Source organism: Ambystoma mexicanum, chromosome 5p (assembly GCF_040938575.1).
Source record: "Ambystoma mexicanum isolate Mex_15411 chromosome 5p, UKY_AmexF1_1, whole genome shotgun sequence".
Lineage (NCBI taxonomy): Eukaryota > Metazoa > Chordata > Amphibia > Caudata > Ambystomatidae > Ambystoma > Ambystoma mexicanum.
In genome coordinates, this window is record NC_090930.1 from 847082510 (window position 1) to 847370867 (window position 288358).

A 288358-nucleotide genomic window follows, 5' to 3' on the forward strand; every position below is an offset into this window, starting at 1 on the left:
CACGGAGGCAGCTAGCGGAAGCAGCCACAGACAGGGAAGATAAGCTGTTGGACACTTTAAGACGATGACCCCACGGCAGAATCCGCCGAAAAGCCAAAATGCCAGCTGAATGTTCGTATGTTTGTATGTTGTATGTATTTATGTTGTTAATTGGAAAATAAAAGAAATTAAATAAAAAAAAAAAGTATGTCATGTTTGTCAAATTTAAACTCCCATGGAGCATTTGAGACTATGCGGAGCTCGCTGGGACACTGATCTCGTACAATTTTCTAAAATGATCCTCCCACCTCAAAGCTGAGATTGGGTTTACAATTCTAGAATCCTCAGGGGTGTTTAGATAGTTCATCAATTTCCACACTCCAGCGGTGTTCTTCTTAGATACTAGATGCAGCATTCTTCCACTGTCGTGTTGGTAAACTAGGTAGTGGCTATTTACATTCACGGATCCTTACAGTATAAACTACAGAAGCAGGTCTCAGATGAGGAGGGTCAGTACATCATAATGGCAGGGGAAATACACTGTACAAAATTTCTACTCATAAACATCTACGCACCCAACCTGGACTCTCCAGGGTTTTTCCATCAATGCGCTAAACACATTCACAGATTCCCCGGGTATGAAATTGTATGGGTGGGCGATTTCAACATGACCCTCACATTGGAAATGGAAACCCTAGACTCCCTTGAACTGCGCCGGGTTCTGAAGGCTCATAGAGAAGAACTTACCCAGCTGGCAACAAGGGAAGAGAAGTACCTGGGTGACCCCATAGTGGCTGCAAGATACGGGGAGAGGGACCGCCCCAACAGAACACTAGTTTGGCCCATTAAGCAGGAAAACCAAATCACGCCCATTGTGGAGGTCGAAGATAGGAATGGGACTCTCATTAAAGAACTTGAGGGGATTAATAACACATTCTGAGAATGTCATGCTGAGTTGTACACCTTGCGGCCCAGTGTGGGACACAATGCACTAATGACATATCTGGATGAGATCGCCCTGGGATGGTTAGACCAGGAACAAGATGGAGCCCTGAATGCCCCGATATCTGAGGAGATCCAAAAGGCAATATTGTCCCTCCCCAATGGTAAAGCTCCTGGGCTGGACGGTATAACAGCAGAGTTTTACAAAACTTACCTAGACCTACTAATCTCCAATCTCCTTTGTATGCATGAAAATGCACTATCGGGAGGCACCCTGTGGGAATCCACCAGATCGGCACTAGTAACAGTGCTCCTAAAACACGACAAGAAGCCCCGACAAATGGCGTTGTACAGACCGTTGTCCTTAATAAATACTGACAACAAAATACTCTCCAAGATATTGGCAGACCGTATAATTCCACATATGCCTGCATTAGTCCAACGACCAAGCAGCTTTCATTCCAGTCCGATCAACCAAGCACAACCTGAGACACCCGTTTACCCTGACACATAATGTGAGCCCCGAGATACCGATGGCGGTTGCGGCCCTCGACGCAGAGAAGACCTTCGACTCCGTCGAGTGGCCCTTCCTATTTGAGGTCCTTTGGCGTTCTGGATTCGGCCTCACATATACCCGATGGGTCAAACTGCTGTATATGGCCCCCCCGAGCTGTGATGTGCACTTATGGGGTCGTCTTTGAATATATTTACCCTTCCCGGGGCACGCACCAAGGTTGCCCCTTTTCACCAATATTATTTGCCCTCGCAACGGAGCCTCTGGCCTACCACATTCGGGAATGGCATGCACACTGTGGGATCAGTATACATTCACACCTATCCATCGTCTCATTATATGCAGATGTCATTCTGCTGTATGTTAAATACCCTAAACAGAACCTCCCCCCATAACCCAAGAGATCATCAGATTTAGTGAACTCTAGGGCTTATGAATCAACTGGACCAAACCCGAGGTTCTTCCCCCCGACACCCGGGGTACAGCAGGACAATGTGGGGGATGAATTCCGCTGGTGCCCCCAAGGGATACTCTACCTAGGCATTATGGTCTCTACAAAGGTCAGCAATCTTTATAAGGACAACTACGTGAAAGTGCTTGAGATACTAGAACACAAAGTGGAAGCGTGGATCCTATTACCCATCTCTCAGGCTGCTCATATTGCCCTAGCCAACTCTCCCCAAGCTCTTATACATTTTCAATAACGTGCCAAGATGGCCCCCCTGTACTTCTGGACCAGGGTTAAAAGCATGATGACCCGGCTAGTATGGGCTGGTAGACAGGCCAGGATAGCGTACGACACACTCACAAGACCAACTGATCAGGGTGGCCTGGAGTATCCAGACATGCACCTAGATTATCTGGCGGCACAGCTCCAATTCATAGCAGAGTGGAGATCTCCCACTACCGACACCCCACACTCCCACATGGCCCAGGCGCTTGCTAGCCCAAATGATTTGAGGGGACACACCTGGGGAAACAGGGGGGCAAAGCCCCGAAAACGAGATTCAACCCATAGCATTGACATGCAAGGCCTAGGAACGAATGGGTCGTCTCCTGGGAACAGAATCCTGCTATCTCCCGGACCTCCCAGTCTACAGCATTGTTGGAATCCCTCTCACACATGAAAGATCCTTTCGAACACATTTCCAGTCTCTGGGGGTCCAGACCTCAGGGGTCTTTGTACTAGAAGGACACCACCAAATGGGACGAATTGCGAACAAGGTGGGGGGCATAATGCTGTGGCTTTGCTTCTGTACTACAGACTCATGACCTAATTTTCCACAAGCTCCTAAACCACACCCAGCACAAAACTATGTGGTTAACCCACTGTCCTTCAGGAAACTAGTCTCGCCAATCTACAAGTTGATTAGAGGAGGAAAGGTGGTAAGGGACCGACCCTGCAGAAAGATCTAGGAGGATTGTCTGGGTACATCACTACGTGAGGAACAAGGGAAGACTGTCTGCTTACAGACCCGCACACTGTCCATGAATCACCGGTTTAGGTTGAACCATTACAAATTTCTACACCAAGTATACTACTCCCCCTTCAAACTGAGCTGGTTTTTCCCAGAAAGGCCAACCTCAGGTAAAAGAAAAGTGTCTCAGAACCATCTGACTTTTATCACACTGCTGGGTCGTGACCTTCTGGGAAGAGATTGAGAGGGCAATATCCGAAATGTTGTCTACAATGTAAACCTACTCACTGGAACTATGGCTCCTAGCACTAATTAACGGTGGCTCGTGCACCGAAAAGAGGCTACTGGGAATGGCGACGGCCACAGCCACAGCTGGATATCTGATAGCTCGGTCTTGGGGGAAAAATACTGCTCCCACATTCACCAGGTGGCTCGATACCATGATCACATTTGAGCAAAAGGAAACTAGGTATGCATCAATGCTCCCAGTCAGCAGCCGCCCATGCGACTACTGGCCACCATTTCGCCAATACTATGCAGATGTGCAACAGAGGGTACAAACTCCCGACATAATTACTTAAATAGCAATGATACTTAAGGACAGTGGTAGCCCCCGGCAATCCCAGTCTGGGGAAGTGCAGGAGGGTCACGAGTCATGGTCCATGAATGGTACCCCCATAAGGGGAGCGTTAACCTAAGAAAAGATATGAGCTGAACTGCCCTGGAAGTCCCCAATGGTGCCAATCATCGCCATGGGGAAAAGCTGGATGTGTACTTGCTGTAGCCTTGTGATGAGGTAGACTAGGAAACAAAGCTGACAAATGTAACGCCATGTGTGGAATTCTTGTGAGCCCGGGTGGGAGGAGGGGAGGAGCGGGACAATGGGGTAATTGAGTTCAGGTATTGATATGTTTGAGTTGGTTGAAAATCAATAATGAAAGTTTTAAAAAAATGAAGACGATCTTTGGGCCTGTGCATGTACTGAGGAACCCAAATCCATCTGGTTAAGGATTGTCCTTTAGCAATTGATGCCGGCAGGGAAATGCCCTCTCCCGTTCTTAAGTGGGACATGTGAGAAACCTGAGGGTATTCTTCCTAGCCAGCCTGGATAATCCCTTATTCAGGTGGCCTGGGAAGGGCCGATGCTCTCAGACCTCAACCCCAGGGGCAGAGGGAAGAGAGAGGATCACCTGGAAGGGGGAATTTGAGGTTGTGCTCGGAGAAAGACCCCAGGGAAGATACAGCATTACACTGATGGAGAGGAAGCAAGACATCTGAAGCTTTTGTAGGCTATACAACATCTACCTCCCTTCCTCCCAGTGAATCTCTCGGGAACCAGATCCAACAAACCCTCTGTATATGGATCACAAACCTTCTTAACCTCAAACACCCCAACTCAGAGAATCCTCCTTTTTCTGTTGTCCACTAATCTCACCCTTCTCATTTTATCAACGCCCCTAGGGCGAAGAGTCTAATTTTCCATGACAACCTGCCTCCTTCCGACGCAAACACTTTTGCATACCACGAATAACGATGGACTACCACCCAAGCCATTTATCTCACATGTCCCAATTCCAGGGTCAGGGTAAGTCAGGCAATTGACCAGAACCGCACACACCCGACGGCCCCTTCCCTTCCCCACAGTGATAAAAGGTGGAGCACAAAAGCGCAAGACGAGCAAAGCAGACTGCACGACGACAGAGCTAACTCAGCACAGCAGTTCAAGAGGAGGAGAAAGACAGCGCATACCGAGAGTGTGACAAGGAGAGAAGCAACCTTGCCCTTTCCAACCAAGGCCCGTGAAACCTCTGCAGAAGGAATCGTAAGAGCAAACAATAGCCAGTGTGTGTTGCAGCAGATGTGAACGGTACACAAGACCCTCGTCAGCTGATAACCAAGCCGGGGGGAGACGCTTGTCTCTGTGGTACCAACCCTGACTCCAAAGAGAAAGAAAGCCTAGCTGTTCATCACAGCCAGTGAGTCGAGGGGAGAGTCGATAAGAAACTGAACCGTGTTGAATGAAAAGTAGCAGACGGCTAATTGAATTGTGAAAGGTTAAAATAACTATTGCTGATAAGAGGGGGAAAACCAGCAATAGAGGAGTCCGGCACCATGTGGGTTCTCACTCAGGACACTCTGGACAATTACCTGATTGTTGAAACTACCATAACCAGAAGGCCTTCGGAAAGGCAAAAAGGGGGTCAAAGTGGTCATACAGTGGTCTTGCAAAATCCTCTGTACAGTCGAAAGTCTTTGACCGACAGATGATTGTGAAGCTAAGGGAAATGAATCCTGCATCGTAAAAGTTGAATAGAAAAGGCGCGATTGAGAAGATTGGCAAGGGTGAACCCGAACAAGGGATGCTGATGAAGAAGGGGCAAAGCCTAAAGTCCCGAAATACAGTGTGTTGACAAGAGTGAACCCGGCCGAGGGATGCCAACAGTGAACTATACAAAAAGTAATTAAGATTTGTGAATGTCACAAAGAAGATTGTGTTGAAAGCTATAGTGAATAGGGCTGAGGGAGGCGCTAACAATTGAGAAGGGTCCGAGCCCAGAAGAGGGTGACTCAGGGGTGGAAAAGGCATTACCCAATGTATATGTGAAAAGGAACATTTTGTTTATTATTTGAATACATCAGGCCCACGGCAACAAGAGACTCTTTGCAGGAAAGAGACTTAACCACCGAAGGCCCCGATTATTGAAAGCGGAACTGTTAGTTTGTGCTGGGAAAGCTTGAGCGTGTGCTGTGCCCCAAAGTCCTACCTTGTCCCGTGCTGAAAACGTGGGGAAGGGAGACCTCAAGTACTGCATCCCGATTTATTATTTGTGAACACTTGCTTCATTCTTAAGAACATTATCCCACACTTCTTTTTGTTTTTAGCGTAAGGATTGGCAATAGGTTTTTTAGTATAGGCCCTTTTATTTGACTACGACACCACTAGCACTGCCTTCTCATTGTTTGATGGTCGAAGCTTGCTCCCATTTTAGATTTAAGGATTAGATTAGGCATTTTCCAACCTACTTATACAGTTCACTAAACACCATTCAACTGTGATCACTTATGTCTGTCTTTACTGTTGCCACCATGAGTTCCTTACAGACGTTAGTGCGGGAGAGCGAGAATAATCCTACCCTCCAAACAGTGGAGAACAAGAAAGAGTCCACATTCTTGATATTACCAGTGTTGCTGTCAATACCTACAGGAGATGTCTATAAAATACCTACATTGGTGGACTGTGGTGCTGCAGGTCTATTTATGGATAAAAGGTGGGCCATTCAACAACAAGTACCTATAATAGCCAAAGAAACCTTTCAGTCAGTTGAAGAATTTGACGGTCAACCCCTGAGATCTGGTATAGTGAAAGAGCAAACCTTTATGACTACCATGCAAATAGGCCGATATGAAGAAACCTTATGTTTTGACCTTAAAAAAATAGTGCATGAACCTTGGTTAAAAAGGCATAACCCTTATATCAATTGGTGAACCGGTACTGAGATCAGAATCTACATTGCAGACTGCATAAAAGACAGGAAGACGGCTAGTGCTAAACGTTTTGATTCTGAAGACACTAACAGTTGCTGAGGTGAATAACATTCCCCTGGAATATTCAGACTTTTTGGATATCTTTACAGAAACTCCTGAGCCCGAATTACCATAGGGACAAGGATTGTGTCATTGAAGGTGTTCCTGGGTCCACTTTGCCTTATGGATGTATGTACGTCCACTCTGAGTATGAAAAGAAAACACTAAAAGCATACCTTAATAAACATCTTACAAATGGCCTCATAGTGCCTTCAGAGGCCCCTGGAACAGCACCATTGTTGTTTGAGCCCAAAAGGACAGCTGAGAGCGACGATCATGACTGGATTACAAAGGGCTGAATAAGAAAACCACCAGAGATAAATACCTCCTGCTCTTGATTTCTGCCATACTTGAAGCAGTTCATGGAGCCACCATCTTTTTCAAGTTAGATGTGTGTGGCGCCTATCACTTAATCATAATCAGGACAGGGGACGAATTGAAGACTGCTGTGAGAGACTCATGGTATCAAAAGTATGACAGATACAAGGGCTGTAAGTGTTCAAAACCTTTATTGAAAATGTTGGGGGTGGAGAAACTCCTACTTTGCTCTATATCTAAGATGGGATTAATCCTGGCCATCAAATCAAAGAAAACACAGTCCTAGTCAGTGTTTAGTCAAAAGAAGTGGCCTATACTAAGAAAAACCTAATGCCTGCCCTTACTTTAAGATAATAAATGTGAAGAGGGAAATGTAAATGCAAATAAAGAAAAATAAGTGTTCAAATTATATCTCATTGTGGCTGAGCAAAGTCTCTTCCCAACGTTAAACCTCACGGGGTAAGGTGGCCCACTTAGGCTGCGTGACACACTCTGGCTCGAGACACTGAAGATGCAATTCAGATTGTAGATCAGGGCCGACTTAGCCTTCCACAAAAAAGTCACTTGGTTTAAGTTCAATTCACCGTTCAAAACAGGTCTCCTTTGGCAGGGCTCAGACCTTTCAATTACAATGCCAGGGGGGAGCTCCCTTCCCCAAGATGTATTCAGATTCCAGGTCTCCCTCAGTTGGGCTCAGACCTTTCCTTAAAATCAAAGACTTTCGATTATGTCAGGATTTTTCACAGACCTCTCCAGGACCACTTCGACTTTCGACTTCCTTACACTTGGCTCTTGTACCATAATGACTCTTGGGTCTCGTAGTTTCATACACAAAAGTTCAACGATATCCTTTTTCATCTAGGTTTCTCTCTGCCGGGCTCAAATCTAGTAATCAAACATATTTCAAAACGAAAGTTTTCAATTTCAGCATTACTTTGCTTTCTTAGCTGATTTCTCGCACTGCAAGTCCCAAAATGCTGTTCCTCTTGGGCACTTCTCTTTTCTGGATTTTTAAATCTTGCTGTTTTCCCAAACTACAAGTCCCAGAATGCAGTTCCTCTTCATTAAATGTATGCCTCCTTCTCCCGTTCCAGCCACACACACGCTTACCATGTTCCTCTCTTCCTCTGTTCATGAGACTCACCAAAATAGCGCAGTGCTGGTGGGCAACTCCCTCCGATTTCTAGGTTGAGTTCAGGGTCTCACCACCTGACCCTCAAAGACCTGGTCTTCGCTTCACATGCCCAGCGGAAACAAGTATTGCAGTGGACACAGCCAGCAGGCTGCAGTCCGCCTTCTTTGGCCTTTGAGAGACAGGGTTTCCTAGCTGTGCTATAGCCTCACACAGGCACTGGGTCAGCGTCTCGCCCTTTCGTTCTCCTCTAGACACCATCCACAGATTCCTCTGCTCTTTCTAGTTTCTGGGCTCTCCAGGTCCTCTCTGCAGTTCCAGCTCGCTCTGAATGCTATTTCTAATGGCTGCCTTTATACTGACACCCAGAGTTAAGTGAAGTCATGTGTATCTGGTTGTGCTTGATTGCCTGGCCCTGCCTGACTATTGGGACAAAATGGGGACTGCCCATAGGAACTCATGGTACATTGGTTCCTATGGTTAATCTTTCCTCCTCTATGTTGTTTCTTCCATGTCTCAGTACTTAGACAAGCAAGTGAGAAATAGGGATTGTGGGAGCTGTAGTGTCTTATAGGGATAATTGGTAAGTCTGGTATATTACTATCAAGAAATGAAGGATACTGTTCTGCAAAGGCTGAGGGAGAGCAGGATGATGGATATCGGAAAAGAGGAAGAGAATACTGCGTCTCACCCTTGGGCATCCTCTTTCTAATCCCCAAGGATCCCCTTCTCAGGTGATCCTCCTGCACTTGTCCACCCCCAGGGTCTGGATCCAAAGGCGATGGCCGTGCCTTGGCTACCTGGGCCGAGGATCCAAGGGAAGAAAATGTGAGGATGTCCTCAGGTTTCTCACACTGCCTTCAGGACACCATTGGGGCACTATGAATATAGAGGGATGCCCTTTGGCTTGGCAAATGCCCCAGCCAACTTTCAAAGATTTGGAGACACTTTGTTGTCTGACCTGCTGTTTGTTTCCGTTATCGTCTATTTAGACGATATTCTCATTTTTTCCAGTACTCTTGATGACCATGTAAGGATTGCTATTTTTTTTCATGCCAGGGAGTCACTGACCAAGTTCTTTACAAAAAAAAAAAAATTGTCAGTGCGCTCCACAGGCAGCTCTTTATATAGAATACACTGACGCTAAGTCAGTGGAACCTATGTAAATGGAACGTTCTGACCTAAGGGAATGTTCCCAATCATTCTTCTCCCGGCGGCTCTGCACTCCAGGGGCCTACAATAAAGCTTAATCTAAAAGCTAATATTGGTACGCCTATTCATTACAAATGGCAACGAGGAGTACCTAAAAGGCCCCCGGAGCTTGTCCGACTGCGCTGCCGGTGAGCACTGCGCCCTGTTGGGTGGAGACTGGGAGAGTGAGGGAGCGAGCGAAGACGAGCAACTAAATGCGCCTTTCAACTGCCTACCGCAGCCTTGCCTGACCACAACAGAGCTGTTTGTGGGTGGTACAGGTACGAAGGAATTACCAGGTCTGCCGGAGTGTTGATTGTGAAGGCCTTTGTGAACACTTATCGGTACGTGTGGAGGCAGTTAAAAGCATCTTACGAATCGCTAGCGTCTGCCGTTGGCTAGCGATTCAAGGAAAGGACCTTAGGGCATCACTTTGCGTGTGGCCATTTTCCATGTATCTACTCGCATTGCCATGACAACGATATTACGGAGGGAGAGTGGAGCACATTACGAGTGCCGTCTCTAGGGAAATACTCCAATCAGACTGCAAAGAGGTGAATGTGCAGCCTGCAGGCCAGCAAAAGTCGTAGCAGGACTGTCAAAACACACATGTGAACTGGGAGAGGTCCCCTGATACACGATAGTCGGAGCTTCTCTGTTTTGTTCAAACAATAAAGCAATTTGATTGGTTAATATTACCATACTATTGCCATGAACAAGCCGTTTACAGAACTAATTGTTCTAGCAAGGCATCTTCAAGCACTGCGGGTGCACAACACTTTTAGGCAAGTCACCAAGCCTGATCACAAACCACATACAGCCATGCAAAACGTCCCGCCTCCAATGAAATTTCTTCCATGTCCTGGGAACCCTACGTGCCCGTGGGAGTAATGGATTGATGGTTTCCAAGTATATCTCAGGGCTATTGGTGTCAATAAATTCAACGATGACCTCAAGGAAGCTACCCTGTTGAACAGTGCTGGAGCAGAGGCCCTAAGGATATTCAGGGCGCTTCCTGAATCCGACGATGCAGGAGGGGATGGCAACTGCAAATTTGAGGCTACACTAGCCAAACTTACCAAACACTTTGGCAATAAGACCAATGTTGTACTGGAAAGGTACAGGTTTTTCTCCAGAAAACAATTGAAACGCGAGTCCATCGACACCTACATGGTGTCCCTCAGGACACTCATGTCAACCTGCAGTTTCACTGGCGTCGGAGACGAATACCTAAGGGACCAACTTGTATTAAATGGAGCCGATCCACATATACAACAAAAGCTATGGCAGACAAAAAACACATCATTAGACCAGGCCACTGAAATAGCGAGAAGCGTGGAGCTGGGGGATCGCTGCATGAAGGGGGTCTACAATAAAGCTTAATCTAAAAGCTAATATTGGTACACCTATACATTATAGCAGAGCAGTCTTGTTGTTTCTTTTACGTAGCCCATTTGGCATCTCTTTATTGCAGGCTGCCGTAGACACCTGTGAAACGAGAAAATGGCCCACTTGTATGTGAAGTCACAACTCACTGAGGTGGGTCCATGATCATTTAATGGTATACGGCTTAGCTGCCAAGAAAACTTGTTCACCTTTTTTGTAGATTTGTACATGTTATTTATATCCTTCATAACAAGATGCATGCCAATATGAAACATTAACTAAATGACATCTGTGGTTGTCTCATGTGAGGCATGAAATAATTATTCAGTCCTGGCTTTCAGGCTCGCATCATATTGCCTTCTGCTACTTATAGGGCGAATTGTATTATGTGGAAAACTAAAATATACAGGAATGCAAAATGCCATGCACTAAAGAAAGTGGGATTTACAGTACAGAAATGAAGAGCTCTATGTATCCTTATTTTAGAGAACTAAAGGTGTGATAGGACCCACGTTGCTCATTTTCCCCCCCTATTGTAGCTTGTGCCCAAATCTCCCTCTACTGGGACATGCGAGAGCAGGCCAGTAAGGCCCAGCACAAAGGTTATTTTCCAATTAAATGAATCACAGAAAGGACACATGTATGCCTTTTCCTAAAAAACAAACTGTTTATAAGAAAGAAAAAAATAATCTTGGACACTAAGTGGTGGCATTAAGTGTAAAGGTGGTGTAATGGACATCACAACTCAATGGTTTTAGATGGGGGTAAAATGACTTTCATAAACAAGGAAAGGAGGTGATTTCAAAGAATGAGCATGATGATAGGTACTACTATGGACAGAGTGCCAGCCACCGCAGGCTTGATGCTGTAGTGGGAAGCACTCCTCGAGCAGAGTCTTTCTTACCTGTTCCAGACGTAAACCCCCACATACCCAGGCCGAAAACACCAACTTCTCAATACATAGATGTCTGGCCATCCCGTTGCCTTTTCATTTACTGATAGAGCAACAAAAGCTAAAATCATACTGCTTTTGCTCAAAATGTTTCTATAATGATATTTAGTGTCAGGTTGGTTAGTTTTGTGAAATCTCTACTTTTTCAATTAATCTCTAAAAAACAGAAGCTATTTTAGCCCTATGAAGTGAAAAATGAACACTTATCAGCACAAACTTGCATGGTACGGGGTTGTGGACTTAGAGATAAAACCCAAAAATGAGGCAGTGGCCAGAAGCTTCAAACATGAGATTGCATCTGTGAGTAAAGTCTGTGTTCATACAATGTTGATTTGCTGGAGAAGATTCCCTGGCAGCTCATAACACATAGATTCTCCCGGCACTCTTTTTCAGTGATTTCATGTCATTTCCTGAGCCCCACCAATACATTTGTGAAGTTGACATCCATGAACTCTGGTGTCTGTCCACGCACGTGCGTTTAGTGCATAAATAAATATTGCTCGGCTGTTCTCATAGCAGTGGACAACTAGTATAGTGCCTTACGGCTCTGTGAGATCCTTATCTGTGCAAGTTTAGTCTGGTTATTACTTCGACTTTTCATCAATCTGCATAACCCAAATTTTAAGCGGTTGCTAGGTCCAGACCAGAGCCTTTGTCGAGCCCACAGGCCTCTGCAGTTCCCAGTTGGTTGTGCTTCTTGCTAGCGCCTTATACTGAGAGTGTACCGTGAAATATCCTTAATACATATTAAATATTTGCCAGAGTGCTCCGAGGCCACTCATTTGGTAATATGATATCTCGCGATCGGCCCGAGGATTTAGGTTAGACCGTGCCAGACATCCTTTTCCTGTGATCTGTTCATGGCCATGTCAGGGGATATCATTTCATGTGATGAGATTAAGTCAAAGGCAGTGGCAGCCCGCCACTATGGGGTATTGAATGCAGGCCAGTCTATCCACGTAATAACATGTATCTTTGTTTTACCCAGCAAGGGTAAAGTAAACATGATGTGGCTAGACTTCATTCAATGTAGGCCTGTCTATCCATGTAATAACACTTGTCTTTGCTTTATACTTGATGCACAGACAGTTAGCAAGTGGTATTACCTGGCTAGACTATCTTACATTCAATGTAGGCCAGTCTAACCACATAGTAACACTTGTCTTTGCTTTGCCATTGAGGCACAGTGTCTCAAGGGTAAAGACAACATGTTAAGTGTTATTACTTGGTACACTGTCCTATCTTGGTATAGCCAGTCTGTAAATACTTTGTTTTTTTTCTGGCTGGGAGTCCGTTTATGGTAATACTGGCAGATATTGATGCAGCATCCATGGGCAGGATGGGCACATCCAGCATGCTAAATGTTGTATATGCTAGCATATGTTGTGGGCAAAGGCATAATGAAATTGCATTGGAACAACGTCCTTTGCACTGTTTGTAACTTGCCTCTACAGATTTTTTATGCTCTATCATACAAAATTGATTGCAAACTGTTTTTATAAAAACTGGGTTTTTATCCCATTTCTCGAAACAAATACTGTAAAATGCACCATTTTAACAAATTATTTTAAAAATGTTCATGGGGAGAACCACCCCTTCCCCCGAACCCTTCTTATTTGGTACGGGCTCCCTCACTGTGCTTGGTCACTCTTCTTGCATATTAGGCACATAACATTTAGGCCCTTCCAGTTACAAAATTCCCCAGCCGCCACCGAGTACAGCATGGCACATTAAGCTGTGTGGTTTGCAGTATCTTAAAAAGTCTTTGAAACAAAGTGTACAGGGGAATATATTTCTGAGCTACTTAACGTTAACCTAGACACGCCACATGCAGCATGGTTGGCCACAGGGGCGCTGGCGCTGCATTCCAGATCAGGCGTTTAAGCTTCCAGCATCTTCTCTCATTCCCTGACAAGTATCGAGCGCGTCACTCGCTGTTGGGTGTAGCACACAGAAGGCCCGCCTCCCCAACAGAGCAAAATCTCGAGCACAAGCTTGGTGCTGCCAAGATAAGCACCCAACTCAGCAGCGAGTGACAGCGCTGACCCACTATCTCAACTGCATTTTTGTTTACCTGCTCACCATGAAAAGCGGGCGTACACAACGCTTCTTCCTGGCCCGGGTGGGCGTCCTTCGCATGCCAACTGTTTTGTTCCTGTACTATTGGCTATATGCTGCGGGGGTTCTGTCCGTCAGCCCCACCCCAGCCCTCGCGCCCCAGCCCTGTCTCGCGCCGCTGCAATGGGAGGGCAGGACAGTGCAATATGATCACACTTCGGGCCGAAACGTAAGAGCGGCAGTGACTTACGACGCGACCAACCGCCGCATTCGGGTCCTGGAAGAGAAGAAGGGGCTGGTGCCTTGCAAAAAGTAGGTGGCGCTACAACGCTGATGTGTCACTGCGGGGTCTGGGTCAGGGATTTAATAACGGATATCTGTGCTGTGACCAAATCGCTATCCAGTCGATGTAATTCCCTCAACGTATAACATCATGTGTGATCACATATCGATATGACGTCACGTGCATACACTTTGGAAATACACGAAGAGTTGTTTTAGGCTATGTTCATGGAACCCTTCACATAACCTCTCAGTGAACACAGCAAACAGCAATTTCATTTAACATATCGTTTAAGATGGCCAAGTTTCATATGATAGGTTCGCCTAGATACATAAAGCAATCCGTGATTGTGATCACCGTTTTCTCCAAAGTTCAGGTAAGACCACATTTTCCCCTAGCTTTGGAGAATCACATTATTTTAGTTTTATTCTTGTTTATTATAAGATCATTTTCATTAGCGTACCCACTCTACGCCATTAACATCCTCTGAAGGCCGATGTGTGTGTGTAATAAATTAGAAGAATATCATTGGCATAGACTAGTCACTTAAGCTTAGCTACTCCTAAACGATGATACCCCAAGGAATGTGCTGCAATGGCTTTGTCCACATCCAAAAAGTAGATACATAGCTCCCAACCTTTTTTGGCTCCCAACCTTTTTTGTCTCCAAGGTGGGTGAAAACACCCGATTTTCTTTTTGGTGGGTGAGAGGCCCATAGAAGTGAATGGGCGCCTGAGGGACTTGGCGGATGATTCATCTGCTTTCAAGGCGGGTGACACCCGCCAAAAGCGGGTGAGTTGAGAGCTATGGTAGATATTAAACAGACTGGCCCAAAATGCACTCCTGTCCGAGACCTCTAGTCGTGGAAATGTTATTGGTTAGGTTTCCTTCTAGGTTTAGTTGTACACAAGTGTATGTGTCGTATGCGCCAAACCAGAATACTGAGCAATCCCTGGGAAGTCCCCAGTTGGAGAATTTACACCACAATTTACCACAGTTTATCAAATCAAAGGCATTGAAGAATTCAGTGATAACAAGGAAAAGGTTTGGTGAATTGGGTCTAGTACACATAGCCTGTAATATGTTCACGATTGTTATTTTCAAAGTGGTGCCAACCTGTCTCTGAAAGCCATATTGATATATGGTTAGACTGCCTGACTGACTGGGCCAAATTTCTAGTTCTTTTAGAGTCAATGCCAATAATATCTTACTCTCAACATCTAACAAGAAGATCGGCCGATAGTTCATGGAATCTAGCCGGTTCCCCTTTTTATAGATGGGAACTATATACTGCAGGGTTTTCCTCAAACGAATATTGGAGAATTCATGAATTAATTTTATATCACACGCTAAATCCCGGAGACCAGTCTTTAAGCCACAGAACCAGAATTTGAACCCCTGTTTCTCTGTATTGTCTTGCTTCCAAGACAAATGTGTGCCCCTGAGCTACCTCCCGTCCCGAACAAATAATATTGCAGAATAGTATGAACAGGATCAAGGTCTATAAGAACGGGTCCCCCTTCATGGTTCCATTGAATAATCCATTAGGGCTCATAGCCCGTGAGTTTCTGGCATTCTTAATTAGAAACAAGATATTTTCAAATCACATTTTAAGGTCCAGTTACCCACCAAGGCAGGGGACATAAGACTGAAAGAAGTAATACCTCCTGAATAAAGGTTTTTAAAATGCTTATGCCATAACTCCTGTGAAACACGATTTATTTGCCTTTCTATCTGGCTCTGCTCCATGTTAATGATCAGTACCCAGAAACTCCTCTAATTGTGTGCCCTGATCACTGATAGCGTTAGCTCTACATCCTGGTGTTGCATTACTGTTTGTGCCGGATGATCAAATTCTTATATTTCTGTCTGCAGCATTTCGACAATTTATGGTTTTCCAATTCATTAGTCGCACTCAACTTAATTAGCCTAATTCTTTCCTATGCTCTCATTTCCTACTTAAATCAAAGGTATGAGGGTGAGTAACGCTTCCGCGCTTAGTTTTCCCTTGAATACCCGCAAATGTATTTTAAAAAAATACATTAATAATTGATGGTGAACAAATCTGAGTTTTCTCAACCTCATCAGGCGTCAGGAAATCGTCCCCTAGTACACTTTTGAACTTACAGACATTATTCGTTGACCATGAAATACGATTTCCAGCAGAATTGACAATTGAATTATATGCTTTCATCTGGTGCCTCTCTCATGTGTCAAACATAAACTCTGCCGTAAGCATAGCATATTATGAACACTTAATTCAGACTGGTGAACTATAAAATAATGACACCTGTGGAATAAATTGGCACTGGTGCACATTATGCAATACAGGAGGAGAAGGTTCCTTGGTGCCAAGTTGCCACCCCTTCTGTATCCCCATCAACATTACTATTAAACCACAGTAGGTCCCATTTCCTCAGGAGAACTGACCACTCCATACCACAATGTCTACCCTTCACCATATTTTCCACATTTACACATCCCTTATCAAGGTAAATTTTTCGCAAGACTGAGTTAAAATCCCCGGCCTATAGAGCATTGCCCAACTTGGTCTTTAGGGACCAATCTTCCAGAATGTTCAACAATTCCATCAAGAAGACCCTAATGTTGTGTTTACTGGGGTTCCAGTAGACAAACACTTAAATCACTGGGAAATTACAATCAACCCCTGAGCTATATTCTATTCCCAGTAGATCTTGAAAGGAGTTCGATATTCTGCCCATGCTGAGGCCCAAAGAATGATTAGTTGCAATTAGGAGACCACCAGATGGCCTGTCCAAGATTCCCTGTATAGCAGGTTGGGAGAAGACATGGACACCGTCCAAATGAATGCTGTGCAGGAGCCTTGTGATATTCTCTGTGTACCACAAAGACTTTCATTTCATTGGTACAGATGTGCCTGTGGTCCCTCGTGTTCCACAAAACAATGTTAATACTCTGTCAAGGTAAAAGGCTGCTCCTATTGATCCACAGTTATTTCTTGCAAGTCATCAAGGCAGCAGGGAGCCAAGACCATTTGCAACATTTCTCTAGGCCGTCATTATGGAGCGTAATTGATCTACCAACATGTCCATACAAGTGATAGTAAGTTCCACCCCACCATATGAAACCATGGTTTCTTTTTTCGTATTTATAGGAGAGAAGGACTGGCACCGCTCTTGCTCCAGAAAGGGTGCAATGTTGTATCCCATTTGCCTGAAACATTCCGTTTCGGAGATTAACATCTCCATTATAACCCTTGACAATATTTCTAGGGAAGCCAGGTACACATACCTCTTGCAGAAACTCTACCAAATCCATGTCTTGTGAAGTAATGATCCTTAGTCTGGGGATGTCCTAGAATAGGATGAAGCTATTTGATCAATTGAGCAATGGCTTATTATGATCTGGTAAAATATATCCAACCGTCAGTCCTATTTACAGAGTACTGTTTTTGTTTAACCCATTTGTCTCGGCTTCTAGCCTGGATGGTTGAGTTCTCTGGGAAACACGTTTGAACCTTATTAAAAGAAACTACTCCCTCTAATTAAATCTTCCAGGATCAGAATCTTCACTAACCTAGACAATGAGACTAAGCCGCTTGTTTGCTCAAGCACATCAAGGGGAGAGTCATTGTTTACTTTTGGTGGATTTGAGGTCACAGACTTCTCATTGGAACTAAAGTTCCTTTCTTCCAAAATAACCGTTTTCTTCTCTATTCAGAGGCTTCAGCTCGACTGATAAATTGGCCATAGAATCAAGACCATTAAATAATTCATTCTTGTCCCTTATGGTGGCTATATTATCCACCAGCTCCTGGACTTTTTGTTTTTCTCTTTCCTATTTGGCTTTATTGGTTTAGTCTGCATTTGCATGGAACTTATGTTTGGACTGCCCCAGGCTTCATGTAGTGTAAGGGTTCTCAAGAACCTCCTTGGAGAATTTCGTTAGGATTCACTTTTTGTCTTTTTTGTATTTTTAGGCCTAGGGCTGGATTGGATTTTGTTAGCGACCGGGGGAGGAACCGATAATTTGTCAATGCGATCACTTATGTCCTCCGCTATTTCATCACATTGTTGTTCTTCTACCTCTTCAATGCCAATACTTGTTTTATCTGTGCTATGTTCACTTTCCACAATGTTCTGTCTAGTAGAGAGAATTCCTATGATGATTTCATTAACCGTTGCTGCTCACAAACCGTTTGCTGGTTAGTTGAGGACCACAGATCCTTTCCACAAAGAAGCAGGTCTAAGTTGCTCTGTATGGCTGCTCTTTATGCTAATGAGACTCTTAGAATGTTGTTTCACCCTAATTCAGATGTTATTATACAGATTTACAAATTAGGTTAGGACTAGGTTAAGGGCAAAGATGGATGCCGAACCTAGATTCATGATATCACCGGATGCCCTTACCCCCGTAGAGCTTTCCTTGAGGATGTTGTAAAGGGAGTAATGTATTTGTCCAACACCAAGTCACCCAAACCTTCTTTCAAGATGGCAGCTGTGTTTGAAGGTGAGAACTTAGCTATTGATTGCTCTGAGGTCACCCTCCAATGAACCTCTGGATTGTGGACCTGTATTATGCAGATTCAGCTTGAAAACTGGCTCACTCTTATCAGTACTGGATTCTGCTGTATTGCACAGAATTTCCGTTAATCCTTCAGTGCCCTTTTGAAGCAAGGTTTTTGATTTGATTTATTTATAAACGTGCACAAGGACGAACTGAATCGAGGCGCAGATGGTATTAAGAGATGAGCACAAGATACATACAGAGCTGGAAAAAAGAGAACATCTGGAAGGAGGGACAAAACCAAAAATTGGACATCTAGAGGTCACATTATTCTTGAAAGGAAGGTATTCGAAGCGCTACGAAACTTACAGACCGATTCCAAGGACTTGATTTCTCTGGGGATGCTATTCTAAAGCCGAGGGCCATAGACAGCAAATCTCCTGTCGCCCCTCTTCACACATCGAGAGCAGGGAATATTCAACAATTGAGCCCCTGAACGCAGAGGCTTGGACGGTTGATGTCGACTATAAGCCCTTTAAGGCTCTTATGTATGAGGCAGGCGATCTTAAAGTTTTTCCACTGCCAACCAGTGAAGAGAGTGGCATGCACCAGCGATTTGATCATATTTTTGTCAGGCCACATGTTAATCTAACTGCTGCATTCTGAGCACTTTGCAATCTCTGGATTTGTTTGGCAGGAATTCCAGCAAGAAGACTATTAGAATAGCCCTGATGTGAGTTTACAAGTGACCCCACCACCATGGCATGGTCACTGCTAGGAACATATGGCAAGATTTGGCATAGCATACGCAAGGAGTAGAAGACTGCCTGAACCTTGGCACTAACCTGGCTTTCCCTTCCAAAGTTATATTACCAATTACAACTAAGATGTTTTATCTTGGGGGACAAATTTAAGATCAGCCCCCACAGTGGAAATCCTGGGGTCAATTTCCTGCCCTGTGAAGGTGCTGTGGTCCAAACCTCAGTCTTGGCTGGATTTAATTGCAGCTGGTTTGCAGACTCCATTGGCTAACCTCCTGTAAACAGTGATTGATGAAGACCTGGGTATCATCGACGTATGAATGAAAATTGATCCGATGCCTCCTCAGAATATTCATCAACGGCCGCAAATAGAGATTAAAAAGTAAAGGCGAAAGGGAGGAGCCTCGAGGTACCCTACAGCCAGTGCAGGTGGGGTCTGAAAGAAAGTCCCCCATTTCCACCTGCTGATATCAATCAGACAGGAAAGAGGCAAGCCATTTCAAGGCATGATTGGAAACGTTGCCAGTTTCCTTCAAGTGGCTGAGCAGTATAGAATGGTTGACAGTGTTGAAAGCCGCAGAGAGATTCAAAATTACAAGTAGTGAAAGATCTCCATTATCTGTGGCCTCCAACAAGTCATCCTACACTGCCAGGAGTGCTGTCTCGGTCTTAAATCTAGGTCTAAAGCCCGACTGCAAAGGGTCCAGCAAAAACCACTTTTCCACGAAGGTCAGCAGTTGGTTAGCAACAACCTTCTCCAAGGTGCATAAGTATGGTGAGTCTTCAATTAAGATATTTTTATCGAAGAAATCTGAGATGGTTTTTCAGCAGCGACTGACCATTTTGGCCGAGGCAGAAATGTAATTGAGAGGTAGACCAAACATGTCTTCAGGCATACTCTGGGGAGGGGAGGGTGATGTATTTGTGCATGCCCGAGGACAGTGTGTATATCTTTTGCAACCCAATTGATACATTAGGTCCTTTACAGCAGGGCAAGAAAAGAATAGCTCTTCACCTCTCACTCACAGTGTTGCTTCACCGCTTCCCCTCCCCCCAAACCTTCAGCTGCCATTAACTGCAGTCACCTCTCTGGCTCTCTGCGCCTGGGCTGCAGTTATAATACTTGGTGGTACTCCTCCAAAAGTGACAAACACAAGTCCACATCAGCCTGACATTCACTGCACTCGTCTCTTGGGCGCTCCCCTCAGGGTGCTCTGCGCCTGTGTTGCAGTCATAATCCAGCAACAAACACAAGTCCACAGTGCTGTTCACGGCACTTGCCTCTCGGGCGATTCTCTCACTTTGTGTTTGGTAGAGTTCACCTCCTTCTTTCACCTGCTGCCCCCTCTCCAACTCTCCTCTGAAAAAGTCTCAGCAGCACCTCCTCATTTCCTGCAGCCGCAGCTTTCTCCAGACAGGAGTCGTCTTCTCCTGTCATTTCGCATTTCTTAACTAGCACTGTTTTCATTCTGAAAACTGCAGATGCCTTACTCCTTGTATGCTGGTATCAGCTATTTTAGCTCTAATACTGCCCGCTTGCCTTTTCTTGCTTGTCTGTGCACACTTCTCCATCACCAGAGCAGAGCTTTATCTTCTCCCCATTGCACTTCTGGAATGCCCCACTTACCCTGTCCCTCTTACCTGTACCTGACAGTCTCCAGAAGATGTCTAATGCCCATTCACATCAAAGCCATATGGACCACTGACAAGTGCATCTTGTTGGGTGGGAAGTATCCAGGGGTCCTTAGTGTAATTACAAATGTTTGAAGAATCCATACCCCGCCCCTCTCCGAAATGTAGCCATGCCTGCATTCAGCTGCCTCGAGATTCTTCCACAAGTCTGTGTGATATTGCACCCGTTCAACTCTAGCTTGGTGTTAATTGGAACTAACTGTGCCTCTCATGGTTCTACTTAAGTTAATTAGTGTGCCTTACATATGCTGCAGCCTGAGGCCTTTACCATTTGATGTAAGACCATAACCCCTTAGTTGAATTAAAACATGGGGCCTGGTGCATTTTGAAGCTTGCACCATTACCAACTCATGTAGCTCATTCCGCCTCAGACCACCTCTTCCCATCCACTCTACCCTTGTTTCCTTGAGCCATCACCCTGCTTCACTTATCCTTCAGTATGCCCTTTTCTGCTCCGCTGAACCACAAGTGTGCTCCCACCCATGGTTCTCTCTATTCTGAGAATGCTATTTTTTTTTTTTTTTTTTTGATGCTGCAGTTTATTTGAAAACTTTTTCATCATTTACTTGATTTAGAATCGGTTTTTAACTTTTGTTTGTTTAGTTCGAGTATAGAAGATAGGAAGAGAGCAATTGTGTAGGTGTACTTGTTGTTGTGGCCGCTTAGGAGAGCGGTCCATCTTTCTTGCGTACACATTTGTGTCGATGAGAGTTGAAAGAATGCACCGAATTCTTTGCGTTGTGTGGCGAGTTCGTTGCATTCCATTACGAGGTGAAAAATGGTTTCCTCGATTTTTTGGTCTTTACAGAACCTGCAGTAGTTGTCTTCGGGCTTGATCTGTCTTTTTGTGTATAGGTATGCTTTTGTAGGAAGAATGTTTAGGCGAATTTTTAGGAATGTTGCTCGAATGGTTTGGTCTGGGAAGGTTTGCAGGTACGCCGGTGGTTCGTGGATTCTCCTATTATCTTTTGTGCATTGTAGGTTCTGTTTGTAGGTATTTTTTTGTTGGATGGTCTTTATCCAGTCGTTGTGCAGCAGTTTTGTTTTTGCGTGTTGTGGACGAAGTGTGAGCAGTTCTTCTGTGATATTTTCACTATCCATTTCTTTTCTCATTGTATCTTTCCATTTTTCCAATATTGTCGTGTTGAAGGTGTTTTCTTTGTGTCGAAGTATTTGAATTGCTGGAGTTTTCCCATCTGTCAATATTTTCCGAAAAATGTCTAGTCTTTTCCATTGTACGACTGATTCGATTGATTGAGTTGCCAGTTCGTAGCGTATTCTTGGCATTGGAAATGTTTGCGGGAGTCGAAGGACTTTGCGCCAGAAAGTCGCTTCATATTTTGTCCAGTTGACTCTCTGAGCGTTCAACATTGCTTCGGTACCGTAGGTGAGAATCGGAATATACTTGTGTCTGTAGTAGGAGATAATTGGCTTAAAGGAGAACTTGCCGTATTTTCTGTGAAGGAGGCAGCCTTGTCTTGATAGAGTTTGAGATGTTTGTTCGATTTTGTCTATCCACTGGTCTTCTGATTTTGACTGGTTTATTGTGATCCCTAGGTATTTGAACGATGTAACATTTTCTATTTCTGAGTTGTCGATCGTGAAGATATATTGGTTTGTTCTTTTTTTTGATGGTTTGGTGAGGGTCATTGTCTTTGTTTTTTCCGTATTGATCGTTAGTTCGTTTTTTTTCATGTAATGGCTTAGATCTGCTAGTGTCGTTTGTAGCCCAGTCGGTGTTTTGTCTAGTAGCACAATGTCATCAGCGTATGCCATGATTGGGACTGGGATCGAGTTGATTTTGGGGGGATTGGTTTTATGTGATTTTAGATGTTCTTCGATATCGGCAGTGAACAAGTTGTAGAGTGTCGCTGCAAGAGGACAGCCTTGTTTAAGTCCGTTTTCTGTTGGTATGGCAGATGTTGTAGCTCCTTGTCTCGATAGTCTGACTTTTATCGTGGTTTTTGAATACAGCAGGATAATTGGTTCTAGGATATCAGATGGACAGTTCCATGTTCTAAGTTTCGACCATAGTTTTTCGCGTGAGATTGCGTCAAAAGCCATTTTTAGGTCAATAAATGCTGCGTAGATTGTCGAGTTGGAGTTGATGGCTTCATGTTTGATTGCTTGTAGTAATATCAGGTTGAGGTTTGTTCCAACATTGGCCGTGAATCCTGTTTGTCTGGTCGAGAATTTATTGTTTTTTATGGCCCACGCGGTGAGTTGGTTTAGAAGTACTGCTGCAAATAATTTTCCTAGCGGATCGAGCAAGGCGATCGGTCGGAAGTTTTGGGGGTCTTCTCTAGGGCCTTGTTTGTGGATTGGTACGATTACTGCTGTTCTCCAGGAGTTTGGTATTCTGTGCAGTTTATTGATCAGTTTTGTGATGTGACACAGGAGGGTTGCCCAAGCGTTAGGATCTTCTTTGATTATGGCATTGGATAGTCCGTCAGGGCCTGGGGCTCTGGAAGTGTTGAGTTTGTTGATCAGGAGGATGTAATCTTCAAATTCTGCGTGTACTTTCCATGTTGGGTCTGTTATGGGTTGTGTGTTCTGTTGAACCGTTTCTCGTGATGCATAGATGGTAGTGAAGTGCGTTATCCATTTTTCTTGGGTTACGTTAGCTGTAAGCTTCTGCTGTTTTTGTTGATTGTCATTGAGTAAGTTCCAGAGTTCTTTTGTATTGTGGGATTTGTGGATTTTCAATATGTTCTCTGCATCTGCCTGCTGAATGAGGCTTTTTTGTGATTTAGTCCAGTTTCGATGGTTGTTTTTCAGAGTTTTGATCTGGTTTGGGATATCGAGAGCTGGGGTTTTCTTTATCTGTCTTATTGTCCGATTTAAGGCTTTTTTCCTTTCGGCAATTTCTTGGTTGTAGAAATGTCGATGGTCTTTCTGCGGGCGATTTTTACTGGTTTGTCGGAACGGAATTAGGATCCATTCGTAGTCAATTTTTAGAGCATTTGTCAGACTTGTCTGTAGGAATTTTTCCGGTAATGAGGCTAAGGATGCTTGTGGGATTCTCAGTCTTGTTGTTGTTCCGTTTAGTTCTAATAGAGGAGATGGTAGCCCCGTCTCTATTTTTTCCAGTGCCGCTTCAGAGTGGGCGGTAAGTTGATTATGGTCGCTCCTATCTGTTAGTATCGTCTGCACGTTTGTGACTGATCGGTGAAGTTTTTCAGATAGGAATATATAATCGATGATCGCATGGGATGAACCTCTGCTCCATGTTGGTGTATAGGGTTTCGAAGTGTTCCCTTGACTCAGAAGGAGTAGGTTGCGTATCGTGGTTTCTTTCATCCATCTCTTTGCGTTTGCCGATAGGTCTGAGTGCTTTAAGAGGCCACCGTTCTTATCGTATAGTTTGATGTTCAGATCGCCACATATTATTACTTCCGATGACGGATGTTTAGTTGTGGCCTCATCGACTGAGATGAAAACTCCATCTAGGAACATATCTGTTGATATTGCTAATGGGTTCCAATAGAGATTTAGGATTAGGATTAGGATTGTTGAGTTGTCTTTCTCTTCTCGTTTTTGCTGGTTTTTTGTATATATTATTGTGGTCAGTTGAATCCAGGGGTTTATGTTTTCGGAGAGTATTACTGTGCTGTGAGGGTTTATCTTGATTAGGGTGAGTAAGCCTGAAGCGGGTCTTCCTTGTTTTTGTACGATAGCTGGGTTTAGGAGCGTGATAAAACCATCACATGCTGGTGGGTCGCTGAGCCAGGTTTCTTGGAGGCATATGAATTGGTATTGCTCTAGCTCAGCAGCTGAGTCCGTAAATAGATGGAGATTTCCTCTGGTGTTCCATGAGCACAGTGACCACGTAAATCCATTGTTCGTTAATTGTTATGAGTTAAGAGTTCATTGAGTATTCTGTAGATTCTGTTTCTGAGAAGGTGGTTTCGAAGTCATAGATTCTTCTAATTGCATGGGCATCTTTGTCTGGTTGTTGGCTTCTTATTGAGTCTTCTATAGATTCAATGTCTGATGAAGGAGTTTCAAAGCTTGTTCTGTTAGATTTGTTATTTCTGTTTAGGTATGCTTCTTCTGAGGCACGATTTGAGTTTCTGTCGTCAGTTGCCTGTTTTTGTTTCCTTTGGTCGTTGTTTTTTCTTTCGTATCTTGCTGTTGTTTTATATTTTGGTTTGCTTGGCATTCTTGTGGATGTTGAGGCCCAGCATGAGAAGCCCAAATTGTGCAATTGTCTTCGTGTTGATATGATGAGTTCTTGGTTATTGGGGTCCGAAAGCTCTATGACGATTTTATCCAAGTTTCGATCGTCTTTAAAGGTTATCAGATCAAGGTCTTTTGTTGTGAGTTTTTTCAAGCAAGGTATTACGCCAAAAAGGCGTAGTAGATTTGTTCTATTTAGGATTACCGGTTCCAGGTTTTTATTTGCATTTTCAATGTGGATTTCATATATTTCATTTTGTCGTAGTGGATTAACAAATGTTGGTCGCATCTGGGTTTGTTGACTGGAGTCTTGTGGTGTTGTTGTTATCGAGATCGACGAGATGGGGTCGTAAGCTTCGTCTCTGGTTGTGGATATTGAGATGTTTTCCATTGATAGCATCGAAATTTCTTCTAGGGAGAGTTCAGTAGAATTGTCTTGATTTTGTTTCGCATGTTGATCAAGGATTGTGGTATATTCATCGATTATTATGTAACTCGTCTGGATTATTGATTGCGAAGCCTGTTGATTGTTTTCTGATGGTTGTTCTTCGTGGGTGGTCATGTTGAGCAGTTCCTCATTGATCGGCGAGTGTGGCAGGATAGGTCCCGCTAATTTGGGTTTGGTCTGGGCTAGATGAACTTGAATGCTTTGTGTGTTGGCAGCTGATATTTTCTTCTTTGGTTGTTGAACAGTTTGGGCGTTCTGGTTTATATTTCGTAGAAATGCTCGAGAGCCCGTTTGTCGTTTTTTGTTATTTTTCTGTTGGGTGGGTTTTGTTTCATTTGTTATTTTTTCTTTTTCAAAAATCTGAAAGTTTTCATTTGGGTTCTTTGTTATGTTACTTGGGGTGATGGTTTTTGTTTTTTTGTTAATAATATTTTGACTCGGTTCTTTTGGTACTTGTTGGGCGAGGTCCGAGGTGGTTTCAGATAGTTGTTGTGTCTGAATTGGACATTGTGACGCTTTTAGAGACGGCGGGGTTTGTAGTCGTTGATCGTTTGGTCTGGTTGCTTGCTGGTGATGGTGTTCTTTGAGCATCTGTACTAGTTCTCCTGTAAGTTTTGTTTTCTCTTGTCGGTCTCCTCTCGCAATCTCGGCTAGTCTTTGTTGCCACCGGTGTGTCTCCTCTGCTTCTATTGTGAGTCTTGATTCCACTGTCGAGACAAAGTGTTCGATGTGTATCTGTTTTGAGTGAATTAGCGCTAGAAGGGTCGCCTGATCTTTTATTGCATCTTTCATATCTTCATGTAATTTCAAGAAGGGGATCATCGACTGGGGAAAGTGTTGCGATGAGCATGTTTTGCAAATCTAGCATTGTTGTTGGGATTCTTGGGTGTGGGTCTTCTTCGGCTTGTTCGTGGTTGTCGTTTTTCTGTTGGGGGTCTTTTGATTTTTGATTCTTGATTACTGGATCTGGAGTATAGTAAGATTCATCTGTGTCATAGTTGAATCGGGATGGGGCAGTTTTACGTTCATCCAATTCTGGTTGACGTTCTTTTTTCATCAGCTTGTTTTGGTTGCCCTGGGGGATACATGGTGTTGATGTTAGTTGCATTGGGTTTGCTTCCGTTAAGTCTCCAAATACTTCTTTTCCTTTTTCTGCAGTAGTCATGATTGACTCAATTTCGGTGATGTCCAGTGATAATTTTTCCAGTCTGTTTCTTGTTTTTGATGTTGTTGGTTCCACTGGGCTGGTGGATTTGACGGAGTTGTGGGTTTTAAGCCACGCAAGTCGTGCTAATCTTGCTTTTTCTTTTTGCTTCTGTTGTTCTGGTGTTGGGACTGCTGGTTTTGTAATTTGGTCTTGTGTTCGTTCAATTTGTTGGCAGTTTGAGGTAGGCTTGAAGCCGATATGTTGAGCTGTGCGTTTTGGTTCTTGGTTGTTAGCAATTTCCTGAGGATTGCTGACTATTTCGTGCGGTTTCTTCAGTTCCATGGATTGTTGATTTCGGATTTGTTTGTCCGATGTTAGATCCTGTTTTGTCGGTGTCTGCAACTGTTTGTTTGTAAGGTCCATGGGTTCTTTATTGCTGATTATAAGATTTGTCAGGGTGTCTTGTGTCCTGTTGTTTGGAGGGTCTTGTTTTGTGGACTGGTGGGTTGTGTTCAGAGCAATTGGAGGATCGATCAGTTGCTGTTCAGGTTCGAGTTGAAGAGCCGGTGATGATGATACGGACATGGTGGTTTGTCCAGTTGTTGTGATTGGATTCTGAGCTTGAGTTTTAATGTCCGGACTCTTCATCTCGGTTGAGGTAAGTTGCTGATTTTCAACTGTGCTGTGTGATTCCGCTAATAGTCGAGGGGATATCACAATGGGATTAGCAGATTCAAGGTTTCTTTCTTTGAAGTCTTCTGAGTTCTGTTTAGAGTTTGAATTCTGTGTCAGGGACTTTGGAATTTCTTTATACAATGTCACTTTCTTGAAGGATTGCTCCAGTGTTAGCTGCAGTAAATTTTCGTCCGTTGTGTTAGCGCTCACGGTCTTGGCTGTTTGTCTTGTTTTTGGACGTTGAGTTGGGTGTTGTTTGTTGGTGCGAATTATTGTCATTGTTTCCAGTTTGTAGATTGCAAAGTTTAGGTTTTGGGGGGTTCCTATTTGGTTTCTTAGAATACTGGCCCCCTGGTTGCGGCTTGCTACTGTTGTCTATTTGATGAGGTCAGGATCCAAGGGTCGAACCCTTTCGGTCTCCTGATCAGCGGGGCTGCGCAGGTTTGTCTTCGTTCTGCTTTTCTGTGGAGGGTCAAGTTGCGCTTTCAGGATCCAAGGGTCGAACCCTTTCGGTCTCCTGATCAGTGAGGCTGCGCAGGTTTATCTTCGTTCCACTTTTCTGTAGAGGATCAAGTTGCGCTTTCAGGATCCAATGGGGGGACCCTTTCGGTTTCCTGATCGGTCAATGGTACGGGGTTGTGCGATCGTTTTGTTCCTGTGGGGCGGTTAGAGCTAAGTTTTCGGGATCCAAGGGACGAACCCTTTCGGTCTCCTGATCAGCGAAGATAAGCAGATGTTGGAGTCGGAGTCCTGACAGGTCTGGTATAGGGCGTTGAGGGGGCTGCTGTACAGCTGCGGGTGTCGGGAGTCAGCGCGTTGAGTGGCCGAGGCGGGGCTGCGAAGGCACACGCGGCAGAGGACCCTGTTCGGTGTTAGGTGGATGGAGCACGAGTATGCCAGGCACAGGCAGGCTCCGGTGTCAGAGGATAGTCAGAGGGGAATCGTTCAGAGGGGTCGTTCAGCTCCGGGCCAGCCGATACGGACACACGAGGGGACAGCGCAGCTGTCAGCGGCGAGAGGCAGGTCACTTGCAAGGTTTTGAATGTCTTCGAGTGACTCGGTGGGCGGATTTTTCTGGGGGGGCGCCGCGGAGCCTGCAGAGCCTAAAGACCAAAAGACTCTGCAGCAGACTCCGCGGCCGCTCCGCGGTCTTCTGGGTATTTTAAAGGCACCAGGTGAAAGCAGGTGAAACAAAAAAAGGACAAGAAGCAGGTCCTCACAGGGTTCAGGAGCAAAAGCTGTAGAGTCCTCTCGCAACCGCAACCAAAAGACTCTGCAGCAGACTCCGCGGCCGCTCCGCGGTCTTCTGGGTATTTTAAAGGCACCAGGTGAAAGCAGGTGAAACAAACAAAGGACAAGAAGCAGGTCCTCACAGGGTTCAGGAGCAAAAGCTGTAGAGTCCTCTCGCAACCGCAACCAAAAGACTCTGCAGCAGACTCCGCGGCCGCTCCGCGGTCTTCTGGGTATTTTAAAGGCACCAGGTGAAAGCAGGTGAAACAAAAAAAGGACAAGAAGCAGGTCCTCACAGGGTTCAGGAGCAAAAGCTGTAGAGTCCTCTCGCAACCGCAACCAAAAGACTCTGCAGCAGACTCCGATAGAATGCTATCAATATATGTTTTGAAGCATTTTTATTCACACAATTGTATTAGTCACAATTCACATTCTTACTCTTTTACACTCACGTGAGCTGTTGTTGCCATCTCTACCCTGAAAGTGTGCTGCATGTATTCTCCTGCTCTAAACTAGCTTAGGGGAGGAAAGACAGCTCAGAGGAAACACGTTTATCTTTGAAGCAAGACAACGCAGCGCAACAAAGGTTTGAATCCCGATCCCACGCTTAGAAATCACTTGCTGGTATTAAGCACATTATAAAAGAACAATTATAATAATAAAAATAGCTAGGACATTGCCAGCTATCCTACCAAACTGGAACTTCCTCAATGGGCATCATCTCGCAATGTAAGAATAGGGTCCCTGTAACAATTGTCTAACCAGCATGTATGTCTGTAACATGTGGTCTTGGCAATATGCTTCTCCGAAAAAAATACCCAAAAAACCACCTTCCTTTTCCCTTCCATGTCTACATTTGATAATCTGATGCGGAAACAGACATGATTGTTGTACATAGTTAGATATATCCTTGCAAACGCTGTGTCGCTGGTACCTTTCCTGGATCTTGCAATGAATTCACTAATCCTAAATGCCCTGAAATATGGTATGGGGTAATCTGTCTTCAATAACCTCCACTAGAACAGGGGATTGCAAAGCTCTCCTGAATGTTCCATCACCTGTCTTAATATCTGGAGAGTCTCTGTCCTAAGCTGGCTGGCCTACCCTCGTTCCAGCCAAGCAACGCAATCCTTACTATGAAGCTCTTAGTTGGGTCAACCCGTCCCTCGAAAACTGCTATGGCCGCCAGATGTCCTGCAAGCCATGTCTTAGATTTCTGAGTGTCCTTTTCATGAAGGACCAAACTCTTGATCCTAGTCTCTAAACTCTCCCCTAAATTCAGGTATATTACCCGGAACAGCCTGTCTGAATCTCTCGGGCTTTGAATGAGAAGGTGTGTCAGCGGACGTATTTTTGTTTCCCTGGCACGTTTTGTAGGATATTTGAATTGGACGACCTTTAATTCAGGGGAACTTTCCACCCACCCCATACCAGGCTTATGTAATTTTCCTTTATTTAATCAAGTTCTTTTTATGAATCTGGAACCCCCATTTAACAGCAATTGATTTCTTGTAGACTCCTTCCTCTTTCGGGGCAAGAAATACACAGGGTTGCATAGAACGTCTGTTTATTAACAAATGGGAATAATCAAGTCAATTTAAAGATAAATAAGTTATACTTCCATGAAATTCCAATGATGAATTAGAATCAACACATTATTCACCCCAGTGTTCAATGCTGCAGTTATAGAGATGGAAACATCTATAACACACACATAACCACTTACATGTTTTGTTTACGCCAGGCTCGCCTGCACATTGATTAAAAAAGCACAAGGATCCAACATAAGGCTTTCATTTGCTTAAAAAAGAATTAATTCAAAACATCCTTGCCTATCCAATTACTTCCTCTTTATTGCAAATAGATACCTCCCCCTTTCTGAAAAGACGTGTCAGAATTTCAACAGTATTCTAAAAAATCAATTCCAACAAACTACTGGACCTTCCTCTGTGTAAATGGCTTGTAGAAAAGAAAATGCATGTCCAACGTGTATGTAGGCTAGATTCCCTTCAGTGATGTTTCTATTTAATTACAGTCTAAAAGTTTACCTTTCTCACTTTCAATGGGCAACTTAAAAACGTGAAAATGGGTAGCGATGAATCACACTTTCCCTTTTGTCTGTAACAATTTAGCATTAACAAGAATATTCTGCTTTATGGTATACCCAGGAATTACTTCACTTATATTCTTTTTCTAAGTATGCACACAGTGAGATGCCCATTTAACGCCCCAATAATTATTCTGTGCTAGACGTCATTACACTGAGAAAGAGTCAGCGGATCTCACTGTATACACACCATTGGACCTAGTCTACTAAATATATATTTTTCCAGAAGCACATACACTTCTGAAATGTTTTCTATCAATGTATATATTCTCACCTTTAGGTACTGACAAATAACAGGGACCTGTAATCTAATTCCCTTTATAGTATCTCTCCCCTGAGGATTATTTCCCCTTTATATTACACTGACATATAAATTTCATTTAGCTGTCTCACAGACAGGCGGGCGCCATCTTATGGAATGGTTCAATTCTCCCCCTCTTGGAATAGGTTGTTATCAGTCAGCAATACGGGATCAGCTTTCCTCCACAGCCTGGCTGCTGCCTCATCCACTGAAGAAGGGCTGGGACTTTAACTCCTACTAGGCCTCACTTACAGAGCTTGGGTAATAAGCCAACATGGGTCCAAAGGGTGAGCAATCTATTCAATCTCCTTCCTGTTGTTATCAATTCTCCTTCGTCTTCTCCATCAGTCAGTGATTGAGCAACTGTATCTGTCCCATAGTGAGTGTGTATTGAACCTTTTATAAACCAAAAACCTCACCTTGGACAGTGTTCCAAAAGTGACATCACAGTAGACATATCCCTCCGTGGTCATTGGGCATATTAATGGGCATGCTGCACTGGTAACTCTGCAGCATCCATGACCCCCAATGCAGGCTTGGAGCTGGAGGTCCCTGCAAAGATGGCCGCAGGCATGCAAATGAGAATCGAGTGCCCCCTTCCTGCAGAGAGCATCACTGACGATGCTCTGACCACCAACAACACCTCTAGGGCCATGCAATACCATTGGACAGCGCCGGCAGCCTCATATCCAGTGCTGGAGGCAAGTTGGCTGGCCGAGCCGGCTCACCAGCAAGGATCACGCCAAGGATCGATCCTGTCTGGGCCTATCTGCGCTGCAAATCTATGCCCGACATCTGCACTACGTGCTATGCTGAGCCCTCCCTCTTTCTCCAGCACCAAAGCTAATCTCCAGTAAGCCTTTGTGCCAAGCTACAGTTGTAACACTCTAGCCCCTGCCCCCTCCAATCTACTTCCTCCCCTCACTCCTTGTGAGCCAAGATCATCGCTCGAAAGGTACCTCCCCTGCCTGATCCCGCAATGCCCTTAGCAAAACCACACAACTCTTCCTGAACCTCCCACCCTCCACCACACAGTCTGTCGCGCCCCAAAGACCAAGCCATCACCACACTCCACAAAACGACAATTCCAATTAACAATAACTTGTATGCCCCTGCATGAATATAATACCACATCTCACATTAACCCCCTCAACAATCGCATACAAATACATTACAGTCTACAGCCTGCCTGCCACTATTGAGTTGTTTGTTTATTGATTTGTAATGCGCGCAGAACCCTAGGATATCTGGGCACAGATTTCGCAAGAGAACAATTATACGTTCGGCTTATGTTACAGACAACAATAAAGGTGACAAGTTACAACACATGACAACAAGTGCATATATGCAGATCATAGTACATTACAATAAGTAGTGAGAGATAGAGCAGCACAGTATGTACATAGTGATATAAGGCTGTGATAAGGTAAGTATAGAGGCAGGGGGCAGATGCCCGGTAGGGACGAGAGTTTGTGCAACTCTGGTGGGTGCTGTGTCAGTCGTGGATAGGGGAGGGGGTCGTGGGAATGGGAAAGGTCAGGAGTCTTTGGAAACAAGCCAGGTAATAGTGTTACGCCTGAAGTGTAGGAATGGTTGATCCTCTCTAAGTGACAGGGGGAGGTTGCTCCAAAGTTGTGTCGCCAGGACAGGGAAACTACTCCCTCCTGCCTTTTTTTATTTGAATCTTGGCACAATCAGTTTGGAGGAGTTAGCTGTTCTGGACGGTCGAGTGGGAACTTTCTTGATAGTTTTTTCAAATAGGTAGCAGTGGGCAGCACCGTTCAGGCATTTGTGGGTAAGGGAGAGCGTCTTTAGGGTAATTTTATCATTGGTAGAGAAACACCTGTACTGTCTTCTTACATGTGAGATATGCTCTCTCTGAGGGATCCCACAGGCTGATCTCAGCATGTTGTTTTGTAGAATCTGGATTTTCTTGATGATGCCCTTGTTGGCTCCTAAATAGAGTGCATTACAGTAATACAGCTTCGACACAACGAGGGCTGTTGCCAGGATCAAGCAACTTTCTTTAGAAAGAACGGGTTTACATGCTCTAATCAGCTTACAGGAGGATGACATGGCACTTACATGTTTGTTTAGGGTGAATGTGGAGTCCAGGTGAAAACCTAGTGTCTTAACCTCCCTTGCCACTTTTATCATATTTCCATCAATATTGAATGAGGAATAGTTGGGATTGTGTTTGCTCAGGGTGGCTGCCGACCCCAGTACAAAGAGTTCTCTTTTATCATCATTCAGGCATAGGCCGTAGGAGGCCATCCAGGCCTGAATAATTAGATACATTTTGTTCACTACAGCCACGTCCACACTGTAATCGCCCGTGAGTGGAATAATGATCTGGGTGTTATCTGCATAGTAAGTGTAGGTGACACCGAGATGGTCCAGCTTGTCGAACAGTGGCTTTGTGAAGACGTTGTACAGCCTTGTGGCACACCACAGGTAATAGGAATGGGGTTAGCAGAGTCAGTAGTAGAGAAGACTCTCATAGCCCTATTATGCAGGAAGGATGTAATCCATGTGATATCATCCTGAGAGAAGTGGGCTGCGCTGGCCAGGTGTTGACACAATACTTTGTGGTCGACCAGGTCGAAGGCGGCCGAGAGGTCGAGGAGAAGTAAAAGGGCTGTTTTACTGGTGTCTTTGAGTGTGTCGTCTTAGGTCTTAAGCTCTAATAGAGCTGTTTCCGTACCATTTAGTCGCCTGAAACCTAATTGGCGGATCAGTAAGCTTAAGGTACTTCTGAATCTGGATGTATGCCACTTTATCCAGTATTTTGAGGAGAAACGGTACAGTAGTGATTGGGTGGTAATTGGTAGAGCTGTTGGGGTCCAAGCCAAGGATTGCTTTTTTAGCAAGGTAAGTAGCCATGATTCTTTTAAATTACTGGGGACAGTCCCCGAAGACAAAGAGGCATTGATTAGTTTAGCTATGAAGGGGATAGGTCTCTGGTGGCATCTTTGATAAGTTGGGCAGGGCAACTATCTCCCTGGCAATTGAAGCTATGGGCAGATTCATTAGCGTGATCTGAAGGGGCAGCATTGTTGTCTGTGGTAGGTAAGGTTGATTTTTTTTTTTTTGTTCTCAATTTCTTTTCTGTAAAAGGGATATTTTTGTTAGAGAGGGCATTTTGGATGTTGGTAGACAAACGTTTTGTCTTTTATGCAGTCATCTGATTGGGGAGAGGGTGCTTAGGACCACAAAGAGTTCCTTGGAACTAGAGCTGGCCTTCTGAATTTGGTTGTTATAAATTTATTGTTTGGATAGTAGGATTTCTTTTTTATAGCGTGCAATACAGTTGACCAGGTTTGTTTTATTATCTGCTATCGGGAGGAGTCTCCAGGTGGATTCTAACTTCCCTTTTTCAGTTCTTAGTGATTTAAGGTGCAGTGTGAACCAAGAGTTCAGGCGTGCTCTTGGTTTACTTTTGCGCAGTTTGAGGGTTCTACTGTGTCCAGTGCGTTTATCATGGCAGAGTTGTATGCGTTGACCAAGATATCGGGGTCAGAGGATTCTGGCAGTGCATTAAGGATAGGGATGATAACCGGTAGGATCCTGTCAGCTGTGATATTCTTTTTGTTGCGGGTGGGGGTGGGCGGGACCATTGTGTTGAGTTTGGGACAGAATATATTACTTGAGAGGGAGAATCTCAGGATGAACTGGTCAGTCCAAGTTTGAGGGTTGATGGATAAGATGGATGCATCACAATTTAGATCTGCTACCCAGTCGAGGGTTCTGCCTTTGTCATAGGTGGCCTGTGTCACTCTTTGGGTGAAGCCAAACTCAAGGAGTATGTTGCCAATTGATAGGGCCTGTACGTTGTTAGGGTCATTAAACCCAAGATTGACGTCCCCTAGTAGAATTATGTAGGATAAGACTTTAGTGTTCTCTGATAGGATAGTGGCAATGTCTTCTTCAAAGGATCCAATTCATCCTCGGGGGCTATAAATTAGGTGTATAGTTAGAGTACTAGTCTTGGACGTAGTTAGTTTGATCGTGAGGAGTTCACATGATCTAAGGTCTGGGGACAGAATTATTCTCATGTCTATGTTGGCTTTAGCGATAATAGCAATACCTCTGCCTCTGGCTTCCTTTCTATCTGCTCTTAGTATGTTGTAATTATGTGGTACGGCAATAGAGATGGAGGGACCTGCAGCTGGGTGCAGCCATGATTCCGTTATGGCTAAAAAGTCAAGGTTATTTGCCAATATCTGGTCAGAAATCTCAGAAGCATGTGCTACAAGTGATCTAGCATTGACTAGCACAGCTTTAAGATTGGGGATGTTGCTATGTGTCATGCAGGCAGAGGGAGAGTCATGAGATATTTTCAGGCTTGGAGGAGGAGTGCATACTAGTGGGGCAGTATTTCTTATTAGTCCCTGCTGTGTTCATCATGATATTAGTGGGGTACTATGACCCAGTAACATCCATGTGCCTGTCACCTTGCATTTGCCTAAACCCTCAAAGCCGAAGCCATCCATCTCCGCACCCATGACCAGGTTCACCAGTCTCTAACCTACTCCCCTTATACCCAAACTATCGCCCTCCACTGGGTCTCTCGGACTCCAACACCTACGAACCTGCATCTCCCCATACCCACCCACAAGGCCTCCCGCAGCTCATTCTACTCCTGCCCCTACCATAACCCTATACCCAAAAGAGAACCATTATTAACACATCTACCATCCCCAACACCTTATTGAGCACCTAATTCACACGCCACTCACACCAAGTGCAACAATTGCAACAAACAACCTCTGATACGCAGCAATCCATTCTTGTCTGCCCCTTTTATACCCCCAAATTTACCACCTCCTCACTCTCACCGGAGCATCCGACCAAAAACTGCTGGCCAAGCACCGATCCCACCCATACTCCCTTGAACGGGTCCATCACTGCTATTCCTAATCGCGATAGAACACCCTACCTAGCCCCCAATCAGAGACATCTAATCGCACAAATCAACTTTAGCAACCCCTCCCAAGGCAAACCTCGCTCCCACAAGCCGCAGCCTAAAGAAACACTCACCTAGGGGGCCAGATAGCAGGTGCCACTAGACCAAGAACCATTTCCATAGCAACCTGCAGCACCCACAAGCCGATATAACATATAACCCATCAGAAGGTTACCACTAAAACCCCTTCTCGCCAACAGACTGGACCTATTCCCTCCCTACCACTAAAATGCGCACTAATCAGCACAAGTTTCACCCCTGCACACGCTCTCGATATCAATGACCTTATCACTATCCACAACTTTGACATTCTAGCAACCACTGGATCCCTCTCTGACTCAAATTCTAACACACTGCACAACATATACCGCCCCCCCTGGTCCAACTATCTCCTTTGAAGAAAACCTACTACACTTTCTTGGGTACACACATCAAACCCTCATCCAAATCTACCCTTCTGAGAGACCTCAACCTAGGTTAAAATGACCCTGATTACCCAGAAGCTGCATCACTCTCAAACTCATTAAGCGTCCTTGGCTTCCAAAAACGCATCAACACCCCCACACACAACCAAGGTTGTATCCTAAACTGGATCGCAGACCTCAGCTGTCAGGTGACCATCCTCTCTTAACAGCCCCTGCCCATGTTCTAACCACAACATAGTGCAATTCTCCATCTCACCAACCAGAAACGCTTCGACCACCGCTAGCCCGCTTCCACCCACCCTTGCCCATAGTTTGAAAAACCTCACTAAGGAATGTCTTGCTCCCCTGCTCAGCTCACTCATATCTGAACCACCCTTTGACAATGACCCTAACTCACTCGCAGACCTATACACCAGAATCCTTACTGTCGCCGTAGACACCATTGCCCCTCTCAACCTCACAAGGCCAAACCATCAGCACATAGAAACGCCTGGTTCACCCCAGACCTTTAAATGCTCCGATGCCTCAAACGGCTAGCCGAAGCTAACAGTAAGAAAAGCAGCTCTGAAGTCACAAAGCTACAGTACACAGCTGCTGCCAAACTCTAAAGAAAAGGCCATTCTTGCTGCCAAATCCACCACATACAATGCCTGCATTGCTGATGCCAAATCCAACACCGGCGAGCAATGTTCCCTCTAATTATTTTTCTCTGTGTGCAGTACTGGTTTGCTGTTGTGCGCACATTATTTTCCATGTGCGCAACTGACTGAGGTATACCACTTTCTAAGCATGCGTATTTAGTGAACTACCGTCGCAGAAGAGAGTTTGGAAAGGAATTTCCTCTTCCCAGTCACTGCAACACTTTTTTACAAACACATAGGCTAAAATAGAATATGGCATATGTGATTAAATAGAAAATGCATCAACCAGTCCAAGACTTCAACATCTGCAACAGTACCTTGCTAACGTTTTATGCCACTGGAACATCACTCATGCGTAATACAAAACACAAATATCTCTCGTCATAAACTGATGTGGCTGTCAAGAAATTCAGACAGGATACATTTGCTCTGCATTCATACCAGTTTCGGGCAGGGCTGTCTCAGTCATTGTGTTAAACACCAGATACTAGACATCCACAACACAGAATGTGTATTGGTCACACACTCCATTCACCCAGGTCCCACCCACAGGCGTACCCACAACATATGTTTGTTGGGAAAGGCACCAGCCAGTCTGGCACTTCCCGCCTACACTACCATATATGGAACTTCCACCCAACAGCCAGTCAGGGGGAAGGGACAGAGTCAGGGCTTCCCGGGACTTCGGGAAGATCAAGGTAACAGGCGATGGAAGGCGAGAGGCCACGGGGGCCATCTTGTCTCCATCACGAATCTACTGATTCCAATGACAGGGCCTGGGCATCCCAAAATGGAGGACGCTGTCATGATCACGGGCAGGACTCTAGGGGTTAATTCCCATAAGAAGGTGTTGAAAGGTTGGTCATTGGCATGGCATGGTTGGTTAACTGCTTCAGACAAAGTATAGGCTTATGTGTAAATTAACTCTGCCTTCTTCTCATGGCCGCCTGCATTGGGCCCTTGTAAACTAGCATTGCCAGTATAGACTTCAGACTACGTTCTCCTTTTAAGCCCCACCCCCCTGAAGGTCTGCGCTTTGCGTCGTTACTGCCTCAGCAGAGCAACGACTACCGCGTTTTCCGAGTTTCCTCAGAAGTTCCATAGAATATCCAAAGTTCGCTATTCCAATATTTTTGGTCACAGTTTGCAGTCCCTACTCCTGTCCGTTTATTTATGTCAGGTCCTAGTTGTTATCTTCCGTTATTTCCTTCCTCAAGATTCCTGTCACTTGCAGCTGATAACTCCTGTCAGTCGCGGCTGTAAATTCCTGTCAGCCGCAGCTGTCTCCACCGAAGTGTTTCTTCTTAAGGGAACAAAGTTCTGATTCTTGTGTCACAAGTAATTTTTTTCTTTATTGAAGGTCGATACGTGCGCAACATTCATAGTTATTGTCCTGAGTGTTCCAAGTGCTAATAAACGCGAACATTAGGGAGTTGGCGTCTTAAGTGAAGTTATTTGTTGAAGTGAGTTGAGCGCATTTTTTCATTAGCGTTTTTACCTTGGTCATTGCTAAGCTTCCTACACTGTTAACCTTGGTTAGGTTAGGTTTTGACTATTGTGGACTTTTAGTTAATTTTCTCTTCCTTATTGTTGCCCACAGTTGGTGCGCACTGTAAGCATCCGTTGCCACATTTAGCGCTAACCTAGTCTTGCTTAGATAGGAGGCCCATTCACTGGTTGTAACGCTTCCATCCTTACATCTTTCATTTTCCCTATTTTCCCAGTCATCATTAATCCGTCCCGAAGCCTTCTCCCAGAATTGATTTGCATTACTTCAGGACTAGCGCCCCTGCTTGAGTTCACGATGGATAGCTCCACAAACTAAAAGTTAAGGTGAGCCCGGGAGTCCTATGGTCTAGGGATTGTGCTGAGTTTAAAAAGTTAGCTAGATAGCTAAGCCTTCCATGTTTCCTTACAGAATGAACCTGAAGGGCTATGAAAGAAAATACCACCTCAGGCTTCCAGGGCGCTCCCACAGAGTTATTTCAGGTAAGCGTTACAGATGCTCAGGGCACTAGTCAGTTCAGCACGGAGCTGCCACCAGCCCGTACCCTGCTCTGTGGGCCACACACCGGTGCCCAAAAACATACACTAGGGGCAGAGGGTTGTACCCCCACCCATGTGTGCCATAAGGGTGTCCCATGGGTCTGTTCACCAAAACCAAAAGAGAGCTGCACCGCCAGGAGTCCCACATGAACTGCTGCGCTGAAAACTCAACAGAACACACGATAAAAGCAGTAAAGGACAAGGATACGGAGGCCCTGTCCCTTTGATGCATTTCCAGTATCACAGTGATGAAGTCCCTTGTAGTTTATGTTTCTGGGGGGTGTATCACTCTAATTCTTGCCCTCTTGGAACAGTCCCTGTGTCTGTCAGATTTTTCTTTTTTCAACATGTCTTTATTGAGCATTTTTAAGGCAAACCAGGTGAGTGCACATACACACATCTCTTTAAACAACCCTTGTCCCCCTTCATGTATATAAACTTGGATACTTGTCCACAATTGTCACTGGGTTCTGGCTGGTTCGATCCCACCAATTTACCTCTTTACCCCTCTTCCCTCCCCCCACATCCCAGGGACTAGATGGGTGTAGTCTATAGTCAGTGATAACGGGGAGGCGCTGTGTTAGCGTGTGTGATGTTAGCGCACCTCAGAACTGGGCTCTTTCTATAGATTGAGGAAGGGAAGCCATTCCATTTCTCTCGTCGGAGTCAGGTCGTGGAGCATCCCTGTAATGTTCTCCAATTCGTAGATCTCTGGTTTTCTGAGACCAACCATGAGTCGACCCCTTCCATGCTTTTGATCCACCCCAGAACTTCCTTCAAATATGCCTTCACCTTTGGGCATGCCCACCACATGTGCCAGAAGTCTGCTTGCTCTCCGCATCCTCTTCAACATAGTGGACTTGCCATTTTGAATATCTTAGAGACGTGCTTGGGGTCGTATCGCCATCTATAGAGCAGTTTCAGTCCGTGTAACTTATATTGGCATGAGATGGCGGTCTTGTGGGCATTTTTGCAGAGCCTTGTCCAGAAGTATTTATGGATTGGGCCCCCTGTGTCCTTTTCCCATCTTTTTCTGATTGGCTCATTAGCCTCGGTTGTCTTGCTTAAGAGGGCTTGGTATAGGTCTTGAGATGAAGCCTCTAGCTGAGGTGGTCTGACTTAGTATTTTTTCCAATGGCAGTAGGCCTCTCTGCAGCTTGTCTTTCGAATCATGTGACATCAAGACCCCCTTTAGCTCAAGAAATGACAAGGCCTGGATGGGTTTGAGATTTAGAGCTTCTTCAAGCTGTTGCAGGGAGAGGCATGGTTTCCCTTTCAAGACTTGACACACTCTTTCTAGACCTGTCTCATACCAGGTTTGGAAGGGTTGAGGCTCGGGTATTATAGTTCTGATTGGAGAGGCCCAGATGTGGCTCAATGGGGATGGCCACGTTGTGTGTCCCTTCATCTCGCATTTATTCCACCACAGTTTCCGAAGAGACCCTAGTATTTTATGGTTTATCGCTTTGCTTGGGAATTATGATTTTGGTGCCCAGAGCCATTCTCCCAGTGTTACCGGTCTCAGTATGAAGTTCTCCAGATCCTCCCACTGCTTATGTTTATCTCCCCTAAGATGTGGGATCAGAGCTCTAAGTTACGCAGCACGGTAGTAGGTGCAACAATCTAGAAGCCCGACTCCCCCTTCCTCCTTGCTTTGGGTGAGCGTACTGCAGGAGATCCTCTGTCTTTTCCCTTGACATAAGAACTTAAGGTTGGCTTTCAGTTCGATGAAGTGGGCTTTCAGGATTTCTGTTTGGAGCATTTGATAGTAGTAGAGAATCCTGGGAAGGATCGAAATTTTAATAGCGTTAAGGCGTCCCATCCAAGAAATCCTCAATTTCTCCCAACTGTTCAGTGCCGTGTTTAATTGCAATATGAGCGGGGGCTGGTTAGCCTTGTTGAGGTCTTTTCTGCTTCTTTTGTTATGTTGATTCTTAGGTATTACAGTGATTTGGGGGCGATTGGGATTCCCAGGTTTGCCGGAACCCATTCAGCTGAGTCTTTGGGGCTGCTAAATGGGATTATGATGGATTTTTCAATATTAATCTTCAATTCCGCCCAATGCCCATATTCGCTTATCATTTGGAGGGCTTTAGGTATGGAGGACATCGGGTTGGAGATGTAAAGGAGCATGTCATCCACCAACATTCCTAGTTTGTATTCTTGGTGCCCAATCTTTATTCCCTCTATACCTGGTTCTTTTCCACAGAGGTTCTAGTATGACAGATTTTAGATAAACACTTTGTTTTTCCAGGAATCTTTTCCCCGTCCCTCAGGCAGAGCCTGGGAGATTGAAATAGCAGATTGGACAAAACAGATCCATGCCATCCATGCCATAAAGATGCCCCTTTAGAATGAATTGCTAATTCGGCCACCCTGTGACCTAGTCCTAGAGACAGACATCTTTATTGCTGAGTTTCAAACTAAATCAAAACTCCTCGATAGTGCAAGGATTATCATTTCTGCTATATTACTGGGGGTTAGTGGATTGAACAGAATACCAGATTTCAGAATGAAGGCCTGGTTTCATTAAATTTTGTCCCATTCACAATTGCATCTTTTAAATATACATTTATATACATTTTCCTGTTCCCCTTGATTTTACATTTTAGCTGAACATGTCAGTTTATCCATTCTATTGGCTTGTAAAATTCCTATCAAAGGTCTACATTTTTCAGAATCAGTATGTTTCCTAATCCTAACTCTTCATTTCTGTAAAGGAAAATAGAACCAACAACAGCAGAAAATGCAAATTCGTTTTTCTCTGTCACTTTACAATGCAATTTCACCTCTACATTTTAATAAAAGTTTCAGAGTGCTTTCTTTGTTCTTGGAAATGTTATCTTGGGCCTAGTCACTATGTGTTGATTGTTTGGGGGCTTAAACATATTGCACATGTTGCTTGCACTTGTGTGTTTCCAAATGTTGTGTGCAGACCACAGTTTATATGTTTGTTTTTAACAATGCACCTTGCTCTGCATCCTTTATTTGACTTTGATTTCCCTTGAAATCCCCCCAGCCACAGGCTCTTGCCCCTTGCAGCAGCAAAAGGGGGAGAACGAGGGAGTTGATCCAACTTTTTCTTAATCCAGCTTAATCTTGAATAAATCTTTTTCTGCACCGTCAGTTTCCATTCAGGGAACAACAGAGATCTTTTTCAGCTGGATCTTCTTATTGCTCTGTTTTTTTTGTCCTTATTGGGATCCCCTTCCCTGTCCACAGGTTCTGGAAAGAATCTGTCAATTAACTACAGAGAAGAGTAGAAAGTCTGGTTTAGTAACACATGGAGACACATATGTTTACGAAAACAGTGCCTCCTATCATGGAATTTGTGCATTACTTCATATTACTATTCACATCCAGTCTTTCTCTTGCACTCTAATTTGATGCCTTACCTGTTATTTGTTCTTGTTCTGTTCTTCCCATTTAATTCTTCATCCTTTTCTTCTGGCCTAACTTCGGATAGCTCCTCAATCATTCTCAAAGCTGGTCAAGGGTGACAACTTTTCAATTGATTGATGTGGACCCATTTGTCCTCAGCCAGACCTTCTTTCGGTATTCAGAACTTGTAGGTGACAGGAGAAATGTTATTGATAACCACAAAATCTCCTTGCCAGGAAGGTCAAAACAGCTTTTCTTTGGCTTGGTTTTTCTGAAATGCATATAGATAAACTCTGTCACTTACCTCGTACTCCCTTTTTGTTCTTTTGAGGTTGCGATATGTTTTCATCCCTTCAGCGGATTTCTGCAGATTGTATTGGGCATATGCAAAAGCATGCCATAGATGCTTCCTCAAATTCTCAGTGCATTCGTGAGCAGTTGAGGCATTTATCAATGCCTTCTCTTGAGCTCAGTAAAGCAGATGCTAAGGTAAGACTATTTTTCATCCAGTCATTAATTCAAATGGGGACATCTTGGTGGCAGGAGAAGGGGTAGATCGAATGGCCAGAATCAACCACAAACTTCTTCAAGGTACTTGCAATTGTATTGTTGTATTTCCAACATCTTTGTCATCACCTCACTGGTAAAACGACTACCTCAATTGTACTCAATCCTTTGTGGAAGGCCACATTGAGAAAATATGTGGTTGATCATCAAAGTAGCTGCCTCTGCCTTACAATTAGGGGCAGGAAGCCACTTGGTTCACTTTGTGAAGAAGCATGTCACTGTCAACATGTATTTGTTTCTTCTGGGAGAACGGGTTACTGGTCCAATGAAGTCTACTTGCAAATCAGACCATGGTAACGTCATTCCTTTTTTCTGTAAGGGAACTTTGTGTGGGGGAGAACTCGGTCTGGAATTGGGCACACACGAGACATCCCTCGAGTATGTGTTGAGCTCCTGGCCCAGGTATGGCCAGTGAGGGACTTCACGCAGTATCTGAAGAGACTTTTGAAATCCCCTATGACCGGCAGTGGCCATATTGTGGGCATAGTTCAACATCAAACTACGGAATGAGGTAGGTACCACCCACTGGTCAGACCCAGATTGTCGTTTCCTCACCAACAATGTATTGAATCTTGAAAATATTCTGAAATTTCATCGCAATACAAAGGCTTTCCTTTCCTGATTCTGCCAGAGGTTATCTGACATCTTCTAAATATTTATAGAATTTCCCAATAATGGTATGCTCTTTTTTGAGCAGTGACCAAGTCTGCCCCAGGAACATCTCTACTCTACTGAGCAGCTGTAAATTCGTTGTCCGTGCAAGTTTGTGATCTGGTCACTGCTGTGACCTGGATTTATGTCAGGATGTGCTCCATAGCTATGAATTCCCTGAGTAGTGCTCCTGTTTTGGCCAACTGATCAGGCAAGTCATTTCCAGTTTTATCAGGATCCTCTGTGGAATGATCTTTTCCCAGTAGGTGGTCATTTCTTTAAATGTTACCAGATCATCAATAGTCTGTATCAATGAATCACGTTTTAACAGTTTATTATTTGCACAAAGCATGCCTCTGTTTTCCAAGTACATCAGAGGGGTTGGGAAGATCATGTACAAAAGCCATTGTGATGCTGGAAATGCATTGGAGGGACAGGGCCTCCCTGTCCTTGTCCTGTACTCCCTTATCATGTGTGTTCTGTGTTATTTTCTACACAGGAGTCCAGTTGAGACCCCTGGCACTGTAGCTCTTCCTCCTTTTGCCTGTGGTGAACAGAGACCTTTGGGATACCCTTTTGGCACCCATGGGTGGAGGGTACAACTCTCTACCACTAGTGTATGTTTCTTGCCACCTGTGTGTTGCCACAGAGCAGGGTATGGGCTGATGGCAGCTTCATGCTGATATGGCAGGAGCTCTGAGTATCCTCCGTTTTATGATACCCAGGTCCTGCCATTGGAATCAGTGGATTCCTGATAGAAGGCAAGATGGCCACTGGGGCCTCTTGGTTTCTAATGCCTGTTTTCTTGTTTTCCGAAAGTTCCGGGAAGCCCTGACTCTGTCCCTTCCCTTGACTGGCTGTTGGGTGGTAGAACCATATATGGTATTGTGGGGAAGACTAGACCAGACTGGCTGGTGCCTTCCCAGTGACTGTATGTTGTGCGTACACCCTTGCCATGGGACCTGTGTGATTAGATTGTGTGACCAATATGCATTCTATGTTATGGGTGTCTCGCTTCTCAATGAATGAGACAGCCCTCCCTGAAACTCACATGAATGCATTGTCATGTGTTGAAAGGCTGGGTGCTTGCCCCGATCCACATTCCTTGTTATGGGTGTCTGGGTGGAAGTGAATTGCCTGAATGCCTGCGAGCCTGATTGGCTGCCTGCCTGCATGAATGCCCTTCTGTGTGATTGGCTGACTGCCAGATTGAATGAGGGACAGATGTGCATATCTGGGGACCTCTCACTCACCAATTTGTTCAGAAGCTGAAGTCGAAACTTGAAGTTGAACCTTGGAGCCCAGCTGGAGGAGAAGATTGCTGTTGCATTCCCTTCGATGCAATCCAAGAGCTGTCGAGTCTGACGACTGATCCAAAAGAGGGCCTGGCTAGGAGACCTCTCCCCAAGCTACACGGGACCATCATGCAAAAATTGCTGTTCTTCAGTAAGGCACCCCGGAAGCCAGTTCTGTGAGTCTGACGTCCGGAGAAGGGGTCCATCAAGAATCCCGAAGAGAGCGCCTGGACATCGAAGTCCATTGACATCGACCGGGGTACAGAAGATTTTGGTGACTGCTGGAAGCCAGTCGAAACATGTTGCCCAGAAACGGGGACACCTGGACGCCTAAGAACATTTGAACGAGGGCTCTCTTGTCATCACTGTCGACCACTTTGTCCCGCCGGAGAAAGTCGAGGTCGCTGGCTACCGGGAAAAGACCACTGGTGGGTTTTGCACCACCAGATGCCAACAAAGACATCCTAGGACACTGACGGAGGGAAGATCCGAGGTCCAGCTCGTGGTCGAGTCTCGATCGCCATAGCTATCCTGAGGTACGTGCTGCAGTTGCATCACCGACAGGCCAGATGACCGCTAAAGCAACTCCCGACGCCCGCTGCTGGTCCTGCATCCTTCACCGCCAAAGGTCTTTCAAGTCCACAGGATCTTACTTGCAGCACTAAACACTTTGTATATCGAGGTCTACTGCACGCCTCACCTTCCCAGGATTTCCACAATCGAGGCAACGATCGCCGAAGAGCACCGCGAAGGTTGAAGCTGCTGTATCGGCACCATTGTTCACCTTTTCCTTGAGGTTCTCAATGCCCAGGGGCTCCTGCTTGAAAGGGAGTACCCCCCTCCAAGGATCCCGTCGACGAACCGTCGAAGAAACTCTTCCACTTCAGGTACATTGGGGTGGTTGAACTTTTTAACGAAGAAGCAAGGCTTATTGAGCATCATGGACTGGGCTTGTTACTTTTCTTATTACAGGTTTCCCAGGTGGAGGCGATCCTCATTCAGAATAGTTCATCTATATACAAACAAAGCATTCTGCCATTGCTTAACCTTAACCTGCCTGCTTTCCTTCCTTATTATCTATGCTGATACACCTTACTGAATGATTTGTATGCTCTAATATAAGTGCCAGCAGTTGATGCATTTTAAAGGAATCTAAAGTCTAAGTGTGGTACGACATAGAATTGTATAGATTTGTCATTGTAGAATTACCAGAGTACAAAGTGTGTTATTGAATTGTGTATACATCTCTAACCTTCATTTTACATATAGGACTGTGTTAGCACATAACATAGTGTGTGGATATTCCTTTCTGGGGGCTTGGGTACTCACTATACTTAAGAACCAGCCTGCATCACCTCCTGAGAGTTTTATGCCTTGGTTGCTTGTCCAAAGCTACCACATAGAGAACCTTGGTTGGGGTGCTCTGTGCCTCTACTCTGCCATATAGAGGGAAGAAGTACAGATACCCCCCTCCAGTCTTTACAGCAGCAACCAATTCTTTCACCCCGTCTTTCGTAATATGGTAGGAATACCCATCTACATAAACTGTGGGTATCCCCTGATAAGGGTTTTCTTCATATACCTTGTGCAGGGACGCCAAGCATGCCTCCATAATATTGTTGGTGATTCGACTTTGTACTCGAGGCAATGTTAATGTTCTTCAGAACAATCATGTAAGTGTTCCAACCCTTGAGCTTGAGGGTGCTTCTTATTTTGTCCTTACCTGACCTCCACAGGAAAGCTCTGCATTGCAGAATCCAAGAAGTGATTCTTGAATTAGAAACGTTCCCAGCCCATATTATATCACTTTGTAGATTTTTTAACGGTTGGTGGAAATTTCTCCACTATGATGTACTCCCCCTGGCTCAAATGCATCAGTTTTTTTCACATTGTGCATCCGCTGTAAACTAGGATAAGAGAACCATTCTTACGTGTCTACGTTTTGAATATATTTTGGACATACTCTTTAGGCCAAATGACTTAAGATTTTGTCATCATTGAGTTGAGAGGATAGCTCAGGTCTGATGTCAAGATACCTAATCTTAATGGTAAAGACACTAATCTCCAGGAGGATAGTTCTGCAGACAATTTGGACATAAAGATTTGCATATGCAATGGTGCTACCACATGCTAGAAAGTTACACTGTCAAAAGGTACTGCAGCGCCTCCATCAACTGGTCCTGGTTACCTAATGTTGTTCATGTGCTGTCGGGGTCCTCACCCTAGCATGATTAATTGTCAGAGTGTAGTTCGGCTACATCAATCTAACCACCTTGGAATTCCAGTGTTTTAACAGTTTTGTACAAAATTCGAAATTGATTAACTGTTATAGAGATTTCGACTTTATCTGTATTCAAGAGGTCTGTTATGTGGTGAACATAGTGTTGATGGTTTTGTGTTTTTCAGCTCTAGCATGCAAGGGTCCTAGAGGTTGACCGACAGGCAGATTAACCATTATGATAACTCTTTAAATTGGAGTACGCAGATGCTGCCTTTGAAAATGAAAGAGATTCTTGGTGTTGCAGTCATGGGTAATTTCACATCATCAAAATTTATAACCCTTCCAAAGGGGCTATGGCTCTTAGAATAAGACGGAACCTCAATAATTACCTTGAAGAGTTTGAATGTGGTGGTAATATTTTGAATGTGATTATTGTTGGTGATCGTAACGCCCGTGGCCCTGATCTCTACAGCACCAAGAAAAAATACTGGGACAGTCATGGTCTCATTACAGTGACTAAATGATCTCTTTTCATTCAATCAGGTGACTTTAAGCATAAGATCTGGGCAGAATATGTTCAGTCTTGGGGCTTGTTGAATGGACGCACAAAGGGGGGCATACCTGGTACTTGGACTTGGTGCAATGGTAACACTAAGCGTATGTTGGACTATATTTTTGTCTCCACCTGTATGTGGAAAAAAACAGACCCCAGATTCTTTTCTCAGTTAATGGCGAGTGAGCTGAGCACAAGTAAACGTCCTCAAAAAAGAGTAAGTTGCTCCCATAGCTAAGGAAGGAAGGAAGCAGGGACTTTGATAAGCTGATTTTGGAAAGGAAAACGAGCATGAGGAGAATTAAGGCACCTCGGGTTAAAGGAGTATCCGTGCCATAGAATACAGCACACAGAACAAAAACGTTGCATCCTTCAAGCCTATAACAACTGGCTGATTGCTCAGAAGAAACCTAACTTTCCACTTAACAGAAGGGAGATACTAAGGATATTGTTCATTAAGGATAATAAATAATTCTGGAAATCTATCACGGATAACCTCGGTGGGGGTTAAAGATTCCCTTATACAATATTATAAGGGGAAATTTGGTATTGTCAATGCTAAGGAGGGTGCCATTGATACTGTGAGTCTGTCTTTTTTGGAGGACATGTTTTCACATGAAGAAGTTAGCTACACAATAGAGCTTATTAACAACTGATGGTCTGCTACCATGGATGATACAAGTTAATTGGGTATCCTAGACTACCCTTTGGCAGACCTGTTTGCAAACTGTATTATTAAAGTGTTTCTGATGCTTGTTAATCTGCTTAGAATCACATGCTGTGCATATAGTCCGACATCCAGTGGTCACCGCAGACTCGCAGAGTATTGAGTCTCGTCTTTCGAGAATCGATAGGGGACGTCGAAATGGGCATGCCTGTAACAATATCTTTACGTGACGTGTAGTGTACCCAAAATCCCTCGCACGTCCGGTCCCTGCAGATTGTTCCCTGGGTCTCTTCGTCACTTTTTATTTCCTCAGCTATGGAGAGGACTCCATTTAGGTTTTGTCCTGGTTATAAGGCCAAATTCCCTTGGAAGGATAAACACCGTTAATGTAATCCGTGTTTGCCCCTTAATCACGACGAGACGGTTTGTGCGGCTTGCAAGCTCCTGCGCCCAAAAAATCTGAAGGAGCGCTGTGTTAAGCGGTGGGCGGCCTACGGATTGTCGCAGGCCGAGTCTAGCTCTCCCGCTGCCACAACCGCTGGTTGTGCCGAGGGGCTGAGTGACGAACAAGCCTCCGATTCAGAGGCGATTGACGTTTCGGCAGAGCATTCTCGCTCTGCGTCATCTGTCCTTAGCCCCACTAGGCAAGACTCAGGTCCTGCTATGGGGAATGTACACCCCAGCGACAAAGACGCACATGTTTTACACACTAAGAACACAACCCCAGGGTCGTCTTCGACGAAACAGTTGAAGCGATCCATAGCGCCAACAGGCACACCGATAACTTCGGGCCTACCAGCCGACCGTTAGGATCGGCAGCCCTCCCCGCAACCGCAGAAGCGTCTTGCGCTTGGGCCCTCTAAATCGAAGGGCGCTGCCCCCAATATTCAGGATGCATCGAAAGAAAGCGTCCACATGCGAAAAGGCACCGGTTCCGCCGAAAGTAGTTGCGCAACCAGAGGCCCGGACTTCAGAACTTCCCGATTCTGAAGTGATAACCAAAAGCATGGCCAGGATCATTTCGGCGAATTCTCAGAAACAACGGTCCAAGGATTCATCGAAACCCAAGGACAAACACAGGGATTCGTCGAAATCCAAAGATATGCCAAAGAATTTACCAGAACCTACGGAAAGACCCACAGACAAAAAGAAGGACACGCGTCAACCGTCAGAACCCCAAAAAGACTTTTTGGACGGCACTTGAGGGATTTCTTCGGCATTAAAGGAGAAATCTCGACGTTTGGAGACAGAAGATCCACTACTAGAGCCCTTTCCACCCCTGCACTGCTCTGGTTCTGTTTGGACCAGAGAAACATTTGAAGGATGCATGTACAGGCTAGAGAGGTTTGTATAACTCTCTGAGAAGTCCACACCCAAGAGATCTAGAGAGGGCAATCCTCCTCTCCATGTAGCTAAGCTTCAGAGGGTCTTTGACCCTACTCACGATGAGGAAGAAGAGGAATAAATGTATGACCTCACTGAGGAGGAGGCTCAAGATGAAGATCCCTTTGCTAACTCTGAGGAGGTTCATATGGACCCCACTGAGGGTTGGGGAGTAGATCCAGACCCTGTTGATCCTCGCCCTTGGCAGTCACCTACTCCAACACCGGAACCTGACGCCTTATGCTTGGACTCCCTTCCAAACACCTCCACTCGACAGGCCTCCCCGGTTGACGATCAAATGGCTTTCAACGCCATATTGAAGAAAGCAGCAAAACATTTCCATATTGCTACCCAGGAAGCCGTTCCAGAAGCTGATTTTGTGGAGGACATTTTAAAAGAAAAATCACCTGCCAGCCAAGCTATTCCTCTATTAAATTCAATCAAGAAGCGATTGGCCCCTTCTTTATTAACACCATCCCTTACTAGAGCAGTGTAGGTCCTAGGGTAGAAAAACTTTTTGTACCCTCCCCCTCGGAACCCCTCTACATCAGAGGTCATTCTACTCCAGATTCACTGGTAGTGACAACTACCAGGAAAAGAGCAGAGGTTCCCCGATCTACTAGGGGTGTAAGAGACTATATGCTCTGGGGAAGAGAATCACTGCGGCTGCGGCTTATGCCACCTGTATCGCAAATAATACAACCTTTTTAGCCAGCTATGCTGATACGCAATGGGCCAAGCTAGAGGAGGGCCTTCAAGAAGTCCCTGAAACGCTGCGGGCCCGTCTGCTCTCAACAGTGGCAAAGGGCAGGCAAGTTAACCAGAGTATGCTAAAAAATACTTTTGATGCAGCAGAGACAGCTGGAAGGTCCTTGGCTCAGGGTACCCTTCTGAAGAGGCATGCATGGCTAAGGAACTCTCATTTCAAACCAGAGACCCAAGCTTCTCTTATAAATAAACCAGTGGAGGAAGCTAATTTATTCAGAAAAGAAGTGGATGAAGCGCTCGAAACTGCAAAGAAGGAGCATGACCCCCTTAAGACTCTGGATCAAATCACCCAGAGATCTTCACAAAGAAGGGGGAGCGGGAATAGTCGTTCCTTTCGTGGCCAACGTTTCCCTCAAAATCAATACGGCTCGGGAAATAACTGGTCCTCTCCCAGGGAACCAGCAGCTAAACCACCCCATATCCCACAAGGGGGCAACGACCTGGTAAAGGAAGGTGTTGGAATTCTACCCCTCAAGGCTCCCCGGCCTCAGGCCAGAAATGACCTGCAGTTCCGGTTCCCCTCCCATGTATCCCCAGTCAGGCTCCGGCTAACATCATTTCTTCAAGCATGGGAAGGAATAACTACAGACCAGTGGGTGCTGAAGACCGTTGCCCATGGGTACTGTACATTTCAGACTGCCACTAACAAGACACCTGACACCAGAACATCTGTGCATCCTGCTACAAGAAGTCGAGGCCCTGCAGTAAAAGGGCTCAATAGAGGTTGTACCTCTTCTACAGGTAAACAAGGATATTTAATCGGTGTACTTCCTTGTACCCAAAAAAGGATCTCACCATGCGCCTTGTACTAGATTTGCACCCAGCGAACAAATTTGTGAAGCCCCAAAAGTTTTGAATGGTCACTCTGCAAGAGATAATTCCCCTGCTCACACAGGGGGATTTCATTGCAACATTGGACATGAAAGATGCATACTTTCATATTTCAATGTTGCCGGCGCACAGAAAATTCCTCAGATTCATGATACAAGGCAAGCACTATCAGTTCCAAGTACTATGCTTCGGCATAGCCTCTGCACCAAGGGTATTTACAAAGGTACTGGCAATGGCAGCAGCACACCTGCGCAGGCAATCCATCCCAGTTTATCCTTACCTTGACGACTGGCTCATAACAAGGGACTCCTATGAAACATGTCTGTCAAATACCCAAAGAACAATAGATCTTTTATTCAGCCTGGCATTCTCCATCAACGAGAAGAAATGCAGCCTAGACCCCAGTCAAGTCAAGCAGTTCCTGGGGGCTCTAATTCGGTCAAAGGACGGCCTTGTCTTCCCCTCCAACGAGTGGGTCCAAAACATGCTGTTTCAAATCCCTCAATATGTAGCCAGTCGAGAGGTGACGGGACGCAAAGCTATGCGACTGTTGGGAATGATGGCGTCATGCATTTATTTGGATCCTCACGCACGCTTGCGCATGCGTCCAATGCAGGAGTGGCTCAACAGCCAGTGGTGTCAGGCTAGCCGACAATGGAACGACCTACTGGTTGTCTCACCAGCCCTCATTTTCTTGCTACGGTGGTGGTTGAGGGAGAACCTCTTGAAGGGGAAATCCTTCAGCACCCTCGCATTGGAGGCCACTCTAACTACAGACGCATCTCTCACAGGATGGGGAGCTCACCTGCTTCAACAGACAGCGCACAGAGCTTGGTCGTCAGACATAGCATCCAAACCACATAAACCTGCTGGAACTGGTGGCAGTATTCAAAGCACTGAAGGCTTTCAGACACAACTGCAGGGAAAGATGGTCCTGATCCACACAGACAGCACCACGCCATGTACTATCTAAACAAGCAAGGCAGCACTCACTCTCCAGGGCTGTCCAAATTGTCCCAGAATATTTGGAAGTGGGCTCTCAAACACAGCATGTTCCTGCTCTCACAACATGTTCCATGGGAACTCCATCTTCTGGCAGACATACTCAGCAGGGATTTCCCACTACCCTTGGAGTACGAATGGCGATTACACGTAGACATCGTCTCCAACGTTTTTGCAGAATAGGGCTTCCCAGAAATCGACAACCTATTTGCAAATCTGGAGAACGCCCAATGCCAAGATTACACCTCCAGGTACCCCCAGAACCGTTGCAAGGGAAACGGACTCTGGATAACAAGATAGTGCACAAGATGCACCAGGAACCAGTCACAACGATATTGGTGGCCCCCTTGTGGACACGCCAACCCTGTTTCACTCATATGATGGAAATATCCCTATCTCCTCCAATGAAACTGCCTTGCCCGTACAACATGTTGTAACAAGACAAAGGGCAGACACTTCACCCATGCCCGCAAACATTGAACTTAGCGTCCTGGCTCCTGAGGTCATAGAGTTCGGGCACCTGCAACTCCCTCAGAGATGAATGGACATACTCAGAAAGGAAAGGAAACCTAACACACGATATTGCTATTCCAGTAAATGGAAGCGTTTTGTTATCTGGTGCAATTCTAAGAGCATCAACCCCATTAGCTGCTCTCCTACCCATATCGTTTTGTACCTGACTCATTTACTTGACTCAGGCCTGGTTTTTAGCTCTCTAAAAGTTCACTTAGCTGCTCTTTCAGCCTACACTACATCGCAACAAAGTATGTTGTGGTGGAAGATACCACTTATTAAGGCTTTCATGGAGGGAGTAAAAAGAATTCACCCTTCCGTTTCTAACCCAGCTCCCGGGTGGGACCTAAATGTGGTGTTGTATTATGGGGTCTCCCTTCGAGCCCATGCATAAAGCAAGTCTTAAATATCTCACCTACAAAACTGCCTTTTTAAATAGCCGTTACTTCCATTAGAAGAGTCGGTGAACTACAAGCGCTCTCAGTTCTGGACCCCTTTATAACAGTTCACAGAGATAAGGTGGTTCTGCGCACTCGCTCTAGGTTTGCACCTAAATTCATTTCAAAGTTCCATGTGAACCAATCCATAGAACTACCAACATTCTTTCAGAACCCCTCAAACATGGGAGAAAGAAACCTGCACACGGGATGTACGCAGAGCAGTTTTGTTTTGGTCAAGTTCTTTCCATGTGAAACATATCAGTTTTTCATTTCAGTGGCAGCAGGTACAGAAGGAGAGCCTGTCTCCAAATCTACTATTTCTAGGTGGATTGTCAAATGCATCACACTCTTGCTAAGAGAGAACTGCCCTTCAAGCCTAGAGCGCATTCTACTCGAGGCACTGGGGCTTCCATAGTATTCATTGCAAATGTTCCCCTAGAGTCCATTTGCAAAGTGGCAACCTGGAGTTCTGTACACACCTTTACAAAACACTATTGCCTGGACACTTATTCTAGGTCTGATTGTACAGTACTAAGACCTCTTTTCACTACTGTTCCTTCTCACAACCCATCTCCAAGTCCGGGTAATGCACTCTAGTCTATGCACAGCATGTGATTCTAAGCAGATTAACAAGCATCAGAAGACATGCATTACTTACAATAAAAGCATTTCTGATGATTGTATCTGCTTAGATTCACATGCGCCCACCTTTCCTCCCCACTCGGATGGAAGAAACATAGACATCTTACTACTTTCTCTCTGTTCTGTACTCACGTTAGTCATGGGCTCCCTCATGGCAGACAAAATACAATCGGAGGGACCTGGACGTGTGAGGGATTTTGGGTACACTACATGCTACATAGGGATAGTTTTACAGGCACCCCCATGTTGACGTCCCCTTTTGATTCTCGAAAGACGAGACTCAATACTCTGCGGTGACCACTGGATGTCGGACTATATGCACAGCATGTGAATCTAAGCAGATACAATCATCAGAAATGCTTTTACGGTAAGTAATGCATGTCTTAGCCCAGAGTCCTGGCAGAAGAGCATAATTGTTCCAATATGTAAAAAGATCTACAGATGAAATAAACGATTATAGACCAATATCATGACTTGACACTATAGGGAAAATATTTGTTTCCTTTACGTTACAAAGATTAAAACTGTTGTCTATGCAGAATAATACTTTGAGGATTTTTCAAATGGGGTTGGGAACGCCGTTGTCCCCAGTTCCTTGGCTTTATTTTCAATAGCCTGATTGAAGAGCGCTGCCATCTAAACAAGATGCCTCTGTATATTGCCTTTTTAGATTTCAAATCGGCATTCAACACTTTGGACAGAGAGAGACTATGGAACAAATTGATTGCCCTAAATGTGCCCAAAAGGCTTTTGAAATGTGTAATCGTGCTAGATGAAAAGAAATGTGTGAGGATCTGTTTAAATGATAAAGCTCTCTATCTGAAGGTATTCCCACGGGCAGAGGGGTTAAATATGGGTGCATTTTTGGCGCCATTTTTGTTTCATGATTACCTCACCGATTCTTCAGTGATTATCTTCTATGCATTTCCCCCTACACTAGCCTTGAAAATTCTGTGGTTGGCTTATTCCGATGACTTGATTCTGATAGATAAACAGCTTTTAGCCTACATCAGTCTAGCAGCCACCAGGATTATGCACAGGAGAATTTATTGATTTTGAATTTGGAGAAAAATCATGGCCGTGCACAACAGACCAAAACCCTACAAATGGGAGCTACAGGACAAAGCAGTGGAAGTGGTAGAATCGTTTTAGTTATTAGATAGATATTTAGGCTTCGATATAGGTCAGACTTTAGGTACTATGAATCTGCAGAAAAGCAAAAGCCTAAAAAAATACCTTTCCTTTTAATCTCTAAAGTCAGACATTTCGAGCGATTTGTATGGTCTTTAGTCATGGCTTCCTCCCTTAAAACTATATCAGATGAAAATTATTCCTGTTCTAATTTATGGTTTAGAAACCACAATCAGGAGGGACTGGAATGTACTGTTCAGAGAGGAAGGTTTTGTATTAAGATTTTTTTGGGGGCTGTCCTAGGGCATGCCTGTTCAAGCCATCAGACTCGGACAAGCATTAAACTCATTATGAACACATTTTTTGAAGCAGAGATTCATGGTTTTTGGAAAGATTTTTGTTATGATGGTCGGGACCCTCCGTCTTTCCTGTTTGCAACTCTGAAGAGTATTAACAGCCAGTGTTCTTGTGTAGCACTCAATATTTTTTTGTTATCGTTTCATTATGTTTTTAACACTGTACATGGTGTCTCATAGTAAGAGCTAGGGCCACATTCCTTAATTTCAACAATGCAATATTAAGCAGCATCTCGTATATACATTTATCATGCAATTGTTATTCATCCCCATGACGCTTTTCAGATATTCAGCGGGACAAATTCCATAATCATGTGCTACATCAATCCTCCCTCGTCTTAGTTTTTCTACATGATTCACATAGGTAGTCCCTACTCTTCCTCGTCCAAGTACTTGTTAAGGAGGTGTCTACCGTACACATACAGGGCTATTGGATCCTCTATGGAGTAAGAGGGTGAGGGAGGTTGTAAAGGCATGGGTAAATGCCACATTCTCCCTAGTGTGTCGTCCCTCGTCCCACAGGGAGCTTTCCTCCCCATGTGATCCTCCCACAGTGCACCACCCCCAGGGGGATTATTGGATTGTGCTGCACCACGCTAGCTCCATGAGAAGGTCCTCCCCCCTATGGGAGAAGGGGCGATATCCAATGAGTCTTCACAATACGCTATGTCAGCAATGTGAGGAAACGCCTTTTTGAATTTGTCAAGGCTGTAGGAGGCCTTGTTATTCAGAAGATCATGAACAGCGCAACACACCACAAAATCCAAGAGAGGGAATATTTATTAATCACCCATGCGTTTCACGCTCAAGGTGCTGTATGGAGGTAATCCCTGCATTCGGTAAGTGCAATACTTATATAGACTCAGCAAATCCCATGATGCATTGCGAAAGTAAAGTAATGCAATGTAAGTGGTTTTGTAAAGTGCCATTCTGCCACTGTATGTGGTCTTGCTGTGCTTGGCTCTGTAAGAAAAGAAAGGTGGGTGGGGTTCATTAGTGGGACAGTGAGAAAGGCAGATGAGAAACCTGACGTGTTGATGGGTGTAGGTTGGAAGTACAAGGCTCGTGAGTGCCAATCTGCTTTTAAATGTTTTGGAGAGAAACTTGGGAGTACGTTATCCCAACATCTGATAAACTACACTACTTTGGGTCTGGTTAGCCTCTGATGTGGGAGAGTGCAGCAGGGCTAAAGAGGAGAGCTTATTTGTGGCTTGGTTAATGTTTATGTACTAATGTGTAGTGCAGCGGCTATCTGTGGGAGGTTTGCGTGTGTAGTGTAAGGTAGTAGAGGGGAGTAGATTAGTCATAGGAAGGCGTGTGAAGCGCTACAAGTCAAATCAACCAGTAACTGTGTATTCCTGGCCATTTGGAGACCGGTCCCCTTCCTCTAGCTCCCAATGCCGCCTCTCTCTATCTGCTTCTCTCTCTCTCTCTCTCTGTCTGTCTGTCTCTCTCTCTCTCACAAATGGATAGATTGTACCCCAACAACAAAACGAGCATCTGCAAGTTGACTAATGAGGGTAAGGAGTGGTGTGGAAACTCATACGTTATCATAAGGTGCTAGAGCTTCTGTGAGGCAAGGTACTGTGGAAGGGCAGCTTGAAATTTGAGGACTGGAGTCACCTATTTCACCTTCCCTAGTTTGTTGGTTAGCAGGCTAAGAGATGCCTCAACCCTCACTCTACCATGCTCAGGTGCCACACTCGGTGACCCTGCTGGGAATTTGGCCCATTGAGGGCAAGGCATTTGTCAGGCATTGGTTGGGGCAGGGGCCAGAACCGCTGCTCATTTTGCCCAGGGGTCTACCCTGATATCTCCTACAAGCTCCAAACTCTTCGAACACGGTCCAAAATAATTCCCCCGCAACTAACAGATGCAACACACCATGTTTTGACACGGCACAAGGCCTTCGGTATTTGATGCAAGCCTGTAAGGGATCCTTCACAATGAACGGGGAGTAGAAAAGATGGAAGGTGGACTGTGTATTTTACATGAAATGTGCAGAATCTTCGCCTAAAAAAGGGGACAGGGAAGTAGGATGACTTTAGGGTGGTGAAAAGCAGTGTGTTGCCAGTGACAGGGGTTTTGGGGCTGTGGTATAGTATAGTCTTTCCAATAAGACTGCAATCTCGACTTTGCAGTCTCTCTGGCCCCTTGCTAGCTAAAGGACTTGGGGGTATTACATTACTTGTGCCACAGCCAAATGATTGGACCAGGCAAAATACAGCCATGCTTTATTCATTCAGATTTTAAGGGCTGTCCTTCCAAGGGTAGGGAGGGGCTGTCCGGTATTCGCATATGCACAGAGGAGCAAGCTGTTCACCCCCAGGGGGGTCTCCTGGTGCTATAGAAGGTACCGCCTCACCAATGAACAGCTATTTACACTACAGAACAGAGGAAGGGCGAAACAGGCTGTTGGGCTGTGTCTCTAAAGTACATGGGGTGTTGACTGTACTACATTTACAACCTTGAGAAAAGTGGGTAAGATGTCTGAGGAAAATTTCAAGAGAAGGCAACAGAAGTACCCCACACACACTCCTAAACTGGGCAGATACTGTCTATGCCCTTTGTGACCATAACATCAATGGTACAGTGTCCTCACCTGGGTCTCCTGCTAAACCAGCAGAGTCATTTAAACAGGGCTTGTGTAACACAAAGAAGAAGCTTGTAGGTCCCTGCCATCCTCCAAGGCAAGTAACGACTGGAACACCAAAGTAATCCATAAAGGAGCATACACCAAGCAGGAAGTAACACAATTTATTTAGGCCCAGAACGCAGCTGGGAAAGCGCGGTTCAAACAGTCCTTTTCTAATTAGTTACTGCCATCCTGGTGCCCATTGACATCGCAAACCTTCCCACACCAACCCACAATTATGTCTCAACGCATTACTGACTGAGCTGACCACTGGAACTTTATTCATCTGCCATTGGTCAGCCTCCATCGAACACACAAGCTTGACAAAGGGGAGAAAAGCACACGGCATCTGAACAATGAGATGCCCTGCAGACATCAGCAAGGACACAAAACATTGTTTCAGCCTAGGGACACCGTAACCTCTCCTGGTGATTGGTTCCCCATTGCTGGTCGCCCCACAGCTCTTTTCCCATGACATCTACCAAGGGTTGATTTGAAACCGCTAACCCCACTGTGGTTGGATTTTATTTGACTGTATTTAATTCCAATTTCCTGTCTGTTCCCAGCGAGCACCCAGGTGCCTAGCTCGCCGGCCTCAAAAGTATCTACTGGTCCCCTTCCCCTGGCCATGTACTCCTGGGAACTGCCAACTTGTAACATTTCTCCTGCACACTGCTGTAGCTGCGCTCTCGAGAAATGCATAGTTACCCGGGACATGGGCCTGTGGCTGCGAAAAGACAAATGTTTTACTTACATGAGGTCTATACTCCAAAATGGCTGTTGTGGTGTTCACACTGTGCTACTCTACCTTTTTATGCCTGCTACCCCTGCTCCTTATCCCTATCACCTGCGTGCCCCTCTCTCCCATGCGCCACTCTGTACCTCCAATCCCACTTGTGCCCACTGACTTCTCCCGCTGCACCTGCGCATAAATTACACCATGCAGCGGTCAATGATGTCCTCATCACAGCAGTGCCTCCTCTTGCACTACATCCCCCTATCAGTTACATAATTAATAGTTGTGCATCCACCCCCCCCTTGGCAGCGCTGCATTTGAACTTTTATTTCATTTGCCACTTCCATCGATCAACACCTTCTTGCTTGTCAAGTTTTTACTTAACCGCCATGGGGATCCACAGTCACTTTGAAAATGTTCGCCAACCATGTCGGGTCCAAGCCAAAAGAGAGTCAAACCAGCAGTCTGACGATAGTGCATTTGTTTCCTTTGGCAAAGTCTCATGGAGTGTACAAATTTCCACTATGGCCTCTGTCAAAGTTCCGTTAGCCACGTCATGGGCTGGTGTTATTTTGCAGCAGCTGCTCCCTATTTTGTGGCACACGCCCCCCTCAATTGCGGTAAGCATATCCAACACATGTCCGTTCTGAAGTGCCACCAGTCTGACTGTCCGAACCTCTTCCCTTACCGCATTTAGTCCTTTCTCGGTCGAGTTTGCCAGTTGTAACAGCTCATAAGGTGACACTTTCAGCCATTTGGCGTTAGCTGCTGCTTGGACCCCTGGAAGTTGAAGAGATGCAAAAACGTGCATGCCTTCGAAAACAAGCAAGAATGTGGGATTGCAGCCCACATTTGCTGGACCAATAGTTGCTGCTATGCCTGTCTTTTTTCAGTGTTTGTTCTCGGGCCCCTGCCATTTTCCTCTTGAGCACCGCAGGATGGTCACTGAAGGGCATCAATTCCAATCAAGGCACTACCAGGGCAGGGCTGTGCAGTGTGACGAGGGAGCATAGCACCCCCAGTCGGGATGGAGTTGGGCATACACCTGGGTCCCACACGCCCACCAGTGCTCCATAACTGCTGCTGTCCCACTCTGCAGTGCTGGAATGCTCATCACCTTGATGCAACCCACATTGAACCCCAGATGTGTTGACCCCGTAGATCTGAAACATAAGGAAAAGTGTGTATGAGGCTTTATGTATACTGGTTGGGGTGTCTCATCTATCCATGTTTAAGCATGCACATATTTATTCCACATTGCCTTACAGCTGTCATTCATTTTTGCTATTACATCCTCTTCAAACACTTCTGCTCGACACTGTACCATTCCCCCTCCCATTGCTCAGCATGAAAGATAGATCCCTCAAATCTCATAAATGACTGTGTGCGGCACCATGGAATATCATGCCCTGTTGCATTTTGGCAGTGCACTCTGCTGTGCGTTGTGAACTGATCTCCCCTTCTTACCCCCTATATAACATAGTTCAATATGCTGTGTTTGGTTGCTTCATTTTTTGCCATTCTCCCCAGATGCGTTTAATTGTCGGTGTACACCATTTCTCCCTTATCAACCCAATGAATGGACACACTGAATTGCCCCTGAAAAAAGCTGCTAGTTTTGCAAACTACAGGTGCAATAGGCATCCCTCTTTCTCTATCGCAACCTCTTGGGAAGGAACAGCTTTGCTGCCCCTGTGACATATGCGATGGCAGAGCACACATAACAAGTGGCATGTGCCTTCTCCTGTCCCACATTCCTCATATCATTGTACCACACATTACCTGATGCCCTGTCCTGCCTTCCCCAATGCCATTGTGAAACAATGCCATTGTGAAACATCTGCATTTAATAAGCTTATATTATTTCTAATCTGATCATTGTTACTTGTAACCATGTTCCCTGACAAAAATGGGACATAGAGCATCACACAAAAATGCCATGCTATACCATAAGACAGTGCATTTCTGTGTTCTACAATTACTAATGTTACTGCAAGGCATATTGTCCAATCCTCCACAGGCCTCCTATATACTCCTATTTAAACCTAATAGCAGAGAAAAAAGTCAATAACAACTGAGCAATACTGCCCATCAAGTGGTTCTGCTCTCCGCTCCTTTGTGGGAGTCGGCGATGTCTCTGCGGACATTGGAAATGATGGATCCATGCTCGGCGATCAGCTACCTTGATCATGGTTGGTGTGGAGTAGACCACTGTGTGTGGACCTGTGGAGCGAGGCTCTTTCCATGATCTTGTGAAGTTGCGGACAAAAATTCTGTCGCCAGGATAGAGGGGACAGGCTGCAGGTGTAAAAGTATCTTCTGCGGTGTCTGTTGGTTAGGTCTTGTTGGCTGGCCAGCTTGAGCATGAGTGCACATGACAAGATATGTATTTGGGAGCCTTTGTGAATTCCTTAAGTATGCAGTGAATTCACCACCGAGTATCTGAGCAGAGCTGTTGGCATCACAAATTGTACATGCAGGGGTGAGAGGCGCATGCATTCTCCTTCTAGTTACAATTTTGTGCAGAGTCAAATGATGATCCGTGCCAGGTGAATTGCGTAGGGTAAATAAAGCGATAGGCAAGCAGTACAGCCAATTTTTGCCATATGTCACTAACAGCTTGGCCAAGCACTCTTTAAGCAAGCTGTTTAAGTGTTGACTTGAGGGTGGTACACTGAGCACAGTCAGTGTGTTATCCCCAGGAGGGCTGTAACCTCCTTAAACATGTAATTGGCAAACTGTTGCCCATTGTCGGACCTTTATTCATCACAAATGCCTGACCTTGGGAATACCTCTTGAAATAGAAATGTTGCAGCTGATTTTGCATCATTATGGGCAGAGGGTCCCGCCCCAAGCCAACGTGAAAAGGGGCATGCCACCACTACCATGTACCTATAAGAGGCACAACAATCTTGCATGCCTTAACATTTTTTATGGTGAGCTGATGGTTGCAAGAGGTAGTTTTAATATTACCAAGAATTGGAAATGTTAAAATTAATTGGTTAGCAAATGCTGATGAAGTTGTGGTACTAGATCACACTCAAGTTGGGCTGTAACGTTTATTGTCAGCATTGGAGGAATATGTTCAAAATAATAATTTAATAATCAACCCAAAATGTCCAAGGTATTGATCTTCAAATATCCTAAGAAGGTAACCAAATCTTATACCTGGGAATTGGACAAACGCCCTATTGAAATAGTAACTGAAGTCACTTATTTGAGCACAACAATTAAACCCTTCCCGACTAAAAAACACTTTCTACCAGCCATTGACCTGAAAGCCATACATTTGGGGTCCCAAATGAAAAGGATCAAATCAAGATTTTGCTCATTTTCTAAGTACTATATTGGAAGGATGGTGCCAACTATCCTATTTGGTCTGGACTCCAACCCATTGTCTATGGATATAGACTGGGGCAAAATTGAGTCCAAGCTTTGGAAGAGAACTCTGAATATGCCGAATTGTGTGTCTATAGCCTGCCTCAGATATTAATTGGGTTTGACCTCGTTAAGGTCATGGATGGAGTGGAAGTGGATGACTATGCTTGTGCTAATCCTAGATCCACCAAAAATTCATCCATTCATACTAACCTATAGGGATTTACAAACTGCCATTGAATGTATGGAACCAATATACAACAAAGGAGACAAATTGTTGTATGAAATTGAATGTATGGAATTAATACACAACAAAGGACTCTATCACTAAAAAATCTAAGCACAACTGCAATTACACCTCCTGAAGAACCGCTGACAACATAAAGCGGGGAAACACGTGTTGAGGTAAAAAGTACTAATTGAGGTTAAAAGTATCAATCATTGACAACCAGTGAATTCTAACTGTACTCGAAGAGGTTATATGTAATAACCATTGAAAATCAGTGCATTTCAAATGAATTTTGATCATTTTCTTATTTTCTTTTGGATATGATACAAACCTATGAGTTCCTTCATTTCAATAAATAATTTGATTGTGCATATATGAAAAGTTCATTGTATTTTTCAAGAAAAGCGCAAACTAGGACTACTTTCCTATTTCTAAGATTGAAGTGATTTGTTCATGATGTGTGCAGGCTAAATTCTGATGCGTTCTGGGACAGATTAGCATCAGGACATGACTTCTTTTAACTGCCGAAGTTGTGTCACTTCTGAAGGAATTGAATTTGGGAGGAGGGAGAGAAAATGATTTCAGTAAGAACTATAGCTAAATGGATGAGACTCTCCTGGAACAAGGACTATGTCCTCCCAATAAAGGAGAGGGTTATATTCAAAGCGCTGACCCTTACCCATAAATGCATCAACCTCTATGCACCGGCTTACCTATCACAAAGAATTCACCTGCCGCATCTACAAGGCCAACCAGAACACCCTACGTAAACATGCTCACTGTGCCCAGGGTAAAAGGAGCTAGAGCAGGAGGCGCTAGCTTCCCCTACCTTGCCTCCCTACATTGGAATGCCCTTCCTGCGACTCTCTGTGCCGAACCTTCACTCAGTGCCTTCTGCAAAGCCATAAAAACCATCCTGATCAACACCACAGTCTCCATGGGACCACTCACCACACCTTCTGACAACCTGCATCTAGCTGACTGTATTATTGTGTTATCAATGCAAAATATGTAAAATGTACCTCCCTGGAAAATGTTCCTTCCTGTAACTAAGCTCCCTGCAAGTAACAGCGCCACGATGCCCATGGGCTGTTTTGCCCTATACACATGTAATAAATAAAGAAATAAATATGTTGAACTGATGATTATTCTGGTGTAAGGTATTGAAATGTTTTTTTTTATTTCAGACTAGTATGTTCCATTTTCATTAAGATAAGAATGCTCTCTTTTGAAGTGTATATGTTTAATTTATGTAAAGTTATTTTGTTTGAATGAAAAGAAAGTTTCTTATTTTTGATTTATGAGATTTTACTATTTTTATAAATGTCTCAAAAGTCAAAGTTTTGGCTACAACACAATAAATAAAAAAAAAAGATGAGTTTATGGCCCTTGAAACGTGCATTTGTTGTTGGATGGGATTACACCAGACTAATTCCAAGTCCAAATAACCGGACAAACTGAAGAAGATGGTAAGTTACTGTTTTAGCAACAATTATCTAAAACAGGGAGATTACAACGAACATCAACGGAAGTACGCTCAGTCGCTCAGTGATCTCCACAAAAAATACACTTCATATACTTCATTATGCGTCAGAGTGACGTCATACTACATGGCAATAGTGAAACACCTATCAAACGTTGGGATTGTTTAAGGGAAACATCTAGATATGAAATCATATAGGAGCTAGGATTGTTATTGGCTGTCATTTATCAGGTGGACAATTTATGCCTACCTCTTAAAACATGTAATTTACGAAAAAATATTTACACCTTGTTTCATTGGTCTTCTAAGCTATAAGGTCCTTTGTTTTACGGATGACTACAATTGTTTGGCATGCTTGTGCCATGTTTGGAAAATTCGGTTCGTTTAGCAGCACATAAGCCAAGACCCAGGTGCAGGGAGATAGGACATGATGCTTCCTCACCACCCAATGACCCCAGCATCTCTCATCACCCATGACTTCTGCCTTGAAATTGTCTTTGTACTTGGCCTTGCAGAGTAATCTTGTCCTGGGAATGCACAGGAGTGAGGGCACTCACTATCGTGTATGGAACTCCAGTTCGAACTCTGATTTCCATACTTGGCTCACATGACAAGAGACACCGATTTGGTCCATTCTGCAGCTTTTTAATGCTTTGAATGAATAAAAACTTGGCATCCTTTATGTTCTTTCTTGCACCTTAACATGAGAGGATTCATCCTCGGACACACTCCTTCTTCAGAGTAGATAGCTGACCTCGATTTCTAAGATCTTGACTTCAGGCCAGACAGCCTGCCACGCAACCCCACTAGCTTGCTATTCTGCTGCAACACAGCTTTTCGTTCCCCCTTCATGGTGTCTGGCTTATTTATTTCATCATACCAATGTCCAGAGTCTGTACAATGGCGGCTTCGCCTGCATTCTATTCAATACTCATAGCTAGCCTATACAATGACTTGATCTACCTTGCATTTCAGCATCTTTACATTCTTTGAACTTCTGTTTTCTGCAGCACTTTAACATGTAATCTTCCTTTCCACTTTGACAGTTCACTAGAATCTTTACTTCGTCATTTGTCCTCTAAGATCCATACATTGTCTTCATTCAGTATCTTGGGACGTCGTGCACAGTTTCTTATGTCATCCATTCATTTTCTTAGCTCTTTCTCATATTCCTTCAAGGAGTTCCTCCTGTAGGTTGTCATCAACTCGAGGGTACATTCGATAGGGTTGTCTCATTGGATATCTTCTTCCAAATACTCGCTGCAGTATTGGCACTCTAGGTGGTGTCAGGCAAGGCACGGTCTCATGTCTCCAATACAAAGGAGGTAGGGGGCGGAATCTCTTTCGGATGTATGCCTCTGCTCCTCTACTTTCCCCCTACTGGTCGAATCCTAGACAACCTCCTCAAGTTTTCCTTCGCTTTGTATTTTCTCTTGAAGAATTTTAATGTGTTCATCCACTCTCCAGGTCATGTAATTGCATTCTCCTTTTGGGGGTACAGAAGACCCAATGTCCCACATAATTCTTATGATCCTTTGTATACCTGAAATTTGTTCCTTCAGGTGCCACAATACTTGCTTTTATGTAATCTCTGATGGCACTATCAGTCAGCACGTTATCTTCTGGTTTATCCTTTTTCTGGCATTGTCCAATTACTATCCTTATCATAAAGAAACCAAGTATTATTATCACCAATATCGCTCCAAGGAACTTGAATAAGTTTGCCATCCAATAAGGAATCTGTTAAAACTGGAGCGAGAACCAACTGTCATCTTCAATGGCCTCTGTCTCATCCACTATTTTTACGTGTGGAACTGTCAACATCGATATGACATGCATCAAAGTCCCATTCTCACCGTCATGAGATGGTATGGATGTACAACATGATGACCCAATTTTGGCGCAAAGACCTTGTTCCATTGCTGTAATCATGTCGAGGACATATCGATTCTGGAGGGCCATCAACCTTATGGCCCTCATTTCTTCGTTTATGGTGTTAAATCCTTTTATAGTGGCATTGATTGTTTGAAGCTGCTCCCACCTGGTGATCTGTAGCCATTTGGCATTCACTGCATTTTGAATTCCAGGCATGAACATATATGTCAACATCACTACAGTCCTGCTGAACAGTTTTTGCTCGTCGGGAATGTCTTCATAAGCCGTTAGTGATTTTTGTGAGAAATAATTCCCTCTCTTTATCCGCTGGAGTTTCAGTGACCTTCTTTTTCTCATATGCTTGTCCACTTTTGGAAATCCTTCAATATTCTATTCACTCTGTGTAATCACTAATGCTGGAACATGGATATGTACCAAGGAACACACTCCACCTCAATTCCTGGGCAGTTTCAAATATGCTCTAGATCTGCAGGCCCAATATCGATCCATTAAGACAGCTGTGCCTCTCCCCATTCCTAGAACGTCAATTATGTCCTTGCACCCTTCATTATGTCCAACTCAGAAAGAACAGTGTCGCATTAACCAATGGGACTACAGCTACTGGGCCTGCTTCATCTTCCACCCATGTCAGCAGTTAGGAATACTTGGCCCATAACTTTAGACACTCATCATTCACCTTCTGTACCTCTTTCACTGCATCCTTCCGCAGCAGATGAGCTGCACAGGAGATGATTCCATCTTCCCATCCTTTGGTCATACTCGCTCTTCCATAGATTAGCAGCTGCGAACGTTCCCAGCATCCAGTCTTTGCCATCATGTCAGAGCAGTTCATCCTCTCCATTCTCCAACATTCACCTTGTCTTTTCTTGCGGCAGGATACACAAGTATCGTGTCTGTTCAACCAGACTCCTTTTCCTTTTGTGTCGTCTTGATATAATCATCCTGGTATGGAAATGACTATCTTGATCTCCATCGCAAGGTTTCCCGGTTCCCTTGAAACTGTCCTCTAGTAGTACATGCTGCTAGATGACTGAGGCACTTCGCATCTTGCGCCAACATACCTTTTGAAATGAAGGTTCTTGCTGTATTCATGGCATAGGGGATGAGAGAGTAGGCGGAGCAATTCCCATCAGATGCTCTCTCCCCCACCTTTCTCATGTGTTGGTACCACATGTTATTCCCCAGGTGAGCTGAATTATCAAGATAGGTGTTTATCCCCTGGTTATCATTTTCTGCATCCCTCTTTTGTTACCTGACATGCCCAAAGAGGTCAAAGAAATTATCATCATGTGTACTCCTACTAGGAAAAATCACAGGTGTTGTGTTTTCAATTGGACCATTAGGATAATAAAAACTTTGAAATGTAAGATACAGAAAGAAAAAGAAAATACACATGCATATGTATATTAGGCATAACAGTCTAGAGAAACATTTAGTATGCCATAGAAATACTCGTTGAACTCGTTCTTTATCTATACCCACATTATCCGCTTCACTAATCATTTTAATACAGGTGTTCAATTTACATTCGTAGTTGCACAATCTGATCAGTTATCGCAATCAGGAGTCTTCTTATAACAGGACAATTTTTTGGGTCATGAAGAAAGGTGTGAATATTAACGTCTCTTCTAAAAAGAGCAGGGTATGACTGAAGTACAAACACAAAAATAGCAACTACAAGCCGATGTGTGTCACTGTTGACGGGTATCATATATTATCCTTGATACAGATATGTTCCTTAAACTAATCTGGGTATTGATCTCTCTTCCAATTTCTAATCCGAAACTGACATTTAGGCAAAGTACTGATGCAGTTTTATTTTTTCAAAGCATTTCTAGAAAGTACGTTTTAGCCTCTGGCATTCTCCGCAAGTCCATGCACTTACGAGTGTCCACAGAATTCCAGCTCAAAAGAAATATGTGCTAACCACACACTGTTTTATCGTCCTTCTTGGCCATCGATCGAGTCTGCACACACAGAAATTCTACTTCTTTTCTTGGTTGTTGGGGGCGGGGATCTCGCCTTTGTAGATTTTTACACCTCCTAAATGTAACCAAGCTCTTCTTCCAAATACCCTTACTGCAGTAGGGGAACCCTCTTCTACACAGAAAGGACCATTAAATGTTGGTTAGTGCCATTGTCATAAGTATTCAATCTCTAACATACAACTTTGGTAGTGGCACTAATTCACTCGGGTTGCTTACTTGGCCATCCTCTTCTGTGTTCCTTGACCCCTCCCTCCGATGCTTGACTTGATCTGTAATGAAAGAATCACTGGTAGTCATACATGTCAAATAATCATGCATTTCATCACATAGAGTCTGCGCAACACTCTAGGCATCACTCCTGACTCTAGATGGCGGTGTAAGAGGTGTCCTCATGCGATGCCCTGTCAACTCGTGGGGTGTAAGATGATGGTCTGAGCCTGGTGGATTTTGAAGGGCATATAAGGCTAGGGATTGGCAGTGTAGCCATCCCTATTTCAGAGTCAATCTGATCTTGGCTATCCTCTCCTTTAGGAGGCCATTGAGTCTCTCACATACTCCATTTGCTTGTGGATGATAAGCAGAAGAAAACATATGTTTTATACTCAATAGAGGTCCTACTTGTTCAAATAACTCATTGACAAAATGTGGCCCATTATCGGAACTCAGTACTTCGCACACACCCCATCTTGGAAATACTTCACGGACTAGAAACTTTGCTCCGCACGTGCCATCAGGGTGTGTAAAGGACCGGCTTCGATCCAACTAGAGGAAGGATACACCACCACTAATAGATACCTGTATCCATTACATGTCTGCAGCATATCAACATAATCGATATGCAAATGTTTAAACGGACCATTTGATCGAGGTATTACTCCTCTAATTGTTCTCAGTGTATGCCCTTCTGTGAACCTCTGACACACAATGCAATTCACAATGAACTGTCCAATGTATTACAATAGCTTGGGAACAAACCAGTTTTCTGCAGTGGTGGCAGCAAGACTTTCCTTTGTTATATCCGCTGGGTAATGCAACTGCTCGAGTGCGATTCTCAACAATGCCGCTGGCATCACTGGCTTTCCAGTGTTGTCCTGTCTCTATAATGCTTCCGTGGGGGATAAAGAACACCCCCTATGTTTCCATAGCTCCTGTTCTTCTTGTGGGGCTCTAGCATGAATCTCTATTAGTTAAGTAATTGACAGCATTGTAAACTCTTCTGGTACTAGCATGTTTCTATTAAATATTTCCTTGACATTCTCAGTATCAGAAGAATATGCAACCCTTTTGGCTTCCAAATCTGCGGCTTTGTTTCCGCGAGAGATTAAGGGCCTGATTCACAGAGCATTTTTCAATGGGATTGCATCATTATAAAAGGCGTCTGTGAATCAGGCCCATAGTCTGTTTGTTTAGTATGCACTGCGCATTTTACAACCACTATGGCTACTGGGAGTTGTAGTGCCTTAATAAGCCTGTCCAATAAAGAAGCATGTTGCACTTGAGTGCCATCTGCGCAAAGATAACCTCTCCTTTTCCAGCGTGACAGCCCTGCGTGTACGATTGACTTCACATAGGCGGAGTCACTGTACACCGTTACTTTCTGACCTTTTGTGTTTTTCGAGTGCAATAATAAGCACTAACAATTCTGCTGCCTGTGCTGAAAAATGGGATGGTAGTCTCGCCACTACAAATACAGAGTTGAATGCCTCTCCCCACTAGTGTGGTCAATTTTCAAAGAACCATCCACAAAGAGAATTTCCCCTCCCGCTAGAGCATTTTCTTTCACATGGAGTATATCATCATAAAATTCAACATAATTTGAGCAATCGTGCACATGATCATCTTCTTCTACAGGTTCAGCTACAAACATGGCTGTGTTCACTATTTTACACCTCACTACCTTAATTGCTGGATTAGAGATTGGCTGAAGCTCTTTTCGATGTCAATGTAAGTTTGGGTTTCTCTAAAATGGCAAATAAGGCATGCTCTATGTAGAGCATCATGGAACAGCCCATGATAATACTTGTGCACTTCTCAATTGCAAATGCGGCAGCAGCCAAAGATTCTTTGCATTGGAAAATGTCCTCTCATAACTGGGTGTAAAAGCCCACTGTAATACGCTAAAGGTTTATACCCTAATGTTCTTTGTGTGAGTCCTGCTGTCATTACTGATCAATTGGTGTGTGAAAACAAATAAAATTCCTCGCTATAGCTGGGAATCCCTAAAACTGAAGCTATACAAATTGCCCTTTTTAATCCTTCAAATCCTTCCTTCATTTGTTCAGTCCACTCTATCATTTCTTTACCAACTTGTGCTTTCTTAAGCGCTTGCAAAAGCAGTTTTGTGTATGTATGTACTATATTCGAACATGCAGGCCCTGCAATAATTGCATAATCCCAGAAACCGCTGCATTTGCCTTACTGTATTTGGCTTTGGTGTCTTCATGATAGCCTCAGCTCTTTTCAGGGGTCACCTTCTTTCTTTCATGTGAAATTAATTGGCCTATGTACAACACCTCTTTCTGGCAATACTGTAATTTCTCCTGGTTTACCTTGTATCCCTTGTCTACCAATATAGTCATTAACTGGACAGAGGGCCTCATTTCGAGCATGGTGGTAAACCTGCCGGTGATACCGGTGGCTTGCTGCCAGACTCAATAAAAATTACTGGCGCCCGATTTCCCAGTAACACCGGGATATTAAAGCCCTGGTGGCCGGGAAGTCAGGGGCCAGTAATTTTGTAAATCCCCATTCCCATGGAGTACAAGAGGACTCCATGGGAATGGGGACCATGGAAGCACCAGCACCGTGTGCACCGGCGCCAGTGCTTCCGTGAAAGTCTGCGGGCGGGTGCCGTTCCGCATGCCACGTCTGAACCTGGCGAGAAGGACAGCACCTGCCTGCAGACTCGTAATGTGCTGGTCCGGTAACAACAGTGCCGGTCGGCTTACCGGCATCGTTGTTACTGAACCGGCACACTTGTAATGAGGCCGAGAGTCTTGTCTACATTCATCCTCTGTTTCATTGCAGATTAATATGTCATCTACATACTCATCACCATGAATACTTAGCTTCAACTGGGATGCTACACAATATTGTTGCAGGATTTGGAATTAATGGAAACTCAGCTTCTACAATCTGATTAGGACAGCGCAAGTCCTGGATAAATCTCCAGTATCCCCCTTTAGATTTTTTTATCGGATACACCCGAGTATTGCACAGGGATTCCGATGGACCTAGGATTCCCTGATTTATCAATGCTGAAATCGTATTAAATATGTCTTCATCAGCTTCTCGAGACATGGGGTACTTTTTGCTCAGGGTAAAATTGCTCCTGGCTTGAGCTTAATTTTAACCTCTCCTATTCCCTTCGATAGGCCTACATCATATGGGCCCGTAGTGCAAAGGACACCTGGCACATTTTCTAGGTCTTCCTGAAAGAACACTGGTCACTGCCGCATTAGTGCCATTCGCTGCGAGACTTCCCTTTTCTCAATTCTTATCCAATATGTAATGCTTATTTTAAAATAACGACTTAATCATCTATATGTTCATATCTGAACATATCTTCATATGTTATGTCAGTCAATCTGTATCCCTCTTCAAGAGCTATCACTGTCCTCCATGCTCTGCCTTCGTCATTTACTCCTTCAAGCATTGCTATTTCTCCTCATAATAAAGCTGCTTCCATTTCTATAGGGATAGTCTGCCCTTCTTCCTCATCCATAGGTACTTGTGGTCTGAATAAGAACGCATCAGGTATATTCACAATCTTCCCTACTAATCCAGGTAGCAAAGTTAATAAAGTGCTTGCCCCTTTACATGAAGACTTCCGGATCTACCAGGACTTCTGGTAGAGCCACTTGCCCTGTAAATGCCAGTATAAACTCTCCTACGTTTAAATCGTGTATTACTGGAATGGAGCACACTATTCCTTGATCAGTGAATGAAATCTTCATGTTAAGTTTCCTCATTAAATTTCTGCCAAAAATGTTACCTGCTGTTTGTCACGAATATAGCAAAGGGACAGACATGTCACATTCCCCTATAGAGACAGGTAATTTATCAGTAAAAGGAACTAAATACGTAGCTCCAGAGAACTCTGGAGCATTAATGGCAATACCTGACATTGGATATTTTCCCTCCCTTATACAAGAGCAAATCGCCCCAGTGTCTACAAGAAAAGAAATCGATTTGCCTCCTATCATCACATCGACCCTTGGTAGTACTGAACACATCAAGTCGCCATGTGAGCTGTCCTATTGAGGGTACTGTGAGAAACCTGAGGGGTTCTCCCTGCAAGACCTGGAAAGTTCCTTATTCAGGTGGCCAGGGAAGGGCTGGCGCTCCAGACCTCAACCCTGGGGGTGGATGAACCAGAGAGGATGCCCTAGGTGAGACGTGGTATGTTAACAGAGAAGAAGAAGAGAGGGCGAGATCCCTGAGACCTTTATAGGTGCTGTACCACATCTGCCCCCCTTCTTACAATTGAATCTTTCTTACCCAAATCCACCGACCCCTCTTTATATAACCAATCACCTAGGATCCTAAACCCTGTCACATTCAGAAACCATCTTTCTCAAAATCCCTTCTTTCCTGTTCCCTATCCGAATACTCCCCATCATTCTTATCCATATCCCTCTGGTTATTCTGTCCCGAACAACCACTTAACTCGGACTAAACACTACTGTTCCCACAATCCCCCCTGTTCCTTTCACATTAACAATCCCGTTCATTCCTATCAATCTCCCCCTTCTAAGGTTATCAACCCTCCTGATTTGAGGGTTGTAATTCCCTATAACACCTCTTCCCCATCCTACCCTGTACTATACGCTGACACTCCAACCCCTCTCCCCCCGTTTTCCGTACCAAACACTTTCTCCCAACACGAAAGACAACAGACTAATGTGAAATATGTTAACCTGACATGTCCTGAAGCAAGGGTCAGGCAGAGTCAGGCAATTGACCTAAATCACACACACCTGACGGCCCTTTCTTTTCTCCACAGGGATAAAAGGTGGAGCAAGAGAGCACAGTACGAGCAAGACAGGCCGCACAGCGAAACAGCTATCCAAACCCGGCAGTTCAAAAGGGGGAGAAATGCGGCAAACCTAGAGAGGCTGACAAGTGGCAAGACCTTGCCGTTTTCGGCAAACCCAGCAAAACCTCCTCAGTAGGAATTGGAAGACCTAGGACAATAGCCCAAGTGTGTTGCAGCAGATGTCAACTGTACACGTCGCGTATCGTCGCTGATAAACCGGAGCAAGGGAGATTCCTGCTACCTGGTACCGGCCTTGACTCCAGCTACAAGAAAAGCCAAGCTGTTAATCATAGCCAGTGAGTTGAAGGGAGAACCAATAAGAACCAGGCTGTAGTGAACGAATGTCGCAAAGTGAGAGAAGTTCAGAGAACTGTAAAATTGTAAAGGGGAGGCCAGCTGCAGAAGGGGACCGGCACCATGTGGGTGCTGCTCCGAGATACTCTGGTCGATCCCCATCTAAGTAAAACTAAAGATACCTGAAGGCCATGGGAGAGCCACCAAGATAGGTCAAAGTGGTCATAGAGGAGGTCAAGCAAAATCCCTGTTCAGTCGAAAGCCTTTGACCTAAGAACTATAAAGAAAGCAAGGGAAGTGAATCCCGTAAACATTGAAAGTAAATATGAATGTGAAGTTGGCAAGAGTGAACCCAGAAGAGAGATGCTGAAGAGAAGGCAGCAAAGTCTAAAGTCCTAAAACTGTGTTGACAAAGGTGAACCCGGCCGAGGGATGTCCACTGGAACTGTTTGAAAAGACAATGAGAAGTAAAGGGAAATGAATCTCACTAAAGTGAAGGAAAAGCCATAGTGAACCCGGTGGAGGGAGGTTGAGAATCAAGAAGGGTTTGTGCCCAGAAGAGGGGGGACCAGGGGTGGAGAACTAACACCCAACAAGAAGAAGAACCTTTTGATTGAACTTTTGTTTGATACTTTGGAACCTGATAGGCCTCGAAAGTGTGAGAACATAGCTATCCAAGGTCCTGATATCCATAAAGAATGTTCCATGGATTTGCGCCCAGAAGAGCGGGATCCCGGGGTGAAAGTTATCACCCAAAACCCACTGAAAAGGGGACTGTTTATTTGATCTGTGGAATACGATTGGCGAAGGGTCAGTGCCCGGAAGAGTGGGACCTGGGGATGAACCTATCACCCAAAGAATAGCTGAAAAGGAACTTATTATTTTACTGACCCTCGAAGGCAAGAGACTTTTTTCGGAAATCAGACCTCGCCGTCGAGGCTCTTGAGACGCTGCAAACGGGACTGTCGTCTCGTGCTGGGAAAGCTCGAGTGTGTGCTGCTCCAAGATCCCATCCTAACCCGTGCTGAAAACATGGGGAAGGGAGATCCAAGCTACTGCATCCTGACATATTATTTTAGAACACTGCTTTCTTTTCTTGAAAACCATCCCACATGCTTTTTTGTATTAGTTTTAAGGTTTGGCAATAGGTTTCCTAGTATAGGCACTTTTTATTTAACACAGCGCCACTAGGACTGCCTTATTTTCATTTGATTGTCGACTATTTTAGATTTCGGTTTAGATTAGGCGTTTTTCCAACCTGCATGCAGTTTAATAAGCACCCTTAAACTGTGATCACTCGTGTCTGTCTTAACTGTTGCCACCATGAGTTCCTTACAGTAAAAATTCACCCCTGTCCCTGTCTCCTCCTACCACATTGACACCCCCCTATACTAGGTGTTAATATTTGCCCTATGTTCGTATTCCGTTGTGTTTGCATAGGTGCTTGTTGCCATTGCCCTTGGGGTGGGTGCATTTGCACCAACACCTGCTGTTGCATCTGCTGTGCTTGCGGCGCCTGTGTCTGATAAGAAGGGTGATCCTGGCCAAAGCCCTCTTGTGTTTATGTACTGTATGGCGGTGGATAAGCTGTCCCCCCTCTTAAAGGTTGTCTGTTTTGTTGCACAATTCCTCGTCTTCTACACACGCAATATGCCCTGTCATCCCACAATTATATCCTCCCTGAGTATTCTGACTTCGACTAAGGGTATTTTGAAATCCACCTTGGGTGTTCTGAAATTCACCTCGTTCTCTAAATCCTCTGGAACTCCTTCCTCACGGTCAAAACCCATACCCACCTTGGTCTACTGGGCATTTATTATTCACCTGTGACACACGCATTATTTCTTGCGTCCCTACTCCTCCGCTTGTCAACTGCCCCTTCGAGGGGATTGGGGGGATTGGGTCCTCCGACGTCTTCCATATCTATGACAGTAATCACCACAGCTGTGCTGCTACGAAGAATCTTTTAACGTCTGCGTCCTGCGGCGATGACATCGATACGCCGCCCTCGAGGACCTTCTCCGATGTCACTGGATGTTATAAATAGGACGCACAACGCCCGTAGCGTCAGTTCTGTTTTTTCCGCGAACGTGTTCGCTTCGGAGATCTCGGTGAGCCTCGACTCTTTGAAATTTCTGTTCTTTCGGTTCTTCGAACCTGTTCGGTTGTAAGAAGTTTTCGAGATGTCTTCCTCTTCTTCCACGCCGCGTCCGGGCTTCAAGAAATGCGGGGACTGCGGGTCCAAGATGTTGGTGACAGACTCGCACGACGCCTGCCTCTGGTGCCTCGGGGAGGCCCACGACACGGATGATTGTGTCGACTGCCAGTCGCTTACGTCCAAAGCCTTGCGGGAGCGCAAGAAGAAACTGTCGGTCGGTAAGGTGTCCAAGCCCCGGGAGTTGAGGTCCACTGGGCTTTTGACGGACAATTCGAGGGGCGACTCTCTGCATCGTCATCATAAGTCTAGGGGGGTCTCGGTCCCGGAGTGGGTCCCGCCACTCCTCTGCCTCTTTGAGGCACTCCAGGAAGCGCCGCCATGGGTCGCCTTCCCCGTTTTCGTCCGAGGACTCCACCCGTCGGCGGATGGTTTATCTCACCAAGCATGCGACTCCGGAGGAATGGGCTTCCTTCGGTAAGAAAATGCTGGCGATTCTTGAATCGCAGGGCACCGGTCCGTCCGCGCCTCCGAGTGGGGTCGGGCATGACGGTACTAGAGACACTGCTCGTACGCCTTCGGGCTCGGGTGGTCGGCACGATTCGCAGGAAAGATCCCGCTCGGACAAGGGGAATCGTTCTAGTCATGCCCGTTCCAGGTCCCGGTCCTCGAAGCGCTCGAGACCGTGTGCACCTGTGATGTCTTCGAAGAAGATATCGAAGCCTGTGGTGCCGAGGTCGTCGAAGGACTCTCTCGAGGCTCTGCCTCCGAGGAAGTCGTCGACACCATTGGCCGCCAGGCTGTCGAAGGACACGCTCGGGGCTCCGTCCTCGAGGCCTGTGTCGACGCCATCCATGCGGTCGGCGCCGCGTTCGGCGTTGACGCCGATTGACTCGATGCCTTTCGAGGCTCTTTCGACAGGGGTACCCCGGGGTACGGTGGAACCCCCTAGAAAGGCTCTGGCCAAGGCCAAGCATGGCTTTGTTCGCCATTCTGTGCCCACTTTCCACCATCTTGATTACATTTCGGAGGTGGATGAGGGCTCTGATGATGGCATGGTTCCTGATACGGTGCCAGATGACATTCTCTCGGGACATAGTCAGATTGAGGACCTGCGTCAGTCACTGCACGACGCCAGTGGTCTGGACACCTCTCCGGAGGTGGAGTTTTGCAGGCCCGAGCCTGGCACCCATGCCGTCTCCTCGTACCGGCGTCTTATGTCAAGGGTCACCGAGTGCTTGGGGTGGTCTGCTCCCCCAGGGGATTTTCTTCAGGATGACCTCATGGATATTCTCGACCAAGGTCCACCAACTGACCCGGTACTGCCGTTCCATATGGCTCTACAGAGGAGGGTGGCGGCAGCTTGGACTGCTCCAGAGAGTCTCCCGGCAGTGGGCAAGTCTTTGCAGCGAAAATACCGCCCAGCCAGTAGCGACCCCTGCTACTTGACCAAGCACCCCACTCCGGAGAGTTACGGCCCCAGCAAATTAGGTGTCGTATCCTACCATCCCTCCTGATAGGGATGACAAGCCTTTTGATGGTTGGGAGAAGAAAGTGTTTTCTTCAGGGGGTATGGCTCTTCAGGCGTCCAACTCCGTATGTGCCTTGTCACGTTTCACACACACTCTGTGGAACTGTGTTTCATTAGCGGCTGAACATATTCCCGAAGGGGACGAACGGGATGGTTTTCTTGCTATGGTCCAGGTTGGCAAGGATGCCATGTGTGAGGCTGTTCAGTCGGGTTTGGACATGGCAGATTGCGTCAGCCGGTCCATGGCGGCGAGCACCGTAATACGCAGGTTTGCGTGGTTGCGGAAGTCGGGTTTGCTCCTGATGTGCAAGCCCGGCTCCTCAACATGCCCTTTGATGGTGTCCATCTTTTTGGCAGCAAGGATGACGAGAGCCTTGAGAGATTGCAGACCTCAAAAGCTGCAGCGAAGTCGTTGGGCGCTGCAGTTCGCCAACCTCTGCCTTTTCGTCCTAGGGGACAACCATGGAGGGGGAGGTTCCTTTCGTTATTACTCATCCTTTGGTAAAGCGAAAGGAGCTGCTAGTCAAAGGGGCCACCGTAGGAGTGCCAGAGGTTGAAAACAAGGTACTCGAGGTGCCAAGGCCGCTCGGGCTGTTGCCTCTTTGCCCTCAGGCAACGCCGCAGCCGCTTCAGCTCAGTCATGAGGCCATGTCCCATGGTTCGCCGGTTGGGGGAAGGCTGGCGCAGCATCTTGTCGAATGGCGTACCATTACTTCAGATGTGTGGGTTCTGGAGATCATAGCCAAAGGCTACTGTCTTCCTTTCCGGCAGAGGCCTCACGACAATCCACCAGGGAGCCTCTCTTTGAAGAGCCTGGATCCGCTCCCTGCGCAGGAAATTTGCTCCCTGCTGGAGAAAGGCGCCATAGAACTGGTGCCTGTAGCGGAGAGGAACAAGGGATGGTATTCCCCTTATTTTTTTATTTCAAAGAAAGACGGGGGATTGAGACCCATCATAGACTTGCGCGGTTTGAACAAGCTCCTCAGGAAGGACAAGTTCAAGATGGTTACTCTTTCTCAAGTCCTCCAGGCCCTTCAACTTCAGGACTGGTTGGTGTCTCTCGACCTCAAGGACGCTTATTTTCATGTGCCGATCCATCCAAAGCACAAGAAGTACCTGAGGTTCGCGGTTGGCGACTCGCACTCTCAGTTTCGGGTTCTGCCGTTAGGATTGACCTCCGCCCGAGGGTCTTCACCAAGCTCATGGTAGTGGTGGCAGCGCATCTCAGGAAAGGGGGGATTCACGTCTACGCCTACCTGGACGATTGGTTGATCAGGGCGCATTCTCCCGAGCAAGTCCTGGATCATCTGTCCGTCACCTGCCACTCCCTCCACAAGCTGGGCTTCTCCCTCAACTTAAAGAAGTCCCACTTGACGCCAACTCAGAGGCTCCAGTACATCGAGCAGTGCTCGACACGTCCCTGGGGCAGTGTTTTCCTCCCCAGGTGAGGGCTCATCACATTCAGCAGATGGTGCAAAAGTTCCAACATGCACAGAGTCTCCCTGCGTTCGAGTTCTTGAGATTGCTCGGCCTCATGGTATCCTGCATCCTTCTGGTGCCAGAGGCCAGGTTGCGGATGAGATCTTTGCAATGGGCACTCGAGCTCCAGTGGTCTCAGTCCTCCGGCAGGATGTCGGACCCCGTTCAGGTGCCGCCCTAGGTCACCCAAAACCTTCTGTGGTGGGGCGTCAAATGCAATCAGAAGAAGGGGGCTCCATTTTGGCTACCCTGGCCAGAGGTGACGATCGTGACGGACGCATCCCAAAGAGTTGACAGTCAGCAGTCGTTTGTCTCCGTCGGAGTCCAGACTCCATATCAATCTGTTGGAGCTGAAGGCTTTTCTGCCGACTGTGCGAGGAAAGAATGTCCTGATTCTGACGGACAACACAGTGGCCATGCACTACCTCAACAAAAAGGGGGGGCAGGGTCACTTCCTCTGTGCAGGGAGGCGATGCAGCTCTGGTTCTGGGCAATCCAGCAGGAAATTTCGGTCTCGGCAGTTCATCTGGCCGGCGAAGAAAACAAGACGGCGGACGCTCTGAGCAGGCAGAGCGGGATCTCTCACGAGTAGGAGTTGGCTCAGGAGATTCTCCTGTAGATCTTCGCCCTTTGTGGGGACCCCTCAAGTGGATCTCTTCGCCTCCAGTGTCAACCGGAAGTGCGAAAGGTTCTGCTCGCGTGAATTTCCTCCAAGAGTGGTGGAGTGGTCATTCCCACTGCTCTACGCGTTTCCTTCAGTCCCCGTCATCCCGCAAGTGCTGCAGAGGTTACAGAGGTTCGGTTCCCGGATGACAGGCACTTTCAGTTAAGCCACCCTTCACTGTGTTTCACAAGGACAGGGTTGTCCTTAGAGTTCGTCCTTCCTTTCTTCCAAAGGTGGTGTTGGAATTTAATTTAAGCCAGAAGGTTATTCTTCCGGCATTTTTGTTACGCTCACTTTATTCCCACTGGGCGTCAATCTGGATTGGCCCGCTGTTGCTTCCACCAGAGTAACACGTAGAGCCGAGATGACCGACTGGACAGACCCACTTAGCTCGTTTGTTGGACTCGTACGAATATCTTTCTGCAATGGAGAAAGGGAATTAACCTCCCGTAATCTGAGCGTTAACCCACCTTCCCACTCCCCTTGTCTGCCCACAGAACACTCCTGAAGTTCCCTCTTAATCTCACCTGAAGATTTGGAAAGATGAGCTCTCCATCCTGCGTCGAGCGCAGGGGCGCGTAGACGACCAGTTACTAGACGACCAGTTACTTCACTGGCATGGAGGAATTGGTGAGTTCCAGTATTGACTCTAAGTCCAATTGTTCGTAAGAGTTCAAAAGTCTGATCTTCACTCTGCCAGATTCCTTGCAGGTTGCGGATTTAAACCACCAGAAGAGTTCCAAGTGGCAATTGGTAAGATCCTGGTAAGTCTATTGTGATTCTACCCTTTGGGGCCGGGGTACAGCGATGATGCAGAATTAACTGCGCCGACCCGAAATGAGGTGAGTACCGCCCTGTGGTAATCAGGTAAGTCTTTGGGGGTGATTTGTATTCTCCTTGTTTTTTCCCCTTAGGGGCCGGGGTGCGGCAGTGATGCAGAATTGACTACGCCGACCCGAGATGAGGTGAGTACCCCCCTATGGTAAATCAGGTAAGTCTTTGGGGGTGGTTTGTATTGCCCTTGCTCACCTATCTGTTCTTGTCTCCCCCAGGTGTTGAAGAATGGCCTGGAGATGCTGGATTCGCGATGGAGTAAAGGAATGCAGCCTCGGTTGGTGAGTTCAGCGCGGCTCTGCGAGGTGCGTGGCAATGCACCTGAGAAGGCCTCTCTCTTCCAGATCGAGGATGTGCTGGATCAAGGATTCAGGTAAGGGTTTTGTTCTGACCTCTTCTCCTTCTCCTTTTCTTGTTTCAGGTGTTCCAGGGCTGAAGCGGGCGTGGCTGAAGACTGGAGCTGCTGAAGACACGGTGAGCAATACGCTGCAGCAAGCAGAATAACGCGAAGCACGTGTGGCTTTCCGGGTGTGGCTTAAATAGCCTTGGAGGAAGTCCCAGGTAAGTATTCTTCCACAGCCCCACCCGAGAGGAAAGGAGTCCCTGAGGTAAAGTAGTCCATTTAAGCCTCATTTGGCTTGTGGCTTCGTGCAGCATGGTCTGCATCAGGTAGGTATGCAGCATGGTCTGCAACAGGTAAGATTTCTGTAATGAGCCTGGCTTTATTCTTATGAGCCTGGCGCCATAGGACTGTAGCCAAAGAGCCCCTAACCGGGGTTTTTGGGCATGCTTCAAGTGGCATGATGCCTGCTTCCGGGGTTGCTGGGCCTGGTCTGGCTTTCCGGTGGCAGGCATCGTGACAATTTTATCCTCCTCCGCATCCTGCTAAGGAAGAGGAGAGGCTCCATAGGCTGGATCCTAGGAGAGCTTTAAGCTTTTATATTTCACGCATGTCCCGGTCAGAGTGGAAGATCAACTCTTTATTGGTTACGCTGGAAGGCGTTTTGGACAAGCTGTTACTAAGCAGAGTTTGTCTCAATGGATTATCCTGGCAATTTCTGAATGTTACCGCTTGGCGGGTAAGGACCCTCCGATAGGCTTGCGGGCCCATTCTACCAGGGGTATGGCTGCCTCTACTGTCCTGCAGAGGGTTGTTCCTATTCGTAACATCTGTGATGCAGCCACCTGGGCTTCGGTCCGTACTTTTGGACATCACTACTCCCTCGATTGTATCCGTGGGCAGGATCTGGCCTTTGGCAAGGCGGTTCTTTACTCTGCAATTTGATTGGTCATTCTAAATTTCTATCTTCTAAATTCTTTTTCCCACCTCCTTACGTTGGTACTGCTTTGGGAGTCTGTCATAGATATGGAATACGTCAGAGGACCCAATCCCCTCGAAGAACAAATTACTCTTACCTGGTAACGTTCTTTCGATAGGATGGTCCGACGACGTATTCCATATCGCTCCCTCCTTGCCTTCACCACTACAGAATTTCTTATGCGATTGCAGCTTACGTTTCCGCAAGGCTTTGTGTGGTCAGACTGGCAGAAGACTGGTGCCACACGTTCTGGGAAAAAACTACAACTGAGGCTACGGGTGTCGTGCGTCCTACTTATAACATCCAGTGACGTCGGCCATCGGAGGAGGTCCTTGAGGGCGATCGTATCATTGACGCAGGACGCAGACGGCGAAAGATTTTCCAAAGCAGCACAGCTGTGGTGATTACTGTCATGAATATGGAATATATCGTCGGACCATCCCATCGAAAGAACGTTACCAGGTAAGAGAGTAACTTGTTCTTCTATAGCAAACTTTGACAATTTCTTCTGAACTAACGTGGCTTCCTCAATCTTTCTGTTCTCATCTTTCTTTTTGTACTTCTCTTGTAGTAATCTGCAATGATGCACAATAGTTGTATTTCTTCAGCCCACGGCTTCGCTTCAATCCCTGTACTTGTTCTGGCACTGTCTCTTACCATGGATCACGGGTTTTAAGCTGCCATCTCTCTTGAATATCCTGAATATAAACAATAGGGTCCTCATCTTCTTTCATTTTACATGTCATAATTGCACAAATATCTGATGCATTGGGATACTGTACCCTGAGAGCCTTGCACCCTTCTCTGATGTATCAGGATACTGTACCCTGATAGCCTTCCAAACATCTTCCCTGCAATTATTAAATGGCATGCCATCATGTGCTGTATTTTTTGCTATTACACTTGCATATCCCGCTCGTCTCCAAATGTCGCCAGCTCTCTCCAAGAATAGCTGTCAGTAGAACTTATATGTCTCTTATGGCCAATGTGTTTCCCCCTGTCATTTTTTCTAATTCGTATATCTGTTTCCCAGCCCCCAAAGTCAAACTGGGGAGCTTGCATTTTAAGTTATCCTTATCTATCTGGGCCATGGAATATATTGTGTTCTTGCTCCTCCCTTCCCTAGCAAGGGGAATTGGGAGAACCCCATCCCATAGTCGGACCCTATTATTTGTTTACCTAATGCAGGGGTAATCGTTCCTATTCGTCTTCGTACTGGTAATGACCTCAACCTAATCACATAAGGTGGAGATTCTCCTCTCTCACTACACAATTGTCTTTGGGGAAATTCGGGATACGGTATAGGGTCTGGTGTCCTTTCCTAGGATGTTCCATACCCGCCATCTTACCTCTTTATCCATCTATTTACTTCCCAGGGATACGCATGTACCCTCCCCTTCTATCTCACGACCTGACTATATTTCCTCATCTGACATTGCTGACTCCAAGTAGTGTGACTATCATCCTCCTCTTCTCTATCTTAATTTAATCTATACAAAGACAATGCTGTGCATTCATCGCTAAACATGTTTTCCTCCTCATTGCGTGGTTTAGGTATCAAGGATCGGTTGCCGCTCCCTTGAGTCCCATACTCGCTGTCCTGCCTTATTTTCTAATATATCTTGTCAATCCTTTCTCCAATACTTTCTGCATCATATCTTCCTCTGCTACTTTCGGTATTTCTTGACTCTTTCTCATCGGGAGAACTTCACTTATTGTGTCCCATTGCCGCTGTAATTCATCGCTTGGTCTTTAAGAATGAGACTGGCATCAAGACCTTGCTGCCTTCTATTCTGTTTTATCTCTTCATCTGCTTCCCTTCGCCTTCCCTCATCCCTTCTTGCCTTTGTTTTTCCCTTCTCACTTCATGTCTTCTCTCTTCTTCTCTGTAATATTTTCCCCTTCACTTTTTGTGCTTTTTCTTCCTCTTTTTTTCTCTCCTATCCCTTTCTTCTATCTTTATTTCTAGTATCATACTTCCTTTGTTCCTGTCTGTTTTTTGACTTTTTCTCGTTCTTATCTATATCTCTGTTCCCGTCGTTCTGTGCTTTTACTTCCTTGCTCATCTTCCCTCAACCTCTTTTCTGGTTCCCTATCCTTCTTTTCTTGCACGTCCTTGTCTTCCTTTTGCCTAACTTCCTTGATGCTCTTATCTTCTAACTTAAGTAATATATGTCCTCCCATCCATTTGTTCTGCACAAGCATTAACTCATCAGCCCTATCCTTTTCTCCTTTCAATCTTTTAATTTCACTGTCTATATCTGTTGATATATTCAATCTCTCAACTCTTTCTTCATCTTCCTTCCTATTGCTCTCTTCTGGACTGTCATCACTACTGTAAGCGGGGGAGGGTTTCATACATTGGGTTACTATACCCCGCTGCTGCTTTTAATTCCTTTAAAGGGTAAACTGCTATCTCCTCTATGTCTACACTCTTAATCTCGGATGAAGTAAGAGGAGCTGAAGGTTCAATGCCCTCCCCTTTATGCTGATTAAGCATCCACTCCTCCTGTACTGGATCTTCTTTCTCCTCTTGGTACATTTTCCAAAGTTCTAAAACTGCCAGTCTTTTCTCTAATTTCTTTCCTCTATACGCAGTGTGCACATATGTGGGCATGTGTTGTGACAATGATCCCCCTTTTGGCCATGGCATGAACATTGTATCAGCTGTGCTCTTTACCCATTTTGCACTGTACTGTTTTAGCTTGGGCGCATGTCTTGGTAATGTTTTACAAAGGTGCATGAGAGGAGTGTCCTCCATAATGACAAGTTGCAATTGACTGTTGATTCTTACCAGATAGTGAAAAAATCCCCACCTATCTCAAAGTTTATTGCTCAACCCTTTTAATCTCATAACAACAAATATGAGCAAGCACCATCAATCGCCGCTCAATCCTCTTTTGCTTTAACAACCAAGCTGTCTTTTGATTGGCACCGATTGTTTACTACACTTTAACTCAAAATAATGTTGCCTCCAACCTTCACAGCTTAGTACCTCTCGAGACTTCATACATTAATAATACTTACAATAATAACACCATACACATTCATAATTTTTGTGATCACCTTCCCTTTTCCCTAGTCATTTATAGCAAGAGGTATTCTCTCCTCGCCTCCAATTATATTACCCTGTCCGGGGTTTAAGACGTCACCTTACACAGTCCTGACTGCATTTTCTCTCTCTTAATATTCCAACCGGAATTTGATATGTCTTCTATCTCACTTGAAATAGGATTACTTAGGCGTTCCTTTATCTGCACAAACTTTCCTGTTACCAAAAATATCACAATCCCGTCCCTTTATATTGCCATTTCCCTTATGTCAATTTACATTCGTTAATCAACTCAAAGCCTTCGGTATTGACTCCTGCTCCAATCTGACCACTTCGCCTTCTGTCCGTGGAGCGCCTGTGGAAACCGTGCAGGGATTTCTTCAAAGAGGGACCTTCCCACGTCTCGATTCTTCTTGCAGGTTTCTTTCGGCCTCTCTGCACAGGAAACTGCATGATCTTCCAGCTGATGGCGGAGGATGCCCGATCGTACAAATGTTTAGAGTTAAACTAGTTTACATCTGAAACCATCTGAACCACGTGAGTTTATGGCATTTATTGTTCGATGGGATTACACCAGAATAATCCTGAGTCCAAATAACCGGACAAACTCAAGAAGATGGCAAGTTACTGTTTTATTAACAATTATCGAAAAACAAGGAGGTTATCGACGGATGTACGCTCAGTCTCTCAGTGATCTCCACAAAAAATACACTTGTTTATGTATCAGAGTGACGTCCCACTATGTGGCAATAGTGAAAACACTTGGGATTGGTTAAGGGAAACAACTAGATATACAATCATATAGGAGCTAGGATTTGTTATTGGCTGCCCTTTATCAGATGGACAATTTATGCCTACCTCTTCAAACGTAATTTATGAATGAATAGTTACACTGTGTTTCATTGGTCTTCTAAGCTATAAGGTCCTTGGTTATATGTACCAATGCAATTGGTTGGCACACTTGTGCCATGTCTGGAACATTCAGTTCATTTAGCAGCACGTAAACCAAGACCCAGGTGCAGAGAGATAGGACATGATGCTACCTCACCACCCAATTAGCCCAACATCTCATCACCCATGCCTTCTGCCATGAAATTGTCTTTGTAGTAGGCCTTGCAGAGTATTCTTGTCCTGGGATAGCTCCGGAGTGAAGGCACTCGCTATCGTGTCTGGAACTCCAGTTCGAACTCTATTTCCATACTTGGCTCACGTGACAAGAGACCACGATTTGGTCCATTCTGCAACTTTTTAATGCCTTAAATGAATTACAACTTGGCATCCTTTGTGTACTTTCTTGCACACTCGTTCTTCTTCAGAGTAGATAGCTGGCCTCGATTTCTAAGATCTTGACTTCGGGCCAGACAGCCTAGACGCGCAGCTCCACTAGTTTGCTATTCTGCTGCAACATAGCTTTTCATTCCCACTTTACGGTTTCTGGCTTATTTATTTCATGATACCAATGTCCAGTTTCTGTACAATGGCGGTAATGCCTGCATTCTATTCACTACTCATAGCTAGCCTATACAATGACTTGATCTACCTTGCGTTTCAGTGTCTGTACATTCTTTTAACTTCTGTTTTCTGCAGCACTTTGTTAACTTGTAATCTTCTTTTCCAGTTTGACAGTTAACTCTATTCTTTACTTCGTTATTTGTCCTCTAGGATCTATACATTGGGACTCATCACGAGTTTGGCTGTAACCCTTAAATTCGGCGGTAGTGCTGTTACCGCCGGATTTAAGGGTCCGCCAAATCAGGGCTTTGGCGGATTTCAAATCCGCTGAAAAATCGCACTCATACCGCCGGCGTGAAATCCGCCGGTGGTATGAGCGCGAAATTTCCCCACTGAGCCATATGGGGAATGGGGCATTCCCGAATGGGCTCAATGGGGAATTCCAAATCCGCCAAACCCGTGATCCGGCGCTAATAGTGCCGGTGGGTTTGGCGGTAGGGGAGATAGCGCCAGCGCTATTAGTGCCGGCGCTGCTGCCCAACTCGTGATGAGGCCCATTGTCTTCATTCAGTATCTTGGGATGTCGTGCACACTTTCTTACGGCGTCATCAGTTTATTTTCTTAGCTCTTTCTCATATTCCTTCAGTGAGTTCCTCCTGTAGGTTGTCATCAACTCGAGGGTACATTCAATAGGGTTGTCTCAATTCATATCTTCTTCCAAAAACTCGCTGCGGTATTGGGACGATAGCTGGTGTCAGAGAAGGCATGGTCTCATGCCTCCAATACAAAGGAGGTAGGGGGCGGGATGTATACATCTGCTCCTCTACAATGGTATGTCCTGACAAGAAGAACTTTTGGCAGGTCAAACAGTTACTCGTGAATTCAGCAACTAACTCGTAGAGGCTGGGAACAAGCCAATTCTCATTAATGCCTGCGGCCACACATTCTTTCGACACGTGGGCCCGATAATAGAGCTGCTCCAATGCTACATTAAGTAATTATTTGGGCATTACAGACTTGCCTGTGCTGTTCTGCCTCGACTCTAAGTCTATGGGGGAGAGGGAGCACCCTCTCTTGATCCATAGCTCTTTTTCCTCTTGGGGCACTTCACCTTGTAAATCTGTTATCTGAACAAGGGGCAGTGCGTTAAAGGACTTAGTAGTATTAGTGCTCTTGTGTCTCTTTAATCCAAGGGCCATCATGGGTACCTTTTTTTTTTTTACTTGGGAGCAGTTTGGCCATATCCTTGCCCTGTGAAATAAAATCCAGGCCGCCTGTGTGGGCGGCGCATTTTATTATGGCCACCTCCACTGGGAGGGGCAAAACCTCAATTAGTCATGCCAATAATTGTGCATGCTGAACAGGAGGCCCATCACTCCTTTTAAAACACCTCATTTCCCAGCGAGCCAACCCTGAGTGCACCGTGGAGATGATGCATGCGTGATCTGAGAAAATGTTGACCATGTGCCCTTCTAAGATGCTTAATGCTGTTATTAAAGCCACCAGTTCCACCGCCTGTGTCGAATAATGAGCTGACAGCCGGCTTTGAGACAACATTTGAAATTCTCCCTCATGATGGTACACCACTGCAGCACCAGTGTTCCGGTACCCCATGCCCGAATCTATCATCAAAGACCCGTCCACAAAGAGCATGTCCCCCCATCCCCTCTATGGGTTCCTCCTGCATCTGGGGGTTCCCTTCCATCCTTTCCCTGTAAGATGCGCAATCATGAGCATAGTCTCCTGGCACAGCTATGAATGTTGCTGGGTTCACTACGCAGCATCTAACAACCCCCTCAATCTGCCTAATTCCTTGCATCCCCCTTATCCAGAATAGGACTTCGCGACTTGTCCTTGCACTCAAGCCCAGGGACGACATCTCTCCAGCCCTAAATTTCTCAATTGGCTCCCCGTTGCTGCAAGAATCAAGTTCAAGACCCTCTGCATCACCCACAAGGCTTTCTGGGGCCTAGGACCCAGCTACATCCAGCTCTCTTTCCCTTAATAGCTCCTTGCTAAAGCCCATCGGTCTTCTATTTCCAACTCTCGGCAGATCAGACACTTTTCCAAGCGTAAAGTGGGGGGTAGATCTCTCTCCTCCGCAGGTATCTCACTCTAGAAAGAACTCCCTATCCCTCTCAGACTTGAGCCAGATCTCCTTAAGTTCCAGAAGCTTCTCAATACCCTGTTTTTTTCCTCCTTCCCTCTCCCCTGCTAATGCCCCCTTATGCTTCTTGACTGGCTGCCTGGTTCCATCATATTCTTACAGGGCACCAGGCCCTCCTCGACCAGTCTACCCCTGCACTGGGTCTCCCCTGACCCCCCCCAACCTGCACTTGCCCCCCCTATACTAGCCTGGCTGGGCCTGCACCCTTGAGCCCTTCCAGCCCCGCTCCTCGCACTTAGCTCATAGACCTCCTTTCCCATGCACCCTCTGCATTCCCCTGGCTCTGGCCTCTCCTTGCACTCCTTTTTTTTTTTTTAAACTTTTATTTTTATTCAGCTTGGTAGAACAGATACAGGTGAGCAATAAGAGCATGTAGAATCAGACAACTTAATACAATACAGTCTCATAAAACAGTTCAAGGGGCTCGACTCGCCAACAACGGGGAATAGGAGGACAGTAACAGATCCGGCAAGGGGCCATTCAGGGGAGGGCCGGGGATCAACAAGAGGAGGGCGCGGGGGATGTGGGACCTGAGTCAGTGTCGGGAGGGGACATAAATAATCGGAACTTCAACCAGATGTCTCTGGGCCTAGAACAGGTGGGCTGTTGTACCGCCCAAGATTCTTCCGTATCGGAAGCCCAAGTGACCGCTCTAAGCCAATTTGCATGTGTCGGAGTGGTAGGTCGAAGCCAACTGAGTAGTATCGCCCGAACAGCCAGAAGCATACAGAGGCCAGCTAGTCTCCTCGAATCCTGGTGGAGCTCGGGAAAGTCATGAAACAGGCAATTCAATGGGCTGGGGGGGATTGGGTGTTCGAGCACCGACGAGACAGTGGAGCAAACAGTGTCCCAAAATTGGGTGAGGCGGGGGCACGACCATAACATGTGAAAGTAGCCAGCTCCATCAAAGCCACATCTAGGACATCTAGGGGAAGAGCTATTCGAAATACGGTGTAGTCTGGCTGGGGTATAATGGTACCTGTGGAGTAACTTAAATTGAATTAGTTTAAATCGGGAGTTGAAGGAGACCCTCTGGATACGTGAGCACATATGGGACCAACGGTCTTCGGTAACTTCCACCCCGAGGTCAGACTCCCAAGCTAGCTTTAGTTTAGAGAAAGAAGGGGGGGATCTGGATTGTAGTAAGGTGTATAGTCTGGAAGTTTTTCCCCTCATTGGGCAGGGAGAGGTCAATTCAGTGATCGCCAGCTCATCAGGCGGCAGTGATGGGAAGCACGGGTACTTATGTTTGAGGACTCTACGGAGGGATGAGTATTGAAGCCATACCGAAGGGCGCTGTCTGAGGGGTAGAGGGAGGTCAGGCCATTCTATGAAATTGCCATCTACAAATATGTCTCGGAGCAATTCAAATCCAGCCTCAGCCCATGTGCGAACTACCGAGGGGGGAACCCGTGGGATTCCAGGGAGAAAGTTCCAGATCGGGAAGTTACCATGAAAGGGATGGGCGGTGCCCAATAATTGCCAAGTTTTGGATAAAGCTAGTGATGTGCACCTCACCGGGTCTAATGAGCCTGATTCTATTGGGATAGGTGCGATCACCAGGGACCTAATATCACGGTCACCAACCGACAAACCCTCTAGCCTGACATGGGGAGGGGGGTCGGACACGTTGAACCAATGTGCAATGTGTTGAAGCTGGGCTGCTAGCCAGTACCCAAGAAAGTCAGGTGCACCAAAGCCACCGGACTCCATAGGAAGGGCCAGCATCTTGTACTTAAGGCGGACCGCCCCGGAGTGCCAGAGGAAGGTGTTGAGGGTTCGTGTTAATGACTGAAAGAACTCAACTCCCGGCCATTGTGGGATATTGGCGAATCTGTACAATAGTTGAGGGAGTACCACCATCTTCAGTATTCCAATCCTCCCAGCCAATGAAATAGGAAGATTGTTCCAGCCCTGAATTCTTTGCGTGAGATCTGAGAGGTATACTAGGTAGTTCCTCTCGAAAACCCGATCAAAGTGTCGCGACACCACCACACCCAAGTATGTAATCTCAGATTGGGCCCACGTGAATCCGAGAGCGTCGGGAGGGGGGAGTGTGCCGGGGGTGAGTGGGAAAAGAGTTGATTTGGCGCAGTTGACCGTCAGGCCTGACATATTACCGAAGAGGACAACATCCTCCACAATTGGGGCAAGGTTGGCCTCAGGGGAGCGAATAAAGAGTAAAGCGTCGTCAGCATATAAGGAAACTATATCCGAGACCCCGGCGGTACGTAGACCTCTATGGGAATGGAAATGGCGGAGCATATCCGCGAACGGTTCCATCGCCACAGCGAAAATTAATGGAGAAAAAGGGCAGCCCTGTCCAGTACCCCTAGCTATCTGGAAAAGAGAGGAGCAGCGGCCCTCGGTGCGGACTCGGCCACTGGATTTGAATATAGAAGCTTGACCCAGGACAGAAACGTGGAACCGAATTTGCATTTATCAAGTACTCGCCAGAGATAACTCCATGAAACGGAATCAAAGGCCTTTTGCATGTCGAGGGTGGCGGCCACGGCATGGACGTCCGGGCTCACCCTACTTATAACATTAAAAAGGCGCCTCAGATTTAGGGCGGTAGAGCGTCCCGGAATAAACCCCGCCTGGTCAGGATGAATGATATATGGCATGAAGTGGGCCAGGCGTAAAGCCAGTAATTTAGCATAAATCTTGACATCGCAATTGATTAATGATAGTGGACGGTAAGAGCCGCATTGAGTGGGGGGTTTGCCCGGTTTTAACAGGACGGTGATAGTGGCTTCGCGGAGCGTGGGTGGGAGCTGACCCGCCAACAACGACTCCTCCCAAAGCGTGACCAGTTGAGGGAGTAGTAAGGACTTAAACCGTTTATAGAACTCGATCGGTATTCCATCAGATCCCGGGGATTTGCCTGATGAAAGGGAATCTATGGCCTCCGAGAGATCCGAGGGAGTAAATGGGCTCTCAAGGGCCTCGATAGTATCGGGGGAAAGAACCGAGAGGGGGAGCCTGTCCAGATAGGCATCAATTTCAGCTATGGTGGCTTTATCTGAGTTAGCATACAGGGATTGATAAAAGGAGAGGAATTCGGAATTAACATCGCCGGGGGAAGTGGCTAGGGATCCATCAGGTCTCTCAATGCCAGGAATGGGTGGGGAACCGAACTCACGGCGGAGAAGCCTAGCCAGGAGACGAGACGGACGTTCCCCCTCACCGTATCTCCTTGCCAACCCAGGGTTATCAAGAAATCTCTGCTCGCGATCCGCAAGAGCCCGGAAGGTGTCTAGCTCCGTGCCGATCAGGGCAAGGGTCTCAGGGGCATGTTTTAATGAATATTGGGCCTCCAGCTCGGACAGTGTGGCTTCGCTCTCGGCGATCTCCCTACGGATGGTTTTAAGGATGCCATTTTCTTTAGAGAGGGCGATGCCCCTGACGTAGGCCTTAAAAGCCTCCCAGAGGGTAGCTTGTGATGAGACGGACCCGGAGTTGATCTCAAAGAACTCCTCAATTGCCGACTCCAATTCCGAACTGAAGACCGGATCGAGGAGGGAGAGTGGCTTCATCCTCCAGTGTCCAGTACGGTCGTGATCGACACCCCAGGATAGGGTAATAGTTATTGGTGAGTGGTCGGAAAGAGTCCTGGGGAGAATCGACATGTTTGAGATGCTTCCTATGAACACATCAGAGACTAGCCATCTGTCAATGCGGGAAAAGGAATCGTGCACCGAGGAATAGAAGGAGAAGGTGCGAGAATCGGGGTAAAGAAGCCTCCATGCATCATACAGGGCCAGGCGGGGAAGTGAAGAAAGTGTAGCATACGCGGCCTTGGTGAGGTGACGAGGTCGAGAACCTGATCTATCGAGATCCACATCAAATATTGTGTTGAAATCGCCCCCCCAGAGAATGGGCACCAACGGGAATCCATCCAGAAGGGACGCGAGATGAGTGAAAAATTCGGGATCATCGACATTGGGGCCGTAGATATTTAGCAGGATCACTTCCCTATCCCGCAATATGCCATGCAGCAGAACGAATCGGCCCAGGGGGTCTATTGTCGTGGTTATAGGGTTATATCTGATACTCTTATGAATTAGGGTCATAACTCCCCGGCTTTGTGTGGAATAGGATGTATAGTACCTCTGTGGTCCCCATACCTTGGCGAACTTCTCACAGTGCTCAGTTACCGCATGTGTCTCCTGAAGAAACAGGATCTTAGTACCATGTCGTTCAGCCTGAAGCTGTAGTAGCCTCATTTTCTTGAAGTTCCCCAGCCCCCGCACGTTCCAGCTCAGGAATGTAATGGTTTCCTCACCCGACACCCTCGAAGTAGCCATGGAGAAACACAGGTGGATGGAACAGTGCCCCCCATAAATGGGCCTCATTGTTGCCAGGGCCGCAGTGACATAGATCACCTGGTGCTCTGAACTCTACCTTCTCCGCAATTACCAAGCCTTTTTTAACATTAACTCCCCTACCACCCACCCCCTCCCACATCCCTCCCCCAATCGGAGAGATGAAAACCCCATAGGTGACAAACCAAATACAAAACAATGGCATCAACGCCTGGGGGGCCTGTGAGTCGGCCTGACGGCGGAGCTCCGCACCTTGAGGCAATTTGAGGATAAACATAATGCCTGGGAGTAAAGGAAGGAGACATGTGGGAATGTCTCCGCGGGGGAGGGGAGGCAGGCATGACCAACAATAATGAACCAATTTAACGAGATTGTATGTGGGGGTCAACCGAACAGCTTGTATGGGATGGTATGTGTATTTAGACCCGATATTGGAAACAAGGGGTTACTATGGAGATTCGCGACCCACACCAACAGTTGCATTACATAGAGAAAAACATAACCAAGCATATTTTCAGACACAGTGTCCACAGGACGAGGTAGGTGGTATCTCCACGGCCCAGGGGTTCCTATAGTAATGCATCCAGGATTGACGGCACGTTGTGGGACCAACCGAGTCCTGGGTTAGGGCTATGTGGTGCCAGTTCCAAGATAAGAGCATGACGCGCCTGACCAAGAGTGCAGTGTGTGGGCCAACGAACCAAAACCCAAGCAAGGGGAGGGATTAATGCAAGTATGGTTTAGCCGGGAAAATGTTCATCCATAAACTTAGAGGCTTCCTCTGGTAGCGTGAAAAAATAAACTCGGTTCGCATGTTCAATCCGGAGTTTGGCAGGGTATAACATAGCATATTTGACCTGGAGGTCGCGCAATCGTCTCTTCACCGACATGAAGGATTTGCGCTCGCGCTGGACCGCCATCGAGAAGTCCGGGTATAAGTGGATCCTGGCCGCCCCCAACAAGAGGTCTCCCTTGATTCTCGCCGCCCTGAGAAGGGCATCCCGGTCACGAAAATTTAAGACCCTGGCTATTATCGGGCGAGGTGGAGCACCCGGCCTGGGCTTCGCCGCAAGTGTACGGTGGGCTCTCTCGATTGCAAATTGTGAGGAGAGTTTTGGGGAATCGAGGAGTCGGAGGAGCATGCTCTCCACATAGTCTTCCATGGGTTCTTGTATGCCATCCTCCGGAACCCCGATTATACGGAGGTTGTTGCGCCTCGAGCGAGACTCAAGGTCCTCGTTCTTCTTCTCTACCTCTTTCAAGCGTGTAGATAACGTGGAGACCTCCGCCCGGAGCGAGCCCAGACCATCTTCAGCGGTACTCATACGTGACTCGATCTCAGTCACGCGACCATCCGTCCTCTCCATGTGTGCCTTGATGGAGGATATCGTGCCATTCATGTCGTCTAGTTTACTATGTATTGTGGTGAACCCTTCACGAATGAACTCCATCATTTTCTGAGATTCGGAAGGTTCCGGTTCATGTGCAGTTGATGGTTCCTGTGATAGCGTTTCCGCACCAGTTCTTCCCGAAGGCTTAGCAAACATATTGATAGAAGATTGCTTCTTTCCAGTCCTCGTTGACATGATGTCGGCAAGTATTGAAATCAGGTCCGCAGGTGAAGGGGAGGGTGCAGGACACCAGGAAAGGGCACCAGAGATGTGTGAGGTCGTGGCCGGCTGGCGGCAGGAGAAGCAGTGTTGCCGGGTCAAGGACAGGAGTGCCGTCCAGGCTGACCGTCGTATGTGGTGGCCCGTGATCCACGAGTGTGTCTCCGGGAACCTGAGGAGGCAGGGGCCAGGGGGACCAGCAGGAAAACCAGGAGTAGCCTCTGGTAACCGTCGGGTCGCGGCAAGACCGCCAGGCCGGCAGCCCCCTGGTCGACCAGATGCAAGGTGGGTCAGTAGAGGAGATTCAGGGGTCGGGGTGCCCCTCGGCACCGTGAAGTCGCCAGCAGTAGGTAGGAGCGGGCACCTCCCGCCGCCCTCCGGCCCGACTTATGGTGCGGGTTAATGGGCCCGGGGTACGGGGCAGCCGGGAAGGGCAACAGGCTGCGGCCGGAATGTGGTGTCTGCCCCAGGCTGGGCCAGGCGCTGCGCATGTGAGGGAGTCCAGCGGGAGCAACGCGTACCTCAGGGGGAGTCCCCTCCGATGGAGGCCGCCCGCCCGTATGATGAAGTCCAGATCAGGGAACCAACCCGCCGCTCGAGGCCGGTCTGAGTCAGCACGCCTCCCAGGACGGGGCGGCGGAGCGAACGCTCTCGGCTCCGATGAAGGTCCAGCACCCGTCGGTCGCTCCCCCGAAGGCCGTAGTGGGCAGGAGCGCTAGGCGGGAAGAACGCCCCTCCCCCCACGGGAGGCCACAAGCCGCGGGACTCGGCCGCGATTCCCTGGAGCCCCGCGGGGGATCAGAGGAAGCACCCGCTCCCGCCCAACTCGCCGGGGCCAAGAGCTCAGAGGCTAAGGAAATCCAGAGGACCGGATGAGAACAGGAGGGTCCCCGACACACCAGCCTTCCCCTCCGTGGCTTAGGTGGTGAAACGCCAAGGCAAACTGGATGATTTCAGCAAAAAGGAGTGCCTCGCGGAACGGAGCTGATCAGAAGGCGGCCATCTTCATCGAGCGCAACAGCGCCCCCCCTCCTTGCACTCCTTTAACCCTCATGCCCTTCCGCCCTGACAAGGACTTAGCCCTTTCCCTCTCCCCCGCACTTCTTGTTACTGTACTTGCACAATCCGAATGTCACACTGCCTCGTAGGACTGTTTTTGTCTTGTCATTCCTGTTCCCCCTGCCCCTTTTACCTTCTTATGCCTTGAAACCCATTGCGTATAGGTGCATTATAAATACCCAATAAATAAAACCTTAATTGCTGGGTTAGTCCATATGATATGATATGATATGATATGGCATTTGTAACGTGCCTATACCAAGTGTTTCAAGGCGCGACGAGGCAAGGAAGGGGGAACAGAGGGAGGACAGAGGCAACAATCTTACTAGGCCAGGTGATATTGAGATTGCGCAAGTGCAGCGGAGGGGCAAGGGGAAAAGTGCCAGGGCAAAGGGGAGGAGGCAGTGCTGTGCATGGGATCAGAACAATAACAAGAAGTGCTACCAGCAGGTGGCAGGTGCAAGGGTAAGTGCAGACAGCAGGTGTCCAAAAGTGCAGGTAGGGGGACTGTAGGGTTACAGATGCAGACCCAAGTGCAAGGTTTGCCGGGAGGCATTGCGGGTGTGCAACTGGGTGGGCAGGAACCTGGGCCGAAATCAGAGGGTAGCCAGGTGACCAGTGTAGTATCAGACAGGAAATCAGCAAGGGAGAGGAAGAGAGAAGACAGAAGCAAAGAGGAAGGTCTTGAGGTGCTTCCGGAGCCGGAGATGGTTCTCCTCAAGTTTCAAAAAGGTAGGGAGGCTGTTCCAGATGGAGGCCCCATCCGAAGAAAGAGATCTACCACCAACTCGTTGCTTCGCGAAGCGACTGACCCTGAGGGAGTTGGAGGTGGACGAGCGAAGAGCTCGAGTAGGAAGGATTTACGAAGTGAGAGTTGAAGGTATTGAGGAGCCAGGCCACAGAAGGCCTTGTGGATAATGCAGAGGATTTTTAACTTAATCCTTGCAGCCACTAGGAGCCAATGCAGAGATTTTAGTGCTGGAGAGATACGATCCCTGGGCTTGAGGCCCTGGATGAGTTGCAGGGGGCGGAGAGTAGAAGCAGGCAGATTTAGAAAGAGACTGTTGCAGCAGTCCAGCTTAGAGAGAATCAGAGCTCTAGAGACAGTAAGCATCTGGGGGAAGGAGAGGAAAGGTAGAATACCTGTGAGGAGGTGCAGTTGGTAGTTTGACTTCTTAGAGCCGTCAGAGATGTGAGGAGAAAAGGAGAGTGTGGAGTCGAAGATGACCCTGAGGTTCTTAGCCTCACAGGTGGGAGTAGGAGGCGTATCCCAAGGCCCTTTGAGTCATTAACATGGACTTTGATTATTCCAGTATCACAAAAAACGAGTGCTCCAAATACAAAATCACTCGGCACCGTGTCATTTTGGTGGCTGTCTTTTCTATGGCAAAGGCTGCAGCCGCATATGCTTGTTCGCACAGTAAATGTCCTTGCATTACGCAGTACAGCAAACCGCTGGAATATGTCAAGGGCTTGTACCCTTGTGGCTTTTTATGAGTGAGGACAACCATCATCACTGTGCCATCAGAATGTGGAAACAAGTAGAACTTCTCTTTATAGTTCGGGGTTGCAACAATGGGGCATGTGCCAGTGCCTCTTTGAGTTCAGCAACATTTTCATTAATCTCTGAGGTCCATTTAATGGGGCTCTTTGCCTTTTGTGCTTCCTTGAGTGCCTGGAGGAGAGGGCTTGTGAATGTTTACGAACACTCAAGCCCTACATTAATTTCACAATCTCAGAAATTGCTTCTCTATTACCGCGCAGGGCGGGGACGTCCTGTGTATGGCCTCCACTCTCTCTGGTATTATCTTTTGCCCCTCTGATGATATAAATTGCCCCAGGTAAACCACATCTGTCTGACAATACTGCAGCTTCTCTTTGTCTACTTTATACCCTTTTTCTGCTAGCATGGTCAAAAGAATTATTGAATCTTTCCTGCATTGCTCCTCCATCACACTACACACTAGAAGGTTTTCTACGTACTGTATCACTGTGCTGGGTATTTGCAAATTGCTCAAATCCATCTGGATCACTCTCTTGAACATACTAGGGGACTCACAGTACCCCTGTGGTAATCTTGTGTGTTCAAATCAGACACTGCTATACGTAAACGCGGTGGGATATCGGGAGTCAAGATGCAATGGTATGGAGAAGGCATTTTTCAAATCAATCACTGTGAAATATTTTGAATTTGCCTGGATATTACATAATATTGTAGCCAGTTTCGGCACGAGTGGGACCTCAGCCTCTACCACATTGGTCAGGGGGCAGAGATCCTGTATAAATCTCCAGGCCCCTCTTTTTGCGTTTTTGTTGGTTGCATGGGGATGTTGAGGTCTGTATTATGCCCTACTGCCATAATGCTGGAAGCGTGTCAGAGATGCGGGAAAGTGGGTATTGTTTCACCCGGGGCAGCAACACCCCTTTTAATTGGATGCGGACCAGCCCATCTCCTTTGAGTACTCCTACACCATGGGGCCCTTTAAACCATGCATTTTCTGGGACCGCCTTCAAGTCTTCCCGATTGTAGGCGGCCTGCTTCTTCAGCACCTTTGTCATTTGCGGCACTAGCCTTTCTACCACTGGTATTGGGCATGGAATGCGTAGTTGGAACACCATCTCTGCTAATAGCCGATTATCAGTCACATCAGTCGGTGTCACTGTACGATCAATACAGAGAATTGTATGCCCTCAATTTCGTCCTCATCTGTCCCACATAATATCACCATGCCCCATCTAACTGCAACAATATCTGCATGCCTGGGGCAACTTCCTTGTGCACCAAGGGCCTGAACAGAAATTATGTGGCCAATCGGAATGTTTTTCCTTTCATCCCAGGCACCCAACCCAATAGTATGTGAACACTGTACAAGAACACCTCGGGGGTGTAGGTTGTCCTCGCAAGGTACTACGTGCACAATAGGCCTGTATGATGGCTGCCACCCTTTCTGGGTACATGCCAGGTCTGGAACACACATATATTTTTATGAGAATCAAATCATATGTTCAATTTACTTACCAAGTCCCTTCCCAGTATGTTTATGGGAGTATCTTTTGAATACAGTAGGAACGCCACAAGGTGCTGTGTGCCTATGGTTAATGGTAAATCCTGAGTTTCTGGACAAAATCCCCATAAAAGTTGTGTATGTCAATAAGTTTGTGGACAGTGGGAACCCGCCCTCCCTTATACAAGACTTGGTGGACCACATATCTTTCAAAAAGGAGAAATCTTTCTGTCCTATCTTCACTGCTACCTCAGGGTCTTCTTCAGGGTCTTCAGTTACTGCACGGACTGGAAACACGCATGCACACTTTCTGTGGCCATTCCTATTGGGGTGTTGAGCCCTGTGGAAACGGGAAGGGGTTCCTTCCCAGAACTGTTACTCCGGTGTAGTGGGGTAATATGTTCTGTTCAGCAATGTACTGTCCCCCCTGTGGGTGTGTCTGTGTAGATGTTTGTTATACACTCACTGGTGGCCCTGGCACCCCTACGGGTCCTGCTTGGGTGGGCCTCTGTAGTTGCTGCAGCTGAGGGTTGCTGGGGCGGCATGTGTGTGTGGGCTGCAACTGATGCTGTGTCGGCTGGTCCCCTGCTTGTGGTCGACCCTGGATTGTTGTAGTAGAGCTGTTGTCCATAGGGGCATATTCGTGCAAAATTACCCCATTACGCACACACAGAACATGTCCCTGAAAACCTGGGTCCTGTTCCTCCATACTCAAATCCCCTGCCCCTCTGTGAGTATTGTGATGAATCCTGCAGAGTCCTCCCAACACAAATACCCAACCTAATTCTCCTCCCAGGTGGCCAGGGAAAGGCCTGATCCTGACCCTGCAGATGGTATCACCTGGTAGGAGAAATGCCCCAGGTCAACAGGAGGACTCGGTTGGGCGAGACGGGCTATTTGTCTTCCTCTAGGGAAGAAATACTAGTGAGTCAGAAATATGTAATGGCTTGCCGTCAGAGAGCTTTTAACTTCCCAAATTGACTATCTTACTGTGGGTGAAAACATTCATAATCGCCTATGCATTGGAAGAAATGAAACACCTTTTAAAACCACGGACATTCATAAAGTTCAAAGCTCCCATGACTCCCAGAGGAATAGGAAAGATGAGTTTTTTAATATTACCAATTTTGACTCTAAAGATTTTCATTCCTCTGTAAAGCCAAATCTTTCATTACATCTTTATGATATTCCTTTGGGGAATATAATTAAGGAAAGAAATTAATGTGGTATCAATATTCCCACTTCAAATGCTGAATTTTGCATTGTGGACTCCCAAGTCCCACAATCCCCAAAGTACTGGGATGAAGAAGATGGCTGCAGAGGTATGAAACCGCAAAATTCAGCTTATTAGTGGTAATGACCCACACCTGAGGGAGACTGGGAGGCATATAAGGCACCCTCAGGTGCAGGCCATCAGGAGGAAGAAGAAGAAAAGTAGCAGTAGGAGGTGGAGTGGTTGTCAACTAATCACTTTGTAGCAGAAGCAGAATCTGGAGGAGAACGGCGACGCCAGGACCACTGTCGTCTGGCAAGAATTTGCCGGTCCTGAGACGGTCTCTGCCTCTGGAACTTTAATTGCAGAGGTCGCTCAGCGGGAAGCAGGATAAGCTTTCCCCCTGGAGACCGAAATTGCGGAGGTTGCGCAGCGGGAGTGTAAACTTTAAAAGCTTTCCCCGATTTGATGCTGACTCCGGTGGCAGGCAAGCACCGAAGAGCCTCTGGAGCAAAGGAAGCTACTTTTTCGAGTTTCGTGGGTCGCATAAGACTGAAAGAAGCAGATTGCCGGACCGCGAGAAGCAGCAGAAGCAGAGGACCTGGAGAGAGCAAGGTGAACAGATGCGCATACCATACCCAGTGAGTTCAATAAAAAATTGTGACAGCAGAGCACTCCGTAACCGCTCGCTAGCCAAGTCTAAGTGCCTTAACCTTAGAAACAATACAAGCAGAGTGAAATTCAAAAGGAAACGTGCTTTTGAATATTGAACTGACATGCAACAGACACACCATTGTTTTGTAAACCAAGTTGACTTAAGAAGCAAGTGAAATAAAAAGAACTTAATCACTAGACCAAAAGGGTGTGGTTGTATGTAGGGCAGCAACAAGAGGGGGCAATACGTTGAGAAACCAATACAAACAACTATTGCCAAAGTCAAAAGAGAACAATAACAAGGCAAGTTAAAAAGAACAAACGGTATATATATATATATATATATATATATATATATATATATATATATATATATATATATATATATATATATAAGCTCATTAGAGGAACTGGCTTAAACCCACATTGCCAAAGAAGTATCAGAATGAGACAGAAAGATTGGCAGCATTTGGTTGGTGTGGAAAAATGTGTGGCAGAAGGTATTCAGAAGGAGTGGAGCATAACATGCATTGTGTTTGGCAATCAAGTGTGTAACAAACAGCACCAAGTGGTTCTTGTTTTCCCCGAAGAAAGTCTTAAACTTGATGTTGCTAAACTTGATGTTGTGAAGCAAGAGTTGTTATTGCTAATTTGTTGGAAGCTAACCTTTGCCACAGAAGTACTTGTAGTTAGTAGTTTAATCTGGCCTGGCAGGAGAGAACACCAGAGCAGAGGACTTCGTAGTAGTAGGCCTGGCAGGTGAGTCGACCTGGTGGAAGTTGATGAAGGACTGTCGTGTGGGGTGAAAAGTCGTGAAGAAGAAATGGTAGAACCAGTAAGATTTCTGGGTAAACTTTTACAGAATCATCCTGACAAAACTACATGGCTGAAGCAAGTGTTGTGTGAACTGCTGCAGGATTACCTAACATTGTCAAAGCAAGTTTTTTGTGAACCGCTGCAGAATAATCCTGCCAAAGACAATTTCTGTTGATCCTAATTAACTAAGGAAGTGTTCTTGATTTATGAGAAGAAGTTTTTTGAGCTCTTTGTATCACAAGTAGAAAGAAGTAAAACCTTGTTGAACAATTCCGAAGTATTGGAACTTCTGTTGTCAAGTTAGAATCAAAAGAACTGCATTGGAACTGTGTTACAAGACAAGATTTCCTTACTCTTTTGGAACTGTTGAACAGAACCCTGCTTGAATCTGAGGAAGGGGAATTCTCCCAGATTATAAGGAGAGACCGTTATCATGATGCAAACTTAAATGTTATAGTTGTTGGTTTGGATCTGTCATATATTACCTTATTGAGTTGTATGCACAAGTGTGAGGGACAGAAACTTTTTGTTAGTGTTTCCTTTACTTTGTTTTAGGCAGGGGAATCCTCTTCAGGGTAGGGGCAGTGAGGGGTTTATCCAAGCGTTTGAGTTAATAAAATGGCATCTTTTGAAAAATCTTCCCAAAGTTGTCTGCCTCACATTTCTGACCCCTCACAGTACCCTCTGCCCTGCTGGTAGTCTCCCATTGATGTTTTATTCCCCTGTTTAGGATAGACGCCGGGCTGTTGGACCCCTGCACTGCTGTGCGTATGTGGCTTAGGGTATTCCCTTGCTGTGGCCCTCCCCCACTGGGAACCATCCCTTTTTGGACAGGAGCCTCCTCAGTCAGCAGGGCCCATGAGCACCACCCCTTCCATTTAGAGCTTCGCTAGCTTCTTCTGCACCAACTTTGTTTCTGCCTTTGCAGTATTGTCTGCCACATCTTTCTCCCTTTCTTGCTTTCATTTACAAAAGTACACAATAGTCGATTGTATCTCTGGCCATCCCTTTGTTTCTATTCCTGCTATTTTATCTAGGGAGATCTGCACATCCGGGGGGAGCCCTTGGACCATTGTTGGGTCTCTAGCATCCACATCTCCTGTATTTGTTAATGTATTCTGCAGGGTCCTCGTCTGGTTTCATTTTATGGGCCAATATGGCCCCCATGTCCGAAGAATCAGGGTACATACTTCTTAGTACTTTCACACGTTGGCACAACTGTTTTTAAAGAGCGCCCCATCATATATATTGCTACTCAGTTTTACCCTGTTGTATGCAGCTTGTTCCCATATTTTGTCTCCTCGCTCCCCCAATATTACTGCAACCAAGCTTTTCATATCGCCAATCGTTAGGGAGACCCATGAAGGCTCTTTCACGAGGGCCTATATCCACTTGCTTGGTCCTGCTATAATGGAGGACAAACTGTACGATAAGTTGTCTTTGTCTATCATCTGCCATGGTACGTAGCATGCATCTCTCCTCCCCTTCTGCAACAGGGGCATTTCGGTCTGAGATTTGGGGCCCGCCATGCACTGTGAGGCCTTCCCCACCGCCATCTTTGTTTTTTCACTTCAGAGGGTCCTGGACCAGTCCCTGCTCTTTCCACCTATATCCCCCTTCTTTTGTTTCCACCTCTTCTACTCCCGATCTGCATCCCAGCACTTGTCATCCCCTCGTTCCCCGGTACTCATGCCTGCCCCCTAGTATGCGTCTGATGAAAAATGGAGTCCGCTTCAGAAGAGTCCTGCTCTTCTTCCCCCTTGTCGGAATCTTCGCTGTCCAGTTTAAACATTATCTTTCCCGACGTCCACCCGTCTCTACCCCCTCCTGCCCCCAGCTCCTTCTCCTCTCTCTGCACCTCGTTCTCTATCACCCTCTTTGCCTCCTTGAACATTGTGCCAACTGTTGCTGTGCCAACTGTTGCTGCATGCTCTCTTCTATATCCGCCAAGTACTTCCTGCTACTCTTCTGCTTTGATTCCCTAGTGCCCCCCTTCTCGGGCTTCTCTTTCCCAATCCTTGTCCCCCCACCCCTGCTCTGGGACACACGATGTGGGTTGGTATACACTGTGGCAGGTTTCAGCATCGGATAGCATCCGTCGGAACGGGGCAGTGCATTAGGTGGCACCGCCGTGTCACTGTTGGGCCTGCCTTCTTCTCAGGATCCCCCTTTTGCGCTTCATGGAGCTTCCAGAGCCCTAGGATATTCTGCCTCTTCTTTAGTTTGGCTCCTTTATAGGTTGCCAGTAAATACGAAAGCGTGCTTTCTATTTTTAAACTATCGAACATTCCCTCTCCTGGCCATTCATGGAAACATTGTCCTGCAGTGTCCTGTACCTACTGAAAGTTGTACTTAAGTATTTTCTCACGATATTGGGGCAACTTATTACATACATGATCCAGGGGCGTGTCCATCTAAAAGGCCATCCCACCCACGTCTGTGCTCAGACTGTACTTTCGTCTGGAACTCCCTCCCTTTTGCCACTTTGAATCCCACAATATCCTAATGACCCTCATTTCCTTCGCACCTCCCTCCAATCCCCTCCTCTCAGTCTCACATTTTACGCACTCCCACCTTCTCATGTATCTGCACTTGCCCTTCCTCCTGCTCACACCCTACCCACATTCACTGACCTCCACAGGCCCGCCCACATATACCAATGATGCTCATCGGCCTTCCCCACAGGCCCACCAACTCACTCAATATTAGTACAGCTATGACCTTCTCCTCAGGCCCACCTGTTCCCTAACATACTCTGTTAGTAGGCAAATGCCTAGCCACACCCTCCTCCGACCTTGCACTCGCCCCTACAGTGCCAAGCGCAAGTATTTACACACTACCTCTGGTATCGACCCTTCCACCTCGGCTGACCCCACTTAAAACAATGAATACTACAACCAATACATGACAGAGCACCAAAAATAAAAACAACAGACGTACCCAACACCTACTATCCAGCAGTGCTCTGTTCTTAAACAAATCAACAATTCATCAACACCTGTTCCCCAAAAATGACGCCATTATACATTTGATACAATTGTAAATTGGAATGGGTTATTTATTACGCGCTTAATACCCAGGGGTTTCTAAGCGCGGACCCGGGGGATCAACCTGTGTTGGCCAGCGTCGTCTTGCTTCCAAGGCGATCACGTTGCCCCTGAGCTATCCTCCCTCTACAATCATCTGCACTACGCACAACTTCCATATACACTGTCTACGCACCCTTCTGCTCTAACGCAGATATGCCTGCCACACACCCACTCCTTATCGGAGGGCTGGAACTAACATCTATGTCTGATCATCCTCCCCCATGTAGGATGCGTCCTAAACACCATAAAGTAATCCCTCCCCCCTCCATGGGCATGCAACCACGGTATCACTCATTCATGTGTGGGTACACTTGAGTGTCCTAGAGATCCTCGAGTCCTCCCGGCGCCAAGCTTTCCCTACAGCCCTCACCTCCAACTGAGCAAAGGCGGCACTCGGGACCAGGCAGACCTTCATGAACTTGGCTTCTGCAGGGGCTCCTCGGTTGTGCACTTCGGACTGGTATGCGCTTGCCTGTCCCACGCAGTCAGAATACCCTCGGCTTGATGAGGGAACTGAGGGTCTCCTTGGGGCCTCCAAATGTATCGGGGGTCCTCCAAGGCAAGTAACAACTGGAACTCCAAAGTAATTCAGGCAGGAAGTAATGCAACTTATTTGGGCCCAGAACCCAGATGTGAAAGTACGGTTCAAACAGCCCTGTGCAACGGAACTGAGAGAAGTGAGCTGTCCACGCCGCCCACTGTGGGTTGTATACACTAACAGCATAATTTGCATACACACGTTTGAACATATTTTTGCACCATATTACAAAAGCTGATTGAGACTACGTCAGTCCCCTACATCCAGGCATACATTGAATGATTGTAATTCATTCTTTCCATCCTGACCCCCCATTGTCCAACACCACCCATTGTGACATCACAAACCTTCCCACACCACCCCACAATTGTGTCTCAAAGCATTATGTGTTTGTGCTGACCACTGGAATTTTATTCATCTGCAATTGGTCAGCCCTCATCGGACACACAAGACAACCTGAGCTTGACAAAGGGGAGACATTCACACGGCATCCGACCAATGAGGTGCCCTGCGGACATCAGCAAGGACACAAAACACTGTTGCACCCTAGGGACACTGAAACCTGTCCTGGTGATTAGTTTCCTGTCGCTCGTCCCCTCGCCCCACAGCCCTCTTCCCATGACTATCTGCCAAGGGGATATTTGAAACCGCTTACCCCACCATCGTTGGATTTTATTTGACTTCCTTTCATTCTAATTTCCGACCCGTTCCCAGCGAGAACCCAGTTTCCTAGCTCGCCGGCCTCGAAAGTATCTACTGGTCCCCTTCCCCTAGCTACGTTCTCCTGGGAACTGTCAACTTACAACATTTCTCCAGCACGCTGCTGTAGCTGAGCTCTCGAGAAATGCATAGTTGCTCAGGACATTGGGCATGTGGCTGCGAATAAACCTTTTTCTACACACTACCCCTGCCTATTATCTCTGTCCTCTGCGTGCCCATCGCTCCCATGTCCCACTCTGTACCCCCAATCCCACTTGTCGACACAGACTTCTCCCACTGCACCTGCGCATAAATTACTCTGTGCAGTGGTCAATGATGTCCTCACGCCCAGTAGAGCACCCTCCCCTTTTCCACTGCATAGCCCCATGAGTGATAGGTGTGTCACCCCTTGGCAGCCCTGAATTTGCACCTTTACTGCAACGGCATCCCTGGGGATAGGATCAGCCATTTTGTAAATTCCTGGGTTACTCTCTAAATTGGGTCTGCGGTTATGGAATGTTGCCTGTAAGAGCTCCCCTAGTGTACACTGCCTAATTTACAGACCTATAAACACATACATATGCAAGTGTGCAACGAAAATAAAAAAACGGACTCCTAGTAGCATAGCAAGGCTGTGAATCATGAAACAAGGTGAATAAATGCCCAAAGGGGAAACTGTAGTTAATGAAGTTGTCAGGTCAGAAGAAGCACAGGATTGGGACGGAATAATGGTCGAAATCCTAAGTTCTTGTGAAAAGGAAGCTAGAAACTCAGTCTGGTCTGGGTCGGAGTAGGTACCAGAGAAGGTCCCTTTGACATGTGTCCCCATAATTGGAATAAATATGTGGATAGGAGAGGAAGGAATTTTAAACTGATATCTCAGTCATAGTTGGTGGATTGGGTGTCCAATAGCTAGAAGGGGTGTAGGGAAATATCCATAGTCGCATCGGGATGAAAAGACCTATTTAAAACATGAGTTTGTCTAATGCCCCTTGGATGGGGGTTAGGCCAGGCAGGACAATGGGTCCAGAGAGGAATGGCTGGTCAGCAGAGGAAAACACAAGTAGGAAAGAAGAGAAGGATGAAGACCAAATCACCGAAGTCCCAGAACAGATAGTTGGAATGTTCAGCAAAGCCATTTAGTACAAAAGATATTTCACCACCAGGAGGTGCCGGACGTTATCGTTGCGGCCCTGACCTCACTGCACCATGCAACGCCGGCCGTAATCGAGGCGACCCAGACCTCACATATTATTCAAACACAAACCTTCACCCTGGCTCTCTCGAGCACCCCTAGCTTGACACATGCCATCATCTCGTTCTCACACCTTGAAAGGTCAAAAGGTTGGTTAGAGACTGCACCTGTCATGTACAAGGTTAACAAGCAAATCGCATTAAAAGTAGTTGAGACAGATCAACAGCACTGCTGCACTCGGATAGATTGTGATGTCTGCCAAGACATGGTCCTGGGAGGAATTGCGTGTCATGGCCATGTCTCGTACCACAAGGGCAGGTGGGGACTTCTCATGTATTGCTCCAGAACGCAATCAGGAACTTGCCCTGTGACAAAATTGCCTATGGGTAGGCCTGACCCTGTGCCCCTAATCTCCACCTCGTGGGAGTCTGTGAACATGGACATGTGGCCACTAGTCTTTTCATGCCAATATTTACCCCAAGCATCTGTCTTTAGCGCTACAGGACAGGTTAGCCTAGGTTTGTGCTTCAACAGACAAGATTAACTACATACAGCCAGGAAATTGTGAAGTTCTTTAGACTCGAAGAGATACCGTTTTGACGCATTACTCTGAATTACACACTTGACACGGGGCATCAGGTTAATGTATTTAATATTACATCCTACCTCCTTATTCACCAGTAACACAGTGATTCACCATGGACCAGTAACCCAGTGCACAGCCAGGGTAACCTTGCTGTGTCAGGATGGACATTGGGAGTCTATTCCATTCAATGTTATCAAGGCACCTCAGTTCAGGCTAATACTAGGGATGCCATGGTTGGTTGCTCACAACCCTTTGATAGACTGGCGGGCACGAAAATTAACCTTCCCGGGTGACTGCTCCCCTGCCTGCTATTACCAAGAGGAGAAACCCAACGTTTGTATCCCCATGACTCCCGGAGCAACAGTATCAACCCTGGGAGCAACTAATACCTTGCCAAGTGAATACCATGATTTCCAGGATGTTTTCCGAAAGGACCAAGCCAATACATTGCCGCCGCACAGGCCCTATGACATTCAGATCGACCTTGTTCCTGGCGCACAAATCCCTTGTGGCAGGATCTACGCTCTCACAGAACCAGAAAACCTTCATTTGAAATCCTATTTAGACCAGTACCTTGCAAACCGATTTATCCGTCCTTCGAAGTCCCCCGCAGCCAGTCCTTTGTTCTTCATACCGAAAAAGGAAGGAGACTTGAGAACCTGTATCGACTACCGTGCATTGAACCGGATCACCGTGAAGACCAAGTTAAAGATGCACAGATTTATACCAAATTGGACCTTTGAGGAGCGTACCACCTGGTCCGAGTCAGAAAAGGAGATGAATGGAAAACCGCCTTCCGTACTAAGTACGGCTTGTTTGAATATCAAGTCATGCCCTTCGGGTTATGCAACGCTCCTGCGGCATTCCAATATTTCATGAATGATGTCTTAAGGGAGTTAATTGATGTGTGCGCCTTAGTGTACATAAACGACATCTTAGTATACTCAGCCTCGGAACAAGATCCTGTCAGGCACGTTCGTTCAGTCCTCACCAAGCTCCATCAAGATTGCTTGTTTGCAAAGCTTGAAAAATGCTTTTTTCACGTCACCGAAGTTGAATTTCTTGGTTTTATCCTTACTCCAGGAGGCATCAGAATGGACGTGCACAAGGTAGATGCCATTCTGAAATGGCCTTCACCGACATCTCTGAAAGGGGTACAAAGCATGCTGGGCTTTGCGAACTTCTACCGCCGGTTCATCCCAGACTTCTCTCAGGTTGTGCACCCAATCACAGTACTATTATGAAAAAACAATAAAAAGTTTGCTTGGACCGAAGAAGCAGAAGAAGCCTTTCAGGAACTTAAACGAAGGTTTACCTCCGCTCCAATCCTGCGACATCCTCGTCCAGACCTCCCTTATGTCGTTGAAACTGATGCGTCCAGTCTCGCAATGGGGGCTGTCCTTTCACAGAGAGACCCGGAAACCGGCCAGCTACATCCTGTGGCCTTCTGGTCGAAAAAGTTCTCACCTCCAAAGATTAATTATGCCATCATGGACAAGGAACTTCTGGCTATCAAATCTGCCTTTAAAGCCTAGAGGCACTACCTTCTGGGGGCCAGACACACCATTACAGTCATCACAGAACACCGAAACCTGCAAAATCTCAAAACAGCCAAGGCTCAGTCCTCGGGCCAATTACGGTGGGCCCTTTTCTTCGCCGAATATGATTATGTAATCACATTTCGACCAGGAGTCAGAAACGGAAAGGCGGATGCCTTATCTCGCATGGGCATAGATGAAATAGTATATACACCAGACCCAGTACCTATTATACCTGAAGACAATCTCTTGGGTATCACGACAGCCTTAACACAAGCAGAACTACGAAAAGAAATCCAACGGACAATGAATCCTGATGCCTACCTCGCATTGCAAACTCAAGGAGAACAATATACCATCAAGGACCACCTACCCTTTTTTAGGGATCGCCTATATGTACCCAAGAAGGAATTGCAACAGCAAATTATTTCAAAGTATCACGATTCACTGATCCAAGGGCATCCTGGGATCACCAAAACCCTAGCGAAAGTGAAAGAGAACTTTTGGTGGCCTACCTGGCGTACGGACATCATTCAGTATATTCAGTCCTGCGGTGTCTGCGCACAAAATAAATCACAGAAACAAAAACCATCTGGTCTCCTACAACCATTGGACATTCCTCCAGTTCCATGGCACACTCTTTCCCTTGACTTCATCACTGATCTACCTCCAAGCCAAGGGTTCAACACCTTTCTTGCAGTTGTGGACTTATTCTTGAAGATGGCCCATTTTATTCCTCTCAAGGGCCTCCCAGACGCAGCCACTTTAGCAAAAGTGTTCCTGGAGGGCGTGGTTAAGCTACATGGCTTCCCTTCGGTTCTGGTCTCTGATCGAGGCAGCCAGTTTGTTTTAAACTTCTGGAAAAAATGCTGTGCAATGGCGCTGATTGACGTTCGGCTATCTACCAGTCACCATCTCCAAATGGATGGCCAAACCGAGAGAACCAATCAGACACTCAAGCAATATTTACGGTGCATGCTGCATCACGAGCAAAGGAATTGGAAAGACCTACTATGGATAGCCGAATATGCATATAACAATTCTTTGCATTCAAGCACGGGACAAACGCCCTTCTATACCCTTCATGGCAGACATCCACGTACCTCTGAACTAGACCTTCCAGCCAGCTTGGAAATGCCAGCGGTAAAGACTCTACACACAACCATTACTCAGGCTTTCAAAAGGGCAAAGGAACACCTTATTCATGCCAAAGAAAAACCAAAGAGATTTGCCGACCAACACCAGAAAAAGGCCCCTGATTATCAAGTAGGAGACAAAGTTTGGTTAGCCGCTAAATTTGTACCCATCAAGTAAACCTGGACCTTTCATCCCAGATTCTTAGGACCCTATACCATTAAGGCAATTATCAACCCAGCAGCCGTGAAACTGGATTTACCACCTAATCTACACATCCACCCGGTATTCCATGTGTCCCTCCTGAAACCAATGCAACCCGGCACACGGATTGGGACACCACCTAAACCCATACTTGTTGACGGAGAACCAGAATTCGAAGTCGGAGATATCTTGGACTCTAAATACTCTAGGACCAAGCTATATTATCTCGTCGATTGGAAAGGATTTGGACCACAAGATAGATCCTGGAGCCCAGTGAGAATATCCACGCACCACGTCTAATCAGGAAATTCCATTGGAGCTTTCCAACCAAACCTGGGCCAGACAGAAGAAACACCATGGGAGAGGCCTTAGGGGGGGAGTGCTGTCACGTCCCTCGCCCAAAGCCCCCTCTGGCAAACCCATTGGCCAGGTGGAGAAGGGACTTGGGCCTCTAGAGCATTGCATCCTCTTCAAAAGCCCTCACGGGGCCAGTCCTGGCGCCTATGGCACCAGGTTCATACATCATGAACAACAATGTGCTTGGGAACTACTTTATTGTATTGTCAGCCAACATGGAGGCATCCACATAGCTTGGTTCCCTAAGACCCAAGCTATGCGGTCTAGTGTTTTGGGTGTGGCAGGCCTGGAACTACTTTCCCTGGCACTACTTTAAAATGGGCTATATAAACCACACCCTGACTGCAGAACATGGTTCGTGTTACTTTGCAGCTTGTAACGTGACGCTCACCGTGTCCAGCTATTCCCTCAAACCTCAGAGAAGCAGAACCTGCAAGGAGACAAAAGGAACATCATTAGCAGCAGCAGAACCTGCAAGGAGACAAACGGAACATCATTAGCAGCAGCATTTTACCTGCAGTCTTCATCTTTAAACACTCGCAGCTACTGAGAACAGCTTCCTCGAATCTGCACGCCTCCCGGACAAAACGACCTGAAAGAGGAAGATAGAGGCAACTTTAAAGAAAGCTGTAGAGACATTTACAAATTACGAACTGCTTAAAAGCCTTACCTGGCTGGTCGCATCTCGACTGGCACCACTCCGGACATTCCACTCGCGTTGAAGAACACTGCAACCTACAAGGTAAGAAAACACAGGTTAGCAAAGGCAAGACTTCGCAGCGCTGCGCATAGCGCTTACTTACTGCATCATAGCGCTCTTAATGCGCCATCATTTACCAGCGGGGCTCAACCAAGCCAGTTCGCCGTGCTGAAGCTCTGCATACCTAAGGGAGAAAAAAAGAGACATTTTAAACAAAGAAAGGCATGCAGGATAGCAACAAAACTAAAGAACAGCAATAAGACCTACCTGAACAATATCAAAAGGGCCAGTGTCAGTGAAGTAACTAGACCGCACTCGCCCATGAAAGACAATGCGCCCCTGCAAAGAAGACAGGACGGAGAGCACACCTAATTCTACCACAAGGTGAGGAGAGGGCGACAGAGGGACTGAAAGCATACGTGTAAAAGCTATTTTACACGTTATACATTTTGCCAAAACGAAACATTTGCGGAACTATAAGGTTCTATAGAAAGCTTAGGATGTTAGCTACCAGCTGACACATACATTTCGTTTCTAGCATGAAAATTGAAGAAGTTATGGCCGTTTTTGTGGAGGTCGGTTTTTTCAGATAGAGGCAAATTGTAAAATATGATGCGCTTTTAAAAAGACAAACAGGATTTCTTGACACTAGGGATGGACTATGAAGAAGCAAACGACACGGTAGCATAGCCACCAGCCCAGGATGTCTCTGGATGGATGGTTTTTGCCTGCCGAGACGCTCGCCTTCTTCAGATGACGTATATATCAGCGCAAAGATCGGTTTAACACTACTAGTACAAAAGATAATAGGGATGAGATAGAGAGTTCAGGCAGTTCAAAATGATTCTAACAATGCAGTTCTGGATATAAGAGAGGATGGGTTTGGATAGGGATGACTATGGACAGTGCATAGGCTAGTGGCAGTCCTATACTAAGGATACTCACTATATAGGTTTGGACAGAACTGTCAGGGATTCAGGTCAATCAAGATTTCTGGACAGGAATTCTGCTGGGCACACCGGACTGGACAGCAAGGCACTCTGGTCTGCAATCAGCAAGGCGCTCTGGTCACCACACGGTAGGACTGGACTGGATCTGCAATGGCTCTGGTTCACAGCTATCTGGTCACAGCGTGGCTCTACTGGGTTGAGTCTTTGGATTCTGGCAATAATTCTTAGCAAGACAGCACAGCCAGGCTGTTCTTTGGTTCCCCTTAGAGGTCTGGGGTAAATTCTGGTTTCTGGAATTTTCAAGGCCAAGCTGAGAATGGTTCAGCTCTGGAAATGGGCCTTTCTGCTTGCCAAGTTCCAAGTTTCTGGAGTCTGGAGCAAGGGAGATGTCAGGTCCTCTGGCAGGGTGCTCTGCCAGCAATCGGTTGGTGGGTGAATCTGTGTGTGTCTAAGCCCTCAGCTCTCTCTATTTATGCATTTAATAAAGGTGCGTGTATGCTGAATTATCCTGAGCGCACCCCCTAGGTAGGCTATTGGCTGGAATCCGCTCTCACCCTTGATTGGAGGAGAAAACAGTGTGTCACCATGATGATGTGGTTTTATGAGCCAAAACATCCTCCCCTCAGGTTTTGAACACGAAATCTACTTTTCATATAATACATATTTACAATTTTACAAACTTTATAACAGTAGCATATCTAGATCACATATTTTGTGGAGCAAATATTCTTACAAGCCCCGTTGCTGTGGGATCTTGGATCTGGATTTGACAGACTTTCGCACTTTTTGTCCGGGACACAATAACTAATTTGTCCAAAAATTGGTACATATGAGCGCATTGTCTATGAGCATAAGTGTGTGAAGTTTCATGCTTCTGACATAAATACATTTGCTGCAAAACCAGAATTTTCACTGTGCCTTCCCAGAACATCGCACAGCGTTCTGGCATCTTTTAAAATGTGCACCCAAAAATCACATTAACAATGCTATTAATTCTATAATTTTTACAGTCTTTTTTTTAAATATGCTTTCTGTGCTTGTGAATCCACAAGTAACTGTCTGTCCCCGCCTCCTTTCCTCCCGGCAGGTCTGAAGCAATCCCCCCCTTTCCTTCTGGGAGAGGCCACTTTTGACACATCACAATCTGCATATCTTTTCAGCCAAGGAAGGTCCATTGTCTCTTTCTGGTGCAGCCCAAGATCTCCTCCCCTGATTTAATTCTCACAAAGGCATGACTTCCTGGCCTTGGTGGGAAGCAGGAGAGAGATGCCTTTTGTTGGGGGAAAGCTGGGGAACTGGTTTGGGTGGCTTTGAGTTCAGCTTAAATTCAATGTCATTTTCTTACATTTTCTTGGTTTAAAACAAAACTTGCAATTTTCACACAAGCAGCTAGATCTCTTATTCCAGCTTCTAAACCATGGAAATTAAATAGTTGCAACCTAGGTTCCTCTTAATAACAGGTCACTTAATTTCCAGGCATTTGATTTCAATTGCACAAGTTTAAACGTCTGATGCAAACTAATGCCAGCTGTCATACAGGCGGCCATTGGCACTGCGCCCATATTTTGACAGATTTTCACAGGCAGGCACACTTTTTACTGTGGGTATTTTGATGACCGATTACGCTTTCCATGACATTGTAGGTTCATAATGATTTCTTAAAGGGGGTGACGGGTAACACCCAGCAAGGATATTGGATGTTTTGTGGTGTTTTGGACCGGTATTTTGTATTTTCAGCAAGCAATAAAAAGGGATTTAAGAACAATTTCTGGGTTTTCTTCAGTAAAGCACTGCCTTTCATGCAGTTTCCATTTTTACTTGGTGGGCAGCCCAGTGGCATGTTTCAGCAGTGAGGTCTCCGTTCCACCACTAACACAGGCAAGGTAGATTTGGCAGCCATCTTTTTGTGCTGGCTAGAGCGCAATTTCCTTAGGTTTTGGCTCGCATGGGGTTTTCGCGGCCATTTTGCTGATTCTGGTGCCACCAGTACACAGTGATGCCCCAGGGCAGAGCAGAGTGGGTTAAAACATCCCACAACGTGATTTAGTACGCTTTACTTGTCAACCTGGCCAATTCTGTAACATGGGAAGAGCGGATATGTGAGCCACTCCAAAATGGAGGTCTGAATCACGGCCTTGAGCAGGATTGCTTTGTGCGCACATGCACACAATGGAACAAAACAATGGGCCTCATTACGAGTTTGGTGCTAGTCATGGCGCTATTGGCGCCATGACTAGCACCAATAGCGGGACCGTGTCTGCCCTCGTTCAATGGGGATTTACCGGTCCAGTCCGACCTTAGTCGGACTGGTAAGTCCCCATTGTAAAAGCCATTCCACATTCCCATTTGAGCCCCCATAGGGCTCAATGGGAAGGGGGAAGGCGTCAATTGCGGTACCGTTATTGACCCGGGTATCCCTTAACGGGTCCCGTCCATAACGCCGGGGCCTCGGAATAGGGTGCAAAGGGATTACCGGCACCAGTGTCATTACCGGTGCCCGGTATCCCTTTGCGCCCACCTCAGAATGAGGTCCAATGTCTTATAGCAGGCTTGGGAAATGGCAGCGCTTCCTATGGATATAGACACGCAACATCTGCCAGCCCAAATTCTAAACGATCCTCCGAGTGAATTAGGCACTCAGAATTTAACATGCATAATAACAAAAATAAATGTAATGGAATCCTCCTTCCACATCCCACCCTGTTACAATGACTGTTGATTGTTTTCAGGAGGTTTTGAGTGAATGAAGGCAAGACAAGGAAAAAGAAATATAAGAAAAAAAGAAAGGCCACCTTATTGATTGGGTTTGGCACCTCGCCTGAGGCACCCATTTGGGGTAATGAGTCGTCTGTTAGCATGAGGTATATGTCCAGAAGGAAGACACCAGATATTAATCCTGTTTCCAGCGACCTATATGTTTTGGTGTCTCTCGCCCCCCCGGCGCCCTGTCTCCATACAGGCGCAGTACCTACCCACTCAACAGTAATCTACTGGTGTGAACTGTGGCACCAGAGGTCCTGAGGAAAGTGTTATTAACAACCTACACCACTGAAACCGGTCGGCCAAGTGTAGTCTAGGTATCTTCCACTAATTATGGGACACCCTAGTTAAAGACGTGCATGGTTTACATGCACAAGAAAAATTATTTTATGTTTTTAGAATACTTGAGTTCTATGAAACAGGACAAATAAAATAATTGTGGTTCTCGTTAGAAACACTCTGGGCACAGCGCAAAGTGTCCCATTGGGTCTTTTAAATATAACTTGCAGCAATAGGGTCAGCCTCTCTGTCTCTTCACCTTAGATAGGCGGCTCACCACTGATGTCTAGGGACAGATCCCACAGTGAGGGCTTAGTATGTTTGGAGGACCAGTTAGTTTGGAAATGATCACAAAATAAAAAAATGAATCGAGAAACTCTACCTGTACTGTCTGTTGTGTGAAAATATTAGGGACTGTGTACAGGTTACACCCACCCTTGGTCCTTTGTGTGTTTACTGTAGGTAGTGATAAACCTGATGTTTTCTGTGGAAGCGTTTGGTTTTGGTTTCAGCCAGGAGTCCCTGTTTATCTAGCTTCCTCTGGCCCTAGTTTAAGAGTATTACTTCAAAACCCTCTTTCCTGGAATTGGTTTGCCATTTTGTTGACTTTTATGGTATAATCCTTGCCTCAGGAGCAGTTTTGCTTGCATCTGATTGCTGTGTTTAAAGATCTCACGTCCAGCATGTCCAATATCAGTTTCGGATTGCCAATTGATATTAGAGATTCTATTAAGTATGTCCATCATATCCATTGTGCCTAACGGTAGAATATTATAAAAATTAGTCAATGTACTTAGATTTTTCTGTCAGTGATCCAATGCCTGAAGGAATTGGTATGCATGGAGGGAATAATCTGGGTTTTTGTATTCTGGGTAGAAGATATAAGATTAACACAACCGTAAACGAAATTTGTGATACCACTGGGATTAGGATTTTGATATTCCAGTCTTACAAAGAATGAATCAAGATTTTCTTCAGTAGGGGTGACACATTGTTGCAGAGTTTGATATATGCCTGTTGGTCTGTAAATTGGCATTGCCCTTCCTGTATTTAATCTGAATTATTCATTACAGTATTCTATCTGCTGTTAAATTGCATGGCCCGGATCAAAGTGACGCTTTGCTGGCCATGTGACTTTTGCGAGAGGAGCGCAATCAGTGAACTCTCACTCTTGATAACAATCCGGACATTGGCACCCGCTCGACCACAGAAACTAATTGTTTTCTTAAAGTCATGCATTGCTGTGGGGAAGACCCCTCTTATTAATGATTTTATTATTGACTACTACTTTAATATTATGCTTATCACAGAAACGAGTGTGGTAGGCCACACTGGTCCTGGTGTATTATTCAATGTTGTTAGTTAACAGTGGGCAGGTGGAAAAGGGGTCCCTAAGGTTTGAACCCCCACTATGCATTTTCACCTATTGTTTCTGGGTCCAAAGCATTTGCTCAATAAACCATCAATCCTGCCACAGACGTAGCACTATAGAGTCCATCATTCTTATTGTACTACTGTGTATCTTTCTTGCTTGCATCTTAATCATATAGCATAAACAGACTACATTATTATGATCTGGCCTCAAGAGTTCACCCTGCGTCCTTTTGACCCAATTGTGGTTCAGCACCTAAGCTGTTTCAACTGGATACATTGAAGTGCATTTCAGAGTGAAGGCGATGCAGAAATCCTGCCCTCCGTGCCTTCCAAAAACAGTGCTCTTTGAATCGAATGAGCAGAAGTTGAGCAGGTATAAGTTATACATGCAGGCAGGCAATTGTGTGAATGGAATAGCTTTTATCGCCGTCTTTATCATCATGGTTTATTAACAAATTAAGTTGTTCTCTCTCGGGCATACAAGATTGCGAATAAGTAAGCAACAGGAAGGAGTATGGTAACTAGGAAAAGCTCTGCAACGAGTAACTGCATTTCTCTGCAAATTGGGATCTTGGTAAAAATGAGTATAGTTTATCTTGTCTACCATGAGATTTCATGATTCCCTTTCACCATCAGCTTCCCAAATACTTAAGATGTACTCCTTCTTTACAAAAAGACAACTTTAAAATGTTCTTAGTATAAATCCAAACGATTTAACAAACATTCCCCCTTTAAACAAAAAATAGAATAATGTTTTAAGAGCTAAAGAAAACGCAAAGTGTCAATAGAGACTCCATGACAGTCTTAACACATGGGCCTTAGGAATTTGGTTAATCGCTTTTTTTTCAACATAGATGTGTTCAAAAATAACTAAATGGAGAGTTTTTGATGCTTTTGCTTTACCCTTTTTGCAGATTCTTTGAATACATTTATCTCTATCAAGATGCAGTGATGTTCCAGATTGAACAGGTTACACAATTGTGTTCAAAACTAGCTTTGACCGAAGAATGGGATCCTTATGATATTCCTAGTAATTCGACCTATGAAGACCAGCATTATATCGGAGGACCCGGAGATCAGATAACTGTTCAAGAATGGTCAGACAGGAAATCAGCCAGAAAATGTAAGTTAAATATGGTGTCATTGCATTGTGCTGAATTATAGTATATATCAGGGCATGGGAGTGTCTTATAAATCGAATATTAAACTTAGGACTAATGCCAAATTGCATTGCTAACTTAGAAAGTGCAAACACGCTTATGGTGATCTCAACAGAAATATATGCAGTTTATATGCAGTTTATATTTTTACCAGAAACAAAAATATTGTTATTTTTAAATGTTAACTCCTGTAGTATTTTTAAACCAGTCCTCCCCCACCGACTCCCCTAATACACCTTTTGATATTGGTTTCATTCTTGGGAGGAGATTATCCCCAGAACACAGACATGCGATCAGTGGAAAGACGCACTACTGCACTAAAAAATAAATGGGGCAATCAAATGCAAACAGCTGTGGTGAGAATGGTGGTCTATATAGTTTCAAAGAATTGACTACACAAGGTACCTCCCATTCCTTTATTCTGTTTCCCATCACTGCCAAAGCAAAACTGATATTCTCTGATCTTTCTTGTTCACCTTTGGTAGTGAGGCATGACAGGAAGTTTGGTGAAGGAGTTTGGGAAGTGGAACGACATGCAGTACTATATAATGTATTGCCACAGTACTATATAATGTATTTCCACAGTGATTAATTTGAGAATGTCTGGCAAGAGGCATTTACGTTAGAAGTCTAAATACATACGATAAGCTCAAGACTTACTGTCATAGGAATCAGTGGTGAGTAATGTGATCCTAAAGGGAAAAAAATATTCTAACAGTTCCTGAGATCTGACCACTAACAGATAAGGTATGTGGTCTTGTACAGCACCCTTCAGCCAACAATGGCACTGGTTGGCCTAGGAACACTTCTGAGAAGGCTTACTTGTAGGGTTTGATGAAGGTGCCCAAGAATAGTTAGTCACACTATTCCAGTGGGTCGAAGCGTCTTCACAGACCTTCTAGTTCGATCAGATGCAGAGGGGTCCAGCGGGGTGACAGTGGGCTCAGGGTGCCAGGTATGTCAGTGGAAGCAGCTCCACCTCCTTCTGCACTCTCATCAGTGGTTATGGCATCAAGTTGCAACTTTTGCCATTCCATGATTCATTTAAAGTTATGTTGGTAACTGTTTCCATAATTTTAGATAGGTCTGTGGTATGGCCTTTACAGTTATCACTACTAGGTTCCTATGTGTCCTGGGTGGGGGTAATCTGAAATGCCTTCACTAGTGTGCAACACTGGATATGTTCAGTCCTATCCCACCGCTGTACACCAATTTGTTAAGATGGATTTCTGAACTCTGATCTGGTGGGCAGAAGTTCAAAAGGCCAGCCTAGTTTCTTGGAACAGGGTAACCTTCTGGACAAGCCAGACCAATCAAGGTAGCATTGGCGGTGGTCAAGACTAGGTCTCAGGAGGGTAGAGGGTGACTGAAAGACCTCAATGAGCACACAGAGTAAAGGACACTTACAAATCACTCCCAGACAGGTGTGTGTATATGTGTATATATATATATATATATAAATATATATATATACAAATCCATGTATTCAAGGCCTTTGAGTTTCAACACCAACACAATACTTGCATTTCAATACTTTTAAACCAACACAATCCTACTAAAATACATATATACAAGACCAAGTGGCCTAAAGGATTAATGCACGAAATGGGTCCACAACCTAGAAAAGGGAAGGAAGCAGGTGGTGCAAAGAGTCTTTAGGCAGTTCTGCAGTAATCCCAATCCTAACTGAAAGGCAGTCCAGTCCCTAAGAAGAGGTGAGCCTATTGCTCAAATGTACTTCCAATGCTGGCCCACGTGGTAGTGCAGATGGGCGGAAACGGGGTCTCTAGTAGGGTCTGTAGCAGCTCAGGAAGGTGGGAAAGGTGATGCAGAATAGGTTCCCACTATTTGTGGAGGGTCTCCCCGAGAGTGCAGAACAAGTTCCAGGAGTTGGGAATAGTTCGATAGCTCAGGCTATCTGTGGAAAGGAGAGCCTCTCGTGCGTAAAAATTGATGGATGTGCAACGGTAAGGATTGCAATTACTCACCAACCCCTGGCGCACTCCAGACCAAACTTCGGCAGTCGGGTCCACTTCGGTTGCAGGTTCAAGTGCGGCAATTCTGCACCTGTGCAGCTTTCAGCAACAAAGTTACAGCATTGATTCCCAAACGGAACAGTGGCAATTTCTCCGCTCCTGGTGGATCAATCGGGCCAGTTTCACTGTAGCAGGCATCAGGGCACAGAGGGGCACAGCTGCAATGCACCTGCAATGTTTGTCACAACGGCTGTGTGATACGGTAACTGTGTGTACTCCGGTTCGGGCGCTCTCTCTTTACTCCAGACCTGGGAACGCCAAGTGTACGAAATTCGGTGTGAGAGTACCGTAAACACTGAGCTTACGATGTACCAAGTTTCGAGGGCCTGCTCGAAACAGCGCCGCTATCAGAGCAAACGTCCTGCACAAGCTGGTCAGCCCACTGGTTGTCCCAGGGACACTTCAAGAAGGCTTACTTGAAGGGTTTGATGAAGGTGCCGAGAATAGTTAGTCCCACTATTCCAATGGGTCAAAGCGTCTTTGCAGACCTTCTAGTTCGATCAGATGTAGAGGGGTCCAGCGGGACGACAGCGTGCTCAGGGTACCAAACCTTCCAGCAGGTCACCAGCAGTTGTTTGACTCGGCTTCTTAGTTTCAGGATACTTGGACCTATCCTTCGTTCAGTGAGAACTCAAGAGATAGACATAGTATGGGTGTTTGGAGCCTTCTCTTATCCAGACTCTCCTTTGCGCCAAAACAAAGAGGACCTAATTGGAGATCTGCTCACAGACACGCAATCCATAAGTGGACCAATCATGGATCACAGTGGTCCCAGGCATTCCCGACTCTCTGGCATCCAGCATGTGTATTGGAACCAGACAGTCCAACCCACATCCTGGAAGCACACACACAAGGCATGCAGAAGCCTGCGAAAGCTTGGCGTTTGGCAGGAGAATGCATGCCCAAATAAGGACTGACCCGGGTCGGCTCGACCTGGGGAAGGTGAAGGGACAAGATGACCAAAGGACAGGACAAAGAACCTCGTGGCATGGTCATTTTGGAGCCAGGCCACCTCTTCGTGCCAAACACAGTAAATGTTGTTTACCTGGCAGGAAAGGTTAAACATATGAGAAAAGGTAAGCTGCCACTAGCCCTGGCCAAGGCACATCTGCACTTCTCCTAAAAAAAATCCTTCTACAGTATCTAGGGCCTTTAGAAATGACAGGGAGACCCAAGTGCACTATACTGTAAGGTACATTGTGCACTTGCAACATGTTGCAGAAAAGTTGCAACATTGACAAAGACTAAGGGAAGCAAAGTATACCAGTACTGACTGTCTTTAAGGGCATGTCAGTTTCCCCATAATAAAGTGAGCGAAAAGCCGAGGGGAGTGCAGCTGAAGGCTTTGCTCCTCTGGCAAAGTCAGACTAGGGTGTAAAACAGCTGCAAAAAGTTGGGGGGGGGGGAGGGGTACACAACTGGAGGGAAAACTTCACATAAATGGGAATCTTTCCTAACATTCTCCAATTTTCCTAGTCATAATCGCACCCATGTCTGATGTGTCAGGATACTGTACTCTAAGCGCCCTCCTTATTTCTGCTCTACAAATATTAAATGGCGCTCTGCCATGTGTTGTGCACTGTCCTGTTACACTTGCATACCCTGTTCTTCTCCAAATGGCATCAGCTCACTCCCCTAGAATGGCTGTTAGTGGGCATTTTACATCACCCACTGCTACTGTCATTCCTGAATCAATTTTTCTGCACCCGCAGTCAAACTAGATCATTTACATTTCAAATTTTATTGGTTCATTTGTGGTCACGGAATATATTGTGGTTGTCCTCACCCTTTCTCTAATAACAGAAATTGCGTAAGTCCTTGTCCAAAATCATATCACCCTACACTTGCTTTCCATGTGGGGCTAGTTTTGCCCGTTCGTCTTCTTCCTGGCAGTGATCTTAACCTGCTTACATAAGGCAGGGACATATCCCTGCACTACGCGACGGTGCTGGTGGTCATTCAGAATATGGTATAGGTTCTGGTGTTTTTTCTTTTGGGTTTTCTAAATTTGGCCACTTTACCCCTCTCTCTATGTTCGGATCTATTGAAAAAAGCACATGCTCCTTCTCTTCGTGCTTTCTCATTCTCCTCCCTCTCTTCGTCTGACATCATTATTCCCCAACTGGCATTGGATCCCTTTCCTCATCATCAAGATCTAGTCTACTTAGGGGCAGCGTTCTATGCTCGTCCATCAACACGTTTTCCGCTGTCTATCTCCCGTTTCCTTTGGTGGAGATCCTGCGACGCTCTCCATAGCCTTGTAACCACCCTTCTCTCTGATTTGTCTATATAGATCCCCAGTGCTTTTCCCCATGCCTTCTGCCTCATGCTCATCGGCCCATGTCTGTATGCTCGGTATCCTTTGCAGCTCCCTGCGGGGCTGTTATGATCCTCTCTTCTTACCATCGCTCTTGTGCTTCAAAGGGTATCATACTTCTATTAACAATATGGTCTATTTCATCATCTCTTTGTCCCATACTCCTTCTCATTTCTTCTTCCCTTCTTCTCATCTCTCTAGTCTCTTCTTCTCGCCCTTCTTTGCAACCTACGCTCTTTCAATCTTTGGTCTTCTATTTCTTTATGTTTCTTTTCTTTTATTCTCTCTTTTTCTGTTCTTTATACCTTCTCTGTTCTTCCTTTCATTTCCTATCTCATTCTTTCTCTTCCTTGTATGCCCTTTCTCGTTCTTTTCTCTATCCTCTCTTTTTTCTCCCTCTTTAACATTGTCAATGCCCTTTCCATCTAATGTAAGTATTATCTGTCCTCCCATTGACTTGTTTTGTACTATTGTCATCCCACTTACTGTGTCTTTCTCTCTTTTTTGTCTCCTGACTTCCTATTCTATTTCTGTCTGTCTGCCCCTTCTCTCGTCACCCTCTTTGTGCTCGTCGCGTGTGGACATATATTTACATTCTTTATTCTTACTTTCTTCCATGCTGTCTTCACTATTATAAACGGGAGGTGTGTATATTGGATTAACATACCATGCCACTGCTTTTACCTCCTTTAGATGATAGATTCTCTGATATCTTCCGTAGTGCTATTATTTTTAGAAGGAGGAAGAGGAGCTGAGGGTGTTACGTCCTCCTCTTTATGGATCTTCTCTCTCACTCCGATACATCTTCTATAGTTCTAAAACATTTTCTGTAGCTTCTTTCCTGTATATGTAGCATGTAAGTATGTTGTCATGTTTCACAGTAATGTTTTTGATAACAAGCCTTTTTGAAGCCATGGCATGAGTGTTTTGATAGTCGTGCCTTTTACCCACTCAGCGTAGTACTTACTAATTTTAGGTGAGTATCTTGGTAATGTCCTTCATAGATGTAAAAGGGGAGTGTCCCCGATAATGACAAGTTGTTTTTAGCTGTCAATACTTACTGGATTATTTTGTTTATTATTTATTTAATCACACTACAACAATCATTTTAGGCCAGCACCATCAAACGTCACCCATTTCCCAAAAAAAACTATTTCTTCAAACAATTTCCAAGCCTATACAACAATATCCATGTTATCTCTTCATTTATAGTTTTTATCAATTCATACTATTCTGTTATTTTTGATAATTTTAAGAATCTTAATTTATTCAATTTTCTCTCAAATATTACCCTCCTAGGTTTGATTTCAGCCAACCGCTTACTTCTCTAAAGGTCTACTAACTTTTGTTAAGGTCTACTAACTTTTGTTAAATTTTGTATATTTTTTACAGTGATATTATTTCAAACCCTCAAACACGTGTGCATACTTTTTCTATGATCGTCGTGTCTATTTCTCCTGATAGACATATCTCATCTCTATTTTACTCCATTCTGGAGTGTGTTGCGCGCACTTCTTTGGCTGTAGCCACAGGAATCCCTTAAATAATACTCTGTCTCAGAGTTTGGTGCGGTCCCTTCTCACTCCTTGAGGACAGGTATCGAGGTATTCTCCTTTTCCCTAATAAATCCAGTTACGTTCTCTCTCTCTCTCTCTCTCTCTCTCTCTCTCTCTATATATATATATATATATATATATATATATATATATATATATATATATATATATAAATAATACATGCAATACGGCCCCTCCTCTTTTATTTGCCACTTGTCCACATACTCTGCAATATTTTGATTATACAAAGGCTTTTTTCGTCGATGTCCGTCAGCTATGACGTCATCCTACGTGGCAATTAATAAAACCTATTGGTCGGAGGGATGATTGGTTAGGGGAACATTTCTACTCATAGTTTCTAGTGTTAGCATCATCATTGATTGGCCCACATCTGGCAGGCATGCCTTGAACGTCCCTCTAATTACGTATAATACAGATTATAACAGCATAACAACAGCATGTTGGCCCCTGCAACCATGTGTACTCGCCATTGCATAGACCCTTTGATTGGTTGGCATTTTCTCCCAACCTTGGACATGTGGCTTGTTAGCAGCATTTTAGCAAAACTAAGCCCAGATGCAGAGAACAACTTCAGACCAATTAGTCTACCATCTCTCATCAGCCAAGCCTTCAGCCAAGGCTTCTTCTTTGTACTTGACCTTGCTGGATGTTCTCTTCTCTGGAACTTTAAGGGGTGTTAAAGCACATGATTACTTTTGCCTTGAGCTTATGAATAGGCCTTGTTTTCTGGTCTTGCACCATGTGTGAAGATACCATGATTTTGGCCATTTTACCTTTCTATTTAGTGCTATTTGATTCCATTTTGCTGGGTGCCATGACCCTCTACGACCTCTAGAGACTTGGTTGCTCAGTCTCAGATATGCTTTCTGCATCTTTAATTGTTCAATACTTGGCATTCGCAAATGTTCGCTCATTTACTTAATCTAAGAGAAATATGCCCTGCGTATATTGCTTATCCTCGTTGACTCCCTTTGTACTTTCCATTTGCTTCTTGCTGTGGCATCCTTGATCTCTGTCCAACAGCTATCCTTTGTTGGTGTACAAATCAATTTCCATCGACTGACAGCTCTGCAGCCCTGGTCTCTCTTCTTCAAGCTTTTTGCTTACTATTATTCAGAGCCGGCGACCATCTTTTCCACATGGCCGCTTTACCCATGTTAGATTTTCTACTGCAGCAAGCTTCTATGTGACTCATATACCTTGCTTTTCTGTGTGTATACTTTTACTACTCATCTGGTTACTTTTAAGTGCCAAGGACGAAGTATCTCGTCCTTGGGATTACCTCCCCAGTGCAACGGACGAGATAGCTCATCCTTGGCACTTAAGGGGTTAATGAAGGAGAAAATGTTAGAAGGCTTTGCATGGTGAAATACCGAAATCACCAAAAAAGGCCTTGGCACTGGGGGGAAAACCCATGGCAGTTAAAATGTTAAATTTGATGTAAATATGGTTTCTTCTCTCTTGCAGGCATGAAGGCTTACTCTTGTTTCCTCGGTGTCTTCTCCTTCTGGCATCATTTTGCACTCGTCAGATTTCTTTTACAGCTCTTCGGTATTCAGTGGTGTCTGCAAATCTCCTGCTACCCCTTCAGTTCGAGGGTACATTCGGTACAGTTGTCTGAATGGATAACATCTCTCATACGCCTGATGCGGTATTGGAATGATTCCTAGGTGTCATGCATAGCGTATTCTTGTCCTTCATCCAATATGTCGGAGATGAGGGGGTGGGTTCTATCACAAAAGTACAAGTCTGTGTCTCTACAGCTGATTTTCAATGGATTCTGTTTTTAGAGATTTTCATTGCTAATCTTCCCCTTTTTTCCGGGTGACATTATTTCTACTCAGAAGTAATTCCACCGTTTGTTGGAGGAATTACTGTTTGGTAATTCTTCCTGGTATGGTAGTGGAAACAGTAAATGTGTCCAAGTGTGTCAGATTTATACTCAAACTCGGAATGAGGCCCACAATAATGAAAATGGTGTACTCTTGATTAAGTTGATATTTTTTTTATTGCCGTTAAATTAACATTCCTTTTGTTGACAGGTGTGCTTCGCTCTAATCTTGCATTTTTCAAGTTGATTTATTTTCTTAGTTATGATTTTCCTGCAAGTTAGCTGGGGTTGTGGGATCTCGCAATATAGTGAGTCTGACTTGTCTCCTTCCTTGTAATCTTCTTCAAATTTATGAGGAATGATACTGGGGGACAAATATTTACCCTTTAACATTGGGACTGAAGTGGGTGTTATTTTTTAAATCTTCTTTTTGCCAGAGGAAAGTTTCCCTGATTTGCATCATAAAGCAGATTTCGATTGAAATTGCATCTGAACCAGCAGAGTACTTCATGTTGCCTCTCAGAAAGGTGGCCATTAAGACATTTGAGTGTATCTGTCTAGTGTCATTTCAACTACGGGTCATTAAAACGATGCATCTACTCCCCTCTAAAACCGATGTTAATTGTTGTCTTGGTTGGGTATTGCCAGGGCACTCTGTGCAATGGTTTTTCGTAAGATGTGCAGGGAAATTGCACTATGCATTAGGGGTGTCACGGTATTGGTTTTATGGCAATCTTCTTGCTAAATGACGGTAGTATCATGGTTATTGCGGTATAGCAGGTGGAGTTAACTAATCTTAACAAATATTTTCTTAAAGGTCATAAAACGTCAGCATTTTGAAACCTTGTCTCTGCACATTTTTAGCAGATCCTCCAGGAATCTAAGGCAGCTGCAGATTTGGTCTTTCATGGTGCTCACTCGTTGATCGCCTTGAATGAAAGAGTGACTAGTGGAAGTGTTAAAATGCACATTTTGAGCAATGAGCTTGCTGCTCAGTCACAGGTCATCGCTTTGAAAATTGGCCTCAACCTGCATTATTTTGGAACCACATGGCATGGGCATCATGACCCCTCGCTCCGATCAGTCATTAAAGTTTGTTTTGATAACGCTTTATCCCATTAAAGGGAGAAAAGTCACTCATGTGAGGTCTGAAAGCCCATCTCGTCGTGTTTCTTTTGTCAACATGTCATAGCCAACACAAACTCACCGAAAGGTTGCATATTGATCAAATTACTGTAGCTTGTTTACCATCTGCCGGGTGTATTATAAAGGTCTGATGTTGGAGTCACCACTGACCATGTAACCCTAAGAGGACAGCGTTCAGTGGGCCCTGTTGATTTCTTTCTTGATTCTTGCAATACATGTTCATTTACCTTCTTGAAGAAAGTGGCAAAGTTAAAATACATATCGGCACAAATATGGCCTAGACCACCACATCACCACAGCCCCACCAATACCATTTTCCACAGGTCTGAGCGCATTAGGACCTTTGTCATGTGAGTGGAGACGGAGGAATGCTTTCATGGCTGGTGTCACAAATCGAGGATAGACCCGAGAAATATCTCACCCCCATTGCTCTGGATACTTCAAATTGAATGTAGAATCGTCCTGCCTGCTTGAGTCCAGTGCCATATGCAGAAGGTAGGTGAAGGATCAAGCGAAGCAACAACTCTAGTGCCAATGTGTAAATCTACACGGAGGACAGTGGGGGTGCGGGGGCAGTTTATATACTAGCACAAAGCACTGATAGGCTCAGTGTTCATACAGTCTCCATAGCTAACATTTTTTGTAGACATGCATCAGAAGGGCAACCAGTTCATTCCTCCCTTTGAATTCTGGGATGTGTAGTTCCCCATCTTTCAATTTGTGGGAAAACTACAAATCGGCTGATCTTTAACCCGACTCTTCTGATCACAGAGAAAGAGCAGTCACAGCATCAAAGCTGTATTTACTAATTTGGCCTTACTTTCCCTATGCTCTTGGCTGCCAAACGCCACATCCCACAGTGCAAGATCCAGAATGTGCAGAATTTGCTTACTGCAGCCTTTCCAAATCAGATTCAAAAGCTCACTTAATAGCTGCAGGCCCTAAAACGGTATACCGGTATAAACAATGTGACGGTTATTATAGTTCAATTAAGCTGTTTACGGTATCTATAACGGTATACCCTTATACCCCCACTATGCAATCCCCCTATTTGAATGAAATTGGATTTGCAGAAGTCTAAACTGAGTTGTAAAGCCCATATGATTATAATAGATTGTGGCCCCACCAGTTTCGGTGCATAGCTCTAAGCAAAATGGTGTTAAATATGCCAAAATTTTAATAAGACCTGTGACAGCAGAAGGGACTGTTCATCACCATTCCTTGATCTCACTGACCTTGATGGCCTGGTCCCCGAGAAGTTATGTTATGCTCCGTTGAACCACTTGGTCTCATTTCAGTACTGTGTGTGATGCAATAAAGAACTCAATTGATAAAGAATGGACATCCAAAAAATGAAGGTTATGCTTCTATGCTTTGGATAAAAGGAGTAATCATATTGCTGAATCTTGACGATGTGATGTTTTTCATGCTTCACTTGGGATATTCGGAATGTCCGGTGAATTCCACGTTGGATTACTGTAAACCTTTCTGGTGTGTTATGTCATGTTACTTACATTTGTAAAAGGTTAAACCGCTACTGACGTGACCTAGTAGATGTTTGCCTTTCTTTTATACATTGCTGTAGATGGAGCATGTATAGTGCCCTACCTATTGCAACTTTAAGGGAAAGTCATTAAGCATACATTATGACCTAGTTATTGCAACATTAAGCACAGTCAATACAGTAAGTGTTGGATTATGATATGTGGTGAGAGGCTAGATGTTGATTGGTTGAAGGGTTTGGAATTATTTATAAATCCCAGTGAGAATTTAGGTGACAATGTGCAAGGAGCTGTAGTGGTAGTAACAGGGTGAAAAATGTGCACTTGCCACTGGTTAGTGACAATTGACTCTCGGCAAGTAAGTGTGTGTATGTGTGTGTGAGCACGTGTGTGTGTGCGTGCACGTGTGTGTGTGCACGTGTGTGTACCCGTCCCTGAAGGTTTTTACTACAGGGGATTCTGGTACCCCCAGAAATTATCAACAAGGAAGGCTAGGGGTTTGTGTAAGACAACCACTTTGTAGGCAATAGAAGCTAGTTGCCAATGCAGCCCGGGGAAGAGGTACGACATTTCCCAGCATCAACCAAGTAGTGGAATGAATAACTGATCTGAGTGGCCGAAGGGCACATTTAGCTACTCCCATATGATAGCAATACACATCCACAAGGGGAAAAAACAGTGCTTGATCAACAGTGCAAAAATATTTGGTGGAAAATAAAGTCGGATCTTACGGAGGAGGGTACATTGAGAATTAGCTGTCTTAGCTTTTTGATCAATGTGACATTTTAAAAATAACTTTAAATCGAGCCAAAAGCCAAGTGATTAGGCAGTGGAGGCAATATAACGAAAAATACCGTCCTCTGTGAAAGGGCCAACAAGAGTTGAATATGATAGTCCTGCCTTGGTGAAGCAAAGAGAGGGCAGTTTTCTGTGAATTTAAATCAAGGCTTGCTTAAACCATCTATTTCTCAATATCAATCAGTCCTTAAGGTTATAAATGTCATATGACGATGATTCATGAAGGCAACGTTGTGTGTCATCGGCCTATTGATGCATGCTGATAGCATCCTTACAAACAATATGTCCAGGAGTGCAGCATACGGATTGAAAGAAATGGGGGATAAAATTGAGCCCTGTGGAACTCCATGGGAAACAAGACTACAAAAGATTGAGTAGACTGAACCAGTGCACATTGGGACCAGTGTCATCTATGAATGAAACAGCTTAAGTGCAGTGCCCTCAAGGCCCATGCAGGAATGCACAATCATGTAATTATGCTAATCCTTCAGCAGCAGCATTCTTCTAATCCTGTCCATAACTCGCCTCCATGGGGAATCCTTATGCTAATGCTAAGACCCACGTGGTAATCCTTGATTGGGATAGATATTTTCTGATTTGCTTACTTTGCAAAAACTGTAAAGGCTGAATTGCAGTCTCAATAATCAACCGCTCTCCCTGAAGAATTGGACAAAAGGGTTGTAATGCCAATACAGTGGTGAATAGTGTCTTTTCACATTCATTAAACTTTGTTTCTATCTGTGATCTTGCTCTGCTCGCGTAGGCAATAATCTTATTACTTGAATCGTGTTTCCGTCAACATGCATACATCTGCAAAAAGAATTTCAAGGAACAAATCTTGAGGCCTCATTACAAGTGCAGCTGTGCAGTAATAAACGGCGGTAACAGAGTGGTAATTCCATTACTGCCACATTACTGCAACACTGTACTACAATTTTGGCAGTGAAGTAGAGGATTTACCTCCTGGTGGTAAATCTGCCGCTTTACTGCTGAAAATCTGCAAAATTGGCAGTATTCCTGCCAAAATGCCAATGGAGTCCTGTGGACTCCAATAAATGGGCACTAACAACGACTACCACCACTTGCAAACCGGTGGTAAATCTTCCGGACCAAGTGGTAGCAACAGTAAATCCGTTTGGTGGTATTTCAATGAATTTACTGCTGAAATACCACCAAACTTGTAGTGAGGCCCTTGATCCCTTATTGGGTAAGTCAAACACGGGGCCCTGGCCAGACAGTCTTTTAATTTAGCAACATTCTCTTGTTGTTCCTGCCCCCATTTGAAAGGCACACTTTGTTTTAATAGTTCAGTCATTGGTAGTGTGATCTCTGCTTAGTCCTCAATAAATTTTCTATTGTAACTTGTCATACCCAATAGACTTTTCTAACCCCTCACATTGGTGGGATCCTTCAATTTTTGGTTAGCTTCTAGCTTTTTCTTCTGTGGGTTCAAACCCTCCGCCATAATTTCAAGTCCCAAGAAATGAACTTTTTTTCACCTGCACCATTGGGCTTTTTATAATGATATGTTTGCCCCAGCCCTCTGACTGAGTACATGTCCTATTTCATTGAAATTATTAGGTCCTCATTCCTATTGAGATGCCATCAAAAAAAAACTTGTTCCCTCCTTCTGCCACATTGCGTTATGCAGAATAATTCAAAATTTGCTCCCGCTGTTAATATAATTGAATGGGACCCTTTCCTATACATTGTTTTCCTTGCAAAGTATATGAAAACAAATAATTTTGGATGCCCCTTGCTAATGAGATGCAGTAGCCTGCCATTAAGTCTAACATGGTGAAAACCTTTGACCCCTGTAGCTGTGCAAGGCTGTGGTCAATGAGTGGCAGTGGCAATTTTGAAACCGGCACTGGCGTATTATGGCATGCATTTCCTATGTAATGGCATGTGGCCTGGGACGTGGCCTTCTTGCTAGATGCATTGTGTGATGTAAAACATATTTAGTGAAATGCAAGCCCCAAGATTTGCTTTTTCATTTTACGATGATATACAGTAGAGTTTTTTCTAATAGTCTGGGCGGTGCACCATTGACCTTGAGCTGGGTACATCATACTCTGCTTATGTAAACATCACAGTTCATTGCTGCGGAGGCGCTCTCTGGAAAGAAGGCCAAAGTACTCGCAAAACGATAAACAAAGGTGACAGCGAAAAACTACAAACTACAAAAGGCAGTCCTCCTGTACTTTTGTTCTGTAGTTTTAAACAGGATTATGTAGTTCGCTGGCACGTTGTTGGCACAATCCCTGATAGCCGTTGATGGACAGAGCCATGTCCTTGGCCATGCTGTGCATGAGAGAGGTGCATTCAGCTAAAATACAATTGTAGGCACAATCCCCAGTTTCTTTTGAAGGACAGGGCTATGCCCATGGCTAGACTTTGCATGAGAAAGGTGCTGTCAGCTAATATACAATTGTTGGCACAATTCCTAGCAGCCATTGAAAGTCGGGGATAGTAGGTGTGGAATAGGGACGGCCCAGAAAACGACAAAGTATATAACGGAGTAAGCTCAGCCCTTGCACAAAGCTAGGGTTGACAGAGCTGGCAGGAATACGGGGCAGATGCAGATGGCTGGAAGGAGATGAAGAGCAGCATGGCTTCCCAGATGGGACGTGTCAATAAACTCCTAATTCTTTCTGTGGATTTTTGAAGCCCCATGCTGGATTCTGGCTATTTTGAAACCTTTGAGCTGCTTTGGGAAAGATCTTTGCTTTTTCCCCCCAAGGAATTTCAGCTCACAGCCTAAGAGCAAACACCATATTCTGGTTTGGCTAAATGCTGGCACCAGTAATTCCAATGAACATTTAATTCTATTTGAAACATCTTATTTTATTTTTTATGAACAGCTCATGGTGCAACAATAAGTGCCTTTTTAGATTTGTTCCAATTATTAAAAAATATTTTCAATGTTTTCATTTTTGTTTTGAATTGTTGATTTTTTTCCAGGCATCCAGTCTTTTCCAGCCCTCTTCAACTCTCTAACTTCTACAGTATGAGGAGGCCTTTTACCCTGCATTTGATATCACATTGGGAAAGGTATTGAGGTATTGATTGAGGCAGATGCTTCTGTGAGATTAGCTCATGATTTGGTGAGGCAGTTGCTAGATTGCCTAGCAGGATTTGTGAGGTTGCCTTTCACGACCTGGTGAGGCAGGTGGTTGGTTTCTAAGGTGACTTTAATTTCTTTCAGAAGGTTGATCAGTCTTAGTCTTGATTTGAGCCAGAGGCAAATGACAATGGTTCAGCTTTTCCATTAATGATTTATTGCATTCTTAAGTGTGTTGCGTATAGCGATGATAAACATGGTAATGGTTCTTTATTACACATTTCTCATATTAAAAGATGTATTTTTACATGAGAGTGTAAGACACAGGCATTGAGTTTTCATTACTGAGTGTTATCAGATGACTTTGAATTTGAAAATTAAGTAAGGGCATCTATTTGAACTACTGTGTATTGATGTGTTGTACAAGTCTTTTAATATACACTGTGGGCTAATGGGTGGCGTGAGCGGTGAACTTTCAATATATATATATATATATATATGTGACATTTGTACATTTCTCTTCTGTTGGCAATTGAGAGCAGCCGCCTACTGCAGGTGTTGTTGCCTGCTCTCATTAGTGTTGCACAGTGAAGGGTACAATATTTTCCCTACCTCTACGCCTACCACTGCCCCTGCTGGAGTGTTCATGGACATTCCCATGGGGGTGGAGGCAAGGCTCTGGAGGTAAGGGTGGTAAAAATCACATTACTTAAGCACTCTTAAGTCTGCACACAAACTCTGTTTACTGTCGGCTTCAATGCTCCCAATATAGGAATGTTTGCCGTGCTATTTATAGGTCTAATTACCTTTCTTGATTTTACATTTTTAATGTTTTCTGGCAATGACTCCAGGCACGCTAAAGGTAACCTATATTTTAATTTAAAAAATAGTTATCCTGTCATAAGCTTCCAGTAATGTAGTGATATGAAGATCAGTGTGCCCATAATCATAGACATCTTGGGTATATTAATCTTTACATTCTAAAAATATATTCCTCAATTGGTCTGCCTCTAATTAATTTGTACAGGCATCTGCAGCCTGCATTTGTTCCTCTAGAAGTGTAGAGAACTCTTGAGTTGTCTTCTAGAGGGGTAATTCCTGTGCTTTCTCCCAATTCTGTGGCGGTATCTCTCTGAATTTTCACCATTCTCAGATATCTTCGTATTTAAGCCTCACCTCAAGCACCTGCCCATCTTCTGATCCCATCTTCCATCTGAAACATAATTCAGTCATCCTGTGGATGAAAAATTGCATCCCCAAAACCAGTTTTGAGTCAGTGAACTCGGGCATTTCAGCTTGCGTGGTAACATCACTTTCAGGAATGTCGCTAATTGCTGGGTTGTTTCGATCTCTTGAATCGCCATCCCCAATGGGGTACGTTATTCTAAATGAACCTCCTGACGCCTCTTGATATTTGAGTATCCAAATGGGATTGTCGACAACTTCTGCCAGTGAGTATATTCACACTCTATTCCTTGTTGTTTCATGACTTCATTAATACACACACATGCATCAGATGTAATACGCTTCTGCCGCTTTCTTGGTTTCAGTGTCAATTGCCTTGTGAATGCAGCACTATAAACCTCTCTTCACTGCTTTTCAGGTGCTTATGGCATTAACCGTGCATAACAAAATGCTTATCATATGTTCTCCAATTCTTCTTGGCCTCCAATCTGGACCAAACATGTTGGTTTAATATATCTGAAATCATGCTCATCCTGTGCTTGATATCATTTCCAAGATAGAATCGGGCCTCAGTTCCACATAGTACCCACACATTGTAGTGAATGATTTTAGATCCTATCTCTATTTTCAACATGCACCTTTCCTGCCACCGATTGGTCTAACCCAAATATTTGCAGATTTTTTATTGGGGAAAATTGTATTTCCTTCCTTGTAAGCATATGTTTAAACACCTTGTCATTAACAAAGCTCCTTCAACTCTTCCTTAAACTTTCCAGTATACTAATCAATGTACACCGTATGTTTGGGAAATGCCTACTTAAGTGGACCTCAGCAATGGACAATATATATTTTTCCTGCTAGTATATGGGTCCTGTGAGGTTGACACGTAGATGGAGTTTTCTCAAAAGTCTGCATTTTATTTAAATAATCAATGATGAAATGAACACCTATCTTTCCCTAGCCTAACAAACCAAAGCTAAAGGAAAATGACCAAGAGTCCAAAATGACTGTCCTTCACACATATACATACAACAAAAGCATATAGGAACAACCTGGCGATTAAACTTCACAAATAACATGTACATTCCAATACCAAAAAGTTATAAACAGAAATCCTTGTGATCAGGGTTGGATCCCCTTCCCCTGAATCAAGTCGGGATGTTTCAAAGCAGCAATCAAGTTTAGGAAAGTTCTTTTTACCATCCAAATTCTACATCGGGTAGAATGAACAGTTTTAATATGTCTTTCACTTGGCAAATTGACTTCCAGCTTTAAATAGGGGTTTTCGCTCTTGAAACAATTATTAAAGGTCTCTGCTGGGCGAACAAAAAGGATTCTCTCTTCATATGTCAAACTGAAATTCAGTATAAGTGTCCTTTGCTCAAAATGGTTATTCACTCTTGAGATAGTTATTCAAGTTTTCTGATTGACAAACCAAAATTCAATATAACGGTCCTTTTCTTTAAAGGTCACTCACTTTTGTATTACATTACAGTTCTTCACAAACAATACTTTTGTCAGGATGGTTATATAACAGTTCATCAAAACACAGTAGTGGAATTATTTCTTCCTTTTCTAGCACAACCTTCTACCACATTACAGTACTTCAAATCATATTCTTCCTGGTCCACTCGCCTGCCATGACTAACCACTATTTGTCCCTTTCCTGGTACACTCGCCTGCCATTATAAAAAAACATCCTCTCACTATTACTTGTACTCTGTGGTGAGGTGTGTTCCCAACTTTCCACACTAAAATCCTGGATGAGGAACATTGTATCAACAACTGCTTCTTCATTCAGTGTCTTGACTTTCACATTACTTAATTCACAACTTCTTCAACATGTATATTGTACAGAATGGCAATGCTTCTCATATTGATCTCTTTGCCATAGGCAATGCAGGTTATACCTCTCTCCACCTTGATCCTTTCTACAAGGAGGGCTTTTCTCCTGCAGTCTCTTATCTCTTCTTACACAACCTATTGGTTGTAGGCAATAACGTTTACAACTTTCTCCCACATGATATCTTCTTCTAGGACTGTTACAGTCACATTATCTTGTTATCACTCACAGCTTACTTTGGCTTTGGCAGTGCTAGTTACAGTATCCTTGTTAGATATCCCTCTTTGGGTAAATTGTATACCCATTTAACTATTGCCCCCTCTTTTCTTTGGCAATCCGGGTTCTAGTTTCCTCTTATTCGATGTCTCCCTTTTGGGATATTATATTCTCCTTGCTTAATTACTGCCCATTTTGGCGTTGGCAATACTGGTTACAGGTTTCTTTCATTCAATCTCTCCGCTTAATAAGAGAGTCGTATCCAACTTGCTTCAATTCAAAGGTTTGGTATTCAAAACATAAATTCTGATGCAGTGGTCTTATTTTTGAGTGCCCCAGGGTCACCTATGTTAGGTAAACAAATTCAATGGTCTTTCCTGGCATCGACTCAGGACTCGTTACTTTCGCTTCTTCAAGTGGCAGGGTTTCCTTCACAGCTCCAGTCAGCCTTCTGACACTCGCATGGTATTTCAATGGCGCTACTACTGCCTCCCACGTGCTCCGGTGAACACTTCACAACGGGGCAAAATGCAGGACGAGGAGAGCTTGTCCCTCCGTCGGAACAGCTGGGCTTCACACTGCTTCCCACTGCGCGTCCTCTGCATCTCACAAGAACCTCGGTCTCAGCCACGTGTTTTTTAGATCATACAGCGGCAGCTTCTACTTATGCTTTCTCCTTCTGCGTCTGCTGCTCCCACTGCTTTCTATTGAACTGCACCTGAAAGGCCTTTAAATGTTTAAAGGCCCCTCTCAGATGTGGGTCATTAGAATAACTAGACCTCTCACTACGGTTCAATAACTCTCTGCTCATCCCAGTACTGAGAGCATTATGGGACTTGAAGCCCAGAATGTTCTCAGTTATTTTAAAACCATTTACTCCATTCTGTTTGAGTGGTTTATTGGACATATTTCTAAGGAAAGGTTTTAAAGGAGGTAATGGGTTTCTCTTGGGTTTATCCAAACCCACTGCAAAATCATTACCACTAAAAGTATTTGCATTATCTCCCTGTTTCCTATATGCATCGTATTCAGGTTTACAAAAAGGAATTTCATTCTTGGTCCCTTGAACAATCTTGGGAGGGAAGGTCTTACTGTGGCAACATGCCATTAAATACTTGGGCATTAAGAGACATTCCTCCTCCGAAGAGGATAAATACTGTTTCTCCTGTCGGAGTCACCACATTACCTTGATAGCCTTCTCCCATGTGATCCATCCCCCTGACACCACCCCCAGGGTTAGGATCAGGTAGCAACTGCCTTTCCCTGGCCACACGGGAGGAGACTTTAGGCTGGGATTCTACAATGGCTCTGCAGGATTCATCACGGTCCACAACAGGCCACTGTGCCTTCCTCACGTAAATCGAATGTCAGTATATTTTCAACCACCTATGTTTGCAAGTTCTTCTTTGTACCTAAATTAATCTCCAGTGGTTGTTCTAACTCCTGATCTTCGGATCTATCCTCACCATTAGAATGAGCATAACACTAGGGACACATCCATTCTGTAGGTACACCTCAGCTGCCTTTTTGGACTTGGCTATGGTGTGACATTCATTTGTATTATTGTATTGGTTTGCCAATTTTTGAGTCTTCAGCAGTTTCTTGGCCAAAGATCATAGAACGCTGTAACTCTATCAATCAGCGGTGCCCGTCGCTTCAAACAATCCGTCCCCTATACAAATGGTGTTTCATCAATGGTTATCAACACTTGGGGCCTCATTACAAGTCAGGCGCTAGGGGGTTAATGGCGCCGGTAAAGGTGCCGGAAACCCTGTACCGCCTGATTACGAGGTCCCCTCGCGGGACCCGTTCTGCACGTCTGGTTTCACCAGACGTGCAGAGCGGGTCCCGCGAGGGGAAGAGGGTGCAAACAACAGGCCGCTCGTAATCGGCCTGTTGTTTGCTCCCTCTCCCATTCCCATTCAGCCCTATGGGGGCTGAAATGGGAATCGGGAAGGCCCGGGTCCGGGTTCCCAGAGGGAGGAATTACCGGGCCCTCCGAACTCAGAAATGGCCCGGTAATTCCTCATTCTGGGAACCCAGACTCGGACCCGATTTTGGCAGCAGCCATGCCGCCAATAGCGGCATGGCTACCGCCAAAATCGTAATGAGGCCCATGATGTCTTAGCTTGTGTTTTACTACTTAAATGTCAACCTCAGTACGACCTTACACAGGTATCACCTCACTATTGAAAGTCTTTTTTGGCTGTCCATTATTTATGCTGCCTAGTAGGTTTCTTGACATGACAGTAGCTTAGGCCCCTGTGTCCACCATTGTAAACACATTGCATTGCCCTACCACCATGATAGGGGCATAACATTGATCCTCGCATTCCTGTACGATGCACAAGAAGTGTGAGTTGTTGCTAATTTCAGGATTGACTTTTCTTAGACTCGCTTGACTTCTTGCCAAACATAAGGGCATGTGAAATGGTTCCTTACCCCCCTTTTTAGTTTGGGCTGTTAGGTGGCACGGAAAGCGCTACCTTTAAAGCCAAAACTATTGTCATTGACATAAGAGCTTCAAATATGGGCTTTGAATGAGAGTGTGTAATGTTTTTTCAATGGAGAAGACATTTGAGGAGGGATACACATTTGTAATCCCTCCCATTCCCTGCCCCTACGCAATGTCATCCCAATGGCTAATCCCACTCATACCTGTCCATCTCGGAACCCTTCGATTTTTTGTGAACTCTTCCATGGAGGCAGCTATCTTGGATGACTGTCTCTAAGGAAGATTTCTGGAAACAAGTCAAAACTAGCAGCCATCTTTGAATGGGAAAGATATTACGCCTCTTCCAAATTGAATGATACATTGAATCATGTGAGTATAATCTTTCTATCTTTAGTTCATAAGCAGTGTTTTAATGTGTTTTTAGGTTTTCTATCATATCCATAATGTCCTTCAGCAGAATTATTTTGGGGAAATGTGTACTCTTTTTATCAACTTAGCTTGTAATCAAAGCTTCATAAGGGACCACAAATTCTCTTGAGAACACGCTAGTGTTGTATAGTCAGCCCTCCCTCGCTCTCCTTTTCGCTGTATAATCAGTGCTTTTACTCTGCATGGGAGCTTATTGGCAGATCTTCTCATGGTTGTCACCCTGCTGGTGCTTCCTCAGTCCTGTGTGCTGTGTCTCCCTGCTCCCGGCACACATACGCTCCCAGCCAGACCCCTGGAGCTTCCACTGTCCCCCTTGTGGGCCATCTCAACACCAGCTTGTGGGCATTCCTTGCACTCTTCTGGGCTCCTGATGCTGACATCTGGGAGGAGAGAGCTGTTTTAGCCTTCACCCTACCGGTGCATGGGAAGATATCTGCGTTCTGGCAGCACTGGTGATCTGCTGGACCTGTGGACATTGCCCCTCCGTGGGCACTACCATGTGCCCGCACACTTGCAGCCCCGTCCTGTGCCTGGCTGTCCCCTTAAGTGATTCTCTAACTCTACACCCTTTGGGAGGACCCCGCTCTGCGTTTCCTCTCTTTGTGACTTCTGGCTCTGCTCACAGGAGAGCTGGGGTGTGCAGGAGGTGCTCGCTCCCCTTCCTGCCAGTGAACACAAAGCAGCAGCAGCCTCCTGTATCCCGGTGCTCCCTGCAGTGACTGCACAGTCCCTGCACGCCCCTCCGTGGGCTGCTTCTGGGTGCTGCTCTCCTCCTGCCTGGTGGTCGTGTACAGCTTCAGCTTCCTCTCCCCGGCTTGGATTCTGAAGAGGGGAAGCGCCCTGTACAACCGCAAGCCTGTGAGCTTCGGGCTGCTCTGTAGTGTAGTGGACTGAGTGTAGTGCTGAGCACAGGTACAGTTAAAGATTAATTTGTGATCTGTAACACGGCGGATGCCAACGAACAGCTTTGGGCATTAAGGGGTCAATCGGGGGGAGTGCTTAGTGTGATGAGTGGGTGGTGGGTGGCACCCGAAAACAAAGCACTGAGAAGACACTGTCCACATCTGGATGCTGTGATTTAGTTGGCACATTGTGTCACTTATAATTTAGGGGGCAGTGTGTCAGTCAATGGAGGCGATAGCACGTGAGTCACACTGCTTGTTTTTGGTTTATTGGGTGGGGGAATGGTTCATGTTTCTTGCACGTGCCTGCGGCATGCTAATCCCTTTGGCCATTCCTGCCCATTTCCTACCCCTCCCCGCCCAAAACACCTCCTCATGAGAAGACTTTGAGCTCGCTTTAATCCATGAAACATGCTCATGTGCTACTAGTGTTTTTTCAAAGCGGCCATGTGAGAGTTAATGGCTTAGTTTGGAGTTGTAAACCTGCTATTAGTGTAATAAAACTAGGTCTGCTTCAGCCACTCAATTTATGAGCACTGCGTGTCCTTCTCTGGAGTTTTGTTACAATCATTGCTAAGCACCAGTTGGTTTGGTTAGTGTAGAAGTATGAGGCATTTGGCAGGTAACAAAAGCCTAAACTATTGGCATTGCCAATGTTTGTTTTACTGTGCCACTCCCATTCTTCCGGCCTTCTTTATTTATTCAACTTGTAAGCCCACCTGCAGTTTGGCTATTGACTGGCCTCCTTGAGTAATAGACCAGCTTGTGGAAGTTTCCACCTCCTCACCAGGTTGCATCATAATGTTTTCAGTGTTTTCATCCATAGTCTCCACCTTATCTGGCTACTCTAATTGTCCAGGAACACTTTTTCCATACAGTACGGCAGGACTGTCTGATGATAGTAACTTACCCTGCACTTGTACTTCATCTGTTACCAGCACTTTATTGATCATCTGTGGACGAATGATTCCTCCATTGACTCGCCTGTTTCCACCCTCTGTTTGGATTCTCGATCTGTGGAAATGTGAATAATATTAGATTCCTTGGTAATAGTCCCACTAATTGCTCTTTAATTTCTCTTATCGTTTTTTTCATTAATTCCTGGTTCCTCTATTTCTGTTATGGGTCATCGTCTGACTTATATCATTTGAAATGTGTCACGTAATGGAATATGCACGCTAGAGTCTTGTTCCTTATTAACTAGACAGATAACATTCCATTACCACACCCCAACCACACTCTATTGTTTCGAACTCATAGATGAAGAAGTTATCGACCCACTAATAAAAGATACCAATCTCGCCGAATCCCCCGGTGACCCATGCATACCAAGCATCTACAAAGAAATCCTCAACAACAGAACCCCAGCATCATGCTTCCGGCTTCTGATGAATCTATCCCTAATCACAGAAATAGTACATAAAACCTTCAAAATGGCATATCTTAAACCCCCCCTGAAAAATGAAACGGGAAATGCAGGTGGGTGGGAGGTGGGATTCCAAACAAAGACTGATATCAAACCTATACTACCCGGTGAAACTATTGGAGAACCACGTCTACAAAGTCCTACTTAGCCACGTAGAAACCAACGGAATATTCAACCACTTTCAAATCGACTTCAGACTCATGCAAGCAACTGAATTGGCACTTCTATCCATATGGGACGACATAAAAATAAATGCAGACGGCCGCACCCGAACAATCCTCATACTATTGGATGTATCAGCTGCCTTCGACACAATCAGATATACAACACTAATCCAGAGACTGGAGGAATGCAGCGTTAAAGATGGCCACACCCAAAAAGACAATTGTATGCCATATTTGACCGAATTTAGGAGGTATGAATATCTCCTATAGCCTAAAAATTCGAAGAAATATGCCACACAAACCATTACAGAGAAGAAGGGCAGCGGGTGCTGCAGGGGTGGGGGACAAGGGGATAGTCTGAAATGTTCGGGGAAGAGAAAACCGCAAGTTATTTACGGTGAAATAACTTTCGGTCTTTTCTCCCTCGAACATTTCAGCTTCATGAAAATTACAGTAAATCGTAAAAGAGTCCCCCCTACAATGACTAAAATCCTTCCTAACTAACTGAACCGAAAGAACTTACCTAGCAACTTTTATATCTAACACCAAAAACATGTCCTGCGGTGTACCACAAGGCTCTAGCCTCTCCTCACTCCTTTTAAACATAGACATGTCCCCCTTAATTAAACTGATTCAAGCCCTTTGACAGACCGCCTACAATTACACAGATGATACCCAACTCATCTTCAAAATAACCTCAACCCAAGACCACAGCAACACCCTAAATAAATGCTTCACGGACATATATACCTTGATGACTACCAACAATCTCAAATTAAAGCCAACAAAAACAGAAACCAAACCAGAAGTATCTGCCTTAATAAAAAACCGGGGAATACTCATGGACAACAGACACTCACTAGAACCACAAGTCGACGCAATAGCAAGTAAATGCTTCTACCTCCTGCGACTAATTAAAGGGATTCTCCCCTACCTCTCATTTCCACACAGGACCCTTGCAATCATCTCCTTAGCATTATCTAGAATTGACTACGCAAACAGCCTCTATCTTGAAATGCCAGAACGCCTCATGAAAAAACTCCAAAGCATCCAAAATACTGCAGCAACGATACTCCTGAAACTAAACAGAAGAGACCACATCACACCAGAACTGAGAATCACACACTGTCTCGCAGTAAAAAAACATATTAAGTTCAAAGATCTCTGCGTCGCTCACAAATCTCTACACGGACATAGAGCCAAATTCCTTCAAACCAAAGCCACCGCTAAAAACCAGGAAGAAACCTTAGATCAAGCAACGACCTCCAAAACAAAACATTACAAAAAAAGATTCGGAGGAACAGCTTCTCCTGCCTAATAGCCAATCTATGGAACTCAATCCGAAGGAAATACAAATGACAGAAGATCACCTTACCTTCAGGAAACGACTGAAAATATGGCTATTCAACTCACCATGACCAGTGGAAAAATGAGCACCTCCCACTCCAATCACTGCGGACGCCAAAAAATCAAGGAACGGTACAGATCCTGAAAACACCAATGAAACAACCACACTTTACTAACCACCCATGCGCCTCGCTCCTATCCAGCATAACCCACTCATACCCTACACGTCCTCCGAGCCAGTATACACCACAGATACTTCACATGACTTACAAGCCAGCCCTACCACACACAACACTCAATCCATACATTCCCATAAGAACAAACTGCCGCAAACAACCAACCAAGACACTGGACGTTACCCCTCCGGACACAAACACCCAATGCAATCACACTCAGAAAGCCAGCGCGCACAGATGCCAGTTTCTCCTGGTTTTGCAAGCATCAACAGCAAGCACGACCTCTATCCTTCTCCCCCTTCCCTCACTAAACTACCCACTTCCTTACAGAGCCACATGAGCTCTAAGAGACCATGCAAATGATAACTGTGCGCGGTATAAGTCAACATAACATAACATAACATTGGATGGCCGAATGTTGTCATTTTGACAGTTTGGGGAAAATGCTATGATTGTATGTTTCTGTTTAGTTTTGGCACTGTACTTCTTATGGTGGTTTTGGGTGCAATTAATGTGCATGCAGTGTGGTTGGTTGCTGCATGGATTTCGTGCAAGTGTTCTGGATCCAGCGTAGTGGTTTACTTCATGGATTGGTTTGCTCTGGTAGATTGCCTACCTGTGTTGTCTGGAGATTGAGGAGGTCTTTTTTAATTGCTCTCAGTTGTGCACAGCTTTTGGGGTCATGGAATGAGCAGGGTATTAGTTCCATATTAGTGCACAGATTTTCTGGTATGATGGTGAAGGGTGGTTTTACTGCACATCATTACGGTCTTGGCATCAGCGATGTGTGTTGTGAAGTGCCGTTTTTATGATGTCACTAAGTGTGCAAAGCTCTTAAGGTTCGTGGCATGTGTGAGGAGTGTTTGCCATTTTCTCTGGGTCATGGGTCATTGCCTGTGATCAGTTGTTTGTTGATTGTGTTACAGCCAGCAGTGTGGTTGGTCTCTTATTGAGAGATTCCTTGCTCTGTGACTTGGTCCTGGCCCGGATCATTACTACAGGCGTTGTTTTAGAATAGTTGGGGCCTGTTATTTCAGGGCTATGGAAATGGAGGGGCGTTGGAATGGATGTTGGTTCCAGGAGGTTGTCTCCTTGGTGTTTGTTTCTTTGTGCTTTGGCTTGGGTGTCTCTTTCGAGTAAACTTTCTTTTTTATTATTGGTAGTTGTGCTAAAGTTGACGCATGGGTTTGTAAGCAGTGGTTGTTTTCTATGATGGGTCCTGTTTGTGTACTGTGGAAGAGTGTTGTGTTTTCTTGCATTGTGTTTTCCCTAGTACGATTCTACGATTCTAGTTCTTGGCTTAGTTTTCCCAGTTCTCCACGAGTCAATTGAGTCGTTTGTATATTTGGGGAGGGAGAAGTTTAATTATCTGAGTTTTATCTCTGCATGTATGTTGCTGCCCGGATTGGCTATGATGTCACTGGACTTTTGGTGGGTGAGCTGAGTGTTTGCTGTAGGTTTGACAGATGGAGTAAGATGACGGTGGGTGTTCCCTAATGTTATTTTTATACATGCTATGATATGATTAGTTATTTATAACGCGATTAATACCCAGCAGGTCTCAGCAGGGACCTGGGGATCGAACCTGTGTTGCTCCGTGTTGTTTTGCTTCCAAGGCGAGCACGTTGCCCCTGAGCTATACTCCTGATAGTGCAAGTAACTGGAACTATAATTTATCAATACGTTTACCTTATTATAATATGATGGGTCCTGCATCATCATCATGCTGTAGACCATGGTCACTTCACATTTCTTGTTCCTCCAAAAAGGAATCTATAGGTTATCTTCCATTGCTGGTTGACCTAACATGTGACGCTCATCCCAACTGAATGTGATATTAAAATGTCAGGACCCCTTTTTCAGTGGCGTAGTTAAAACGTTTATAGGAGTAGCACAAGTATCAGCTTCCTACTGAATGAGCTTACTGAACTGGTGACCATTGGAATAGCGTGTAGAGTGCAAAACGCTTATGCTGGCCACGGTCCCTGTTCTGAGAGTTGAAGTGTCTAATGATATAAAAACATATTTTATTTGTTTTTCTTCAGCGTCCACTTGTCGCCTTGGGCTCACCTAATAGTGCCAGTTGCAAATGCTTGGGAACAGCAGGATATAACCTTGTTTTGCGAGCCTCTGGCAATTTCACCAAAATGGTACTTAGGATGGATACACTCAATGCTTCAGATAAGATTTTGATGTTTTGAGTATTTTACTCCCTATTTTTGAAAGTTGTGAATAAAATGATATTTTAGGGAGTAAAAACATGAGTACCGTCTCCACCGGGATTATTTTCTAAACAAGTAAAACCATGTTCAACTGTAAAATAGAAATATGTTTGTGAGAAATACTTCTTTGCACCAAGTTATTCATGCACATTAAAAGATCAATTTGCCCTCTTCCATAATTGTTTCTTCCTGTGGTACTACATGAACTACTGGCCCAAACACATCCATGGATCTGTTTGGGTGAAAGCAGGGGCTGAAGCTCCTATGTGTCCATTTCCCATTTTTATTGGGATTATTTGTACTCCCTATTTAAATGTTAGTATTTGCCTATTTTTAAGGAGTAAAAGTGGCTGATACACCCCTAATCTCTAGAGATGGATACACTCTTTGTTAAAAGTGGTATGCTTCTGATAATACACTGAGTATGCACATTTCTTCATCTGCTTAGAACCAGCTGATAAATCTTCACAGTTGTGCTCTCTGTGTGATTGTTTGATATGTGGACTTTGCCATCTGTAAACAAGATTATTTTTCTAGAAATGCTGCTTCTTGAAACTAAGTCTGCACCCTATAAATACCCCAGATAAAGATATATTTCGTTGGATTTTTCTAGAGGAAACACGTGCTCTTGATAATTTGCTGTATGCTAGACATCAAGGGATAACAATTCTTTAGATGCTAAGATTATACTGATGAATTCTGTCAGTGTCTTAATCTTGGAATTCCTATCTGAGACAATCTTTTAGCTATGCAAGCTCATACAACTGAGGCTCAAAGATCGTGAGTTACATTCAAGCAAGATATTGGGCCTTATTACAAGTTCGGCGGTAGCTATGCCGGTAAAACTGGCAGGCTGCCGCCGAACGTGCACATTTTACTGGCGCCCAGGAATAGGCAATTACCGTGTTATTACCGCCCCACCGGACCCGGTATTTGCCCATTTCCGGGCGCCGGTAAAAAATGCTACCCATTCCCATTGAGCCTTATAGCGCTCAATGGGAATGGGAAGGCCGGATACACTGGCACCATTCAGAATGGTGCCGGTGCATCCGACATGCTCTGCTTGAGGGTGCCGGTCTGCCCACCAGGTACCACCTGGCGGGCGAATAGGCACCCGCGTGCAGAACTCGTAGTTTGCCAGTCTGGTAACTACAGTACCGGCAACTACAGTACCGGCAAGCTTACCAGTACCGTAGTTACCGGACCGGCAAACGTAATGAGGCCCATTATTTCCAATATAGCCCTGATTTTAAGGTTGGGATGAAAATTACAATTATATTGTATTTTAATTGAAGAACAATTTTGAGCAAGTATCTTAGTCTGTCTGAAGGAGATATAAGGAGAGAATGATCCGCATTTGTTATCTCCTTTTGCTGTGTACTTTCTGTGATTCTCATTGAGACACTTTAAAGACAGGTCAAATCATCATAGTTTTGACAGCTGTTTTTCAATTTCAGTTTTTTCACTTTGACGACATGAATATCAAGATGTAGCAAAGTAACCTCGAACACGTTTTAGATTTCCCCTCATGGAAGCTAAAGCCCCTTTTAGAAAAAAAAAATCTGATTTGCGTTGGCTTTCTCAGCTAAACACACGATCAAATAATATGTTTTAAGGGCCCAGGAGAGCAACCCTGGCTTTTTTTCCAGGCGATTTTCCACTGGATTCACAGCAGGGTTCGTTAGACATCCCGATAGGATAACCTAAATAATTTGTAAGTAAATTAACAGGCGCTGTTGACATTAGCAACGGGACAATTATAATAGGTAACTTAGAGAAACTTCCTTTCCCATGGTAGTACAAATTCACCCTACGAACCTTTTTCTATAATCACGAACATTTTCATGACCCTTCGTGTAAGTAGACGAGTAGACCTCCATTGCTTGAAGCTAGATTTGGGTAAATATGCAAGAAGAAAGTATAGTGTTGCACAGACTAATGTATATAAAACCCTGGTACTATAGCTGCGCTACCTGGTGGAAAATTGCTATAGGAGGGAACATACATTTACTATGTATTTTTAAAGGCAGCCTTAATAAAGGGGCATTTTTTCCTTATAGATGTTTTGACTGATGGGGCATTCTGTAAAATTCTGAACCCAATCGTGCCCCCTCTACTTCTTTGTTTTATCAGTTACATTGGAAGATTCTAGAGTATTCACCTGCAATGATCCTCATCTCTGACTTGCTCAGCTGGTTTAGGAACGTATCAATACCTTGAACGTATCATTTACTGATCCTATTTGTCCCACTCAAACTAAGGTATTTGCCTTGGCTGCCGAGCACAGACAAATCACTCCTGATACTTACTAAACGCCCCTTGCCGATGGAGTTGGTTCATATTTTCTTGTGGGCCTCCGAATCCTACCTTTATTTCAGAAGGGAAACTCGGGCATGCACAAGGATTCACGGGGCCTCAGTTAATCCCTGCAAACATTTGTGGGAGGTTTCAAGGACCTGTGAACCATTTTTCAGGTACATCTACGCATGTTCAGGGTTAGCTGTGAGGTTCGTACCACTACGTGGTCTACTGGTGTAGTGCCTGTAATGTATGGCCATGATAATTATTTGGGTGTTCTCGCTAGTTAACTCGCGGTGCCTGTAGTCAGTAGAGCTATTGGGGCATGCTGCAGGATTTGCTTGTGTCTGTGTCCTTGGTCTCACTCTTGTATCAACATAGCTGCTTTCTGAGGCTTTAGGGGAGACTTCCAGGTGCTTAGTGTTTTGTGAGCACTTGCCTTGTCTGCTGTTTGCTGATGTCATTATTGTGATTGACATGCTTTTTGTTTGTGGACTCACTCAGTAACATGTGCACCCTTTATGTTGTGGATACCTTAGTTGATTGTACATTGCCCTGGTGCAGTGATTTCCCTATTTTCTCTCCTAAACTGGCAAAGGATGGTTTATCGCATTCCCCTAGAAGGGTGCATATTTGTTTGTTTGTTTGTTTTGTTCACTTTTTGTGCGCGCCAGACCCAGGGGTAGCAGGGTGCAGTGGCAAGAAAATGCGAAACTTACAAGGTTACATCATAGCAAAATGTACATTAGAAAATACAATAAGGTCACACAAATAATTACAAAATATACATGTTCAAGTAGGTCAATCAGAATTACAGCTGTATAGAGTGAAGGTCTAGTGATTTAATACCAGTAGGAGGTAGGTAACACCCGTCAACTGAGGTCAGTCGAGGTAAGGAGTTGAATGACTTTTTTCCTGAAACAAAGGTAGGGCAGGTCCGTTCTAAGGTCTTGTGGTAGTGAGTTGCAAGTTTTAGCAGCCTTTACCAGGAAGCTATTTCCTCCAATAGTAGTGAGTCTAAAGTTCGGTATTGTCAAGCAATTAGAATTGACAACTCTGGTTGGTCTAAGAGATGTTCTCCTGTGGAATTTGTCAGTCAGATAACTAGGGGCAGAGTTATTAAGGGTTTTGTGGGTCAGGGACAGCATCTTGAGTTTTATTTTGTTCTCCGTGGTCAGCCAGTTGTGATGGCGTCTGGCGGAAGAGATATGGGATCTTTTATTTACTGTATATATGTATATATATATATACTGTATATATATGTCCGCAATCTCAAGATACAACAGACAAAAAGGCCACTCTCGGCTCTACAGCAAATGAATTATAAAGCACTTCATGCGGGGGCTTTTTCGCCCTTACCGGCTGGTGGTCAAAATGCATCCCCAGTGGAGCTTAAATACAGTCTTAACGGCACTCATGAAGTCGTCCAGTCCAGCCCATGGCTACAGTTCACATCAGATATGTATTTTGGAAGGTCACTTTTCTGCCAGCAATAACCTAAATACAAGCACTCTCAATAAAAGAACCATACTTATGCTTTCAAGGGGACAAAGTGATCTTAAGGGCTAATCTGCGTTTCGACCCAAAAAAAAACAGATTTTCCTGTACAGTCGGCAAAAGTCCTGCCAGCTTTCTTCTCCGCTCCAGAAACCCCAACAGAGATTGCTCTACATTCGTTGGACTTTCGAAGAGGCATGAAGTTTTACCTAGACAGGACAAAATCAATTAGGCTCCCATTTCAGCTATTTGTGGCGTTTGGGCCTCCTAACAAAGGGAAAGGCATCTCCAAGCAAGGCATAGCCCGGTGGGTTACGTCTGCAATCTCGAGGTACTATGCAGAACCAAAGAAACCTCTTCAAGGACCGATACACGCCCATTACATGAGAGCGATGAGTGCATCTGTAGCAATCTGGTCAGGGATCCCACTGACCGACATCTGCAAAGCTGCTACCCGGGCAGTGGAGCGTACGGTTGCAAGGCACTATTTTCTAGAGGGGCAGAACGTAACAGAAGCCAGAGTTGGCAGAGCCATGCTGTAGCGCCTGTTCAAATAAGGTAGGCCTTCTCCCTTTACACTGCCTATTATGCATGTAACTGCGGTCTAATCTATTCAAAGCATGTGAATCCATTAAAGATCCAATGCTGGATAAGGAGTAAATTGCTTACCTGTAACTCATGTTCTCCAGCATCTTTCATGGATTTACATGCACCCACCACCCGCCCCAGGTTGAAAAGCTATGATAGAACTACTCACTCCGGGGTTAGAATCTGAAGATAGCATCCAGGGAGGGCCTCGATACTCGACGTCCCATTGGCTGGGGCTAAATGCACCCAAAAGGACATGGATAGACTACAAAACAGGGCCTTTTCCCCTTTATAGTATAATACTGAAGGTAGCCGAGGATTCCCTCCCTGACGACGGGGAATATTCAAAACATGTGAATCAATGAAAGCAACCAATGCTGGAGAACAGGAGGTACAGGTAAGCAACGTACTACTTTCACTGTAGATGGGGGGGATGCTACTGGTTGGCACCACAGGTGTTCATCATGATGGTACGGATTCCATTTGCTATTTGAGACCCTCTTATCTACAGAGAAGGGCTTTGCAGCTGACAAGATATAGTTGTTGCTGCTGTGTACTCACTATTGCAAAACTCCAGTTGTCCTTTGAACACTTTTTGATAATTTACCGTGGATTTATAAGGTGCAACAGGCAGCTACTAGTCGAACAATATGCCAAAACATTGAAAAAGCAACCCTAACCTGGTTGACAGGATAAATGCATTTTTGTTGTTGTTTGTATCTATCTTTTGTTATTGGAATTTGCATAACAAAGCTCACAGCATCACACAGTTATTTTGCCAGTATCACGTTCTTTGTACAAAAACTGTATAAAACTTGCATCCGTCCCAGTTCACTCCATTATTACTGTGAGGCCAAGGGTTGATATGCTAGCCATGGTGTTATCAAAGTACCCCTCGTATCCACCCCCCCATTCCTCCCAGATTACCCAGCACAGTAATGTTGCCAATGTAGGAGCTGTGACATTGTAACTTATCTTCCGTCTAGCAGTAGCCCCACTGCATTGCATAGCACGCAATTATATTTTAGGCTTTTTAAGAAAGAACTCAACTGGTAACATTTAGTCGTCCCCCACTCCCTGGTCATGATAAATGCTTTCTTAAATGTACCTTTTCCAGGAGAATGAAGCTGGGAAATGTTGCATACAATGAGAGCACTCACAAAGAGGAATACTCTCAAGACTTGTCATCCTATGATGTCAATCAATGGGGTGACCAAATAGCATCCAAGGATGTCCCCACTAATTTGCCAGTAAACTATAGCAAAAAGCCAGCGCAGGCCAAGGGCGCAGTGTTGTGCGTCACAGGTCCGCAGAGCACGGTGCCCATCTTTGCTCTACATGACATTCTGTGCCACGTTCGACGTGTATTTCTGCCTTCGTTAAAACCTCTGCACCAGACCCTCTGCAACAAAGCCCATGCAGACCATGGGTGCAGTGTTGTGCGTCGCAGGTTCGCAGAGCACACTGCCCGATCTTAGCTCTACATGAAGTTCTATGCCACGTTCGATGTGCATTTCTGCCTCCAAAAAAACTTCTGCACCAGACCCTCTGCGGCAAAGCCTGCGCAGGCCAAGGGCGCAGTGTTGTGCTCTGCAGGTCCACAGAGCACGCTGCCCGATCTTCGCTCTACACGGCGTTCTACGCCACATTGGCCATTCATCTCCGCATCCGATAAAGCCTCTGCACCAGTCTCTCTGTGGAAAAGCGGCCCACGCAGGCCAAGGGCGCAGTGTTGTGTGCCGCAGGTCCGCAGAGCACGCTGCCCGATCTTTGCTCTACATGACGTTCCAAGCCACATACAACGTGCATTTCACCCTCTGATAAAACCTCCGCACCAGATCCTCTGCGGGAAAGCCCACGCAGGCCAAGTGCACGTTGTTGTGCCTCACAGGTCCACAGATCATGCTGCCCGATCTTCGTTCTAAATGACCTTCAACACCACGTTCGACGTGCATTTCCGCCTCTGATAAAACCTCTGCACCAGACCCTCTGCGGCAAAGCCGCCGCAGGCCAAGGGCATAGTGTTGTGTGCCACAGGTCCGCAGAGCACACTGCCCGATCTTCACTCTACACAATGTTCTACGCCATGATTGACGTGCATTTCTGCCTCTGATAAAACCTCTGCACCAGACCCTCTGTGGCAAGGCCTGCGCAGGCCAAGGGTGTGGTGTTGTGCACTGAAGGTTCGCAGAGCACGCTGCCCGATCTTCGCTCTATACGGCGTTGTACGCCCCACGTTCGACATGCATTTCCGCCTCAAATAAAACCTGCACCAGACCCTGTGAGACAAAGCCTGCGCAGGCCAAGGGTGCGGTGTTGTGCGCCGCAGGTGGCAGGTGTCGTTCAAAGCTCAAATGGAGCGACAGAACTCACCTGCTGCATCTTTCGCCTCTGCAACTCAGTGGAACCTCATCACCATGGACCAGTAACCCCTCCAAACATACCAGAGGACCATTTCCACACCTGCAACGCATGCCCAGCCATCCCCAAGGGTGACCACCCCTCATCCACAGGTAAGCACCCTGGTGCCTCACCATTCAGCACCTCGCCGCTCCACCTACGATCCATAGGCCACCCTCCCTCTCCACCTTCACCTCCACACCCCTGGATCCACCCCTTGCCATGCTGCCCTCAATCCATTCGAGGAATAGCCTCCTCAGGCTGTGCACTAGATTCGCATCACAATCACTCGGCCCAACGCAAAAACTCAGTCCAGGCCCTTCACAACCCAATTTCCTTGACTCTGCCATTGCTGCGCACCCCCCTATCGCCAAGAGGAACGGCATCCTCATACTGCACAACAGACTCTTTGCATGCAAACCTTTCCTCACATCGCAATCACTCAGCCCAATGCAAAAACTCAGTCCAGGACCTTTGCAATCATTGCTACACACCCCCCGATCTCCACAAGGAATGGCCTCCTCAGGCTCCGCACCAGACTCTTTGCATGCAAACCTTGCATCGCAATCACTCTGCCCAACGCAAAAACTCAGTCCAGGCCCTTTGCAACACAAATTCCTTGAATCCACCATTGCTACGCACCCCACGATCTCCATGAGGAACAGCCTCCTCAGGCTGCGCATCATACTCTTTGCATGAAAACCTCTCCTTGCATCGCAATCAATCGGCCCAATGCAAATTCATGGACCAGGCCCCTAACAAGACCATTGCCTCGCCCCCTCCGACTCTTACAAGCAACAGATTCCTCAGATTACGCACCCAATTCATCCCACAATTCCCCCTCTACGCTGCTCATCCATTGCGAAATCCACAAACATGCAAGCCCTGCAGTCCCAACCGCAAAGCCATTAACTGCGCGCTCATTAACGCAAGATCAGTCCCGGCCCACACAGCAGATATCCTTGACCTTATAGCATCCAATGACCTTGACCTGCTTGCCATCATGGAAACGTGACTCCGCCCTGCTGCTGGCCCAGCCCTCTACATTCCCATTTCCCCTGGTTTCTCCACCTTAAGATGTGACAGACCCGCAAAAATAAGAGGCGGCGTCGCCCTCATCTTTAAAAACACCCTCACCATTCGAGTCATGCAAACTAATGTTATCCCCAATTGTTTATCCCTACTCCCCAAGATCTCCATGTCGCCTGCTGACTCCATCACACTCCTCCTTGTCTGTCGTCCACCTGGCCCCAACCTGGCCCCATCCCCACCTTCGAAGACAACTAATGCAGAGTATCTTCACCTCCATCAAACCCAAGTCCTTAGGGACCTCAACCTAGCCCTCAACGGCCCGTGGCCACCAGCTTAGCCTTGGCACTCAACCATGCAGGCTTCGCACAACGCACTCTCGAAGCCCACCCATAACCAAGGCTGCACCTTAGATTGGTTAAGCAACCTCAACTGCAACACCCTCACCCGTCACCTCCTCCTGCCCTTGGTCGGACCACTGCATCGTAGCATTTGAGATCCCCCATTCAGAATGCCCCAGACTCGCTCACCCTGGCAAACCTGAATGAATGGCCTGGTCCACCAAAAACCTCAACCCGGCTAACCTTGCACTGCTACTTGCCACTCTGGTACACCCATGACCATCAGCAACAGACCCTGCAGCACTAGTTGACCTCTACATGCTATCTGTCGCACAAGCAGTCCCCCCTCAAACTCAGAAAAGCCAAACCCTCTCTAAAAAACACCTGGTTCACTCCTGAGCTCCTCGAAATCCACGACAATAAGCGCGCCGCTGAGGTAGCCTGGATTAAATAACCCTCCCCTGCCTCTAAAGCCCTTTTCTCCTCCCTTGCCAAAAACTACAAAAAGGAAATCCATGCTGCCAAAGCCAACAGCTACAATTCTAGAATTAGCAATGCCTCATCCAACTCCCGAGAACTGTTCACCATCCTCTGAGAGCTAGAATCTCCCCCCCCAAGTCAGATCCAGACAGTTGACAACATCTGGTGTGAAAAAGTACAAGACGCCCTAACTGCAAAGATCAGCTTGCTCAAAGAAAAATTGCCACCAAACAAGTTACCATGCTCACCAAACCACCACCTCCCATAGTACCGATCACATCATGGTTACACTCCAGCACCCCGTTCAGCTTCCACCCCGTCTCAGACATGGTCGTCTCCAGGATCCTCAAGAGCCTCAAACCATCACACTGTAAAGGCGACTCCTGTCCAGCGCCTATCATCAAAGACTGTCCCGAGACACTCATACCCCTCTACACAGCCATTATCAATGCATCCTTCTTAACCAACTCAGTGCCAACTTCTCTGAAGGAAGCATGGGTCCTACCACTACTCAAAAAACCTTCTCTAGACCCATCAATCCCGACAAACTACCACCCCATTACCACAGTCCCCTACCTCCTGAAGATCCTGGATCGTGTTGCCTACACCTAGGTCCAAGAATATCTAGAGGTAAACCACATTCTTGGTACTCGCCAATCAGGATTCTGCCCCAAGCACAGAACTGAAACTGTCCTACTAGATCTGAAAATACAGATCGATGCCATCAAAGACACTGGCAAACTGGCTGCAATCCTCTGTTCTCAACTCACTTCAACAGCTAACTTCTCGCCATCAGCCTCTGACTGGGTGAGATCCTTCTTAGCCGACAGATCCTCCCGTGTCTTTATGAACAACTTCTCAGCCAAACCCACTTATGTCACTTGTGCAGTACCCCAAGGTTCCTGTCTCTCCCCCACCCTCTACAACATTTGCACTAAGACCCTCTTTGACCTTCTAGGCATTTGATACACAAACTATGCAGATGATACGCAGCTTTTTATCCCACTCTCCGGATCATATGCCCAGGACTCAGCAACCATAAATGCTGTCTGAGCTAATTCAAAACAGAAATGGCCTCCCACCAACTTTGTCAAAGTGATGAAAAAATGGAAATCCTCATCATCGGCTCAATCCCAACACTGCGTAACATTGATCCAGCCTACAAAGAATTCACCATCTATGGTAACTGCATCCTCACCTCCACCACTGCCAAGACCCTGGATGTTTACTTGGATGCCAACCTCAACTTCTCACGGCACGTGAACTCGATCGCATCAGCGGCAGCCTACACAGCCAAACTGCTTCATGCCAGTAGGCCATTCTCCTAACCGACTTACAATAGCAATAGCCAACAATGGAGCCAAGCTCGATTATTGCAACGCCTTATTTACCGGCACATCCGAATGCAACCTAAGCAAACTGATAAAATACAGAATAACACCCTCCGAGCGGCCATTGGCCTCTCCAAATCGAACCATATCGCGAATGCATGCAGGGCTGCACACTGGTTGCCCATCCGGGAATGGATTAAAGTCAAAATGTTATCCCTGCTCCACTGCTGTCTCTCTAACACTGGCTCGACCTACCTGTCACAGTGTGTAGAGAAATACACGCCTACCCCTACACCTCTGAGGTAATCTAACTCTCACCTTCTGAAGACTCCCAAGTTCAACTGCCTCTCAGCAGGAGGCAAGAGTTTCCCGATCATGGCAGCAAAACTTTGGAACAATCTGCCACTTACTCTCAGACAAGAACAGGCCTATTCAACTTTCCCCCGAAACCTGAAGACATGGCTGTTCAACTGACTACACCCCTTCCAAGACTATGTCTTCCCCCTCTGCCTTGCCTCCACCCCCTCCCTAACTTCTTCTCTATTGTAAAATGTAACTCTCATGCGCCTCTTTTCAAGTAATGTAGACTGTAACCTTGCAACTCAATGTAACTAATCTACCTAACTAATGCACCCTATTGAAACTAGTGCCGAGATACCCGAGGGTTTTGTGCGCTGTAACAAATACATCAATAAATAAACTATCTCAGTGTTCTAGCAATAATGATAAAAATGAAGAAATTTGTTGAGCCCCCAAATTGGATCCGAAGTTTGGATGGGAAAATCATTGCATATGGAACCTACCGGTCCCTCGGGTGCTGTTTGACCACATCGAACGACCTGCGCGTTGACTGGATGGCTGGTGAGAAATCTGGGTAAATGTATACCCTAATGTATTCGAAGCGCAGTTCACCAAGATCTCTAGCCAGTTGGATTAAATCCCTGTCTCTGTAGCTTAGCAGCTGTGCTTTTATGGTGCGTGATGAATCCCTGCCTTAGGAGGCTGTAGGGCTCTGTGAGCTCTCTCGACAAGGAACTGGTAGGAGAACACTGGTTTATTGGTGCTCCGCAAAGAGTACCATTAGATCTTTAATGGGAGTCTCGGGCAGCCCCATTATATGTATGTTTTTGCGCCGAGAGCACAATTTGAGGTCTTCACATTTTGCCCTAGTAGTCACCAATTCCTTAAGAGACGCCATATCCCCTACCGTTGTGGTCACCCTATCTTCAGTATCAGTTATTAGGGCTTTCATCAGTGTAATTCGGCCACTCTCCTTCTCTAGTTTAGTGCGCAGGGAGCTTATATGAGATGATAAATCCTCCAGCTTGGAGTTCACGGAAGCAAATCTGTCCTGCATGGCCTCCATAATCGGGTCAAAATGGCCCTGTTCAGGTCCCCACTCACTGCCGCCGCTGCGGACACGGTCTTCATGTTTGATCCCCTGGTCACGATTGAGGAAGCAAGTAGAGCGATGTATGAGAAATAAACATGTAAGTCCTCAGGCGGCCAGTCAGGATAAGGGGGTTTAGGCAACACAGGTACTTAGCGGGCTCTCAGCAGATACTCTGTGCTCTGGGCCACACACCTCTGGGCTATCTCAGGCAGCTGGGTGGTATGTACCTTCAACTTTGAAGGGTGTGAAGCAGTTCCCAACGAGTTAGGGCTTGCATACCATAACAAAGGTTGATTCAGCTCACAGGGTACAGGGAAGAGATCAGGCCCGGACTCCAAGTAGCACGAAGCACTGCATTAACCTCGACCTCCACTCCCAAGGAGCAAGCGGTGAGCTAAAACAATAGGGACCCACCAGCCACTGAGCAGGATGATGGCGCACAGCTTGCCAGTACTCCTGGCGTGGGATGGCCTTCCCAGGGAGCCAGGGACAGGCCACGGCAGCGCACCTCAATTGGGTGGAGTGAGCGTCCACTGGTGCCACGACTGTCAAGGCAGCACAGAGCTAGGACCATCGGGCAGGTGGTCGGCCAGAGCACATCTACCGTGCCCGCTGGCACGGCCAGTCACATGGTCATGGTGTGGAGCCCAGGCCCTGCTTCGTCCGCCGTCGTGCAGGGAGCAGAGACCAGCAGACTTCTCTGGGCAAAGCCGCAGGGACCCCGGATCACTTTGCTAAAGAACAGTCGTGGCACAGCGCAGACCCTGGGCAGACCCAGCTTCGGCCGTCCCTATTTGAAAAGCAGCCTAAATGAGGGGTGGTGATACCCATTCAACCTGACATAAAGCTCTAGGGGGATACATGATGTGAATGCTGAGAAACCCAAGATCTGGGAGCGACTTAGTGTGCATACAGACAAATCCAAGGTGTGGAAAGGCCTACAAGTGAATGCTGTGAGTCTGAGGTAAAGCCTGAGAAGAGAAAACTGTGATTCTTAAAACCTGTGAGAGATCTTCACAAATGTGGTGAAAGCCGAGAGTCAGAAGGAGAATCCAGACTGTGAGTAACTCCTGGAAGGGCCTTCCCAGAATAATGTTTTCTGTTTTGTCATACCAGACTGGGGTTGGACATTTAAGACTAGGTTATGCAAACACTTTTGTTGCCCAATAGAATATTTGGGTTCTAATTTAGGGTAGCCAGGGGGCTAAAGAAGTACAGTTGGGAATGTTCCTTTTGCCCCTACATTGAACAGTTTTCTGTTGATTAAGGTGTTCCTGGAGGGATAAGGACTCTTAAAACTAGTTTAATAATTTATTATTTGGATTACCTACATTGGAAATATGGAGCACCAAAGAAAACCCTAGTTTTGTGTTCCCATATTTTTGACACTGTTTTGGGTAGGAGCATCCTTATTATTTCTGGGTACTCGCTTAGGTTCTATGTGCATTTATGCCTTCCCTAAAAACATACTGAATAACAGTACTTTGTTGAACTATACCCTCAGAAAGTCACGCGTGTCATTTCTCTGCTGTATCCCTGGAGAGATTCAAAGCAAAGCACAACCAACAGTGAGACATTCCGAGGGACATTGGAGGGAAAAGGAGGGTGACAGCAATCACTTATTGAATAACCTCTACATGCTGGGAAACTGAGTCAAGGGCCTCAGGATGAGCTAAGAAAATCAAATGCTGAAAAAACGCACCATACTGGGGCACTGCCTCCAGGTTCCCAGAATACATTTTAGAGAAAACACTTCACTTGAAAACACTGTATATACCAGGTATCACAGATGGCCTAAAAAATCTGCAGACAATTTATTGAGGTTTGTCAAAAGGTTTTTGGCCAGAATGGGGTGGGCCAGACTGGTGTCAGGCCCTAAAGCTCTCTCAACCTCCACATGGCCTCCCTTGACCCTAGCCTAGGCATCCCTAACCCTGACTATTGTACTGGGATGCATTGCTAGCACCAGTTAACCCCTACTATCTAATTCTAGGATACCTCGAAGGGAGGAACTAAAGGCTGTAGTTGTCTCGATCTCACTCCCTCTAGGACTTCCTACTGAGTTTCTTGCTCTTTTGGGTGTTAGGATTATTGCATCCAGATGTTCACTCCACTCCTCTCTCTATCCTTCACTCTCTCTCACCCTCAGTCAGATGTATAAAAACTAGCACAGCAGACCTTGAAAAAAGCCCTCAAGTAGGGCGCATATAATAATGTATTAATATGTAAATATAAACGATTTCTCACTGTGAATTCTGTCAGGACATTTCTGGACAAATATGTAAATCGTTAAAAGATATCAATGCTGGAGAAGTACATAGGTAAGTTACTTAATTGTACTTGCTTTCGTGATGACTGTATTCCTAATCCATTGTTTGCTCACCCTCCCTCCCTATATTATTCTCTTTTTTTACCCCTATGTCTATTCTTCTTCACCCTGTGTAGAGCCTACTTAGGTCTTGTTCCTACAGTCTGTATATGCTGTTAATAAGGTGAAGTGAACTATGGCCTAGAAATACTGTAATCAATTCAGTGCGTAACTTGCACTCGCTCTCTTACCCTTCATTTATATTATTTATTTTAATTTTATTTTATTACATTTGTTATACGGCCAAACCCTTGGGTATCACGGCGAGGTTACAGACAGCATATGCATTAATATTCATTTGAAAAAATTACAGTAAGATACAAGTATTATACATAAATGGCAAACAAACATAGTACAAATTGAAAGTAATCAGGTTGATATATATACAGATACAGTGGTGTCATATTTTAATCAAACTGGTCAAAGAGCCAAGTTCTGAGAGCCTTTTTGAATCCTGTAAAGGATTCCTCTTTCCTGATGCCAAGGGGGAGGGAGTTCCAATGTTTAGGAGCTAGGTATTGGAAGTTGCTGCCCCCCGCTCTGGAATTTTTGTACCGAGGCGTGGTGAGGAGTAGGAGGTTGTTGGATCTTAAGGCTCTGGTGGATTGCTTTCTTTTTGTTAATGCCTCGTTTAGGTAGATGGGTGCTTTTTCCTGGTGACATTTAAAGGTGATACATGGGGTTTTGAATATAACTCTAGCAGCGACAGGCAGCCAATGGTGTTCTCTTCTGGTCTTGGTGCTATGGTCGGATTTTCTAATTCCTAGTGCTGCTCGTATGGCTTTGTTTTGTATCAATTGCAGCTTTTTTAGATTGGTGATGGATGTGCCTAATAATAATATAATTTATTGTGACTTAGTTTACAATGAAACTTTACACATAAAATATACCTTAAATAGGAACAAAATTATAATGAGAAAACCATCAGTAATTAACAAAAACGTTGCATAAGAAATTACCAAGAAAGACAATACATTATATTCTCTAAATATACATTTCCTAAAAACCATATAAAACAGCTTCATTTTAAGTTCACATTTACAATAGTTCAGGAACCAGATCTAACCACATCCTACCCTATGTTCTCCAATAAGAGTTTCAGATGGAATATCAATCTAATTTCAGTGTTGTTACAATTCCTATATAAATATAAATAGGGGCCTGTATTAGCCAACAGCCCCTCATGGATTTCAGCGATGGCTATACATCAACTCCTCTTTATATCCTCCTATATAGTTATATTAAGTCTTGTTTCCACTTTCAGCCAAACATTGTACAGTGCCATCATGAGCCTTATACTGTTGGAGTTAATACAGTGATGCCAAAATAGCTCCTCTTTAATGTAACCTTGGTTATGCACAAGCTGACCCAAGCCAAGGTTTATGGTACTTAACATTTTGTGACATTCAGTCAATACATGTCTGGCCGTTTCTAGCTGATTCACTCCTTTACATAACCGGAAAAGCCGTAATTCTGGGGGGATCATGTCTCTTCTGCCTGTTATCATTAAAGTAGGTAGTTGTTCTAGCCTTAGAAGTAATATAAATCGTCTAAGTCTCCTATCCGGGCATAAATTGAGATAGCGCTGCAGATTTTTATAGTTATACAGTCTATACTGGACAAACTGATAGCTTTTCAGCTTCTGGAGATGAGCGTAATTCTCCAGCCAGTCCCAGAGCTCTATGCGTTTGACCAGAGCCCTTTGCATTTCTACAGTTACACTGCCCTCCCTTATTTGCCACCCAATGGTCGTCAGGAATTTAGACATTTGCTCCTTCAAGGGGCACGAGGATTTATCCTTCGAAATCTCTAGATAAACCACCTTGAGTAGCCCATTCTTAGTCTCATCCCTCATTCTCAAATAGAGTAGGGCTCGCTTTTTTAGTACTATCGCTTTCATTGAGGTCAGCCCCAATTCCAGTCTTAATATTGCCATAGGGATTCCCGGTGGTAGGCCCAAGATAGCGCGCCAAAATTTCCCCTCAATCACCTGGAGCCATTTCAGGTCAGAGTTGAGGAGGGCTTCAAGACCATAGGTGATCATAGGGGATAATACCTGCATGTACAGTTGTCTCGTGCCCCAGATGGTGAATCCACCCTGATTTAGTGTGAATCTATGGAACAGTGCAGTCAGTTGGGATGCCTTTACAATGCGTGACTGCTTGCAGAGTTCATAGTCGCCGATACTCTCAAATTCTATACCTAGATAGCGGTAATGAGGAGAATAGGCAATGGTATCTGAACCAACTCTGAGCTGTACACGAGTGGTGTTCTTGTTGGTAAATCTAATTGCCTTAGTTTTTTCCAGATTAATTTTGAGGCCGTTCCCCTCGGCGTATTCCCACAGAGCGATGGCCTACCTTCGAAGCCCACTAACAGTGTGGTCCAGTATAACCAGGTCGTTCGCATAGGCCAGGACAGGGCAGATGGAATCTCCTATTTTCGGTGGGCAATTTGTCGCCGCCCTAATGGCCTCCGGGATGTCATATACGTACATATTATAGATCAGCGGGGCCGTGACACAACCTTGTTTGACCCCCCTATTTTGGAGCACACTTCTAGTAGTGTGTCCTTCCTGGTCTAATTTTACTTTAGCAGATGTGTTCTGATGGAGTAGTCTGAGATAATAGGTCAGGCCCTCCGGGCAACCCATTGCTTTTAACTTCCGCCAGAGGGCCTCTCTGGGAATAGAGTCAAATGCTGCCGAAAAGTCTATATAGAGGGCATATAGTGGTGGTTGCCCTCCTGATCTGGCTCGTGTTCTCAGAAGGTCCAGGACCATGATGTTGTGTGCCGTAGAATACCCTTGCCTAAAGCCACTCTGGAATTTACAGAGTATATCAGATTGCTCTACCCAGAGCTGCAGCTCCTTTAAAAGGAGAGAGGCAAATATTTTGCCCGTGCCATCCAGCATTGAGAGCAGTCTATAATTGCTAGGATCCGCTCGATTACCCTTTTTGAAGACTGGTATGAGCACCGCTGTTTGCCAGGATCGGGTTATTCTCCCTTCTTTTAGGATCTTTTTAAACATTATAGCTAACAGGGATGCCCAGAATTCAGGATGCGTCTTCATCACAATATTAGCTAGGCCATTTGGGCCCGGGGCTCGGGAGGATTTTAAATCTGAGATTATATTCAGCACCATTTGATATGTCACATTAAATGGAGGGTTTGACGGCCTATTGATCAATGTATGGGGTTCCTCTGTGTCTGTCTTGGAATTCCTATTTTCGAGGAAAGCTATCCATGTTTCAGCATTAATAGGGTTAGCTAATTTGCCTTGTACAGTACCTCGCGCATCACCCAGCAGAGCCCAGATATTACGCGTTTTGCCTCTACAGATCGTGTTTACTAATCTTTGCCAGGCCATGATTTTGTCTAATTTCCGTTTGGCCTTGATCATAGCTCTATATTTGTTTTTAACGCTCCTAACCTTAATAAAATATAGGTCTGAAGGGTAGGCTTGTCTCTTGGCCAGCCGGAGTTCCGCTCTACGCTCTCTCTTCAGGTTTCTCATAGCTATGTCAAAGGGTGGCTTTTCCCTACCACAGCTAATCATAGATCCCGTACGACAGACCGCATGTTTCTTAGCAAAGGTGCAGATCCAGTGTTCAATGGCGTCGCTCGACATCTCCTAGAAGTTCGATAGCAAGTTTAGATCAATGTTAACCAAAGCTGCCACCGCAAGAGCGACATTTTTATCTGACCAGCTGATCCTAGTGCCAGCTTTATTTGGCACGATGTTACCCATGTTGATACTAGGAGGGGCTTTTGTCCCGATATTCAATTTGCATATGAGTGTAGCATGATCACTCCACTTATTAGGGGTTATTTGCAAATCCTCCACTATCTCATACAGACTAGGGGAAACACAAATGTAGTCTATGGTACTTCTTGAAATGCCATTGGACCAGGTGTAATTACCTGGAGAGTCGCTCACAGTTTTACCATTAAGCATTTCAATGTCCCATAGGTCAAACAAATGTTTCCATCCTTGGCCTTCGGGATCATTTTTTTTGGTGTGTTGCATATAATTTTTAGCTTTTAACTTAGGGTTATAGGACTTCCCTATGTTACCGCTCATGTGGCAGTTGAAGTCTCCAACCACTATTACCCCAGTGTTCCCAAGTTTTAGCAGCCAGGTAGCCAATAGATTTTGTAAGGCCTCCTGGAGTTGTTCTCTTATTAGTGCACTCGGGGGGTTATATAGACTAACTAGTAGCAAGTGATCCATTCCTGTCTGGTTATTATAGTCGACCTCAACTGCCATCAAATTACTGGGACAATCAGTTTTCACTAATTTAGAACCAAACATGTTAGCCACCCCTATGATAAGTCCGCCATAGGGTCTTCCCTTTGTACCTTAATTAGCAGCCCTTTGATAAATGACAAAGCCATCCAAAATCAATGGCTCCATAGCCCAAGTTTCTTGAAGGCAAAAACAACTATGATTATCTAAAATCTTGATAGAGCCCTCAGTTGACAACAAGTGAGCAAAACCCCTACAGTTCCAGGACAGAATAGACATATCTCATTGCTTTAGCAGCACTTCAGGTAGTGAATCTGCAATCCATTTTAATGCTTGTTGTATGTCTGAGATGTCCACTTTTTTTCCTTTAGAGAAATTGGGGCGGGGGTTGGTTTCAGCTGTCAGATCTATCTTAGCGGGCAGTTGTCTTAGATCTGGTTAATTGAGATCAGCATCAACCTCCACATCAACCGCTTTCAATTCGGTCTTATAGTTCCTTAACAATGTCGTGGTAGATAGGAACTTGCAATGCAATGCTGAGACCTGAGGATTAGGGCCTTTTAGTGGTTCCACGAATTGGAAATCGTCTGACTTGAGGACCCTCAGTTGTGGCACATAGCTCAGTCTAATTAACAATTCTGAGCGAGAGAGCCATTTTGAGTTTTCACTTAGATATAAATTCTTTATAAGACATATACGATTTCCTTCCATGGTAGATGTAGATTTGGTGGGACGAGTTATGATAGGTGTTGCTGATAACTCTAATGGACTCCCGAGATTGTCCTTGTCCACAATCTCCGGCCCTTCCCTCGGATTCTCCTCCTCACATATATCCTCCACCTCCTCAGGCTCAATCATTTTTTCTCTGTCAGATATTAGTCAACTAGTCAAGCAGCCCTCACCACTGTTCTTCCTTTTCTTTGCTCTGGCTGCCCGTTTTTTGGCTTTCTTTGAGGGGTGTCCGGCGGATTCCTTAACAGACTTGGAGATGGCCATTTCTTTAGCTCTTTTAATCCCCGCTGCCCTCCTGGCCATTCTGCGTTGCTTACGCGAAAAGAATGGTTCTTCGTTTTCTTTGTCTGTCACCATCCCCGGGCTTTGTAGCTCTTCAGAATGATGTTCTTCACTTATGTCCGCCAGTTTTATGGCTTCCGATAGATTGGACTCTGCTGATAGATCAACTTCAGCAGTACCCTCTACTTTCTCTCTCGCGGCCATCTCTAAGGTTAGGGCATTTGAATTATCCAGAATTCTCCCCGTCATTTTCAGTAAGACCTTAAGGGCAAATTGCAGTGATGCAACTGAGGACTGGATCTCCGCAATCTCTGTCGCTCCCGGATAGGTATCAGCCAGGCATTCACTTTCAGCTACGGGGCTGTCTTCCATAGAAGCCATCGCCAAATTTGGTGATGCTGATAGTCTGCCCATGCATTCAACTGGAGTAGGGGATACTAATAGAGTATTTCTCTGCTTATTAGCATTGGCGCAGTCCATGTTGGTAGGTATCGCTCCTGGGGCAGGAGCCATTTTCCTTTGAATATTAAGACATAGTTCCAATAATGAATTATTGTCAATGTAATCGTAATTAGAGGCACATAGGGATCCTTCATTTAGGGCACAAGAACCAAGGCTTCCTCAATCGTGGTAGAATTCGTTTCAGGAAGTGGATTTTGTGGAAAAAACTCAGTGATCCTTCCCTGGTCCGCAGGTTTTTCGTTCTTAGCTTTCTTTCTGGGTTTTACCCGCACGGTAGGATTGTTCGAGGGACTCTTAGCTGTCTCCATTCCCTTGGTTCCTCTAAGATTATACTTTAACTGTGTAGTTCTCTTCTTCGGAGGCATACGGGTTTTCACAAGTTAGCGCCCTCCGCACTTAGATATCACAAGGGACAATATCAAGAAAAAGGTATAGTGACTGCTGGAGAAGGATTATGAACCCCTTCACCCCAGAGGAAATGGGGCGGGATTGGCCACCGTTATCCAGACAGTTCCTCTCACCTGGGGCCAGAGAGATTGCTCAACACTCACAGTAGCACAACATGCCCAGGATCAAAGGCCTAGGCCCGCAGTCTCCTGAGCGTATGACCTTGAGGCCCGATTGCGTATGTTGGGTAGCACTGGCCCCACTACTCAAATTTAACAAAAAATGGTCACAAGGTATGAGTATGGGATCCAACAAAATTCCCACGAAAGCCCCACTGATCAAGGTAGGTGGAAGCTTGCGCTCAGCTAGAGGTTAATAGGGCGCAGAGACTCTACACCAGATTATTATATTATCACAGCTGGCACTCTGATTTTACTATGCTGACAAACGCGAGCATAGCGCCCAATGAGCCTCAATGGTGACTATATGAGGATCAGATGCGGAGAGCGTAAGGTGTAGCCCCAGGGATATGCCTCACAGCTCACCACTCCCCTCCAATATTCACAGCAAAGCCCTCGCGATGCTGTATCACCATATTCCATGTATATGGGAGTCGGCAGGAGAGAGCACGGTGCCCCGCCTCCTTAATCAGCTCCGGGACTCCCCTCGCCGGATTCGTGGTCACTGTCCCCGTCCTTTTGCCTCTCTGCCTATACAGCCTATACAGCAGCTCCCGTGGGCGTAGGGGGACCGAGGACCATGCGGTGCCTCGTCATGCAGTCACTCGTCTGCTGCCACGAGCTCCGGGAGCCTCCGTGTCAAACCAGCCGCACCTCCGTCGCTCCACCGCCGCTCCGCATTCCGTTAGAGGAAAGGACCCTGTGGCGTGGATAGAACGTGCGTACCCGAGCAAGGAAGTCGTGTCAAGCCGCACCTCGTATCGAACTCAGCGTACCCAGTACTGCGCTGTGAGAGGCCGCTTCCGACACAAGATGTGCCTAATAGCAATGCGTTACAATAGTCGAGTCTTGAGAGAATCAGAGCTCTGGCCAAGGTAATGCAGCTTATAGATGAAAGGAATTGGCGGCTGAGAGTGATAAGTTTGGCAGTGTAAGAGATGGAGGACGAGAGACTATTGATATGTTTGGTCATTGAAAGGTTTGCGTCCGAGTACACTCCTAATATTTTTACATGCTTCAGGACAGGTATTGGTGTGCCATCAAGGTTAATGGTTAGTAGTCTGGGTGTAGGGCGCTTATTTTGGATTTTGACCGCACATGGAGAATCTCAGTCTTCTCATCGTTGAGGCAAAGGCTGTTGAGAGCAATCCAATTTTGAATGATGACATAGATCTTGATAGTCAGTGTGTCTTGTGTGTAGATCCCTGTGAGAGGGATGAGGATCTGGGTGTCGTCTGCAAAGTTTGTGTAGACGACGCCCATATTGTCCAAAGCTGAGAAGAGGAGCTTGGTGTAGGCGTTGAAGAGGGTCATTGATAGACAAGAGCCTTGGGGTACCCCTATGGGTACTCGGATGGGGTCTGCAGCTTCTTTGCCTACTGAGACTCTGGAGGCTCATTCATCTAGGAAAGATTTGATCCACATGGTGGCATTAGTGGAGAAGTTGAAGTCTTTAGCTAGAGTGGAGCAGAGTTTGTTATGGTCGACAAGGTCGAACACTGCAGATAGATCTAACAGGAGGAGAATGCATAGTTTCTCTGAATCCCTCAGAGTATCCATCTGCATTTTGAGGTCTAGTAGAGCTGTTTTGGTACTATGATTATGCCTAAAACTGGATTGTCTAGTGCCAAGGAGCTGGCTATTCTCCAGATGGGCTTGCCCTTGATACTATGCTATTTTATCGAGGATTTTGAGTAAAAAGGGAACTGTTGTTATTGGACGGTAATGGGTGGGAACTGTGGGATCTAATGTTGTTTTTTAGAACAGGTGTGACCCAGGCTTCTTTAATACTTGCTGGGACCAGGTGGGTATTAAAAGAGGCGTTAACAATATTGGTAATGATGGAAGTGAGTGCATGGGCGCATGATTTGACTACCTGAGCCGGTACAGAATCTCCTTTACAGTTTGAGGCTTTAAGTTTGGAGATGGCATCCAGAATTAGGTCTTGGGAGAATGGGGTGAAGGAGAATAGAGGGCACGTATTCACAATGGGATTCGCAATATGATTATCACTGGATTTTTTGGTGGCAAGAAGTTGTGTTTTAGTGGTAATTTTGGATTGTAGGAGATTGATTTTAGCAGCTAAGGCGTCTTGTATGGTGGTGCACCATTCTTTACTGGAATTGATGGTGTTGGTGTCAGGAATGGGGTTTTCCAATTCCGTCAGAATAGAAAAGAGTTCTTTGGAATCGGAAGCTGCTTCTTTGATATGGGTATTATAGGCTTCAGCTTTGAGGTTAATGATGGCTGTTTTGTATTTTTTGTTAGCTATGTGTAGGGTATTTTCCGACTCTGCAGTTGGATGTTTTCTATGTGCATGTTCAAGGGCATGTTTCTTTCTTCTGAGAATGACTAGGTCATTGTTAAACCAGAAGCAAGACCGTTTGTTCGAGCGTTTGGTTTTAGTAGTTAGCGGGGCTACTGCATTGATGATAGATGTGAGACAGTTGTGATAAGCGTCTGCTAGGAGACAGGTGTTATCACTATCAATAGATGATGAGTCTAGTATTTTGCTAAGCAAGGGGTTGTGATGTTCAGGTGTGAGCTTGCGAGTGTTTCCGGCCTCGTAAGTATTAGTTACATTGGATTTGGTAGGGAGAGACCCATCAGGGATGATGGTAAATTGGATGTTGTTGTGGTCTGTCCAGTCTAGTGGAGTGATGGCATCAATGGTTAGTGTGGTGTTGAGAAAGAGGATCCAGTGCAGTGTTCTTCCCTTAATATGTGTGGGTTCATTGACTAATTGTGTGAAACTCATGTCCTTGAGTGCGGAATGTAATGCTTCTGAGTCTGAGCTTTCATTAAATCCTAAATTAACATCACCAAGGATGATGCATTTTGTATTAGGTTTGATAAATGGGGCTAACATGAGCGGGATGTCTGTATCTGGGTGGCTGTTAGAATTAGGTGCTCTATAAATAACTAGGAGATTGATGGTAGTTTTGTCATTGATGGATAGTTTGGTTAAGAGTAGCTTGTAATCTGCGACGCTTTCAATGGAACAGGATCTTAGTTGCAGGTTGGTTTTGGCTATGATGGCTACTCCTCCACCATGCGCATGTGATCTGTCGGACCTAAGAATGGTGTAATCTGATGGAATAGCTAGTGCCAGGAGGCTTGGTGAAGCCAAGATTCAGTGACTACTTATAGGTCTATTTGGAGTTCTGTGATAAGGTAGTGTATTTTGATAGCATGCCCTCCTAAAGAGCGGGCATTAATGAGGGCGACTTGAAGGTTAACTGTAGTTTTCTGCTTAGGTCTAACTTTCTGTGTAGGAGTCACTGGACATGTGGTAGCCTGATTGGTTTTAGGGGTGATTATGGAATTGTGGAAAGGTTGGGGGGCCATGATCGGTATGTGCTTGAAGATTATGGGGTCTGGTATGCCAGTTTGAGCTTGGTGTAGAGTTTGTGATCTTAGGCGAAAGGATCTGGTTCTGCCTAAAATGGGGCGGGAGAGGGTGTCTCCATTGTTGATGTATTTATGAAGGTGCTCTGGAATGATTGTGTGCGTGATTGCATTTGGGCTGGTAGTGGGTAGGAGGGTGGTGGTGAGAGGGAAAGGTGATTGAGGAGCTAGGAAGGGTGTGGGACAGGGGATGGGGTGGTTCCGGGGGCAGGCCATCTTAGAGAGACCATTTCTATAACCTAAATAGTGGTTCCCAAAGCAGGGTACGCTGTGTGCGATAATGCAGAATGGAAATATGAGGAGGGTTAATATTCTACTTGGCGTGACTGGTAGTGGTCGTGCTGAAGATGCGACGTAGGTAGGTCTATGTCAGAGAGGAGGTGGCATTCTTCTGTTTGTCTTGTGTCGGGATACATGGGGCTACTCTAGTATGGTCTATACAACTCTCTATAGCACTAACTTCATCTGGAGGTAATACACTATGGGTGGTAGTGGTAAAGGTGCAGGTACAGGTCATGTGACTGGCGTAGGTCTAAGTAGGCCTAGTAAACAGAGTAGCATAAATACTGGAGCAATGGATAGTGTTTTCAGACAGAGCAATCCTGAATCCATGCAAATAACATTGTAATTGTACCATTGTGTTAGTGACAGGGCAGGCCTAATCTCGCCCTATGTTGAGCATATGGATAAACAGGGCAAGGCCGTCGTTGAGTACCGGACGCAAATTTTATAAGCACTGGATTTGCCAGATAGGCGGTAGATCGCAGGAAACAACAACCAATATGTAATGACAGGCAGACATTACTGTGCTTTGCAAAAAATTAGCAAGTAGCAGTACTATAGGCACATATGTTATACGTTTGTAAGCACATTTGTAATACAGGTTGTGGGCGATCTTGTGCCGACTAAGGGAATGGTGAGTGAATAATGCTAGGCGAGTCATATAATATAGGCCATGGCCAAGTGGTATTCATTTAGCACTATGGGTACAAAGCAAATAGTGACAGAGGAGCAATTAGTGAGGACACAAGGAGGTTGTCAACTTCCGATGCTTTCTTTCCCCCTTTACCTGGTGTCCCTTCTTCCTCCTCACCTGGTGATCCAGAATCCTGTGCAGTGACCAGCGTGGGCCTCCGGGCAGTGTAATCGGTCCTTCTTTTTTGTAGAGTGTCTTTCCCGGGGAGAAGCCACAGTGAAACCTCTAACCCGGCCTCTTTGTGAACCCCCCTCCAGAGAGAGACAAATGGGAGAAAAAGCTGTACCAGGCACAAAATAAAACCTGCGAGCGATGTAATGCAGTGATGCTCAACAGCTGCAGCACGGTGAGGAATAGCGAAGGAAGGTGGTCTCTTTATGACTGCAAGAAAAAAGGAACATCTCAGAATGCAAGATAAATACACTGGCAAGAAGAATATATCAGGACAATAAGTAAAGAAAGATACTCTAGCCCCAGAAAGCGGGAAGTGAACCACTATGCAGCAAGGACCAAAGGCGGAGCAGAAGAGTGGCCAATGGCCAAAAAGCTGTACAGAGAACGAAAGAGTTAGGCAAGGCAGAGCGGAGAATACAGCGAGGCCGTGCAGAAATAGGAGGAGACAGGTAAGTGAAAACAATCAGCGAAGCGCTGAAAGTGAGCGATAGATCAGAGTGAAAGGGGGTAACTCAAGGGGGGGTTACCGGAGTGTTCGTAAGAGAGAGGCAACAAGCCCAAGAGGAAAAAACTTGCAAAGCGCAACAAAAGCCGAGGGAGGGATTCCGCTAAAGTTGTAACGCAACCACAGAGCGGAAGGCGGGGCTTAAGTACGTGCGAATGGAAGTCAAAAACAAGAAACACTAGAACGCTGCTCGCGTTCTAGTGTAACGCTTCCTTCGATCCTGGAGGCGATACAGATTCCACAGTCGCCACGGGCGCAGACCCATGACAGTATGCCCCCTTAGATAACTCGCTTCCCTGGGTGCACCCAGTGACATTTTCTAAGAAGTAATGGAGCATTAATGTGTGAAAAAGGTTCCCATGAGTCTTCCGAATGCGGATACCCTTGCCAATGTACAAGGTACTCCAAGCGCCCCTTCCTGTACCGGGAGTCACAGATCGGTTCCACTTCATACTCCTGAGTGGGGGGTCTGTTGGTTCGTGCAGGTGTGGGATGAGTACTGGAATCCACATGTGCTTCCTTGAGAAGGGAAGAATGAAAAACCAGGTGGATCTGTTGTAAACTGGATGATAGTTGGAGTCAAGTCACTGGGTTAAGTTTAGCTGTAATGGCGTAGGGACCGATGTACCTAGGTGAAAGCTTTGTAGGTCTAACCCACGGAGGCAGATATTTGGTAGAGAGCCATACCCTGGAGCCCACCTTCCATTCAGGAGTCTCTCGGCGATGCTTGTCAGCTGGAATCTTGTACTTCTTTTGACTGTCAGTGAGGCTAAGTTCAGCCATCTTGTGTGCCTCTGAAAGCGTTTGCAGAATATCTTCGATGGCAGGGAACTGAGACTGTACTGTTAAGAGGATGCTGACCATAAGTACAAAAAAAAGGGGTTATTCCTGTGGGTGAATGTTTGGAATTGTTATATGCGAACTCCACTGTGGGCAATAGTGGAACCCAGTTGTGCTGTTCTTGGTTAACATAACAACGGAGGTATTGCTTGAGTGTGTTGTTCAATCTCTGTTTGACCATTGGTCTGGGGATGAAATCCGGATGACAAGGCTTGTTTGATACCCAAATTGGTACATAACGACTTCCAAAATTTGGAAGTATACTGGCTGCCTCTGCCGGAGGTGATTTTCTCTGGTACCCAATGAAGGCGAAATATGTCCTTGAGAAAGACCTCAGCCATACCAGCCGCTATAGGTAATCCGGGCAACGGAGAGAAATGAGCCAACTTAGTCAGAGTATCCACCGTAACCACAATAAACGTGCAGGACTGAAAAGGAGGAAGATCAACTACAAAATCGGTAGTTATCTGACTCCATGGTCGTGAGGGTAGAGGGTCTTGCTTGAGCAATCCACAAGTTTTCTTCGTGTCTGTTTTGCTTCGGGCACATACGGCACAAGACTGTAGATACAATTGAACGTCTGTCTTCAGAGAAGGCCAGTAGAATGACCGCCGGAGGAGTTCTAATATGCCTTCTTGTCCTCTGTGACCCGCGGTTCTGGCATCGTGACACCAAGCTAAAGCTTTCTTTCGGAGTGAGACTGTGGGTAGATACAGTTGATTCTGATAGAACCACAACTCTTCTCGGGCAGTCAGTCTAGTCCGATTGTCGAGGTGGGTACTTGGAATCGAGGCTTGTCTGCATTCCTGAAGAAATGAAGTCACCTGTGCGTCTATCTGAAGCCTTGGGAAAAAACATTTTGGTATGAAGGAGGAAAGCATTCCTTCGGGATGCTTGTGTGACAAGGCATCGGCAACCGTGTCCTGAGATCCCGGAAGGTAAGTGATCCTGAAATAATCTTGTGCAAAAAGATGGGCCCATCTGGCTTGGTTGAAGTTGACGCAATCCATTGCCTGTAACACTTGTACCTTTTTGTGATCCGTTCTGATGGTAAATGGATGTAGTCCGCCTTGCAGCAAGTGTCTCAATTTTTGACAGGCAATCAGGAAATAGGAGAAGACAGGTAAGGGAAAACAATCAGCGGAGCGCTGAAAGTGAGCAATAGATCAGAGTGAAAGAGGGTAACCCAAGAGGGGGTTACTGGAGTGTTTGTAAGAGAGAGGCAACAAGCCGAAGAGGAAAAAACTTGCGAAGCGCAACAAAAGCTACAGAAGGGATTCCGCTAAAGTTGCAACGCAACCATAGAGTGGAAGGCGGGGCTTAAGTACGTGCGAGCGGAAGTCAAAAACAAGAAACACTAGAACGCTGCTCACATTCTAGTGGAACGCTTCCTTCGATCCTGGAGGTGATACTGATTCCACAGTCGCCACGGGTGCAGGCCCATGACAGAGGTACAACGTAGCGAAAGGTTTGGGGGGGGCAGGCAGTCGTTAATCAGGACGAGGAAATACACTTACTGGCAGCAGATATACATGCGTCTCGCGTCCCGATGCGGACAGACGCAGACAGGCCCTTAAATCGCGGCCCTTGGGAGAAGCGGCTTCCGCATCCGGTTCCGTTTGCCTGTTATTGTACTATTTCGTATCCAATCAGGATCATTAGCCTGTAAAGTCTATTTATGGTTCAGAGCAAAATCTCATTTGGTCAAATGAATATGTAGCAGATGTCTTTATATTAAGTCATGTAACCTGGTCATCCTGCTGCTAACTATGTGTTACTGCCATTGCAGACCTGTGGTGCATGATTGTTCCTTGTTTGGACTCAGAGTGTTTTCTCTACATATGCTATCAGTTTTCTTTGTTTGACCTATGAATGCCTGCAGGATTTCAGATGGACGAGAAGGACTCGGATAGCCCACTGTTCTTGTGGGTTATCCGTGCGGCAGGAAGGAATGGACCATTGTCCAGCTAACTCTAAGATACTAGTGTGCATGCAGTATGGTGAGGCATGTCGAGGGTAAATGCGTTGATGGCTAATGCATACAAGCATGGACTCTATTCAGTCATAGCACCTTTCCTGTTTAGATTTGTGTGACGCTGTGAGATGTGTTGGACTGATCCAAATCTTTCTGTACTTGGTCAGTATGCCTGTGACTTCTGAGTCTGCTTCTTCATTCTCAGTACAGGACCACTATTTTGGTTGGTGAAACCAAAACACTCCCACTATCATTTCAGCATGTTTCCTAAAATTGCTGACTAACTGGAAGAAGCTGACTCACCACATCTTGACGAAAGCCCATCTGCATGTCCCTGTTGGCAGCCAGTCCTGTCCATGGTACGACCTTCATTCATCGTCTGTTTTTTTCTGTGGAGTTTTTTGCTGAAAAATATTGCATGAAAAACAAAATCATCAAAATATATGGGTGAGTGGGTAAGGGCAAATAAGGGGTGGGGGAAGGGAGTATTGAGAGTAAATAAAAAGTGGAGGGGTAGCTCGCAGAGGGGGGCGGGGCAAATCCCAAATAACATTTTTTATCAGTTACTTGCCCAAATAATTTTTGCAAAAAACTACGAAAAAAGGGGATGAATGAATGGTTCATTGTGATGTTAACGAATCAATAAATAATGAAAACATTTATAACGAATTAAAAACAATGAAAGAATATCAAATTATTTTTTGTTTTTCAATTTGGGGGGTGCCCCCGAAGCTGTATCTCCAGCTTTATAAACCCACTGGAAATACCACCAAATGGAATTAGCGCTATCGCCACTTGGTTCAGAGTTAGTCAACATTTTTTTGAGTCCATAAGAATCGAAGGGAATACTTGTAATGAGGGCCTTTTGATTGATTCACGAGGATGGAGAGGTTGTGTTTTTTGCAATACTCTTCGGCTACTTTGATTGTTGCTGTGTGGATGTAAACTTGCCTGTAAGTTAACAAGTCACCTGATTGTATTTGTTATTGTGTACTGAGTAACCTGATAATCAACACTTACAGGCAAGTTTACATCCACACAGCAACAATCAAAGTAGCCAAAGAAGAGTATTGCAAAAAACACAACCTCTCCACCCTCGTGAATCAGTCAACAGGCCCTCATTACAAGTATGGCGGAGCAGTACAAAAATTGGTGGTATTACTACAGGCAGTAATTCCACCGAAATTCCCTTCGATTCCTATGGACTCAAAAATGTTGGCTAACTCTGAACCAAGTGGCGACAGCGCTAATTCCATTTGGTGGTATTTCCAGTGGGTTTATAAAGCTGGGGATACAGGGGCTTTGAGGGCACCCCCCAAATTGAAAAACAAATAATAATTTGATATTCTTTCATTGTTTTTAATTCGTTATAAATGTTTTCATTATTTGTTGATTCGTTAACATCACAATGAACCGTTCATTCATCCCCTTTTTTCGTAGTTTTTTGCAAAAATTATTTGGCCAAGTAACTGATAAAACATTTTATTTGGGATTTGCTTGCCCCCGCACCCCCTCTGCGAGCTACCCCTCCACTTTTTATTTACTCTCAATACTCCCTTCCCCCGCCCCTTATATGCCCTTACCCACCCACCCAGATATTCTGATGATTTTGTTTTTCATGCAATATTTTTCAGCAAAAAACTCCACAGAAAAAAACAGACGATGAATGAAGGTCGTACCCTGGACAGGACTGGCTGCCAACAGGGACATGGTTTAGTAAACATGCTGAAATGATAGTGGGAGTGTATTGGTTTCACCAACCAAAATAGTGGTCCTGTACTGAGAATGAAGAAGCAGACTCAGAAGTCAGGGCATACTGACCAAGTATTGGTACACATTGACCTTTGAATTTCCTTTCACTTCTTACTTAAGCAATATGGCCCGAGCTAGGGGGGAATTACTGGTTCAGGCAATGCCCCGGGGCCTATAGTTTCAGGGGCATTACCCAAAGTGCTAATGCCCTCCCTCCCCCCAGGCGAGGGGTTTATTGCTATTAGTACTGATATGATAGTTTATATATATCGCGCCCATACACAAGTGTTTCAGAGCGCAACGTGGTAATGGAGCGGTACAAAGGGAGGACAAAGCAACAAACTAGGCCCAGTGACATTGTGAACGCGCAAGTGCAGGGGAGAGGGAAGGGCGAAAGTGCAGGGGGCAGAAGGGGAGTGAAAAGTGCTGAAAACATGATCTAAACAACAACAGGTAGTGCGCCCACCTGGTGGCAAGTGCAATAATAAGGCACCAACAATGGGTGTCTAACAAGTACAGGAAGGGGACTGTAGGGTTGCAGATACAGACCCAAGTGCAAGGGTTGCCAAGTGGCAGTGCGGTTATGCGGCTGGATGGGCAAGGATCTGGCCCCGAAATCAGAGGGTAGCCAGGCGCCCAGTGCCGAAACAGACAGAGAGCAGCAGGGGAGAGGAAGAGAGAACGCAGAAGCAAAGAGGAAGGTCTTGAGGTACTTCTGGAACCAAAGATGGTTCTCCTCAAGTTTCAGAGAGGCAGGGAGGCTGTTTCAGAGGGAGGCCCCCTCCGAAGAAAGAGATCTACCCCTGAGGGAGTTGGAGGTGAAGGAGCAAAGAGTTGAGTAGGAAGGTATTTCCAAAGGGAGAGTTGACGATATTGCGGACCCAGGCCCCAGAAGGCCTTGTGGACAATGCAAAGGGTCTTGAACTTAATCCTTGCAGCCACTGGGAGCCAATGAAGAGACTTCAGGTCTGGAGAGATATGATCCCAGGGCTTGAGGCCAAGCACAAGTCTTGCAGTCCTGTTCTGGATGAGTTGCCGAGGGCAGAGAGAAGTAGCAGGCAGATTTAGAAAGAGGATGTTGCAGTAGTCCAGCCTGGAGAGAACCAGCGTTCTAGAGACAGTGAGTTTCTGGGGGATGGAGAGGAAAGGAAGAATGCTTCTGAGGAGGTGCAGTTGGTAGTTTGACTTCTTAGAGACGTCAGAGATGTGTGGAGAAAAGGAAAGCATGGAGTCGAAGATGACCTCGAGGTTCTTAGCCTCACAGGTGGAAGCAGGGAGAGGGCCAAGGGAGGCCGGCCACAGAGTGACAGGAAAGGAAGGTGCAGGAGTACTGATGAGCAGGATCTTTGTCTTACTGGCATTAAGGCAGATGTCGTTGGTGGCACACCACTCCTGGATTGCAGACAGTCAAGAGATGAGAAAGGGAGAAGAGGTGGCAGGGGGGAACCTGAAAACGAGCTGAGTGTCATTGCATAGCAGCGAAAATTGGAGCAAAGAACAGCAATGCGCTGGGCGAGGGCTGCCAGGCATTGGTCGAAAAGCCAGGGTGAGAGGTTAGACTCCGGCCTGTAAGACTGGGGTACTAATGGTGTCTTTATTTAAGTTGCGAGATGCCTTCAGCGTTTAGCAACAGAAAAAAGAAGAAAAACAAAATGAAAGCCGCCATCGAACAGGGAGAAGGGACAATAAAAAAGTAAACAAAGAAAATGCCTGCGAGGGAACAGGCGGCCAGGCGGAGAAATGGAACGAACATCGAGGGATGCGCAAAGGAAGCAGGTAAGGCTTTGGCGGGCTGGTAACGACCTGGCGAGGGCCAATCAGATCGATATGTTACAATCTTGCCCCTTGCCCCTCTAATGTACATTTATTGGATCTATGGCAGTACATAGCCTGTCCAGTTTCACCACATTTCTGCAGTGTGTTTATAATGGTGTGAGAACCCTCCCCTCCCCACATCACCATCTTTATGCCCTAACCCCAAAACCCCACCTTCCCTACCTCTATCTGTAGCCTTTCTGCCACACTTTACCATAGTGAAATGTCTTAAGGCAAAAGGCAGTGAAAGGGATTCATGGAAATGGGGTGAGGGGTGTTGTATATATTGTTCACTGCAAAGGGCTTATGCATTTAGTAATCACTTTTGCCAAATGTAATTTGCTGTTGCACATCGTGGGGTCCACTTAGCGCAATACACAATAGTCACATCTCACAACTTTCTCTATCAGTTCCTTTTCACCCAGGATGTTTCACATTTTGTATACCTTTGTAATACCTTTGTTAGTTTTTCGTTCTTATCAGTCTTCTTCTGGTCTCCCCTTTTGACTTTTTTCTATCTAATCAACCACACTCCCTTAAACACCTCAAACTCCATTGCTGATTAGTTTTCAGCATGTATATTCCAGGAAAGGTATTTTTTAATGCACTCCCTTTGAGAGGTCCTGACGGATTTTGCGTTCAAGGGTTTTGCCGCATTATGTCTGGCCATATAAACTCCTGTGAATCATACCAGGAAGGCTTTGCGTGGCTGACTCATTGATGGCTATCTCCACAAAGTTCTGTGCAACCTGCCTAGTTCAAACTCTGTGCACTCCATTAGCTCAAACATTTCTTGGTGCAGATTAGCTATAAATAATGTTGAACTTTGGGATGGGCCTTCTCCAGTATTCAAATGATGTGTCTGCCGTGTCTGTTGCCATTTTTATCTTGCAGTAATGCAATCCGACATGTGAGTTTCTGGGAAGACTCGGGTCGGTGTTCAGGGAATCCACCAAGGCAGAAGTTCTAGCTTTGACCCCTTGCCTCCTATTCTCTGATCTCTGCTTCTAATGAACTCATCCCGGTCCCGTAAGTTTTCTGACATCACTGGCTAGCTTTTAAGTCAGTTCCTGCATTGACAATTTTGTGCTCAGACTCTCTGGTTTTTCGAGACGTTTCTGTGGCAGTACTCTTAATCAAGTTTACATGTTCTCTGTCATAGAATACTGTTTCTTATTCATGTTTCTGTGTGATAGGCCCTTGATCTTCTGTGACCCAGCAGATGACTTCGGGTTCCACAAGTATTGTATCCCATGGAGAAGGCATTGTTGGGTTACTATTCCCTAGAATAGAAATCATTTAGAGAAAATGGGCCTCATTACACGTTGTGTGGTAAAAATAGGATTTTTCCGGCATGGTGTAATTTGCGTGTCCGCCCTCGCAAGAGGCTGCCATTTGTGTGCCATTACGAGTTTGCGGGCACGAGCATAGCGCCATGCCGGTAATGATCCTACCGCCATGCCGCAAAAGTCCCCAAAAAGTCCCTTAACGGCATCCTTGAAAGCGCTGTTAGCACTTCCGACCTGCCGCCACATGCAAATAGCGGTCACCGCAATTAGCGAACAACGGCATTAGCGGTCACCGCTAATAGCGGTGACCGTTATTTTGCGGAACCGGAAATAGCGTCATCGCACAGGAACGGGAAACAGCACGGTGGCCATCTTTAAAAACACAATCCATTTCCATCCTCCTTATCCAGGACACCTTACCAGGAAACACGTTCGGAAATCCTTCCAGAACACTGTAAAGATGCCCAAGGCCGTTAAAAAATCGTCAGAGCGGCAACGCAAGGAGAAATTCAGCAAGGAGGAGCTCATAATGCTCACTCAGACACTATCAGAAAATGCACAGGTGGTCTTCTGCAATGACATGCGGCGGGAGACCATCCTGAAGAAGAAGGCCATCTGGGAAGAGGAAGCCCACAAGGTCAGCGCGGTAGGCACCACCACCCGCACAGTTAAAGACTGCCGAAAGAGGTGGGACGACCTCCGGCTACGTGTAAGGAACATCCTATCCGTAAACCGCAACCTGGCTACGGGCACAGGAAGAGGCAGCGAATTGCCGATTAAGCTCAGTGAGTGGGAGGAGACCTGTGCATCGACAATCGGCGTGGAATCCATCGAGGGAGTTGGACAAATGGAGCATGGCGTGGCCATTTCGTCTGATGGAGGTGAGTGTATGCATCAAACAATGCACAGTGAAGTGTGATGGTCCCCCCAATCATGTGTCCATATGAATGCCGTGGATCCAGCCACAAACAAACATGCATGCATCACCACATACCCGTTCAACACACAGCCATTCATGCATGCCCTTTACTGGCAAGCCCGAGGTTGTCATCAGGTCCGGGTAGCCATGGAGAATCACCCATCCCCACCCTTGAAGGGCCATGTAGCCCCCAGGTATTCTCACCTGATGCAAGTGTCATGGATACAGGTACATCAGCCATCCCACCAGCACCCACCATGTGACATGACCTATCATCCATCTTTCAGAGGCAGACCGAGATGACTGGTCTAGTAGGGCAGCATGTGGCTGGGACAGGCCGCCTGAGGGAGGACATCGGTACATTTGCACAGCAGACGAGGGAGGCCATGGAGGCATGCACCAACAGAATCTGCAATGAAATGGCCCAACTCAGGGAGGCCATGAACCGCATAGCAGACGCAATTGAGCGCCGATGCCCACTCCCAACCCAGGATGAACCGGGCCCAACCTCCTCTGGGAGTTCACGGCAAAGTAGCCCCCTACGCCGGTCTCTGCGGAACCTGCGTCGCACCACTTCACAACCACCAGATGACGGAGCAGGCACTGGCAATTAGGGCCAGCAAGGACTGGGTGCCACATGTGGAGAAGGACACATTCACGCCATGAGGCTCACATGGGGGTGTTGTGGGGGGAGAGGGGTAAGGGTGATTTTGGGAGTGTTGTGGGGGGAGGTGGGTAAGGGTGATTTTGGGAGTGTTGTGGGGGGAGGAGGTAAGGGTGATTTTGGGAGTGTTGTGGGGGCAGGGGGGTAAGGGTGTTTTCACAGTTGGGGCCCTGCACTTATTGTTGTCTTTTGTTCACAATACACTGTTTGAAAGTTTACACTGGCTTGGTATTCATCATTGTGTGTGTGTACTGTATTGGGGAGATGGTTCTTTGTGGGACTGACCACATGCATCAGGGCAGTAATACCCATCTTTATCCATTACAGTCATACCTTGTATGACACGCAATCTGATGCATCCGATGCTGACGCACATCGTGTCCTGCCTGGACATTGCCACTTGCATGCCCCTGCGGGCCTTTTGCGCCATCCTCATCACCATCCACATCATCATCCACATCATCATCATCTTGTGCTTGCATGTCAGATGGCATAGTCACATTCCGCCTCATGTAAATTCAGTCCCGCAACACACATGCCATGGTTTACTTCGGCACTTTGTCATGGCCGTACAGGAGGGATTCACCCAGCATGCTTAGGGACCGGTGCTGTGTGTTGTAGAGGTCGGATGTCTGCTCCATCACAGCGCAGGTACGGCTATGTGCAATTTTCTTGTCCTCTTCCTGCTGGTTCTGTGGTATTTCTGGGTGCCCTGCTGGTGCTTGCTGCGCCTGTCTTGCCCTACTCCTACTCCTACTCCTCCTGCGTCTCCTCTGTGCTTCGTGTTGTTGATGGTGCTGCACTACAATCACATCCTCCAGCCCATGTAATGCAGGCAGTATTGGAGGCATTTTTGTGTGGGAAGGGGTGTGGGAAGGGGTGTGGTGTGCCCTTTTGAGCTGCCACAGTCTCCATCCCCTACACCTGTGCTGGATAAGTCCACCTGTGGCAGGTGGACTGCTCAGGTCTCTTAACGGGTGATTCAGGATGCCGGTATTAGCGCCATGGCGGTAGGGTGTTTTGGGGTCTTTACCATGCCGCTATTACCATGTCCGCCTACCTTGTGATGGGATGCTATTATCGACATGCCGCTATTTCCGACGCCCACAGACTTGCCGCTATTAGTGCCACCGTACTTAACGATGGCGCTAATAGAGGCAAGTCCGGGTCGTAATTAGATAGGAAATTTAGCGTTACCGGTATTCACTTACCGGTAACGTTATTTCCTTACCGCCGTCCGTGTAATGAGGCCCAATGTCTTTTGCCTCTTGTGTGTCTGAGGGGTATCCCCCCTTTGTCTGACCCTCAGCCTATAATAGAGTGTGTTGATATATCTACTTAAAGGCCTTGCTCTCCGGACCAGACTAATACCTCTCACCCAGTCTGTCCTTGACCTAGGATTCTATTTTCTGAAATTAAGATTCTGTAATAATACAGGAATCTCCCCTCCCATCCAAATGGTGTCCCGTGATGTACATTTTGCTGCGAGGGCATGGCAGCCCTGATTTGTTTTTTACCATTTAAACTGTATTAAACACTTTAATCTTCGCACCAAAAACAAGAAGATGGTCTTATACATGTCCCCACCTCTATTATGAGGAGAACAGTGTATCGCAATGAGAAAAAAAGGTGGTAACATTAAAATAAAAAGCAAAGATATGGTGCAGAAAATATTAATCAATTATGAACTATGCATAAAACTTTTCCAGGTGTAGATCTCAGTGACATCTGGTGGCGCCGGGTTACGGTTGGTGTCCCATTTCGGAACTTATATTAGTGAAAATGATGTCATCTCGTTGGGTCTATGGTGGATATTGGGGTTGTGACACTTACATATGTATTTACTGGGGGATTAGTCCGAAAGAAACTGTGGTATCCGCTCCTGCATTGCCCCATCTGTTTTGCTCATGGCGGCTACATACCAAACACGTACCCACCACTCCTTAATATCTGGTTCTTCCCGGCCTTCCTGTGTTTTGCTATCACCAGTCTCACAGAGACCAAGAAATGAGTTACCGGACAATAACGTCTGTCTCCCAGTGTGTAATGGCCTTGGGAGTCTTCATTGCACAAGAGCAGTACCAAGGGATCAAGCTGGCTCAAACCCACAGATCTCATCCACCACATATGAAAAGAAGAGCCAGGGGACGTCCTGCATCTCCAACATTGGGGGCAGAGTTCCAGGTTCATCTTGTGCAACCCTTCTAGGGTTAAGTACCAGCAACATAGTAGTTTAAAGCAGTTCTCTTTGAGCTGGACCGCCTGGGATGCCGTACCCGCCCTCGTCCAGATGTTGTACCATGTGGGCTCATCTATGGGCCTTCCCACATCCTCCTCCCATCTGGACATGTACCCGTGTGGGGCTTTGAATCTACTGAAGTTCACCACCTTCTATAGGGATGCGAGCCTCGCTGATGGGGGATCGCCCATGAATAGATCCTCAAAGAGGGTTGTATCACACTTCCCCTGGCTTGTTACATGTGATCGGGACACCCAATGTCGCAGTTGGATATATCCATATCTATCCAGGTCATTGACCGTAGAGGCTTGTTTGCTCTGATCAAACGAGCGAGGGAGGTTATCATGAAACCACTCCTCCAGTCTGTTCAACCCCCCCTCAGACCACCGAAGCAGATGCCCCTTGCTTAATCCTGGGGGAATTTGCCATTTTCCCATATTCCCAGCACAGGAGAGGGCAAGGTAGTCGTAGCATATCGCTGGGCAACCTTGTCCCAGTACTCCAATGTTGTACTGGTTGTTGAGAGCCCACATGCTCCCAGTCTTCTTACCCTCGAGGAGATCCAACACCAGTGATGCAAAGGGGAACCCAAGTCCTCCTGCTCTATGGTGACCCAGTGCTTTGGGTTAGTCTCCATAACCTGACTACGCGATCTGAGCAGCAAACAGATAGTTTTCAATATAGGGTACCAATAACCCACCCGCACCACTAGCTGTCATTTGCCTAGCGTCCCTGGGGAACTTTCTAGACCATATGAATCGTAAAATATGTGCCTGTAATTCCTTCAGTGCTGCCCTGGGAATCCAGATCGGTAACGCTTGAAATGTATACAGTAGCCTTGGCAATAGGGTCATCTTAATTGCTGTTATTCTGCCCAACATGGAGATTTCAGAGGCCCCCATCTCAGTAAAAATTGCTTAGCCCCCGCAAACAGCGGCAGTATATTGGCCGCATATAGATTGGTATATTTTGCTGTGATTTGAACACCCAGATATTTCATAGAATGAGAGGCCCATGAGAATGGGAAGTTGGATTTCAGATGCTCAACTGTCTCTCGTGATTCTGTTACATTGAGGATTGTTGATTTTGAATAATTAATCTTGAAGCCTGAGATCTGTCAAATAGTGAAATGATGTGAGGCAAAGAGATCGAGGAGTTCTGCATGTGGAAAAGGTGGTCATTGGCATAGAGCGCCAGCTTATGTTGGTAGCCCGCTACTTCCACCCCGAGAATATCCCTAGAAGAACGCACTAAATAAGCCAAAGGTTCCATTGCTAAGGCGAAGAGAAAGGGTGACAGTGGGCAACCCTGCCGGGTCCCCTTCGCAGTTTCACTGCGTTCAAGAGGACACTGTTTACCTTGATCCGGGTAGAGGGGATGACAAAATTGGCCAGCACTCATTTACTAAAGTTTGGAGCAAACCCTATAAGTACCTTGGATGGATACCCCCAATCCACACGATCAAACGCTTTCCCTGCATCGATTGAAAGTAAAGCTAGTGATCATTTATGCTGCCGTGCCCAGGCCGAGCTATCTACTGTCCAACAAGCACGTTTGCTCCACCGCTATTATTCCAGGAAGTATTTCTGCGATGCGTGTAGCTAATACTTTTGAGAATATACAAGCATCATAATTTAGGGCCGCTATCGGTCAGAAAGAGGAACATAGTGCGGGGTCCTTCCCAGGCTTATTGAGCAGCGTTAGTATTGATTCACCCATTGATGGTGTGATAGACCCGTTGTCCATGAAGGAATTAAACACCCTTGCCATATAGGACTTCAGAGAATTGTTTATAGAACAGGGGCTGTGAACCCGTCCGGTCCCGGAGCTTTGTTTCTAGGGAGGGCGCGTATAGCTTGTGTAACCTCCTCTACCTTTATAGGTGTTTCTAATGTCTGTTTGTGCTCTTCAGGTATTCGGGGAAGGTGGACTTCCAGCACAAATGCATCCTGCTGTGGGCCATTAAGAGAGCCAGCTGCAAACAATTCAGCATAATACTGTGATAATATACCCATTTTAGCAGGTTCGTCGTCGTGCAACAGACCTTGTGTGTCCTTCAGCCCCCCAATCGTCGTGCTGTTTCTCTGGGCTTGAATCTTATAAGCCAGGATCGGGGATGCCTTGTTGGAAGTGCTGTAGTAGAAATCTTTCGTCCTAAGCAGTTTATGGGAGATGTCATAACGCTTTTAGTTCAGCCCTCGCCACCTGTAGCTTCCTGTATGTTCTCCTAGCTCCATCTACCATATATTGGGCTTCTCACTCCTGGACTGTTCCCTCTGCTCATACATGCTGGGCTGTAATGATTTTGTTCTCCGAGCTGACGCTAAACTGATAAGCTCCCCCCTCAGTGTTGGCTTCAGTGTCTCCCATACCCCTGTCAATGCGACCTGTCCTGTTTTCTTGAAAGGTATTCCGTAATCCTCTCTGTGACGTTGGAGCATATCGCCTCGTCTGCCAATAAAGAGTCATTCAACTTCCACCCCGTGGACTTCATACCCCCAAGTCCATACCCGTCTAGTTGTAGAGTAACGGGAGAGTGGTCAGATACCAGCACTACTTCTGTGGTGCCGGAGGATATTCCCAGGAGCAGGGGCCTAGATGCCAGAAAAAAGCCAATTCGGGAGAAGCTAGGGTGAATGTGTGAAAAATGGGTGTACTATTGCTGTTGGGGGTGTAGGTGTCTCCATATATCTATCAGGTGCATGTACCCCATAGCCTTCTTAAGGGAGACCGCCTTGGATGCCTCAGCCAGGGCCAGTGGTCCTGTCCTATCAATGATCCCCTTTAAAACCACATTGAAATCCCCTCCCACCACAAACTCTGCCCTTTGAAATTGTGCGATATGTGGGAATAGGTGGGCGTAGAACTGATCTTGGTATTGATTAGGGACATACACGGACACAACAGTGAAATCTCTACCTGCTAACCGTATGTTCAACCTGATATATCTGCCTAGGGCATCCTTTAGGACCTTCCCCTGTTCAAAGTGAAGGGAGCTAGCTATAAGGATTGTGGCACCCACTTTCTTCTGAGTGGAGGAAGCAATGTATTGGTGAGGGAACCAATGGGGTCGCAACCGTAGCCAGTCTCGCTGCAAAAGATGGGTTTCCTGAATTAGGGCTATATCAGCTTTTAGGTCTTTCAGCTTGGTTAGCATGCTTTTTCTCATCGTGGTGAGTTCAGTCCCTGGACATTCAAGGACACGACCTTCGCATCAGCTAGCAATAGATCTACTGGACCTAGCCAACCTTCAAAACCATTCGCAGCTCCCATTCGCAGCTCTTGCCCCCACCAGATTCTGACCTCCCACCAAATCGCCCTACCAGCCTACATTTGCGATAAATCAATGTTTGACACCTAGTCCCTTCCCAGTTTTGCACCATCTTAAGTCACATCAACAAATAAAAGGTGGAGCCAGCGTGCTATGAACACGTAGGTCTTTAGAGCTCCCGTGCCACCGGAACAATCCTGTCTAAGTCCTGTGTGATACCCCTGTGAATCAACGCAGAACCGCAGCAAACGGTAGCGGAAAGCCTGCTCCACTGAACGGCATCCCTGCTGAGCCGAACCGTGAGGGGTAAGCCTGTAAAACCGCATTGAAAAGGGAGGTGAAAACGAGGTGACAACGCTCTCAAGATGGCTACCGGACCACCATAGAAGAGCCGCGGGGGACTGCCGAACGATCGGACGCTGTGGCGCACCCTGCTAGTGCTGGCATACTTAGAGGAGGGTGTGAGCCCCGGGAGAGCGGCTGTCTCACCTGGCCCGGGACGCATACAAAGAATACTTCCCCTTAACTGGACGCCGGAACCCGGGACGGCAGGGAAGCCGCAGCAACATTCCGCGGCTCACTGCAGTGTGCAAACAAGGAGCGGGAGAGGCGGTCCAAGCGCCGATGAAATTAGGTCCGCCATAATACGAACCAAGACACCCAGAGACTGCCCCCTGACACACTGAAACTGCATGGATTAGTGGCGGCCGATCGAGGGCCAGCGGAACACACAGCAACACGGCAGCCCTGCCGATCGGAGCCCTAGACAAGCAAGGTGGGAGAGCAGGGAAGGAACTCTCCATCGGGGCTTCTCCCGACGCCACAAGCACCCTGAAGAACAGCCTGCTCCCGTGGCTGGGCATTGCTTGAAAGGAATGCCCCACTGCTTCTAAAGCCAAAGGTAGCGTGACGGAGGAAGAGATGGGAGAACTGTGCCCCCAGCAGCCAATTCGGAGCAGAAGGAGCGCTCTCTTGGTATGAACTGCTCCCTACCTGACATACAGCCTTCGATTGCCGGGGGAAATACTGAACAGCCGGAGGTTGGTTGGGACTCCCTGAACTACGAGGAAAGGAGGACCTGACCGGGGGTGAGTGCGGTAAAGAGATAGAGCACACCCCTGCAGGGACCACACGTATTGAGTGAAGGCCTGGAAGCAGCCCACGTCCGCAAAGAGAGGCCATAAAACCCGGAACAACCGGCTGGATCCTCTCCCTCTTGGCCGAAGCGGCGGAGACAAACACTGGCCCTAGTCTCCTACAGGAGGGAATAAAATACCAACGCCAAAATAGGAGGTTAGAGCTGGGCAAGTGAGGGGACGCTTAAAATACGTGGCGGCACAACCAGACTTACCCCCGCGTAATACAGGTGCCTGCCTGCTCTGGGACATTCGCACCCACAATAAGCCAACAGGCAGATCGGACACCCACAAAGTGAGCATCTTGCAGGAGCTGCAACGCCCCAGAAAGGGACCGTCGCCGGACCTGACACCAACTAACACAAGGCTGATCCATATAACCCTCGGAGTCGGGGACGACGGGACCCGACACGCCTTAGACTCAACCGACACCATAGTACCCGTATAGGAGTAAGACATCAGCAGGGCACCTCCCGACTCTGCAGAACTTACCAACGCCGGCACCAAATACTGCCATAAAAACAACAAACTCACATCCCGGATCCAAAGATGGGCAAAGACATATCGGGGGAAAAAGGCGTCAACACAGAGCAAGATGGATCAATATGCAGTGGCACAGGCCCAGGCACCACAGACCCGTACGCCAGAACCGACCGTCCCCGGAGATGAAGAAACCCCCTCTCCCTAAGAGATGTGATGGCAGTTATCACCAGCTCCCGCTCCTCCATGGAAATAAAAATGGACAGCATAGCGGCAGACGTCTCCTTCCTCCGCCATGACCTGCAGAAACTTACCGCCCGCACGGGTGAAGCAGAGCAGCGTATCTCGGGTTAGAGGCATCAACCAACAACTTTCACTAACAATGAACGGTCTGAAGACACTGGAAGCCCGTGTGGCCGAGGGAGAGGGCAGATTGCTCCGTAACAACGTGCACATCCTCGGCCTTCCGGAGGGAGAGGAAGGGCCCAGCAGGGAGCTATTCCTGGAACAATGGTTGGTAGACATCTTTGCACCTCACCCCTTCTCTAAATTCTTCTCGGTTGGGAGGGCTCACAGGATGCCATCGGGCCGGCCTCTACCAGGCGTGCCACCCAGAATGGTAATAGCCAAACTATACAACTACCAAGACAGGGACGCGCTCCTCCAGATGGCCCGAAGGAACAGTCACCCACAACGGCTCTCGGATAGCCTGTTCCCCCGACTACACCCAGGAGGTGCAACGAGCAAGACAGTCCTTTGAATCGCTGAAACGGCAACTATCTCACATGAATGTGAAATACGGACTGCTGTTCCCGGCCCAACTCAAAATCTACCACAATGGAACTACAGTCCATTTCACTGATCCGAAAAAAGCCTGGACATGGGCGGAAGCCCATATTGAAGAGGACTGGACGGCAAGGCCAACGGACTGAGGAGGAGATAGATCCCGGCTCAGACCAAACCGTCTACCCCCCACCCCCCGAGAGGCATCCAGAAGCCCCAGAACCAGCGATCCTGGAACAGGCAACAAACCCCGCCGAATGAAGGACAGAAAGTCAATTGACGGGAAGAAGCAGCGGAGAACCAAGCGGATAACGACACTGACGTCCCTTGCAAACCTCAGGTACCACGAAATGAACAAAAAGTGGCAGGAGTTACAGACCCAAGGGAATTTCTCTTGCCTCCTTGTTTGTTGAAACCTCAAGTTTAGGTTGACGCTCTAGTTTTGAGTGTCAACGATGTTCGAGGCGACAGGTACTTCGTGTTGGGGTGAAGTATACGGAGGGGGGTAGGGAAAGTCTATGTTGTCTTTATGGTTTTCTGTTAGTTCTGGGCTACTACATGTTCACACAACGACCCAATCACAACCCTTTGCATAAGCTACTTCACATTACCACACACAGAGACCCCCACCCCACAACACACACCAGCGGGAGGTTGACCTCCCCTTCAGACTATGACATCCTGTGGAACCTCCAATACGTGCTCTAAATGGCGTCTGCACAAATCCACTCGTCCCATGTTGATCGCCCGAGATCTCTGCTTACCTGGAACGTGAACGGAATGGGCTCGGTGATCAAAAGATGCCTGATCACACAGCTCCTAAACAAACACTCCCCCGACATGGCCCTGATAACCGAGACACATTTAGCAGGATCACACTGCACCGTCTTCCAAAGGACCAATTACCGGTCCACCTTCCATGCGGGATACACAATGGGATCCAGGGGTGCCCTTATCCTGATACATAAATGCACCCCATTTGTCTTACAAACCGTAGAACAGGACCCCAAGGGCCGCTATGTGTTAATCCTAGGAATGCTTTGGGTGAGAAACTAGCCATGGTGTCAGCGTACTCCCCACCGGGAATGGGGCAAGAACTGTTAGACAAACTGACCACTTTCATGGGGAGACATCAACACGACATGTGGATTCTAGGGGGAGATTTCAACGATGTTATGTGCAACACCATAGACTGCACCCACCTTAGACAGCACAACCCAGATACCCCCACGAAACTGGCCTATTTCACATCTGCCCTAGGCCTACGGGACGTGTGGCGGGAACTACACCCGGAAACTAAAGGTTACTCGTTCCGCCAGTGTGCAGCTTGGACAGGATTTAGATGGCCGGAGGGACACGAGGACCAGACCTCTCTGTACGCAAATGACCTCTTGATATATCTGGGGATCCAGCCCGGACTTGCCCCACGGTATAACAGATGCTCATCCCCTTTGGGGAGTTCAGCGGACTGAGAATTAACTGGGGGAAATCCATTATATTTCCAGTAAAGAGTGGAGAGCCGGCTACCCCCCAAAACTGCCCGTACCTAGTGGAGCAGTACAGTTTTCGATACCTGGGAATTTGAATATCCGAAGACCTGACTAAATATGTAACACACAACTTCCAACTGATCGTTGACCGTTTTGTCAGCAACGTCCACCACTGGAAACTCCTCCCCCTGACACTCATGGGTAGTGCCGCACTCTTTAAGATGATGACCCTCCCAAGATTCCTGTACGTCTTGCAGAATGCCCCACTCAAGATCCCAGACTCCGAATTTGACCGGGTAGAGACCCTCCTGCTTATATGGGGTGGAGGCCAGCCACGTATAGCACTGCCCATGCTTCAAAGTTCGATCTGGGAAGGGGGGATAGGGGAGCCCCGCCTCCAAACCTACTACTGGGCTTCACAACTTGCGGTGGTCAACAATCTTCTCCATGGTGACCGGGAACCACCCCACATAAGGGCAGAAATTGCTACAATTCACGACACGGACCCACTTCATTTATTATACCAAACTCCCCCGAAACCCTCTCCGCCTACAACCGCGGCGCACATTATCACCGTTTGGAAACAAGCGCATGTGTTTGTGGGGTGGAAAAACAAAATGACTGCTGCACAACCCCTGTGGCACAACAGTAACTTAACTGAGATCGGGAAACTCGAGCCATGGCCTAGATGGATAGGGGCAACGGATTCAGAGAGTAGGGGACGTCCTTGTAGATGGGAAACTAACCTCATTTGAGGCTATGCAACTAAAACTCCAATTCCCGAGTACCGAGTGGTACCACTACATACAACTGGCCCATGCCCTGAAAACCCATATGCCTGCAGATGCCACTGTCCCTGACTACACACCAATTGAACGCAATATGCTGCCAGCACACATCCCCACTAGATGCACCTCCATTCTATACAGCGCTATGTCATCCTTCGCCACTCCTGAACTGACAAGCTTGAAAGCTAAATGGGAAATAGAGGTAGGGGAGATAGACCCAGAAGACTGGATTCAGGCGCTAATGTACCCGTGTGAGGCTGCTATCTCCTCTAGGCGCCGGCTGGTACAGCTAAACATCTTGCATAGAGTGTACTACCCCAGAGCGATCCAATATGGTTGGAAACGGGCCTCGAACCCGGATTTCCTCCGATGTGGAGAGGAGGAGGGAACTTTTATACACATCCTATGGACATGCCACCGGATCCAAATCTTTTGGAATACATGCTGCAATGAACTTGCTAGAATCCTCACCCGCACCATACCACTGGATCCAAAGGTCCTACTCCTGGGCATATCCGATGAGAGCGATGGTAATAAGTGGGAAAGACTGTTGTCCATGCAATGGGACTGATGAAACGCAACATCGCACAGAAATGGGGAGCCCCAGAATCCCTGACGCTGGAACAATGGGTAATAGATATGGACACATGTGCCATGATGGAGCTTAGGGTCTACAACGCAAGAGACTGCCCTACCAAAGCCTCCAAAATATGGGGGAGGTGAGAAGAAGAGGGGGGGACCTAGAACCCTCTGGCACAGGTGGTGAGACTCTGAATACCATACGTAGATGTTTATAAGAAATGCTCCTGGTGATTGGTAAATACATGTACTGTTATTAGCCTATGAATGGACATGCTAGTCCTCAGTTGTTTTTGTTGATGTGATTGTTGTATAAAACAATAAAAAAATGTTTTATCAAAAAAAACAAATAAAAGGTGGGGGGGACATCAGGTCTGTTGCCTGAATAAGGGCCTACACCCCTAGTGCCCTTATAGTTGCTTACAGTCGCTTTCCTATCGGCTAATTGCAGCTTCTACACCTCTTTCAGCTCTCTTTTCCATTAGAATTCAGGATTCATAGTGGTTTTTACTGCTGTTCAAAATACTCCTCTCAGTTGAATCATAATCTCCTGAGGGGGACCCTCAAGTGGGGGCCTCCAAGTTCACAGTCCTCTATCGCCTGTCCATCAAGGGCCTGCAGTGATCCCTCCTCCTGCTTTTCCTCAAGTGGGATTGGGCCCAGGTAGATGTCGAAGGTCCTCACGAACTATCGTTGGGCAAGTGCATGTCGGCCTCCAGTATCTTAAGAGTCTCCACTGCCGCCTGGAGGGAAGTAATTTGGTGATGGACTCCGTCCAGTTGAAACATGATGCGAAAAGGATATCCCCACCTGTCTCGAACACCCTTGCCGCTTAGCCAGTTGGTTAGTGGCTTCAGTCTGTGTCTTTGGATTGTTCCTTGAGAAAGGTCCTGAAACAGTTGGAGGGAGGCTCCTTTATACTCAAGGCTGCGTTGTTCCCTGGACTTCTGGAAGATCAGGTCTTTAGCCCTGACAAAATGAACTCCCGTCAAAACGTCCGACAGAAGATGTTGTCGTGTTTGAAAGTTTGAGTAAACTCTGTGTGTGCAATTCAGGGTGAGATCGACCTCCATTTCCCCACTATCCCCTGGAACAGCCCCTCAGTGTATTGTTCCCGATCCTGATCTTTATCTGCTCCCTGCACCCCGCTGATGCAGACATTGTTCCTCCTGGAGCAATTTTCTGCATCCTCCTGCAGTGTGCCTATAGGCCTCAAGCGTTGCCACTCCTTGTCCCAGCTGGTCTTGTGCATTCACCTGGTCACAGTAGGCTGTTTCCAATTCTCCCAGTATAGTATCATGCTGCTGCATGTTGTGGGATAAGTCTGGGAAGGAACTTTTCAATTCCTGTTGCGTGGACGCCATTTCCTTTTGTATTGACTGGAACAGACACATGATGTCCCCTCTTGTGGCGGGCTGCGCATCATCATCTATTGTGAGAGGTGACACGGATGACGGTTTAGGTGGCTGGAACAGCTCCTTGATAGATGACCCCCAGCTTTTCCTTGGTCTTCCCAGACTTCATTTTGTTCATGAAGGGGTCGAGGTGGGGGGTGATGAATGTGGTCTGTAATAACCTTTTGACCCCTCTGGAGTTGATTATAAAGACCCAAGCAGCAACACTGTAGCTCCCAGTAGTTTCTCTTCCTGCACACCTCACTGCACACCTGCCTGGTGAGGCCCTGTCATCTCTCTTTCTCACTGAACGAAGCAGGCTCCAGGCAAGGGGAAATGTTGTCCAGTGTTAGTTAGTCTCCAGCAGTGGCCCAGCCTTCTCTATTGGGTTAGGTGGACAGTTAGAGTACGCTTGGATGCCACAGGAAGTCTAACAAGTACTATTCCCACGAGGCGTGTAGTCAAGCAGGGCTGCATATTAGTGGTTACCCTCTTCAACCTATTCCTTGCCGATTTTATGAAAAACCATGTGGACCCTAGTATGAACCATATTAAAATCGGGACGCTGAGGTTGGGCTAGCTCCGGTATGCTGATCTGCTACTGCTAGACTACACGCCAAAAGGTTTGCAACATAAATTGGATGCCCTTGGTGACTTTGCTATTGAGAATCACTTGACTATAAATATAACTAAAACCAAGGTTATGAGATTTTTATGTAAACATCAAAATCGTAGTTATGCAACACATAAATGGTCAATTAATAGTCAGTTGATAGAAAATGTGGATCATTACAAATATCTTGGCGTAATAATTGAACATAGTTTAAGTTGGAAATGTCATTGCTTTGAGACAAAGAGAAAGTGTATGATAGCCACTATGTCCGTAAGCAACTTTATAGGTAGACAAGGTGGCATTTTGGTCAAGAATATAGTAACCGTATATGTAGCGAAGATTGTCTCTTGTCTCCTATATGGCAAGGAAATATGGGGAACATCGTATAGAAAAGAACTAGTGACTTTTGAAGCAAACATATTGCGGATACTCCTGAGAATGCCAAAAAGTCTCCCTTGTGAATTTGTATCACTTGAATGCAATGTGATTAATGTGAGTGATAGGCTCGAGTTTAAGATGGCATCACTATATACGAGATTAATTAATTTGGACAATAATACTTATATAGTTGGATTGATGCAGTACTTTAAGATTTTAAATAAGAAAACTAATCTAAAGGTATTTGACAGATTGCACAGCACCTACAATAAATGGGCCAAAAATAATGAGAGCAAATGGTTATCTCTGTCTAATGCGCAGGTTAAATGGCAACTGAAACGTGTAATCTACGAGAAAAGTAGAGAACAAAGTATGGTCAATTTTGCAACAAAGAGACACAGTAGTATGTTTCTTGAAACATGGTCTATGATAGTGTGTAAACCTAACTATCAGTTGGCCTTTCCTGAGAGTGAAACAATAAGACAAAACAGCCCAAAGAAACAAGATATTGTAGGTTATGTGGGAATTTGGAGATTGAAACTGCTAAACATATTTTATGTGAATGTGAAAGTCTTCTAGAATTGCGCAATAAGTATCTTGTAGCCTATGAGAATACGTGGAAAGAGAAACTTATATATGATATATGGCACTCATTGATGCAAGGGAATGATATTAATGTGATCCATTATATTTCATGAAAAGGTTTTACTCATTTTAAAACAATTATCAAGAGGCATATATTTTTAATTTTGGATATGAATATGAATCGTTTTTATAAGAATTCTTCTAATTAGGGAATTTGCTCCCTGTTTTTAGATCATTGTAACCTGTTGTCTTATATTGTTATGTATGTATGTATGTATGTATGTATTTTGTTGTTATATGTAAAACCTTCGATTGGTTATATGCATATTAAAGAATTTAATTTAATTGAATTGAATTGAGTTAGATGGACACTCTTAAAGGGTGGGGAAAATTGCAGTAGTCCAGTTTTGCACCGGAGATGATTGCGCAATAGTAAGGCGTGGTTGGTAGGGAGGAAGGGTTTACAGGCATTTAGGAGTTTAATGGTCTAGGCAGCAGCGGGTGCAACGGCATCTATATGTCACAACATGCTAAAGCTGGCACCGAGGTATGCCCCCAATGTTTTGATTCCAGGGGATACTGGAATAGTGTTACCATCGATCATGAAAGGCTGGTAGGCTGGATCATGTTTGAGTACCAACAATCAGGATCTCGGTTTTGTCTTTGTTTCGGCATAGACTTTGGGATGCCATCTAAGCCTAGTTGGTTTCATAGATAGCATTGAAATTGGTAGTGTCCTCTGAGTAGGTGCCTGAGAGAGGGATGAGGATCTGGGTATTGTCTGCCTAGTTGGTGTGGGGGATACAAAAAGAGTCAAGGTGGTCACAGAGGGGTTTGGTGTAAATGTTTTAAAGGGTTGGGGAGACAGACACAGGAGACTTGAGGGACTCTGCTTGAGAAGACAGGGGTGATAGGGGCAACTGAGATGCCAAAGTAGACACAGGAGGATCTGTCAAATAGAAATTCTTTTATCCATTTGGTGGCTTGAGGGGAGAAGTTAGCTGCAAGGTAAGATGGTCGTAGAGGGTTTGGTGGTCGAATGCAGCAGATAGGACTAATAAAAGGAGGAAGGCGAGTTTGCCTGAGTCGCGGAAGTCATCTAGCTGATTAGTGAGGTCTATTGGTGCTGATTCCGTTCCATGGTGAGGCCCACAGCCGGATTGGCGGAGACTGAGTATGTGCTGTGGTTCAAGGTAGGCTTTGATCTGGCAATACGCTGCTCTAACGGGGATGTTTAGAAGAATGGTACTATGATGATGGGGCAGTAGCTGGTAGGGATCGATGGATCGAGTGAGGGTTTTTTCAGAAGGGGGAGATCCAGCTTTCTTTGAGTGTGGGTGGGACAGTGCAGGACTCAAAGGAGGTATTAACAATGGCAGTGATGAGTGGTAGGAGGGCATCAGCGCAGACTTTGATGAGTAAGGCTGTGCAGGTATCACCTTTGCAATGGGATATGTTAAGCCCTTTGATAAACTGGGTAACATCTCTTTCAGTGACTGGATGGAAATTGAATGGCGGGAAAGATGGTGGAGGCGGGGGGTTTAGAGGGATGCTGGGTTCTGGTGTAGATGGTCTGTTGTTTGGCAAGGATCTTGTCTTGGAGAGAAGACATTTTGCCAGAGAGAGTGTTTTGCATGTTGCTGCACCAATGGTTGTTGATAGTGATAGGGGACAGTGGTGTGGAAGGGGTCTCTAGTTCTCGTAGGTTTGCAAAGAGGATTGCGAACAGCTCAATCTTAATGCTGGAGGCTTTGGCTTTATTTATTGCTAGTTTTTATTTCCTAGCAATGGTGGAGAAGTGCGATTTTAGTGGCGGTGGAAGGGTATAACGTCCTTTCATTGACGGTCTTAATTTCAATGATTTTTTTGTTAAAAAATACTCGTTAAACCCATCGAAATTATGAACGGTGGCTTCTCCATTGTGCTTTGCTGGTTCGTTTTCTTGCAGGGATGGATGTGAAGTCGGGGGTGAACTAGGAGTTCTTGTGTGGTGGGTTTAGATTTGTGCAGTTTGAGTGGAGAAAGGGTGTCGATGTGTGGGAGATCAAGTCATTATAGAAGTTGTAATGAATTTGATGGTGTAATCGCTCCTTTCCCGGTGGTGACCTCTCCCCATGTGGCCAGGGGACGGCAGTCGCTACCTGATTCTGCCCCTGGGGGCAGTTGTATGAGGGAAGATCACAAGGGGGGAGGCAACCCTCCGGGGAGAGACACAACATCATTGGACGAAACATGGTATACCCACTTTTGTTCTCAGGATATCCCCTTCATTCCCCATGCTTTAATGGCATATTGCCCCTCACCCACCTTTCAAGGCTACTGAGAATACTTATCCATACACTGTATACAAGCTATCAAAAACAGGCTTGCCTTTCAAGATTACTAAAAATATTTTCCAAAACTCTGCATACAGGTCATTGAGAACAGACTTCCCTTGCCCTCAATACAAAAATACTGTAATGAGGAAGCTGAGCCGAGCAATGAAGATCAATGAAGGCCAAGAGCAAGCGCATACTTAATGCCAGGACATTTAAACCGCAGAACTAGCTGACAGGGAGACGCTGGCTGGAGAATTACTGTGCTCTAGGTGTTGACTGAGGGGCCGCTGGGCTGGTGCCAGGTTCGTGGAGCCAACCGGCTTGCAGAAGAAACCAAGGAGAGCAGACTGCAGGATGGTACGCTGCGAGGAAGAAAGGTTTCAGAGTGTTCGCAGGTACTGAAAAGTGCTCGCCGCTCGAGCACGGAGAAACCCAGAGCAGGCGAGAGGGAGCCGCGAGGGGCACAGAAACCACAGAGCTACAGCTACGATGAATGCCCCATTTGTCGCAGCACTGATCATGGGACACCGCAGGAGGAGGAGAATAGCCAGGGCACGCATTTTCACACCACGGACAAGCCTTTTTGGGGATGCCTGATGACCAGGTCTACGGCAGGTATAGGTTTCCACCCCATATCATCCTAGACCTGGTCAGGGAGTGGGAAGATGACCTTACAACCCCCACCCTTTGCTCCCAAGCATTGAGCCCCTTGGAGAAGGTGCTCAATGTCCTGCATTTCTTGGCCACTGGGTCATTTTAGCGGACTACTGCCATAGTGGGGGGGGTCTCACAGGCCACGCAGTCACGCTGCCGACACCAGGTACTGGCAATCATGACAGCACGCACCTCAGTCCGCAGGCACATATACATGCCCAGAACACCCGCAGAAAGGCAGGCCGTTGTCCTGGATTTTTACAGGGTGGCACACTTCCCCAAAGTGCTCGGTGCCATAGATTGCACCCATGTGGCCCTACGTCCATCTAGGGCCACTGAGCACATCTACCGAAACCGCAAGCACTGGCATTCCATCAATGTACAGGTGGTATGCGATGCAAAGGGAATCATCACCTCTGTCTATGCAAACTACCCTGGCTCCACCCATGACAGTTTCATATACAGAATGTCCGCCCTGAGCCGGGCCCTGGAAGCTGGCCAGCATGGCGACACCTGGCTCCTAGGTGAGTACAAATGCCCTTGCACATGCATGCATGTCACACACACACACACACACACACAAATCCCAATAATCACAACCATTTACACCTCCCCAGGGGACAGTGCCTACCCTCTGAGCAACCACATGATGATGCCAATTCGGAACCCCACCACACCACCCCAGGTAAGATACAACGCCGCCCATATTACAACCAGGGCCATAGTGGAGCGCACATTCGGAGTGCTCAAGTCATGTTTCCGCTCCCTTGACCGCTATGGCGGGCAGCTACTCTATGCACCCCCAGTAGAGTGCAGGATCATTGTGGCAGCATGTGTCCTGCACAATGTTGCAACACGGCAGGGCGTACCGGTCGACATGGTGGTGCCCCCACATCCCCAACCACAGGCACAGGCGCTGCCCATGCGAGGGGACAGGGCACGTGGCGAGGAAGCCCGGACCCAGCTTGTGGCCACATTTTTCACCTAAACTCCCACCCCTGCGGAGTGCACACAGGCCTAGCACATACCAGGTGACAATCGATGATGACAAAGAGACAGTCAACTGTCACAACCTTACCACGCTGAGATTGTTGCCATGGAAGTGCCACATTGTCTGCATCCCTAGCTACTTAAACACAAGCTATCCTGTGTGACCAAAAGGCACACATATGACACATGACATGACATGATATGGCATTTGTAACGTGCCTATACACAAGTGTTTCAAGGTGCAACGAGGCAGGGAGGGGGGAACAAGGGAAGACAGACACCAATACTACTAGGGCAGGTGTCATTTAGATTGCGCAAGTGCAGGGGCAGGGGGAAGGGAAAAGTGCAAGGGGAAGGGGAGGGAGGGAGTGCAGTACAGGGTAAGTAGAATAAAAAACAAATAGGCCAGCTGGTGGCAACTGCAAAGGTAAGTGCAGACAAGTGCTGGGAAGGGGGGGCTGTAGGGATAGAGAGTCCCGCAGTGCAGGGGTTGCCAGGGAGGCAGTGCAAGTGGAGAGTGGCTGGGCCAGTGACCGAGGTCGGTGAGAGTGGCCCAGTTGCAGATCCAGTGCAGTTTCAGTGAAGAATTTAGCAAGAGAGAGGGAGAGAGAAAGCAGAAGCAAAGAGGAAGGTCTTGAGGTGCTTCCGGAACCGTAGATGGTTCTCCTCAAGTTCCAGGGAGGCAGGAAGGCTGTTCCAGAGGGAGGCCCCTGCCGCAGAGAGAGATCTACCCCCAGCTCATTGCTTCGAGAAGCGGCTGACCCTGACATGCAAGGTGTGAATCACACACACCTGCAAAACAGGCCATGACCATCACTGTTATGTCACTCAAACCCTCCCAAACCACAACATGACATGGCAAGCAATAGCCATACACCAACACAGTACCAATAAGGTACACATTGCCATGTCAAAAATGTACAGTGGCATCAGACAATGATGCCTGACATGGAATCAGATGAAATGACTGCCCAACAACCTCCCACCCAAAATAAGTCATTCCCAAATGTATCACAAAAGCTGTAGACGTAACATAACAATGAATGCCTGTCTACATGCACATTGTGCATTGCAAAATCAACACTGCAGCTTCTCTGTGCTGTGTCCAACTCCTGCAACACACTGCTCAGCGCACAGCACAGTGAACAGCTATTGTGTGTGATGCACACCCTGAGCATCATATCTAAGCGACAAACCACATCAAAAAGTAAATTAGGCATGTACAGGATCCATAATTGGTCACAGAACATGTGCTGCAGGGACACAGTGGGCACCAGAAGGCAAACAGAGTGTACACGTGGATATCCAAGGGTGGTTGTACATGTACTGCATCATAGTGAGAGTGTGTGGGTCAGTAAGGACATGCACTCAATATATGCATGTGCAATCAAGTGACCATCAGTGTCCTCTACACATCACATGTGAACATTCACCATGTGTACACCCCAGCATGTCAAACCACAACTATCCCCTCACACCTGAAAGGTAAACACAACACATGAACAGGCATTGATCAGCAGAACACATGTCCATAGGATACCACAATTACAATGTCAGGGTTCCCATCACACTGCAGGGCAAGGCAACTATCAACAACAAAACACCCTCCCTCCCTCACAAATGACCATGACCCACTAAACAACTGCACCTGGGTCATGGAGCCTTCAACCCTCAATTTCACCTGGCCACAGGATCACCCTTCCCCTCTCTTTACCATCTCCCACCTTGTGTGTAAAAAGGTGCCTGCACCCTCAGAGTCCACCTTCATTTGCAAAATCACAAAATCCAAGGCAGGAAAACGAACCAGAACAGCCTCCAGTAGATGATTTGACGTAGCAGTACCTCACAAAGGCCAAGTACTACCACAATGATGTAGCAACCAAGGTAGCACAGTAAAACAATGTCACAACAGGATGTGAACCATGTGTGGTACATAACATAGAATGATGCACCACGAACGGATGTGTACTGTCACAGGTCCCGTGTACAGGCGCAGGAGTGGCACGAACCAACCACCCCCACCGTGGCCCGGGTACCTGCAAGGTCAAACTCACACAGGCCTCTGAGACCCTGGTGGGGAAGGAGGGTCAGGGATATGCAGTCGGGACAGGCGTTGGCACACTGGATAACTGGAATGAGTGGCAGGAGAGGGGAGGAGGAATGACACATGAAAGTAGGGAATGCACGAAAATGTACTACCTGCATGAACACATACACAATCCGAACAAACTTGTACATCATTGTCATGGCCTTCTGGAGTCCAGGCTTAGGAGTGGCACGAACCAACCACCCCCTCTAGGGTTTTGGCACCTGCAAGTTTGGGGCTTACACAGGTATCCGCAACCCCAGCGGGTAAAGAGGGTTAGGGAGCGTTGGTTGGATAGGTACGGGAAGCAGGAACACCGGGTAGAGGGTACAGGGTTTAGAATTGGATAGGACTCCGGGTGATTAGGGGGAAAAAAAACATACCAAATTGAATTACACATTCATCCATGCATCAGTGCACCCCCCAGCAAGCCTATGCAGAGCAGTTTGAAAGAAAAACAACAAGACACTTAGCTCTGGTTTTGAGTGCTGGCCTCCTGCCTGCGCACTTTCAGGTCCGGTTACAGGAACACTTCAATGCTGCAAAGAGAGCCACAGTGAATAATCTGTGCGTGCCCATAACACAAAAACACACCACCAAATATGCCCCATAGCAACAAACTACTCTACAAACAGACAATCTGGTGTGGATGCTTCGTACCCATATGTAACATTACCCCTGTGATGGGTCATACACAGTCAATGCAGTAAGTCAGCCGCCGGTGGGTGCGTGGCAAATGGAACACCAATGTGTCACAATTCACACAACATGCAATGTTCTCTGGGTAAGCAGACAGACCCATATAGCAAGGCATGACTTCAGAACAAGTCGTGTTCCACCATGACCAAAACAAAGTAGGCAGTGCATGTTTCAAAATGTACATGGAAATGAAATGCACTGCACCCGAGCATGTCCCTTGCTGTATGTCCCTGTGAGCTGCTCCTTTCCATGTCTCGGAAGGCTACATGGTTGATACAAGTACCTCAATGGACCTTGGTGTACCGGAGGGTATGTGCCACTGCCCCTGCAGGTGCCCCAGACAACCTTACAATCCACAGCCATCAGTCCACCAACACATCTGAGCTGTATTGTGTGCTTCAACACCAATATTCGTGAAAGCTCAATCTCAGTGCTGCTACTAAACCTGCATGTGAAAACGGCCTGGTGGAAGCTTTGCTGTGTTGTGGCCCCCCTGTGCTGCTCACCTTGCCTGGAGTTCCTTGGAACACGTCAGCAGTTCTAGGATGTAGGTCTGCAATCCCTGTGCCTCTGCTTGCGCACACATGTGCATGTGGGCACCAACAAACGTGTCCAGAATTCAGACGTCCAATGGGCCATGTCTGCTGTCAAAGGTGGTCTGGAGGCTCATCCCCCTGCAGAAAGGGTATGAAACACATGAGTAATGCTTTAAAGTCATCTGTGTGTGTCTCTTCAGGCATCTCATTACTGGACCATGTCAGAGACTCACATCAGAAATCACACCATCAGTCCGTCTTTCACATTCAAAGTGTGGAACACACTATCTACGGCATGAATTGCAACAACCACGTGTACAGTGAAGATAAGAAACATACTACACAATGCATTGCAATGAATGTACACATTAATCATGAAACACCCCATCTAGCAAAAGCTGAACAGTGGTTAATAACACCGCAATCATCCCCACTAGGGATGTCAACACAAGTTACACAGCACCAGACATGCCACAGATATGACAGTCCAAAGCCCTTGTGTAACAGGCTGTCACACCGAACCATCCTTGCAAGCCCATGGTTAAGGGAGGCAGGAGTGGCATATGTGAGTTAAGGACCCCAAGCAGCAAACACATACACAAGACAAGCCTGAAGGGCCCAGCTGGAACAGACAGTGGATGCTTTAAAAAGCCACAAAGCACCGCACCGTCACATGAAAGCACAATAGACAAGCATTTTTAAACTATATTAACTAATTACACTAACTATGAAAAACCTACATTACCTAATTAAACTAACCATCAAACAGAAACTTAACTAACTAAACTAAAAGAAAAATCAAAAATGGCCACGTACGACCCGGGTTGGAGGGGAGGCACCCAGGAGGGTGGAGGTACAGGGTGCTGCTCAACACCCACATGCGATGATGCTGAGCCAAAAAAAAACCTCCATGGGCTCAACGCCTGCACAGCCTGACCTATGTGGGAGATAGATGGTCGTCCAAGTCTGGCTCATCCTGGAAAGGAGGATGTGGCACAGTAGCCTGGCCACGCCTAGCCGCAGCTTGCCCCTCGTCGGCAGCAAGTCTGCCGGACGGGTGAGCCTGGTTCTGTGTGGCGATGTGACGTAGGTCTGCATGCAGAACCTCACGTGATACACGTGTTTCTTCTTGCAGGGTAACACGTGTAACATGGAGTTCCTCCTGCAAGGCCTGGCTGGACAACCGCTGCACCTCCCGGCAAGCCTGTAGCTCAGCCGAGATGGTACGCTCAAGCTGTGCAAACCTCTCCTCTGCCCGCTGTCTCTGGGACATCATAAGGACACCCAGAGTGGATTTGAGGGAAGCATACTCCTCCCTCAGGGCATCCATGTGCGCCTCTGCGTGAGCAGCAATTGCTTTACGCAGAGACATTTCAGCCTGGCGTGCCCTGTCTGAGGCCGCCATGCCCAGCCTGAGCGAGCGGGCCATGGACCGTGCCGCCTGCTGCTGGAGAAGCACCTGCCTAGCAGGGGGGAGCACAGATCGGGCCGCACGCTCCATGCTCTCAGCGATGTTCTCCATTGCTGCCCCCTGCCGTTCTGAATTGGCAGTCATGTCTTGCTCCCACTCAGTATACTGCGGTTGCGCGCGGCGACCGCGTTGCTGGGCTTGACCCATGCGGGACCCAAGGACCGGGTGTCCTCGCTGTGTTGGCACCGCCCGCGGCTGCACGACTACATGCCCCCGTCAACGTGATGTCCCAGGCACATCAGTGACTGGTGTGGAGGGTGACCCTGCGTCCCGATCCACCACCGGCGGAGGAACCAAGACTGTCTGATCCCTCAGTGCAGGTGTCGCGGACAGAGGAGTGTCCACATCAGAATCACTCACCCCTGACACATGGACTTGATGCTTATCCAACTCGACATGGACATCAGAGTTGTCATCAAGGCTGGACTCAGGCAGCCAGAGACAAGATGGACTGTAGCACTTGGGGGTTTTCGTGGCCTACCACCCCACGACCCCCACTTGTGCTGGGTTGATGTAGTGGTAACAACCCTGTGTCTGGCATGACAACACCATCCTCCGCCTCCATTGCGTCATCACCTGAAAAATAGAGAGAAAAAAGGTCACTACACATGTCAGAAGCACACAACACACACACACACACACCGACAACAAACACATCAGGCAGACATGTGACACACAACAAAGAACCTGGCATGCATGCTGGGTCAACTTTGAATTGCTTCTGTGATCAGACCTGTTGAAAGGTGGCAGTTTGCATGGAAGTGGGTCTATGCAGTGCAGAAAATGTGTACGCCACTCACTACCTACATGTACAAGGACTCCATGGTGTGTGTCAGGAAATGTGAAGGCAGTGCAAGGTCAAATTCAGGCATCACGTGCACTGTGCATTCAATGGGTAGCATATCTACAAGCCAAGCACCCCTCCACCCAAGTACAAAAGCAGGGATGCCTAGCATGGTATCAAAAGGCTGACCATACACCTCTGTATTGACAGGCAGTGTTGACTGGCATCAACAGCTTAATGTGATTCAAGTGACAACACTGCAAATGATGATGGGACAGTAAGCAGGACACATGATGAACACTCTGGAGGCCGCCCACGTGTGAAGAAGACACTACAACAGTCGGACAGAGTCATTGGCCATTAAACAGGCTGAGGCCTGTGAGCCACACAGATTGTCAGACCCTAAACATGTGTGCAACGCAGTACTGAGCCACAGTTGACATGGGAAGGCTGATGAGATGCCATGCAATGTATGTCACCCAGGACTTGTATTACAGTGATCATCCAGTCAAGGACACATAGGGGCATGCATGCAATGCACATGGAGCATGAATGGGCACTCATGTCCCTGCGGGACATCTGACCTATGCACAGTACAAGTGAGATACCCTGCATCAAGTACTAAGGCTGTACCACACGGCATATGTCTGGCAGATTGTACGCTGGAAGTTAGCATGTACACAGCACGCATGAACAGGAAAGTACACATTGGCAAGATTGAAGCAGACCAGTGCAAAGGTGGAACTGGGGTGCAGAGTGGCGGAGGAGGGGCAAGGGAGCATGCCTACATGGAGTCCCCGCATGCAGGCAGAGGAGACATGATCGTCAGTCATGCAATGACATTGTGCCTGGGTTGAGAGGAAGGTCACCCCACGCCACATGCAGAAGGGCCAGTGAGCTGGAACATGGACCGGAGGGGCATACTTGTAACCAGCATGTCAGTAGGGTGCAATAGTGGCGATGGGGACAGTCCCCGTCTGCTCCACATGTCCACCATCCAGCAGAGCAGACATGCATCACGGAAGCATTGCATTACTTACACATCAGAACCATGTACACGTCACATGTAGTGGCAATCATGCACAACACATCTCACAAGTGAAACACACACGTCCACAATAAACACGCATCAACACTCACTGGACTGGGCATCAAAGTCCAGCATCTCTCCCACTCCTTTGACCAATTCAGGTGGTATGAACTCCGCAACGAGTGCCTCATGCGGAGTGAGCTCTTCCTCCTCTGGTGCAGGCCCACCGCCAGTCACCAGAGTCAAGTTGTAATTAGAGGCACGCTTAGCCTTAGCGCTGCGTTTGAGGTCATTCCAACGCTTTTTGCACTCTTGCGCCGTGCGCACCTCATGGCTGAATGAACTGACATGTTCCGCAACATGCTTCCAGTGGGTGTCACGGTGGGCAGCCGTAGTCTGACTATTGGCACCCACTACCATATCACGGCTGTGGCCCCGCACGTAGTCCACGAGGAAGTCCAGTTCCTGCTTGCAGAAAGGCTTCTTCCTCGACGTGCAGGAGGTCGTGGCTGTGTGTGGGGTCCCAGCCTGTGCTGCAGGTGCAACCTTCCTCCTCTTGGACTGTGGCGCAGACCCTGGCTGGCTAATGCCGCCCTGACCAGTATGGCCAGTGGGTTCGGTGGATTGAGCCAAGGGACTGGCAGGTGGAGGGACGACCAAAGGCCTGACTTGTGTCAGTGGCATCTTGGTGCCCTCTAATGGACTCTGCGCAGCAACATCCGCTGTGGCAGGGTCATTGACCGCAACGGTCCTGGTTGGCAGACTCACAACCGGGGTGTTGTTGGGTGCATCTGCCCCTGCACTTGCCAACACCCGGCTGTTCGGGGCAGCAGATGACATAACTGCCCCAGGGACACGTGTCTTGGTCAGAGCAGCCCTGCGTGCCCCTATGGTTTCCCTGCTGGCCTGTTGGAAATCTACCAAGGGCTCCTCAAGTGCCAACGCAGCCTGCGCTGACAGACCCTGAGCCTGGGTGGCGGTGTCCACAGCTGCACCTGCAGCTACCACTACCCTTGGGCCCGTGGCAGTCGATGGAACGGACTGCCGGGACACACGGGCGCCAGTGCCAGATGCAGAACCTGCATCCCCCGGAACCACAAGGGGTGGTGGCATGACTGCACCAACACATGGCACAACATTGTGCTCAAGTGGCGCACCCCTGCCTCTTCCCCCTCTGTGGCTGCCCTGGACACCCTGGAGTCCCCCTACTCCCTGGTCACCACGGCCACGTCCCTGACCATGCCCGCCACGAGAAGTACGCCCAGCTGAGGCGCCCCTCACCTTTGGTGTCCTCCCAACCATGGCACAGATGTAGTAGTGCTGGCACAGATGGAGTAGTGCCAATGGGAGGTGTACACCACAATTGACCTGGGCAATCGGGGTGAAGGGGGTGGGAAGCAAGATGTTAACAGCCCCCCTGCACCTGCAAGGCTGTATGTGACCCCAGTGATGTAGTGACGGGTCACGCAACACTCAGGCACCCCAAAACTGCAGTAAAACTGTGCACGCAACCCTGCAGCCTACGTGCGTGGAATCAACCTCCCGCAGTACGCGGTGGCACCCAGTAACACGAATAACACGTACGCGTGGGACACGCAGGCTACTATGACCTCGAAAATGGGTGCGATACACAGGGGCACCCGCAGTGGGAAAAATAGCGTGTGCGACTCACCGTCTGACTAGTGCGATGCAGAAAAACACGTGTAGCCAATACCCCCGCCAAAAGAAGAGATACGTCCTTGATAGCTGTAAAGTTGTGATGGCGTGCAAAACAACAGGAAGCAGCAACACACGTCGGTCTCCACGAAAAGCACGTACAGCGAACTGCCGCCCCCGCTCACCTTTAACCCGTGCTGAGGGAAATGCCCGCGTGCGTCACGTCACCCTTTCCTCGGATTACACGCATTCCCACGCGGACGTGCAGTTTTTCCACGCGCGCTGAAACGCCCGTGCACGCACGCACGTGCGCGTCACGTCACAGAGGCGCTTACGCTTGAAGGGCCTTCGGTCCAATGAAATCGCGTATGCGTGCAGACGCGCTTAAGCGCTAAGGGCCTTTCCTCGAATTACACGCTGACGTGCAGAATTTTCACGTGCCAAATCACTCTGTACCAAGCTGGCCACGCGTAAGCACCTGGAAGACCACGCTCCTGCCCAAAAGGCTGAATTACTGCCCCCCAGAGCCCCGAGCAGCCTCCCACGAGCCATCTGCTGCTGCCTGCCTGCTGCCACCGTGCCCTGCCATTTGGTGCCTGCATATCAGCCATCTGCAGGGGTCCAGTTGCTGTGTCCACCCCTGCTGGTACAGAAGACTCCCGACTGGGATACCATCACTCCACAGCCCAGCCCCAGGACCCAGTTGCCCACCCACGCCTGCCTCGGGGGTCGCCATGTCAGGGCAAACACCATCCAAGACCACTGGCGACTCCCAACCAGAGGGGCAGAGGGCCACCAGCTTCAGCCAGAAGGAAGTTGGTGTCCTGGTGGAGCATGTCCTGGGGCATTATGATGCATTCTTTGAATCATCACGCGCTGACATGGAAGGACGGGGCAGGATCTGGACGGACATCGTGACTGCCATCAACGCGGAGGGGGTGGCAGTCCGACTACTCCATCATGTCAAGAAGCGCTGGGAGGACTTCAGGTCCAGGACCCTCAACAAGGCCCGGCGCCTCTTGAAGGCAGCGGATGCTAAGGGGCGCCGGGGCCACTTGTCGGAAGATCAGATGAGGGTCCTGGAACGCATATCCCCAGCGCTCCACGTCCAGGTCGTTGAGAGGCAGACCCGTCTGGAGTCGAGCGGTAAGGGGCCAAGCATTGCTGTGTGAGACAGGGCATGTTGCAGTGTGCTGGTTGTCTGATACTTGCCTGTATGTGTGACATAGGCCATGTATGCGTGTGTGTGTGCAGGGACATCTTGGTCATGCATGTGAGACCAGTAATGTGTGAAGCACACGGTTGGTGTATGTGTTTAAATGCTACATGGGGAGCCCTATGCGGAATGGACACATGAGAGCATGCCAGTCTCTGTTCCTGGACATGGGTGGGGGTGAGGGATGGGTGATGATGCCATGTACATGTATGTTGTCCATGTCTGTGTGTCTGACCTGCATGTCTGTGACTTGTGAATGCTATGGATGCATGACACATGTCTGTGTCAATGTTCAGATTCACTGATGCAGCCTAGTTATCCTTGCATCCACTGTGTCTGGGGTGTACAAGTCCAGATGGATGAAAGTACGGTGAAGTGTGTGAATGTGATGGGCATGACTCATGATGCATGCGAGTCCCTTGGACATGTTTGCTAATGTCCATAGCATGCACCATGCCTGTTACTGCATGTGTTTTGCCTGCACTGACCCATGTGTTGTGGAGGGACATGATGGAAGTGATCTTTGACAGTGCCACTCATCTGCTATTGCTTCCTGTCTAGGGAACCATTGTACAGTACCCTGATGCTTGTGTTCTATGTCTCCCTCTACACAGCGCAAAGTGAAGAAGAGGGTGGAGACGGCGCTGTGGAGCAAAGCGGCGGGGATGCCCCCACGGCTGCAGCGGAAGGGGTGGGTGAGCCCCCACAGGGGCTTGCAACGGCAGAAGACGGGGTGGAGCCATCCAGGTTGGTGGTTTCCACAGAGGAGGAGGAGGCCGCTACTGAGCCGCACATGGGGCCTGGTGGGGGCATCCCTGCTGGTGCAAGTGGTGCAGTCCAGGGGCAGGGGCAGGAGGCAGCACAGGTCGCCGTGGAGGTGCCTGTGCATGTCACTGTCCCTGACACTGTGACTGCACCACCATGCACCAGCAGGGATGCCCCATCCCAGGCCCGTCCGCAGGTAGGGGGGATGTCCATGTCATCTGACTCCCCTCCACCTGCGGACGAGGGGACCCCTGGCCGTATGGAGAAGGTCCTGATTGGTGTCGCGTTGCGCACGGGTGTCATTCGTGATGAGGTGCATGCTTCCCGGGGGGAGCACGCACGTCCTCACAAAGAGCAACGTGCCAACGTGGCCCAGTTGGGAGCGGTCATGGTCGGGGGTTTCGTACATGTGTCGGGCACTCTGGCAACCCTCTCCTCTGTGGAGGCTATGCACCAGTCGTTCTCCATGCCGTCTTCCGGCCCAGACGCCACCAGGGCCCCCTGTGGACCTGCCCCGACCAATGCAGCCAACTCGGTGGGGATCCCATCCCTGCCACAGTCGGGAGTCGGAGGTCCAGCAGGGGTCGACACACCAGCAACTGGACCCAAGCAGATGGAGGATGTGACGGCATCATCGGGCAGTGCACGACGGCGTCGGTGGATTCCATCAGCCTGGATGCCATCGTGCTGGCACAGGCAGTTGCGTCGGAGGCAGCGGCAGGCTCGACATGGGAGGCATCATGGCTCGGGGCCATCAACATCAGGGGGGCAGGCATCGGCCGGAGGGCAGGAGAACCCTGGAATGGGAGTGTCTTGCGTGTGGGAGCGGTTGGGCCAGCAGATAGGTGCGGAGTGGCAGCGGGCAGAGGAGGAACGGCTCACAATGGTCAGGGCGGAGAACTCCGTGCGGAGGGCGCTGAGACGGGATGAGTGCCTCAAAGGTATTCGCAGGGAGTTGGAGCTGGACACTGCATTATCCCTGCGAGACCTCGGGGCCAGGGGACATGCCCGCCTCCAAGCCATTGAACAGAAGTTCGATGATGCCCTGGCCCATGACAACAACCAGTGAGCCGTTGGACTAGCCCGCTGCCCTTGTAAATAGTTATGTAGTTAGTGTTAGGTTTCCTTTGCTTTTTTATTGATTTTGGACCTCTTGGACAATGGACCACATTTTTGTATATAGTTTTTTTTATTAGGTAGTATTTTTAGATAGGTTTCATTTCTTCAGTTGGGATCATGCACCCTGGATTGTTTATCTGTATACAGTTGACTGTTGGATTATGGTTTTTTTTTTGGATTTACCCATGGAGCAATGGTTTTTGCTTTTGTTTTTCCCTTGGATGTACTTTTTTGAACTGTGACTTTGGACACCTTTCCTTTGGATTATGATTTGTGGTTTTTCATTATTTTACAGACATGCTGCTTTTTGTTTTTAATTCCCATTGTCGTTTGTTGATTTTTAATTCCATTTATGTTGCTTTTAATACATTTTTATCATCAAACTTCAATGTGTAGTATCATCTCATTGGTTTCATGCATATCATGATATGGGTTTTGACATTCACTTACACCCATTGTGTGTATGTGAGGGACATGTGTTCATTTACATGCTTGACATTGGGGTTGTATCATGTAATTGGCATTTCTGAGTGGGTGGACGCAATACTTGGGTGGGTGTTTGGCATGTGGAGGCTGCCCATAAGGGCCAGGGATCTAGATTGTGATGACGTGTTGGCTGGGGGACAGGGATCTAGATTGTGATGACGTGTTGGCTGGGGGACATGTGGGCCTGCTGGCAGGTGCCCCACAATGCTGGGGGGTGGGGGTGCAGGGGGACATGAGTGGGACATGAATGGGGGCCTGCTGGCAGGTGTCCCGCAATGCTGGGGGGTGGGGGTGCAGGGGGACATGAGTGGGACATGAGTGGGGGCCTGCTGGCAGGTGCCCCGCAATGCTGGGGGGTGGGGGTGCAGGGGGACATGAGTGGGACATGAATGGGGGCCTGCTGGCAGGTGCCCCGCAATGCTGGGGGGTGGGGGTGCAGGGGGACATGAGTGGGACATGAATGGGGGCCTGCTGGCAGGTGCCTCGCAATGCTGTGGGGTGGGGGTGCAGGGGGACATGAGTGGGGGCCTGCTGGCAGGTGCCCCGCAATGCTGGGGGGTGGAGGTGCAGGGGGACATGAGTGGGGGCCTGCTGGAAGGTGCCCCGCAATGCTGGGGGTGCAGGGGGACATGAGTGGGGCCTGCTGGCAGGTGCCTCGCAATGCTGGGGGGTGGGGGTGCAGGGGAACATGAGTTGGACATGAGTGGGGGCCTGCTGGCAGGTGCCCCGCAATGCTGGGGGGTGGGGGTGCAGGGGGACATGAGTGGGACATGAATGGGGGCCTGCTGGCAGGTGCCCCACAATGCTGTGGGTGCAGGGGGACATGAGTGGGACATGAATGGGGGCCTGCTGGCAGGTGCCTCGCAATGCTGGGGGGTGGGGGTGCAGGGGGACATGAGTGGGGGCCTTCTGGCAGGTGCCTCGCAATGCTGGGGGGTGGGGGTGCAGGGGGACATGAGTGGGACATGAATGGGGGCCTGCTGGCAGGTGCCTCGCATTTCTGGGGGGTGGGGGTGCAGGGGGACATGAGTGGGGGCCTGCTGGCAGGTGCCTCGCAATGCTGGGGGGTGGGGGTGCAGGGGGACATGAGTGGGACATGAGTGGGGTTGTGCTGGCAGGTGCCCCGCAATGCTGGGGGGTGGGGGTAAAAGGGGACATGAGTGGGGGCCTGCTGGCAGGTGCCTCACAATGCTGGGGGGTGGGGGTGCAGGGGGACAGGAGTGGGGGCCTGCTGGCAGGTGCCTCCCAATGCTGGGGGTGAGGGTGCAAGGGGACATGAATTGGTGATCAGTAGTGCAAGGAGACATGTGCCTTTGCTGGGGGGCATGGCCATGTTGGGTGGGCTGCCTGCGGGACATAACCAGGGATGCAGGGTAGTCCCCTGTGGTGTGGGTTGCCTGCAGGGGCCGTGGAGGGTGTACAGGGAACACCTGGGAGGACCCACACTGCCAAATCACGCATGGGACTCCCCGGCACCCCCGAAATACACGTACCCTGCTGAAATCGCATGTGAAACTTCCCGCGCACCCCAGTAATACACGTACCTTGCTGAAATCGCATGTAAAACTTCCCGCGCACCCCAGTGATACACGTACCGTGCTGAAATCACGTGTGAAACTTCCCGTGCACCACAGTAATACACCTACCCTGCTGAAATCACGTGTGAAACTTCCGGCGCACCCCAGTAATACACGTACCCTGCTGAAATTGCGTGTAAAACTTCCCGCGCACCCCAGTGATACACGTACCCTGCTGAAATTGCGTGTGAAACTTCACGCGCACCCCAGTAATACACGTACCCTGCTGAAATCGCGTGTGAAACTTCCCGCACACCCCAGTAATACATGTACCCCGCTCGCACAGGGCCAATCGCGTGTGAAACTTCCCGCGCACCCCAGTAATACATGTACCCTGCTGAAATCGCGTGTGAAACTTCCTGCGCACCCCAGTAATACACGTACCCCGCTCGCACTGGGTCAATCGCGTGTGAAACTTCCCGCGCACCCCAGTAATACACATACCCTGCTGAAATTGCGTGTGAAACTTCCTGCACACCCCAGTAATACACGTACCCCACTCGCACAGGGCCAATCGCGTGTGAAACTTCCCGCGCACCCCAGTAATACACGTACCCCACTTGCACAGGGCCAATCGCGTGTGAAACTTCCCGTGCACCCCAGTAACACACGTATCCCACTCACACAGGGCCAATCGCGTGTGAAACTTCCCGCGTACCCCAGTAATACACGTACCCCGCTCGCACAGGGCCAATCGCGTGTGTAACTTCCCGCGATCCCCAGTGATACGTGTTCCCCGCTTGCCGTGCTGGTACAGGGTTAGCGCAGCCCTTTGCGCTGGATTGGGGATTTTGATGGCTTTTCCCTGCGCAAGGGGCGTTCTTGGGGGTGTAACTGGCGCTGCTGCAGGGTCGCTGCGCCACTGTGCGCCACGGCTGGTTTTGGTGGCTGGAATAGATGAATACGCTGTGTGCGGAAATGTATTTTAGCTCACGCGGCTGGCGCAGGGATTCGCACGTGCACACTGTGCGCCAGCCGCGTGCGCCACTTGTGCGCTAAATTCTATTAATTACCCCCTTAAAGTCAGCACGGACTTTAGAATTGGTTGCCGACATACTTCCAGAAGACTGGGTAACCGCACTAATGTATCCTAGAGAATCGACTATCTCGTCCAGGCTTCGGTTAATTCAACTAAAGATACTACATAGAATCTATTATCCGAGAGTCGCATTATTTAAATGGGGAAAGACCACAAGCCCAAACTGTCTGAGATGTAAGAGGGAGGAGGGGTCCTACTACCATATACTGTGGGAATGTGCTGTCCTTCAACAATACTGGCATCAATGTTGCAATGAACTGTCAAGGGTAATGGGAAAGAGTATACTTGTGAACCCGAAACAACTACTATTGGGAATAGAGAAAGATATTGATTTAGCAAGGTACGAAAAGGCGTTTTTATCTACCACCACCGCAATATTGAAAAGGAACATAGCGCAACTATGGGGCTCTGAGAGGCCACCGTGCTATGACCAATGGATCACGGATGTCGACATCTGTATCGCAATGGACAAAAGGGTCTATGCTGCCAGAGGGTGTCCAGAGAAAGCAAAGAGAATATGGCAGAACTGGGAAGATGCGCATTAAAATAATCCATAATGGCAAATTGGAATACAGCCCAAGGACATGTTAGTGTGCCAGACTGTGTGTCATGTCAGGAGCGATGTGTCGAGGCATGCTTAGAAAATGCCTGGAGGCTCATTAACAGGAATGAATTATGCGGGGAACTATTGGCGGGCGGGTAAAGGAAGTTGTGTTTGCCCCTTTGTGTGGGGCTGTTTGTTGTATGTTACTAAAAAAAAAACAATAAAATGTTTTATTAAAACAAAAACAAAAAAGAATTGGTTGCAGAATTTACAACCGCTGTTGTTTTGCCAAACGTTCCATCTTAGCTCGGGCACTTCCTCCGGCTTTTCTTACATCCTCAAGCTAACAGGTTTCCTTTTATTTCTGAACACAGGCGATTCATTATCTTCTGGTCATGTGACTTTCATTTAAAACACCATATAATATGGTTTAAGCAAAGTGGCCATCTTGGTCTAGTCTATTCTGGCCATTTAATACATTGGTCACCATTTTAAAATATTATTTAACATTTAATTCACAAAAAACATTCATGTTACCGAATTTTCCAATTCACTACTTTTTATTTTAACATTTTGCCCATTGGATAATATATCCTGCATTTAATTAGTTTACCATTGCAGTGAATCCTGCATGGCCGCGGGATAAATACAGCAACGTAATGAGGCCAAGCAAAGTTATACGATATAACAAACTACAAATTTCGTTGAACAATTCATTCTCTGTTTGACTTTCCACATTTTTTCTGAGTTTGTTTGTTTGTTTGTTTTATTACTTGTATTGCGCTCCAGACCCTTGGGTATCAGGGCGCACAGCAAAAGATAACTTACAGCTTGGTTACACATCCTCAATTCACATACATCATAGTTTCACAACAAAACATCTTATTACACAGCGAAAAATCTTATTACAAAAACAGAACATGTTATTACAACTTACATCTAACAATTTAAAAACACAACATTTAGATACATATATACATAATCATACAGGGAAAGGAAGTGAAGGTTGGGTCAGTCATAGGAAGGTCAGGGTGAGGGCAACTCAGTTGTCAGCGTTCTTGAGCCAGGTTATAAAGTTTTGACGGAATATCTGGTAGGATTGATCCATCCAAGCGCAGGAGAGGAGGTAATGATTTCCATAGTCAAGCCGCTTTAACCCCCGACTCTAGAAAGTTTGAATCTTGGGACTACTAGGCTATTGGTACTAGATGATCTAGTTTGTCGAGAGGGAATGAATTTGGCAAGTCTCTCCGAGAGATAACAAGGTGCAGTGTTGTTAGGCATTTGTAAGTGAGTGAAGCCACTTTGAACTGAATTTTTTCATGAGTTGAAAGCCAATTGTTAGATTTTCTAATTTCAGAGATGTGGTCTCTCCTAGAAATACCAAGGGCTGCTGTAAGAGCATTATTCTCGAGAAGCTGGATTCTCTTGATGGTTGCCTGTAAAGAGCATTGCAATAATCCAACTTCGACAGAATAAGTGCTCTGGCCAAGGTAATGCAGCTATTATTAGATGGGAAAGGTTTACCTGCTCTGATTAGTTTACAGATATATGCAGTGGCGGATGCCATCGCGTTAACCTGCTTGTTGAAGGTAAGGGTAGAATCCAGATAGGCACCTAACCTAAAGTCTTCACCTCGTTGGTGGCGATGATAATGTTATCAATGTAGAAACTGGAGTATTTATGTCCCAATGTTTTGAGAGTAGAGGGCGTGCCCAGGATGATAATCTCCGTCTTATCATTCAGGCATAGTCCATGGGTGGCCATCCATACCTGGATGATGAGATGCACACTATTCACCAAGGCAAATCCTTGTCATAATCCCCAGTAAGTGGTAAGAGAATCTGAGTGTCACCTGCATAGTTAGTGTAGGTGATACCAAGATGGTCCAGATCATCGAAAAGGGGCTTTGTGAAAATGTTGTATAGCGTAGGAGGGACGCAGGAACCCTGAGGTACCCCACAGGTGATAGGTATAGGGTCTGCGGCTGCTGTAAGGGAGAAGACTCTCATTGTCCTATTGTTAAGAAAGGATTGGATCCATATTGTAGCTTCTTCAGAGAAATGCGCAGGACTTTATGATCCACAAGGTCGAATGCAGCTGATAAATCCAAAAGGAGGAGTAAAGCTGATTTACCTGTGTCCCTAAGCTCATCAATTTGGGCCTTTAGATCAATTAAGGCAGTTTCAGTTCCATGCTGATGTCGAAAGCCAGATTGGCGAGTTCCTAGCAGGTGGTGGAGTTCCAAATATTTTTGAATTTGGGAGTAGGCCATCTTGTCTATAATCTTCAAGAGAAAGGGCACAGTCGTAATTGGGCGGTAGTTAGTGGATATGGCGGGTTCGAACATCTGTTTTTTAAGCAAAGGTAGCACCCAGGATTATTTCAGGTTGCTTGGTACAGAACCTGTGGACAAAGAAGCATTAATAAGTTTGGAGATAAAGGGAGCCGGGTCTCTTACTGCATCCTTTATCAATTGAGCTGGGCATTGGTCTCTTGCAGTTAGATGGTTTGAGCGATACGTTTTTTCAGTCTCGGTGATGGAGACTTTAGAACATTGAAATCGGGGGGGGGTCTTGTATGGTTGGCAGATATACAGGGGCTTTTGTATGATAGATAAGTCGTGAGTGACGCTTTTTTTATAGCAATTTTAGTTTGTAGCATCGAAACTTTGTTAGTAAGCGCATGTTGAATGTTGGAACACCAGGATTGATCTTTTACACAGTTATCTATTATTGGGATTAGGGATTCTAATTCTTTCAAGATTATGAATAACTCTTTAGTGCTGGAATTACCTTGAATTATTCTAGTGTTGTAAGTTTCCCTTTTGGCCAGTAATATTTCACTTTTGTAGAGAGCAGTTATATTACTGAGGTTAGTTTTGTGCTCTTCCGATGGTAGTAATCTCCAGGCTACCTCACATTGTCTTTTTTCTAAACTAAGTGTTTTTAGGTGTGGTATGTACCATGAGCTAAGGTGAGCTTTAGGCTTGCCCTGTCTCATTTTAAGAGGTGCAATTATGTCAAGAGAAGATGACATAATTTTATTGTACTCGTTCACCAGGGCTTCTGTGTCCATAGTGTCTGGCAACGAGTTGAGTTTAGGGAGAATCAAAGGGAGAAGGTTATCTGGTGTAATGTTTTTTTAAGTTCTTGTTAGTGTAGATGGAGCCAATTGGGAAGGAATGGGGGTCCGTCTTTCTGTTGCACCCAATCCTGAATTCTTCCTTTATTGTGTGGAGGGTGGGTCACTCTTTGGGTCAGGTCAAGGTCAGTCAGGATGTTGTCTACGCTATTTGCGTATGAATCCTTAGGGTCATTAAAGCCTAAGTTGAAATCCCCTAGTAGAATAACTTGAGAGGAATATTTTTAATTATTAGACAGGATAGTAGATAAGTTCTCCTCGAAGGTTCCCATAGGGCCCGGTGGTCGATCTATCAAGTGGATGGGTGAGGGTCTGGGAGTTGGTGACGAGCAACTTGGCTATGAGACTTTCACTCACATGAATTAATGTCAATAGATGAGGTTAATCTGAAAGGGAGGTTGGCTTTGACAATAAGGGCTATACCTCCACCGCGTGCTTAGCTTCTGTCAGGTCTTAATATAATGTATCCATTAGGGATAGCTAACATGAGGGCAGGGCAGGATAAGATCGGCTATCTCAGTGGCATGTGCAACCAATGACCATGTGCCCATACTTGACAATTTCTCTCTTCTCTGCATATTTACACATTTTATAATTATTGCATTTACCAAAGCCATTCTTTGGATTTTTGCTATTTAGTCAATTCTCTGTCACTCTTTAGAGTCTACCATACTGGGAGCTATCATGTCTTTTAATGACTTGGCTTTAGTGAACGTCATCAAAGCCTTGTCTTTACTTTCCCTCGGGACAGTTTGATTGTAAGACTTGATTATATTATTTTTGGTATAGCCCCTCTCAAGAAACCGTGCACCTGTTTTGTTGGCTTCTATTTGAAATTCTGGATCCCACGAGCAGTTGTGTTTAGCTCTGATCATTTCTCCATATGTTATGCTTGCTTTTAACTTCTCAGCGTGGTAGCTTTTACCATGAAGAATTGAGTTAGAAGACACAGATTTTCTGTAAAACCTACTCTCAATTTTGTTCTCTCTGACATAATCCAGGAAAATAAGTTTTTCTTTACTACTAACATGTTAGTCTCAAATTCATGTCGTTAGTGTTAAGTATATTGACGTATTTTTGTAAAGATTCTTGACTCCCATTCCACCCGAGGAACAGGTTGTCAATACCTTGCTGAACTTAACACCCTTAACTCCATATACTCCACAATCCAAGCCTGGATGGCAGAAAATTGGCAATGCCGTAACAGTGAGCAGATCAAACTCCTGCTAATTGGCTCCTCGTCCACACTTGGTAAACTGGGTTATCAATATCGCTCCTTTACAGTGGATAACATCCCTATCGCTGTTGCCAAAACCATGAAAATGCTGGGCGTCTACATTGAACCTGATTTATCCATGAATAAACAGGTCAACGCAGTAGCCTCCACTTCTGCCTACCACTCTAAACTTCTCACCGCAGCTAGACGATTCCTTTCCCTACCTAATTCCCTCACCATTGCCAGGGCAATTATAAGGTCAAGGTTTGACTACTGTAATGCACTCCTCGCTGGCACCTCCCAAAAGAACTTGACCAAATTACAACTTGTACATAATAATGCCTTGAGGGCTGCAACCGGCGTCTCCCGACGAGATCACATCTCTGAGGTCTGGAGGAAAGTTCACTGGCTTCCGGTGAAGGAAAGAATTACCTTCAAGACACTAGCACTGACGCACACATGTCTTCACAGCCTTGCCCCGCCTTATCTAGCTCAAAGAATCTCCCTCCACAACTCTTCCAGACCTAATAGAGCTGCTTATACCAAGCAGAGTGCGGGCGGGCGGTTCCAGCTTCCCCAACATGGCAGCCACCTACTGGAACTCCCTCCGCCCCCTTTTAGGATGATTGACTCCCATGCATCCTTCAGGAAATGTCTGACAATGTGTGTGTGCCTTATGCTGTCTATGCAATCCTGTAATTATAACACTGCTCTGATATTCATGCAACTGTAACTTTGCTCTCTGTATCAAGATTTCTATGCTGAGGCCGCATTCGTGTAACCTTCAATTAAGCCTTCTTAAAGTTGTCTCATAGCGCCTCGATGCCCATGGGCAGCAGTGCGCTTTACAAATTCAAATAAATAAATCTGGACCAGCATACTACTGGATTTACAAATTTGTTATGTTCAGACCAGGCCATCGTTTGTTCCCACCACCCCATATATAGGTTAGCATACGTAGGGGCTATGCATGAGCCCATAGCTGTTCCACATTTTTGTCTGAAAAGATTATTGTCCAATATGAACACATTAATTCCAAACAGAACTCAAATAGCATCATAATCATATCGTTCTGTTGTTTGAACCTAACTTGACCTTGTGTTAAGAAAGAACTGACAAGCTAACATGCTAGTCTTAATTTGTATAGATGTGTATAACCAAATTACATCTAGTGATACTAACCAATAGCATTCCATTGCATATCCTGTTTTTTAACAAGTAGATCTGTAGTATCCCTAACAAATGAATTTAGGTCTCTAACAAAAGGTTGCAAAAATGCATCTAAAAATGTAGACACCTTTTCCAATAATGAGCATTTAGATGAAACAATTGGCCTCCCTGGTGTTGCCAGCATATCCTTGTGGATTTTAGGAATAAAATACATGATAGTAGTGGTTGGATGGTCCTTCTTCAAAAATAATACTTCTTCACTCTCCAACAGGTTCTTCTTCTTAAAGAAATCTAACATATCATCTAATTCTATTTTGATTTCTTTCATGTATTCCATTTCTTTTTTCTCATAGCAGTTCCCATCTTCAAGTTGTTTGCAGGCTTAATTCATATACTTGTTTTTTGACCACACTACTACTCCACCTCCCTTATCAGCTTATCTAATAACAATCAATTCATCTTGTTTGAGTGATTCTGTAGCTGTTTTTTTAGATGGTGTGAGATTAGAACTATAGGTGGAAGGTTTGGATGCCAGTTTTCTAAGGTCCTTGAGCACACATTCCTCAAAGGCGTCTATATTGTTAGATACAATAGCTGGATTGAAGGTTGATTTGTTTTTAAGCCCACTTTCTGCTGCAAGATCTGTTGTGATTCCATATTTTTCCTGTATATATTAATTTTCTATCTGTATGCTCGAGGAGATGATTTGTGTGTCCGCTAATGATTCCAGATTACCAATCACCTCCAAATCATTGACATCAATATGATGGGTATCGGCAGGGGGTCTGTTTTGGATTGAGGAGTATACTTGAGTTGAGTGGCAAAATATTTCCTCAGAGTGACTTTTTGAAGAAATCTAAAGAGATCTATCCTAGTTTCTGTAAAGTCAAAATTTAGCGATGGACAAAAAGATTGTCCTAATTCTAGAACTTCTTGTTCTTTCACTGTTATAGTTCTGTCTGAAATATTGAAGACTCTTTCTCTTAATTCTGCACCTGTACTCCTCTTCCTCTGGTCTTTTGTCCTCTCCCAGAACATGTTGTCGGATTCTGTGAGCTTCCATCTCCCACATTTCCTCCACCTCCGAGTTTTCTTGCTGCTCCTCCTCTTCCTCCTCCTGGGGGTCGTCCCCTGGCTTTCCTGTCATTCCTTCTCTCTAAATGCAGCAGTTTGAATTCCTCTAAAAAAAATTGTCTGGCAGGTCGCAAATCAGGATCTGAGGATTCGACTTCTGAGGATGAGGGCTCAGCCACTACATTGATACTGGTAGCATATGTTTTCTTATTCTTCAAAAAGGTTCATCATTTGCCTGCAAAGTTGTAGATTCTACCTAAAGCGTTCTAGATTTTCTTCCATCTCTTGCATTCATCTGCGTCTTTGGAGTTAAACAGTTCTTCTTCTAGCTTTTCTATTCCTCCAATACATTTTTCACGCTCTTTCTTCACAAATTTGATGAGTGATTGTATCATACCAAGGGAGCAACTGTTTGCATGATTAGTCCATTCCTCTATCAACTCTGGGTCCATATCTTCGTATGTGAGGATGGTGAGGATTCTCAGACCTCTCGGTATCCTTTTTTCTTCTAAATACATTGTGAGTGTCATGGCTTACCACCATTTGCTGATCTTTTTTCTTAATACGCTCCAGTTTGTCCATTCTTTGCATTACACTGAGCGCTGCTGAACTGGTGGTGTCTTGTATCATCACACTGTCTTTTTCCAATTTAAATAGAACCTTTGCTGCCGCAAATCTCTTGGCCTCAATCTGTTCTGCCATGCTGACTTATCTAAGTATACTTACACTTAAGCTAGGGTGCTCAGTTATGCACTGTGCATACAGAGTCTAGAATCTCTAGAGCAAGATTGCGCCCCTCCCAATAAGTCGGTTTCTGGACATTCTAGACAAACTTAAGGGTCTGGGATCCCTTCATTAGGCTACCCAACTTTGAAATGCCAAATGGGGTGCCTGAAGGCGCTAACTGCGTATTTAGTTGCAATAGCAGCTAGTTCAGTCAAACCACCAAGGTAAGTTTGACTTACATCACATACTTTACATACTTAAACTCAAATGAGTCCAACGTTAACACGGGAGACGGCTGCCACTTAGTTAATTCAATCTTTCAAAAACGTCTCCTTATAGTGGTGCTCATATCTGCTTAAGCGGGTGCTCGTGTGTCGGTTACAGGAGAAAAATCGTTTTAAATATACACACTGCTGCGTTACACATGGGTGACTACAATGCATGCCACTCACTGCATTCACAGCCCAAGAAACACAAGCACTCAATCCCAGAATAACAGTGCTTTTGTATGGTTCTGTGTGTAACGTGACATTGTTGGAGGAAGCAGGACGGGGGCAGGGACATGTTGGTGTGAAGTGGGGATAGAGAATGTGATAGTGTGTTGGTCGGACCAGATACAGGGAGTCATGAATTTGAGTAGAATGTTGCTATTGAAGTCAACGAACCAATCTAGGGTGCAGCCTTGCATATAGGAGGGGGATAGGACAAGTTGTGTGCCGCCAGTGCTACAGAAGGTGTTGGCAAGGGAAGTGGCATTGGTGTCAGAAGTGTCATTGAAGGCAAGGTTAATGTCACCGAGCAATAGAAGTTTGAAGGTAGGTTTGAAGTCAGTTGTAATTAGTTGTGTGAGGTCTTCTTTGAAGGTGGAGACTGGGCCAGGAGGGTGTTAGAGGAGGTGGAGGGATTTTGTGGAAGTGGATGATAGTGTGAGCTTCATGCAGATCAGGTTGCAGTTGGGTGGCGTGTTTGAAGTGATAGTTCTGATGGGGATGGAATCTCTGTAAATGGTTGGCACACTGCCACCTTTGCCTTTTAGTCTTTAACTGCAGTGTATGGCATAGCCTGCAGGTATGGCAGTAGATAAGGCTGGACCGGCAGCAGCATGCAGCCAGGTTTTAGTGACGGCAAGTATGTCAAGGTTCTTGGTTGTTGGTAATGTCATGAATATCAACGGAATGTACAGGGAGAGAGCAGACGTTGATCAAGGCGCAGTTGAGTGTGGATGGCCGATGAGAGGTGGAGCTGTAGGTATTGGTTGGTGGGGGGGGTCGTCTGAGTGGATTGAGAAGACAAGTGGGTAGAAGGGAGAAAGATGGCACAGATGGGTGTGGGAGTTCCAGTGCGGGCACGTAGACCGAGGTTTCTGGTGAGAGGTGACAGGGGAAGGAAAAGGAGGTTTCCGGTATTTTAGTACTGGATGCTAAGTGTGTAAGTCTTGAGGACTCAGAGTGAGGCTTGGTTGATAGCTGGAGAGAAAGGAAAGCGACTAGTGTTTGTGTAGAAGGTTGAGGAGTGGCTGGAGGGGGAGAGGGGAATTAGAGGAGAGGAGGGAGGAATTTAGTGGAAGGCACTAAGGGGATGTGTGCTGTACAGGTGAGTTTGGTGAAGAATGAGTAGCTGTAGTGAGATGACTTACCTGGGAGCGGTATCACAGATTTCAGCAAGGTAGTGAGGGAGGCTGGCCTTGAAGTGATATGGAAGGAAAGGGTGGCTGGCAGGGTATGGTTGAGCCCCTCCATGCCCAGACAGGCCAAGACAGGGTTGGAAGGCCTTAGGTTTTAGCCTTTGGTGGGTGCAGGCTTTGCCTGCCGGCTCCCATTGTGTTCGAGGAAGTGGTTGGTATGCGGCCAATCGGATCGCACAGCAGGTGGGTCGGCAGAGCTGCAACATGGTGGGATTTAGGAGGGGGCATTGGTGGTCATGTTAGAAAGGAGCAGATGCTCTGTGTAAGGTGTAGGGAGCCCGGCAGTGCTTACCTTACAGTGCAGAGTGTTCAGCGGTCCTTCAGGCTGCTGCAATGGCTGGAAGCACAGTCTGTGTGCTGGCTGATGTGATGCTGGTTTGTCCCCTGTCACCAACTGCCACCCCAATTCCGTGCCCCGAGTGAGGGAGGGCAGGCATCTGTTATCCATCATAGGTCAATGGAAGTAAATGACAACTAACGTATGTGTGCATTCCATGGTGGCGGATGGCCAAACTCTGGGATTCCTAAGAAAGCCGCCAATCACACTTGCAGGGTGCAAAATCATCCAGATATGTGTTTGTTTATTTATAATGCATGCAGACCCAAGTGTATCAGGGTGCAGAGGATAAAAGAAGGCTTTCAGCTTAGTTACAAAATGGCATAGGTACAAGCCAGGGATTACATACACGATATACAAAATAAGGGCAGTTTGATGCTATTTACAAGGCAAGATAGCTCGAGGCTACTATGTTACTTGTCATTATCTTTAAACCAGTTGATGATATTCTGTCTGAATTTGGTAAATGTTTGATCACCTCTCAGTGGTGGTGGCAGGGAGTTCCAAAATTGTGCTGCCTTGACCGGTAAGCTACTGCCCCGGATTGAAGATAGTTTGAATCGTGGCAAGAGGGGGCAATTAGTATTGACTTTTCTAGTAGGTCTGATTGAAGATTTTCTGTTGATTCTTTCTGTCAGGAAGCATGGTGCCCTATTATTTAGGCATTTGTGGATGAGTGATGCCGTTTTCAGTCGAATTTTGTCAGGGGTGGATAGCCAGTTGTGTTCTCTCCTGGTCTCAGAAATATGTTCTTTCCTTGCTATGCTTAGCGCCGCTCTGAGGACATTATTCTGGAATGTCTGTATTCTCTTGATGATGTATTTGTTGGCACCAATGTAGAGGGCGTTACAGTAGTCCAATTTGGACAGGATGAGGGCTCTGGCCAAGATAATACAACTGTTGGACGATAGGAAGTGTTTGCCAGCACTAATTAATTTGCATGTATATACAGTGGAGGAAGTCAAAGTATTTACTTGTTTAATGAATGTAAGGGTGAAGTCAAGGTAAAAACCTAATGTTTTTACTTCTTTGGCAACTTTAATAGAGTTCCCGTCAATGGTGAAGGAAGAATATTCAGGGCCTAATCTTGCAAGGTGGGAGGTAGTGCTGAGGATGATGAGCTCCGTTTTATCATTCAGGCAGAGACCATGAGAGTTTAGAACAAACAAAACTGCTAAATTACCCCTCTCCTAGTCTACCTTTAGAAGGAGTCAGAAGAAACAACAAACCACTGGATAGATTATCTAATGTATCTGTCCAGGTAATTATGCCAAACAGATAATCATTTAAAAAAAAATTTCATCTGCATTTATTTCAGTTCAAAATCGGGCTGTGTGTGCTGTCAAAAGGCATCACAAACATTTAAGAAGAATTTTATAAAAAACAATTTAAGAAAAACAGTCCAAAATTATCGCATTTTCATACCAATGATAACTTGTGTTGGTGGGTGACATTCATAATTTATCACATTGACAACAAAATTTATAACCAAACAATTATAATGGCAGGGGAAAAATCTTGATGTACAGCGTTAGCTGAGAGTTCGTTTGAGAAAAGACAACTTAGTTTGGATGTCTGTGGGATGTCTACATATGTTTTGGCTGAACAGATGTCGTCAACACCTTCCCTGGTGTTCCGCTGTTTTTATTATAGCCCTCTTCAGGACGGAGTGTAGTTGTTGGTGAGTTGACAGAAAAAGTTCAATCTCTATCCCCGATGAGTCAAATAATTGTTGGAAACTAAAAGATGAAGAGAATTCATAGGATTGTTTTAGGTCGATAAATACATATTTAAAAGAACTGAATGGCAATATTCATTTAGTGTAGAGATTTTTCTTCTACGAAAGTTTGTTCTACTGACCTTGTTTAATCATAAAGTGGTTAGACTAGAGCGTTTGTCATTTTACACCAGGATGTCACTTCCTTGTTGGTGATTGCATTTTGTGCGTAGATGAATTTCCTGTTTTCATTGCTTATTCAGGTTAGTAATTACTCGAAAGTTCTTCAAAAAAAGGTTACACGGGACCTGTTGTAAAATAAGGCCACCATTTTATGTTAAAGTGCATCTTTTATTACAAAATTCAGTTGCCGAAGAATACATTTTCTGCGTTGCCTACTGACCTGCATAGATCCGGCTGACTTTTTCAAAAAGATTGCCGCGCCGTTATTTGGGTGGAGATAGGGCTGGAGAAAGTCCACATTTGAGCAGGTTTGAAGTTCGCAGAATGCCCTCGTCTAGCCTCGCTGCTTTCTCTGTTTTGGAGACATATAAGGACGATGCTTCAGGTATTTTAAAACAATCGCCTCCCGAGTGGCTCAACACTCGCACATTTGCGGGCATGAAATGCCTCATTTAGAAAATCGTTGCCCCAATCTCAGTTTTTACCTCTCTCTTTGCACTCGATCTGTGATGGAGAGGTCCTCCGAGGTCCTCGTTCTCGATAAGGCGGCGTTCCCGCGTTGTTGTTATGTATTGCAGTCGGTCATTGATGACGTGGGCACGTGTTGATGTCTAAGGTTCACTGAAAAAGGACTATTTTGTCTTCCATCCACCATATTGAGTGAGTGAAAAAGCATGGATTTTTCCACGTTTGGCTCCAAGGCCGATATTTTTAGTGAAGATCTTTTGAAAGAGTTCTTCGGAAACAGGTTATTTTAAAAGAAAATACCCCATTCCACTGCGGAGTTCAAACCATTCTTTACAGTGTCAAGGTCATATACCCACTTCTGTTCACATTTGCGAAGTGCCAAATCCCGGTCACCCCCTCTCTTTGACATTTGTACTACTTGGATGATGAACCAGAACATTTCACATGGTTTATGTTTGAGGCGTATGTAATGAGCCACCAGTGGTTTGTTTGGAGTTTGATTCCTGATGTTACATCTGTGTTCTCCAATGCAGGTTTTGATTTGTCTTTTGGTTTTTCCAATATATAACAGATGGCAAGGGCACTAGATGGCATACACAACCCACAATGAAGCACATTTGGTAAACGCTTTCAGATGCCAGGGTTTCCCTTTTAGCGTAATGTATTTTAAATTCTTTGTTAGGGAACACACTGAGCAGTTGCCACATTTAAAATGCCCAGTGACAGTGGGCAGGTCCCAAATTGTTCGTTGTGTTTGCGTGTTAGTATTTATCTTAGGGTATGTATGGACTCGATTGTCTCGTAGGTTGTATTGTCTTTTGAAGGCAAATCTGGGTGGTGCTGGAGCAAAATCCTCTGTTTTGATGATGTGCCAGTTTTTCAACACTGCTTTTCGTAGGTTGTGACTGATGGGGCTGAAGGTGGTGACACAGGTGATTTTATCCACTTTGGTTCTCTCCACCAGATGTAGACAAAGGTCACGAGTTCTGTTTTTGGCTCTTTTGTATGCCATGCTTATTTGTCTTTTGGGATATCCTCTTTGTTTTAGCCGTTGTTTCAATTGTTTTCCATGGATTTTGTAGTCTTCCAGGCTGGTACAATTTTGCCGGATTGGTTCGCCTTCAGGCTCGCGGGATGGTAGCTTTGAAACTGTAAAAGAGTGTTTTTATCTGTCTCTTTTCTGAAGAGATTGGTGGTTAATGTCCCATCAATTTGTGTTTTAATTTTTAAATCCAAAAAAGGAATCTTGATGGTATCATATAATATGGTGAAACTGATGTTGCTGTTACACTGGTTAAGCCATTGATTAAATTCTTCTAGGCGAGTGGATGTACCTCTCCATACCATAAAGCAGTCATCTATATGCCTGTGCCAAGCTTTTATATTCTGTGTGTACGGATTATTCAAGTTGTAGATCGACTTTGTTTCCATTGTGTCCATATACAAATTTGCAATATCTGGTGCGAAAGTCGCCCCCATACTGGTACCGTGTCTTTGATCGTAAAATACTTCTTCATAAAGGAAATAGTTTTCCATTAAAGCCAATCTTGCCTATTTGAGAATGAACGCAGTGGGGACAGTTTTGCTGTTCATAGTCCGTTGGTTAAGATACTGTTCGAGAACTTGCAGACATTCTATTTGAGGAATACTAGTATGCAGGGCCACCACATCCAAGGTGACTAGGACGTCGTCTTTTTCGATCTGGATGTTGTCCAAGATATTAATCATACTAGTAGTGTCCTTTATGTACGATTTCATTTTCAACACATAAGGTCTTAAGAACCAATCAACATATATGGATAGAGGTTCCAGGATGGAATCTATGGCGGAGACTATGGGTCTTCCTGGTGGTTTTACACTATTCTTATGGACTTTTGGCAACAGGTAAAAGGCCAGAGTAGTCGGGTTGCTTTTGATAAGGAACATTTTTTCGTCATGGTCTATCCACCCTTCTTCTTGGCCATGTGACTTCAGACTTGATATTTCTTCTTTTAGTCTTTGTGTCGGATCTCCTTGTAATTGTTTGTAGAATTTCTGATTTGATAGTTGAAGCCGAGCTTCCTCATCGTATGCATCTTTGTTCCATAGGACAATGCCCCGTCCCTTGTCTGCAGGTTTAATCACAAACATTGTGTTTGTTTGTAGATCTTTTAAGGCTTTTCTTTCGGTCGAACATAAATTGTCTTTGGAGAAGTTGTTTTTAGAGATTAATTTTCTTGTTTCTTCGATAATCTTATTCTCAAAAGTTATGATCGCTGGACTGACCATAGTGGTGGTAGGACAGAATGTTGATTTTGGTTTCAAGCCTGTGATACTCTTTTCTTTTTCCTTATTGCTCGTACTTGGATTCCTGAAGAAATATTTCAGACGAATATTTCGAAATAAATTTTGCAATTCGATTTCCGTTTTGAAATTCTCTGCTTTTTTGACTGGATCGAAACTTAATCCTCGGCTCAGTACTTTAGTTTCTCCGTCCGTCAATACATGTGTAGAGAGATTGAAGATGGGTATTACCAATTCTGGACTGGGCCGTTCCAATTGCCTGTTTGCATTCGTGGCGGGCCTTGTGATCGATTGCGGCCTCCTCGGCCCCTCCCTTGAAAAAACTATTGTTTCTGTTTTTTTCCTCCTCGTGACATGCTTGCCGTTGTGCTGTTGTCAGAGTCACTGCTTGTAGTACTATTCATAGTGTTTGAAAACGTCACATATTGTTTCCTTTGGTATCCGTTTCTTCCTCTTTGTGGGCCTGATTTATTGATGTTGTCATATAAAGTTTCTACAAGGTAAGGATAGGTCTTTGTTTCCTTGTACATGTCAATATCTTTTTTTAGTTTACAGATTTTTTTGTCGATTGTTAATATTTTGGGGGATATTTTTTATCTGCAGTCCTTCCGGGATGATTCCGGCTTTTAAGTATGCTAACATAAGTTGACAGTGCGATTCCGTCCTTATCAATTTCTTCTTTTTCTGAGTTAATATTTCGAAGTCGTTGCCACCGGTATTAGTCATCGGGGTGGTGTCTTCCGGGGTCATAAATGATGGTAAATTTATTATTTTTTGATAGTATTTGTCGGTGAACGATACTAGATTTACCTGAAACATCGTCCTTCTATGTCTCCAAAACAGAGAAAGCAGCGAGGCTAGACGAGGGCGTTCTGCGAACTTCAAACCCGCTCAAATGTGGACTTTCTCCAGCCCTATCTCCACCCAAATAAAGGCACAGCAATCTTTTTGAAAAAGTCCGCCGGCTCTATGCAGGTCAGTAGGCAACGCAGAAAATTTATTCTTCAGGCAACTGAATTTTGTAATAAAAGATGCACTTTAACATAAAATGGTGGCCTTATCTTACAACAGTATCGCATAACCTTTTTTTGAAGAACTTTCAAGTAATTACTAACCTGAATAAGCAATGAAAACAGGAAATTCATCTACGCACAAAATGCAGCCACCAACAAGGAAGTGACATCATGGAGTAAAATGACAAACGCTCTAGTCTAACCACTTTATGATTAAACAAGGTCAGTAGAACAAACTTTCGTAGAAGAAAAATCTCTACACTAAATGAATATTGCCATTCAGTTTTTTTAAATATGTATTTATCGACCTAAAACAATCCTATGAATTCTCTTCATCTTTTAGTTTCCAACAATTATTTGACACATCGGGGATAGAGATTGAACTTTTTCTGTCAACTCACCAACAACTACACTCCGTCCTGAAGAGGGCTATAATAAAAACAGAGGAACACCAGGGAAGGTGTTGACGACATCTGTTCAGCCGAAACATATGTAGACATCCCACAGACATCCAAACTAAGTTGTCTTTTCTCAAACGAGCTAACGCTGTACATCAAGATTTTTCCCCTGCCATTATTAATTGTTTGGTTATAAATTGTGTTGTCAATGTGATAAATTATGAATGTCACCCACCAACACAAGTTAACATTGGTATAAAAATGCGATAATTTTGGACTGTTTTTCTTAAATTGTTTTTTATAAAATTCTTCTTAAATGTTTGTGATGCCTTTTGACAGCACACACAGCACGATTTTGTACTGAAATAAATGCAGATGAATTTTTTTTTAAATGATTATCTGTTTGGCATAATTACCTGGACAGATAAATTAGATAATGCATCCAGTGGTTTGTTGTTTCTTCTGACTCCTTCTAAAGGTAGACTAGGAGAGGGGTATTTCAGTAGTTTTGTTTGTTCTAAATTCTATATAAGTGGTCCCTATACTGCTTAAATCCCCCTAAAACAAAAGATTTCGGGACCTACCCAATTTTTCTTCCTAGAGACCATGAGAGGCCATTCATGCCTCTCATGGTCCAAAACCACAAATATCAAGAAAGCGCTCCTAATGAATCCGTCTGAACCAACATTGGTCGAGCCTACTGATTCTCCACTACTGGATGGGGGCAACTCTTTTTGGACCTTTCGGTCTATTCAGTCCAATCAAATGAGAGTGACATCCAGCAACGTTCCCCCTCTATTCAGGACCAGTCGGCCCATAGTAATCATGGTCAAGGGGCTGCCGCTGCTAAGACCCGGGATCATTCATCTAAGGAAAATGCTAAATCAGATGTTGAGGAAGAATTTCTTTTTCAAACCTTGGCTGAAAAAAGAGATCAGCGAGTGATAGTGCAAGCAGCGAAAAAGGGTTCTCAATCTTCTGTCAGTAAAGAATGTACAGTCCTAAGAAGCTCAGGAAGAAAACAGACTGTCCTACGGTTAGGTTCTATCTCGGATTCAGAAGATGAGAAACTAACCGAGTTACCCTCTCAGACAACCGTAAAACGGGCCTTCAAAGCCCTTCCAAGTTAACCAAAGAAACACGGTTATACCTTGGACACTAGAGGGAGTCCCGTAGCAATTTCTAAGCAGAACAAGAAGCATAACTCTGCAAGATATGCAGGGGCATACTACACTCACTCGGTAGGACTAGAAAGACTTACTAAGGATCGAGAAAGGATCACCTTGAATCGTCAAAACATGGTTAAGCTATGTCAGTTTATCCCACTATTAAGTCAAATTACCAGTGATTATTTTTTAGTGGTCGAATTTCGAAGAGAGTCTAGAGCTGACTTGGTATACTTACATCTGACATCTTTGATAGTCAAGGAGTTGCTTTTATCCTCCTCCTCAAGGTTTCCAGCTATGGGCTATGAGATTACAGATTTAGCAGATAGTAGGGACAAGGTCACCTCCAATCAGGGAAGATCAACAGCAAACACAGGCCCATAATTGCCCATAAGGGCTAACAAGTACCCTACTTAAACGCGGTCTCCCAAATAGGGTCATCCTGAGTCATCACGACCAAGAAATTCCCAAACACTTTGTGGAGTGCCAGAATCAACAATAACATCCCAAATAATATCTGTTAGGTCTATTAAAGATATTGGAAGGCTGAAATCCAAAAGGACTGACCAACAGATTCAACGATCAAAAAGAGACATTGAAGAGTCTACATGGGCATGGTTACTGGCTTTATTGGCCCCAAATCAAAAGCAATAACCATGACTCCCAGGAAGACTTCCAGCCAAGATGGTATCCCTGATGTCTTGAAACACTAGAGGGTTCCGTCATCTATTGGAAGCAGGTTCACTTAGTTCGGATAGTTGGGACTTTCTGTGCTTCCAGGAAACTTGGCTATTGCTTGAACCATCTTTAGACGGTTTCTCGGCCTACCTAAATCTGGGTAGCCCGCAGTGAGACCTCGTGCCGGCCTGTTAATTTTGATCAACAAAACATCACAATATGAACTGGTTAGGCATACGCGAATGGGCCCTTTTCTGCATTATATAGTTCTGAGTAAAAAACTAGGGTCGAAAAAGAGGAACACCCGCCAACTCCACCTTATTATAATTAACCTCTATTGGCGTGCTAAAGGCATTACCCCCTTAGAGATGAGGGATAACCTGCCAAAAGATATTGAAGAGGCTTATACTTGGCCAAATTCGTGTGCAGCGATTTCAACGTGGCCTATCCATATATGAGTCAACTACAGGAATGGGAAACTAAAGAGCTATGGCCTAGCAGCTCTGACATGATCAGCCTTTGGGCGGAATTGATGCTGAGTAGTCTACACATATTGAACGGCAGGTATTAAAAAAACATAATAAGGCACCCTACGTGGGAAAGAGGCCCAATAACATCAATAGTTGATTACATCTTTGCCTCTGAAAATCTGATAAAAAATGTAGAGTATTTGGAAGTTGTGAGATTGGCGAAAAGTGACCATAACTGGCTAAAACTGGTGTGACATGAGGATACCTCAGACGAAAAGCCAGTATTTAAGGTCCAATTGGAAGCGTCAAACAAGGGGTCCCATCTCAAATTGAACTTGCATGCTGTTGTGCAAATCTTAAAGGCTCTTCGAAATAAGATGAATGTAGGATCTCATCTTGATGCTGAATTCCCCATAGACTATTCTCCCATGCTGCAGACCTACTGAAAACCATCAAAAGGTCACGAAAAGGAAAGACTCCATCCCCATACATATAAAGCTTTGGTTGAGAAAAGAAAAGAGCTGAGAGCGCTCATTCGTGAACAAATCAAGCTCCCTCTGTGTGACTGTAGAGATCTCGAAATCAGGCGGCTGAAGCCAAACTACAGATCATGGTGTATCAGTCATCGTACTATTTTGTACCAAAATGATGCGGAAGCTATGCTAAGATGTTTGTGCAACAAATCCTCTGCCGAGTCATGGTCCCTGATGAGATCTCTGAATCATAAGCAAATAGCGCTGCAGGGGAAAGGTGTCTCTGAGGCAGTGTGGTCATCTTTCTTTGAGGACTTATATGCTTCACCAGGAGGCGAGTATAACTACGTGCAGAGAACTTCAGCGACGTGGACCTTACCCAATCATCTGGATGACCTTTTAATGCTAATTAAGATCCTGAATTCCTCGAGGGCCCGGGGCCAGATGGCCTATCCAATATTGTTCTAAAAATAAATCCAGAGCAATGGGGCCCGAATCCTGGACTTGGTGTTGAAAAATATGCTTTTGATGGAATCCATCCCTCTATCTTGGAAAACTGCAAACATTATTCCAGTCTTCAAAAGGGGCAGTCACTTAGACCCAGCAAATTATCTGCGCATAGCCCTTTTAGATGTGTTGGGTAAGCTATATGTTACCCTGCTACTTAAAAGGCTGACGGATTGGACACAGGCAAAAGATCTGAATGACGGGTTTCAGGCTGGCTTCGTAAAAGGCCTACACCGCTCCACCAGCATTCCTACAAAATCTATTAAAGCATAAGGCCAAAGAGACTAACATCAAAATCTATGTGGCATTTGTAGATTTTACCAAGGCCTTTGACAGCCTGAACCGTGAACATCTAAGGGTTAAATTGGAATCCAAGCAATGGCTGTTGGACCTCCTAGAACAGATCAAAAGCCTATATACAGGCACCTCTGTGCAAATTCTTCTGTCTATGAAAGGAGAGCTGACAGACGACATTTTTACGAACAGAGAGGTTAAACAGGGGTCTGCTCTGGCTCCGGGCCTTTATAATTTCTATATTGTGGACATGGATGATTTTATGGCCATCTATAGAAGTTTTCCACCAAAGGTAGGGTCCATGAGAGTAGCGCACCTCCTATACGCGGAAGACCTTGTCCTAATGGATTATACGCCAGTAGGGCTCCAAAGGCAACTGACCCAAATTTAGGAATAAGCTAAATTAAACGATCTAGAGATTAACAGCAAAAATACAAAGATCATGGTACTAGGTCAAGAGCGGCTGCCGAAGTCCAAAAAGACACATCGATGGACTCTGAACAAAATGCAAATTGAGCAAGTCAGCAGTTTCAAGTACCTGGGGATCTAGATCACCACTAGTAGCAAAGACTCTGCTGTTCGTGCAACATATGAAAAAAGCAGACATGTTAGCCTCACATGCATCCTTATTGAAGAGGAAAGTTCTCTCTGAAGCCCCTCATCGACTTCTACATAGCAAAGGTTGTTCCAGTTCTAACATATGGTGCCGAATGCTTCGCGGAGTTACCAATCACATTATGGCACCATATGGAGCGGCCTTTTGGAAAAAAGCTCTGGGGCTGCCCGTTCATTCCGTATTCAGGTGGTGCTGAAAGAACTTGCCCTTCGTTCACTCAAAACTACTCTAGATTGGAAAAGCCTGTTTCCCAAATGTAGCAGTCCATCCACTCCATACTTGATCAATGAGATTGGCAAGGTATTGGGGTCTAAGTCCATCAAATATTTGAATACTTGGGGAAATTATGCCACCAAACTCTTGGGAGATTTATCCTGTTCGTTTGAGGATTTAACAACTAATCCGATTAGGGTGAAAACGAAACTATCTGAAGCAGACTGGATCCAAACCACTGAAGATCTGGGAAAGTTAAAACTTAACACGTTCCTGGCACTAGACAACTAGAAACCACAGAAAACCTGTACCATCTGTTCATGGTGTGCCCATATTTTTCCACGCAGAGAACAGAGCATTTTGAACGATTTGCAGAGAAATGTAAGACGCTCTCAATAGATGACTGGTAGCAATGGCTAATTACAGGATCACAAACCCGATTGCTGATAGCTGTGTTGCAATTTTATTGGAAGGTGCTGGAACTGAAAATGATTACCTATACCAGGGGTTAAATGAAAGAACATGAACTGACCTTAAATCAGTAAACGGATGTATGAAGGTCATCACGTGGCTCCTTTGCTTTCTTTTCTCTTTTTTTTCCTTTTCTTTTTTCTTTATTTTCTTTGCTTTTCTATTTATTTTGTCCTTTGATAAAATGTTTAATTGTAACATAAAAAGGCAAATAAATTGAAAAAAAAATTCACAGCCAACCTCCCACTGCCCCGCGAGCACACTGTCTATGCTAGACAAGAATCTGAAAATGGCCTCCAGTGGTGGAGCTAAGGAGAGGGTGCCTATTGTCTACAGGGCAAATGTCTGAAAATGACTCTGATAGAACACTAAAGTGAGTGCAGTTGTTTTGTTACTTACAATGTTAACTGCTTTATTATGTACCGATGATTCTCTGCCTGATGACTGGGAATATTCAACAGCTTGTGAATATATGAAAGATGCCAATGCTGGAGAACCATATTTACTTGTAGGTAACCTTCCTCCTAACAATCTATCAATGATTACCTTTGCTTTCAGATCAGTCATTTATTTGCTTTTAGACATTTCTGTACAAGAATATTTACTCTGCAGTAATTTTTAGAGTAACAACTGTCATGTTCCTGACCTATCAATTCTCTGTGAAATTGTATTGCCTTTTCATTCGTTAAGTTCAGAGTGAGAGAGGGCAGCCTAATGCTCCCGCTGGAAAGTTGGAAATGTTAATATGTGAAAGAGAAGCCTGTTCCTGAAGGATTGTTTGTGAAGAGTGAGGATGGCTTATAATCTACTGATACACAGTGCAGTAGGAAATGTGATACAGTATGCTGCTATATGTTTGTAAAAAGCACACGAGGCAACATTTTAAACAAATGGAAATGTTATAAGCAATGTGTTGCAGCTTGTCTGCAGTGAGGGTCTTATGTGGAATGTGGTGAGGTCACTATGGATGGTTGGAGGCTTGAGTGTTGAGTGTTCCAGGTCAGTTGGAAGGGGACGCTGGTTTGTGTGGATGGCCAGTGCTTATGTCAGGAACTAACATGAATATGACCTACCTGGTAACCTGGAATAAACTTACCCGAAGAAGTACAAGGCACAGTATTTTCATTTACCCACAAGGCTGCTTCATTTCGGTGATGAGCTGGTTGGAGCAGCTTTGGGACATACAGTGTCCTCCAGGTCATCATCCACGCAGTAACATGCCAGCGTCTCGGTGGGCTGGCCAGCGTGCCAGCATGAGAGAAAAGGTTGATGGTGGGGGGGGTCGAGCCAGGCGTTGTCAGCGAAGTCCCCCAGGACAGCTGTGGACGGAGGGCGCTGGGTGGTGCAGCAGCTAGTTAATTTGCCCATTTGACTGTTGTGGCTGGTGGCCGTTGTCTGGGAAGCAGGCAAGGACAGAGGGTGCCGGGCGCCGCTGGAGCCATCTGATGGTGGGAACAGCTGATGCCTGGTAGCTTTTGTCGAGGGTGCCGGTGGCACAGGAACCGCTACAGGACTCAGAAGTTTTCCCCTGAGGTATCGGCAAGTCAGCGGTGCACAACAGTCCGTGGGAAACAGCCGTGGCTGGAGGCAGGAGAAAACTGTTGCGTGACACCAAGAGTTAGCGAAAAAAACATGGCTGGGAGGCTGATTGATTGATTGATTGATATTTTATTTCTATCGCGCTCATACACAAGTGTTTCAGAGCGCGACAAGGCAAGGGAGGGTAGCAGGGGAGAACAAAACATCGATCTTACTAGGCCCAGTGACATTGAGATGCGCAAGTGCATGGGAGAGGGGGGAGGGGAAAAGTGCATGGAAGGGGGGAGAGGTGGAAAGTGCGAAGCAGAGGAGAAACAGATAAATAACAATAAATAAATAATAAAGGCAACAAACAGTGGTAATGCAGCCAGCAATTTGCAAGTGCTAGGTTTAAGGCAGCAGACAGGGTAGGTCTGATAAGTGCAGGAAGAAAAAGGGGGGGCTGTATGGGTGCAGATACAGACCCCAGTGCAAGGGGTGGCCCGGAGGCAGTGCGGGAGGGTGGCAGGATGAGAAGGTACCTGGGCCCAAAAGACAGAGGGTGGCCAGGTGCAAGGTGCCAAGAGAGAACAGATCAGCAGGGGAGAGGGGGAGCAAAGGCAGAAGAAAAGAGGAAGGTCTTGAGGTGCTTCCGGAACCAGAAATGGTTCTCCTCAAGATTTAGAGTGGCAGGGAGGCTGTTCCAGAGGGAGGCCCCAGCTGAAGACAGAGATCTACCCTCAGCTCGTTTCTTAGAAAAACGACTGACCCTGAGTGAGTTGGAGGTAGAGGAGCGAAGAGCTCAAGAGGGGAGGTATTTGCGGAGGGATAGCTGAAGGTATTTTGGACCCAGGCCCCAGAAAGCCTTGTGGACAATGCAGAGGGTTTTGAATTTAATCCTTGCATCCACTGGGAGCCAGTGGGGAGATTTCAGAGCTGGAGAGATATGATCCCAGGGCTCGAGGCCAAGGACAAGTCTCGCAGACCTGTTCTGGATTAGTTGCAGAGGGCGGAGAGTAGATGCAGGTAGATTTAGAAAGAGGCTGTTACAATAGTCCAAGCTAGAGAGAACCAGAGTTTGAGATACCATGAGCTTCTGGGGGAAGGAGAGGAAAGGCAGAGTACGTCTGAGGAGGTACAGTCGGAAATTTGACTTTTTAGAGACCTCAGAGATGTGGGCGGAGAAGGAAAGGGTGGAGTCAAAGATGACCCCGAGGTTCTTAGCCTCGCAGGTGGGGGTAGGAGGAGGGCCAAGGGAGGCCGGCCAGAGAGTGAGGGGAAAGGATGGTGAAGGTGTGCCGATGAGGAGGATCTCCGTCTTGCTGGCATTCAGACAAAGATCATTGGCAGCACACCAATCTTGAATGGCAGTTAGACAATCAGAGATGAGAGGGGGAGAGGAGGTGGCAGCGTGCAGCCTGAAAATGAGTTGAGTGTCATCAGTGTAGCACTGGAAATTTGAGCTGAAAATAGCAATGCAATGGGCGAGAGTTGCCAGGTATTGGTTGAAAAGCCAGGGTGAGAGGTTAGACCCTTGGGGAACACCACAGGTAGAGAGGAAGATGGATGATAGGAAGGACCCAAGTTGGACCTGGGAGAATCGATCAGAGAGGAAAGAGGTAAGCCAAGCCAGAGCCTTATCAGTGATACCCAGGTTATCACGGAGATGGTTGAGCAGGATGGTATGGTTGACTGTGTCGAAGGCAGAAGAGAGATCGAGGAGGATGAGGACAGAGGGAGTGTTAGAGTGAAGGTTGGAGAACAGATCTTCACAGATGTTCAGGAGAGCAGTTTCCATGCTTCTGGCAGCTCTGAAGCCAGACTGGTGCTCATGGAGACAGCCAACAGAATTGGAGAGGTGGCCAACTTTTCCAGGAGTTTGCCCAGAAAGGGAGTAATTGAAAGTGGGCTATAGTTGGACAAGAAGGATCAGCTGTGGGTTTCTTGAGAAGAGGACACACAAGGGAGTGCTTCAGAGGGGAGGGGAAGGATCCTGAAGCAAAGGAGTGGTTGCAAAAATCAGCAAGCGCTGGAGCGAGGGTGTCAATGTTGTCATTGATGGTTTTAGAGGAACTGGGATGAACCTGTTTTGATGAGGCTTTCATAGATCGGACTTGTTTAGCGACTTTGTCAGGGGAGAAAAGAGGACAGGACGAGAAGGATGGTGGGGGGTGGCTAAAGGAGGGTCAGCAAGCACAGATGGAGAGGGGTGGGGGTTGAGGGGATGGAGAGGATGTCCTGGGTTTTTGAGATGAAGTGAGAGGCAAGGGCATTGCAAAGAGCATGGGAGGCAACAGGCGAGGTAAGGACTGCAGCAGCGGTTGGCCAGCTCCTTGCAGATTTTAAAGAGTTTGGCCGAGTTTTTAGATGCCGCAGAGACACGAGCTTGAATGTGGACTCTCTTCTTGGTGAGGACAGAGAGTTGGTATTGCCTTTGTAGCAGGCGACAGGCCAGTTTGTCAGAGGATGAACAAGAAGCCCTCCATTTCCTCTCAGCCGCATCAAGAGTATCAGAAATTCAAGAATAGAGCAGAAACAGGGCTGTGTCAAGATGTGAGACAGCCAGAGGTGGAGGGAGGGAGAGAAAGTGGCAGCAAATGCCTCAACTGACACACGCTTCATTGGCCGGATGTCCGAGAAGGTAGGTGGCAGTGTTGGGGTAGGCTTGGCTTGGGAGGAAGAGAGGGAGAGATGAGAGGAGAGGAGGGAGTGATCGCTCCAGGAGAGAGGATTTCACTTCACTTGCTATTGTGGAGGGAGCTGGTCAAAGAATAATATAAGGCCTAAAAGTGTTTGCTTCACCTCGATGATGACCTACCATGGGCAGATGGTCTGAATGTGAGTGGGGCGAGTGTGCGTTCAGTATGAAGCCACCGATGTATGTACATTAGCCCACTTTTGTACGCCATTCTTGGCCACATTCTGAATGGGGCAAACCCAGTAAAATGCTAGGCAATAGGCTTTGCGTGCCTTTGGCTTGTTGGTCTAATTCTGGTGAGGTTTGGTGGGGAGATCCCACACAATGCAGGAGCCATTCTGGAAATTCTGAACCAGTTTCTGTGCTGGGTTCCTGGTCTGTGTGGATCTCATGACTGTATGTGGGGATCAAAATTCTAATCTCTGCATTGCAGCTTGATTTCAGCATTTATGCCCACTTTCCCTGTGTATGGAAAACAAGCATTGGCAATGCCAACAGTTTTGGCTTTTGCGTAGGCAGGGGAAAGGCATTTGCCAGGCACTGCCACAGTGGTATTAAGTGGCCATCGATGGTAGTAGCTACAAAATGATGTGAGTACCTGGGCATATAACAGCAGTGCCTGGCAAAAGTCTGATACTTCTACACAAGCCAAAAATGTTGGCTTTTCCAATGCTTGTTTTGAACAAGCTTCAGTGAAGGACGTGCATAATTCTTATACTTCAATCAAGGCATTAACTCTCAGAAGACTGCTTGAAAAAACACAGGCAGGACTGTAAAACAATGTGAGTAATAACTTGTCTAAAAGTGAAAAATTAAAGAAAGAATAATAAAAAGAATAGTAAAACTCAGCAGAGCACAATTACACTATCGTACCTCCAATGGGTGTAAACCTCGTGCAGGTGTGAAAGACGTGTTTTGCAGTCTCTCAAATGTGAAGGCCCAAACAAAACACACCTTTTCCAAATAATGTGTTAACGTTTTATTGCATTGAACAGCAGAGACATTTAAAAAAAGAAACTTTAATCGTAGATGGTACTTTTTTTATTTTATTTTTTTTATAATTGAATAATGATGTCTGCGATTTTAGTTACCGTTCCTTCTAAAGCTTCAATTAAAGGAAGGAAATGGTGCACGAATGTTAAGAATCTCATATTTCTGTTACAAAAACATTTGGATTTACTCATGCCTGTATTTTACTGTTTTCAAATTTGCTTCATTGCAGATGAAACCTGGGTTGGAGTTTACACAGTCAGAGACTGTTACCCCGTCCAGGAAACCTATACCAAGAACTACAGCGTGACAACGTCCACTCGCTTCTTTGATCTACAGCTGGGCATAAGCGACCCCTCTGTGTTCACCCCTCCCTCCAGCTGCCAAACAGCCAAGCCAACCAAGATGAGTGATGGATGCTGACTGGCGAAACGTCTAGCTAGGAAAGGCAAAGGAAATGGAGTAGATGTGTTGATCCCTTAGGGACTATGAATGAGCGTTTAGGAAGAGTTCATTAGGGGAAAAGTTGTATTCGCTTTAATCAGTTAGAGCGCTCAATTTTAAGGCGTTTGCTTGCAATAATTTAAAGACTCGCGCTAAGACTGTCACTAAAAATAGATTGTAAACAGTTCATTTATTTAAAGTTTGACTGTATTTAAGGTTTTACTGTAGCATTAGTTTACGAGTATGAGAACGTGAGGGATGCAGAAGCGCTAGGCATATGATGTCAGCTCAGTGACGAAGGGTGCGTCATAGGTGTGTTAATTCTTTGTCGCAGTTCGTTTTTTCATCATTTTAACTCCTTAACGGCTACGTGTGCATATTTTAAAAAACGCGTTTAGTTTTCTGGTGCAATAATAATAAGAGAAAGGCAGCTTTTGTTTGTTTTGTTGGCTTTGCTATCGTATAGTTCCATGATAATTGAACACATGTTGTTTATTATTGCAGCAATTGAAAAACAAATGCACTGGCCCTAAGTATAAGTTGTTAAATTAAGAAGGATTTTATGATAGGTTTACATTGTTACAATTACCTAGAAAAGCACAGACTGTGATCATGATTAAATGTGTCATAATGATTAATATTCCCCCTTTATTCCATCCTCTTACACCACGTGAAAAGTAAGATGTTGATCACAGTTTCTAACGAGAAATCCATTATTGTTTACAGACCCACCATCAAACCAATATGTATTTGCATTCGAAGCACTTGACACAGATTATCCTGTCGAAATTGTCCTCGCTGGCCACTGTGTCCAGACACGCATTCAAATGGTTTTCTTCCTTCTTGAGGAACAGATACTTCTGTGTCACTGCAAATAATCAAGTTACCCCTAAATCTCTCTTAGTGGTGTACGTAATGTTCTAGATACGATTTTGAGGTGGGAGTATTTACTCCCTATTTTGAAACTTTGAGAGTAAATGTAATTTAAAATTGTACGGACATCATTATTCAGCAGTGGAGCACATCATGACAGAGTAGCAGGTTTCTCTCAAATTAACAGATGCATCGTAATATGTTTCTGATATTAGATTACATATAAATGGGATTTGACCCAACACACTTGTACCATAAGAGGAGCTACTAACACCCGGTGTGGGTAAACCAGCATACTTACAAGCCTTGGTTAAATATGTAAATCCAAATTTGAGACAAACCGTAACTAACCAATTACCCATTTCTTGTTTCTGTGTACGTGTTTGTCTCTCTCCCCGCCCCTTTCTCTTCTTCTCCCCTGTTGTTTATGATTTGACTGCTATTTTTTGCATACTACACATGATGCCAGAAAATCTTCTAATTATGTCTGGAGATGATGTTTCTTATTTTCTTTTTGATATGCCATGATACTTGGTTGCTTATAACTGAATGTTATAACATATGATGTTGTTCTTTTGTTCTGTTGTTTTGGCATCACAATAACTTGTCTTTTGACAGTATGTCCACATTAGCCCTGATTTGAGAAAAGCCTCATAGTGCCGAAACACGTGTTATCATCATAAGGGCGAATGCTACTATTAGTTGTTTCATGATTGCAAGATAATAAAATATATGCATTCTTCAACTTTACAAGGCGCACTGTCCTGGATCTTTTTGTATGTCTCGGCATACTTGTATCACAGTTTGACGGGTTTATCTTTGGCTTACTGTCAATCCCGTGACCTGCGACAAGATATTATATATTTTTGGAAAATAAGGGGTTGTTCCTGTCCCCAATCCATAATTTGGTTATAAATAGTTACCTTTCAACTAAATACGTAAGGAGTCGCCCAACTGACCAGCTGTACCAAGAAGCCTAGTTTTTCCTGTTTCTCTCTCAGAAAATAGGTTGGGGTCCTTTGAGAATGCCCTGCTCACGGGGGGTCCAAAAGATGGCCAGACTACACAACATTGATCCCGCTGGGTTTGCCGCATTTGTTGGTCCCAGCGTGGGAAGGACGAGGTCGCTGTCACCAACTACTTCTACGGCGAGCCTACCAGTGAGGGGTGCTCCGTCTAAGAGAAAGTTCTTGACTCTGTGCTTACCATCAGCAGATAAGGCACCAAAGGAAAGATCAAAAGGTGGCCCTTCGCTGCCTCTGTCAGCAACACCATCATCATCATCGGCGGTTCAACGGGCCAGAACGACTTTGTCATCAGCACCCACTTCCACATCGATGAAGGCTACAACCACCCGATAAACTATCTTGTCGACGGCCATCACTTCTTTGTCGAAGGGGGGACTGGATACGAAGGTGGTGTTCATGGTCGGGATGACAGCTACTCCTAGAGTGCCACTGCGATCAAGGCGTTAGGTGTCTGCTGCAGCACCTACGAAGGCCCCTTAAAAGTGACAGTTCCCGTGGCCGCTCTGCAGAGAGGGCAAGGTGTAAGGCTCTTGCCGATCCTAAGAAGGGATGAGCCCGCAGGCTGTCCAGGAGAAGCCGGTGCAGATTTATATCAGCTCAGACAAGGGAATGATGATCTGCCAAAAGATTATTATTCGGACCACAAAGGGGGTCAGGGATTCGTCTCAGTAGGGGGTCTCCATCGAGGTAGCCTGTTTCACTGGCCTCGCCAAAGAAGGCGCATCGGTACTGAACTCCCACCAGTTGTTCCTTTCACACCTCAGCCGAGGGGTGTGTCCCTGGACATACTGACAAAGATGCAAATGAAAATCCAGCAGAGACTGCCTCCCACTCCAGGTCTTACACCATCTAGGAGCCCTCCAGGACTGCAGCCCGGGAGCCCACCCCTGCGCAAGCGCAAGGCAAAGGACCTACCGGGCCCAAGGCCTCACCCGACACCTCCGCCTCCACCTCGGGATTTGACTCTGACTGGGTACCCGGCAACGTGAACAGACACAAGCACTGATACAACAGCAGTGGCCACAGACACCGAGGAAGATGACTTTGTGCCAGCAGATGTGAGCCTTTGGGCACAGATGAACCCCACAGGGTCTCTCCACTGGATGAGGTCAGCTAATTTCACGCTATGATGTCCAGGGCCTCGTAGCTGTTTCATCTGGTTCCTGAGGAGACTAAAAAGAAAGGATTCCTTTACCAAAGACGTGAGTCCAGGCGGAAGACCATCATGTCCGTCCTCTTACTGGACGATATCTGGGAGGAGGGCTTGGCCCTAATAAAGACCCAGAGCAGTGCTCCTCCCAAACGGGATAGACTCGAGAAGAACTACAGGGCCCCGGACTCGGCACCCAAGTGCCTGAGGTCCCAGCTTTCACCCGACTCTGTGGTTTCAGCCGTGGCCAGGAAGCGATCGCCAAATCTGTCGTCGTCCACAGTGCCCGCAGTGCCCCCTGACCAGGAGGGGAAGAAGCTTGACGCGATGGGGGGAAAAGGATTATCTACACAGCTCTCAGCACCGTTAAAGCCACTAATACCCTACCCATTTTGTCCCACTATGACCGGGAGCTATGGTATAAACTGGCCCCCATTCTGGACCTCTTGCCTGATGATAAGAAAGTGGACGTTCTGGAGCTGTTCCAGGAAGGGGAAGTGGCCTCAGACCACACCATTACAGTGGCAGTAGACATCGCAGACACAGATTTCTGGCAAATGGGCAACAGAGTGTCCCTTTGGTGGCAGGGGTGGCTCAAAGCCAACAACTTCAGACCAGACGTTCAGTCCAAAGTGTTGGATATGCCATTTGATGCTGAGAACCTGTTTGGCAAGACCGTCGACGGATCTCTGCAAATGATCAAGACGGACACGGAAATGGCACATTCAATGGGTACCGTGGAGCAACGTTGGTCCTCGTCCTTTCGTTCCACTAGAGGAAAGACCGACAGGTCCTCCAAGGGATATAACATCCCTTATCATCAACCTTCGCACTCCACGACGCAAGAGGCATACAGAGGTCGCTCACAGGCATATGCTAGCGGAGGACAGCATTGGCGCTGCCCGCAGGGCAGGGCCCAGAATCAGAAGCAGGCCTGAACCGGCCGTGGACTCAGGCCTCCACTTCTACAGGTTAGTCAGCGCGTGGAAGAACATCAATCCCGCCAGATGGGTGCTGGACGCTCTCGGACAGGGGCACACCTTGAAGTTCCAACGCAGGTGTCCTCATATTCCACCAGTGGCTCAACAAGAACCGCACGTGGCGCAGCTGCTGCAGGCGGTCCACGCCATGTAAAAAAAAAAGGGGGTGATAGAGCCTGTCCCCCAGCGCGTCCGGGGCTCCAGAGTGTACTCCAGATACTTTCTGATCCGAAAGAAGACAGAAGAGTGGAGGCTGATCCTGGACCTGAGACGCCTCAACAAGTACCTACAGTCTCAGAAATTCAGGATGGTCACGTTGCAGCATGTTCTTGGCCAGCTGGAGCAAGGGGACTTCCTGGCTTCTCTGGATTTGGAGGACACCTACTTCCAGATCCCCATCCATCGGAAACACAGCAAATTCCTGTAGTTTGTGGTGCAAGGACGACCCTATCAGTGCAAGGTGCTCCCCTTCGGCCTGAAGTTGGTCCCAAGGGTCTTTACGAAGTGTTTGGCTCCGGACGCAGTGCACGTTCCTCTCGAGGGCATCCACGTCTACCCTTATCTGGACGATTGGCTCTGCCGATACCGCTCTTGCGCGTTGGCGGGCAAACACACGACAAGGACTTCCACCTGCTGACGGATCTGGGATTTTCCATAAAATATCCAAAGTCCTGCTTGGAGCCTTTGTAGAAGGCTCTATTTCTGGGCGCCCGAATCAACACCGTTACATGTCTGGTGTTGCCCTCGGAAGAGAGAGTGGTAGCCATCCTGGGGAAGTTACAGCGCCTGTTGTCTATGTGGTTAGCTTCGGTGCGAGCTGTGAAGTCGCTGCTATACATGATTTTCTCTTGCATCATCTCGTCCTCCTTTGTAGACTGCAGATGAGACCTCTTCAGGAGTTTCTGGATGTGAGTTGGCTGCAGGTCTCAGGATCCTGGACGGACAAGATTGCAGAGGAGTGCCGACGGGTGATAGTGGTGGGACGTGTGCCCTCACTGCTCAGAAGGGGCTCCATTCCATTCCCCGCCGTACCAGGAGACAGACACCACAGATTCTTCCCTGGAAGGTTGGGGAGTCCACACTGGGCAGTTGCTCACCAGAGGCCTCTGGCTGGCAGACGAAAAAACTCTTTACATCAACGTCCTGGAGCATCTGGGGGTATTATGGGCCCTCAAATCCTTTCTGCCATCGCTGAAGGTCAAGGTGGCGAGGATCTTCAGACAACGCCACCACCATGTTCTACATCCAGCAATAGGGCAGGATGCGCTCTCCGGCTCTCTCTATGGATCCCCAGGAGCTGTGATGCTGGACACTTCATCAGAACATGTTTCTCATTCCTTTCCACCTGGCGGGCACCTAGAGCACCATTGTAGACTCGCTCAGCAGGGAGCTAAGTTCTTGCCACGAGTGGGAGAGCGGCCAGGACAAAAGGGAACTTCTATTCTGCAGATGAGGTCAGGCCAGGATCAACCTCTTCGCGACAGCGACAAGCTCATGTGTCAGAAGCTCCCCAGTAGGTTTCTGCAGCCAAAAAGTAGGGTGGATGCTTTCTCGTACCTGTGGGAGGGACTCTTTTACGTCTTTCCTCCATTCCCACTCCTACTATGAGTGAGCAACCCACTTGGACAGTGTCACTGCAGGAGGATGCTTGTTTCTCTGGTGTGGCCGCGGCAGATATGGTACTCGGACCTGGTATTGTCAAGGGCGCCATCTATCAGGCTGCCTCTGCTTCCCAATCTTTTAGCCAGAGAAGGAGGAGTGATTCTGCACCACAACCCAGGGTTGCTGAACCTCAGTGCCTGGGTCCTGCAGTCCTAGAACTTGGACATTATTCTTTGCCAACGTAATGTAAGGACATCCTGACCAAAGCCAGAGCATCTTCTATGTTTGAAGCGGTACAGCCATAAATGGAAGCGTTTCTCTGTATGATGCCGGGTGCAGAGGATTACTCTCCTGCACGTCACGGTCCTGCAGCTCCTACCATCTCGGCTTTCCTTGGCCAAGGCTGGACTGGCTCATGCCTCTATCAAGGTGCACTTGGCTGACATATCTCGTTACACCAGGACACTGGGTAGGCTGCCTCTGTGGTCTCACAGACTTGTCAAGGCGTTAATCAAGGGTCTCTTCAGGACTTTCCTACCGGTGAAGCCTCTGCTCTAACTTGGATCTCAATGTGGTGTTAACTAAATTCATTGGGGGCACCCTTTGAACCAATGCATCAAGTTCCCCTTATGTTCCTCTCGTGGAAGATGGCTTTCCTTGTGACAATCTTCTCGGCCAGGCAGGTTGGGGTGATCCAGGCCCAGTCCTACAAACAGCCGTACTCATCCTTTCACGCTGCAAAGGTGGTACTGCGTACACATCCAACCTTTATGCCGAAGGGTTCCACCCAAACGAGCCTTTGGTGCTGCCTGTTTTCTTCCTGAATCCGTCGTCGCCAGCGGAGAGGGCATTGCACTCGCTGAACATTGCTCGTGCCTTGAAGTTTTACATGGCACGCACAAAAGCTTTTCGGAAGACTTCTCTGTTGTTCATAATTGTGAATCACAGAATGGCCTTGTCAAAGGTTTCCATCTCCAGGTGGCTCTCCGGCTGCATCGTGCACTTTCATCGGCTGGCTAACAGGCCTCTTCCAGGCTGGCCGAGAGTGCACTCCACCAAAGCAATCACAGCAAAAACAGCATTTCTCTCTGTTGTGCCCCTGCTCGACATCTGCAGGGCTGCTACATGGATGTCCACGCACACCTTCACAAAGTTATTCTGCATCGACAGGGATTCCAGGGGAAGAGTCCCGGGTCGGCCAATCAGTGCTACGCAACCTGTTCACTTGAGGTGAGCCTGTTCCAGAAGTTAGTGTTTTATTGCTTCTGTTGAGCCTTGCTACCTCCCGTGGTTATATGTACTGCTGTGTAATCGTTATTCATGAGCATGTGAATCCAGGCCAGACCCCGTGCTGGAGACGGTTTAAGGTACTTACCTGTAACTCTTGTTCTCCAGCATGGGTCTGGCATGGATTAACATGCAAACCCTCCCTCCTTGCCCTCTGTGGCTCTTGGTTCATACTGCCACTTTACATGCTTACCAAATCTGAAGATGGCCACCAGGGGTGGATCTTAGGGACAGGACTGTCATTTGATGGGGCAGTATGACCCAGAGGACAGTGATTGGTTTAGGGGAGAAATGCAGTTTTAAAGCTAAAGTGAAACTATTTTTCTCTTTTACTGATGATTCCCAGCCTCAAGAATATGAGCATGTGAATACATGCCAGACCTGGATCAAACTTGATTAGTTTTAATGCAAAGAAAACTGAACTCCCTGTGATTGCAACTTTTTCTAACTTGAAGTACCATTCGTATATTCATGCCCAATTGTCTGCATGCTTAATTTTGTTTCAGGGGCAATTGTAGTCATGTTTTTACACTAAGCTCGACATGTCAACGATAATCAGTTCTATCATTAGCACTTCTTTGCATGATGTGAGACTATTTATAAATAAGAGACCTTTTTCTGACTGAAAATCACCTTAGTACCATTGCTTGAGCTACTACAGGCATGAAGATAGATGATTGCAATACTCTTCTTGCAGGCAGCTCAAAGCACCATATAATGTGTATCCAACAGCTTCAGAATCAATTTCTAAGATTGTTACAAATCTTTACATGCTCACATTACTCCAATATTGAGCAACCTACACTCAACTTGTCTAGGCTCGGATTGAGTTTAAAATCGCTTCTATTTTAAGAGTCTTTACCTTAATGTATCCAAATAAAATAAGTCTTGACTTGGCGCTTGTTTTCCTAGTAGGAATCGAAGATCAACAAATTAACATGATCTGACTGTACAAAAATATAATATGATGCGTATTGTAGTACAGACTCACCTGGAAAGGTCTCTCTCCACTTACAGCCGAAATCCCTCCCCACTGTTAGTCAGTTCAAGAAACACCTCAACATTTCTCTTTTCCATTAATGTATTTACTGATGGCTCAGAAGTAATTTCCTCCTGCTTCATGTTATTCAGCAAGCACTTTAATACATTTTGGTTCCTCTGTGCTATTGAAGCAACTTTAGCATTACATTAAATAAACTCTCATCAATGTTATTTTCAGGTTCAGTAAATTGAGGCTTATTTTTCATTTTCACTAAAATGCGTCCTAAATTCATTTGTTGAAGTATGATGGTGCCTGTTTTAATACATATTTGAGAGATATAGGGGATCTTTTGAGGTTTTTGCAGAGAGACAGCTGGGGCATGGAACTGAATTTCCATGTCCTCTTGTCCACAATGTTGCATCTGCAAGTATCACGTGGTTAACAAGTGAAACCAACCGATTCCTATGGAAATAAGTGGAAATATTCATTAGGAATCCACTGTAATGTACTCCTGCAATCATTAATCGCTGGAGGTGTTTACATTTTGTGCTTAGCATAGTGAAAAAAATGTATTCACCTGTGTTTGCTAGGTTTAACGCTGTTTTTCCATTACATTGTGCATGTGCCCAGAATTACAGCAAGGAGATACTGTTGTGTGGAAGTGCAAATGCTGTCAGCCCATCCGTGCTATTAGAACTGTTTTAAAATGAGGCCCTATGTGTCCTATTCTGTTTTACTTCTAATAATGATACAAATTATATGGTATCTGATGTGATACATTGTGTATCAATGCATCCTTACAGTTTGTATGATACTACTACCTTTGCCTTTACAGAGAGAAGAATAAATGCTTGACCCTGCCAAACTATGCATTGTTGTGTTTGTAATGGGTTTGTATACCTAATTATGATACAAAGAAAAAGCAACAGCTACCTATTAGAGCCTATGCTCTGCTTGCTTGAAATTTGTTTGTGTCCTACTGCTTTGTACTTGGTTGGCCAGGGTGCTACTACACTAGTGATTGACATTTAGAAACAAATATGCATCTGATCTGCATGCGAAGTTACCATATTTAATAACTTATTTTCATCCCTTTGATTTTTCGAGACAGTAAGTGATAGTTCAGCTGATTGTCACACATCTGTATATTTAGTCCAAGAAGTTATTGCTTCAGTAGTTTATTGTCCAAGATCAAATCATTAGCCAACTGTGAACACGTAGTTCACACTGGATGTGCTTTTTCAAGGCAGTGTTGTCATCTGAAACAATATTGATTGCTCCATCAGTTGTGATATTATTTACAGTACATAAAGAAAAATGTAAAGTAGCCCATTATATAGTTTTATACTGATATTTCTGAAATAATGGTATTAAAGCCAAAAAATTAATATTAGTTAAAATAAATAGTAGTTATAATATTTATAATTCTATGTTAAATGCTAATAAAATAGTTATAATGTCGCTATTCAGGCTTGGAGGGGCAGCATATTAATGTTACACCTCTAATTTGGCCTGATGATGATTGCACAGCTACTTGTGCTTTCATGCATAATACATCTTAAATATGTTTGTCCGTCTTTTCAGTATTGTTATACCTAAAACAGTATCCATCTTGGTATTTATTTACTTTCTCCAAAGTGTGTTGCTTCAACTTAGTTCTAAATAAACTCTGAATGAAACAGATGAACCATTTTGTTTAATAAGTGGAGGTAATTCCGTCACCACCGGTGGAATTACCAAATGGTAATTCTGCCGATTTGTGGAGTTTAAGTGGAGGATCTACTTCCGTTATGAAGCCAAAAATCCCCAATAGACTCCTAAAATGGGAACACCGCCTACCACTGCTTGGAATCCTGTGGTAAACCCACGGGACCAAGTGGCAGTAACAGTAATTCCTTTTGACAGTATTTCGGGTTGACTGCAGGAATTCTGCCAAACTCGTAATGAGGCTCATTATTCCCATGTTCAGGAGTGCACAGTCTGCATACCCTTGGAACACATACTGAGTGCACTGTTGCATCTGCAGGGGGAGGGATCTGCCTGGAACCTCTGTTGGCTCTAGGGGCATAGAATTAAAGCAGCCTGACAGGCCCACATAAACGCAGCAGACTGCCCAGCTAAAGCAAATGGTTAACCTCACAGGGAGAAAGACATCCAATATCAGAAGAATTAACATTGGAGGCAGTCATGGAGGAACCTCTGAGAAAAAGCCATTGTGCCATTATCCTGAAATGGAGGGTCAGCCAGGTATGCTTGGTGAGTGAGTGTTCAATGTAAGGTTGAGAGAGGGTGTGGTGTGTGTGTGTGTACTGTGGCCCGGTGTGGACTGTGGTTGTGTGTGACTGTGTTACAGTATGTATTTTAATGGGTGCCCTCAAAAGCGCTGCAACAAAATCAGTCCATATTTTCCCGAGTTGGCCCTTGTTGGGGTAAAGTTAATAGAGACATAACGCAATTCATTAAACTAAAATGCATGGTGTTGAGATGGTTCTCTTTTGTATTTCAGAAAGATGTGTTTTACAAATCTCAAAGCATATGATGCAGAACCTGTGAAGCACATACTGACATTTCCCTAGGCAATATGCTATTTTCTATAAATGATGCTGCGCCTACCTATAACCTTTATTTAAGAACATAGATTGAAAATGTGCGTGTGCTAATAAACAAAGAAATAAACACCAAGATATTGGTATTTTTATTCTGCAAATCATGTGAAAAATGCTGCCATGCACATTCAGAAAAACATGCATTGAAGTATCCATGAAAGGTGCCTTTTAAAACATGAGACAATCAAAGTAGCTAATGTATAATTCCATGGGCCAACATGCCATGTGCTTGATTCTCTTTAAATCCTGACATTAAAGAACTGTTGTGGTGCATTTGTAAATTGCTTGTGCACTTTTAACACACCAGAGATAAATGCTTGTATTTTAGAAAGGAGAAATATATATACGTTATATTTCTCTGGATTACAAACACCCTGGTGCTCAAAAGGACTTTGCATAAGCTCGTTTTTTAGTGAATCCCATGGCAAGGTAATTTGAGCTCACATTGGATTCCAAAATAAATGCATTGGGAGGCACAGGGTTGGTCACGTGATGCCCATTAAGTCAACTACCTCAATAGAGTCACATGCTTCAACCTGGAAAAAAAAGAGGAATTACATATTGAAAAATATATTTCACGTTCCTCTTTGTTATGTGTATTTTACTTTTTAGCTTCCATATAGCTACACACTGAAAGGCTGACCTACATTATAAGCTTCAAAGATGTGGCGACACTAGAATTTTTACCTTTAACTATAGTTCACCAATAACTATCAACTGTCGAGCCCTTGATGGATGGTTGATTCTGAAGAGACATGAGTCAGCCCTATATTTGTTATGATTACATCTTTGAGCTCTGAGCACAGAAAAATATGTACATTTATCAGGCACATAATGCAGAGCATGATGTGATCTACCAGAAAAGCGTAAACTGCTCTGGAATTGGAAGAGCATGCCCCACAATATGAGAGCAAACATGACATATTAATATTAATCCACTATTACAGAAATTATGTACTTTTAATATCTCTGCCATCTTACATGCTACAGACGTGCAAAGCATCTCTAAAGATTCAGGCTCACGCGGCAATTTTACAAATATCTGTTTTAATGATGGGAACATTTTAGAACCAAAGTTAAGGAAGACAACATGCATTTGAGTCCATATTGTTTTTGGACCTATCAAATGCGGGTGTGTATTCTCTGGGAGTGTCAGCGTCTTTAGAGAATCAATGCAAAGACTTAACCAATCACAAATAATGATGTCAAATGACAGTGTAGGAAAATGTAGACCCTGTATAAGTCAAAACCCGTAGAGAGATCTATGGGAATTCTGGAAGTCTGCAATCGGGGGGATCCCTGCCCAAATGGATGAGTGGTGAAGTGGGATAATACCTTGAAAGATGGGAGGACTCCCCCAGGGGTTTGTTCAGAGGAAGCCTGAATCAGACTTTGCTTAAGGTAGACCCGATTGCCTGAGATGGATTGTAAGCAGGGACCGGTTAGCTTAGCTGACTGGGGAGTGTTGCCTGGAAGCTGTGAGGGGCCATGCCGGTTCTGTGCCTGATTTGATTTGTACATTTGTACTGCGCATACCCAGGGGGGGACCAGACATGAATGCATCTAGGCGCAGAGTTGTTCTTACATAATTCATAGCAGTGATGCAGGGTTCAAGCTAACAGTAGAGTCTACACTAGGTAAACTGATGGGTTTTAATTTGTTTTCTGAAAATTATCAAGGATTCGAGAAGTCAAAGGTTCAAAGGAAGCTCATTCCACATTCGAGGACCAAGAACAGAAAACCTTCGCTCACCCCAAGTTTTTGTTCTGACCCTTGGAATCTGTAAGAGACACTGATCTAAGGAGTGCAGTTGTCATGGAGGGCAGTATGGCTGGATTTTTGCACTGTGGTAGGCCGGTGCCAGCCCAGGAAGGACCTAAACACTAGACCGAGCACCTTAAAGAGAATCCTCTGGGACACTGCTAACCAGTGTATCTGCCTCCTAAAATGAAATATTGCAGCTTTTCTGCTCAATGAAAATATCAGCTTATCAGCAGAATTCTGGGCTACTTGAAGTCTCTTTATCTGGAATTTTTGCACTCCCATAAGGAGGGCATTGCAGTAGTCCAGCCTGGCATTGATTAGTATTCCAACCACGGTTTGTCGGTCCTTCACTGCAATTAAGGGCAGTACTGGTTTTAGAAGCCTCCGCTGAAAATAGACCGATTTTACCATCTGACTGATCTGTGAATTGCAGTCCATGCTGGATTACCAGATGCAGCCGAGGTTTTTTACAGTGTCTTCATACCCAGTAGGGGCATCAAAAAGAGAGGGGCATAGAGTAATATGCACCATGTCCCGTACCAACCTCCTAGCACCGAGTACTATGACCTCTGTTTTTGCTGGGTTCAACTGGAGTTTGTTCTCCAACATCCAGTCCTTTATAGCTGCGCAAGACAACACAGTATTTATTGCTTCTATTGGTTGATTAAGTCACACGTAAATCTGGGTGTCATCCGCATAAGAGTGGTATGACAACCGAAATTCCAAAAGAATGTTTTACAGGATTCAAATATAAATGTTGAACAATAAAGGTGAGAGTGAGGACCCATGGAGTACCCCACACTCGACCTGCCCTATATCAGAGAGGCAATCACCCATATTTACCTGTTGGGTGTTATCAGATAAAAAAGACACAAACCATCTCATAACCTCTTCCGAAACATGTGCCACTGATGACAGTCTGGTGATGAGGATGTCAAAGTCCACTGTATCGAAGGCCGCCGACAGGTCCAGCATGATAAGCATGCTAACAGTACCTTTATCAGCGGCCCCCAGCAGATTCTCCCAGACCATCACCTGGGCAGTCTCCGTTCTATGAGCCGGTCTGAAACCTCACTGAAAACAGTTGAGAATCTTATGTTAGTCGATGGCTGGGCACCACTTTTTCTAGAATTTTGGCAAGCCATAACAGACCGGCTATAGGACGATAGTTGGCAAGAACCCTGTGGTCCAATGTCGGCGTCTTCTAAAATGGAGTTAGAAATGATTTTTTTAACTGCAAGTGGACACAGCCTTGGGATAATGAGGCATTTATAAAAGAGGCCATAGATTTACTAAGGACAAAGGCATCCTATTTAACCAAATACGCTGGAGTTGGATCGTATTTAAATTTCGTAGTTTTCAACTCTTCCAGATATTTAAACATTTCCTCATCCCCAACAGCAGAGAAAGAGAAACTAGGACAACAGCTAGATGAGAAAGTAAAGTGGGGGATATTTATGTCAGCAGTAGTATTGGCTTGGTAGACCAGCATATTGTTTCTAATAGTGTTAACTTTCTCTTGGAAAAAAACTATTGAATTTGTTTAAGTAGCTGATGCTGTGAGCTGAGAGTTCACATTCTCAGGAATGGAGAAATTTCTTATAACACGGAACAGAGCCTTGGGCCGATTCTTCGCTTGTTCGATATGGTTTTGCATTGCCAAAGATTTGGCTAACATAATTTCTTTTTTATATGTAGCCTAGGCTATTTTTACTGCTGAGTGAGAGATTTCGTCTCTTATTTTAAGCCACATTTTTTCCTTTTTCCTGTAATGCTGTTTAAGGATTTTAAGATTCTCATTGTACCTTTTGTTATTCTTCTTGTTTCGTTTAATGGCTTTTAACAGGGCAATACGGTTACAATTGTTTTGCAAACCCAGCATTAGATCAGCGTAATACTCTGAGCAGTCCATTTTGGACTATGTATGCGGGAGATCTGCACAAGATCATTGTCAGATATACCGTCCAGATCCCTTTTCCGACTGTGCAGTTGTATATTAGGATCAATATTCTGAGACAGGGCCTGACAAAAGCCCCGCAGGGAAAAACTCACCAATGAATGGTCTGACCAGCTGACCAGAGTTATAATACAGTCTGCCAGCACTGAGCCTCTATGGATCACAGGATCCAGGCAGTGTCCACCTATGTGAGTAGTCAAATTTGATAACAGCTGAAGACCATGTACTGCAGAATGTCAAACAAATTTCTGTAGTCTCCGTCTTCTGTGGTGTTAAACCAAATGTTGAGGTCGCCCACGATGTCTAAGTTATCATATTGAAGCGCCTGTGAGCCTAGATAAATGTCTAGGGCATCCAGGAACAGGGTAGCTGAACCAGCAGTCTGTAACGCAACAGAAAATGATGTGCTTCGCTAGGAGATGGGTGGTAGGTGCAAGCCAATATTTGGGATGATGCATCCCAGTCAAGGGATTGAACATTACCAATTCTGACGCAGGATCTCATCACAATGGCCTCTCCACCACCTCTTTGCGTACTTCTAGTGTGCCACTTAATGTGATAATCATCTGGCACCAGCATATGAAAATGAGCTGATAATTTTATGAGAACCACTTCTCGGTTATAAAACATAGGTCGAGGTCCTGGGAGCGGATGACCTCATTCAGGGCTGTGGCTTTTTTTTATGGCAGAACAAGCTTTAATAAGTATATCCTTCAAGGGAGTTGACCCAGGAATGCGTGGATACCGCTTTATCAAGATTAAATCATCTAATGTTGTTCAAAGTACAGAGTGGCAAGGCACAAGGTCCAGTTGACCTAAGTGACAGAAGTTCATCTGCTGAGTAATAAACACCCATGACACAACAGGTTTTTACCTTATAGAGAGTCCCACACTGCACCCCAGCCGCCACGGGCTGACACAGACCGGCTGGTCTCTGTCACGCCGACGCTGCCACGCCTGTAAACAGTATAAAAGGACTAAAGAACTACAACTCACTTGGGAAACTTCTGATGCAGCATTGAAAATGTAAAATGAAGTCAGCCCCCGCTGGTTCACACGTGCCTCCTTCAGAGGTAGATAGGAGTAAAAATAATCTTTCCTCACAGTAATACTAAATTCGGTCCTAAGTGCAGATATTTTAAAATATTACAAAATAGTGCAGCAATAGCTTCATAAAATACAGACTCTGAAGAAAAACATCAACTATTCCTCATCTGGTTTAACAACTGTTAAGTTGATAAGAACACCCAATTTACGATGGAATACAGCATTTCAGAAATCCATTTTTTAGACCTCGTGGTGAGACACCAAGATGGGAAACTGGACTACAGTCTATTTCGCAAACCCAGTGATATGAATACTTTGTTGCACATTGATAGTAATCATCCCACACATATTAAAGAAGATTTACAATATGGCCAATTTTAGGATTAGAAGAAACTATTCCCAGCTGGATGACTTTTATAAACATGCAGAACAACTTGATGAAAGACTGAGATCAGGAGGATACCCCAGAAAACTGCTCAGCAGATCTAAAAAAAACTGGCTAAATTGACAGAGTAGCCCTTCCAACTCACCGGAACATTATAGATGAAGAGGACAACCAACGGACGACATGTGTCATTACACACGGAAGCCACACTTTCCAGGTAAAAAAATGTATTAACAAATATTGGCCTTTGGTACAATTGAACCTACCCGTTGAACCACAGCCACGCTTTGCTTTTTAAATGGACTACGAACCTATGGGACCATTTGGTCAATTCGCAAATCACAAGAGAGGCCCCAAGAACTGGCCTCTGGAATTTACTGGCCATTATGGGACACTTTCCATGCGGCAACTGTGTCGCCTGTAAATTTACTAAGAAAATGCAATCATTTACAATAAGCATGAGGGTCTGGACACTTTGCAATCCGACTAATTGCAAAACAAATCAAGTAGTCTACTGTACTGAATTCCTGCACGGCCTCCGGTACGTCGGACAGACTATGAGATCCATCCATACTCTGATCATTAAGCACAGGTCGAGGATTCGCTGTAGAAATGCCACAGCTCCCTTGGTGAACCACTATATTGAATATCAACACTCACCAAAAGATAGACTGTAGTGGGTACTTGATACTGTCAAAGAAACCCTGAATATCCAGAGAAGTATACTGGCCAAAGAAGTCAGTTGGATCCACAGGCTTGATTCCTTCAATAATGGACTGAATGTGGAATTTCAACCCCTCGTCTAGACTGCAGCAACTTGTTAGGTCTGTACTAGGCACACTGCTTTCTGCCTCCACTCTGGCCATCCATTTTTCCAACCAGAGGGCTACGCATAGGGTAGCTCCTATTAACCGCCAGCCTACTATCTGCCTACTGGCTATCTGCCTACTGGCGGCATTGGTGGCACGATCCTCAGGAAAGGGTTGAGCCATCATCTCCCTGAGTCTGATTCTCTCCCCCACTGTGCTGTTGAGCTTTTGACACTATGGCCCTCATTAAAACCCCGGCGCTAAACCATGGCGGTATTAGCACCATGATTGGTGCCGGTGTTGTAACGAGTCCGCCATGGTGGAATGGGGAAATACCACCCCATTCCAAGGTTGGCGGGGCGGTGTTTCCCCATTTCACCATGGCCCTTCCCCATTCCCATTTTCGCCCCATAGGGCTCAATGGGACTGGGGAAGGTGCTAAGTACGGTACCGCAAATTGCGGTACCGTAATTAGCACCGAGGTCCCTTTGCGGCACCCTACTTTAACGGCTGGTAAAACCAGTAAAACCAGCCGTTAAGGTCGGGTCCCGCAAAGGGACCTCGTAATCAGGCGTTAAGGGTTTAACGGCACCGACACCTTTTACGGCGCCGTTAAACCCTTAACGCCAGGGTCGTAATGACCCCCTATGACGGGACCCTGGGGACCCCCGTGCGTGGAAACAAGGCACAATCACCACACACAAACTGATACGCCAGACACAAGGTTTAATTCCCAAAATCTAGGGTTTATTGCAAAGCAAATAGTCTCAGTCAGCTGACCGGATCTCACGTCCCGCAACGTGTGCTAGCCAGACCTCGTGGGACGCAAGAGAGCAAACATTTTTACATCAGTTACATATATACAAAACAACCATCATACTATCAGTATTGACACGTCCAAAACCGCCCATAATGTATCTTCTTTTAGCAAGGGTTCGGTGATTGACAATTATGATGAATATGACACCATTAAAGACATGTATCCAGCAACAGTTGCAATCTGTGAAGGTGCAGACACTATTATTTGTTACCAAGAACATAGTACACTTGTTCTGCAAGCAAGCTGTGTTTGTAGGAAGGACACATTCCAAACCTTACTATCTCTTGGTTTCTATTTGTGAGCTAGAGGTCGGCTCTATCTAAAGGGGCCCAGAAAAGGGGGGCCGTGAAAGAGTATAATTCAAGCCATTAACTGTCTATTTCTACAGTTTCTGCCGCTCCTGCGAGACTAGCTGGCACCTGCTTGGTGATTAAATGCCTTTCTGCTTACTTCCAAGGACGTATGAGGAAAGGAAAACAGTGTGTTGCTGTCGAGGCTGTCTGGGCTAGTCTCTTTGGCATGTAACTTGTGGCCTTGCTCTGTGCATGAGCAGAACGAAAATAGAATTCACTTTTAGCACAGCATTAGAACAGAAAAGCAAGAAAAAGCAAAATTGCAAAATGGTGAATTCTATTGTTACAAAATGGATGCTCTATGGTCATGCTGACGATTCTGTACTGACTATGCTAGACATGCGATGCCGTTGGTTTTCGACCAACATAATATATCGTCTATGCTATTGTAGGGTATTTACTAAACTAACAAACCCTCCTCTTGGCCGTAAGCCAAACGCATCAACCATACATCGTGTCTTCCTCTGACCATGTATCTGATTCTGAACTCTGCATACTGCTATAATTGTCATCATCATCATCAATATTAATAGACATGAATTCTTTCACGGTCTGCATTTCGTGGTTTGTGATTGTATTCACTTCGGTAGTTCTTTTTTGTGTCACCATGTGTACGCATTCATCACTTACTTCAGTGTAAATTATTGGTAAACTGTGTATGCAAAAACATGTTAAGAAGTTTTCGAGGACTTGTGCTATCATTGCAGCTAATTTCCATCCCCATGAGCGTAACAATTCCCAAAACCAGGAGCTTATGTTTAGTTCCCAACTACCTGCTGGGGGGTGGAGGTCAGAGCTCAGAACGTGTAATTTCTTTATTGCCTCAAAAATCGTAGGGGAGGAGTCACTCACAAATACGCAACACGATGACCCCACGATTTTGCAAACTCCTCCACGGTCAGCCAAAACTATGTCAAGAGCCATTCTCTTTTGAAGTGTCATTAATTTAATTGCCTTTTCTTCCAGAGTCATATTATACAATATATCCGTCGTTCTATTTATTGTTTTTTCTAAAATTCTGGACAATTTTCTTATATTATATGAATGTATTGCTTGACCCCAAAATGGTATAAATTATTTTGCTATATCTTCTGCAATTAATCCTCCTTCCTCATCTCGTTGTGGCCTCGATCTAGATAATTTTGCTATGTCTGACTTTTTTAAAGGAATACCCCTGGGAAAAGGATCCCCAAGTAACAAGGACCTCCCCAATTTCTAGGCAACCAGGGATAAGCTTTTTCTCCACATATGAAATACAGGATCACCTACATATACTGGTTCTTCCTCTCTTCATGCACCTATTGAATGTCCCTACTGAATAGGTGCCTTTTTTAGCAAGCAAAATGGAACAGTACGAGGACTATAATTTATTGTATACGAGGGGGGCACTGCATCTTTATTACCTAGTGGGTTCATGTGAAACGTAATTACAGATGATTTATAGGGCACATACAGTCTATCTTGTGGTGTTACTATTGGTGTTATCATTCTTGCTCTGTTAAATATGGAGCAACCTACAGGTTTCATTACCACTTTTTCAAATTCATCCATGTTTGTCCTATCTAATCGACCCCTTTCACTCTTATTCCATTTCCCATAATATAGTGCACTTAATGATGCATAACATGATGAACTTAACGGCAATGGCTGCACATACCATCCTATTCCCTTTCCACCATGTTGTGGTATATGTGTGCACACCCAACAATTGTTTTTCTCACGATTGAGTGTGTCATGTTCATTATCAGAAGTAACGTGTTATTTCCATAACCTTCCCTGTGTCTTTCTTCCATTGGGGACAAAGTATAGGAGATTACATGGACTAGGCTTTCAGTGACAGAAGCATTACTAATAGACAAAAATACACCTAATGGATGTATTTCCTCTAAATACCATAATACCAGGACTACTGATATCGGTGCAAGTATACTCATAATGCACATGAATATTGTGAAAATTTGCATACATCTTTTACGGCAATTCTTTCTCGGCAATGTTATAGTCTCTGTATTTACTACATCATCCGCATTGGTGCAGGAGGGGGCAGGAGCCGGTATAGGCATCTTCTTGATTCTTCTCCTCCAGCAATGTCTGTCGTGAATACTTCTCACTGCTGCACTCAGTGGAATACCGGCAAGTTCGAAAAATTTTAACAAAGTGTTTAGGTCAGTTTGCGGCAGCCTGTATTGCTAAACGTAAGGCAAGATTATTGTGCTCTTGCATGTTGCTCAAAAGACTCCAGAGCAAACATCAATTGCCTTTATACCATATGAGCCCCGCTCGTTCACAGGGGGTGATCAAAACATGGATTTTTATTTTCAAAGATAGCACTGGGAAGCCGAGTTCCAGAGTTGTCAGATTGTTACAACCCCCATGCTCCACTCCCCTAAGCCTCTGATTCCCACTTCATCTGTGATGGGGAAATAGAGGCAACAAAAATGAAACACGAAGATCAGATCACTTTTGATTTTGGGAACGTAGGTTGTACCGTATTTCTCCAGGTATTGTGTGATTGATGAATAGTGCAGGTGCACTTCCAGATTCAGGCTCAGAGTCAGCCTGTGGCGCAGCAAGTGATGGTGGGCGCCAAAGTGTTGATGCAGGTTTCGTGTCAACCTGTGGTGATGCAGATTCAGCTGGGCAAAGTTGGGGCACACTTAGCCCTTTCTCCTTTTTAGCAATCTTCACAGGCTTTGTCTCAGGCTCCGGCAGAATTTGCGGCTGAGAACTGGTAATGATGTCCTTTGAGTCAGAGGCAGCTGCTTCTTCCTTGTCGTCTGGATCAGGCAGTTCTTTCAGTGGCTATGGAATGCTCTTAGTGTGAGTGGCATGTATCCATGCCTTCCAACCATCCACACGGACTGCTGCTTGTGTTGCCAGGAGAACCTGATAGGGTCCACGCCATCTTGGTGCAAGTGATGATTTCCTTTCAAAGTTTTTAATGAGGATCCAGTTTCCCGGCTGCAGACAATGCCGCGGGCCAGTATATCTGACAGGAAGAGCCTCCTGGATCTGCTGATTAATCAAACAAAGCTTCTGTATTAAAAGGTTACAATATGTACTAAGCACAAGGTATTCGACTTCACTCAAGCGCCTGGGCTGTGGCGCACACCAAACATTAGCAGGTCTCCCCATCACAATCTCGTATGGGGAGAGTCCAGTCCTTGCTTGCACAGATTTGCGTATGCACAATAAAGTTAGAGGTAATGCATCTGTCCATCTCAGCTTGCCCCCTGCGCAGATTGTGCTTATTTTATTCTTTAGTATGCCGTTCTGGCGCTCAACAAGCCCAGCACTCATCGGGTGTCTGGCGCAATGGAATCGCTTATCAATCTGAAGGCCTGCACAAATCTGTAATATTACGGCGTCAACAAAATGCGGGCTGTTATCTGACCATATGACCCGTGGCAGGTCATCGGGGAAAAGTATTCTTTCAACATTACTTAAGCAGTGCTCATGGCTGTGCAGTCCTTCAGCGGATATGCTTCCACCCATTTACTGAACACACACACTACCACCAGGATGTATTTTAGGTTCTGATATCTTTCCATTTCTATGAAATCAAAATGGATCACCTCAAAGGGCATTGAGAGGGGGCCAAAACTACCTGTTGGAGGAGCTGTTCCTTTTCCAATATTGTGTTGCAGACATGTTATACAATTCTGAACTAGTCTTTCCGCATTTTTTCTTTTGTGCGTGTTCTGCCATACTGTAGCCAAATGCTGAACCATTTTTTTCGCACAGATGTGCGTGGGACTGTGGGCCATGGTGACCATTGCAATTAGGTAGGAGTTGGGCAGCATCCATTTTCTACTCTCCTTGTCCACCCAGCAACCTTCCACGTCTAATTCTGCAGAGCCCTTAGCCCACCCATTTATTTCATCAGCGGTTGCATCCGCCTGCATTTCTTTGACTGTAGCGATCCCATTCTCTATCATGCAGGGCACTTCTGACTGCACTACCAACATTTTTGTGCCTAAATCAGTGGCAGTTAGTTTTGCAATTCTGTCTGCAAATGCGTTTCCTTCTCCCACCGTACATGTTATTTTCTTATGCGCTTCGCATTTTATTATTGCCAGTCGCTTCGGACACGTAAGTGCAGACAGCAATCGCGCTATCAAAGGGCCATGTTGGATTCTGGTTCCATGTGATGTGAGAAAACCCCTCTCTGCCCAGAGTCGGACAAAATTATGTACCACCCCGAACGCATACTGACTGTCAGTATATATGTTTACATTTAAATTTTCTGAAATTTCACATGCTCTTGTCAATGCTATTATCTCTGCTGCCTGCGCTGAATTGTATGGGATCCTTTTACTCTCTATAATATTCTTTAGTGTCATGATGGCATAGGCAGCAGTTGACGTGCCATCAGGTAATTTAAAATGGAACCGTCACAAAACAGTTCTCCATCTGGCTCCTTCTGTGGGGTGTCTGTTGAGTCAATTCTTCCTTTCGTTTCTTCCTCAGTGACCATTAAACAATCATGGAGAGGTGATTCATTCTCACCTACTTCTTCACTGGGAAGGGGCATTAATTCTGCAGGATTCAAAGCGCAACACCTCCGAATTTGAATATGTGGTGCAAACAGGACAATTTCATATCTGGTCAATCTAGCTGATGTGAGGTGTTGCGTCTGCGTTCCGTTCAAAAGAACGTCTATTGCGTGTGGCGCCATCAAAATTGAGGTGTGCCCCAACACCATCCCTTCGGTTTGTTTCACTCATGCGGCAGCTGCAGCAACAGCTCGCAAACAACGCGGCAAAGCGCATGCTACAGGGTCCAGCGCGGAAGAAAAATAACTGCATGGTCTATTTCTTCCTCCTTGTTCCTGTGTCAAAACAGCCAGCGTGCAGCCTTCATTTTCATGCACAAATAATTTGAAAACCTTTTCATAATTTGGTGTGCCCAAAACTGGAGCTGAGCACAAAGCAACTTTGAGCAGATCAAATGCATTCTGACATTCCTCACTCCATGCCAAAGGCAAAGCAACATCCTTCTTTGTCAATGCCACCATTGGCTTTACAATCATCGCAAAATTTGCTATCCATTGGCGGCAATAGGAAGCCATGCCTATTATGGCTCTGACTCCTTTCTGTGTTTTTGGAATAGGCATACCAGAGATACTTTCTATCCTTTCTGGTGTCAGTCTTCTTCCCTCTTTCGAAAGTAGGTAGCCCAAATAGGCCACCTCCTTTCGACAATACTGGAATTATTTTTAAAGAAGCTTTATGTCCATGTTCTGCTAAATGTAACGGCAACAAAACAGTTCCCTCTTTACATATTTCTTCTGTTTCAGCAGCAATTAACAGGTCATCTATGTACTGTAATAGTACGCAACCCGCTGGTAGTACTAGCATGTCTTGTTGTTCTTTTAATGCTCTGTGTAACCTTGTGGAATTCGTGTGAATGTGAATGAACGCCTTCCTAATGTGAAAGCAAATAGGTATCTGCTATATGGGTGTACTGGAATGCTAAAAAAATGCATTTTTAAGGTCGACTACACTAAAATATGAAGCCAAGGCTGGAATCATTGTTAAAATGGTAGTGACGTCTGGGACCAACGGAAACTGGGGATCAACTACTTTATTCAAAGTGCGTAAATCAATTATGAAACCGAACGGTATTTCATTCCCTCCTTTCTTATAAACTGGAAGAATGGGACTGTTACAAGTGCTACCAGTAATCTCTTCAATCACGTTTCTTTTAACCAAATCTGAGACAATACATTTTAATGCTTTTTCACCTTCAACCAAAATTTTATATTGGGGAATACATGGTAATGTTACTCCCTCTTTCAAACCAATTCTCACCGGTTCTATTTTCAAACAACTTTTTCATTGCCCATATGCAAGTGGGTACCTTACTTAATTCTGTTGGCAGGGGTTTGGACAGGAACTCGGACACTGGTATATTTTGTGGTGATATTGTCAAAAACACTCTGTCAGGAGAACAATTAATAACCGCACTTAGTTTCTTTAACAAGTTTAAACCTAATAGATTCTCGCCACATTTTTGCGTCAACAAGAACGGGCAAGACTCAGTGAATGGTCCTAGTGTTATTGGTACTGACTGGGACACGGGACTAATTACTGGGGTGCCTGTGAACCCTACTGAAACATTCTTTTGCCCTGACAGTGGTATTTCTGGAAGCAAGTGGTGGTCTATTGAGCACTTCTGTGCACCTATGTCCACGATAAAAATGTGCTCCTTATTCCCAACTTTCATGTCTATGTAGGGTCCTTTCTGGTCAGACACTGGTTCCGACCCCTGTCTTGGGCTGTCCTATCGGAACAATACATCATCTGATGTGTAATCACCAGAATAGTACGTATTTGATTGAGTATCGAAAACATTCCTGTCCCCACCTCTATTGTACTGATTCTGATTTTGACTCTGATTCTGGTTGCTATTTCCTTGATTGTGCTGATTTTACTATGTACTATTATTTCTATTCTGCCCCTGTGCTCCCGGGCGACCTCTGTTCTGTCTTCTCTGGCCATTCCCATTCCTATTTTGCAAGTGTGGACACTGTGCTCGCCAATGACCCTCTTCCCTACAGTATGCACATTGGTTTAGTCCAAGTGGACCTCCATGCATGTTCGAATAATTTCCTCTCCCATGTGCATTTCCTCTACCTCTATTATGACTCGCTATTTGTTGTAGTAACACCCTTGTTTTTAGATTCACTCTGTCTTTTAATTCTTTTTCTTTTTCTGTAGTCACTCTATTTTCATAATACTGGACCATGTGTAATACCTCACTCTGTGACTTTGCTTGCCATGCACTTTCAGATGTCATTATCAAATTTTGGATCAGAGGTAACAATCCTCTTACATATTTGTCAACATATAGTCTTTTCCCGGGCTCAGTTCTTAAATCCTGTCCACTAAAATCTGCATATACTTCTTCAAATCTGTTAAAATAGTCCATAGCCAACTCATCTTTCCCTTGCACGCATGCAGTTAGTTTGTCCCATACAATTCTCTTTTCTGGAACTATAACCTTCAATTTCTGTATTATTCGTGTCGGCAACGCTGACATATTTGATGATGGTTTTTCGCCCACTTTTCTGTCCACATCCTCTATTATTAAATTCTCCCACGTATCACCAAAACGATCCTGATCATCTACTTGTTTGTTTCCATATATCTGCTGGTAGAATTACTGGGAATAATAGGTCAATATCGTTCATAGTAAAAATGGACGATTTCAAATACGACTCAATTTCTTTATAGAATCCCGCCAGATTTTTCCTCAAATCCCAGATCGTTTGTTTTATATTATTCACCTCTTGTCTGGAGAAAGGGACATGTACATATTGTGCTGTATAATGTGCTTCTGTTACCTGCGCTGGTTTCCCATTTGCGGCAGGAATTTCTACTTTCAGTACAAAAGTGGGTGGAATCTCCCTCATGGGAAATATCGCACTCGCTCTTCCTTCGCCCTCTCTCTTATGCAGCACTATTGCTAAATCAAGGGATAAGGCAGTCTCTCCTGTATCTCGTGAAAATGCTCTCTTATACACTGCCATTATTTCAGGTGGACAACTCTGCTTATTATCTACATATTTGTCTTGTAAATATTCAACCATTACCTGTAATGCCTTCCTTTGCATTCCTAATGTATATTGATCAATTGTTTCATGCACCTCAATTGTAGGGATGCTAGCATCTGTAATCCATCTAAGTGCCTCTCGTGTGCATATTTTCATTTCTTCACTAGCTTGTTTTGATGGCGGAAAAAATCGCTGTTATGGTACCGCCTCTTGTCTCCCTCTTCTTACCTCTTTGTTCTGAAACCCAGGCACGGAAAACATTTCTGAATACAATTCATCAAGTTCATTCTTAAACTCAAAAAGCCTGTCCACATGCTCCTTCATCTCTGAATCACTTTCTCTTGTACGCGCAAAGGCATTCAAGTCCCACAACTTCAGCGGCGGCACCATACCAATTAATTGCTTCCATCTTTCCATAAGATATTCCCCCATACATTCCAACAATACCTGTTTTTCACTGAGCTTCCTATAATCGTACATCAATCCAAGCATCGAGACCTCATCATTTCCTTCAATATATATTTCTGCTTGTTCCTTCAACTCCTTCCTCCTCTCCTTGCTGACAGCACTACGGGTTATTCTAGCATACACGCTTTGTGCAGGCCCCACTCGTCCCATACTGTCTTCTCTACTGTGGATTCAAGCTCGGTAGGCGGAGGGGGAAGTGGGATCACATGTATAGGAGGGGCTGGTGCTGATGGAACAACTGGGAGGGAGAGTGGTAGCTTAAGCTGTAATGGAGGCTGAGTAGCGGGGATAGGCTGGGGCTGAAGCTGAACGATGAACACTGGTGCAATTATGTCAGTCTTACTTTTAAAATCTTATTGATTAATTCATCTGATGCATGCAATTCTTGTTGAGGATATATTTCATTTATTCCCACTTCTGTCTGCCTTTCTAATTTGCTCATCCCATTCTTTTTCTTCCTGTTCTAGCGCTCTATCTGCTTTAGTTTTGTGCCTACGCGCATGTTTCTCTCTGCTTCTCAAGCGGAGGATAGCTTCCTTCCTCCAGTCTCTAAAGACGTCAAATGGCGCAGGGCGTGCTTTCTTGCGCAGCAATATTGATTCCAAATGATCTATACGCACCATCACATAACTCCCATTTTTAGGCCATTGCAAATTTTCTACGGGTCTGGTTTGCCTATGCCAAATTTCACAAAACATTATTGCCCCTATTCCATAATTCACATACATCTCATACGCTGGTGACCCTACGGGTGGCGCAGCCTGGCCAGTTTCCAAAGATTGTCTACTGCAGTGGAAAAATCCCACTAAACAGAAAGACAATTTCCCAGGCATACTAGAAAAGTATGAGTAGGCAAAAGGCCCGATGTGTGCGCTCTACCCATCCCAAAACTATAGATTGTGGAGTTCAGCTGCGCTGCTATGGTCAGTACTGTATATGCCTACTCCTACACGGTCGGCTGATACACAGTGTCAATAAATCTCATCAATACATGGACTTTTGATCGCTTTCTATATATATATTTATTCAAATTGAACAACATTAATACATAGTATTTATCAGGAGAAGCGCGAATTGCGGTTCATTTCCGTTTTTACCATAATTTCCCAGGCATGTTTGATCTTATTCGTACCTTACCCTGGGCATTTGATCTTGCAAGAGCAACTCAGGACTATTAGAATCGGTGCACGACTCACCTGATCAATCAATTTGTCTCTCAAGAAGACGCAATTTGTCTGTATACTAACGCAACCAAGGATCGTCGTGTCTGCGTATCTGGCTCAAACTGCCTCGTTTCGGGACCCTCGCCTTCTTGCTCTCTGTACACGTCGATCAGGGATCAGTTGTGTACAGATCTGCAAAGGAGTCTCATCACTTTCACAGGGGCGCCCCGAACACCTCTCGATCCCAGCTCGACGGCCTTGTGCTCGATTCGTTTTTTTTCCCGCCTTGTTCAAATTACAACGTACACAATGGAGCAATGGAGGAGGGCCCCTAATTGGGCGCCATTTTTTGACGGGCCCCTGGGGGACCCCGTGCATGGAAACTAGGCACAATCACCACACACGAACTGATACCGCAGACACGAGGTTCAATTCCCAAAATCTAGGGTTTATTGCAAAGCAAATAGTCTCAGTCGGCCGACCGGATCTTACGTCCCGCAACGTGTGTTACACAGACCTTGTGGGACGCAAGAGAGCAAACATTTTTACATCAGTTACATATATACAAAAAGACCATCATACTATCAGTAGTGACACGTCCAAAACCGTCCGCCGATAATGTATCTTCTTTTAGCAAGGGTTCGGTGATTAACAATTATAACGAATTTGACACCTTTAAAGACATGTATCCAGCAACAGTTGCAATCTGCGAAGGTGCAGACACTATTCTTTGTTACCAAGAACATAGTGCTTTTGTTCTGCAAGCAAGCTGTGTTCGTAGGAGGGACACATTCCAAACCTTACTATCTCTTGGTTTCTATTTGTGAACTGGAGGTCGGCTCGATCTAAAGGGGCCCAGAAAAGGGGGCCGTGAAAGAGAACATGATTCAAGCCATTAACTGTCTATTTCTACAGTTTCTGCCGCTCCAGCGAGACTAGCTGGCACCTGCTTGGTGATTAAATGCCTTTCTGCTTACTACCAAGGACTTATGAGGGAGGGAAAACAGTGTGTTGCTGTCAAGGCTGTCTGGGCTAGTCTCTTCGGCATGTAACTTGTGGCCTTGCTCTGTGCATGAGCAGAACGAAAATAGAATTCACTTTTAGCACAGCATTAGAACAGAAAAGCAAGAAAAAGCAAAATTGCAAAATGGCGAATTCTGTTGTTACAAAATGGATGCGCTATGGTCATGCTGACGATTCTGTACTGACGATGCTAGACATGTGATGCGGTTGGTTTTCAGCCAACATAATATATCATCTATGCTATTGTAGGGTATTTTCTAAACTAACAACTAGACCCGCCTTTCTGTTGCCCCGGTCTGTCCTTGCCCTCCTGGTTACTCTCGGCAAGCTCTAGCATCCGGCTCATGCATGAGACCAAGTTTTAACTTTATTCTACAACCTGTGTCCTCCAAGTATGAGCCACTAACGAGCATATAGCCATTTTCCTTCACTAATACTATTCTTAGTCGGACCTTTCATGAGCCCAGGTACATACCATAGCACTGGGACCTATCACTTTCTTGCGCCCTTTCTGCCTTTCTTTAACAAGTGTTGTTGCGTTGCAGACACGGGACACTCAGATGTAAATGTATTTATTTTTTCCACTTCTTACTCACAAGCAAGGTGCCATCCGGAGCAGGATGCCACATATCCTGACTAACATAATCCTTAGATGGGCTTTCCACGCACCCAAGATCGTCATTGACACTGGAACCATCACAGCCCCACTTGAAGGGTGATTCTTCAGACACGTTTGATGATCAAGTTCAACATTTGTTGACTCGCTGAAGGTTGCCACCTCCTGGGCCACACCGTTACCTCAAATTCCTCATAGAGATTGCTCTTCCGCAGCCTACAATGTTTGCAATACTTGGAGAAAGAAGACATGGCTTTCAGGCATGGTGACCAGAATTACCAAACGAGAAACTGGTTACATTTTGCAGTTAATACTATAGGCAATAATGAAGGACATCAGGGGCTGAACACAAAAATATATACAAGAGACAAGAATTACTGAATCCACAAGCTAATTAGTATATTACAGTTGTTATCCGTTTAAATCGATTCGGGACATATTTAGCCTCTTTCAGGGTAATTTCTATGTTATTGTGACCATTTCAGGAACATGGGACTCTTTATCCGGGAGATCTTTGATCTACTAGTGTGCCGTGAAGATGACAAATTCTGATGGAACACTACCAGGTCAAAAAGTGCATATCTAATGCTTCCATGCTTTCCTATTTTCACATTCATCCTTCATTTTATTCCCTCTTTTATTTGTTCCTCTCTGCATCACAAATTCCTCCAGTCTACTCATCCCATCACCTTTTTACACCCTCTTTCAATAATTTTTCCCCTTGTTTAATTTTGTTTTAACTAACTAGCTAGCCTTCTGATTCAATAAGAAAGGCTCATGTTTGCACTGTCTCTTCCTGACCGAGCGTACATGCAGTTGCAACATAACTTACATTCAGCCTTTATTAGAGAATCACTCTGATAAGGACCTTGTTTCAAAGTTGCCCTTAAATCGGGGTTATTTTACTGTTTTTCAGAAGTTGGTGTGGCATTTTGTGAAGCCCAGGACTGTTCCACCAGAAACTGGGATGTCTGGTCACCCACCGTACTTTGAGGCTTTGTGTTTTGTGAAGAGGGGTTTCTTTTAAAACACCCTTCTTCACAATGGTACTCATAATAACAGACTCATTACAGTGTAGTGTATATTGCTCTATAAGCACCTGCGTTGCATATAAGTGCAGTCTTGATAGTGTTATTTTTTTAAAAGGGCATTTGCATTTTTAACAGTTGAGGGTTACCCTACCCATTATGTTCACAGGCAATCTTTAATATCAAACAGGACCTTTGGTCCCAGGTTTGGTTGACTGAACCCAGAGGTGCTTTGGGACATTCACTCAACTGGAAATCAGTATCTAAAATGGACTGGCTTCTGTTCACCATACAGACCTCTGCTTCTGACAATGTTTTAGTATAGGCCTAATGTCAGCGATACAGCCAGGGTTCGGTGATATCAGGATGCTTCCCTGCAGGGATCTGAATGCAAGGGAATCTTGTGGTCCAGAGTCCTCGGATGGACCTGGCTGCTTTCATGCTTTGGTTCCTTGCAGTTTTAGATGAACACGCTTGCTCTTGCATGCTTCGGCAATGGTTTTGGTGGTGATTCAGATGATCTGCAGGCAAGTTGGTCTGAAGAAAAGTTATTGCAGAACGTGTTTGATGAGAGCAAAGATGAACTGATGCTGGGGAATGGCACAGATTCTGGTTACTGAAAGTGCAGTCTGATTCTAGTGGCTGCAGTTCAGGAAGGAGCATGGATTTTGGCAGCGCCAATGCTTATTTTTACATTGTTCTCTACTTTTGTACTGACAAGCTTCGGTCTCCATCTGAATAGGTACTGCAGATTTATGTTGATCACTCCTCTTTGTATCTTGCCTGCACAGGGATCAGAGCAGTAAAGCTTTCATTGGGAGCAGGGGATCATTGAGGCCTGCAACCAGACTTTGTCTGCTGGGTCAAGTGGTAGGAGATCTGTTTGTGTGTTGCCCCACTGGCAGAGCATTGCCGTTAGTTCTGTTTTAGCATAAAACATTCAGGCAGAGCTTCCACATGGTCCTCTGCAGTTTGGAGTCTTCTCATCAAGACTCAATCCCTGCTTTAGTTGTCTGACAAACAAGGATGCAGACTCTGGTTAATTCGGAAATTTGGGCACTGAGAAAACACCAGGCTTCCAATCAGGAAGGTGCATCCTTTCAAACTCTGGCAGCACCTCAATCATTGGGGATCATCGCATTTAAACTTCCATGTATATCCTTCTGTGCTTGCACTCCTAAGCCATTTAAGTATCCGGCCAGATCTTTCGTGGGAGCACCTTTTCTTCAAAAGTAGGCAGACAGTAAATGGCAACATCTGTGTCCATTTTACTCCTGCAGGAATTGTGGACTCTGCATTTCATTGAGTACATATGTTCCCCTCAGGGGGTCTCTGAAGTACAGTAGGCTAAAGTTTTACATATACACTTTAGACTTACACCAACCAGTGGAAGCGATACAGCTAACTGTGAGAGGTTACTTGCACAGTGAATACAATGCTTTTGGGGAACCCTAGTCCTGACAGGTTTAGGATCTCTCAGACCACAGTTTCATAGCCATGTCCTTAATTGGCCTCAGGTTCAGTCTCACCTTGGAAAACGTCAGTAAAGCAGTTGGAGAAAACACATTACAAGATGCACTCATCAGATGCATATTTTACATTGCTTAGATATCATATGCCTGTCCTTTCTGGGAAGTGTGTACAAAATGATTGAATCATTCTGGTTCCCTTCTGGTAACAATGTCTCTTGTATCTTTAGGGCCCTTTTGGTACCCTGGATCACTTAGTCCTCTCTTTTTGTTTAATTCCACTCGCTTCCCTCCACCCTGGGCAACCCTGGTACCTTATCTGCCTTCGGGTGTGCTCCAGTGGGATGGCGTCTCTGGCGTTCTCCTTTTCCTGCCCCTGCGTAGGATTCTTCCTCCATTCAAGGTCTCTTTATTCTTGCTGCCGTACTTCAAATGGGCATGTTGTTTTTCATTAGCTGCTGAGTTCAAGAGAATTCCAGCATTTCCTCAAGCCAACCAAATTGGAGTAATGTCAATAGGGTTGGAATACGAAGCAACAGTAACAGCAGTCTTTTCCACTCATATATGCAGATAGAGTATTCCTCATTGGGAATTCCTTAAAGGAATGGGAGTCCTTGTCCCCTAAAGGGGAGTCACTCTCAGTGAGGTCCCATTCCCCATACCACTAGGGAGGGTCTTGCTTAGCGGGCTCACCTCCCTATCTTCACAGGCAATGGCTCCCCCTAAGGAGAGAATGGATTAATTCCTTAGATACGTCACAGAACATAGCTGTATACATCAATGTATAGATGGATCTCTTAAAAGAGTTGCAAGGGGCTCAACGGGCAAAGCAAAAAGCAGTTGAAGGTTATGGGACAATTGATCAATTATAGTTATCGTGGCTGTGGGGGAAATATGTAAAATAGTTACCATTGAGAGTAAGTGTGATCCAAGACCCAGTTTATGCAATACAGCAAATTAAAACGTCCATTCTATTGAAACAAATGCCTTTTCACCATCAAGAATTACTGATATTGCAGACAAATCAGGTTTGATTAAATTATCAAAAAAAGTGCCGTTATTTTTTTGTATTTTTTTTTTAAAGTTTTATTTGTTTTAAGTCGAGATGTAAAAAAAAGAAACATCAAGACCTTTACAAATCATGACTAAATACATTTCTGAGTATAAAAAGAACTTACATATAAATTCATATATTATATAAGGTAAAAAGAACAGCTACAAGTGCATGTTACATTTATAACTCCATGACAGTCAACATAAAGATATAAGTACAAAAATCATCAGAGACAAGATCCACGGTCTTGCCGTTTGTCGCCCCCTAAATAGCTTGGGCCGTTATATCGAAGCTAAAACATCCTGGTCCAGACGTATAAACACTTCATCAACAGTAATTGTCCATCAAGTATGAAACTAATTACCCATCAGCAGCTCTAACTCAATGGTCTTTACTAAGCGTGTAGTTCGGATTATCGAGGCATTTGTCGCCCCCCACATACTACTAGTCCAGATCCATTCCCTCGATTCAATAGTATTTGCCTCCACAAATGATTCTATCATTCTACAGCGTGCCTTTTCGAAGTAAGTGCAATACAAAAAGAGATGTTTAAGGGATTCGGGCGTCTGCTTGCAAAAGCGACAGATTACACATATATCAGCTACATCTTTCTTGAACCAATGCTTTTGTCTAACCCGTGTGTGTAGCAAGTCGAACCTAAACAACATAAAAGTTTGCCGCACCTTGGGACAAGGGCATAGATTTAGATACGTCATGCGAGGTGTTTGTTTATGCACGAATTTGTTGTATTCTAAAAAAGAGGAGTAATTAGCTATTTTTGTGCAAATATCCGCCCAATCAGTTTGATACAGTTTTTTTTTAATCTTTTCCTGAAAGAGCTCTAAATCATCACCTGTTAAATTAATCCTTTCCATAATTCCTATCATACGTTTTTTATATTGAACTATGGAGGGAGGATTCCTATTCAACATCATAGTATGAAGATCTAAGTATAGTGAATTTGTTGGCGGGTATAACATTTTCGCAAAATTCACTAGTAATCTCCAGTTGTATTTAGCGGATAGAGAGTTCAGGCCTAATTCATGTATAACAATCACGTTAGGCATGGATGGGGGCAGATCTAGAGTGTATTTCCACATCTGCCCCTGTAATTGGTCAAAAAGTGGGCCCAAGTCACTAAGATATAATTCCACTCCGTAGAGTAATATTGCCTCTACTTTTTTTAGATGAAATTCTAAGAGAGGAATTAATGAGAATTTGCAGATCTTATTTCGGAGCACTTTCATTTGATATTTTAGAGTAGTCGCCTTTATAGTAAGTATTTCCTTGATTTTTCGAAACGACATATTCTTTGTCAAAATGAGGCCAAGATAAGGAAGTTCCATAACTGTCTTAATCAAGTCATCATCAAATCTCCATGAAAAATGACAGATTTTTTTTCTATTCGCAAATACTATTATATTGGATTTTTGGGGATTTACCCTCAAATTATTAGATCTGCAGTAGCTCAAAAAGTTTTCTAATTTATGTTGCAATCCAGCCTGTGAGCGGTCAAAAAGCAGAATATCGTCTGCATATGCCAACCATGATATGGTAAGCGCTCCGATGCGAATCGGAAATGATTTCTCCTTGTCCCAAATTTCGTCGATTCCGGCAAGATAAAGATTGAATAACATTGCTGCAAGGTTACAGCCTTGTTTAACCCCTATTCGTGAAGGTATTTTCTCTGTAAGGGAACCCAACCGATCTAATCTTACTTTAAAATGTGTTTGATAATGCAGCATTTCTATCAATATAATGAGATATTGTGGTATCTTAGCTCTATGAAGTTTTTCCCATAACTTTCCTTGTATTACACAATCAAACGCTGCTTTTAAGTCTATTGATGCCACAAATACAGGCGTGTTGTTAGGACTAGTAGCATGGGCAATAATATGAGCCAAAATACACGCGTTAAGCGGTGTTCCCATCCCTTTACGGAAACCAACTTGCGAGGGACTCAGAATACTATTTATAGCAACAAAACTTTCAAGCTCTTCAAGGATTAATGCAGCAAAGATTTTAGCCGCTACATCAATGATTGCTACTGGTCTGAAGTTATTGGGATCTGAGATGCTACCCTTTTTGTGTATCGGAATAATGATAGTCGTAAGCCATGAGCTTGGAATTGCCTTGGCTCGAAATATCTCCTGATAGGTGCCATAAAATATATTAGCCCAGAACAGTGGGTCGTCTTTAATTTGGCAAGGTGGAAGGCCATCCGGCCCAGGACATTTGGAGCTTTTTAGCCTATAAATTGCAGCACAAATGTTGTTCTTGTTCCAAGGACAACTATCAGGAATTAATTGCGACGCAGGTGCATCATCATACTCCATAAATTCAACAGGTAAAGCAAATTTTTTAAGAAAAAACGAGTACCATGCTGTGCTGTCTATGCAAGATTCGAAACCTCGAGGAGTCTCTTTTTCAAAAGATCTTATCGTTTTCCAAATATCTTTGTTTTTCCTGTTACATAATAGGTTAACCATTCGTTGATTTTGTTGAATTTTTTTTAGCATACGTAACTCTTTAAGGTTCTTTTTGTAATGCCACAATATTTTTTTTTTCTCAAAGCGATATTCACTCTGAGTCATGGTGAGCCTGGAATTCGTTATTTTACGTAGCTCACGAGTTTTCTTTATTTTTAGTTCAGCAGTGACATGACAATACAAATCACTCCCTTCTACTCTCCTTTCCTTCGAGGAATCGTCCGTAGACAACTTTGCAAGGTGCGCCGCTATTGTCTTACCGTTTCAATTTGAGATTATTGCATTATCAATATTGTTAACAGTATGGGTTTTCCAAAGGTCTCTGTTTATCAGAGCCGTAAACCTCCGACATGTAGACCGAGACCAGTTGATAGACAACGTAGGTCTATCACATTGAATAAGACCTAAGTGAGTCAAGGGTACGCAGCGTGCAAAGTAGTTAACTATAGCAGAAGAAATCACAGCATGATCCCCAAACACAATTTTCAAAGATTTAACTGGCGCTAATCTGCCTGAAAGCTCTTTGGATGCAAACATGTGATCGATCCATGATTGACTATTTCCTCGTTTCCATGTAAATTGACAATGCAGTGCAGAAGTTAAAACAAGAAATATGTTCCAATCTTCAAGAAGCCTAATCCACTTGTCTCCTTTATTAAGTGAGGCTTGCAGATAGGGGGAACTGACGTTCCTATTATAGTTATCATCAGTACATAATGCATTGAAGTCACCTCCGATAAATATTTCCGCATTAGGTGCTTTAGCTAGCACAATGGTGAGAGTCTCACCGAAAAGCTCAGAGGCTTGTTCTATGGAAAGTTGTGATGGATTCCAGTAAAGAGAAATCAAGAGTAGATGACCATGTAAGTTCACATCAAAGCAAATGTCGCACATAATAAACAAATCATTGTGATATATATTATTGATAGTGAATTTTAACGTGGTATCAATCAAAATCATTAGCCCCCCTGAGGGTCTTCCTTCACCACCTTTCTTTGCTTGGTGAAAACATACCGCAAATCCCTCAATTTCAATGGTTGTAAGCGCCATCGTTTCCTGAACAAGCAGAATATTTGGAGCATGTTCTAATTGAAGCTTATCTTTCCATTTTAGAAGACTACCAATGCCACAACAATTCCATGACATGATAACTAAGTCATTATTTTATAATGTATTTGTAGGTGGAGTTACATTAACAACTGTTTTCACCAAAGGTTCCAACCATTTTTAGACTGTTAAGGGCGTTCGTAAGAGCTGACAAATGTTCTATCATGTTGTTGTGTGATTTCTTATCGCCCAAGTTCGAAGTATTAAGCTGAGAGCCCACCATCAGCGGGGGGTGTATGAACTCCATAAACTCCATGGCTGTCTTTATGTGGTCGAACCCCATCATTTCAAGTCCCAGAGACCGGAGATCACTTCGATGTTCCCATATCAGTTTTGCAATAATGGGTGAAATCATAAAAGATAACATTCTGTTGTTGTTTGACGCGGGTAAGCGAATCCACTCTATATCGTTAGACCCTAAATTTCTTAAAGATGGAATTTTATAAAGTGCGTTCATGAGAAATGAGCGATTAATTCGTGCCGTACCGTTAATCTGAGGGTCACTTTTCCACCCCACGATAGTTTTCATTTCTGGGGGTATCTTATGAAATTGCAGCATAATCTGGGAGTCTTTATCTTCACTAACTGTATCCTGAACTTTATTTTCAGTCTCAGCGTTTCCTTTTTTTTTAGTGGCTTCACCTTCCCCCCATTGATGGCTAGACGGCACAGTCCGTACTTCCGTTTGGATATTTGTAGTACTTGGTTTTTGCGATGCATGTATCGATTCTTCTAGCGTTGAGGTGCCTATGATAGCTATCGGCTGCTCAAGCGTGATCTTCTGAGAAAATGGCATTTGAGTCTCTGATTTGTTGGGTTCGGTTTTAGTAACTACCTCCGTTATTGCATTAATTTTATCTGTCACCAGAGAGTCGCACGTGTATATTATCTCTGTACCATCGCATGTTTCGGTTGGTTTCACATAAGGTACGCAACCGTTGCTACATTTATTTTGCGTATTCCGCACCAAGCTGTCAGATTTTTTCGAAGACAGGTCTTTAAAGAAAGCTGTTACCTGTGATTGAATCATGTTTTCAATGCTAGACTGTAGCCTGTCTTCCTTCATGTTTACTTTTTCTTCCACTTTATATTTTTGAATGGGAGATTGCAACAGAGACTTTTTTTTTTTTTACTAGGAGATTTAGTCGTTATTAACGTATCACTTCTCTGGCATTTTGTAGGTTTAATTTGTAATGCAAACTTGCTTTCATCATCTAATTCATTCAAGTTCAGATTTTGATCAGTCAGCTCTGAAGATGTTTTAGTAGGTGATAAATTTATTCCATTCTCAATTTCAAGTTCAGAGGCTAAATCATTTATCTTTTTTGCAGTGTTAGCACAATGGCCTTTGTTTTTATGTCTTCTTTTTAATGCTTTTAAATGATTTCTTTTAGCACGTCGCGATATAAAATAAATCTTATCTTGAGCATTGAGGGTGTCATGCCCACCTTCTTTAAGGTTTCCATTAGTAATCAGCTCAACCAATTCCGAAGGACTGTCAGGTGACTTGACAGGTAGGCTTGCATTTAGTGCAGTATCTTCATGTTCCGCAAGCGTTTTCTCAGGCTCTTCGTTTGTTTTGGGCTGCATCAAAATTGATTCGATTTGACAGAGTCTGTCATGCTGGAGCTTAGCAATTTCCAAGTAATTCATGTTATTAATAGGTGAGAAATTGCCTTTTTGATTTTCATTGATCTCTTTGTGTTGAAGGATTTGAGCAAAGGTTATCGGGATTCCGTTGGCAAAAAATTGTTCGTCTGAAGTCTGTGAAGCAGCATTTTTTTTCTCAAGAAAATGAGTGGAATTAGACATCTCATTTTTTACCAAAGCGGCTGCTCGGATGTGACAATCGGAGTGATATACATGACAAGAATCTTGTGCTAGCATATAGCCTTCAATTTTTGAAAGTTGGGCCTTGTTACTTGCAAGCTCATTTTTCATCTCTTGTAATAAGAGATGTGAATGTTCGTGTCCACGATCGAGTAGATTTAGGATTCTCGTGAAAATAGGTAGGTCATTAAGTTTTTGCTCTAAACCTTCTTCTTCGTTTATATCATTGAATAAGGTCGCTTCAGGGACGTTTGAGAAGTTAAATATGGGGATAGACGTATTGACCGGTTTCTGTTCTCCTAAGCCTTCCTGCATGTTACTAGTGTCTGCGAGGTTCTTGAGAGGTGAGCTGGTTATAGGCGTTTGACTGGCTAGATTTATCGTGTGTTTCTTGCCGGAATTATTTAATCCCGCCAGCAGCTCATTGGGTTTATGAAAGTGTACGTGTTCTCGCCAAGGGCCATTAATGGAGACCGGTGTTGAGGGGCCTAAGGAAAGTCTGGCTCTTTTGTCAAGATCGGACATAATCACCGGTGCCAGCATTGATATATCCGAAATAGGCAGGTATTTATTTGCATGTATATCCACAATTATTTTTTGCACTTCACTAGTTTGCTCCGCAGCCGCAAAAGGATCGTTCGTAATGTTTTCATTTGCTGTTTTTATGGAACAGACTTCTATATTGGCTAAACTCTCCAAATACATTTCTGGTGGCCGATTCGTATCCAGAGTATCCCTCAAAACATCCGAATGCATAGACATCGACAAGAGTGATGTCTTCCCATGCAACAAGGAAATGGGGCTAGACACCTCATTTTTTTTTTGGTTTTTTTTTTTTTTTTAGATTTTCTGAAGATTCTAACATGGGGATCGTTTTTGAAGGGCATTCCGTCCGCTTTTTCCCATTTCTCAAAATAGAATCCATAATTTCCCTTGGAATGCCACCTAGAGTTCAAATAACGGTAATTTATGGGCGGTTCTAAAGACAGGATTCAATCTCCCTATGAGGGTGAAATAGACAACTTAATAGGTCTCAACACAAATTTCATAAATTGTATTAAAGCCGGACCCCTAAGGGTAATTACACTCACCACCCCCCTCTCCCCAAAGAAGGGAGGCTCCAAACGCCCGTGCGCTCGCAGCGAACAGCAAACAGCACTTCGCTGTACTTCCCGGTGCGCGCGCAGGTGCGCTGGCGCCACAGATTTTAAAGACGTGCCAGCCACGTCACGAAGCTGAAGGGGAGGGGCTAAGTGCACTCGTAACACCCTACAAAAAATGAGATAATAAGGATCGGTGAGGGACTATTAGCTGCAGTGTTATCCAATACGAGGCCCCCACCACGTAGAGAGTCAAGGCAGTCAATCAATACGTAGGACTACTGAACTACATTTACGTGTACACGTGTACCTTTACGTGTGCATTTACGTGTACATGTCCAAACACGAATTAGCCCTTCAAGTCCATGGACTGCCGACCACTATGCCTACAATACAGCGTGCATGCTATAGATCAGCCCAAAGTCACCTCGGTTTCCTACTTCCGAGTCAGGCAGGGAGTGTCCCGCAGAAAGACGTCCTCCAGGCGTATCGTCGAGCAGAATTCCCACGGCAGTCTCGGCGAAGTCGAGGCACAGTTCCAGCAGGGCAGAGCTTCCTCAGAGCAAACAGCACTTCGCTGTACTTCCCGGTGCGCCTTCGGAATTAGTTGAGCTGATTACTAATGGAAACCTTAAAGAAGGTGGGCATGACACCCTCAATGCTCAAGATAAGATTTATTTTATATCGCGACGTGCTAAAAGAAATCATTTAAAAGCATTAAAAAGAAGACATAAAAACAAAGGCCATTGTGCTAACACTGCAAAAAAGATAAATGATTTAGCCTCTGAACTTGAAATTGAGAATGGAATAAATTTATCACCTACTAAAACATCTTCAGAGCTGACTGATCAAAATCTGAACTTGAATGAATTAGATGATGAAAGCAAGTTTGCATTACAAATTAAACCTACAAAATGCCAGAGAAGTGATACGTTAATAACGACTAAATCTCCTAGTAAAAAAAAAAAAAAGTCTCTGTTGCAATCTCCCATTCAAAAATATAAAGTGGAAGAAAAAGTAAACATGAAGGAAGACGGGCTACAGCCTAGCATTGAAAACATGATTCAATCACAGGTAACAGCTTTCTTTAAAGACCTGTCTTCGAAAAAATCTGACATCTGACAGCTTGGTGCGGAATACGCAAAATAAATGTAGCAACGGTTGCGTACCTTATGTGAAACCAACCGAAACATGCGATGGTACAGAGATAATATACACGTGCGACTCTCTGGTGACAGATAAAATTAATGCAATAACGGAGGTAGTTACTAAAACCGAACCCAACAAATCAGAGACTCAAATGCCATTTTCTCAGAAGATCACGCATGAGCAGCCGATAGCTATCAAAGTGCCGTTATACATATGACATAAACCCTCTCCCAGTGCACTTGCGTGATCTGAATGTCATTTGGCCTAGTAAGATAGTTGTGTTTGTCCTCCCATTGTTTCCCCTCCCTTGCCATGTCGTGCCTTGAAACACTTGTGTATATGTGCGTTATAAATGTCTTATATCATATCAAAGATCCCAGATTGGTCACTGATCACACAATTATTCATAAATGGGTGACGTCAATTTGCCCGTATCCTGCCATATATTTTGTCAAGATTAATAAAGCAGATAAGCCGATATGAGGTCCATCCATCTGGTTCCCTTTCAAGCTTAAGTAAAAGGGTTATAGTGGCTTCTCATAGTTGGGTCAAAGCTCCTTTTTCAATGGCTTTCTGCTATACTCTTAAGAGATGTGGAGCTAAAATACTTGCATAGGCTATATAAACTTCTGTGGTAAGGTCGTCTGACCACACTGCTTTTGATCTGGCTAAGCTTTTAATAGCATCAGTGATCTTCTATATATTTATATCTCAATTAGGAATTACCTGTTCAGCATGATTCATCCAATACAAATATTCTCCAAGTATTGATATATTTGTGTTAAGGTTTTTTCTTTCCTAGGAGTGTACAGCTCTGTTCCTTATAGAAGTTTATAAATATATCCGAGATTTCAGATTTCCGATATTTAAGTGTGTCTGCTTCATCCTTAATGGCATCAATATACTCTTGTCTTTTTCCCTTATTTACTAGTCATGCCAACAGCTCATCCCGATTTTTGCCCTGCCCCATATTGTCATACTGTGTGTTGTCTTCCTAAATATTTGGTTTCCCTCGAAGCAGTTTCCCTACATTTGTATCTCTGCAAGTATAGCCATGTCTCCCTCTTGATAATATGACTTCTCTAGCACCTGAACCTAACGTTCAAATGTATACAAATCAGTTCTAATCATGCGTAAGATGCCTTTCTCCTTAAAGATACATAATCCTCATATATAGCATTTAAGTGTTTCAGAAAGAAGAGTATATGATTTCAATGATTCTGTATCTATACATATAAAAGTGAAAATGTGTTTATGGCGGGATTTGTGGCAAAGCATTGTTCCTTATACAATTCCACATAGTTGCACCAATCTGCACCAAACTTTGCATAGTTGCCTATTAGGACCCTCCGTACATTACTGGTTACATGACATTTGTACACCCCACCCCTTTCCCAGAATTTCAGCAAAATTCAAAATGTGTTTGTGGGTTGTGGCAAAGCGTTGTCCCTTATACAACTCAACACTGTTTCACCAATCTACACCAAATTTTGTATGGTTACCTGTTAGGACCCTCCTGACATTACTGACTACATGCCATTTGGACACCCCAAACCTTTCCCTGGATTTCAGCACCTTCACGCATGAGCCGGTTGCCTGAATTTGACGAAACATCCATGTGGACGTAGAAGGAACAGTTCTCAACCCTAGAAAGCACGGTTTCCTGGACATTTGCACCGCAATGCAACACAATGAACTGTACCCCGCCACGATGAGCCAACATGTGGAGGGGAGAGAACATTAGGTCCCAGTATGCAGCGGCACACCAACTCTCGCCTCCCCCCAATGTCTCATCTGGGGTATGTTAGACAGCCACACACACCCATTCTCAGTGCAGTTTACTTCAGAGTGCAAAGCACATCAAGCGATAAGTGAATCCGAACAACGAGCTACAGGATAATTGATTTTCAACAATTGATGAGAGTGTTGTCATGTCTGTTCAGAGAACCTGTTGGGAGAATGGGTGCTTTTTTGCTAGTTATTTATGAAACATGTCAGTATTTCCTCCCTACGGTCAGCTTCAAGCACAGCATATGTTAATGCATCAGATTCAAATCTACATCGCCTTAGAATATGTTTATTCAATGGAATTTCAGTTATTATGTGCACGGGGAGAGTGGTATCAGAGTGTACACAGGAATATGCCACAACATTTAAGTCAGTTGTGCTGCTGGGTTGGATAGCAGGATGAGATCAGTACGTGATAGCAATAAGGTCCTGTGTACAAAGGTATAAAAGGTATAATCTATGCTACTGAGATCTCATAATCGCTGTATGTCGGCTAATTCATATATTTCACATATTTGCGTTATTTTGTCTGATGATTTAGATTCTGGGCATGGACATGTAGCTTATCTTTCCATCCACTTGTCAATAACTGTTTTAAAACCCCTCCTCATATTTTCTTACTGTTTTCCAGCTATGAAAGTTTGTCCATCCCGCATTTGTGATATTCTGAGGCATCTACTTGTGGGCTGCAACACATAATCAATATAGGTAGATGACTATAGCGATGTAGTAGTTGTATAACAACCCCACGTGCATATGAGTAGCTGGAAGACTAATGTTTGTGACATCCCCACATCCAAGCAAATTTCGATTCTGTTACCATTGTTAAATGTGTTTCCTGCAGTCAATCCGCCTTTATCTTATTTATTTTGCAGGTATAATACTGTTTGTCTTGCTTTGGCCGGGTAGTCATTCCAACATTCCAGGTGCCCATCTTGAACACAGTATTTTGTTTTTTCATCACACATTTCCATGCACGTTACCAATAGTTGTATGATCATACAATGTTTGTGTCTATTAGTATCGCGACTTGCTTCCATGCAGTCAACCCAACCTGATCCCTCTACTCAGATTGTTTGTCATCTTCAATTTGAACAACTAGTATAATGCCCAGAAATTCTTTCATTGCACATATCCAGTTGATTCGTTTTATCACTTCTCCAGCATGGGGTCTGGCATGGATTCACATGCTCATGAATATTCCCCGTCGTCAGGCTGGGAATCCTCGGTAAAGAAAAAACCAGTATCAGTTTCGTTTCTGATCTGTCTTTCGTAGTAATAACCAATCACTGGTCTCTGCGTCATACTGACCACAGCCAATGACTGCCCTCTACCTAAGCACCGCCTCTGGCAGCCATCTTCAGATTTTTACCGCACGTTCATGTGTTGGGATCCTCGTGCTATTGCTCTCGAGCGTTAGTGCTATTTTTTCGCGCTTCTTTCGGTCAAAAGAGCCTCAAGCTCCACCGATCCTACATCCGATCAACGGGGACCCGTGTCGGATTCATCTGTGCCCCTCAAGGGTGAAGATTTCGTCGAGCTACACTTCGGAGGACTCCAGAAGCTTCTCAGGCCCGGTCTCGGAGATGGCCCAGGAGAAGGGAAGCTCGACGCCCGGAAAGCTGTTCAGGGCCTGCCCTGGATGCCAGCTACAGAACGTCTTCAAGGAGGACGAACACTCTTTCTGCCTTTACTGCCTTCATGGGGACAAGACGCACGTGGAGAAGGACTGTGCGTTTTGCGGCAACATGTCGGAACGGACCATGAAGGACCGCCATCAACGTCTCGCCAGCTGGCTGGAGGGTAAGAGCCCGTCTGGCGAGAAGAAGAAGAAATCTGAGCGGTCTTCTAAGACCTTTGAGGGCGCCCCGGCGACGGGGGCCCAACATAAGGCCAAGCACCGCGAGTCCGCTGGCACCGGGAGCGCCGAACGGTCGGGCTCTACGGGCGCCAGGCAGGGCGCACCCTCCCCGGCACCATCAACCACGAGCCAACGCTCTGGGTCGGGTAAGAGGAAGGCCGAGCACCCGGCGAAGCTCCTGGAGAGACCCCGGTCGAGCTCTAAGGCAGAGGAGGAGCGTGGCAGTGCCCCCTCCCTCAAGGATAAGGCGGTGAGCGCACCTAAGGTGGTGAAGGCCTTGATCCATTCGACCAAGCCCTCTATCGAAACGGTCGCGGCGGCCCTGGCCCAGCCTGTGGAGGCTGCACCAGTGGTGGCGGCCTCGGGGCCCAGAATCTCCCTGCCTCCTCGGAGGGAGTCTTCTTTCGTGCCCATCGATAGGACCCCCGTGAAACCCTCCGTGGGGAAGAAGGGGGGGCAGGGCGTCGTCGTAGATTCGGCCTCAACCTCAGAAGAGGAACTGATCGAGGTCTTAAGCCACGGCCTAGGCGTGGAACAAGACCAGCCCGTCGGAATGGGCCCCGACGCAGGTGACGACGACGACATCGTCGAGGATACCGACGGGGCCCCTGCTCGCCCGTCGGATTCCCCTCTGCCAGCGCCGCAAGACAACTCAGCGGCCATTTTGTTGGCTATACAGTCCTTATGCTCCGAGATAAGGACGAGACTACCGTTACCGACGGAGGAACCTCTCCCGTCGGGGGATCCAGAACCGGGACCTTCTGGTGTTCCCCCTACCAAGAAAAGAAGGATCCATCCACCGCCTCCTTTTCAACCGTCGCGCCCCGTCCAGCCCTCCTCCCCGTCCACCCGAGGGGATGATACGGGGACTGACACGGCAGCGACGGGTACGGACGACGAGGCATACGACGAGGATTTTCCGTCGTCGCCTCCCACCAGGGCTTCTCCGCCCGACGAGATTGGATCGTTCCACTCAATGATCGCCAGGGCATCCGAGCTTTTCCAACTCTGCCCTGAGGAGAAGAAAAAGGAAGGCTTCCTTTACCAACGGCGCGAGACCAAGAGGAAGACGGTCCTCGCAGTGCCTCTGTTGGACGACATTTGGGATGAGGGCCTTTCCCTCCTCAAGAACCCTTCCACGACGCCAGCGAAAAGAGACCGGTACGAGAAAAAGTACCGGGTCCCGGACTCGGCCCCCCTATGCCTCCGGGCGCAGCCTACCCCGGACTCCGTCGTCTCCGCGGCAGCCAGGAAGAAAGCGGGGGGGGGGGTGCGGCCTCCACGTCGACTTCCCCGCCGGACGGCGAGGGAAAGAAATTGGATGCCATGGGGCGCAGAGTCATCTCGTCGGCGGTGACGACGATTAAAGCGGCCAACGCCTTGGCTATCGTGGCCCGCTACGACAGGGAACTCTGGTACAAGATAGCTCCCCTGCTGGATTTTCTGCCGGACGACAAGAGGGCGGAGGCCCTTGAGATCCTGCAGGAAGGTGAGGTGGCCTCGGACCACGCCATCACCGTGGCGACGGACATCGCCGACACTGGGTTCCGCCAGATGGGCAACGGCGTTTGCCTTCGACGTCGCGGATGGCTCAAGGCTACGGACTTTCGGCAGGACGTCCAGACCAGGGTCCTGGACATGCCCTTCGACGGGAACAACCTGTTTGGGAAGACAGTGGACGATTCCCTTCAGGCCATCAAGGCGGATACTGAGACGGCCCGGGCCCTTGGAGTACTGCAGCAACGGCGGACGCCCTTTCGGAGCGGCGGAGGCAAGGGCGCCTCCAAAGGTTCCGGCGGCGGTTTCGCTTCCTACCGTCAAGCGGCCCGCTCGTCGTCGCAAGAGGCCTACAGAGGACGAGGCAAGTCTGGCGGACCCCGCCGTCGTCGCCAAGGAGGCCAAGGCGGCAAGGCCGCGTCCAAGCAGGATTGAACCGGCCGTGGGGTCGGGCCCCCACCGAAGCACCCCGGTGGGAGGCCGGCTGGCGGGCTTCGTCAGCGTGTGGGAGTCCATCTCCACCGACCGTTGGGTGCTGGACGCCCTGGCCCGGGGCCACGCGCTCGAGTTTCAAAGAAGGTGCCCGCGCGTCCCCCCCGTGGCCAGGAAAGAACTTCACGTCCCTCAACTTCTCCTGGAGGTAAAGGCGATGCTCAGAAAGGGCGCCATCGAACTCGTCCCAAAGAGGCTTCGGGGCTCCGGAGTCTACTCGCGTTACTTCCTCGTGAAGAAGAAGACGGGAGGATGGCGCCCCATCCTGGACCTGCGACGCCTGAACAAGTTCATCAAGGCGCAGAAGTTCCGGATGGTCACCCTCCAGCACGTCCTGGGTCAGCTGGAGGAAGGAGACTTCCTATCGTCGTTGGATTTGGAGGATGCCTACTTCCACATTCCCATCCTAAAGGGGCACCGAAAATTCCTCAGATTCGTGGTCCAAGGGCGTCATTACCAGTTCAAAGCCCTTCCCTTCGGACTGCGGTCGGCACCAAGGGTTTTCACCAAGTGCCTCGCACCGGTGGCGGCGCAGCTGCGCCGCGAGGGGATTCACGTCTACCCCTACCTGGACGACTGGCTCATCCGCGCCAAGACGAGGGAGCTCGCCGTGGTCCACACGGCAAGGACCGTCCAACTCCTCACGGACCTGGGATTCTCCGTGAACTACGCCAAATCCCACCTGGTGCCCGCGCAAGTCGCACTGTTTCTGGGAGCGAGGCTCGACACGGTGTCCCTTCTGGCCTCCCCGTCGGAGGAGAGGACCAGGACCATCTTGGGCAAGGTGCAACGGATGTTGGTGGCCGACGCGGCCAAGGTGAGGTCCATCAAGTCCCTCCCCGGGATGATGTCTTCCTGCATCTACCTCATTCCCATGTGCAGGCTCCGGATGCGCCCGTTGCAAGAGTTCCTGGATGCGCGCTGGATCCAGACGACGGGCAGCTTCGAGGAAAGGATCAAGCTCGACGAGAGTTTCCGACGAGCGATACGGTGGTGGGGCACCCGCGCGCATCTGACGGCGGGCATGGACTTCCAGACCCCAGCCCACCAGGTGACTGTGACCACGGATGCCTCCCTAGAAGGGTGGGGAGCGCACACCGAAAGTCTGCACGCAAGGGGACTCTGGCTCCCGACGGAGAAGTCCCTGCATATCAACGTCCTGGAGCTCCGTGCAGTGTTTTGGGCCCTCAGGTCCTTCCTTCCGTCCCTCAAGGGCAAGGTGGTGAGGATCTTCACCGACAACACCACCACCATGTTTTACATCAGGAAACAGGGCGGAACCAGGTCCCCAGCGCTGTCCAAGGAGGCGCAGGACCTGTGGCATTGGGCCGTCGCCCAAGGGATTCTTCTGGTGCCGTTTCATCTGGCAGGGATAAAAAACACCATCGCCGACTCACTCAGCAGGGAGCTGCGCTCGTGCCACGAGTGGGAACTACGGCAGGATCTGGTGGATCGCCTCTTCCGACGGTGGGGCACACCCCAGATCGACCTGTTCGCGACGGCGACGAACACCAAGTGCCGGAGGTTCGCCAGCAGGTTTCCCCAGACGAGGAGCATGGGCGATGCTTTCTCGTTCCCCTGGGAGGGCCTGTTCCTCTACGCGTTCCCTCCCTTGCCTCTGCTAATCCGGCTCGTCAACCAGCTCAAGAGGTCACGGTGCAGGATGATCCTCGTCGCACCTGCGTGGCCGAGGCAGATATGGTTCCCGGACCTTCTGGACTTGTCGGCGTCCCCGCCAATCAAGCTGCCGGCGGACGCGGATCTACTCTCCAGGGAAGGAGGCGCCATCCTCCACCACGACCCGAAGTCGCTGAACTTGCAGGCCTGGCTCCTGCAGCGCTAGAGTTTGGAGGATACGACATACCGGCCGATTGCAGAGAGGTTCTTGCAAAGGCCAGGGCGTCCTCGACTCTTAAATGCTACGGACACAAATGGAAGAGGTTCTCTGTCTGGTGCCACGCACAGAAGATTAACCCTCTACGGATTACGGCTCCCCAAGTGCTGCCGTACCTGCTGACGCTGGCCAAAGCTGGTCTGGCACACGCGTCCATCAAGATTCATCTTGCTGCGATCTCCCGATACACCAGAACCACGGGCCGGACGTCCTTGTGGTCTCATCGTCTGGTGAAAGAGTTCATGAAGGGACTGTTCAGATCGTTCCCGCCGGTGAAGGCTCTGGCCCCGGCGTGGGAGCTCAACGTGGTGCTGACCAAACTCATGGGACCTCCGTTCGAACCTCTGCACTCGGCCCCGTTGAAGTTTCTATCGTGGAAAACAGCTTTTCTCGTGGCCATCACCTCCGCACGACGAGTGGGAGAGATCCAGGCCCTTTCCTGCAAGGCCCCGTACTTGACTTTCCACGACACGAGGGTAGTGCTCAGGACGCACCCCTCCTTCATGCCCAAGGTACCGTCGGACTTTCATCTCAACGAACCCTTGGTGTTACCTGTGTTCTTCCCGTCGCCTTCGTCGCCGGCTGAGAGGACTTTGCACTCGCTGGATGTAGCTAGAGCGCTGAAGTTCTACGTGGACCGCACGAAAGGTTTTCGGAAGACGTCACAACTCTTTGTGAACTTTGGACCTGTCAATCAGGGGAAGGCTCTCTCGAAGGCTTCCATCTCCAGATGGCTCTCCGGCTGTATCATGTACTGTCACCGGTTGGCAAACCGACCGCTGCCTGGCCGTCCGAGAGCCCATTCCACCAGAGCGATCGCAGCTACCACGGCGTTCCTATCTGGTGTGCCCCTGCTGGACATATGCAGGGCTGCTACGTGGAGGTCGACGCACACCTTCACGAAATTCTACTGCGTCGACCGGGATTCCAGGGAGGAGTCCAGGGTCGGCCAAGCAGTGCTGCGCAACCTGTTCGCCTGAGGTGAGCCTGGTGAGGAGGTAAGATGCTTAATGTTGAGTTGATGTGATGCTTAATGTTGAGCCTTTGCCACCTCCCGTGGTTGTGCATGTGTGTACTGCTATGTATTCTTTATTCATGAGCATGTGAATCCATGCCAGACCCCATGCTGGAGAAGGAACAAGTTACTTACCTGTAACTGTTGTTCTCCAGCATGGGTCTGGCATGGATTCACATGCGAACCCTCCCGCCTACCCCTCTGCGGCTCTTCACTTGGTCATACTGCCACTTCACGTGCTTCCAAATCTGAAGATGGCTGCCAGAGGCGGTGCTTAGGTAGAGGGCAGTCATTGGCTGTGGTCAGTATGACGCAGAGACCAGTGATTGGTTATTACTACGAAAGACAGATCAGAAACGAAACTGATACTGGTTTTTTCTTTACCGAGGATTCCCAGCCTGACGACGGGGAATATTCATGAGCATGTGAATCCATGCCAGACCCATGCTGGAGAACAACAGTTACAGGTAAGTAACTTGTTCCTTCTCTGCTAGCAGACAAGAATATCAACATTTTAAACAGGGAAACCCTGCCCATCCCCTAGCACATGCAACCCCAACTTACCTGTGTGTCCCCCCCAACCCCCAAAGTCCACATTCCAAAACCTAAGCAGATCACACAAGGAGTTGATGATCCAGCTAAGCTGGACCTGCCTTTTTTCTTATCTGTATAGATACATTTGTAAGGAAATTCTAATGTCCAAGGCTCAGAAATATACTCAATGCCTGTTAAATCACAAACCTTTTAAGACCATAAGCATTTGAAAGTGAAGCTAGTTCCCTCGATAGGTGATAGTCGAGTTTGTTGATCTTAACCAATCCATATGTATTTGAAAGTGTTCCTTTTTCTATATAGAAAGTGCTGGGTTAATATTTTGTGTGCCTGTGTCAAATGAATTTGTTTCCAAACATTCAGTCGCATGGGAACCAATCACTTGGCATGCATGTTCAAATATTGCCATCATCCACGTTTCTGGAAGACCCAGGTGCTTCCTTGGGCCATAGTTTCTCACTCGCTGCTTCTGATGTAAAAACAAATCACCTTTTCATCATGTGTGGGCAGAAATAACATTGGGTATTTTATTTTATTTTCTCGAAGCATAAGCTTTACTCCTGGTAAATTACTTCCTCAAAGTTTAGTTTGACTTGTCAAAGCAGGGAAACACTTGCATGCAACCTTTGTAGTGCAGTTCACCGTTTTCCTTAGCCTACTTCCAGGCGGTGTCTTGAGCATGTTAATTCAAAACTCTTACTATGATGGGTAGTGGAGGGTCTCCTTGAACAAGGTTGGTAAAGGGAATCCTGTGTGCTCTTTAAACAGAGGTGGAAAAAAGTCCCACAGGGCCATGGAAGTGTGACTCGCATATTTGAGTGATGCAGATGTTATTTCTGCAGGAGCGTCTTTCACACAATTCAGTATACCATCTACTTTGTTGGTTGCCCAGGATGCTGCTGCCATTGTGCCTTCCAGTCCTATATCCTATTCTCTATTTCATCCAGTCTTGCACTTTTCTGGTCTAGTGACCTTTTAAGAAGATCTACTTTACATGTAATTGCATCCATTATTGTAGTGAGCTTACCAATTCTAGCCTTGAGTTGTATCAGGAACGCCTTTATTTCAGATGAAAGGTCCATAATCTTCCCCTTTTGAGGCGCTTTCTCTGGTCTGATCCGGTTCCGATGTTGTAGTGATTTTCAGTTTCTTTGAAGCTGAGTTCATTTCAAAGGTGTGCTTCTGCTGGTGATTGTCTTGTTTCTCCATGATTAGGGGCTGGAGGGCTTGTAGGGTATTCCAATATGACCAACAGCCTTGTATAGAATAGTCCTTGAGGGGCCATTCTAATGTTTCATTTGAGTGGATTGTGTCCTCCAAAGTATTCCTCATCTTAGATGTATTCCATCCTGCTTTAGCTGCTTCTGAAAAAACATTCTGCAGAGGGCGCCATGCATCGATGTCGTTGAGTCGATGGTCCCTCGAAGGCCTCCGTCGAGGGTGACATTAGCAGGTGTATAGGTAGCACGCGCGGTGCCCGTTGGCCTCAGTTCAGTTTTTCTGCAGTATATGTTGCTTTGGAGATTCGACGCGCCTCGAGTTCTGTGAGAATAGCAAATAGTACGAATATGTCCTCGTCATCGACGCGGACCACGACCCCGAGATCGGGTTTCAAAAAGTGCAAGTCAGGCAGTTCAAAAATGACGATCACAGACCCGCACCGAGAGTGTTTTGTGGTGCCTCGGAGAAGGCCACGACATGGAGGCTTGTACGAAGTGTCAGGCGATGACGGGGAAGGCCTTGCGAGAGAGGAGGGGAAAACTACAGGTAGGTCGCAAATCTGACAGTAAATCCTCTAGTGTCGAGTCGAGGTCCCGTGAGGAGAAATCTCCTCGACGCGAAAGGCATTGGTCCAGGTCCCGAAGCGATTGCCATTGCTCGTTGTCTTCGACGAAAAAATTGAAGAAACAACGCCACAGGTCCCCCTCCACCTCGTTCTCGGACGAATCCCCAAAAAGGATGAAATGTCCCACTAAACATTCATCATCCGAAGAATGGGAAGCATTCAGGGTCAAAATGATGGAGGTGTTTGAGAAAGCAAAGCCTTGGTCCGCGCCTTCCTCGGAAGCCGGCCGGGAGCGTCATCACTCCGTCACTCACGCACCCTCGAGCCTGGGTGATCGAAAGAGGAAGGATAGAGAACCTTCTAGGACGCCAAGCGAGAAAAGCTGCTAGAGTAGAGTCGACCGTTTGAGATCACCGACGCCGTCCGAGACCAAACACACCTGAAAGGGCAAGTCTTCGAAGAGCGCCTCGACGCCCTTGAAGCCGGCGCCGTCGAAGACGGGTATTACGTGGACGCCATCAATGCCTTTGTTGATGTCGACCCCGAAGCCTTCGGCACCGAAACCTCCAGTTCGGCAAAATCAGCCAGAAAAAGGGAAAGAGAAGGCTACAAGACCTGTAATGCCTTCCGGACCCATTAATAGTCCTCCTCCACCTCTCCCAGAAAAGGTTTTCAAACCTCTTCCTAGGAAGGAGTTCAAGTCTCTGACCTCAATTTTTGAGGAACAGGAGAAGTCTGATGAGGAGAATGTACCTTTTGGGCTGGAATATGGAACCCCAAATGTCCCAGAATGCCTGATTTCAGAAGAAAGCAGGATGAGGGATTTGGTTGAATCACTACACAATGCAAGTGGTATTGATACATCTCCTGAAAACGACTTTGGTAGGCCAGAACCAGGAGAACATGCCAGTCCATCATACCGTCAGCTAATGACAAAGGTAATAGATTATTTAGGATGGGCCAGACCTCCAGCCCAATTCATCCAAGATGATTTAACAGACATATTGGATCATGGTCCTACTGAAGAACCAATACTACCTTTTCACGTAGCCTTGCAAAATAGGGTGGCCAAAAATTGGGAGACTCCGGATTCTATACCACCAGTGAATAAATCCCTTACTTCAAAATACCACCCTGCTAGTAGTGACCCCGGCTATCTGTCTAAACATCCCACTCCTGAGAGATTGGTCATAAGGGCAGCCACAGCTTCTAACAAACTGGCGTACCCTTCTATCCCTCCGGACAGGGACGATAAGCGTGTGGATGGCTGGGCACGGAAGGTGTTTTCAGCTGGGAGTATGGTGTTA

General features: G+C 45.8%; 1 protein-coding gene across 1 annotated transcript; it reads left to right on the plus strand.

Annotated features, from left to right (window-relative positions):
- Positions 1-13367: 13367 nt before the first annotated feature.
- EPDR1 (ependymin related 1) lies at positions 13368-238095 on the plus strand. Its single transcript, XM_069613271.1, has 3 exons — positions 13368-13787; positions 116598-116806; positions 236258-238095. Exons 1-3 carry the CDS (start codon positions 13501-13503, stop codon positions 236446-236448), a joined length of 687 nt encoding a protein of 228 aa, XP_069469372.1. The 5' UTR covers positions 13368-13500; the 3' UTR covers positions 236449-238095.
- Positions 238096-288358: the final 50263 nt, after the last annotated feature.

Bases quoted from the DNA above. Each gene is read 5' to 3' on its own strand.
- EPDR1 (XM_069613271.1), top strand. From the start codon at position 13,501: ATGAAAAGCGGGCGTACACAACGCTTCTTCCTGGCCCGGGTGGGCGTC. The intron at 13,788-116,597 runs GTAGGTGGCGCT...CCCTTTTTGCAG, and splicing joins GGGCTGGTGCCTTGCAAAAA to ATTCTTTGAATACATTTATC. The intron at 116,807-236,257 runs GTAAGTTAAATA...GCTTCATTGCAG, and splicing joins CAGGAAATCAGCCAGAAAAT to ATGAAACCTGGGTTGGAGTT.